Source organism: Aedes aegypti, chromosome 3, assembly GCF_002204515.2.
Source record: "Aedes aegypti strain LVP_AGWG chromosome 3, AaegL5.0 Primary Assembly, whole genome shotgun sequence".
Classification (NCBI taxonomy): domain Eukaryota; kingdom Metazoa; phylum Arthropoda; class Insecta; order Diptera; family Culicidae; genus Aedes; species Aedes aegypti.
Window position 1 is genome coordinate 3359690 of NC_035109.1, and position 288358 is coordinate 3648047.

Sequence of the window (288358 nt, forward strand, 5' to 3'; positions counted from 1 at the left end):
ACGGATCTCATCAGGGGCTCCTGTATCTATATTATCTGTATTTATGTATCTGCATCTGGATTCTGTCGGGAGTACCTTTAGGGTTTTCATCAGAGTTCTTCTGGAGATTTCATCAGGAGTTCCTCCAGGGATTGCATCAAGAATTTCTTCTGAGATTTCACCCGGAATTTTTCAAGAGATCAAATCGAATGTTCCTCGAGAAATCCCATCAATGTTTCGTCTAGAAATATTATGAGGAGTTCCTCTAGGGATTCTATCAGGAGTTCTATCTGGAAACTTATCAGGATTTCTACCAGGGATTTTATCAGGAGTTCCTTAAGGGATTCCATCAGAAGTTAGGAGTTTTTTTCAATAATATCGATAAATAGGAGTTCTTCCAAGGATTCCATCAGGATTCCATCATCACGACTAACATCAAGATCTTTTAGGGATATCATAAGGAATTTCTCTAGGCATTCTATCAGGAATTCCAGCAGGAATTATATCAGGAATTCCTCCAGGGATTTCAGCAGGAGTTCCTTAAGTGAATCCATCGCCCAGATAATCCTCCATGATTTCTATCAAGAAAATCTTCAAGAAATGAGCTGAAATTCTTATAGGGGTTCCACTAAAAATTCTTTTAGATGCTTCACCAATATTTTTCCGTTGATTTCACCAGGAATTTAAGAAAAAAATTCTGAAAGTTCTTCCAAAATATTCTGGAAAAAATCCTTCGGTTCTTTCAGAGATTTCACCAGTATTTTATCTAACTATTTCTTCCGGAATGGTGATTTTTAAGAAATTTCGCCATGAGTTCTTCCAGGGTTAAGAATATCAATAGAGTTTCGCTAGAAATTCTTTACCAGAAAAATCTAATACAGCTTCGCCAGAAGTTCTACCAGAAAATACTTCAATGATTTGACTAGGATTTTCATTCTTCGAATTTTTCAAGATTATGGAGTCCTCTAGGGTATCAATAAAAAAAACCACAAGTTCAAATGACTTTGTTTTTCTGGAAAACCGCGAGAGAATTGACCAGCAATTCCACGAAGGGTTGAACTTTAAGTTGAATTTCTTGAAGGATGTTTTGGAAAATTTCTGGAAAAAATCATGGAAAAATTTATACTGAAATCATTGGAGGAATCACCAAAGAAAACACTGGAGAAATTTACTAAGGAAATTCCTTAATATATCTCCATAAGAACTTTTAAAGCAATCCCTGAAGAAGTTTCTACAGGATTCTCTAATGCAATTCCTGGTGGATTGCTTGGAAAAAAAACCTCCAAGATATACTGGAAGGAATTGATGGATAAATTCCTTTAGGAATCCTCGGAGAAATATCCGGTAGATTCTTGAAGTAATTTCATCAAAAATCCGAGGTCGAATGCCTCGTAGGTTCCCTTAAGGGATACAAAGAAAACAGCCGCCATGAGAATACCTCGAGCATATAAATTGATACGGATGTCTTCTTGGAAGCGATAAGGGCCACTGGGGATCTGCACATAAGTCGCCCCGCTCCAGAGTCCACGATCCAGTCTTCCGTCTGATGCCCCGGCTTGTGAAACGTTAGCAACGCCGCCTACTTGTGACGACTAGAACCTCCAACTGCCTTGGATTTTTGCTGACATTCCGATGCGAAATGCCCTAGCTTTTCGCACTTGAAACATCGATCGCTGGACTTCTTGCCGATGTTCTTCTTCTTGTGGCGTACCAGAAACGCTCTGTTCGAATCACCCCATCCTGTATCGTGATCACAGGTCACAATTTTGATTTTTTTTTTCGATTTGACCACGTCCGCCGTTAAATTGACTCCTGACGCGTCGAGCCCCATGATCGTGAGTTCATAACGTCTTGATGAAAGCCACTCGTCGTCCAACTTGAATCCAATTTCTTCGAACTTGTGGAGAGTGGACATTATCTCGTCCACATACTCCTCCACTGACGAATAATCTTCAAGCTCCACCCGATACAGCTTGCGAAGCAAATTTATCTGCCGAGTTTATCCGCACTCATGGGCAGCTGTCTTCTGACTTGACCGAGCATGGTCTTTGTCTTCTGAACCAAGCTGTAGTTGTAGGGTTCAATACTGAGGCAAATGGTCACGAGAGCTCGCTCCGCAAGATCCAAATCCACCCGGGTGCCCCCCGGAGGTGCCACTGTCCACCACGTTCGTTCGCGGATCATTACCATACAAAACGTAACTATATACTTTCAATTTCGTAACCTAGTAGAGCCACCACCTGGAACGCCATCCGCTTGTTCGCCTCTGGGTTGAACGTCTCCACTTCCGCTGATTTGATTTCCAGAATTGCTTTCACTTGCTGCATCACAACCGTTTCCGTTTCCATCTGGATTTCCTTTTCCGCCGTTGGAACGACTCCCACTGCCCATTTTCTGTTGGAAAGGAAAAAAATCTTGAGGTGAAACACAAAAAAACACTGATGCTGTGAACCGTTTCACAAGTTCGTTTAACTATTAGTTAACATTTGACATTTTGATAGTTATTTTTCCTTCAAATGGTTAAATTGAACATCGCGGTCAACCCATTTGAGCTTTGACAGTCGAGTAGTTATTTCAGAACAAAGTTGACAGATGGTTAATTATTCTCAAATTCAAGGGAACAGAACATAACTTTCGAACTGTCAAGTTTAACCATGCTCCAGAGCAGGGTTATTTCTAACCGGAGGGGAAACAACTATCAAACTGTCAAATTTTAACTGAAAGTTAAACGAACTAGTGAAACGGTTCACAGCCTGAGAGTTTGGGTGTGGGAATGTTTGTTTAAGGTGAAGATGAATCGAAGCAAAATTTCAAATTTTCAAGACCACGGATCTGGAGAACCAAACTTCCGTTTAAGCTGAAAACTTAATCGATTGGTCACTAGCTGGTCGTGAGCAGTCGATTAAGTTTTCAGCTCAAACGGATGTTTGGTTCTCCAGATCCGTGCTCTTGAAAATTTGGACTTTGGCTTCGATTCATCTTCACCTTAATGCTCAAGAATCCATCATTCAATCATTAGCAATCATCAAAAATTAAAAACCAGTTTTTTCGTCAAATTTAAAGATATCTTCATGACAATCTATCATTGCAATAGAGATCGCAAGTGCAATGCAATGCAATGATTTTCATGAGCATTGCTTCGATTTCGAGCAAAAACACTGGTTTTGAAAATTTGCAAAACGATTATGGTTATTTTTCTCTTAAATGATCAATTTTGATAAACGATTAGGATATAATTTAAAATGAGAATCATAAACATAGATGACTCTTCGTAACCGTATTACGTGAACCGGACACGATTGATCCGGATTCCGTTGCACGTCCCTCAATGGCATGCAACATAATCGATGGATCAAACACTCTAAAACTTCTTCATCAGAGACAGTAAATTCATCATTAGGTAAGCGAATTTCGTTCACTTAGAAATCTAAGCATCTAAAGAAGGATTTTGTTCAGCCGACTGACTCCACTCAATTCACTTAATATCTGAGCTGCCCCAGATGATGTGATTAGCATTTGCATCACTGCTCACAGTCAGCGTAAGACCTTTTGTTACACAGTGTACGATAATTTGTTTGAAATCATCCGTTGGGAATATTTCATCATGTGGTAAATAAACAGAACACAAGACATATTTCCGGGGGGACGGACCTGGTGTAGGGGTTAGAACACTCGCCTCTCACGCCGAGGACCTGGGATCGAATCCCATCCCCGACATAGTCACTTATGACGTAAAAAGTTATAGTGACGACTTTCTTCGGAAGGGAAGTAAAGCCGTTGGTCCCGAGATGAACTAGCCCAGGGCTAAAAATCTCGTTAATAAAGTCAAACCAACCAACATATCTAACAGAAACATCAATTGTGAAGGCACACACAATTTCTTGTTAACGAGCGTGCACAAAGCATTGCTCGCAGGATCGCCATTTCATGTTTACTGAATGTAACAAAAAAAGTCGCTAAAGACCAAAAAGCACAGAATACACTGTGTAAACGCGTAATGTCATGGAAGAAATTCAGTTCAACAATCCCATCTTCCAAACAGCTGAGAACCCCTGCTTCACCAAACACACAAAACCGTTAAAAAAGTAAGGAAAGGTAGCCTGCAGGCAAAAAGCTGATACGATTGAAAAAAAAACGGAACAAAATTGCGTTAATCCTAAGGTTTCACAAAAAGGGGTTTGTTCGGGGTTCCGAAACAGACAGCACTTTAAAATAAGGGTTCAACGCGCAACACAACAGCTCGAGAGACTGAATGGTGCGCGCGCAAATAATAAAAAAGGGGAAATGAAAGGGAATGCGCCTCATCATCGGGCGCAACCCGAGCCTAATCGTAATCCATTCTGGCAGGGCCCGAAGCAGAAGGACACGAGGAAAGGAGAGACCCCTTTTTTCCCGAGATCGATAGCAACTGGAAGGGTCCATACGGAAGTGCAGCAGCCGACTAGACTAGAGCCTCTGCTGCAGCCAGTAGTGCTTCCCATTCGTCAAACCGGAATGGTTTTCTGCTGACGTCACGCATTGCAGTCGATATTTTTTTCGATTGGACTTTTTTTTTCAAAAAACCCAAATCTTCACGGATTTTTAGAGTGAATTACCGAAGGGTGTGCAAGGGGTGATCACAAAGTGGGTTATTTCATTATTTGGCAGTAAACTTCTAGACCCTCTTGTGTCGATTTCGGCAGCTGTGCCAAAAATTGAAAATTGTAGAACCTTATCAGATCATCAGATAGCGCGCCGATGACACGAGCAACGATAGAAGAAGAAACTGTAACCGAATAGATACGTTTTTTTTTTGGGAAATTTGATGTGCTTGAATCACTTTCGTGTTCATCCTGCCACGATCAGACGGCTTCGGTACACATAAATCAAAACGCTTGGGATCAACGAACTCTCAACAATTAAGGTGATCCCTAAAGGAGCAGACAGACGGACGAGACCAAGAAGAGACGGCTAAGAAGTTGGTCGGTAAAAAAAGTCGTCTGCAAATAAATCGTTGAACAACAGAGCCAGTACGGACGAAGGGATGATGGGAATTGGGATTCTTGCTTCAACGGTGGAAAACAGAACCGTTTGTAAGGCATTGCGTCTTATTGAGGGAGAGGATAGAAAGGTACGGATGGTGAGATGTATTATCCACAAGTGTCCTTTCTTGGGAATATGTACTGCATTTTTTTCATTTCACGATTGTCTTGTGCATAGTGAGAAAATGCAACTCTATATTTTTTTGATTCAGAATGGCCTATGTATATTATTAATAGTCATGAAGGTATTCATATTCTAAATAAATTACGCCAAATTTATTTGTGGTAACTTGATAAAAGCTTAAAAATATTTTTTAATGAATAAATTTTTGAGCTATACTGCTATACTGAGTACACTGCTCATAGGTGCATACTTGTCACATAAGTCATTTCTGACGATTTCGATTTAATATCGTGGAAATTAAATTAAAATAGAAAGTTCGAAAAAATACCAAGTTGTTTTGTCACATTGCTAAATATAACCGCATAACAATCACATAGGCCTCATAATGTTGTATTAATGAAAATTCTATCAGATTTATATTCTATCTTATATGCGATATGATCTGTACCACATTTCAGCTTCAAATAAATATTGTTAGGTTTTCGGATTTTTTTTTTATAAATGTCAGTTTCTTCCCATACAAGTAAAAATTACATGCTTGGTACTCCATTGACTTAATTTCTACTTTTATCGAATGTTACAAATAAGCAGTTATTGGCAATCTAATGACATACCAATGTAAAGTAGAAGAATCTACAGTTTGGGAGCCGAATCCTATTCTTGGCACTTTAAATTCACTTCGGCAAATAGGAGCTCATATTTAGCCAAAATATGCGTAGTCTTGATGTGCTTCTTATTGCAAAGTTTCAGACATTACAGTCGAGAAAAAAACACCATGCCAAAGTGAATCATGCAAGTAGCTCTGTACCCAATTCATCCAAGAATACGAGTAACTGACACTGAAGAAGATTGCAAGTGGTAGTCGTAATACGCGTATCTGTCAAAGATAAGCATTCGGGGCGGAATTATAAGGTACAAAGTACAGCAATCTACTTTTAAGTTTCTCAATTTAACCAGTATAAATGGGACTACCGCAACTATATGAACACCCACAACTAATGGATCTTTTATCCTAGATAATAAATGAATGTCAAACGATCAGCGTTCTTCAAAACAAAAGTTATAATACGATATAACATTTTTTGCAATTACGAAAATTGTCGTCATGATTATTTCTAGGACCATCGATCCTATTTTCACTTAGAATCTCTCACCTGGGTCGTATTTGTTAAGAAGCAAACCCTAGATTAGTAGGCTATGAATAAGGTAGTTAGTTACTTAAAGCTATGTTCTGTTATCACTTGCCAATAAACCGTTGAACCATTAAGGCGACACGGGAGACCGTGTTATTTTCCCTATCTTTCGTCTCACTCTAGCAATAATCATCAACACTTTGTGAAAGCAAATCTCGAGTTTTAGTGAACCGATGAAGCTAAAAATGTATTGGGTTGTGCACTACATATATAGAATCATAGTGATACATTTTCGCATCGATATATGAAGTGTTTCTTGGGATTTGCTTCTTGGAATGGATAGGGTGATTATGATGACGTCCCGTGCGGCCTTAACATCATTCTGCTCATCAGGTTATGAGCCCAGTCGCGCGATTACCTGGTAACGTAGTTTGTTTGGCATAGTTCGGATCAAGTCGAAAATTTTCACGCGCAAGGTGAAAAGTTCGGAACGGTTCTTCGTTTCGAAATAAGTATCGGTTACGGAATTGCGATTCGAACGATCGGAAGCGGAATGGACGAAGAAAGAACACAACGGGTATACCTCTTCGACGGAGCCAACTTCTCGAACTGGAGCTTTAGGATGGAAGCCTACCTGGAAGAATTTGGACTGGCGCACAGCATCCGGAAAAGCTTGGAAGAGGAAGATTTTTTCGCCGATAACGAGACTGACACTGCCGAGATGAAGATTCAAAAGGATCAAAAACGTGAACGACGAAGACAGCAAGGCGCAAAATGCAAATCCATACTTATCCACAAGATCGCGGACTCGCATTTGGACTTCATCAAGGGAAAAGCTTCACCAAAAGCAATCTGGTCTACGTTGGAGCGACTCTTCGAGAAGAAAGGTGTTGCTGGTATATTCTATCTATTGAAGCAAATGTCGGTCATGAGGTACGATGAATCTCGCCCCCTGGAAGAACACGTCGTTGCCTTCGAGAAGAACGTTCGTGACTTGGAGTCGGCTGGTGTTAAATTCGATGAGAAGGTAATAGTCTTCAACCTGCTGCAATCGATGCCCAAGTCCTACGAGCAGCTGATAACGGTGCTAGAAATCTTGCCAATGGAACAATGTTCTTTGGAATTTGTGAAGACAAGACTGCTGAGTGAAGGTATCAAGCGACAACTGGTTGAAGTACGTTCGGAATCCGGCACGGCGTTTTCTGGAAAAAGCGGAAAATTAAATTTCAATTGTTACGCATGTGGCAAATCGAGACACAAGAGAGCAGATTGTCCGGGAAGCGGCCGCAAGCAGGAGTACAATCCAGGAAAGCTGTCTGGAAAGCAGAAGAAGAAGCCAAGGGAGAAGGCCAATGCAGCAGACACGCAACATGACATCGCATTTGTAAGTATCAACGACTCGAATAGCACGTGTGGCGGGCAATTCCGCTGGATACTCGATAGTGGCGCATCAGAGCATATGGTTGGAGATAGCAAGTACCTCAGCAATGTGTATCGCCTGGAACAACCGGTGGTTATTACAGTGGCAAAATCTGGACATCAGTTGGTGAGTGAGTATGCCGGAGAGGTGCGAATGCTTGCTGCTCTGGGCGATAAGCAACTGCGATGCGTCGTCTACGATGTTCTGTATGTTCCGGATTTAACCATGAATCTGTTTTCTGTGAAGAAAATCGGAGAACGTGGAATGCGTACTACCTTCACACGCGATGAAGCGTTTATCACCAAGACTGATGGTTCATGAGTCTGCACGGCTACGAGGAGGACTAAACTATTCGAGCTTGACGTCGAGTTGATTCCACCAAGCTACTAGCTCTAGCTACTGATTCCAAAACGCAAAGAATTCTGTGGCTTCGGCGTTATGGAAACTCCGGTCTGGCGAAGTTGGTTCGATGCAACATGGTGGACGGCCTGGACATCGAGAAGAACCTGGAATCAAGCGAAATATGTGAATCGTGCATGAAAGCGAAGCAGGTTAAATTGCCATTTTCAGACACACCGCGAGCTATATCAAGTCGTCCGTTGGAGTTGATACACATCAACGTTTGTGGACCGTTCCAGCTAGCTGCTTGGGATGGAGGAAAAATGTTCGTGAGTTTCTTCGACGATTTGACCCACTTCACGGCGGTGTATGTGATCAAGGCGAAGAGCGATGTTCTAGCAATGTTCAATAAATATTCGGCGATGGCAGAAGCACATTTTGAGCGCAGGGTAGCACGAGTTCGCTGTGACAACGGTGGGGAGTATGTCAACGAAGGCTTCATCCAATTTTGCGAAACCAAAGGGATCGTGATGGAGACAACAGCGCCTTATACGCCACAGCAAAATGGCGTTGCGGAGCGCATGAACCGCACCATTATAGAACGATCTCGTGCAATGTTGAACGACTCTAGATTCAATCGATATATGTGGAACGAAGCCGTACATGCTGCTGTTTTCGTGATCAATAGAAGTCCTACGTCAGCGTTACAAGAATCAGTGACCCCTTTTGAGAAATGGTATGGACATAAGCCCAACGTGTCCAAAATGCGTGTTTGGAAGCAAAGCATTTATGCACGTTCCGAAGGAGAAAAGAAGCAAGTTGGATGACATAAGCAAGGTGTGCTATTTTGTCGGATACGCTGTAAACGGATACAGGCTGTGGGATTCCGAGAAACGAAAAGTTGTGGTCTCACGTCATCATCGAAAAACCGAAACCCAAATTAACGTCGGGCCACTTAGTGTCCGATAGGGAATTTGCGCCGGCTGAGATCGAAGTAGTTGAGAAAGTAAGAATAATTGAAGAAGAAGTGGAAGACAACGATGTGTACGAATCATTATCAGAAGAAAATGGAGAAGTAGAGCAGGAAGAAGTTAGAGCAGTAAGACGAACCGAAAGAAAGCGAAAGCAGCCGGATAGATTTTCCGATTATCATTTGTACGGAGCGTTTGCATTAAATGCTGAAAGCTATATTCAGAATCTTCCTGAAACGATCGACGAGGCAAAGAAGCGAGACGACTGGCCTGAATGGCAGCTGGCGATCAACGATGAACTCAAATCGCTGGAGAAGAACCATACCTGGGATTTGGTAGATCTTCCAGATGGATGCCGAGCAATGCCGTGTAAATAGGTGTTCAAGATCAAATACAACGACGATAATTCGATTAGCCGATACAAAGCACGGCTGGTCGCAAAAGGATGCTCGCAGCGATACGGGATGGACTATCGGGAAACATATGCTCCGGTGGTTCGAATGAGTACCGTACGTGTGCTGCTGTCCGTTGCTGTTCAAAGGAATTTGTATCTACACCAAATGGACGTACGAACTGCATTTTTGAACGGTAACTTGAAGGAAACTGTTTTTATGAAGCAACCGCCAGGATTTGAGAGGGGGAAGATGGGCCTGCGCATTGAACACAACAGAAAGCAAGGTACGTTATGCATCAATCAAACTAAATATGTTCTCGATCTGTTGAACCGATTTGGGATGGAATCATGCAAACCGATTTCAACGCCGCTGGAGCCAAATGCCAAGTTGGTACAGCTGCAAGATGATCAGGAACCATACAGATGTCCCTATCGAGAATTGACGGGTTGCCTTACGTACCTAATGTTGTCATCACGTCCAGATATATGTGCGGTGGTGAATGTCCTCAGTCGTTTCCAGAATACACCATCAGAAGAACACTGGAAAGCCCTCAAACGAGTTGTACGATATCTTCAAGGAACGAAAGACATCTCGCTCGTCTACCATCGTAGCAAGGACGTCCCACTCATTTGCGGATGCAGATTGGGGCAGCGATATAACTGACAGAAGATCAACATCTGGTTTCTGCTTCAAAATGTTCGGCAACGCAGTAACATGGGTTACACGCAAGCAACCAACGGTGTCGCTATCCTCAACCGAGGCGGAATACGTGTCACTGAGCCAAGCAACATGTGAAGCGGTTTGGCTTCGTAATCTCGTTACGGAATTTGGAGTTCTGCTGGATTCACCTTCAACCATCTACGAAGACAACCAGTCCTGTATTCAAATAGCAAAAGAACCAAGGGACCAGAAACAACTCAAGCACATTGACATTCGTTATAACTTTGTTCGAGAACGCATTGAAAACCAAGAAATCGAGGTGCAGTACATTCCAACCGGGGACCAGTTCGCCGATCTATTTACCAAAGGTTTACCGACGGATGTATTCAAGAAGCATCGCCATGCACTAGGTTTGAGAGGGGGTGTTAAGAAGCAAACCCTAGATTAGTAGGCTATGAATAAGCTAGTTAGTTACTTACAGCTATGTTCTGTTATCACTTGCCAATAAACCGTTGAACCATTAACATCACTCTGCTCATCAGTATTTAGATTGTCCGACGTATGTAAAATCAGAAGCTAGTTGGCTAGGTCATTGAGAAACCCAGAGCAATTCGATATAGACTCTCAGATATTATTTTTCCAACTTCTAAAACAGCTATGAAATAGTTCTGAAAAGTAGCGCCCGATAGAAAAAGAAGAAACCACAAATGTTGTAAATGAATTTGAATATCTGTACATGTACTAATTAACTCAATATTACTGTTCAGTGGTTGTGTAGATTATAGGAATTGTCCATTATGTCAAACGTACTTTATGGCTAACGTGTTCTTTAAAATCAATTGTATGACAATTGTACTTTATGGCAAACGTCCGTATGGCTATCGTTTTTTTGCCTAATGGGGTGTTGTCGCCAAGAACATTTTTAAGGGTTTCTAAGAATTTTATTGGAATATCGGATAAACTCCCCCCCACCTTATGCCTATGCTTATGCTTCGTTCTTATGCGCCCAAGAAAAATTCACCCCGCACCAAATGCACGATGTACGAAACGCTCATAAGACCGGTAGTCCTGTACGGGCATGAAACGTGGAATATGCTCGAGGTGGACCTGCAAGCTCTTAGAGTTTTCGCATGCCGGATGCTTAGGACGATCTCTGACGGAGTGCAGGAAAACGAGCTCGCTCAACTAAAGCTGGAAGGATACGCTGGGCAGGGCATGTTGCAAGAGTGCCGGACCACAGCCCTGTAAAGATGGTGTTCGCTACGGATCCGGTCGGAATAAGAAGACGTGGGGCCAGTGAACGCGTTCACCCGTTGACATTTGAGCGGTGCCGTGTTATTTACGTGACCATGGCAACATGTGAACTTGGCACCGCTCAAATGTCAGATTAGTGAACTCGTGCATCGGTCCATTGTTGGCGAGGTTTTGTCAAGTTGATTGATGTATAATTAAATAAATAAATGAATTTTAAATAATAAATAATAACTCATCTCGAAAATATCATACGCAAAATTTCAATCAAATATACGCTGGTAAGAACGTGACTTTCGCCAAGACTTAAGCTTATCATCCGAGTATTGTCCAAATAATCGAGGCTTTCTGATTGGAGTATGCGTATCTGAAAGGGTTATAAGAAAGGCCTCTTTAAAAAACTATAAGGGTACATCCCTATTGGGTTGTACGAACTGGTGACGTAGGACCACGTAACAATAGAAAATATATTGCATCCCAACGGCACAGCAGCAGCGTCCTCGGAAACATCCTCAAATTGCAGTATTGTCAATAATTCGTAATAAATCAATTATTGTATGCTGCTATGAGATGAATTAAGAAATTATAGCAAGTTTGTGGTAAACACATTAGGGAATATTACAAAATTAACTCTTTGACACATTTCTTGGCTCTGGAAAGGGCCGATTGAATTGTTGAATTTACGTAACACGGACACATTTTGACGGCGCACTGGTTGCGTCCTCCTCGCCCGATGAGATTTGCAGTGCTGATGACGATGTGCGCTTCAACAAGCGGCTTTGGTCGATTTTCTTCAGCCATCTCGAACAAATTAGGGAATATTACACAATCAACTCTTTAAAACACATTTGTTGGCTCTGAAAAGGGTCGATTGAATTTGCGTAACACGGACACATTTTGACGGCGCACTGGTTGCAATCCTCCTCGCCCGATGAGATTTGCGGTGCTGACAAGCGGCTTTGGTCGATTTTCTTCAGCCATCTCGTACAAACAGCTTGCCTCTGGTAGCGAGGAGCTGAGCAGGTTTGGAGGAGCTCTTACCAGCTCGAAAGCGAAAACAGAATGAAACCGAATTCAACGAAGGAGTGATGCTTTATACCCTTAGAATAGCAGGTGATGCAAATTCTTCGTTTTCTTATCTGGGAAATAGGCTATATGAAACTGATGTCTGGGTAAGGGATGTACAAGATGAACATTGTGCTGTTATTGCATCCCGACGGCACTGCAGCAGCGTCCTCGGAAACATCCTCAAATTGCCGTATTGTCAATTATTCGTAATAAATCAATTATTGTATGATGCTGTGAGATGAATTAAGAGATTATAGCAAGTATGTGGTAAACACATTAGGGAACACATTACACAAACAACTCTTTAATTTCTTTTCAAAAGCATTCTAAACATGTCGCAATTTTGTTACATGTGATCATTTTCGTAATCGAAGTGTTCTCATAAAATATGGCAGATCAAAGACACTGTCGGAAATTCCACTCTAGTTTATAATCGTTGTGAAATGTTGAGCACTCACCCCGACCGCACTGCAGCAGCGGCCACGAATAGTAAATTATTCATAACAAATTAAATTTTGTATGAAGCTGCGAGATTGATTGAGAAATATAAGATCTAATAAGGTCGGAAATATTATTCCTTCAACTCTTTTCCACAAATTTGATGGTCCTGACAAGGTCCGATAAATAGCTCTGCGGGAAGTTATCACTTGATTGCAATGGTCAAACGGGAAATCCTCAACGCAAACAGCAACAGCAACGGGTAGTGGATCCCCGGGCACAAGTCGAAATCTGGAAACGATGCTCACTCTTGGAATTTCGAGCGATTCCGACGCTCGATTAGCAGCAGCTCCTCGGCTCAGCAACTCTGGGGGCTTCTGGTAATTGGCTCCTAACGGGCTTGCTTCTTGACCGCCGATGCTGAATTTATCACGGGTTGAAATCTGGGAGCGCGAATAAATTTGCAGCGGCGACGATGGCTTTGACGCTTCTCCGAGCAGCAGTAGTTTGCCGCTCGGAGAAGCGCCCAAGCCATCGTCATCGCCGCCGCAAATCAATCTTGCGTCTTCCTCTTCCGACGACACAAATTGGACTGTGACGCGGGTGCAAAAGCAAAGCGAGAATGACTCGCCCGACCGTGTTCACAGTCCGACCGCAAAAAGAAGACTGAGGGAAGAAGCAGGGACCCGTTTGCTTTTATAGTGGGAAGCGACACCGTCGAAAAGTGCTCGAACGTGATTGGTTGGATAAGAAAGGATCAACTTTTATCAAATTTTCAATAGTTTAACAACAAAATTCACTTATCGGATGTATTACTAACGATGCGTAGATACATTTCTGATCGAATTATACTAAAATCGTAATAATTGGTTCATAAACAACTGAGTTACTAACGTTCAAAATCTCCCCTAATTTCGTTACATGTCTCATTTTGCGTACTTTTAAAGTGCACCCCAATATAGAATACAAAGACGTAGTCCTACGTCAAAAGAAGCAGAAATTATAGGGTCATGTGTCCTATAAAACACTGCCAATTGCGGGCCACACATATGGGTCCGTGTCGGACTTCAAAATTTCCTTGGGACGACTCTTACGAGTTTAAAAAATATACTCCGCACTAAAACAGGATGAGTCATGGAAGGCACAACTAAAAATCGCTCCATTGTTGACCGACATCGACATGGCGATAAAATCACGGTGATTTCCGATCACCATCACAGCTAAACCAACTTTTTTCAAATTTCTAGACTCAAAGCGTAAAATTTCTTTGTTTTACCATTGTCAATCAATTCATGAGACTACAATTCATTTATTTTCGACGTATTTTGGATTATACATGACCGTGTAAGCATTTTTACCTCGTAGAGGAAGTTTTCCTCTACATTTTGGCATGTTCTTTAACTTGGGTACGCCGTGCAATAAATTAATTGGGACAAACAAAAACTACTTATTTAGGGGGTCCAAAATACGACCGTTACCCTAATCAGCGAAATTTATTCGAGAGATCAATTCTCTATGATGAGATACAGAGAAGTATTTTTTTTTTTGGAGAAACTGCTGAGCAGTCCAATGAGAGTTGTTACAACATAAAACCACAGACAAACAGACGTAACACTGACGAAATTTCCATCGACCACTCATTTAACGATCATTTCAAGTTCGATATGTTACAAATCTCACAACCAGAGGCGCGCGCATCGTTTTTCTTCGCGTTTGACGTTTCACACTACTGCCATCTGCCGGTCTTGTTGCACGAAACACCTTTTCGTGCAACATGCTCACCAGATGATGATGGTGTAAACTGGGCGATGGATTTTTAAGAAATTTGTTATAAGTGATACGTCTGTTTGTCTGTGATAAAACTTAAAAACAATCTTTTTTTTAAAGAAGGGATTACTAATTCAATTTATAGCAGCTTCACAGCAAAAATTTGTGAATATTAAACAGCACGCAGTCTGATCATCGACGAAACATTGTGCCAAGCATTTGAAAATAACAAGCGTTAGCCAACAGCTGAAGCATATATGACTATCTGTCAATCAATCAGGGCCCTTCCATCTATATTTCAGTTTGATCCGCTAGAAATTTACATGAATTTGCCACAAAATAAACCCAGCCACGCTCAACAGTCAGGCGGCCGAGAGGACGCTCCGCATTATACCATGATACCGCCAAACATCGAAGCAATTTCACGATACATTCATCTAGGTAGAACATGTTCATCTAATATGGTATAACAGCAGTGAGGCGTGGAATTATCGCTCCAGAGGTCGTGAGATCGGGTCCCGTATAAAGTTTTAAATTTATTTATTCTTCCGATTATAGCTAATTATAGCTCACGTTCAAACCAGCAGCAATGTAATTTTAAGATCGCACATACATATCAATGAAAGAGCAGATCAGCAACAATTCAACTCTCAGAAAACTATATATTTTTCCAAAGGTTCACAGTTCTTAACGAAAATATTAGTGGCTTTTTTGTTTTTTTTAACGATAACTTTGAAGAACAAATAATTTTTAAAAGAAGTGAAAATTTGACAAAAGGTCGAAAGAACAAAAGGTCGAAGAACAAAAAAGGTCGAAAATATTTTTTCAAAGAAGGTAAAATTTCCCACCATTGACCTTTTGTCCTTTTGACCTTTTGTCTTTCGACCTTTTGTCCATAAACCATCAGTCTAACAATATGATTTCAAGGAACAACCTATAATCTACATAGTAAAATATCTCTAACAAAATAAAAGGGAGGGAATAATCATCTACAGTGTTGTACAAAACATTTACAACTTTTTCGATTTTTCATACAAAATGGTCAACTTTGGAAGCTCATGGCTCAGTTATTTGTGTACCGATATGGATGAAATTTTCACAGCACGTCAGATATAACTTTAATTTTAGCATATATTTTTGAGAGATTTTTCCAAACACGAGTTTAAAAGTTTTAACGGTTTGACTAAAGTGAATTTTTGATGAAAAATTATAAACGATTTATCTGAAAATAGGAAAGCCTTAAACATAAATTGACTTCAGCAAACTTGTTCATATTACCTAAATCTACAACTTTGCTGAAGACACTATGATGTTATTCCTTCAACTTTTTAAGTGAGGAAAATTATAAAAAATGTGAAAAAAATCGCTTTAGTCAATTTGTTATTGCGGTTGAACTCGTGATTGTAAAAATCTCTCAAAAATATATGTTACAATTCAAGTTATATCTGACGTGCTGGAAAAGTTTCATTCAAATTGGTTCACAAACAACTGAGATATGTGTCTCCAAAGTTGATCATTTTGTATGGAAAATCGAAAAAGTTGCAAATGTTTGTTTTTCCAATACTGTACCTACAGAAAAATTCCAAAGCTAAGCTGGTATATTGAATTAGGGAAACACTCTGATATAAATTCTAAAATGATTATTTTTTATTTTTGGCATTTTTGCACCGGTGGTTATTACCTGCTCACATTAGAGAAGCATACATACTAGTCTTGACAAGCCCCTGTAAAACTAGCTCAGCTTCCCAATGTTGCAAAAACTTTTAAAATTGGTAGTTCAATATGGCCGCCGAATATATTTTTTTTTTTTTTTTTTTTTAATGAAGCTCTCATGTTTTTTCTTTCCAAAACCATGTTATTGTGAAGGGGTTGTTGAAGAAATTTTCGAGTTATGGCAGTTTTAGTGTGGCGAGAACTGTCATAAATCAAGGGGTCTTCAAAAACCGTTTCAATTATAACTACCGCGGGCTCCATAAATTTGACCAATTGAATGTTTCTTTACTTACTCGACATGAGCTTTCGAATGAGCATAAATTTGAAAATTTTGAAAGACCAAATGTAGATAATGGGCTTGTCTCAGCAAGAATTACACAGCGTAACCAAGAACAGCGTAGTCTCAAGAACCAAATTATGTGTCTCGAGTAGATTTGAGGTGGGTGAATCTGATGCCGTTCTCAGAAATATTCTAGCACGTCACAATTTTTAGCTACAGGTCGCCAAAGTTGAATAAAACACTAGTTATATTGATGTTTACATCAAATTTAAAGTATGATTTATCAAACTTTTTTTGGTCTTATCCACCAATTATGCAAAATAGGACTTTAACTTTCATTTTAGATGTAATTTGGTTGAAATTGCACGGTTGATTTTAGAATAAATCGCTTTTTTCAACATGTTCGCAGTCTCCATACAAAATTCTTCGTTTCTCTTAAATGGTACAATAAAATACTTTTCTAAACCATAAAAAAAAACTTTTGAGCACCGACAATAATATTACCTCTTATGATAAGTGTTGTTTAACACATGACATTTGAATTCTGTGGCAAATTAAGTAAATAACTTGCCATAAAAACTTGCGTGCAAGTTGGCTGATATAGGCAAATTTTACATTTTCAACAGCCAATATCTCAAAAACTAGATGTGCTATGATATTTTTGAAAACGGCAATGGACTCAGCAACCCTTAGTTAAGTTAATAGCGGTATTTTGATGCTTGAGACAAAATCGTTGTTTATAAATCGTTAAATTTTAGAATTGAATTTTGTGCTTTGCAGTATAAACCATATAAAACGCCTGAAGATATGCAATTTTATTGAAAATGGCAACCGATTCACGAAAAGGACATATTTTCCCTTAAAAACGAACATTTATCTTCAATGCAAAATTAAAACTGGGCCCAGAAAACAAATCTGAAATGTATGAAACAGTTGAAATAGATGGTATCCTTATATGGCCTTTGCAATAGTCGATTGTTCGTAGGATAAAATCTGTTTTCCCTTAGTATAACTAGGTACCTTGACTGTCAAACCAAATTTAGGAAAATCAAGCGTAGCTATCAGGCAATGAGACGTTATGGAAATTGATCTCTTTCAACAATTTTAACATGTTGATGCGGGAATGATCAACTGCTCCCAACTGATCAACTATACATCGAATTACGGTAAAAAACACTAACACTAGTAACATCAATTAATCAAGAGTTGTAAATTTCACTTTCAACGTGAAGATGCATCGAAGCCAAACCTCGAATTTTCAAGAGCACAAATCTAGAGAACCAGACAACCGTTTGTGCTGAAAATGCTACTCACTGGTCACTCGCTGGTGGTGACCAAACTATTAGAGAAAGTTAGAGGTTTGGCTTCGATGCATCTTCACCTTAAACAAACGCAAATGGTTGGAAAGCTTCGTGTAGAGCAAAAACAATGCAAGTCACAATTACTACAGCCCAGTACCTCAACAAAAAAAAAACTCCAATAAGCAGCTACTTATTTTGAGATGGAATATGCTTGAATGACAGCTCATGGCCGAATGGTCATAGTGGAGTTTCCTACAAGTAATTTTTTTTTGAATTCTTAGATCCCCCTTCTCTTCACCTTGTGATTAAACTCATCAAATTTGTATCATTAAATAAACTTGGAGTATTCTATCTACTACTATCTATCTACTTGATTTTTGAAATATTGACTGTTAAAAAGCATTTGTTTTTCGATTCTGTCTATTTCTCATGCAAATGCTTAATTCCTAATGTATTCTTAAAGGGTTCAATTGCAAAAAATGTTTAAAACATAGTTTAAACTTCATTTAAACGCCAATATAATCAGTATTTCATACAACTTTGACGATCATAATTGTGACGTGTTGGCACATTTCTGAGAGCAACGCCAAATTTATTGGACACACATAATTTAATCTTTGACAAACGCGAAAAATTGATGTTTGTACCACTGTGTTATTTATGTCCCGGGAAAACATAAGTAAGATCCCATTGTGCATATGAAGTTTGCATTTTCCCATATAATCTTTACTACCGAGGCGTCTGGTCATGCTGAACTTGCACAAGCATTCGATCTATGCAATTATACTTAAAAACGAGAGCGAGAGTACCTTGAAAATTGAAACGAACGGTGAAGCGATAAAAGAATGAACCAGGAGAGGACACAGAGCACATAAAAGGCGCCCAAAACTTAAAAACATGCTTCAATCTACGCTACCGTGCGTAATATTGCGCGCCGGCAACCCGTTTCGATTCAATCGTCAAGGTAAGAGAGAGCGACGTCGACGACGACGGAAGGGATGATTTTTCCGTCGAGCATTTCGCACCCCTTTGCAAACCCTCACGAGCCCAGCAAGGTTCAGTCCGATCAGAAGCAGTATTGCGTGCGCATCTCCTTCCCGTGCAATATAGGCGATAACCGAAAAACACCGAAATTTTTGTGTGCGTATGGTGGAAGAAAAGTTTAGTTTAAGAAAAGATTAGAGCGCGTGCAGTGTGTGTGGCCAGAAAGTTCCGAAAATGAGTGTGCTTTTTACCCGGAGAGCAAAGACAACCCACCCTTCCACCCACAGTTACTTACATGGCGAGAGCGATACCGTCGGCATGAGAGAGAGTCCGGTGTCCCTGCAAGTGCTGATTGCGTGGGTGCGAGAGGGAGACGAAGAGACCATGCTGCAAGCCGCCGACCCCCGGCTACTTTGTTTTGTCCAGAATAGCAAAATGGCTCCACCGAACCGGCGATGGCGATTTGGGAAATATTGGCGGTGGTGATTTCAATCGTAGCAACCGGTTGGCTGTAGACGGATTTAATCGAAAATAGTTGACCAATTAATTAACTATTATCATTCATTAGCCTATCGGAGCCTTAAGGTAAAAATTTGAATTCGTATTGAAAGGGAAAGTGATGGTAGGGTGGGTACTGGTAGGCGGAAACCACTTGCGTTCTGACCACTGGCGGCTCTTGGAAGGGCAATTGTGTATTACCAGTTACTTACCCTTGAATGGTACTGTTATACAAGTTCAATAAAAATAATATATTAATATTACATTCGAGAGAAAAACTTATTCGGAAATATTGTTGCAAATAGCACAAGAACATCATTGAAGGAAATTGATAATCTTGAAATCGTTTTCCAATACACAATTGTCTGTCAACAATCCATTCATGGTAACATTTTTTAATTAGAATCCATGTCATGAACACGACAACCTGGCACTTATCGAATTAACCATTCCAACACTTCAAAACGCTCAGCTGCCAACAAACAAATAATATTTTTCAAGAAGTGAGACCATGAATGGATCATAAGTACAGTAAATTCTCCATAACTCGATATTGAAGGGATCATCGAGTTAGGGAGATATCGACTTACAGAACACAAAATCAGTGCAATTGCGATTCAAGGGACTTTCGAGTTAGCCATGAAAATCAACTTTTACTATTTTTTCTCTAACTTGATATCTGGATACGGAATATCGAGTAAGGGAGAGTTGACTGTACATACATAAATTCTTTTTTTAGTAACACTTTTGTGCATAAATTATAATGTGTTGTGTTGATTGTTATAACTGCCTTGACTATTAAATATTTACGTAACGATAAAGTAGTAAAGTTGAATGGTATAGCATTGAATTCAGTTGTTATTTACCTGAAGGCAGGTAAATTGTTGCAAGTAACTGAAAAAATAATTTTTATAATGCGGAAGTACAAAAACTTTAATTGGCATTGAATTGAGGGGTCTATTTTATAAATCGAGTCGATCCAAATGACTCGACTGGTGTCACTTTCGACCGAAAATTCGCTCGACTCAGCTCTGTCATTCGAGTTTTTCGACAGTAGTCACTCTATGTGGCTGGATTACTATGAGAGTCGACGGGTGACATCTGAAATATGCATGCTTGCTTTGATCGACAATGAATACAGACGAGTCACATGAATCTGCATGAATAGGCCTGAATTTACAAAATAGGCCCCTGAAAAACACTTCGTAACCAGGAAAATAATAATCAAGACGTTATTTCATGTTTGTAAATTGTTTTAAATCACTAAACTTGGGTCTAGTAACTTTTGATGATGATCATATCAATATGATATGAAAATCGAGAACAAAACTCTACAAGAACACTTCGAGATAAGGAGAAGATCGAGAAATGGAAAATGGAATTTTTTTTATTATTATTATTGAGATTTTCAGCCTTATGCTGGTTCATCTCATAGTGAAAATGTATTCTGAATGAAGGGAATGATGAAATCGAGATTTTTGCATAATTTTGGACGTTTTATACAAACAAATTATCAAACATTACACTTGGTGCGTTTAAAATTGGTTATTCAGAAATCTACAGATTATTTTTATTATTATCTTTATTATCGAGACTTTCAGCCTGTGGCTGGTTCGTCTCCAAGTAATCTCCACATTACTCGATATTCTTCATCTCTTACTATGTTTTCTCTGGCGTGATACGAATCATGAAAACTGAGATTGGTATCATCTAACATCGGAAAATGATACTCAGTTTTGTCTGCGAGTACTTAAATAACGACTAGGGCAACAGTCGAATTTTGGACCCTTAAAAAACTGATTTGGTGTTTATGCTCTAAATAATTGATTGCACAGCACAACTTTTATCCAGCCATATGGCCGATAGCCTTTTGGCCAAATACCATCTGGCCAAATAGATCGCTTTACCTTATGCCGTTTGTAAACTTAATAATACAGAAATGTATGGTTCGGAGTTTAACCTTAAAAATCAAAGGTACTTTCTGCGCAGTTATTTCATGTTGCAAATTTCCTATAATTATAAGTGTCAACGCAACATTTAAATAGAAAACTTTACAAAGTAATATTTTAATTTGAAATTTTGCCTTTCTGAATCACAAGCAGTTCTTTGAAGATAAACAGATATGATGGTTATTTGCATTATAGCAGCGTCGAATTTCATCATTGCTTATTCCTTCTTGTAATCAAAGGCTGTTCGTATAATTATTGGCTTTGCACTTGCTGATGCGCAGTTAGATATTTTTTCTTCTTTTAATCTTGAGCCTTTCTCAGAAGTTAAACTGTGATACTGATAGTTAACAATCTTGATTGAGAATTGAGATTTTTTATCTTCTTTTAAAAGCCTTGAAAGAATAATCATCAACTATCCACCTATTTCCATAATGTGCTTGGAATGTCATTCTCATTGAAGACGTGCAGTCGCACCATGCACAGTTTAATTCATAACATATGGCTCATGCCATTTCAGACGAAATATGAGCTTCAAATTGTGTCGCTGTCACGCTATTTATAGTTTCCCATTAATGTCATTTTTCAACTAAACGGAAATTGGCCAATAGGCGTTAGGCCAAATGACCCACAACCACCGTAACCAAGTCCATGAGCAATCCAAAATGTAGAAAAAAACTTCTTTGAGATAAAAATTCTCACATAATAAATATCGAAATACGTCGAAAATAATTCAATATGAAGCACTACATATTTGATCGCAGCATTTCATGTTTCTGGCGTGTGGTATCGGCTGAATAGATAAACGAATTTAATTATTTTGTCAAAATAAGAACATTTTCAATATACAAACCTACACATTGTTGACGCAATAGTGAAACAGTTCTATCTTTTCAAATGACTAGCGGATTGAGTTAGTCTTTTGATTTAATCAAGGAAAAAATATTGAATTTATATTACTTAACCTATCACTTTCAGAATAAGATTCGAGCTCAATTCTATAGTCTTGGTCATGCGAGCTACAAGTTATTTTTAAGTTTAAACCCTGAAACATAATTGGGAACCACCCTTAACATAAGCCTACAGCCACCTCTGCCAGTATCCTGGGCCTGCATACCACCGACCAAGATGCGGATGGATGGATGAGTGAGTGAAGATGGCGTATTGCGAACGGAAGCGTTGTGTAATTTCCGTGCACCTGAAGCCGAATTCCGGGCTTCATTGACGTTACCGTTCGATTTGTTAGTCAAAACCTAGTGCAAAATGTGAAACGGATCCGAATGGAGCGAACTATGTCAGATTTGCCAAGGATTAAAACCTACAGTGAGTGTAAATTGGTGAAAAAGAATCGGACACGATGACGAGGAAAAGTAAACAACCGTGCAAGGATGGACAGCTAATTCCCTGAATAAGTGACTTCCCTTGGATTGCTTGGTACTGCTGAATAGACATGGTAAGTTTTCTCGAACGAATTAAAATTTATTCTGGTTTGACTCATAGAAAGAAAATATTCAACCTTGAAATTCAGAACACTGAAACAGATGTGACTAGAAATAGAAGAGATCCTATGTCAATGCAAAATGTGGATAGTATCTTTTGAGATGAATCATGCTCACGTTGTGAATAAAATGTGTAATTATGTAAAATATCTATAAGTTCTATCTATTTTATTCTACACTAGTGTTGATAAACTTTTGTGTAGAAACTATCGATTACACTGCGGAACACAGTTTTGTCTCAAGTATCAAAATACCGCTATTTACTTAAATAAGGGTTGCTGAATCCATTGCTATTTTCACATATATCATAGCACGTCTAGTTTTTGAATTGAAATTGCTAAATTTGACTGTTTTAGCCAACTTGCATGCAAGTTTACCATCTGGAATGGAAGTTTAAGTCTTATTTTGCATAGTTGGTGTATTAGATCACATTTTTTTATGAATCATTGTTTAAATTTCATGTAAACATCAATGAAACCAGTGTTTTACAAAACTTTAGCGACTTGTAACTAAAAATTGTGACGTGCTGGAACATTTCTGAGAATGGCTCCGGATTTAGCAGCCCCAAATCTACTAGAGACACATAGTTTGATCCTTGAGACACGCAAAATTGTCATTTTCGTTACGCTGTGTTATTTTTTCAGCAATTCAATGAAAATCTTAACAATCGTTGATAGAACCTAATGAAGAGCTCAATTACATACTGCAAAAAGACAATATCGTTGGACACAATAGGTGAAAAAACAATCATTTTTCGAAAATATTGCATCAAGCTATGTTCTAAATTGAACGCTAACAACTTTTTTGACAGTTCAGAATCAGATATACTGAAATTTAAAATGTGGTTTTGAACTAATTTTAAACTTCAAAATTTAATAATTTCCGAACGAATATGAACTGATCCAACTTAACATATGCATACATAATTTAACATCCCGCATAAACCAGAACCGTACTGGTACAATTTACCAAACTATCCATAACCACTAAAGACAATATCTAACCCGTTTCCTGTAACATCCAAAATAACAATAAACCGACACTACCGCAAACGACTTTTACAGTTCGGTAAATGGTAAATGGGCAAATAACAATGTGGGGAATAGGCGGTTAAGTTATGAAACCATTCAAAAACGACTATTTTCTTGAACAAAATTTGTCGTGGATGGTTTGCCAAAGGGTGGGTAAACCATCCATTTTTTGCCAAATCTAATGTTGGGCAAACAGTTGAGAAATTGTTAAACCATATTTATTTATTGAAATCAAATAAGGCTAATACAAATATTAATTTTCTTTTATGTCCGAGGCCACTTGGAAGGTACGAGGGGGGGGGGGGATAAAAATATATAAGGAACAAAAACTTAGAAATAAAAAAAAGTTATTTTGTCGAATTTTTATTTTTATCGATAGTCAATCGTCCTCTGGATCATTATTTTACGTGTTTTTTACTTTAAGAATTTAAAAAACCTAACTGATGTCAAAAAAATGATGAATCTTTTTTTTTTCTCCCCTTCAAAATATTCGGATTTTTGAAGGGGGGGTTTGTGTCAGCCTAATGTATGTGTAATTGTTGGCTTATGGTACTTTATCCCAAGCAGCACAGTTTGTTTCAACTCAAGAATAAAATTCTCTCTTGAAACTAATCAAAGTTGTCATTTGGTGAAAATATGACATACAATTGCACTGAATAGCAACGCAAAAAGCGCAAGAGGCGGAGTCTGTTTGCAACATATATAAGTAATATCGAAATTGCTTATTTGTTGCAAAATACTTAAAAGAATAAAAATGAAAACAAAAACATGAACGAGAATCGAACTTCCGACCTCAAGATCACCAATCTTCACCTCTACTCACTACTCCACCAGCTCTTCGAACAATTGCTTCGCCAATGCACTATAAAAGCGACCACATGGCCCATTGATCAAATCTTGTTGCTTATAACTTGACTGCACCCTTCGGAATACAAGTTCATTACTGGCGGAATAAGGCCACACCTTAAATAATCTAAACTTTTCGCAAAAACTTCCGCGCAACACTTGAGAAACACCTTTTAAACAAACAAACTGTTGCTAGACCATGTTTCCTTTGTTAGATGATACGTAAGGTGCAACTCAACCATATTGCAACTGGATTGAAACAAACAAACTTCTAGCTGTCATACACGAAGTTTAGTGCAACTTTCTCGCAACTTAGATAAATCTTCTATGGGAACGAAAATTGAATGCAAGTTGCGGATGCTTTAAATGAAAGTAATGTGAAACATAACATTAAAACCGGCATTTTGGGAGAAGTTTCAAGAGTTTGTTTGAAATGTTGCTGAAAACATCTTGATAAATTTGACTTTATTGCTGTTTGCAAGGGAAATTTGCAGCAAATCTTGTCATTTCAAATATGTTGAACGTCAAACAAGGAGTGAAATGCATGTTCATTGGAACGGCAATGAAACTTTATGATTCTTGATATTGATATGGAACCGAACTAGAACCAGATAAGTTACAGATGCTTTTATTGATACGCGATTGAAACCATTTTTGAAAAGCATTTCTTTGGAAGATGTTTCGCGTGCTACTTGGGATGGTATTTTAAACGTATGCTGAACTGTCTTATTACATTTATACCATTTTAAAAAGAACGGGGATATTTCTTAAAAGAGGCAATGAAACAAGTAAATAAGTGTGGAAAAACTTAGTTTTAATTAAAACCTATGGAATCACGATTGATCACGAATAACTTGTTATCACTTTATAATCAAATTTTTTGTTTGAAATGAGTTTAGCCCACACGCACTACTTGTTTCATTATTTGCTATTGAAAATGATCAACTAGAATTGTAGAACTAAAACTATTATAATTCATAATTAAATAACTAGCATTTAAATGTAGGAGCTCGGGACACTGGTTTGATAAGTTGCAATCCAAGCTGCGCGGCATCATCATCATTCCGTCCCGGTTCTTCCGCTTATCACCGTTCCGACCGAAGCAAAAACGGCAGCTGTTTTCTGGAGAGAAACAAACAGATGCACATTACATGATAATTCATGGGATCAAACTTGGGATCAGATTACTTCCGGATCCGGTTTTAATAACATGGTATGTTTTTCATTTCAATGAAAAAACGACTATAAACTAGCAGGAGCAGAAATAACAAACTCGCGACGTTTTTTATTTTCCTATTTTTCAGACAGCGTAAAAACAAACACGTATGGAAAATTCAACAGAGTGTATGATAAAAATTTTACACAGTAGTTATTTTTTTTTAAGGATTTTACATCTTTAAAAAAAAACAAAATAGCAGCGCTTGTTTTAATATTGCTATAAAGGGTGAGGAGAAATCTAATTTTTTTTCTTCAAAATATGGAACTTCTATAAAATATACTGTGAATTTTATCACGGTGTAAATTTTCTAGCGTGTATCGCTTCAACTGTTTGCCAAACTGTTGCTTAAAAGTAGTTTATAGTTAAATATTCATGTGTTTGTGTTGCACAAAAAGAAACAAAAACCATTCCCCAGAAGGTAGATTTATGTTGTTACTGTTTCTCACGACTTTCAACTTCATATCATTCAACAAAATACTGAATTGTAACAATTTGCAATGGGTTTGATAAAACGTTATTTATTGTTTAGAGTTTGAGGTGTCAAATTGTTCGACATAAATGCAACAGTTTGTGATATTTTAACCGTATCAATTACATGCAGCTTATTGTTTAAAAACTAAGGCAAATTGTATTTTTCTATGCGGGATTGAAAAATATATACACACATTGTTCGAAAAAGTTTTTTTTTTCAATATTGAGCTAGTGCAGTCCGCTCATAAAACTAAAGGCATATCAGTTCCTAAAGATCTTTTGACCCTCAACTCTCAATTAGTCACCACCCGAGAGGAGACTCGTGGAGACGGTCTTATTTTTCTGCGACTGCTGAGTTTTTTTCTTGTTCCACTCATTATTTACATCAATCTTGAGCAAGCCGTTCATGCTCTCACATGACCAAAACTATTGCGTTTGGATCACACCGAAGCATAAACGGCATTTTGAGTGAAATTTCATGCCAGCAAGCGTTGCAGACATTATAAATAACTAGTCTTGTGTTAAGATTTATCAGCATCTTTGGAAAAAACTGCTCCACTGATTGGAGTTTTTAATAATAATTTATTTTGAATACAATACTTTTCACTTTTTCACGACGGGCTGCATTTGACGTTTCGTGATAGCGGAATCTGGGCTGCATACCTACCTTACCTTGATGGCTACAGCGTAGCATCACGCCATTGCCGGGCGTATTGTAGAGCTCCATCTTCGTCGGTCTTGGGCGAAACTTGCCCCGAACGTTTAGGGTCGCCAGGTCCTCTTCCACTGCGTACAGCCAGCGTATTCGTGGTCTTCCCCGAAGACGCCGACCTCTACCTGGTTCCCTGCTGAATATTATTTTCGCAATTCTTTCTTCCGACATTCGCACTAAGTGACCAGCCCACTGAAGTCTGCCGTATTTTACACGATTGATAATATTCGCATCTTTGTACGCTTGATACAACTCGTGATTCATGCGTCTGCGCCACACACCATTTTCGAGTTTCCCACCGAGTATTGTCCGCAGCACTTTACGCTCGAAAACACCGAGAGCTTTCCGGTCTGACTCTTTCAACGTCCACGCTTCGTGCCCGTAGAGAGCCACCGGAAGAATCAATGTTTTATACAGGGCGAATTTTGTTTCCGTTTGCAAGCTGCGGGACCTAAGCTGGTTACGTAGTCCGTAAAAGGCCCTATTCGCAGCCGCAACACGTCTTTTCACTTCGCGGGAAACGTCGTTGTCACATGTCACAAGTGTTCCAAGGTAAACAAATTCTTCAACGACTTCAAACACATCCCCATCAATCACTACCTCAGCACTTACACCACCATGCCTGACTCTATCTCTACCTGCAACCATGTACTTCGTCTTGGTAGAATTGATGGTCAGGCCTATCCTCGCTGTCTCCCTCTTCAGAGGCACGAAGGCCTCTTCCACTGACCTGCGATCGATTCCAATCAGGTCTATATCGTCCGCAAAGCCAAGGAGCATGTGCGACCTTGTGATAATAGTGCCATTTCTTTGCACGCCAGATCTCCTAATAGCACCCTCGAGTGCAATGTTGAACAGTAAATTCGAAAGTGCGTCTCCCTGCTTCAATCCGTCTAATGTCACGAACGAGGTTGACACTTCGTCTGCGATCCGAACACTTAATTTCGAACCATCCAGCGTATCACGTATCAGCCTAATTAGTTTCGCCGGAAAACCATTTTCAGACATTATCTGCCAAAGCTCATTTCTTTTCACTGAGTCGTACGCCGCCTTGACATCAATAAACAGATGGTGAGTCTGCAAGTTATACTCCCGGAATTTGTCTAGGATCATTCGCAAGCTAAACATCTGGTCCGTTGTCGAACGGCCCCCACGAAAACCAGCTCGGTATTCGCCGACGAAGGACTCCTCGAGAGGTCTCAGTCGGTTAAACAGGATGCGCGACAGAATTTTGTACGCCGAATTCAGCAGGGTAATTCCTCTGTAATTGGCACACTCCAGTCTATGCCCTTTCTTGTAGATAGGGCGGATGAGGCCATCCAACCAGCCGGTGGGCAATTCTTCGTCCTCCCATACCTTCAGAAGTACTCGGTGGATCGACTGGTAAAGCTGCTCGCTTCCGTGCTTGAGAAGTTCGACCGGAATCTCGTCCTTCCCAGCAGCCTTACAGTTCTTCAGCTCGCTGATAGCCTTTTTAACCTCTCCTATGGTCGGTGGGTCCACAGCATGATCGTCATCATGTATGTTCATCCTGTTCCTCGCTACATTTCCATTCTCACCGTTCAACAATTGCTGAAAGTGCTCCTTCCACCTGGCAGCCACCGCCGTTTTATCGGTCAGCAAATTCCCTTCTCGATCATTGCATCTGGGCTGCATATGACGTTGATATTTTTCCTCTTCGCGAGTCTCTCTCAGGTCACCACCAGCGAGAAACCAATCGATCAAATTTTCAGCGTGAACGGTATTGCACTGAAATGAATTTTATTGTAGAAACTACTGAATCCATGGTAAAATTAAGAACTGCACCAACGATTTTCAACCGACTACATTAATCTGTTAACTCTACCAAAACATAGTCAACATCACTACACAAGAAAATTTCTTCTGTTGATTTAACCAGAGTTGTAGTATTTTTGACTAGAAACATTCTTGATTTGCTCTATGCAAACTCCATTACACCCCTAACCCAAACCTATTCTCCTAAATCTTCTACCTTAATATCCTTTCACCCAATATGAATGCCAGCATTGTTATAATTTTTTGTAATACTAAACTCTGTAACAGAATAGACAATACCCTTAAGGTACCTCTAGCGTGCAATATTCGTCAACCGAGATGAACCAGCCTCAGGCTGAAAGTCTCGTTAATAAAGATAATAATAATAATAATTCTTGATTTGAGAAGTTTAGCATCATACTTTTGACCACACTTTGTTGTACGGTGGGTGTCACGGATTGAAATACAATGCTTTGTAGTGGATGCTACTATGGACATGGTCAAATTTACTGCACTGCTCAGTAATTTTCACCAGATTATAGTAAACTTAACAGATTTTTGTAGTCGGTTGAAAATCGTTGGTGCAGTTCTTAATTCTACCATGGATTCGGTAGATTATACAACAAAATATGTTTGCGTGTGGTTCTCTAGATTTGTGCTCTTAAAAGTTCGAGGTTTGACTTCAATGCATCTTCACCGTAAACAATCCATAAATATGGCATGCACAATAGCACTGAAGTTTATTGAAGGAAAGCATAATTCAAACATTCAGCTTGTGGGGCAAGTTTTATATAGGGGAAGTGGTGGTAAAATGAACAGGGGTGGTAAAATGAACACCGTGCCTTTTACCGAGAAAAAACTAATATCGATGAATTTTTATCACGCACGGACGATTTGGAGCATAAATCTGAGTGTTCGAGTTGATACGTAGGTCAATTGAAGTGAAAATATCAACGAAAACTAAGATTTTAGAAAACCACGTTTGAAAATTAGAACTAACGTAACTTTTAGCTTGGAAGACTTGAGGTTTTTCAGTGAGTTGAATATCGTTATGATATGATGACAAATATGATACTTTTAGAATTCTTTTTGAATGGGTTACAATCATTAATGAATGTATTTTCGGTGGGACAATGAAAATTTCCAGAAATATTTGTTTTGCTCACGTTGTTTGCATGGTGTTCGTTTTACCACCAACCGCTGTTCATTTTACCCACATAGTGCAGATAAAATGAACATTTGCATCACTTTTTGATAGCGATGAAAATATGTGAAAATGTGTCTATTTAAGTCTGAATCCATGTTGCTGCTTTAGATAATATTCCTATTTTTGATGTTGTGCGATAGATCTATACAAATTTTCCGTTTTTATATCAGAAACAAGATGATTTCCTTAAGGTGTTCATTTTACCCCCCCCTTCCTCTATTACCTTTAAAACGTAGCACTAGATATTTTTTTAGATTCATTTGAATCTGAAGAAACATAACTTGAGTACAACAACTCAAAAGCATATTTTTGCCCATAATGGGAACAAAGGTTTGCATTGTACGGGGCAAAAGTTCGCTTTATTTTGTATACTTCGTATATTTATTGTGGTCTTCTTACATTAATTTGTCAACTTGAAGCATTTGAAGATATTTTGATTGACTTGCTTTGAAAATCTATTGCGAATTTTTGTCCCACAATGATTGCGAACCTTTGCTCCAAAGCCAAGATAACAACTATGATGTCTCTTACTAAAAGTACTTAAAATTTTAACGTCAAATCAAATTCAACCTACAATCAAACATAATATAAGACTTGGAATGTTGCTTGAGTTTCTTTGCTTTTTAATTATCATCCAAAACTCTTTTTGAACACTTTTAAATTGTAGATCATAACAGTTCAAATGGCTCAAAACTCTACATCATTTAAGAACATATTTGCTTGATTACCGAAATGGCCCCTCACTTCTCCCTTCACTTGCCGTTCCCCCACCTACACTTCTCACAGTGTTTTCCAGAGCTGTGGATTTTGATACTTTGTATCAAACATTGTATCTTGGTTTGATATGTTTTAGATAGAATTAAAACACATTTTGTTATATTTATGTTACCATTCATACATTTTTTGTTATAATTTTAGATATTTTAACAACATCCTTCATCAAGTTTGTTACAACCTGTGTTCGAAAAAAAAACTTATAACATAATAACTGTGCTGATATAATTTTGTTATGCAGGGTGATGTGCTAGTATCCATCGTATTAAGCTTTAATCAGTGAGAATCTGCAGTTTTCTCAGTATTGCAGTAAATGATGCTGATACAAACCGATGCCAAACAATCCTTTCCCAAAACGGCTTTAGCATTGTACAATAAGATTTTGACAAATCTTGATCGTCGTTTTGGAAATAATGCAATGAAATTGCATCTTGCCGTATTCTCAATTCATCGTATCGTTTTCATTTATGTCGCAATCAGTTTTCAGATTCGACTCACAACTTACGGCTCACTGTGAAACAATGAGTGGTCAAAATACAACATATCAACGCTATTATAAAAAGTTTTCCTAGAATATTTAGATCTACGGGCATCTCCTTCCATTTCTTCAGCATGATGAAAATTTTTTATTTCGTTTAAAATTCATTGTTAGCCATCAAAACTCAGCTCAAACATATGAAAACAATTCCTGTTGACCGAACAATAATGACATTTGCTCACAGTGCAGCGAAAACAACACAATCAAAGGAACCTTTTTTACGCCGATCATTGCGTACACATTAATGTGCACAAGCTTTTTTTTAGTACGACGGATCGAACTTTGTTTACATTCTCAATTTTACGCGATCATTGAGGGGATTCCATCAAATTTCGTGAATTACAGAACTTTTACGACGTGTGATTGGAATGAAATCCTTCTGTGAAGCAGTACGAAGGTTTTCCATAGAGAAAATAAGTGCCCGGCGAAGTAAGTCACCCAGGGGGGGTTAAGAAACTTGTATCTTAAAGTGGTGTGACTGGTGTCGATCGCTAAGCTTTTCTCTCAAATCGTGCTCGTCCATGCGATTTCGGTGAAAAAGTGCAAAGTGGATAATTGAACAGAAGTTAATTATCGAAATACAGTAGTTTTATTGCATTTTTGGTATACAAGTGTACGATCCACAACAGTTTTCACAAAATTACACTTGGATAATGAATCTATGTTGCAGGTAAGTTGGAATATTCGCCGTAGTGGAACATTTTAAGTTTTATACAACGAATAATAGCACTTACGATGAAGTAGAACGAAACCCTACCCTTAGTTGCGAAGACAGATGTTTCATCGAACAGATAAGTTCCAATATTACAGTGAAGAATCTTCATAGCGCTTTTACATTTAGCTAGATATGTCTGATCATACAAAAAAAGTCACCAAAATTTGCAATTAAGGCTTGGTTTTGCAAAAATTGCTACAGTCAACCATCCATAACTCGATATTGAATGAACCATGAAGTAAGTGATCAGGGAAGTTGGGGTGATATCGAGTTATAGAACACAAAATCAGTGCAAATAGGACCCATCGAGGTAGCCATGGAGACCTATTTTTACTATGGAGCGGTTCCACAGAAAATGACGACTTTTTTCCCAAATTTCATTTTTATATTTTTTGATTTAGATGGAATTTTGCACATGCTTATTTTATGCCCAATAATGCCTATTTGCATCATCGGCTCGCCATTTTGACTCTAGCGTTACTTTTGAGAAGGGCCTAAGAAAAAAATCCTTAATAATTTTCAAAAAATTATAACTTAGAAACGGTTTGTCCGATCAGTTTGGTGCCTTCCGCAAAGTTTTAGGTTATTGTTGAGACTATCTGGAAAAAAATATACACTGTAAAATAATTTTTGTAATTTTTTATATATCGAAAATAAAGCTTAAAAATCAATTTTCTCAAAAATCGTATTTTTGATTTTTTTTTATATGTTAAAGTAGACAAAAAATGAAGTCTTTTGCACAGTGGGTCAAGATGGAGAAATCATGGACAAAAAAGTTATGATTTTTTGAAAAAAGGTGAATTTTTGAAAATTTTTGAAAAATTTTAAACTCGATTTTATGAAAGTACGCAAAATTTACAACAAAAAAGGTATACGGAAAAATCAGGCTAACTTTTACCGTTTTAAAGATACAGCGATTTTAATTCAAAATTATGATATAATTTTCAATTTTCGGTGATTTAATATAACTTAGAAACGGTTTGTCCGATCAGTATGGAGTCTTCCGCAAAGTTTTAGGTTATTGTTGGGACTATCTGGAAAAAAAATATACACTGTAAAAAAAATGTTGTGATTTTTTAAATATCGAAATTAAAGCTTAAAAATCAATTTTCTCAAAAATCGTATTTTTGATTTTTTTTTATATGTTAAAGTAGACAAAATATGAATTATTTTTCACAGTGGGTCAAGATGGAGAAATCGTGGACAAAAAAGTTATGATTTTTTTTAAAAAAGGTTGATTTTTCAATATGGTCTAAATAAACTTTTTGAATGCTTTTCGACCCGATTTTATGAAAGTACGCAAAATTTTCAACAAAAAAGGTATATGAGAAAATTTTGCTAATTGCTACCGAAACATTTGAAAAGTTTATTATGACCATTTTCAACAAGTTCACCTTTTTTAAAAAAAATATTAACTTTTTTGTCCATGATTTCTCCATCTTGACCCACTGTGCAAAAGACTTCATTTTTTGTCTTCTTCAACATATAAAAAAATAAAGAAAATCAAAAATACGATTTTTGAGAAAATTGATTTTTAAGCTTTATTTTCGGTATACAGTGATCCCTCCATGAGTCGATGTTCCATGACTCGATATCGACTCATGGAACCATACTGGAAACAAAATTTCATGGTTACTATGATGGTCCCTTCAAACAGCTTTTCAAAGGATTGCTGTTCCATGACTCGATATTTCCATGAGTCGATGGTCCCTTCAATATCGACTCATGGAGGTTTCACTGTATAAAGAATCACAATTTTTTTTTTTCTGTGTATATTTTTTCCAGATAGTCCCAACAATAACCTAAAACTTTGCGGAAGACACCAAACTGATCGGACAAACCGTTTCTAAGTTATATTAAATCACCGAAAATTGAAAATTATATCATAATTTTGTATTAAAATCGCTGTATCTTTAAAACGGTAAAAGTTAGCCTGATTTTTCCGTATACTTTTTTTGTTGTAAATTTTTCGTACTTTCATAAAATCGAGTTGAAAAATATTTAAAAAGTTTATTATGACCATTTTCAAAAATTCACCTTTTTTCAAAAAATCATAATTTTTTTGTCCATGATTTCTCCATCTTGACCCACTGTGCAAAAGACTTCATTTTTTGTCTACTTTAAAATATAAAAAAATAAAAAAAAATCAAGAAAACGATTTTTGTGAAAATGGATTTTTAAGCTTTATTTTCGAAATAAAAATTAAATACAATTTTTTTTATTGTGTATATTTTTTCCAGATAGTTCCAACAATAACCTAAAACTTTGCGGAAGACACCAAACCGATCAGACAAATAGTTTCTGAGTTTTAATTTTTTGAAAATTTGTAGAGTAAGGTGGGGCAAAAGTTCGACCTTAGTGGTATAATCAAAGTTTCCAGGAAAACAATAGCAGTTAAAACAAAACAAATACCATACAGTGAACCTTCAACATATTAGCTATAATTTTGCTGAACAAACTTGTGTCAAAATGTTTACTCATTTTTAGTTATAACAGTTTCAAAATTGGTTGTCTTATTCGAAATTTGCCCCACCGGTGGGGCAAGAGTTCGAGTCTAGTGTGGGGCAAAAGTTCGCTGGCTTAAACACAAAATATCGATCCTTTTATGACAGGCATGCCTTACACCAGCCGTAAACTTAAGTTTAACGAAAAATACACACTAAATTTCCATCAAAAAATTGCTTAAGACCGAGTTAATTGTAATATACCCAAAAATAGCAGTTTTTCGCAAAACTAAGTGGAAATGTAAAATTTTGGTGACAATTTTCACACGATCAGACAAATTTAACTAAATTTGAAGATAATATGTGGATTATAGGCAATTTGCAAATTTTTCCGTGATTTTATACAGGGGTCGAACTTTTGCCCCGCTGATTCGAACTTTTGCCCCACTATGGGCCAAAAATTGTTTTCAAGCATTTATGCAAAAACTAATACACATCAAAGCAACCTTATGATAAGCCTAGAAACGCCCTTACATAAAATATTAAAAAAGATTTTATCTTCAATTGGTTCCATGCAACGAAAGTTTGACCAAAAATTACAATATTCACGTCGAAAAACAACAAATAGCCATAACTTTTCCAAATCTCAATCGATTTGTATGATATTTGGAGTGAAAGTCTCTTACTTGAATAGCATTCGAACCACCATGACATTTACAAGATTTGTTTTGAATTGAGCTAGAAATCTTAAAAAGAAACTCTTACCCCACTCGAACTTTTGCCCCACTTTACTCTAAGGCTTTTTTTCTTAGGCCCTTCTCAAAAGTAACGCTAGCGTAAAAATGGTGAACCGATGATGCAAATAGGCATTTTTGGGTATAAAGAAAGCATATGCCAAATTTCAGCCAAATCAAAAAATACAAAAGTAAACCGACATTCGAATTCGAATGGAACCGCTCTATGGTTCTTTAACTTCAGGATACTAAATATCGAGTAGTTGGCTGTATTACGTTCACTACGTTTTACAATGAGTACAAAAGTATTGATATTTTGTGTATTAGCCAGCAAACCCTTGTCCCATCGCACAGTGGGCAATAACCGACCCAAAATCACACTTATTTCGTGCCGCTGATTTCAGGAGGTGGGAAGTAGCTATTTTCATTGAAAAACATGCGAGGAATCGTATGGCGCCATTTTCATTCACCGCACGCCATCAGAAGTACCTCATTTTGCCCCATTTTTCCCTTTCTGATATGAAAACTAGAGTTTTTAGGAGTTTATTTGCTTCTGCTGATTAAAATCGATGAATTATATAATTGAAAACCCATCGGCAAACCAAATATGTATATGAAAAATAATATTTTTGGACAAACTTGATCAATGTACCAGTTTACCCCTTTTTCACCTATAATTTAGACATTTTGATAATTTCAATAAATTCCTCAAAACTGACGCTTGATTTACAATTCATAACTCTCAAACCCTTCCATTAAAAGTTTGCGAAATGGACTGAGGGATATATCAAACTATGCGGACCACGACAAATTGCTCATTTTATCCATTTTCCCCTAATATTTCTTCATATATGGCAGTTTTACGATATTTCATATTACTGCCGCCAGATTTTCAACTCAAACTACCCAATCCTTTCGCAATACAGTAAGTAAAAGCAACATATGCGTGAATCATGATTTACGAACCATGGTAAATAGCTCATTTTGCCCCTTTTCCCCTATAATTAGCTTTATACAAAGATTTACTATTTTTCCGAATACTGCAGTTAGATTTTAAACTTTAAACATATAATTTATTTTGTAAAATAGTATGGGAATTTGGCAGATGCATATATCAAAATATTTTTACGCACTTGATGTTCTTTCGGCGTTATTTCGAAAACTGCAACCGAATGCCAAACCGATATATTTTTAGACGTTCAAACACATTATGACCTTTCGTTTTTGGTATTGGTTATAATTGTACATTGAGAATTTTGAAAGATCGATACACCTGGAGATCACCACAGCAGACAGAATCACAAATCGACCACGTTCTGATTGATGGACGACACTTCTCCGACATTTACGACGTCAGGACCTATCGTGGCGCTAAATCGACTCTGACCACTATCTGGTGATGGTTGAACTGGGCCCAAAACTCTCCGTCGTTAAAAACGCACGGTACCGACGGCCGCCCCGGTATGGTCTAGAGCGGCTCAAGCAACCGGATGTCGCAACTGCATACGCGTAGCACCTCGAAGTTGCACAGCAGGAAGAGGATGAGTTGTATAAAGCCCCTTTTGAGGACTGCTGGAGAACTGTGAAAGCAGCCATCAACGTCGGATATCTGGGACGGAGTTGACGAACGATTGGTTCGACAAGGAATGTGGGTAAGTGATGGAGAAGAAGAATGCAGTGCGGGCTGTCATGCTGCATCAAGGTACCCGGCAGAACGTGGAAAGTTATATACAGAAACGGCAACAACAGACCCGCTTCTTTCGGGAGAAAAAAAAAACGCCGTCTAGATAGATGGAACAGCTATACCGGTCTCAAGAAACACGTAAGCTTAATCAGAAGCTCATCGCATCCCGCCTCGGTTTCAAGCCGCGAGCCGAAATGTGCAGATATAAGGCATTTTGACTGACGAGTGTAAGGTGATCGAAAGGTGGAAACAGCACTTCTGTGAACATCTGAATAGCGTCGAGAGCACAAGGCAATTAGGGATTGGACAACTGAGGAAATGCCTTCGTCAGTACTACGGGCGATGGGAGGTTAAGGATGTCATTCACCAGCTCAAGAACAACAAAGCTGCTGGTAAGAATGGTATCGAAGCTGAACTCATAAAGATGGTCCCGGACAGGCTGGCCATTTGTCTGCACCGGCTGATAGGCACAATCTGGGAAACAGAACAGCTACCGGAGGAGTGGAAGGAAAGGGTAATATGCCCCATCTACAAGAAAGGCGACAAGTTAGATTGTGAGAACTTTCGAGCGATCACCATTCAAAATGTGGCATGCAAAGTATTATATTGCACTAGAAGGTGTTATGCGGAGAGCCGGGCTTAACAGCCGGGGTACGATTTTTACAAGATCCAGTCAATTTGTTTGATTCACGGATGATATGGACATTGTCGGCTGAACATTTGCAAAGGGGGCAGACCTGTTCACCCGCCGAGGCAGCAAAAGTTGGACTGGTGGTGAATGCGGCCAAGACAAAGTACATGCAGGGCTCGCCTAGGTAGCAGTGTTACGATAAACGGGGATACGTTCGAGGTGGTCGACGAGTTCGTCTACCTTGGATCCTTGCTAACGGCTGACAATAACGTTAGCCGTGAAATACGGAGGCGCATCATCAGTGGAAGTCGGCCCTACTATGGCCTCCAGAAGAAGCTGCGGTCAAAAAAGATTCTCGCCCACACCAAATGTACCATGTACAAAACGCTCATAAGGCCGGTAGTCCTCTACGGGTATGAAACGTGGACGCTGCTCGAGGAGGACTTGCAAGCACTTGGAGTCTTCGAACGTCGGGTGCTTAGGACAATATTTGGCGGTGTGCAGGAGAACGGTGTGTGGCGGCGAAGGATGAACCACGAGCTCGCCCAACTCTACGGCGAACCCAGTATCCAGAAGGTGGCCAAAGCTGGAAGAATACGATGGGCAGGGCATGTTGCAAGAATGCCAGACAGCAACTCTGCAAAGATGGTGTTCTCGTCGGATTCGGTTGGTGAGCGTGGGACAGAACCGAGGATGGAGAGATTCGGCCACAAACCGAGTATTGTGGCGTGAAATTGTTGACTCAGTGTTATCTGTTTATATGTTAACTAAATTAATGAATGAATGAATGTCCATGAAAATAAACTGGAATTTACAACATATTTTAAGCTGTGTATTTGATCGAAATGAAAGCTAAACACTGCGAATGTAAATGCTTCCAGGAAGTTGTCGCATTTTATGAAACGCAGTTTCTTTAATTTGATCTCACATAAAAAACGTCTTCATGAACATTTGAAACTAATGCTACGATAATGCTGCTAAATAAATCTTATTTTCATTCGCTACCACAAGCAGCACGATTTACAATAAGGTCTACAAAAAGAAAAAAAAAACAGTCATTAAGGTGCGCGCCACACTCGAATCCTTTACGCGCACACCTTAGTAGGGCATATTCCACCCTTTTTCCCCGTTTTCATTACGTGTGATGGCTGGGAAAAAAGGGCTGCATGCCTCGTTCGAAATTATAACATAAACAGACGGGACAAATGGTAAAATGTGGTAACTGGCAGCCAGACTGCCCGGAGACGTTCGACTGAGTGAGACTGGAATAGAGAAGAAGCTGACACATTAGAATGATAATGGTTTGTCGGATTCACCTTGATTTGAACCCGTTCTCCCTCAGATCCGGAAAGCGGAAGAACCTAAAACAACAGTTGATTGATGGTGGAGTTTACTGGGAACGTTGCATTCGGAAATTAAAGTTGAAGGGTTAAATTATTAATCATTCATTCGGGTAGCACACTGAGGGGAACTGAGCCGCAGCAAGAGTGTTCGTTTTTCCTTGATCGAGAACGTCGCAGTAAGACGCTGTAGCAATTGAAATATGCTTTATTGTTTTGTTGGTAAGAAACGAATAACCTTCCGATGGAGCCACACTTTTCAAGTGGCTGCCGATTGCTTGCGACATGAGAAATCAGAGTGTTCCACACGATGGAGTTAATAGTACCGTAAAATGGGTTGTTTTTGAAAATGCGTGTAACTTTGATAGCGTAGGACCCACAACATACCCAATGATCTTATTACTGTTCCTCAGTTAAGCAAAACGAAAGCAAAAGAAGATAGTTTTAGTAGGGCATGCCAGATACCTTTTCGAGAAATTAAAATAACGACTGGTTCATTTTTTAGTAACCCGGTGCGGATATCTTTTGGGCGTTCAAAACAAGCCAGCAAATGCTGAAGATCTGGGTCTGATAGTTCCTCTAGGAATTCCTTTCTAATATTGATCTGTAGATTTTTCCTTCAATTCCTCCGAGAATTACTTCAGCAATATTTCCTGAATCTTCTTTCGTATCTCATTTTCTTCACAGAGTCCACAGCAAATATTTCAAGTATTTTCTAAGGGACAATTTAATTTCAAGAAGCCCGAAGTTAAATTATTCAAAATTTAAAAAAAAAACAAGGAAAAATTGCTCCTGATTTTTTTTTAGGATCCATGTGATGGAATTTCATCGATCAAATTCGATTACGGTTTGAGCGGAATACTGTTGTAAAATGGATGTGATCGAATTCACTTACGTTCGATTCATGATAGATAACCAAAACTTACGTTGGCCGATATTAATTTATTTTCTGCTATGTAGAGGTATCCACAGGATATTCTTAGAATCAATGCGACCAAAGTCTTGCCAACTATGATTTTATAAGATTCCTGGAAAGATCTTCAATGTCAGTGATCGACTGAATTAGAAAAAGTGAATACCAACTACTTTTTGTGAGATTTTCGACTAATATCTGTATTTAATAGTTATGGGAGAATTTTATGAGTTTTCGGAAAGTTCCTGGAATATTTTTCAAAGAAATCTTTCACGACCAATAATTAGCTCATGAAAAGCCCGTAGTCTCTTCATACATTATTAGCTGCTTACAAAGATGATGCTTGGTAAATACCTAATAATATTTTTGTAAAAATATATGATGTTTTCTTGGAGGTCTGGTGAAATCCTTGTGAGACATTAAACAAATCTTTCAAATCTTGTGAATTTTTTTAAACGTATGATGTCCGATACAATCTGCACATATATAAAATCCTACAGAATATTCATACATTTTTTACAAATTATTGTTTTGTTGGCAAAATAAGATAAAACTGATGAAGTAGTTCACAATGCACTTTAAAAATTGTAGTACATGTAGTCAAAATCATGTGAATTATGTTTAATAATGAGATTTTTGTACACTCTTTTACACACCAAAAATTCATATTTTCATTTTATCGTTAATGTAAGATTTTTTTAATTTCAACAAGTTTTCGCTGTAGATACTACCAGCTAGATGTTTTTCATCTTATAAGCCTTGAGATTTTATGCCATATACAATTATTCGATATTGTTGACGTTATTTGATGTCATTTTTCTCATATAGGCTTATTCTGCTAGTCGGATGAATCACGATGAGCTGATTTCAAATAGGAGCAAGTGACTCGTTCCACCCCACGCGATACATGGGATAAACACACAGCCATTCCATGAAAACCCGATCTAGTGGGTCACCGAATTCCGTGAAAATTTGCTATTTTGTTTCCTTTATCCGAAATAAGGATACACGTATTTTTGGATTTTTTGATTAGGGTGACCATTTCCAAAATAGGGTGACCAGAAAAAATCGCGATTTTGCAAAATTTTTATTTTTAAAATAATTATAACTTTTGAACCGTTCGACCGACTTTCAATCTTTTTGGATGAAATGAAGGCTAGAGATTTTGAATTTTCAGGAAAAATATAAAATTTCACAAAAATTGTGTTTTTTTACATAAAAATAACTCAATAGTTTCCGTTTTTTCGTGTTTTGAAGGCCTCGGGACCCAAAGGGTCTATTGCTGTTCTCATTTTTTCTTGAATTTCAGAAAATTTTACGTCTACTGTCAAATTTTCAGCGATGTATGTTTTTTAGTTTTTGAGATATATTTTTTGAAAATAAAAAATCAGTCATTTTTCATCGGCACTGTAGATCTGTAGATCTCAGCGCATTAAATTTTTAATGTTTAAAAAAAAATCATAACTTTTGAACAGCTCAACGGATTTCCAATCTTTTTTATGGAATGAAAGCTTAAGATTTCAACTTTTCAGAAAAAATAAAAAAAAATAGAAAACTTTGAAAAGTTATTTTTTTCCATTAAAATAGGGAGACTTACGGCTTCGTCACCATGCGATTATTATCGGCAACCAAATTTCAAACGCACGCCAAATACACAGTGATTTTCTTTCTAAACACACCAATGAAAACATTCAGATGATTCCTTGTTCTGTCAGCTCCCCGCTGACGAGAATTTTCGAGACGACACAAACAATTCGTTAGAGATGTCATCAAATCAATTGAACACGCCTCAAAATGCGACTGATTTGGAGCTGCCGAACAGATTCGCCTGCAGCGCTTATGGGAAAGTTGCCGAAGAGAATGAGGCTGCCGACAATAGTCACACTGACAAGAGATGTTCGCAGCGTTGCAAAAACGTTTCCAGAAAGATTTTAACAAATCTGTCGGTGTGAATCGATAGAGGATTTAGCAGCGCATAAATGTAAACAAACAAACACGTAATTTGTCTGCTGATGTTCGAGAAAATTACAAAAGAAGCGCGGCATCGGCTTAGGCTGCCGAGAATATGTAAGTTCCCCTATATGAAATTTTCTAAAAAAAACTAGAAATTTTTATATTTTTTCACGTTTAAACATATTTTTATCAGATTTTTCAATTTTGTCTGAAAAGTTGAAATTTTAAGCTTTCATTCCATAAAAAAAGATTGGAAATCGGAACGAGGAAATCTCAGATATTTCTCTCGGGAAATATTTCAGATTAGATAGCGAAGATAATATGAATCTCGCGACATATCTGAGGAAAATCTGAAATATTTCCCGAGAGAAATATCTGAGATTTCCTCGTTCCTATGCTCCGCGAAACATTCAAGGTCAGGGGGAGGGGGTTGTTCTTCACCGAAAGGCTTTCGTCAAAACGGCTCGTCTCTATCTCCGACCTAAAGAGAGGCGAACCATTCGGGTAAGTACAATATCCCTTGAATGCATTTCTTAGGGGGTCAATGTTCAGAAGCACGCGCGGCAAATCTGGCTAAAGCGCTATCGCTGTTGCTTTTGGGCGGCACATAACATGTGCGGATTGGCTTCAGACGGAACTCATTTAGCATGTGGTTTGGAGGATGCTACTCGTGAACTCGAATGAATGTTCATGCAGAGAGTGAAATTGTTTACCTTAGACTGGTTCAATATGTCTAACTATCAAAATGGACTAATGTTTTGAAGCATACGAAAAACATTGAACTAAACATAAATTAATCCTATGGTCGTTACAGCTGTTCAAAAGTTATGATTTTTTTTTAAATAAAAAATCTAATGCGCTGAGACCTACAGTGTGTGCCGATGAAAAATGACTGATTTTTTATTCTCAAAAAAATATATCTCAAAAACTAAAAAACATACATCGCTGAAAATTTGACAGTAGACGTAACATTTTCTGAACTTTCAAGAAAAAATGAGAACAGCAATAGCCCCTTTGGTCCCTTCAAAACACAAAAAAACGGAAACTATTGAGTTTTTTTTTATGTAAAAAACACACTTTTTTGTGAAATTTTATATTTTTCCTGAAAAGTCAAAATCCTTAGCCTTCATTTCGTCCAAAAAGATTGAAAATCGGTCAAACGTTTATAAAAAGTTATAATTTTTTTTAAAATAAAAATTTTGCAAAATCGCGATTTTTCTGATCACCCTATTTCGGAAATAGTCACCCTTATCAAAAAATCCAAAAATACGTGTATCCTTATTTCGGATAAGGAACAAAATAGCAAATTTTCACGGAATTCGGTGACCCACTAGATCGGTTTTTCATGGAATGGCTGCACAATTATCTTGTTTGATTACTTTCGATTTAATTAATAATCAACTAAATATCGATAAAAACCATCAAACCCACATATTTAGGGTTCACAAAAAATGTGATTTAGCTGGAAGTTAACAATTGAGTAGGAAACGTATCCTACTGGCGAAACTTCCGATGGACTCTGTCAAAATCGTTTCCTGAAAGCCATGGCCATCAAAACTCGTCCTCTTGTTCTACGTATAAAAGTACATTATAAGCAAACAATTCAACGTGGCCATGCTCAACCGAGACAGGCCTGGTCCCCGCATTCCGAATTTCTTACCACGGCCGAACGTTGTAAAACTTGATACGTAATAAAGCTTCCGAGCACTTACTCTCATAGTTGTCATAAGATAAAGATCAACAAATATGTATGAAGAACGATGACATTTTTAATGAATTGGGGCCTTGCTTAGCCAAGTGGTTAGAAGCCACGGCTACAAAGCAAGGCCATGCTGAAGGTGACTGGGTTCGATTCCCGGTCGGTCCAGGATCTTTTCGTAATGGAAATTGCCTTGACTTCCCTGGGCATAGAGTATCATTCGTACTGCCACACGATATGCGAATGCGATAAATGGTAACTTTGGTAAAGAAAGCTCTCAGTTAAGAACTGTGAAGTGCTCATAAGAACACTAAGCTGAGAAGTCGACTCTGTCCCAGTGAGGACGTTAATGCCAAGAAAAGAAGAAATCCAACAATGTTTAATATTACAATAACTGCGCAACGACGATATTAAGGAGAATATTTTGCAAATAATGATGACATTTTTGAAAAAATAAAGAATTATGTTTAGAAAGTTGAACAATGAGTACCCATTACCTTTGAAATTCTGCAAAATTTTGTAAAATAAAATGTCCTGTCTTCCAATTTTAAAATTGGATGAAGAATGAGTACATGTACAAGAAAAATCAATCCTATAACAGACACTAATACATGCATGCTAACCACGCCATAAAGCGTAGGTTAAAAATATAGATAGATTTGTCATTGGGTTCTGATAAAAGTATGTTTGCCCAAAATAGGCTTGAGATCATTCATTGTGCAAAATATGTCAGTTGAGCCAAACGATTTTTTCGTACAAAACAATGTTTTAAATTCATTCGGCCAAATGTCCCTTCGACCAAATGTCCCTTCAACCAAATGTACCTTCGACCAAACGTCATTCGACCAAATGTCTTTCGACCAAATATCCTAAAGCCTTAATATGTACCTATTACCGTGCATTAGTGATAGAAGGCATGAAATTATTGAGTTATGTTGAATTTACCCAGGCAATCAGAAGTCGCATAACAGGTTAAGAAACAAAGTCATTCATACAAATTGCATCACACCCGCACTACATTGATGAATTAAATCGTTTGATCGATGGGTTTCCTCGCATAAAACGTGTTGTTTTATGAGTTCAAATGTACATTTCGTTTCGTCCCGTATACTCGTACAAAGTTAGTCGGATCAATCCGTAGCAGCTGTCAAATAAACTTTGTTATCATAAATTAAGTAACCTAAGAGTACAGATTAATTCGCATAAATTCTACACACTCGCATTGTATGCTATTTTTCGTCATATTCAATATGTCTTTTCGCGACACCTTATACGTTCAACTTTCCACATAAAAGCATCGCATATCGCAAAAGGTGTTTCCGCTATACGTCCATTCTGGTTGTCTGAGTACTGTTACATCATGATTTAACTGCTTCATATTTAGCTTTTGATTGAATATGAAATGGTTGTGACAATACAGTTAAACAGTCTTATGACGATTTAAATGGAAAAAATCATAATTTAACAATTTTTTAACCTTTCTATGGCTGTAATTGTAAATCAAGGTTGAATACGCTTTAAAATGAGTACACACACTACTAGCAACATAATTGCCTCACCAACAACGTTTTTTTTTAGGGGGTCTGTAGCCTTGAGGTTACGCTTCCGCTTCATAAGCGGAAGATCATGGGTTCGATTCCCAGCCCCTCCACAAAAAACCCGTCCAGCCACCAGAAGATGGAGACTGAGACAAACTGACCCTCTTCGCAGGCAGCTAGCAAACACGTTTTTCCAAAATAAGAAATTAAATCCTGATGAAAACTAGATGAACGGTGAACCGTTGTGCATGGTAAATGGTCACATAGAACGGTACGAGGCGACCTTTACAGGACATTTGTAAACACGGTGAACGGTAGCTTGACGGTATTTCTTCCAAACAATTTCCCATATAAATTCTTGAGATATTATTTTAAATTGTTTATGATATTTTTTAGTATCGTGCTTTGAATCAATCCATGAATTTTTCCCCCAAAAATTTCTTTCTTAACATTTTTTTCAAAAAAAAAATTATATAGAGACTTATCAACTTAAGACTTAAAATCGTCGAGAGAAACAGTACTGGACAGAAAAAAGTACGCATTGACCATTTTTCATACAAATTGGTCAAGTATGGAGGTCTGAATCTCGGCTTATACTGGTCCGATTGCTCTAAAATTCTCTCTATAGCTCAAAAATAACATGACATAATCACTCAACTACAAAATCACGATATTTAAAATATATACTTTTGATTTATTAAAACTCTTTCATTTAGTGAAAAATGGTTTGATTTCATTTTGGAAATATTTTGACAACTATCGAATTTACTGGAAAATGTTGTCCTACAAACTTTTGTCTCTAGTCAAATTACACAAAACTGCAAAAGGCATATTGCTCTAACTATTTTTCATTTAAAATTACAGTCGCCTCTCTACATCTCGATATTGAAGGGACCATCTAGATAGGCAGAGATCTAGACACAGAACAAATTTTGATAGAATACTAGATTGAAAATCACTCCGTTACCAGGAAAATCAAAAACAAACAGAAGTCATCTTGTCTTCACAAATTGTTTTGAATCCCTAAAATTTGGTCTAGTAACCTTTGATAATGGGCATATCGACATACCAGAGAGAAAATCGGGAACGAAAATTACATCGAGATATGAAGATATCGAGATAAGGAGGATATCGAGACATGGAGAGTGAAAATATATGCATAAAGAAGGGACCGAAGCAATCATCGACATATGGAGAGATATCGAGATGTAGAACATCGAGATGAGGAGAGTCGACTGTATTTTAAATTTAATAATAACGATAGCCCAGTTAGCCGTAGCGGTAAACGCGCAGCTAATCAGCAAGACCAAGCTGAGGGTCGTGGGTTCGAATCCCACCGGTCGAGGATCTTTTCGGGTTGGAAATTTTCTCGACTTCCCAGGGCATAAAGTATCTTCGTACCTGCCACACGATATACGCATGCAAAAATGGTCATTGGCACAGTAAGCTCTCAGTTAATAACTGTGGAAGTGCTCTTAAGAACACTAAGCTGAGAAGCAGGCTCTGTTCCAGTGGGGACGTAATGCCAGAAAGAAGAGAAGATAGCTCAAAAGTTGTGAAATGATTTGATTTACCAGCTTAGCAAATTTGAAGTTACTAGCAAACTGTGGTGAAAACATCAGCTCAATCGGAGCACTAAAAGGCGAGATGCAACCAGCAAATTTTACAAAGTAAATCTCCACGCATTTCTCTAATTGAGGATATCCCAAAAAATATAAACACTGAATGTGTTTCCCTAAAATAAATTTTGCATGGAATTTTCCAATGATTCACATAGAATATTTTAGAAATTGCCCTAGATTTTTTGCTGGAAATTTCTCTAGAACCTCAACTACTAGAGGATCTATCTCCTTTAATCCTTATATTAAGAGTTCCTCAGGAAAACTCTTCAGGGTTTTCAGGAATTTAGTTTGTTTCATTCTTATCTTCCTACTCAATTAATATTAAGTTTTTTTGAAGACTTTCTGCGGAACCATCTAGGAATTTGATCAAGAGTTCTTTTTCAGTTAACTATACCGAAAATATTTCAACATTTGATGCTTTTTATGGAATCAATCAAGGAATTTCCCTGAATTATATTTTAAATTAATATTTATATTTTAATTCCAAGATCAAAAATTTACTCTACTTAGAATAGATCCAGGAAATTCTTCAGAATATATCTTCTCAGCATTCAAAACAAGTAACTTCAGAAATTGTATAGAATTACTCTATTCAAGAAAAAAAAATCTAAATAATTTCCTGTTTATCAACTTTTTTGTTGTTTGAAGATTCATGTAAATATTTCTGGAAGTATTCGTAAGCAAAAAAGAGTTATACGTCAAAATAGAAAAAAAATTTTCTTCCGATCAACAAAAACGTTAATATAGCTATTGATAATATAATAGAATGAACGTTGTTATTTTCGACGACAAATCGTCCATTCGGGAGATAACTAAACTTATCTGGGCTAAGAAATTATTAAATGAATCTTTGCATGAATTTAAGTGATCTGGGAGAAATATGCTAGTGTAAATGCAGAAAACATTCAAGTAGGAAACTCAAAATAAACTCTCAAAAGTGTTCTCAGAGGTATCTCTGGACAAACTTTTGGATAAATCATTAGATTTATTTTTATGACAAATCTCCTGAGAGCAACCTGTAGTAGTTAGAACACACGCCTCTCACGCCGAGGATCTGGGATCCCATTCCCAAGATAGATGACTTTAAAAGTTAGAGTGACAACTTTCTTAGGGAGGGAAGTTTCAGTTCAGTCCAAGATAAACTAGCTTAGGGCTAAAAATCTGGTTTATGGGCAAAAAGTCGAAAGTTATTTGCTTGGTGGGAAATTTTGCTTCTTTGAAAAAGATGTTCGACCTTTTGTCCCTTCTTTTTTGTTCTTCGACCTTTTTTTTCGTTAGGAAGAAGAAATAAAAAGTAATTCCAAAGGAAATTGCCTAGGAAGAAAGATCCGAGGAAGAAATAACATGTGGTATTGTTGTGTGTAGGGTTTTGGTACCGGGAGTACCGGTACCGAAAGTATCGGTATTACAGACCAATTTTGGTACCGAAATACCGGTACTGGAAAGCATTGAGTACCGGTATTTTCGGTACTGATGAAAAATCCACTAAGCATTTCAATCAATATTAATTTTTTCACAATAAATGGAACGTAAGTTAGGGTTTCAATGCTAGTAATGGACCCCTTAGTAGCTGAATTTCACTCTCGACCGCTTTTCGGCAATGATATCTCAGACGGATATACGTTTTGTGGAGTCTAACAACAAGTTCAATGTCTTTACTTCATAGTACGCCTATGAAACAAACAAAATCATTCGATTTTTCCAGCAAAAATATGCATTTGGAAAACTGTTGTCGAATGCCTATTATGGACCCTCTCGGGGTCCATAATAGGGAATGTTTACAAATTTGACGTTTCCTATTATGGACCCTCCATTTGATTCCCATGTAATTCGGCTCGCTGCCAACGAGCCTATTATGGACCCACCTGGAAATGCCTATTATGGACCCTCTTGTGTGTTTCATTTACAAAACTCTTCAAATATCTGTATTCATGCGTCTCAAACCAAATATTTTGCCTGAAACTGCTGACTAACAATGCGATCGAAGATCCCCGGAGGATTTTCATATTAATTCTGTAGGGGGTCCATAATACGCCAAAGGGTCCATAACCGGCATCGGACTCCCTATGATAGAATTCGTTGATGGCAAACTTAGGTCGATCAACGAACGTATTACATAAAAGGCTTATTCTAACCAGCATCTTTTCAGCACTGAAGATGTTTTATCTCCGCGCATAAAAACGTTAGAAGCACGAATTATCGATTTTGAATACAAATGAAGCTGCTGATGATGAATATCAAGTTTTCTAAGACAACTAGGATCAGATATAACGAAAACTTTTCAGGATACTAAAGCATTCCAAAGGTGCTTCAATTAAGGCACAACGTGGTTCGACTGGTTATATTGTTTAAGGGCATTTTTCTAGACTGCCTAAAAAATGCCCTTAAAGCACAAAGATTGATAGCAATTATTTGGAATAATTCGTATATCACGAGAATACCAAATTTAACGATGCGTGGGCAACAATTTGAGCAAACTTCCGGACGGACTTAGAAAAGAGCTTTCTACTGTGGCATGAAAGTTATGTTACAAAATACGCACACGTATGTCAGCTAAACATTGAACATAAAACATGCTTTGCATATTTTAATCCTACTTTATGAATGAAATGAAAGGCGATAAAATGGAAACAGTCCACAAATTATTAATTTTGAACGGTTTTTCGCATCACATACAATATTACTCAAGACGTCTGCAACTTTTCCGAGCAACTGTGGACGGTTAAAGGATAGATTTGAATGAATGTGGTCCCTCACGTCAGACAGAACTTGTATTTCAACACAGATTTTTGTTTAGTTCATGATTTTTAACGGTTTACTAATTAAATTTGAAAACGTTGCGTTTCTTTTGTCCAATACTGTATGCTTCATATATATTACAAACCTTCGTTCCAGTACCGGTATTTTACCGGTACTACCGATACTGAGAGTTACAGTACCGTAGAACCGGTACTGGTAAAAAGGGGTCGGTACTAGGAACCCTAGTTGTGTGCGTTTGAAATGCAAATACCAAATGCGAGAACAGCAACGCGGTAAGATTTTAACAAGTAAGGCGAAATCAAAGATTGATTTTCTAGGTTGGCGATGATATGGATCATGGTGGCTCAGTAGCCTTTGATTACTTTGTGTTACCGCTTTGAAGCTCAGTTAGACTGTATTTGCACGTCAAACGCAAACAGCAATATACAGCAGAATCGCAGCATAATTATCAGCACTATTGTCTAGAAAAAATCCCTAAGATACCTGCAGAAAAATCAAAGAATTTTGAAAGATATCATGGAAAAATTTTCTTACATTGATTGCTTAAATAATCCTTAGCGGGATTCCAGTTGAATTTCCTCTAAAAACTCCCTAAAAATATGCGTTTAGAAACTCCTTAAACAAATGAAAGCTTATTCAAATCCATGGAAAATTCTTGGACAATCTTTGAAGTAGTTTATGGTGGAATCTTCGCTACAATTCCTGTAAAACTCAAAGTATTGCTTAAATTTTCTTATTCAAATTACTTGAAAAATTTTCACAAATATCTTGACAAAAAGTACTGAGAAAAATCCTTGGAAGACAATCTTGAGCAGTCACTGGAAGAAACACTACACTTTGTCCATTATAGTAGAAAGATGGTGATAAACACATGAAAAGTAGGAAAAAAAAAGTCTACAATGGGTAATAATTGAGCTCGTTAATTATTCCATTTGCTACACCCCTAGTTATTACCTTAGTCATAATTAAGATATTTGAGTGCAATACAAGTTAAATATATCTTCACTCCACTGATCAATCTCACCCTAGCTTACGGTAGCCAACCAGAAGTGTTTAGATGGCTGTTTCCTTCTTTACAGTGCTCGTGACAAGTGACATTTTCGTGAATGTTTAATAAATACCTTCCAATCGGTGCGAACCAACCTCGACTAACTTGCCTCTGCAGTCAGTAGTGGAAGTAGTCTAGCCGAATATGCCAATTCTGGTGGCGTGCGAAGTATTGCACAATTGAATCCGCTCCTGTGCATAGCTAAGGACGAAATACGGGTTGCAGCACATTCAACAGTTAGTTGGCCAAACGGTGGAATTGGGGATCCGAACCGGCGAGAGGTCGTGATCCTGCCAGTTATAATAAGTGCAAATTTACCATCCGGAATGGGTTTCGGTAATCGGTTGGCTTTTTTCACGATACCGAAAGTCGATTGCCCGGATTTTCCTGGCCAGAACCAACTGAAGGATAATTTATGCATGCCATTCTAGACAGACGGTAAAGTGTCAGTTTCCACAAGCTGTCAGAGCACGTATCCACACAATAATTTATTTAATTATGCACTATGGTTTTCACTCGAAAAAAAAAATTACACGAAAACTGCATCAAGAGCCGGCAGTTTTAGAGAAACGACTGACACATCTCCATGACTCCATTGTGCAACGTCCATGTCGAATCTTCGATTCCAATAACCGATGGATATCTATTTTGCAAAGCGTAATGCTTCAACTTCGCTCAGCACGTGGGTAGCTGAGCTGAGCGTGGGTTTGCCGAAGCACGGAAGGCTGCAGCAACAAGATCCATCTGATGAACATCTAAGAGAGCAGCGATGACATGTCGTAATTAACAAATCAAAATGATTGCTTTTAGTGAGACATTTATGATATGGAGCGACACGCGACGACGCTTGGCCGAAGGATTGAGGCAGAGAGGAAGAAGAGGAAGTTCGCGAAATGGAATGCAAATTTCGACAGCTCTGTCATAGTTGGAAGGGTTTGGTATATGACCCTAATTGAGTGGATACAACGGTTGGATATCACTGGGTATGATTGTGTTAATTTTAATCAATTAACTGGAAATGTCTGGTGGATAATGAAAAATCGAACTTACTATTGAGAATATGGATATTAATTCCACATCATGACAACATATTTTGGTCCACTTAAAACATTAACGCAATTTAGGCTAATTTCAAGATACAGCCTTTTAGAGCACAACAGTTATATATATCATGTAAATCTCAATATTCAATAAGAAAACCTAACTTATTGTAGCGTTTTCTTACATCAATTAGGTTAAAAGTTATTTGAACCACATTTTTAGGAAAAATTCAACAAATTTGGCAACATTTGGCCGAATGCCGTTTGACCGAACGCCATTTGGTCGAATTCCTTTTGGCCGAATGCCGTTTGGCCGAATGCCGTTTGGCCGAATGCCGTTTGGCCGAATGCCGTTCGGCCGAATTACGAACAAAAAAAATAATCCCATTTTTTTCAACACTGTTGTGTAGGATTCATAAGTGTGGATCAACAATTGATCAGCTAATAGGTGAGACGTCATGTTTGTTGCTATATAAGTGCACGAAGAGAATAATTAAAACGATCCGTTCATTTAGGACGAAGTTGTGAACTTGACGCAAGACTGTAAGCTGATAGTTCATCTCTGGCCCAGACAACCAAAATGTACTTAAAACGAATTCACCAGGAGGCTTTGCATGTGCAAAATTTCACCTCTAAGATGTCGCGAAAACGCCTTCTACGTACAAAAGTGGAGGCTATATGCGTGCATATTTTATGTGATGAATAATAGCATATGCGAGTGTATGAATTTTCTACCGAACTAACCTGTGATCTTATGCGACTTAACTTATGATAACAAATGTTGATTTGACAGCTGCTACGGATTGATTCGATTTACTTTGTACGAATGTACGGAGTGAAACACTGCGGGTATAAATTAACGAGTTATTACGTGAACTTTTATGCGACTTCTGGTTGTCTGGGGGACCTACCAACGGTGTGCTAGGGTTTGAAGTTTTTTTTTTTTTAGAATATCATCAGAAACGTTTTCTATCTTTTAAATAGCCGATGCAAATTATACTGGTTTTATAACTATTGCCAATAATTTAGCCTATATTTAAATTGAGATGTTACCTTATATATATCATCGGCAGTGGCTGGTATAACTATGAAAAACATTCGAGCGGTTCCATTTGAATTCGAATGTCGGTTTACGTTTGTATTTTTTGATTTGGCTGAAATTTGGCATATGCTTCCTTTAAACCCAAAAATGCCTATTTGCATCATCGGTTCGCCATTTTTACCCTAGCGTTACTTTTGAGAAGGGCCTAAGAAAAAAAGCCTTAACAATTTTCATAAAATTAAAACTTAGGAACTATTTGTCTGATCGGTTTGGTGTCTTCCGCAAAGTTTTAGGTTATTGTTGGAACTATCTGGAAAAAAATATACACAGTAAAAAAAAATGTATTTTTTTTATTTCGAAAATAAAGCTTAAAACTCCATTTTCACAAAAATCGTTTTCTTGATTTTTTTAATTTTTTTATATTTTAAGTAGACAAAAAATGGAGTCTTTTGCACAGTGGGTCAAGATGGTGAAATCATGGACAAAAAAGTTATGATTTTTTGAAAAAAGGTGAATTTTTGAAAATGGTCATAATAAACTTTTTTAAATATTTTTCAACTCGATTTTATGAAAGTACGCAAAATTTACAACAAAAAAGGTATACGGAAAAATCAGGCTAACTTTTACCGTTTTAAAGATACAGCGATTTTAATACAAAATTATGATATAATTTTCAATTTTCGGTCATACATACAATATAACTTAGAAACGGTTTGTCCGATCAGTTTGGTGTCTTCCGCAAAGTTTTAGGTTATTGTTGGGACTATCTGGAAAAAATATACACTGTAAAAAATGTTGTAATTTTTATATGTATATCGAAAATACAGCTTAAAAATCAATTTTCTCAAAAAGTAAGGCTAGAGTCAAAATGGCGAGCCGATGATGCAAAAAGGCATTTTTGGGCATAAAGAAAGCATGTACAAAATTTCATCCAAATCAAAAAATATAAAAATGAAATTTGGGAAAAAAGTCTCATTTTCTGTGGAACCGCTCATTCAATTATGAAAGATTTTTCAATCTTTTGATCAAAGGCTGTTCTTTCATATTTGAATATTTTTCATAGTTTTGGAATAAAGGGTTTATAATACGTTCATAAAGAGTCTCTACTAAATGTATTTTGCATAAGAGTTATCCACCAAAATTATGATTGCAACGTATGAACTGAACTCTACATCGTTGAATGCGTATATCAGCAAACCTAACGAATCGGTGAACACTTACATTGAAGAAGCTCTCTATTTCTCCGTTGTGAAAAGAAGAAGAAGAGCTTGTGGTTGCTAGAAATTATTAACTAGGGAAAGTGTACCAATTATGGCCATAGTGGTTTCCTATTTGGCCATATGGTGAAATTTTGATAACTTTCACATTTTAAATCTTTTTGAATGTTTAACATCAAGATATATATTAAATCTAACTACTACAACACACAAATGTTTTCAAAATTTGAAGACGTTAAAGTGATCACGTATGACGAAATGGGGAAACCACTATGTCCATAATGGTAACATCCTACCCTATCTAATTATCTACTAAGTACTATCAGAATGATTGAAAGCAAATCGATGCTGTCAAAGCTGACTACAAACGCAATACGAAAACATATGCTGGCAGCTATTACCGCTAGGCAGAGAAGTGCATGATTGCTACATTTAGGATGTTCTTTTTTAGCATTGACTGTTTCTTGAACTAACATTTAAAAGCTGTATATCAATGATGTATCCACCTTTAAGAATAATCTGTTGTTGGAAATTCAGTTTAGAAATTCAATACAAATACATGCTAACTTTAGTTCACTATTGTTTTCAATTTCGATCAAACGGCATTCGGCCAAATGACCCCGGAACCATAACATTACATGTCTACTCCATATCTCCGTCAACTGATACACATTGATTTGGATCTCGAAAAGTAATCTTAGATGTCATCACTTTCTCATTAGATCTTTCAGCACTTAATTCTCTCATATTTTTTTCTCAGCTTTTTTCTCTCTTCGCTTGCTTTTTCTAGATTTATATTTCATTTTCATATTTTTGCTCTTTTTCTGCTTTTCTCACACTGCTCAACCTTTTGGAGACAGACTGGACCGAGGGTTTTTAATGGTTTCAGGGGAAACATACTCCATTCGAAATATTCGAAATATCTGCTTTATTTTCAGTAATAATTGAACATATCCTATTTGAGGGAACATCTGCATCAAAATTAATAGAAACTTTATCAGAAACGCCAAAACACCATCAACTTACCTGTAAAAATTCTTAACTGCTGCGGGCAAAATGAAGTGTCTATGTTGGTAAAAAGTTAATAAAAAGCCTAATTTAGTTTTACAAAATTGGGGATGATAGCTTTGTCTAACACAGAAACACCTTAGATATAAGAAATTAACGTAATGTTTAAGATTTAACGAAGAATTGGAAAAAATCGTCTAGTCCAGTCTGTCCGATCACCGATCTATTTTAGAATCGAAAGATTGTTCAAACTTAAAAAGTAGTTTCTCCAGAGTAGTCAACAAATCATGAAAAAGAGATCGTCCTCATTTTCATAATTATCAGAATGAAAAAGAGGACGATTGTATTTTCTAAGACCATTCGTGAAAATCAGTATTTTTTGCTTCTTGACCATAATTTGATTCACAATTGAACTTAAATTATCTTTATTTCAGTTTTTCAACATTTCTTTATGTAGCCTTTTCCTTTCTCAGAATTTAAATTCTTGCAATTTTTTCTATTCCCCCGACTTCAACTTCCCTCTTTTCTCTTCTTTTCTCTGTCTCTCTCACACAGTTACCTTTTCTATCAGCTGTTTCCTCTTTGATCTTATAACACACGCTGAAAATTGTTACTCTTTTTCTGTTGATCATTTTTGTTAATACAACATTTCACCGTTTTGTGTGAATTGTATTCAATTTGATGAAATTTGTCTTTTTAACTTGCCATGCCTATTTAATCACTCAGCTTCTTTTTTTATCTAATCTGCTTCAGTTCTTAATTCCTATCTTTTCCTCCTTCTCTCAGCTCTTTATTCTCTCTGTTCTTTTTACTGTCAGCTCTATTGTCCTCACCCTTTCCCTTTCTCAGATTTGTTTTTTTTTCACGTCTTATCTCACTTTTAGTTCTTTAGATATTCTCACTTTCTTCTCTCACATAGCTTTTCCCTGTGTCACATTATTTCTTATTTCAAATTATTTCTCTTTACTGAAGGATCTATTTAACAATGAGACATTCTTTCTTTTCTCATTCTCTGTCGATTATAATACAATACTAAAGCTTTTGGGAAATTGTTCACTATAGATTGAAAGCCAAGTATATTGGGCTAGCATTTCATACAAAAAAAAACGCAAAAGAAGAGGTAAATGTGGCTCAGTTGAGTTGATTACATTTTTGACATAAACTTTTCTGTTTCCTTCTTATAAGTTTTCTGGCCAAATTTGGTAATCTGAAGAGACAATTGTAAAAATATACATCAAAATCTGAAAGTTCCCGGAAAAATTTCTCAACAAATCCAATGAGTTTTAATATTTTTCCATTCCATTCGTTTTTTTATTATTCATAGATCGATGGGACAAACAGTTCAAAACAATATTTGTATCGTGCCTTATTGATTAAATAGAAGGTTAACAGAGAGAGCCCCTCAATGTTAGATAGATCCTTTTGGAAAAGTTACACGAGATTGTTTCTTTTAAACGTTTCTGGCTCTGAAATCTATACTACCTGAGCTATCCCCTTTGGCTAAAGAAAATTTACCCTAATGAGGTTTCTCTCTATGTCCCAGGTGTTCAAAAAGAACTCCTACACGTAACCGAAGTTAAATGTATGATAATACTGAACATCACACATAGAGATGCTGCGTTTATTTATGCAAGAGGTCGAAAAAAATATTAGCTAGGTGAAAAATTTTCCATTCCTAATCAGGTTTCAATCTTTTATCTATTCTTTCTTTTCTTGTCAACCTTTTGTTTTAAGAGTTTCTTTCCTTCTGATCTTTCGTCATAGATTCCCTTTAGTACGATGTTTTGTACTATGGTATATTAGTTTTTATTTTAGTTATAGCCACACAAATTCATTGTATTGCCACAGTTTTAATCTTATCAATCTTTTCTCTCACACAATTTTTTTCTTAGCTATTCTTTCACAAATAATTATCTCCTAAGCTTTCCTGTCTACACACTATTTTCTCTCTCTTTCAATTGTCGTTTTTCATCTTCTTAACTTCTTTCATTTTCTTCTCTTTCTCTCTATTAGCTTTTTATTTTCTCAAATATTGCTTCTTCCTATACTCTTTCGTTCAATTTTCCCTCCATAATGCCCTAAATTGATTAACACAGTCGAAAATATCTCTCATTTATCGCTCTCTGTAACCAATCATGCATCCGCTGCACATCATGAGAACCTTTTTATCCCTCTTTTTCAACAGCTATGATTAGACACACATTAGACAAAAGTGATAAGAAAATCCATCTAAAAATCTCCAAACCTGAGGACCACATTGCTCTCAGAGATTCGGGGCATTTTTTTTTACCATGTCAGTATGATAAAACTCCTACCCCCAATGGTAAATTAGCGAGTAAAATTGATTTTATCATCGCTCTCTCTTTTGACGCTTCCCCGTTTGATGCATCATTTATCACAGCTTGTACAACTTGGGAAACATTGCTGATCATAGGTATCGTCTATGGACTGTTTAAAATTTTTTCTTCGCTTGTCTTGATCGTGCTTCGAAATCAAATGAGAACAATTTCCTCAATGCTTGTTGGGTACGGACCTGGCCTGATACAGTAGTTAGAACTCACGTAGAGACCTGGGATAGAATGCCGTCTCCGAGATAGTCACTTATGACGTAAAATTTATAGTGACGACTTCCTTCGGAAGGGAAGTGAAGCTTTTGGTTCTGAGATGAACTTAGCCCAGGGGCTAAAAATATCGTTAATACAGTGAACTCTCCCTAACTCGATATTGAAGGGAGCATCGAGTTAGAGAGGTTCGTGTTCTATAAACAAAATCAGTGCAATTGCGATTTCAAGGGACCATCGAGGTAGCCATGAAAACTAAATTTTTACTATGGTTCTCAAACTCGATATCCGAGATCAAGATATCGAGTAAGAGAGAGATAACTGTATAAAAAAATGCCTGTGAGTGAAATTCACTAAGCGATTCGTAATATTCAATAATACAATGGTGTAAAAGATACACGGATAAAGCATCTTCGTCTTTAGCAATTTAACTCTTTCTGTTTTTCTTTATCTTTCATCTTTTATTTTATTTTTCTAGCAGCACTCGTACTGTTTTCGCTCTCCCATAATTTTCATTCTCTCAATTTTTCATCCCTCATAATTTTCTGCTTTCGACTTTCCTCTTTTTGTCTTGGAGTTTATATTTCTCATCTATTATCTCATCTATTTTTTTCTCTTTATTTTCCTTTTTCCTTCTTTAACGATTTAGTTTGTTCCAATCAGATATGATACTAATGTTGGAGGCATTTAAATAAGCTTAGTGTTGATCCAAAAGAGGTTCCATGTTGTGTGAATCTGATTTTCCCTCTCTCTCTCTTAGTGATTTCGTTTCTAGCTTTTTCCTCCCTCAGTATATTTTTTTTCATTTCTTACCCATTTTTTCAGATTCATTGGCTCTCTACATCTTAGATTTTATGAATTGTATAATACGATTGTGCTGCTTATATACAATTTGACGCTGGGATCGACATTCAAATTTGCTACTTGTCTTTGATGTATTTTTAATTTGTGTTGTGCAAACAAGTGCAACGCTGACGTTTGAATTCAATAAATTTTTCAAACCAACTCTCATGTTCCCACTACCTTAGATTTTTCTCTCTCTCTCTCACAGCTTGTCCCATTTTCTTTGCTTATCTTCTCATTTCCCAAATAATCCCTCTGCCTCACGAGTTCATCGTACTCCCTCTCTTAGATCTTTCAATTATTCTGAGTTGCTAATAATTTGCTGATATAATCAATTTTTGATGAAAATTTAAATCAATACTACTGTTTTTTTAAATCAAGATCTACCAATTTGAACCCTAGTCTCATCTTGTTTGTCGGGCTAGGGTAATATGTTCTGGTAATTTCAAGGATTCGCGGTACAAAGTCCTTGTTACTGGCAACAGTTTCTGAAAATTAATCTATTTTACCTAGCAGATGGTTAAAGACTCGGAGTTGGTCAGTCCCTACACTTGAAGCCAGGATAATAATCATGAGTATCAACTCAACAAGGACTGTAAGTACTGGTAATTCATGGACTCACGTGCCCTTTTTTCTAGTATTTTTCTGGGACTAAACTAAAAGCGAAACAAGGATGGGACTAGTGTTCCGTTGCATGGTCAAATATCAGTAGTACCGATTTGGTTTCTCAGATATTTAATCGATTATGTTTGCCAAGGAGCGTGCCTTCGCTGAGATGTAAATTTCTCTGAAGGGTGTAAATAGCAGCACCTTTTCATCATAGTCGATTTGTATCAATATCTGAGGAATCAAAACAAGAACTGTACAGAAATCGATGCTTCATTACTTATCAATGGAAATGGAGTAATGCGACATGCACTATACACTAAGAATACGGGTAATACCACAATAGATCTCAATACTGGTCGCAGTGGCGCATCCGAACAGAGAAAAGTGAAAAAGGCGAAGTAGGCCGTCATTGAAATTTGGTACGCATCGTTGATTGATTGTTGCTAATTCATCTCACGATTTCGAATCAAAGAAAATCAGTTGGTTCTTCATACTTTATGCATGTTAGCGCGTACAGTGATACTTTTCAAGTCAATATAAACTATCAAGGCTGAGTTTTATCACTTTGAAATGCAAGCTTAAAGTCATCATTGTTGCCAAAACGAACGACGGGCTACTTAGCCTTAATAGTTCATTTTTTATCAACTAGCGCACTTTCAGCTTGCGGTAAGTAAGGCATGTGTGAAAATTATGTAGGGTAGATGTACCAGTTTATGGCCATAGTGGTTCCCTATTCGCCATTACGTGATAACTTGAATTTCTTAACATTTTGAAAAGTTTTAGCAGTAGCATAAAAGATGTATCTAGATGTTAAGACGTTCAAAAATATTAAAAATGTGAAAGTTATCGAAATTGCACATATGGCCAAATAGGGAACCATTATGGCCATAACTGGTACACTTTCCGTAGTTATCGCCCCACAGCACTTGAAATCAGCCAAAAAAAAATTCAATTTAAAATCGTGCGCTGTACAGTCACCCCACAGTTATGGATAGCACACAGATATGGAGCAGAGTTGAATTAAAACGGGAATATCTCATCAAATAGAGTTGCAATTACGCAGAACACATTTTACCTACGTGAATTATAAATCTGTACAGCATCGCCAAATCAATTATAATATGCTTAAGCATATTTTTTCCGTCCATAGGAAATAAAATGTAAACCGTATTCACAGAAGCGTTGATTCTCAACTGTGGGGAATTGAAATCCATACCAGAGTTATGGATCAAATATAAGACAATTCCGAAACAAACTCCAAAACGTATGCTTTCACAAGCACACCATTCGTTAACCTCGCAGATAAATTGCTGTTATAGTGTTTCGATCCATAATATGAGTCGATTTCTAAAAAACTTTAAGGGGTACATCCCTATGGGGTTGTACGAACTGGTGACGTAGGACCACGATGGTTAATTTAACTGAATTTGATGTCGTTCTTGTTGCTCGTTTTTGACTTCATACTGTTTTCAGTGCTCGAAACTTTCGTAAATATTTATGCATATAACGATTTTGCAGCCAAGTGTACGTTTAATCATGTCCCAAATATACATTATCTTTATCCGATGAATTCGTCATATTTATCTATGAAAATGTGAAATTTCACTTCAGGTTGTATGATCATTTTGAAATTATATAAGTAACCTCCTATGAAATATATGGTAACATTGGAAAGAACAGTAGTGATTGAGGCTTGTTCAGCATGCTGAAGCAAAATCTTAGTAATTCTAATTAAAGAATATTTAACAGCAATGTGTCTATAGGAAGTTATTCGAGGATTATAATGAAAGCTTCAGTCATCGCTTTGTTGATCTTATGGTTTGAGAGAAATATTATTCATTGACTGGAAACAAATCTACTGGTCCTACTAGATGTTTCAATCAAAATTTGCAAATTTTGGTGAAAAACAAGTTTTTAACAAATATTTCTGAACCATTTGTTTTCAAGCAGAGCCTTTTTTATTAATTAATCAGTACAGATTTAGTCAAGATATTCTCTAAATTTTTTATTGCAAAGTAGCAATGTGGAAAATCACAAATTTTTTCATCAATCAACAAAAACTTGAAATAGGGTAGGTGTACCAGTTATGGCCATAGTGGTTCCCTATTTCGCCATACGTGATAACTTGAATGTCTCAACATTTTGAAGAGTTTTTTGTGTTTTAGCAGTAAGATAAAGGATGTATCTTGATGTTAAAACATTCGAAAAGATTAAAAATTTGAAAGTTATCCGAATTTTGCATATGGCCAAATAGGGAACCACTATGGCCATAACTGGTACACTTTCCCTATATTAAAGACTTTTCAATTAATTTCTAAGGAATTACAATTACCCTTAAAATTGGAAGCTTTCTGCACAATTATTGGTATCTTAACGAAAGAAATATTTACAAAAATTGCTTTTTTTTTCAAGAACTTTATAATTAAATTTAATTTTACGGTGGAAGAAAAGGTTCATCGGAAATCTGTGAAAAGTAAGTTAACCATACATATTTTCGATGGAATATAGTTTAAAAGCCATCAAATGAACATGAAAAAAAATCAACCAGGCAAACATTTTGAAAGGAGGTCTTATCTTAACAAAAATCTTGAAGAGGTCTAAATAGTTACATTCAACCTTTCTACTATAATCTTTTTTGAAAAACCAAACAAGTTTCAAATAGTGTTGAATGTTCTATATGTTATTAAAAATGTATTGCAGATTCTTAAATTATGTCGGCTCTGAGAATTTTCGGCTAGGTTTATAAATTTAAACATTATCGAAGTTATGAAAAAAATACACAACATTCTGTTAAACCACAACCACAATATTTATCCTTGCTTTAGCAAGAGCTCTGCTCAGAATCCTGTCCTTGATTTTTTCCAATTTTCTTTTTGAAATTCTGCCGTGAGTACCGCTCATGATAATGTTAGATCCATAATCAGTATTCTATGAAAAAATATTTTAGGATCCAGTCTGAGATTCAGTGTTATTTTCTACAAATTTAATCATTATGCTACAACCTTTATCAAGACTAAGTAGAATTTCAATTTTGCCCGTCAACTTCTCAAAGAGTCGTATCTGGGAAATTATTTCTTGTAATTTCAATAATTAAATCCAGTGATCGAAACATACTGCCTAATTTTCAGCGTACATTCAGATTTATCTATAATAATAAAAATGAAGTGGTGTTTGTATGTCACGAAATGGCTTGAGAATGGGCTATCGGATTTTGAAAATTTCTCCATTGTTATGTTCCTGAAGTGTTCCGACGTGTTTGTGTATATAAAAAGTCCATGATATTGAACGCGAAAGTCGAAAAAACGGGAGTGAACGGAGCTGTCATTTTGTACGGAACGTTTCATGGCGTTTTTCAACTGCCTACTTGATGGCAAGACGAAGTTTGCTGGGTGCACTAGTAAATAATAAAAATCTTTGATTCTTCTTATTAACAAACTTATATGTGTAATTATTAGAACATCGGACTTATAAAAAAATGCAAGAAATGAACAATATCTTTTGAAATACGCATTGCATATTTTGTTAAAAGCTTTTCAGAAATTGTTTCATTTAATACTTTATATATTATTTTTACTCTATTATGTCCAATAATTCTTTTGAAATTGTTACTAAAAAGGAGCCCCAATTTAATACACATCTCCAAAAATTGTCCAAACGATTCACGTATTTTGGCGCCCCTATTAGGCTGGCGCCCTTGGCGGGTGCCAACCTGGCCAACCACACGCTACGGCGCTGTTCATTGCTTGGCAATGTGATAAATAAAGTCGGAAATATTACTCTGTTAACTCTCTTATACACATTTGGTGGCCCTGAAAAGAGCCAAAGGCTTTGTTTGCTCGGATGCTGTCATAGATGAATCGCACTACAGGATGTTACCAGTTGATTGTCATGGTTAAACGAAGAATCCCCAACGCAAGTGTAGAAATTTGTATAAGTTCTCTGCTTATAAGACGAACCAGTTGAATGTTTCGTGGTGTGGATGGCACACATCAGCAACAGGTATTAGATCACACGGCTGAAGTCGAAATCTGAAAACGTAGCTTAAGTTTGAAATCTTGAGCGATACCACAAGCCGGACGCTCGATTTGTCTAATAATAGTAGTAATGATGCCTAACTTGCTTGATTCTTGACTGCACCACAGATGAGTTTATCACGAGCCGAAATCTCATAAACCAGATGCTGATCAACAGCTCAGCAGGCTTCTGGCTATGAGGTGCTCCTCGTTAAGCAGGTTCGGAGGAGCTCTTACCAGCTCGAAAGCGAAAATGGAATGAAACCGAATCCGGCGAAGGAAGCATGCTTTAAACACTTAGATTAGCAGATGATGCTCCTCCCATTCGTGCTCTTCTCTTTTAGTCGACCAATCTGGAAAATGGGTATGTGCCAATAATGTGTTGGGCTAAGAATTACTTGAAAATGGCGAAAAATGATAATGCGTGAGAAATTGATCAAACATGAATAGTTGAAATGCTTGACATTTACTAAATATTCTATAGTTAGCTATTGATAATCAATAGTTTTCTTTAGTATGAAGGTGAATTTCTGATTAATGGTTGCCAAAATGATGAAAATTGTTCAATCAGAATTTCTATTGAAAACCATTCTAAATATGTCGCAATTTTGTTAGATGTGATAATTTTAATAATCGAAATGCTCTCATAAAATATGGCAAATCAAAGACACTGTTGGAAATGCCACTCTAGTTTACAATCGTTGTGAAATGTTGAGCACTCACCCCGACGGCACTGCAGCAGCGTCCACGAATAGTCTCAAATTGTCGTGCCATCAATTATTCATAACAAATTAAATTTTATACGAAGCTGTGAGATTAATTGAGGAATATAAGATGTAATAAGGTCGGAAATATTATTCCTTCAACTCTTTTCCACAAATTTGATGGCCCTGACAAGGGCCGATGGCTTTCTTAGCCTCGATACGGTCACAGATAAATAGCACTACGGGATGTCAAACAACAAAATTCACTTATCGGATATATTTCTAACGATGCGTAGAAACATTTCTGATCGAATTATACTAAAATCGTAATAATTGGTTCATAAACAACTGAGTTATCAACGTTCAAAATCTCCCCTAATTTCGTTACATGTCTCATTTTTCGTACTTTTAAAGTGCACCCCAATATAGAAAACAAAGACGTAGTCCTACGTCAAAACAACTATATTTTGCAGTACCAGAGAGGTAATTTTGTTTTGTACAGCGTTACCATGTTTTTTAATCATATTTTGTACTGAAAAATAACCGATAGTTGATCCATAACTGTGGGGTGACTGTACAATCCCTATAACTCAGTATTCCGTATCTCGATGAGCATGCGCGTGGTGCTACTCCGTTATTGCAAGAACAGCTGTACTTACACAGGGAACCAAGACACTACTCGGGATCAGTAGCATCCTCAATGTGTAAGTACTGGTGCTCTCATTATTATAACAAACAATAACGGCACCGGCTGCGTCCGAATTCAGGTCAATTTACGGATGCTTTATGGAAGCCGAGAAGTCCTCTGCACTTTCACAAGTAGACACTGGGAGTTTGGATATGAATGAGGTTTGGGTAAAGGATTGGTTTTGGTAAACGATAAACATATAATTTGAAATGAATGCGCCTAACTGCATTCGCGATATTACTCGATAAAAGCATTGAACGCCGAACAAGGAGAAAGCGACAAGATCAAAGGATCAAACACTACTAACGCGATCCGCGATACTATTCCACCTTGGTACGCAAACGACGCGCGATATGTTTGATCCTGCCCCCGTCGCTCGCCATCCGCTATTTTTCCAAAATTGTGCGTTCTGATGTGAGGAATTGATTTAGTTTAGCTTCAAACTGGACCATCTATGGTTAAGGTTCACGTTCGGTTGTCTTTTAAGTAGCTCCAGGTCAAAAATTGTTTACCATTCATCGTTTTACAGTTATGTTATCATAAGAGGCATAACATGACATGTCGCTGGAATGGATTTTATATGGTTTTAACTTTTGCCACTTATATTTGTGCCTCGTTCAACGGTTGACTGCTGGTTTTGTGTACAGTAGTCTCTCGATTATATCACTTTTAATACTATCGCGCTTCATTTTTCTTGCTCGATTTAAGCACTTTACGAATACAGCTAATGATACAAATACAAATGATAATCCTTAAACAACCCATATTTTCCAATTTGATTCGTTTTGTACATGCTTTTCATTCAATTTACATGATTTAGTCTAATTTTAATGAAAATTGTATGGCAAGAAAACACTGTTTTATTATACCACGTTTCAGTATGCAGAAGTGGTTGGCATATTGTTGTAATTTGCCTCTTAATAGATTTACTGTACTGTCATTCTGTAAAAGAAACCTTTTTTTTCGGAATGACAGTGCAATAAATCTATTAAGAGGCAAATTACAACAATATGCCAACCACTTCTGCATACTGAAACGTGGTATAATAAAACAGTGTTTTCTTAAATCAGACATAAAATGTATAAGCCTAGCCTAAAATGTAAAATTCTCTATTTAAGGCGATGTAAAGCTTTGCACAGAAATTTAAGATTTATTCCCACGTAATGCGACAATATACTGAAGTGCATATTCCGAATATGATTCCTAAGCTTCGATGCATAAAAAGATGTATATTATGTAACTGAATACATGGAAGATAGCCGTATAAAAAAAACGAAAAATGAGTCGATGATTATATGGGATCTATAATTATGTTGATACGTAACATAAACCATAAACATATTTCCATTCCCCAACTAAAGATCGCGCAAAATCACATTAATCAAAGTCCTCTATTTCCTTTTGTAGGCGGAACCATTGATTGTACATTGCACGGAGCATTATTATCCCATAAAGAAGAAAGAAGTAGAACAAAAGGCAAACATACCTACCGATCGCTCTCCAATAAGAATTGACTCCCTCTAACAGCGAACCCCTCATCATAGTTTCCTATATCTCAACCATATCCTGAAAAAAAAAATGGAATGACGAGCAAAGCAACAACCCTCACGAATGTTGTTGGCTGCCACGTGGCCTGCGAGACATCGTCCTGCCCGCCAATAACAGAAACCGAAACCAATGTTCGTCAACGAAATGCACATTGCACATATGCTTCCGTCGAACCACCACCGAAGACACGTTACCAATTAGCAATTTTCGCGCATTCCGATCCAAATTCCAGCACCCGACTGACTATGCGCCGGCGTCTTTCATGCCACATTTGCACATATTGCACAAGGACACTATTTACCAGACCGAATCGCCACATGGCCCTGGTAGAGAAACAAACCGGACGCGGTAAGCTTTTTCCTGTTTGCAGTCCGGTGCAGTCAGTTTGCAATCAGCTGTGCTGACGAAAGGGTTCGACCTCCGATGATGCATTTCCTCTGATCGGGTGAAACTTTGTGTATTTGTGCATGTTGAAAGTGATAAGGTGCATAGTTTACGGTGCAATTGCAACACTCCGAGAAGAAAAGACGCTGAAAGGATATAAATTGTAAGTATGACTTACTACTTATAGTTGGGAATAGTTTTAGATTATGATTATAATGCGGTTCTTCTGTAAGTTTAAAATAAAATACAGTCATTTCTCCCTTACTCGATATTTCATATCTCGATATCGAGTTAGAAAATCATAGTAAAATTTGGTTTTCATGGCTACCTCGATGGTCCCTTGGATCGCAGTTGCATTGATTTTGTGTTCTGTAACTCGATACCTCCCTAACTCGATGGTCCCTTCAAAATCGGGTAAGGGAGAGATGACTGTATAACATGCAGCAAATCGAACTAAATAAAAGTTTATAACACGTAAGCCTATGGCTCGTTTGTTTCTAGACTTTACATGTAAATAAAAACTAGAAAACATACATTCAAATCATAATATCTAAACCTCGAACAAAAATTCAAAAATTAGAAATATTAGCAGAAGCTAAATCAGAATTCCAAAAAATAACGGTATGTGTATAAAGTTGTAGAAACTTCATTTTTATTTAGAACTACATTTTGAAAATTAACGATTTTTGTGTTTGTTGTTTGTGAACCATCAAATCATTACGAAGGAAGGGAGTCATTTTTTAGGATATTTCAGAAGAACGAGAGAATGGTTAATAAAATTTATTTAAATAAGCAATGATTTGTAAAAGGAGAAATAGCAATCTCAGGAATAAATTAATATTAATATAATGATTTTGGAAAAAATCCTAAATTTCCTAATTAAGCTAAAAAATAATTTATCGGATCCGTACAGAAAATGTGAGTCGTTTAAATAAAACGTAGTTAAAAGCTTACATTCTGTACTGAAACCTAACATTGACTATATGAGAAGCTTACTTTTATTGTACAGTAAACTATCTATAAATCGATATTAAAGGGACTGTCGAGTTAGGGAGGTATCGAATTACAGAACACAAATCCAGTGCAACTGTGATCCAAGAGGCCATCGAGTTAGTCATGAAAACCAACTTTTACTACGGTTCTCTAACTCGATATTGAGTTACGGAATATTGAGTAAAGGAGAGTTGACTGTACTTATATATGTAAGATGTTCATTAGAGTGATGCAAGTTTTGAAGTTTTGGCTCTCCTATGCTTAAACGATTTTTATAGTAAAAGTTGGTTTTCATGGCCAACTCGATGGTCCCTTGGATCGCAGTTGCATTGGTTTTGTGTTCTGCAACTCGATACCTCGGAGAGATGACTGTAAAAATTTTGATTTATCTGCAAAGCCTAATTGTTGGCTGTTGGGTGTGCCAATGAAATTGTTTGTTGGAACTTGTTTGGTATTGTTTTTACGTAAAAGTATGGAACAACATTTTGATTCAAATGCCGAACACTGTGTTCATTATATCTCATATTCCGAACACGTTGATTCAAATTCCAAACAGCACGAATAAATCGTAATAAAATGAATAATTTCGCAAATAAATTTATCTGAGCTAGTTTTACTAGTCTCGAACTAGAGAAACGTCAGTACTTCCAATATATAAAATAGATTTGAATGCGTTAAAATTGAATTGAAATTGACTGCTATTTTCTTGTAATTTATTTCAGCGAAACATTTCAACCAAATCGCTTTACAAAAACCAAATGTTCGGAATATGAGTCTGTTCGGAATTTGAGGCAAAACGGTAGCATGCTTAACCAACTGTTCGGCAGGCAACAGTGGTGCGCCTGGCGTAATCCAAAAGTAATCCAGGCTACTATGTTGTACAGCAAAAAAAAAAAACAGTGTTGCTTTGATGAAAGTAATTGAATGATCAATTCTATCAAAATGTACACACTTAAATTAGAATGCCGAATCTCGGCTAATTTTAACCGAGATCCGCACAGCCGAGAAGTCGGCAAACATATTTCGTGGAATCTCAGTAAATAAAAGCCGAGTATCAGTAAATCGTGCTTTGTTGCTAAGCAACCGGACAAATTGTTAGCTGAGTCTCGGTTAAAATCGGGAAACCGAGATTCGCACAGCCGAGCTCGTGAAAAAAATCTTAGTGTGTAGTCTTCGGCAGAGTTGTAGCTGGGAAGATTTGACATGAGAAGAGTTTGTTCACTTTTTCATAGATCATTATGACGAGCAGTCAGAGGACTGAACACAAACTTCAAATGGCGTGTGCACAACCAAATTTCTTCAAATTTTAGGAGTATAATTTTCATCATAATTGACACCGTTTAGCATCAGTCTAATGTTCATACACATTTGTATTCAAAACTTACACTCACGGGTTGGATGTAACTACTTAATAACATGAGAATTAGGGCTTTTATTTATTTTTAGCATAATGGAATCTTTTTGAACTTTGGAGGAAAGCAAAATTGGGGCTGAAACATATATTATATATTAAACCCAAATTTGTCGCTTATTCACACGACAAATCATGTGAAAACATGAATATTACTACATTCCCGCTATGCATCGCGTAATCGATCATGAACACAAATTCATGTAGGTTATGTAACTTTACACGATTTGAAGTGTATATTAGCGATAACCATGTCCTTTATGTGCATGTGAGTGTGAACAACAAGGATTTTTCTGAGAATTTTGGAATTTTAGCTAAAAATATGTACCCTATGAAAGAATCTTGAGATTACAGCATTTGTGAAATTATGAAGTTCCTAACATTTTCATGATTTAGAACTGAGAATTTGCTGAAATAGCGGTAGAATTTGGGCTTGTTGAACTCTGATGATGGATATGGGATTCTTATTATTTCTGTGGTATTCTCGTTATTCCGGTCGGTTTCCTGGTAGTATCCCTGGAATTCTTATAAATTAAAATAAATTCTCACAATAGTGGTTGAATTGAGGATTTTCTTTTACATTTTTACCTTCAGACATTTAAAGGTTTATATTATAATTGAAGATTTTTCCTGAAATCCCAACGGAACTGGAAATCAAAGAGATCTAAAGTTTACAAGAATTCCAAAGATTCGGAATTCCAAAGAACCAGAGTTTGCAGGAATCCCAGAATTGTTATAACAAATCTAGAATGCCTATCGGAAACCCATAATTACTATAGGGATTCCAGAACTGCAAAGGAAATCAGAGAATCTGGGATGCCAGAATTCTTACATAAAATTAAGAATTGTTTTATAATAAGCCGAAATCCATCCGACATCCAAGAATTCCTAGGAAACAACATAATTATTGTGGCGCTGCATTCTTACGATGTTTATGAACACAGCGCACTATTCAAATATTAGTCGCGACGCTTGAAGATTAAGAAAAAAATAATTTATTTCTGTCGGATCCATAATAACTGTGCTAAGCTGAAAATTAAGCTCTGTCCCAGTTGAGACGTAAGGCCAGAAATAATACCAGATCTCTCAAATAAATTCAAAATTCATTACCGGAATCTCAAAATTCTTTTCGAAATATCAAAACTTCTACGTAAATCTTAAAATACCTTTCGAAATATCAAAGCTGACAACGATTTCCGATGATATTTACTTAAATTTTAATTATTCCATTCATTTCAACGATCTCGAAGCATGAGTAGCAACCGATGAAGCCAACTACCAGTAGCTTTGTAGTAAATGCTACCTTTATTCATAGCAACGCGTTGTTTGTAGTATGTTCGAAAGGTGTAGAAAGATTAATGACACAATTATGTTCTACTCGTGTTCCACATATAGCGTTTACAACCGATAATGTAGTAATCTCAACTTAACTACATTTTATTCATACCGCCCAGCGTATCTGTGCAGCTGAATGCAAACAACACGGCCACACGATTTTTTTTTGAAGACGATAGTCGTTTAACAAATTTTCCGTTTATTTTCACTATATTTTCTGGCATTCGCACTCCGTGACCATTTCAGCCCACTGAAGTCTGCCGTGTTGTTTGCGTAAAACGAAGCAAAACTTCGAATTTTTATGTTCACAGATCTAGAGAACCTGACAACCGTTCGCACTGGAAAATTAATCGATTCGTTGCTCGATGACCAATCAATCAAATTTTCAATTCAGAGCGCTGTTTAATTCTCAAATTTACTTATGAATAACACAGCGTAACAAAAATGACATGTTTGCGTGTCTCAAGGATCAAATTATGTGTCTCTAGTACAGTGATCCTCGGGCCTGTTTTTTCATCCATTTCTATTGCTGATAATAGACAGTTCTCTTAATAATTTAGTTTCATGTCATGACCCAATCCCCCAAGCATGCAAAATAGGAATTTATCTTTCATTTTAGATATAATTTGGTTGGAATTGCGATTAAATTCAGATTTTATCGATTTTTTTTGACAAGCTTGCGGTCTTCAAACACAATTCTTCGGTTTTCCTATATGGTGCAATACAATACTCTTCTTAACCATCCAAAAATAACTTTTGAACATCGAAGGTATTATCCAGTGAACCACGTATCGTATAAGAATAGACTGGCCCAGCTCAGTATGGGAGAAAAATAAAGTTGTATAATTCCACGGGGCACCCTCCACGTTTGTTCCTTAGTGTTAGAGGGTGACTTCCTGAAAATTTCAGCTCATTTGGTTGTTCCATGAGTTGGCGCATTTGAATTGAAGTTAATATGAGATTTTCAGCTCAAACATATGGGAAACAGAACATCGTCTACTCTTTGGGTCAGGCAAATTGTTGATTGCGTTCAATTGAACCCAGAATGTCAAAAACACTACTTGATACAATAGCGAACAATATTGTAGAAGATTGTATCATGATTAAAATTGATAAAGTTGGTGTTTTAACTCTTTGAAGTTGATTTGCTAAGCTCATGCTATACTGCTTTGTGTTTCTTCAACACCGCATGGTGGCAGCCATCAGGCGCATCATAGCCACCTATGACGCAGGGCGAGCTGGTATACAAGGCGCATGAATATATGTATATATGAATATATATATTATTTAAATATTGAATATATGACCAAAGCCTAATTTTCAACAACTGAAATGTTAATGAAAATGAGCTTTAATTGAGATACAACCTTCTGCAATTATGTTCATTAGGATATCAACTAGTGTATTTGACATTCTGGGCTCGATTGAATTCGATCAACTAGTATACGGAACGAAACAGTGACATAGGGTCAATTTTCAATATATTTTAAACGAATATCCCATACAAACTTCGTATTGAATGCGCCAGCTGGTGGAGCAACCAATTGAGTTGAAATTTTGAGAGAGCTTTTTTTCTTACCCTAAAGCACATATCTAGGGGGTGCCCCGTTGAGTTTTACAACTTTTTTGTTTGAGGGCCAGTCTAGAATAAGAATGTGCATCCAAAATCACATATTCGTACGTCCGAAATCAGAATCGCACAAGATGCCAAATTGAGCGCTATCAACGACAACACAAGTTGTATATAAATACTTAATACGATTCATAAACAACAATCTGTGTTGACAACAAAACATGTCGTAAATAGTGCAACATAAAATCACGTCTAGTTGTATAAACTGACAGATCATTCATGTTTTTTTTTTGCTGCTGAGTTGCGTGAATTACGACTCAAGAGTGAAAAATCTCAAGCATGAGAAATGAGAAATTGATATTTTCGCAACTCGGCACCGTACATGGTGTTGAGCGAGTTTCCATCATAATTACACTAGATTGTTGGAAAGTTTCATTTATTTTGATGATACAATTTTTCATGAATACGTTAGTAAAGACTTCAAATGATCTAATTTTTATGATTCTAGTTTATTTTGGAATGGATCGTTCTCCCCCGACCAATGGAGTGCATGTTGCTCACAAACCGGGCGCTTTACAGAAAATGTCATGGAAAATAGAAATCGTTGTGTTATTTCGCCGAATCATCTCATCAGCAACTAACCCAGTCTCTAATCATCTGTTATATGGTTAAAGGTTGTAAAAATTCTCAATTTATCAAATTCTCAGGGTGTCAACAATTTGCAACAATACCATACTAAAACTGGATATGATTGAAAATTCAGGTTGCTTTCCTGTGCTCTCGCATATAGAATCGTTGATAATTTAAATATTGTCGATTGGACTCAAATTTATATTGCAATTTTTTTAATTTTATGATCTTTTTGATAGCAAATCCATTGTGAAAATGGTTTTGACCCAGTTTGTGCTCTCCGAACCATTGTGCACAACCCAAACATGAGAAAAAGAGATCAAAGAAGCCAAGAAAACAAGCCAGTTGTCAGTGAGCTGTTTCCTCTCTCTCAGATAACAATAAGTCTGTAGTCTGTATGTTTTTGTTTTTGTTTTTATGAATGTTTCGATAGTTTTCTATTATTATTATTTACATGTCATCCGTTGCCAAATTTAAATTAAGCATACCCCTAGATTTAGAACACTACACGAAAATCTTCAGGAAAAAATAGGACCGTTAAAGTTCAGTGGAAGAAAAAGAAAATAAGGGGAAAAGAGGAGAATTAGCATAGGTCTTGAACGATAGAGAGATCAGTAAGCGGTAAGATAATTACTCGTTCTTCTTTTCAAGGGGACCTCAGCCAAAACAGTTAGTAAAAATTGAAGTGAAATAAGAGTGGAAGAAAGTTTGGTGTGAAGCATTTATGAAGAAGTTTAAGGACAGTGGAGAAGTTTTTTTTAGATAATAATAAATGCGAATCAGGTGTGCTAAAGCCCGTGATTCCTCAAATCGTATGTTAGGTCTACATAAGAATGTGTCCTGTATTTAGGACCCGTGAAGTATGGTCTGGTGTTCCGCTAGGTATCCACGGTTGTACGAATATCTTTTCGGCGTAGAAGTCAGTGACGAACCGCGGAGGTGTTTGGATCCAGAAGAAGACCACGACGTGCCCGAGATCCATCCCATCCCCCTCAGAACAGGTCCAGCTACCTAGGGTACCCTGAGGAGTCGACACGTATCACACCGACTCCAGAACTTCCCCGTATCCTCCAAATTACCAGCAGAGACCGGCCGGTCCGATAAATTGAAGCTAAGTATAAAATAGCACACTCATCCACACAGTACTGTAAAGGTTAGGGAATAAACGTTGAAATTGCACCACATTAGCCGATTGAATTACACCCCCACATATCTGACGTCTGATTAGCAAAGTAGATCCACTCCAGCCGATCTTTGGACCTTAGACGTCTTATGCATGGAATCGAACGAAAAATTCGAACATATACTGCGTGAATATTTCGATAGTTCACTCTTTTTGTTTTGAATTTAAAAGGATTTCGAAATAAAATAAAACAGTTTTTACTTTGGTTAGGTTTTGCTGTGTGCATACCTTAAAAATACAACTCAGAATTCACAACATAAAACCTTACAAGACCTGAACGGAAAATAATCTAAAAAACACTTTTTCTTGCTTGCTTCTTTGTTCATTTTCGCTCTTCTTCTTTTCTTCTGGCACTTAGCCTTAACACAGACGCCCAGGAAGGCCTCCACATACACCTGGGACTCTACATACCGAACCCATCAACATGTGAGCCGGGCCAACGGCTTTACTTCCCTTCCAAATGAAGTCGTGTGTATTTTCGCTCAAACTCCAAAAGAACTCTTGAGTGATCCGTTCATTCAAAATAAATCTTGCGACGCTGAGGGCACTCTTTATTTACGAAATTCTTCTCTGTACTATGTCATTGAATAATGTTATAACACATGGTGTAGGCTTGAAATTTGTTAAGGATCGGTTCTGGTATCTAGCACCTACAGTATGGCCCATAAAAAAATGCGAAAATTGTTTGAACGTAAATTTATCATCTACAAGCGTTATTTTCATTGTTTTTGTGAGTGAATGTAATTTCTGATTATTGTAGTGTATTTTGACATAACTTCGCTATCCAGGACAATTTTTGTCATATTTTTCTTACTGTCCTAAATAATGTAATAAAGCAAAGAAGCTCAAAGGATTTGTCCGCCCAAAGCAAGAAACAGCGTCTGATTTTCGTATACTCTGGTGATAAACTTTCCACCTTCAACAATCACACTTTATTGTTGAAAATTTTAATTTGTTTGGAGGAGTTCTTAGAGAACGTGTTTTTCATTATCACAATAAAATATTTCGTCAGGGTCATAGTTTTGAGGGCATTTGCGTCTTATAGTTTTGATATGTCTTTATTTTTTGATGAAGTTGAATAATAAATAAATACGGAGGCCTGCAACAGATTTTTGAGGAAAAAATGTGTTCCTTCGGTTTGGGACAACTTATATCAATACTAGCTCATAGGTTTTGAGCAAAACGGAGCCGCTTATCACACTCATATGAAGGTTCAATCAAAGCTCTCCAAAATGAGCCGTTTTTTCGAAAATATGTTTGTGTCTTCAATGACCCAGGTATGAATCAATTCTATCATTTGATATGGGCGTATGCTAGAGACAAGGACTGTGAAGAAGCAGACGTCATCGTTGATGTTTTAGAAGCTTTCATCACACTGATATTGAGCTCGACGTCCGCATGATAAAAATTGAAGGTATGCTTCCAATTCCTCTCTGGTAAGGTGAAAGTAACAGATAAAAATCATGTCCAAAGCGAAAACCTGAGTCTTAATAGATTATACAATACAAGTTATGAATAATATTTATGTTTCATTCACATTTTCTATGAAAAAACTATCATAGAACATGATATGACGATTTTCGCATTTTTTTATGGGCCATACTGTACTGTCTCTCTGCTCTCTCCCCTATTTCTACAGCCTAATTGATTAGATGGTTCTGTTGGTTTTTTATACTCATGATCGACACATGATTAAAGTAGGTCCGGTGATAAACATTCGGCAAAGTTGTACAGAATTGTTAGAAATGGCTTTTTTTTAAACTTGCAAATCTCAAAATCCTAATTATTTAAAATCAAAATATTTTTGATGAAACCGAAAAGGAAGGGTCTAGCAAGGAAATAAATTTCGATATCTTCAGAAGCTTTTTTTTTCCTTCAAATCTAGGTTGTGAAGTAGTATTCACAGTTATTGTAAAATGATCAAGCAACCTGCAATAATCTATCTATCTATCTACAGTCGCCTCTCCTCATCTCGATATCGAAGGGACCATCGAGATAGGGAGAGATCGAGACAAAGAACAAATTTTTGATGAATACTAGATTGAAAAACACTCCGTTGCCAAGAAAGTAATACACAAACAGACGTCATTTTGCGCTCCTAATTTGTTTTGAATCCCAAAACTTAGGTCTAGTAACCTTCGATATTGGTCATATCGACATACGGAGAGAAAATTGAGAACGAAAAATCGACAGAAATACTTCGAGATATGGAGATATCGAGATAAGGAGGATATCGAGATATGGGGAGTGAAAATGTATGCAGACTGAAGGGACTTATGAAATCATCGGCATAGGGAGAGATATCGAGATGTAGAACATCGAGATGTGGAGAGTCGACTGTATATAAATGGTTTCGTAACCGGCACGGTGAGCTGAAACACACATATTATCGAACTTGCATGAGCCTCCTATCTTTTTTCCATTAAAAGTTAGCCTTGGTGGCCAAAAGAAGCTTGCGACATATTAAAAAATCTTTCATCGGCAAAAATTTAAAAAAAGTCGATGTTTGTATATTTGCCATTTCCCCATATATGAATTCATAGGAGAATATTAGAGTTAAACTCGTTTTGATGAATTCCAACAGCTTAAGGTGAAGATGAATCGAAGCCAAACTTCAAATTTTAAAGAGCACGGATCTGGAGAACCAAACATCCGTTTAAGCTGAAAACTGAAGCGGTTGGTCGCTAGCTAGTGGTGGTGGTGATCACGTGGTTAATGGACAACACCTACTATATTTTTTTTCTACTCATATATTTCGCATTGCGCACATTATATGTGGCGTTTGAAGTGCCTAAGCGGGATTACGTCAGATCGACATGACAAATAACTCGTAATCCCGAACTTTTATTTACGACTTTACATTTATGGAGGGCACAGTGTGGAAAACAGAAGCAACAATTTCAAAAACTAACATAAAAACATAAATTTCAGAATTTAGTTTCAGGTAGATGAATTTAACTAATGATACATTAATAATGTGTGGTTCAGCGGATGCAAGATTTCAATACAATCATGCAAAAATACATGGTGAGGGATAAGTGTGGTATATTGGACTAGTAAGATTGTGGGGCTTGAGGATGCTACAAAGGTCATTAGCCAAATACTTCAGTTTACCGTAGCGTAGCTGTAGTATAATTGGTAATGCGTCCGTGTACAGAATGGAAATTGTGGGTTCAAGTCCCGCCGGCTACATAATCTTTTAGCACAATGTTACCACAATTACACTTAATTTGGGAAACATATCTCTATCTGCCGATATTGAATACCTTTCCCCTAAAAAGTAAAAATAGCTGACTGCAAAAGTCAAAAATAAAAAAAAAAAAATAAAAAAAAAAATAAAAGAGAGAGAACATGCAAAAATACTATACCACCAATATTGCATAACATTATTACCCATACAATCATTGTAAGGATATCATAAAATTTTAGTTTCGAAATCTGTAATACTTACATTTACAATATTTGTATGAGCTCAAATTTTGAATAAAAACATACCGTATAGAGCTCTCCGTAAAAATCTCTCTTTATCTTTCACTATTTCAATACATAAAAGTGAGTAACAAGGCCAGTAGGAGTGAAAACGGCATACAAAATAGAAATAGTATAGTGTCCTATATAATTTTATAGCTTTCAATTTTTATGGCTGTATGTAATTGTAAAGTAATATTAACATTTTTACTATCTTAAGAAAGCTTCATGTTTAATAACGCATCCCAATGATTCCCATTGTTCTATAGAATTGCGAACATTTATCATATTAATGAGTTGTAGTTAGGAGTTATCTTAGACTATGACGGATTTCACGCCAACTCGACAAAGGGATTGGCAGTACCCCTTCAGAATTCAATGAAACTTTCTGGGTGTGAAGACTATGTAAAACTAAGATACTTTACATATTTTGTTTTTTCAAAATCGATCTAGACTAACATTTGGAAAGGGTCAAAGTTTTTTTTTACTTTTTTTTATATACCCGTATAACTCGAGAACGATAAGACCTACAAAAAAGTGTTGTATTGGGGACTGTCGTGATATTTCCTGACGTTTTAGAGAAAAAAATTGAAAAAATAAAAAACATTTTATACACTGAAAAAAAAATATACAAAACTTTAAAGTCGATTAAAAAAAAACGGCCATTTCAGATCTTGATCATTCTTAAGCAAAAAGTTTCGTAATTAAATTTACTAAAAGTCGTCCATACATTGCAAATTGGGCATATTTTAGGGAAAAAGTTTTTCTAACTTCAAAGTTTTCAAGTCCCAAACTGAAATTTATTTTTTCAAAGATTTTGTTTTAAACCGTCAAATATGATTGTGTTTTCAAGTGATAAATGAGTTTGAAAGAGAAAATAGATTGTATTTTTTTATTGAGAATAGTTAAAAAACGGAATTATACAGTGATTATGTTTTTTAAATGCAAAAGTATAAATGGACCTCGCCTCTGCCTATGAGAAAATCAACTCCGTCTTACAATCCGACGGATTTTTATGGTTTGAAAGGTATCACAACAGTATTGTAAACATTGAAAAGTAACAACCTTATTCATATCCCATTAAATTCTCTTCTAGAAAATGTTTTGTGAAAAAAAAAACTTACTAAACGTACCTGCGTAAACGCCAAATGAATAAGAAATTACGAATATGTTTGTATTGTTATCTACCTAAAAAAAAGTTGATAAGCTCATAACTTATGATTTTATTTGCAAATAACAGTCTGCTTTTCTACGAAACAAAAAAGACTCCTTAAAACAAGGTTAAATACTGGTAATTAGCGACTTTTCTGAAAATTATAACGCTGCTCAAGGATATCTTTGGAATAATTCCCAAGCAACGATACACCAATTCTAGATTTACCATAAAAAAGATAATAAATTGGAAAATGTTAGTTTTATTATAATATCAGACCCATGATACAGTAGCAGTTCAGCTATTTATTTCAAAATTGATAAATTTTGTTAAACAAATCAAAAGTTATTTTTATGTCAGATGAAGCTGCAGCTCATTATAAAAATTAAAAAAAAAAAACAATTGTCAGCTTATGTAATTTCAAGAAAATACCTACATAAATTGGAAGCACTTTTTTGCCACATCCCACGGCAAAGGCTCCTGTGACGCTATTGGTGGCACTCTCAAGCGAATGGCAAAAAGAGCAAGTCTTGCAAAATACTATGGAAACACAATCGCAACTCCAGTGAAACAAACTGATACATGTATCACCAAATTAAATTTCTGTTATATATCTAATGAACAGTATGTTAAAATGTCAGAGGAATTGATGGAATTGTTTGATAAGGTTAAAACTGTCCCTGGTACCCAAAAATATCATTGTTTTATGCCTATTAGTGATACACAAATTGCAGCCAAACGGTACACCAATTCAGAGGATGAACCAAAAATATTCAATTTATTCAGTAAAGCCCAAAAATAAAGTAAATATTCATGTGCAGATACTACGTTTTAGGATATATAGCAATAGTAAAAATAAAAAAACCACGACTTTTTTCATAAGCATAATATTGAACCTTTCCAGACACCTGTTAAGATTGGCTTTGACCAAATAAGAAATTAAATATTATTGTGATATCTGTCCAACCATAAAAAAAACCCATCGGATTGTTAGACGGAGTTGATTTTCTCATAAGCAGTTTGTTGCGAGATCAATTGAACTTAATAAAAAAAACTCTGTATAATTCCGCGCATCGTACCTTCGTGCTGTGCGTACACGAATTCTCTCTGCTCTTGGAAGTTTTCTTAAAAACTACCTAAAGCAATAAAACAGTACTTTTCAGTGCTACAAAAACAGTACTTTTCAGTGCTAAAATTAAAAACGGTACTTTTCAGTGCTACTAAAACAGTACTTTTCAGTACTATTTTTTCTACTATTGATCCCTTTACGATCCTTGTTTGGACCCGTGCCTTCGATTTTTCGTTGGACCCGTTGGCGAAAGCTAGCGGTGGTAATCCTTCTTGGACACCGTCTTGGGAAAAAACCTTTCGAAGGTCACGTCTTCTTTCGTTTATTAATTAAACATGGTATCAACAACAAACAAAAGGAAGGGTGAATCTCTGAATTCACTACTTCCTTCCAAAAAAGTGGGTTTTAAAACTGTCACTACACGTGGCAAGAATGGAAGAAAGAACGCTTCCCCGGAATGCGAACTTTCTTCCAAGGGTGAAATGAATAATTGTATCGAAATGAGCAATCAGTTCGATGCTCTAGACAAATTTTCCGAACACCAAATCGAAGCAGCCTCTAGCCCGGGCTCTTTGATTCAAGTGAGGAAGCAAAGAGTGCCGCCTATCGTGGTCAGTTGTTCCGAATTTGAGGGATTTAGGCAGGAGATCTTGAACTCCATTAGGGGAATCAAGGTTTCCTTCCAAATCGCAAAGAAAGGAGACTGTCGCGTTTTGCCGGAAACTCTTAAAGATCGTGAGCTTCTTCTCAGACATCTTGAAGATAAGAAGCACAAATTTTTTACTTATGACGACAAAACTGAACGTTTGTTCAAAGTTGTCTTGAAAGGTCTCTCAAGTGACTATAAGTCACCTGAAGAGATCAAAAATGGAATAAATGATTTACTTGGATTTTCCCCAGTCCAAGTAATCATCATGAAAAAGAGAACCCAATCTGGCATTGTTCGGAAAGGGCTTTCTCATGAATTTTATTTAGTTCACTTTAACAAAAAAGAACTAAATAATATTAAAGCTTTAGAAAAAGCAAAACTTTTGTTTGATGTCCGTGTGACATGGGAACATTTCCAGAAACCTGGAGGAAATTACCAGAACCCCACTCAGTGCCGTCGGTGCCAAAAGTGGGGTCATGGTACAAAAAATTGTCGCATGGATGCTAAATGCATGATTTGCGGAGGTTCTTCTCACGCCAAAGACGTCTGTCCAGTGAAGGAAGATACCACCAAATTCGTATGTTGTAATTGCGGGGCTAACCATAAGTCCAATTTTTGGAATTGTCCTTCACGCAAAAAGGTCATTGAGGCTCGTGCCAGGCAGATGAAAGATAATATCCGTTACGATAACGGTCGTTTCCGGAATTTGCCTGGTAGAGTATCGAACAATGCTCATTTTTCAGTTAACGATCGCTTGATCATGAATCATACCCATCAGGAAGATCATAATCATGCTCATTCACAAACTAATTTTAATCCGTCGGGTAGCCGTTCGAATCTTTCTATTTCGAATGTATCTACCCACGGTAAATCCTTTGCCGATATCGTAGCAGGAAATTTGAACTCCTCCCCTGTTCGATCCATGGGTACCCATTCTACTTGTTTCAAATCAAATGGAAAAAACCCTACCGCCACAGGTAACTCCGCTTCTTCGTCTACCGGAAATTCCAATGGGAAATCACATGACATGTCTGCCTCTGATTTTAATTTTCTAACTGAACAATTGAATCTAATGATTGATGCAATGTTCAAAGCCACCACTATGACTGAAGCAGTCCAAGTAGGTGTAAAATTTACAAATCAAATTGTTATTGGATTACGTTTTTCTAATGGATCCAAATAATAATTTAAATATTTTAAATTGGAATGCTCGTTCTCTGAATGGTAAAGAGCACGAGCTGTTTAATTTTCTTACGGTTAATAACGTGCATATAGCAGTTATTACCGAAACGTATTTAAAACCTGGATCTAAACTCAAAAGAGATCCTAACTTTTTTGTTTATCGTAATGATCGACTTGATGGGGCATGTGGGGGAGTTGCAATCATCATTCACAGGCGTATAAAACATCAACTGTTTTCATCATTTGAAACTAAAGTTTTTGAAACTTTAGGTGTTTCTGTTGAAACACAGTTTGGTAAATATACTTTCATAGCTGCCTATTTGCCTTTCCAATGCTCTGGGCAGCAAGTTAATTTGCTCCAAACTGACTTGCGTAAATTGACTCGCAATAAGTCAAAAATTTTTGTCATTGGTGACTTTAATGCCAAACGTCGGTCATGGAATAATTCTCAAAGTAATTCCAACGGCAGAATTTTATTTGATGAGTGCTCTTCAGGATATTTCTCAATTCAATACCCTGATAGCCCCACATGTTTTTCCTCTTCTAGAAATCCATCTACGATTGATTTGGTCTTAACCGACTCTAGTCATCTTTGTAGCCAACTGATTACTCATGCTGATTTTGATTCTGATCATGTCCCTGTTACATTTCAAATATCCCAAGAAGCGATTCTCAATCCTATCAGCTCCACTTTCAATTATTTACGAGCCGACTGGAATATATATGAAACGTATGTTGACTCCAATCTTGATGTTAACATTTCTTTAGAAACTAAACTTGATATTGACAATGCTCTTGAAACTTTAACAAATTCCATTGTTGAAGCCCGGAGCATTGCAATTCCAAAATGTGAAGTAAAATTTGAATCCGTGATTATAGACGATGATCTTAAACTCTTGATCCGTCTTAAAAACGTGAGGAGAAGGCAATTTCAACGCACTCGCGATCCTGCTATGAAAATTATATGGCAGGATTTGCAGAAAGAAATCAAGAAACGTTTTGCTCAATTCAGAAACAAAAATTTTGAAAATAAAATTTCTCAATTGGACCCTGGCTCTAAGCCCTTTTGGAAATTATCGAAAATCTTGAAAAAAACTCAGAAGCCAATACCGGCATTGAAAGAGGAAAACAAATTATTACTAACTAATTGCGAAAAAGCTCAAAAACTTGCTATGCAGTTTGAAAGTGCGCACAATTTTAATTTAGGACTTACTAGTCCAATTGAAAATGAAGTTACTCAGGAGTTCGAAAATATTCTCAATCAAGAGAACGTTTTCGAAAATACCTGGGAGACTGATTTGGAAGAAGTGAGAACTATTATTAAAAAAATCAAAAACATGAAAGCTCCTGGCGATGATGGAATTTTCTACATCCTCATCAAGAAACTTCCAGAAAGTAGCTTATCATTTTTAGTTGATATATTTAACAAATGTTTTCGATTAGCATATTTTCCTGACAAATGGAAAAATGCCAAGGTTGTTCCAATTTTAAAACCAGACAAAAATCCTGCAGAAGCTTCTAGCTATCGTCCAATCAGTTTGCTTTCCTCCATCAGTAAACTTTTTGAAAAGGTTATTTTGAACAGAATGATGGCCCATATCAACGAAAATTCAATTTTTGCCAATGAACAGTTCGGATTCCGCCATGGACATTCGACCACTCATCAACTTTTACGTGTAACAAATTTGATCCGTTCCAACAAATCTGAAGGCTATTCTACTGGTCTTGCTCTTCTAGACATAGAAAAAGCATTCGACAGTGTTTGGCATGAAGGTTTGATTGTAAAATTAAAAAACTTTAATTTTCCAACATACATTGTTAGAATAATTCAAAGTTATCTGTCAAATCGTACACTTCAGGTTAATTATCAGAACTCCAGATCTGAAAGACTTCCTGTAAGAGCTGGTGTTCCTCAAGGCAGCATTTTGGGACCAATATTATACAAGATTTTCACATCTGACTTACCTGCGTTACCTCAGGGATGTCAAAAATCTTTGTTTGCGGATGACACAGGCCTCTCCGCCAAAGGACGAAGCCTGCGTGTCATCTGTAGTCGATTGCAAAAAAGTTTGGATATTTTTTCTTCATACTTACAAAAATGGAAGATTTCTCCTAATGCTTCCAAAACTCAACTAATAATATTCCCACATAAACCAAAAGCTCTTTATTTGAAACCTTCAAGTAGACATGTTGTCACGATGAGAGGGGTTCCAATAAATTGGTCAGATGAAGTTAAGTATCTAGGGCTCATGCTAGATAAGAATTTAACTTTCAAAAATCACATTGAGGGCATTCAAGCCAAATGTAATAAATATGTAAAATATCTCTATCCCCTTATTAATAGAAAATCAAAACTTTGTCTTAAGAACAAGCTGTTGATATTCAAACAAATTTTCAGGCCAGCCATGTTGTATGCTGTACCAATATGGACTAGCTGTTGTAATACCAGGAAGAAAACTCTGCAGAGAATTCAAAATAAAATTTTGAAAATGATTCTGAAGCTTCCTCCCTGGTATAGTACCAATGAGTTACATAGAATATCCAATGTTGAAACATTGGAACAAATGTCAAATACAATCATTAATAATTTCAGGCAAAAATCGTAACAATCTTCTATTGCCACGATTAATGCGTTATATGTTTAGGTTAAGTTAGGTTAAGTATATTAAAAACTTTTTTTTTTTCCTCTTATAAGCAGGTGAAATCAACTCACCTGTAAAAAAACTGAACTGCTACGGCAAATGAAATGTAATATGTTGTTAACAAAATGTTAATAAAATCTTAAATTTGTTTTACCAAATTAGGATGATAGTGTTGTCAAATAACACAGAACACCTAGATTTAAGAAATGAATGTAATGTTTGGAATGATACTAATAAAGAAATTAAAAAAAAAAAAAAAAAAAAAAAAAAAAAAAAAAAAAAAAAAAAAAAAAAAAAAAAAAAAAAAAAAAGAAAAACTCTGTATAATTCCGTTTCATTTCTTTTAACTACTCCCAATTAAACAAATATGATCTATTTTGTGATTAAAACTCATTTATCACTTGAAAATATGATCATACTAGACTATTTAAAGCGAAATAAAAATAAAAAATTCATTTTGGACTTAAAAAATCGATGTTAGAAAAACTTTTTTCTCTAAAATATGCCCAATTTGCAATGTATGGACGACTTTTAGTAAATTTAATTACGAAACTTTTTGCTTAAGGAATCAAAATCTGAAGTGACCGTTTTTTTTAAATCGACTTTAAAGTTTTGAATCATTTTTTTTTTCAGTGTAGAAAATGTTTTTTAGTTTTTCAATTTTTTTTCTAAAACGTCAGGAAATTTCACGACAGTCCCCCATACAACACTTTTTTGTAGGTCTTACCGTTTTTGAGTTATACTATTATATTTTGACCCTTTCCAAATGTTAGTCTAGATCGAAAAATATATTTTGATAATGATGAAAAAACAAAATATGCAAAGTATCTTAGTTTCACATACTTCTGATATCCAGAAAGTTTCATTGAATTCTGAAGGGGTGCTGCCAATCGCGTGTCGAGTTGGCGTGAAATCCGTCTATAATGCAATAATTCATTGAGCAGGATAAATGCTTAATTTCATAAAACAATTCGGCCAACACTTTCGTGATCCTTACACACTGAAAATATTTTATGTTGCATATGTAAGATATGAAGGCCCCCCTTAGCCTAGTGGTATGAGTCCACGGATTCAAAGCAAAGCCATGCTGAAGATATCTGAGTTCGATTCCCGGTCGGTCCATGATCTTTTCGCAATGGAAATTTTCTTGACTTCCATGGGCGTAGAGTATCATCGTACCTGCCACACGATATACGAATGCGAAAATGGCAACTTTGGCAAAGAAAGCTCTCAGTTAATAACTGTGGAAGTGCTCATAAGAACACTCAGCTGAGAGGCAGGCTCTGTCTCAGTGAGGACGTAATACCAAAAAGAAGAAGATAAAGAAGACATTTATGTTGTCGGATGGGAGAAAAAGCTTAGGTGGTGATAATAAATAATAATAATAATTTTGTGCGCGGGTAAACTTGAAAAAAAATGACTGTTCAGCAGCTTCCTTTATGAAAGTTTGTATAATAAGTTGAATTTTGTTCATGTATTATCATATCAATTTGGATATGTAAGCAGCGAAGTTAGCTGTATAATCTCAGATTATTTATTATACAATCTCACAACGTCTTCCGGCTTCATTCAAATCCTCACCATAATCTATGTTCTTCTTACAGGTTTAAAAAAAAAGATTGTACCAACCCAAATATCGACCTCGTACTGTATTCACCGTATTGTGTCACTCAAAAAGTGTTTCTATAAAATTTTGATTGTTGCTCAGAAAGCCGTGCATTTGAAACGGGTCGCTTTCGAGCAGTAATCAAAGTCAAATAAAACACCAACTCAACGAGGTGTCACTGTAACCGATTCCCCGTATTCTCTACTCGATCACGATGCTTAGAAAGCTGCGCAGTGAGTTTTCCTCGGCTCGGATCAAGTGTGAGAAAACGTTTGGGGAAAATTTGCCAAACACTCGCCAGTTAGTCTCGGTCAGTCAATCGTCGGAGACGAAGCTCGATCTCAAGTCGCGTCCGTATCTCCTAGGCGCTAGGTACCAGACAGCCCCAAGCAAGGAAGGCAACACATGATGCCGATCGCGAAGCTGTCCGTTGATCGTGGGGCATCTTGGAAGAACAACGGCAGTGACCAAAAAGCGTAAACATCGTTAACCGTCTTCGTCGTGCTCGTCGTCATCGTCATCTTGCGAGTGTCCACACTCTGTCCCTTTGGCGTTTTTGTACGTGTGGAAAACATTCTCGCGAGGAGATCGCGGTTTTCAAAAGTCGCCAAGACCGTGGAGCGCGCAGATCTTCTTCTTCCGCCACACAGTCACACATTGCTCTCGGCCGGCAGCAGAAGAGGAGCACGCGTGACATTAGAGAGTAGCTCCGCTGGCCGCTAGTAGCATTAGTAGTGGTGGCAGTTCTCCAGGCCACCAGAGACTAAAAATAGTACAATACGGCCTGGATTTTTGGGAGATGTCAAAGTAGCTCAGCGCGGCACGGCGTTCGGTTGCCCAGCTTTTTGTACCAGCTTGCATTGGCACTTTTTTCGGCCGATCTATTTATTGCAGAACGTGGTGATCGTCGCGACGGACCGTCAACTCGTGTTACGTCGCAACTAGTCAAAGAAGCAATTGTTCCATTCGAAGGCAGTTCTTTGGAAGGATCTTTCGTATCCTTCAACTCAAGGTGATACAAGTGTGCATTTTATCTACACCCTCATTCCCCCTCGACAAGTGCGTTGATCATAAGGACTCTCTTACCTGCTTTCACTAAATGCGTTTTACTCTCTCCTACCACCAATCCGCGTGAAGAATCAGTGATCACCAGCAAAGTGTGAAAATGTCCACTCGAAGAAGAAGCTCCGTCGATACACATGTGGGTCGACAGCAAATCCTGTGTGTTCATTAGCCAATTAGTCACCAATCAACTATGCTATGATAAGTGCGCGAGTTTCCTGTTTCTATCTATCGTTCGGTTCGATACGATTTTCGCGATTGGGCGATCAAAAGTGAACAAATCACCCACCATTACAGAGCAAATTCCTAACGGCGGGTGAGAAATGTCAAAGAGTTTCTCAGTTTTCCAAACCAAAGACGAAGACGAAGAAAGTGAACATTACATTGACCACCATTCCCCCCCATCGCCAGACCAGAGTAAGTGTGAGAGCGTATTACAGTGAGTGAAGGATAACTGAATTTCCCAGCACTTTTTTTCCGATGACACTCGATTTTTGTGCTCTTAATCGTCAATTCAATAGCAGTTATAAATAAAATTGCGCTTTATACTCAATCAAAATCTGACAGGACAGGAGTCGCCGGTATTCCCAATTTCACACAATCATGCAATTCGGAAAAGTGCATGGACAGTGGGAGCAACGAAAGCAACAATTAATAACATTGCAGTAAGAATAACATGTCGGGAAAAATATAATCAGCCGGACCTCAGAGGAAAAGAGATTTCAACACAAAATTGCAGACACCACTAGGCACTGGCACAGCACTTGGCTCGCTGATTGATGATGGGTCCACAATGAGAGATATTTTTGGAAACAATTGAAGTCCTCTCCCGATAAATGCTCGTTGTGGAGCCAAAGCGCGCAAATTTTCCTTGCTCGAGCGGGACATTGCGGGTTGCAAATTTCGCAACATGAGTGCGATGTTTAATATCGTCACCATGCATTTGAAAACAAATATGCACTTTGCAAATTTGACTAATTTTCTCAACTGACAATTTCAAATGAAGAAGATCGAGTAATTGTTAAATATGTATCATTGAAATAAAAATAGAAAAATAGTGATACGTGTTCAAAAATATGTCAAGATTTGTGTTCAAAAATGCCATGGTAAGGTCGCTTCATTCCGGTCTATGGTACCATTCACCGTGCACAAATTTACCGTTGGCTCATCTCGGTTTAGATTAGGGGGAGATCCCCCAGTGCCGGACAGCACCCAATACCGGACAAAGTCGAAACATTGAGAAATCATGGTCCAATCAAGATGGTGTATTAGAAGAAAAAAAAGCTAGTACCGTTTTGACTCATATTCTGAACACTTATGGCCAACAGTGACTTCAAATGCATCTGATTGACATAAATTAGCTGATATTTTTGTGAATTTTAATTTCTCAGCAAAGTCTAACTGTTAGCTATTGGGTGTACCGATAATAATGTTGATTTAATTAGTTTTTGTTTTTTTTTTTACGTAAAAGTATGGAACAACATTTTGATTCAAATGCCGAACATTGTGTTAATTCTGTCTCATATTCCGAACATCTTGATTCAAATCCCGAACAGCACGAATAAATCGTATCAAATTAATAATTTCGCAAACAAATTTATCTGAGCTTGTTCTACTGGTCTCAAACTAGAGAGTCATCACTACTCCCGCGGTATTAATTATACCGGGGACGTAAAAATTAAATTGCACTTGACTGCCATTTCCTTGTTATTTGATGACATATTTCAGCGAAACATTTCAACCAAATCGCCATACAAAAATGAGTGTTCGGAATATGAGTCTGTTCGGAATTTGAGACAAAACGGTATGTAGGCTAATGTTTGCGTAGAGTAACACATCCTTGAAATATGCATGCCTTTTTAAAAAGTAGAAAAGTTTGGAAATCTTCAAAAAATTTACGTATTTTCTTAATTTTGAGCTAATTTAGTAATTATTTTGAATATGAAAAAATACTTTGGATCCCGCAAGCATGATCGAACATAATCTTAACTTGATAATATGAATGTATTTTGTACCATAATTGAACCAAATATGGATAAATTGCAATTTTGCTTAAGCACCTCCTGTCCCTCAGTTTCGGACAGCTTGATTTGTTATATGATATCTTTGTAATTATTGCAACAGTGTCTCAAAATACTTTCATTTTTCATGGGTTCCGTCGACCATGGTATCAAACATGCAATAAAATTAAGAAGAATGAACATTCATAACAACATCGTAAAATGTGCTATTTTTCATCGAATATGAAAGACGTTTTTAATCGGCATCTTACAAACTAAGAAAATCTCAAATAATTCTGGTAAATGTTGCAAATGCATTGAATTGGTAATTATAAACTATTCCTATAGTGTACACATTCAATGATGTTTAAGTTTGCAGAATTCGAAGCATTTCCAGATCGTGTCCGGTATTGGGTGCCACCTTTCAAGATCGATCAATTTGATACTAAAATATTGCAATTGTAGAGATAACTTTCCGTTCTACGGTTGAACAGAAAGCTACCGCAGCTTTCACAGTACTGATTTTCTCAAAGCATCATCGATCAGTTGCGATAATACCTTGGAAACCACGCTGATGGCTGTTGTTTTCAGCCCCTTTTCAAAGCTTTGGACTCTACAAGCATACTTTGATTAGTTGGTTTCGTTCAATGATAAAATGATTTTCAAGTCTGCGGTAGAACTTTGACAGCTGCGGTAGAATTTGGCGGCTACCGCAGAATCATCATCATCAAAATGCAATGTCAAAATTCATATTTATATTTTCAAATTTATTTTTGTACACTATAAAAATGATAATATTTATCATAAATGGGTAACACGAGCCCATAAAATCAATATTTTTCGAAATATGAATTTAGTGGCTTAAGTGTCCAGTACTGGGGGATCTCCCCCTATATCACGGTTCCAAAAACTTCTGGCGTGATATACCGAAGCGTGATATGGTGAAAATGGTTTCCTTGCCATATAATTTTCATCAAAATTTTAGCATTATGTTGCAGAAGCAGAGTGAATTAAGAAAATCACGTAAAAGGTGAGTCAAAAAAAATAGATGTTGGTTGTTTAGGGTTATTTTTTAATGTGAAATGTATGAAATTCCTACAATTATTTTGGCGTGATAAAATCCAACAGAAAACCTTGCCGAAATCGAGAGTGATATACTAAAGCGATATTAAAACGAGCAGTGATACAGTTACAGTTCTAAGAGATCCTAAGAGTAATTTACAATAAAAACCGTTGAAAGTTTAAAAAATCTAAAAGCTGATTTCTTTTCCTGAACCATTCTAAAATGCTTGGCTGTAGAATCCAAATTTCTTCATTTTCACTTAACAGCATTATGTTAAGTAGTTAAAACTAGAACTATGCTAATAATAAGTAGATGAAAAAACCGAATTTAGTACTATACCATTTAATTCCACTAGAGTTTGTATCCTTTGACAGATACGCGTATTTCGACCTCAACTGTAAGGCCGTCTTCAGTGTCGTGTACTAGACTCGACTACTACTTATAGGTATTCTACTAAACAGCTCGAAGATTTATTATCATATGCTAATAATCTTAAGTTTTAAATAATTTCAAGTTTTCTTTATACTAATGAACGGTAACAGATATCATACATATTTACCAGGGAGTATTCGCCGTGCAAACATGTTTGGAACGAAAAATCATCAAGCAAAAAAAAAGTCGTGTGATCTTTAGTTTTATATCTTATTGAAAGGAGCTGCGGTGAAAGTATTTTTAAAATGATGCAGTACTGAATAATTTGCCAGTAAACTGCTAAACGTGAGCTTTAGGCTTTTCTACTAAGAATGTTAGACAAGCTTTCCACCAAAAAAACGAATAATTTTACTATATAAACTGAGTTTTCCAAATTACACTGCGAAACACGGTTTTGTCTCAAGCACCAGAATTCCACTATTTACTAAATCAAGGGTTGCTGAGTCCATTGCCGTTTTCAGAAATATCGTGGCACGTCTAGTTTTTGAGATATTGACTGTTGAAAATGCAAAATTTGACTGTTTCAGCCAACTTGCATGCAAGTTTGTCAACTTGTACGGCAATATATTTGCTCAATTTGTCACAGTATTAAAACTTCATGTATAAAACAATAATTATCAACAAAGTTCATAATATTTTCGATGGTAAAATGTTATTTTTTGGTGGTTTAGAAAAGTATTGTATTATGCCATATAAGAAAAACGAAGAAGTTTATATGAAGACTGCAAGCATGTTGAAAAAAAATCAATTTAAACTAAATTTTATTGTGAAATTTCAACTGATTTCACGGCGTGTCTGGTACAACAATATTATCACAAAAAAATAGGCATCGCTAAATCTTTCACCATTCAAAAATATAGGTTTTTAGCTTTCATTTGACATGTTCCCCAAAAAAAATCCACCGAGGGATCCCGAACATATTTTTTGTTTAATTTAAATTTTTGTTCCCTGAAGTACTTATTTTCAAATATAATCATGATAAAAGGCAGTTTTTTTCTCTCAAGCTCGATGGTAGCCCAAATTTTAAATGAAAGTTTATATAACAAAGATAAATAAGATTACATGTTGTAATGGACATAACTGTCCTATGTGATCTTGTGGATTAATATGTCATAGGACACTTATTCGTACAGTGAAGGACACACTCAGTTGAATTCAACTAATTTTCATTCTTTTACCGAAATCCACATAGCTGAGCGGTCAGAAAATTAATTTTAACTGATATGACAGCAAAAAATCAAGTTTACTCAAAACAGCTCCTTTGGGTGCCATCACCAAACGTCACTTTTACTAAGATGTCAGCAAACGACCTTTAACCGAGATTTACAACAGCCGAGATCGGTATTCTGATTTAAGTGTGTATTTGATTCTAGTGTATAACTGTTTATTTTCATGTTTAGAATAGATGGATTTTCCTTGTCTTTTGTCTGGAATTACACCCTTTGGCTTTGTCTCAATAGAGGTGTAATTCCAGACAAAAGAAAAAGAAAATTCATCTATTCTAAACATGAAAATAAACAGTTATACACTTCTCAGCTTCTCAGTTCTTTGGTTACTCCTTAACTGAGAATTTGATTCGCCAATCGTTCATTAATTTTTTTTTTATATTGTATGTAAGAAAAATATTCTGGACCGATGAGATCGAATCAACCATCCTGAAAAAAATAACGTAATCCATAACAATTTCCCGTAACTTTTCCTACAATTACATATTTCACTGTTTAATTTCGTACAAATTCAAACTGAAAACGATTGATACGAAATAGAGCTCTTGTAAACAGTTTTTACAAATCAATAATTCTTGCTGCTGTGTTGATATCTTTTTCACAATTAATATGATATACAAAGATGCTTGATTTACTATGTAGTTTGATAGTGAGCAAATAAGGGAGAGGAGATAAATCCTTCAATCTGTTGAAAACTATGTTTTTATGTAGTATGATGGTGGACTGCCGTTCTACGCATATTTGTCCCGCGGTCTATAAAGTTTACAATGAACATGTATGAGTAAGCGCAAAAGGGCAGTTGCTGTGCTAGTAGATGGACGGGGCCAGTGGAACATATAAGTTATTCAGTAAATTTTCCAATAAAATGTTCGATTCAAAATATTTTTAATATCTTATCACTTTGTGATAGCATACAGGATGCGCGGCTTTTATGTCAGTGTGTGAATATTGAATAACTGACATTATTAACCGATTGATTTGGTTTGACATGTTTTTGAAACGTCAATTCAGTATACCTTTAACCATGAATAACTTAACACCGATACAACATACCAAAATTGTGACTCTTAGAGTTGAAAATAGTCTTGCAGTTGTGTTAACTCAACCGTTATATCCTTGAAAATATCGTGGTCTACAGGAACCATATGGCTTCATTAATAAGCAAAAATTCCACATTTGAGAAACAAAAAATCTATGCAAGAAACGCCATTCCTTGACCAGGCACAAACAGCTTGTACCAGCGTTCGCGCCAAAAGAATCATTGAGTCATTTTTTTTTTTTTTTGAAGTACGAAACAGTCGATGAAATTCGATATCTTTGAAAGTTTGTTGTCTCTGCAACGGAAATTCCATGGACATCTGATATAAAAAAAAAATTATTTTGGAGATCCTAATTTGACTCCTCCTGACTTAAGTTTATGGAGCAACTTGAAAAGCAAAGTGTGTGCTAGAAAATCTTGGATTATTGGCGAGCTCAAGGCAGACTCTTCTGCCGATATCATCCCCCCAAATAGCTCCAAAAGGCAATGTAAACAGCATGCTGCGTGTAGCCCATTTTGCTACGAGCAATAAATGCAGCCAGTTGATTTATGTTGTTTTCATGAATAGCCCAAATAAATTGCAAAAGTTTAAATTAAATAAAAATACATCATACATAGAAATTGACCAACGTAAAAGATGGCACACCCTGTATTCGCTGATGTGAAGAAAGTCTTAAAAATCCACTGTGAAGTTACTCAACTCTGCGGGGCAAGTGGGCACATGAAATTTTTAATAACTTTTAATCTACCTCATAACACTTACCGTTGTCAATAATCACATAATTAATCACATTTTATGTTGACAACATAGATTATTTGAATATGGTATCAATCCAAAAGGAATATAAAATGGTAAAACTTTCTTGTTTATAAGCTGCTTACGTGTTTTAATTACTGCAGTAATTGTAAAAATGTGTTATTATTGTTATGCTTGTCGGAAAACCAATTTCACGGTAAAATTATTTTTAATGGTTTGATTTAACAGGAAATATCCTCCACAATATTCTTGTTAAATTTTGATGTTCTATGTAAAAAACATCAATAAAATTTCAATACTATTAAAAAAAAAATTGAATTGTCACTCACTCCGGGTGCCTCAATAATATGCTTAATGAGGATTTTTTAGCTTTTTGTTAAGGCTTGGGGTATAGGGCGTTTAAGAACATTCCATTTACTTTCATAGGCTATTGTAATGATGAACCATTCTACTTTTTTTAACCTCTTAATAATTAAGGTTGATTGGCAAAGAAAATTCTCAATTAATAACTAAGTACTCAACGAACTCTAAGCTGGGAAGCAGGTTATGTCCCAGCAGAGGTGTAATGCCAGATAGAAGAAGAATAAATTTAATATATTCTTTGGAAAATCTGCAGGAAACGTATGCATGAATTCAATTGGAAATGCATCTAAACAGCTTTCAGAGATTATTATTGATAAATAGAGCGATTCGTACAAATTTGTAGATGGTACAATTTTTGACTGCTATATGACAAAAATTCGGGACTAATCTCTGCCTCTTAGATACATGTTCATGAGTAATTCATTTGCAAATGTTTGGCAAACATTTGAAGTTCGTTTATTTCTTACTGATGTATTAATGTAAAAAAAAATAATTCTAAAATGAAATGAAAATCATTCTCACTCCTTCAAGGGACTAAAGTTGGTTGAAAGGAACTGGAATAGGTTTACACATGGAAGAAACCTTGTCTAGGATATACTACGGCAAGTTGAAATGGCTGGGTTAAAATGAAACGATAAGATATCATTGTACAATTTTATAGTAATGAGCATTTAAGCTACTACTTGATACTTGATACTTGATGGGCTACAATCCGCTACGTTGAATCTGATAATTCTTCTCCACTGGGCTCGGTCCTGAGCCAGTCCCTTCCAGTCGCCCTGAACGTTAAGTGCTCTTAAGTCCTCCTCAACCGCAAAAAGCCATCGTGTGCGCGGCCTCCCAGACAACCAGAAATCGCATGAAAGTTTACGTTATAACTCGTTTATTCAGACTAATTACATCAAACTCGCAAAACACCGTGGATAAACTCGTCAGATTGATAAGTTTCCTCGTTTAAAACACTTTTTTTCTGAGTTCATTTGTACATTTTACTTCGTCCCGTATACTCGTACAAAGTAGGTCGAATCAATCCGTAGCAGCTGTCAAATCAACATTTATTATCATATGTTAAGTCGCATAAGATCACAGGTTAGTTCGGTTGAATATGTATTGCATTGCACGCCTATCGCCTCCACTTTTGTACGTAGAAGGCCTTTTGCACATACAAAGCCTCCAGGTGATTTCGTTATACGTAAATTTTGGTTGTCTGGGCTGCCACGAAGTCGGCGGCCTAGTCCGGGTTCTCTGTTCAATATTATCTTTGCTTGTCGTTCTTCCGGCATACGGGCAACGTGACCAGCCCAACGCAGCCTGTCGTGTTTTATGCGCTTGACAATACCCAACTAACATTCACTCATTCAACAAACACCATTATGGCAGTTTTATCCAGCATAATGTTTTATAACATTTTAATAATTTCCATGGCCAACCTTTGTTCAAGCATTGTTCACACAAATTTGGAGTAACTTTAAAGCATGTCGTTGAATACCAACTTTATTTTTAAGCTTCAAAAACGTTTTACAAGCATTTAGTTCAGCTTTTATACGGCTGGTCCAAAAATAGTTAAAAACTAATAAAAAAAAACATATTTTTCTAGGCACTTTATAAATGTAGTGTGCACAGTTATTATGATAGTATAACAATCTTCCAATCGTCAGCGGTATGCCTTGCCATCTGAGCCATCCTAGAATTAGGTCCTAAAATGTTTAATGAAATCTTGTTTTTATTTAATAACACGAAAATGCATGTTACTGTAACTACTTTAGCAATTTTTCCCGCTCAAATAATGGCTATATCATGTTTAAACTTAAATTTAAAAATTTGGTTCATGAATGAACCTTGACACTTTTGATCATATTTGACGTTCGCTTAGTCGACAAAAACACCACAGGGGTTTTAGTTCGACCACTGGGGTTGTTCCTATCTGACATTTCGTAAGGGACACGAAAAACAAAATACACCCAAAATTTGAGTTGAAGGCAAAGGATGTGACAAAATCTAAAAAAATGTTTTTTGGGCTTAAACCAACGGAAAACATTAGAAAATTGAGTAAACATGTGTTTTTGGCCTAAACTAAAGCCTTTGGCACTAAAATTGGGACAGGGCTTTAGGACCCTATTGATGATTATACCGTCCAGTGCAAAATGTAAACTTCTCATAGCTGAATATTGACCATGTTTGAGCTTCTATTCGACAACGTTTAATCAACACATGGTACGCTGATCTACAACTGAACAAGCATATTATTCAGCTGCTGTTTAGTGCTGATCCAAGCTGAGTTCAGTCGGGTATTTTTAGCGCACAGTGAGAAAATTTATGTCGATGTTGGTCAAAATAATGTTTATTTACACAAAGTAAAATCAGTCTGAAATGATTGATCTAATTTCATAATAAGTTTTAGTCCGTTCAAAACTGATTCATAAACTTAAATAATTTTATGATTATTGATTATTTTTTTATTTGTATGTTTCATAAACCTATTACATATGCATTGAAGAAAAAGTTCTCTAGATGAATATATTTGAATCATTTGAAGGGTTAGTCCTCAGAACCCACCTGAATAGAAGAATATTCGAATATCTTGATGCGCGGGATTTTTATTTTCAGAGATGGCCAACTAAATCATTTTTCTTAGATCGCAGTATTTATTCAGTTGTAAAGAAATGTAATTTCAAATGTAGCTCGGTATAGAAATTTATTTAATCATTTCTGTCAAAGAAATTTCCACTTTTGTTGTACGGGTAAACATCCCGAGCAGGTGAAAAAAGCTTAGCAATAGAAAATATAATATGGATAACTAAAAGTGATATTAACTCGATAGATATATGATATAAAATATCTGGAAATGATATATAAAATAAACTACTAGACCAAAATTAGCATGTCATATTTAGATTCTGCAAGATTTTACCAATAGCTGCGAGCTATTCATTAAATCTCTCATCAAATTTTTCATAGGTTTAGAAGTTCCAGGAACAAAATTTTGATATTGTCTTCAGATATAGTATCTCTTATGTCAATCAAATCAATATCACGCTTTGTTTGTCAGTACTTTGCTCCTAATCAGAATACTTAGCTTAAATGTTTATTTTTGTTTTTCATAATAATTCTGCATTTCTGGAGACTGACCATATTTATTTTCTGAACAGCTATTTCAAATTTTTTTTAAGAAACAATAATTTATGAGCTTTGAAATCCATTCGGAACTCAACACGAATTTCGGATATTTTGTCCATTTCATTAAATTTAGCTGTAGTGTGATCGCTTTTACAAGGCTTATTTATTGCTGAACAATGTGTTTGTTAATCGTCATTTAGGCCTCTATTGGATCAACTGTTCTTAAAATATACTGAAGCTGAATTAGGATTTTATAAGATACTATAAGATATCTTATGTTAAACATGTGGGAATAGCTGAAGTGCGACGCAAGTTAAACGTTAGTTCGTCTTCTGAATATCCTTTTATACATATACATTTGTTTAGTGGAATATTGACTTTTCAATTGGGGGAAAAATGTCTTGTTCAGCTCATTTATAGAACAATCTTGACTAGTCGAATGAGAATCTTTGGAGACGTTTAATAAGTGGCGATTCAACTTTTGTTCATTCTAATGCATAACGTTGAACATTGATCTAAGTTTGTGTTAAAAAAGCACCTTCTCAGCTCTTTATAGAGCTAAATTTTTATTCAGCTGTCATTACCATTATTGAACAATAATTAAACATGCATGCTTGTTTGTGGCTCTGAATTGTTAGTTGGGTATCCACCTCTTTATACACTTGGTACAACTCGTGATGCCGCCAGATGTCGTTTTCTAGTTTACCGCCGAGTATTGTTCGCAGCACTTTACGTTCAAACACCCCGAAAGCTCTCCGGTCGACTTCCTTCAATGTCCATGATTCATGGCCATATAGGACAACCGGAAGGATCAGTGTCTTGTATTACGCGAGTTTTGTTTTCGTTTGCAGGCTACGGGACTTCAGCTGGTTACGGAGCCCGTAGAAAGCCCGACTCGCAGCTGCAATACGTCTTTTCACCTCGCGGGTAACATCATTATCGCATGCCACTAGTGTTCCAAGATACACAAATTCTTCCACCACTTCAAACTTTTCACCACCTAGCACCATTTCGCTACCACTAACACGTCCGGACCCACGTTGACCACCAGCTATAATGTACTTTGTTTTTGTAGTGTTGATCGTGAGCCCAATCCTCGCTGTCTCCCTCTTGAAAGGCACGAACGCCTCTTCCACTGCCCGACGGTCAATCCCGATGATGTCGATATCGTCCGAAAAGCCAAGGAGCATATGAGAACGTGTGATAATGGTACCGCTTCTCTGCACACCGGCTCTCCTGATAGCACCTTCGAGCGCTATGTTAAACAGCAAGTTAGAAAGAGCGTCACCCTGTTTCAATGCATCTAAGGTTACGAACGATGACGAAATCTCGTCCACCACCCGCACACTTGATTTCGATCCATCAAGCGTTGCACGAATCAGTCTAATCAGCTTCACCGGAAAGCCATGTTCGGACATAATTTGCCACAACTCGTTTCTCTTCACTGAATCGTACGCTGCTTTGAAATCTACAAACAGATGATGAGTCTGCAAGTTGTACGCCCGGAATTTATCTAGGATTTGACGCAGGGTAAACATTTGATCGTTGATCGGCCCTCTCGAAAACCAGCTTGGTATTCGCCGACAAAGGACTTCTCATACGGTCTCAATCTGTTGAACAGAATTCCAGACATGATTTTGTACGCCGAATTAAGGAGTATTATCCCTCGGTAATTGGCGCACTCCAGTCGATGCCCTTTCTTGTACAGAAGGAAAATGAGACCTTCCAACCAACTAGTAGGCATTTGTTCTTCCTCCCATATCCTCAATATGATACGGTGAAGGAATTCGTGCAGCTGCTCACTTCCGTGTTTGAGGAGTTCGGCCGGGAGCTCGTCCTTCCCAGCAGCCTTGTTGATCTTCAGCCCATTGATAGCTTTTTTTACCTCATCTAGCGTTGGAGGTTCCACAGCCTGTCCATCGTCATCGATTTGAATTCTGCTACCAGATCCACTGTCATTATCTCCGTTCAACAATGACTCGAAGTACTCTTTCCACCTGGCGGCCACCATTGTTTTATCCGTCAGCAAGTTTCCTTCGCGGTCGTTGCACATGGCGGGAGACGGCGCTGTTTTCCTCCGCACACCATTTACGGACTCGTAGAACCGTCGCATGTTGTTCTGTTCCATAGCTCCTTGCGCCTGAGCAATTACTGCTTCTTCATGCTCCTTTTTCTTTCTACGATGGATCCGTTTTTCGGCTGCCCTTGCTTCCTTGTACCGCTCTCTGCTCTGACGGGTACCAGACACCAGCATCCGGCTTCTAGCCAAGTTCTTCTCGTTCGTCATTCTCTGGCACTCCTCGTCGAACCAACCGTTCTTTGGTCTCCGTTGAGCAGTACCTACCACTTCTCGCGCTACTGTGCTCACCGCTCCGTGGACTGACCTTCACAAATCGCTGAGGTTGACGCTTTCGTCGATTTCGCTAATCCGTTCGTCGAGCTTTTGATGGTAGTCCGCTGCTACACCATCTGCTGACAGGCGTTGGATATTGAAACGCAACGATTGTCGATTTCTAGAACTCGAAACGGTTGATAATCGCGCTCGAATTTTGCTTACAACGAGATAGTGGTCTGAGTCGATATTAGGACCCCTGAAAGTTCTAACATCGATGACATCGGAAAAATGTCGGCCGTCTACCAAAGCATGGTCGATTTGGTTGCAAAGTTCGCCATTAGGGTGTTGCCAGGTGTGCTTGCGGATATCCTAGCGTGCAAAGTAAGTGAAACTGATGGCCATCCCCCTGGTGGCAGCAAAGTTCACTAAACGTAGGCCGTTGTCGTTGGTAACAGAGTGAATGCTCTCTTTACCAATGATAGGGCGGAAGAAGTCCTCTTTTCCGACCTGCGCATTAGCGTCGCCGATGACAATTTTCACGTCGTGTTTTGGGCATTCTCCATAGGTCTTGTCGAGACATTCGTAAAACGCGTCCTTCACGTCATCGGGTTTGTCGTTAGTCGATGCATATACGTTGATCAGGCTGTAGTTGAAGAACTTGCCCCGAATCCTCAATACGCAGATCCGCTCGTTGATCGGCTTCCACCTAATAACGCGCTTCATCTGCTTCCCGATCACTATGAAACCGACTCCGTGTTCAGCTTTATCGCCATCGCTGTGGTAGATGTTGTATTTGAAAGCGATGTTAGCGATGGGGTCTACCGCTCTGAATTCACGTTCTCCAGATCTTAGCCAACGCACTTCCTGAATTGCAGCCACGCACACGCCAACTTTTCGCAATTCACGAGCCAAAAGGCTCACTCGTCCAGGTTCATTAAGGGTCCTGACGTTCCAGGTACCGAGTTTCCAATCATAGTCCTTATTTCGTTGCCAGGTCGGTTGCCGAAAATAACGTTCGTTTCTTCTTCTTTCTCCATTTTTCGTGGTGGATAATGAATTCGGTATGCTACCTTACCGGGGTCGCGCTACCTACATCACGTTGATGGGACTGCCATCTTAGGTGTAGCTGACGTGATACAGCGTTTCATACTCAGCCGCTGGATGCCAGAACAGACGCTGTTTGAGCCGCACCTCCTGGTGTACAGACGCTCAAAACGCACCTCCTCACTCTAGCTGATGTCAGAAGGACAACAGTGCCCAGGTTGCACTACCAGCTAAGTACGCAACCCTTAGCTGGCGGTCTTTGTCATCGTTAGACCCGAGGAAGCGTGAGGTAGGGACTTGCGAGGACCAGAGCTATGTTGGACGCTCCTTCCTGGTTGTCGACTCACCCTTTTACAACCCACCACTTAATATGACATGACAATTTTCGCTTTTTTTTATGGGTCATACTGTAAATGACGGTCATGACATTTTCTTCACCCCAAATAAAAATGAAGAAGAATGGTGATCAAATACACTCAATATAATATATTCCGCTTTGTAAATTAAAAACTCAATACACTTAAAAGAACTGGTGAAGAAATATAAAACTAAATACAGTCATCTCTCCCTTACTCGATATTGAAGGGACCATCGAGTTAGGGAGGTATCGAGTTACAGAACACAAAACCAATGCAACTGCGATCCAAGGGACCATCGAGTTAGCCATGAACACCAACTTTTACTATGGTTCTCTAACTCGATATCGAAATACGGAATATCGAGTAAGGGAGAGTTAACTGTAATCATAATTCTAGGAGAACAGACAAGTTTTGAAATATTGTAAATTTAATTTGAAAATATATTCAAAACGGAATATAACACATCAAGTTCATTTTTCGTTCTATTATTTTCTGTGAATGACGGCCTTAAACAAAATTATATCATAACATGTAGAGTTTGTATCCTTTAAACTTCTCGGAAAACATTATTTAAAGGCAACTTGAATCGAAGCCATACCGTAAATCTTTGAGAGCACAAATCTGCAGAACCTACGCCATTTAGACTTGTATTTAGTAATGAGTAACGAATTAAACTAGTCATTTTATGTCTATAGATTGATTTATAAGAAAAGATAAGGAACAAGCAAAAACAATGTGTTGTCAAAATCGAACCGTGCCAAAATCAAACTAAGGACTGTTCATTTAAGTAAGTGGATACCTAAATATTAACATTTTGGTGTGAAAATTCCATAAAAACAAATAAAATATTGTTTCAGTGTGTACCCAAGTGTTTATTTTGACAGCAGACAAAAGTTGACATAAAAAATATAAATTCCAAGCGATGGGTCGAATTGACTGCACAAATGGTGTACAGAAAAACTGTCGTTCCGAGATTTGGCTAAAATCGCGAAGTGTCCAAATTGAATTTTTTCAACGCTTTGGCCAAAACAGATATTCCTGACGACGTACGATACATCCCAACAGAAAAATTTGGGAAAAATGATTTGGTATGGCAAGCAATTTGCTCCTGCAGTATGAAAATACTACATATTTCACGACGGGTTCAATCAACAGCGAAAATTACAGAACTGAATGCATTAAAAAATTGCTTCTGCCCATCTACTGAAAGCATAGCATGCCTCCATTGTTTTTGCCAGACTTAGCATCGGCTCACTATGCTTCAGCTACTTTGGAGATGCTCAAGAAGGAAAAAATCGAATTTGTAGAAAAATGATCGAATCCATCAAATTTCTCAGAACTACGCCCCATTGAAACATATTGGGCAATAATCAAACGACATCTTAAGAAGGATGGAAGAGAAGCAAGCTCCATCGATTTTTTCAATAAAATGTTGTCACAACGAACAGCGGCACAACGAAAAGTTCCGAAAAAAGTTGTGCAGAACCTTATGGGAGGTATCATGAGAAAAGTAAGAGCATTCTCCAGCAATGCTCAATAAATGCTCAAATTTATGTGAATTTGGTCGCAATCACGTTGATTTCCATGTATTTTAGGTAAACTCATGAATTTGTTCGAAAATAAACAGTTTACTGTAAAAAACACGTGTCCACTTTCTTAAATGAACAGGCCTTAGCACTGTATTAAAAAAATTGGACGGTGAAAGTTTGTTCACCCTTAAGAGCGAAATCTATGACATTTTGTCGAAAGACATTTGGTTGAAAGACATTTGATCGAATGACATTAAGTCGAATGACGTTTGGTCGAAAGTACATTTGGTCGAACGGACATTTCGTCGAATGGACATTTGGTCGAAAAGGTTTAGTTGCAACAGAAAGCGTATGATATTTGGTTGAACCGACATTTCCTGGAAAGTATAGTTGTCGAATCTAAATAGTATGAAAACAAAGGTTTACGGTTAGTCTGACTATCGTCAAGAGTTGCATTTTGTCGCTAATACAAGGGTGATTGAGTAATTGAAAAAGTATCAGTCATTTAACAACAACCTATATGCGATATTTTGTTATTCAATTTGATGGACGCTCTCTTGGTTGACCAATCTTGCGTTTTTGGCGTTCCATGCTGCTTTTTCGTTCAGGCTTGAACTGTAATTCGAGTTAGGCTAATCTTAAATGGAAGTAAGAGAACTGTTGTCGCCTCAGTCAACTCCCTTTCCCGATACAGGTCGGACTTGATTATCCAGAGACTCGGTTTTCCGGGGACTCGAGTATCCGGGACTCGATTATCCGGGACTCGATTATCCGGGATTCAATTTAAGACTCGATTATCCAGAGTTTGTTTTTTGATATTCTTTTAGATTTTAGTTTTAATGAATAAATTTTAGATAATTCGGTATTGTAACATAATATATAAATGGTTTTGTAGTTCTGGACGTAGGTAAGAAGAGGGGGTTTTAAAAAAGGATTTTTAAGTCTATGCTGGTATTTTTTTTTTTTTCTTCTTAAGACCTCTAATGTTCCTAGAAATAATTTCTGGCTACGTCACTGCATCATATAAATAAAATAAGGAAAAATAATAATATTTAAGTTCATTTATCGCTGATTTTATGTTTTCTTTTAATGATTCGATTATCCGGAGTGAAAAAAAATCGATGCTCCGGATAATCGAGCCCGACCTATACATAGAATTAGAACCATTTTGATTTTTACTTATTCAAAGCTTTTACTGCAAACTCTGTTTTTCACCCAAAGTCATCAACACTGTCAGCAAAGACATATTTGCTTGAGGAATGTTATAAAGCTGGAAGTTACATTATCCCACTTGGCCATAAGTAGAGTTACCGACACATATTCACTTCGCCATAAAGGTTTTCCTTGAAGCATTATTTTCTTGCCATGTTTTCCGCATTCAAAAATCTTACCCAGGTCCGTAAGCTCCAAGACCCTGTATTCAAAGAAAGATCCCGAGCACTCTTCCACAACAATGCACAATGCTTCCATAAGATGAAAATCAGCAGTTCATTACGAATATCGACGACATTTCGTAAGAATAATAAATAATGAAAAAATAATGTTCACATCGTTGAGTAATAAAATAACTTGTTGAGCAGTTTTTCAAAGAATGATGATATTTTCAAAGAATAATAAATTCACTAGAGCTAAATATTTCAATCAAGTAACTACTTCTAAAAATTTCATTTGAATAATCATCAAACTCTTCGATTTTGGCATAACTTCAAATTACAAATAAAAAGATGTTTGGAATTTAAAAATAAGACTCCATACAATGTCCCGTTTTTTATTCGACAACAATTGATGATTCAGATTATTCGAAAAAAAACTTTATCTTATCAACTTTGCAAAATTTTGAAAGCAATAATCAATTTTACCAAATGATCTTTCAATAAACCATTTGAAAATAAGCTTTCAACCAAATTTCCGTTTAACTAAACGTCAAAATAAATGTTCCAAATCAATTCGACCAAATGTCCATTTGACCAAATTTACTTTCGACCAAATTTACTTTCGACCAAATCTCATTCGACCAAATATCATTCGACGAAATGTCCTAAAGCCTCAGAGCGAATCATCCGATTAGTACTGGATCTGTTTCTACGCTTAGTTTACGTATAAAGAAGAATTATGAGGTAAAAGAGATAATACATTTTATGGGAATTGTAGTACTTTCGAAATTCTTCCTTGAAATTTTGCTTCTCATACGAAAAATTGCCAAGAAAATTTTCTACTGTTCTTTCTTTAAAATGAATGAAATGAAAAATAATTCGCTTAGTTTATTTTTATGTATTTTCCTCTTGGAGAAACCACTTACTTTTTGCACCAAAATTCTAAGTGGAACAGATTTTATTCTCAGCTTTGAATATCTGATATTACGTAACTTTTTCGTATTTAATCATCTAATTCCTAACTCCGCCCTTTAGCTCATTCAATACGTAATACAAAAATTTGTATATTTCATCTTTTGCTTCAATCATAGAAGAAGAATCTGGTACTATTAGATAGTTTCATAATATGTGTTTTCTCAAAAACTGTTCTTTCATCAGTAATTAAATAATATATAATAAAATATGATTCCACAAAATCAATAATTTTCATATTTTTAGAAGTAGGTACGTTATTTTATTATTAACTAGTGGTCCGGAAAACTTTGCCTTGTCACTAAGTGGGCTGTTGATAAACGCCATGAATCGTCCATCGTTCCGAAATTCCCGCTCAATATAGGGTAAATGTTCCAATAGTAAAGGTACTAAGCACGGTTCAACTTCATTTAATCCTTAAAAATTCCAGTAGCGTAATTAATGAACATATTATTCTTGTAATGGGAAGTAACGACAATTTACTTAATGAGAAAACTCATTTCATCGCAGTAACCATCGGCATGTCAGTGAAAAATAATACCTCCACTATTGATGCACTGTTCCTTTAGTTGAGGTAATTTTTTAATTTGTGGTCCTATAGTTGCGGTATTTGTTGTTTTCTTATAGGATCCTCCACTGTAGGAACACTTTACTGCAATTTTTGGTACAGATAAGAAAAGTTTAAGCAGTTTAGTGGTATTGCATCAATTTCGAAGCAATTTAAACGATGTTTTTGGCTGTTTCATGTATTGGGCCTTCCTTAGCCGAGTGGTTAGAGTCCGCGGCTACAAAGCAAAGCCATGCTGAAGGTGTCTGGGTTCGATTCCCGGTCGGTCCAGGATCTTTTCGTAATGGAAATTTCCTTGACTTCCCTGGGCATAGGGTATAATCGTACCTGCCATACGATATACGAATGCGAAATGGTAACTTTGGCAAAGAAAGCTCTCAGTTAACTGTGGAAGTGCTCATAAGAACACTAAGCTGAGAAGCAGGCTCTGTCCCAGGGAGGACGTAATGCCAAGAAGAAGAAGAAGATGTATCGATAAGCCAAAACGTCGATTGGCGGTGTCGGATCTGCAACTAATTCAATAAAATCAGTGTATTGGCACTACCGTAACTATAGGAACACCCACAACTAATGGATCAGTTACCCTACTGTGCTTTTTATACACACAAACACGTTGGAATACTTTAGAAACATAATCTTGGTAGAATTTTAAAAATCCGATAGCCCGTTTTCAAGCAAACATACAAACACCATTAAAAATGCAATGGAGATTTTAAAAATCAGAAGATACTTTAAGAATAAATGAAAATGGATAAAAATGTTGAAAAGAAAAGAAAGATATGAGTAAAATTCATCAGCGTATATTTTTAAACAATTGCTCAAAACGTGGCTATATAGATGGAAAATTATCTTTAAATTGGAACTAAATTGTTATGTTTAAAGGGTTAAACAAAAGCTCTGTTCTGTAACTTTTGTATCTAAAGAATTGAAGAGTACAAAAATTTATTTTTTGTATAGCTTTATGATGAAATTATTTATTGATATATGTTTATTTTGTATTTTTCGTATCTTCCTCAACGCTACCATAAACATTGTTTTACTAAACACATCTCAAAATTGCGTAACAATGCAGTATTTTTAGTCCCATCAATCTTGGAATTGATGCAATCGCACAGTTCAAAACCAATAAATTTCCACCGAAGAGACGGCACGCAACGTTCATATTCCGACAGTTACAGCCAACAGTGTTTGCCATTTTTCCATCTCCCCAGAAGAGAGCGCTCTTCCTGGCTGGCCAGTTTTACTACTTCGCATTAGTTTTCCACTCGCGGTACTCTTTGTGATCTTCGAATGGGGATGGTGGTTCAAAATGCACCAGCTGAGTTCAGTCCTTTGCGTGTGTAATAGAACTATATGATTGGAAATATAGGATTGGGCGCTTTTTAAGGCATGTCTGCACACTGATTCAAAATTACACAAAATGAGTAAGGTACCGCGGGGCAAGTGAGAATCCGGGGTAAGTGGGACGTTCCGTCATAGCTCACTTAGGAAAAGTTTTTCATGGGGGTATTCGTCTAGAAAGTTGAAGATACAATGACAAGGTATGTATTAAGTACAAAAATACTTTTATTTTAATTACCATGTCGTTCATGTAACAGTTGTCAATTTAGTGCTATTTTCAACTTGCTTGATAAATTGTGACACGTTTTACGTTTTGCATTGGCTCGCAAAAAATAAATGTGCTATAAATCGAATATCCATCAGTAAGCTACCATTTTAAGTATTATTACAAGCTGCTAACGATAAACCGGTGTTTTGTTTTCATTTCATATGAAATGTCTGATGGTCTAACTTACCCTAAAATATGTTCATACCTGGGGTAAGTGGGACCTATCAAAACAAGCACCATAATCAAAACTTTTCCTACATGTTTCAAACATTTTCTCATAGAGTAGCATTAAAACATTCAAACAAATGATTTTTATCAAAAAAGATCAATCTCAACTTACGTAATTGCATAAGAGGGAGAAAAAATGTGTAATTCTTCTATATATTTTTTATTTATTTTTAAATTTTTGAAATACGAATTCAAAATTGAACAAAGACTGGGATGGAATTTGAAATGTATCATGAGAACGATTACTTTTTTGTTTTAATGGAACTTTAATAGTTATTTCTACCAAATTTAGTAGTTACGGAAAACAATTCCACCCCATTAAGTGGTTTTCTGCCATGCATATAAATAATAACAGAACATATTACAATTTCGTAAATTATTGAAAGTTTATGTGCTGCTTTTAATTAATAACTTATAAATGATATATTTTGAACGAGTTTTATTCCTTTTAACACTTTTATGGAGGATTTTTCAGTTAATATTAAGTGTGACGTGACATACTATTAAACACATGTTTTCTTCCTAAAGCGTTACGTATTTTATGATTAATCCCTTATGTACATCAAAAATGTACTCAAAATTATATATCTATGATTTATCAATCCTATTATTGTAATGGTTGACTTACTGATGTGGATTGACGCATGAAACTGGATGTGTCCCACTTGCCCCGTTTGGCGAGGTAACTGCGTCTAATGGCTCATTCTAAAACTTTCTTCTAAAGTTTTAACAATTTCGAAATTATTCGACCAAATTCATGCACACACCAGCAAATGTGTTGCCAAAATGTGATGGTGTTGTTGGATTTGAGAAATATTGATATATCAAAATTTTATGGAACAATTTGTTTGAACTATCGTTTTTTTATGTCCCACTTGCCCCGGGGTACCTTAAATTTACACAAGAGAAAACTCTTTTACCATTAGTGATAATTTGCACATCCTAAAAATCGCTCCTGTGCATATCTCTCCTTCTTTATCCTTAATTTCATGCCAAACAGTTATGCGTAACAATAAATAGTAACTACATAAGTTTCACAATTTCAGAAAAAGTAAACGAACAGAACACTGCTGCTACTTTAAAGAATGTGTATACATTGTAGTTAATATATGTTGCCCTAAAATAGTCATATTTAGTGTAATTTTAGTGCAGAGAACTACAGTATGTAAAAGTATCAATTTATTTCAATGACATTCCATACGCAAACCCCATGGAGACGCATGGTTATGTTGAATATTGAACATGAATTTATATTTTTTTGTATTAACAACACTTTACACCAGAAAGGTGCATTCGTGTCAGATAAATATTATTATGATCAGACTTAAAATACTCGGAACATTGTGCATTTCCCTCCATTTTTCTCTATATTTTAATCATCGTCACACAATCTCCTAAGCCCAAGCTGACACGACACACCGTGACGAAAAATGGACCTCCTGCTCCCCAGGCGAGCGCCAGCAACAGCCGTGCTCCGAGATTCCATGGGGAGAAATATCATTGTGTCGCGTAACCTCGATAAATCCCATTACCGCAGATCTTCTTCGGGTGCGATCATCAATCTTCCACACATCCATCTCACATCACTGGGCCCAGAGCGGACGACGAAAAGAAAAATCGAAACAGAAAAGTGTCCAAGTTGATCACCTTTTTCTGCTCGATTTCGGCTCGCGACCGTCGGAATGGCCAGCAGAGAGTGGTTGTAGGGTAGGTGTGCCAGTATTCACCAACCAGAGGAAAATTGTTTATTTCGCATCAATTAGAAGACTTTTGAATACAGTGAATAATTTAGATGAAAGCTTTCAATCCATGTTCAGCAGGAAAGTTATAAGAACGGGTCGAAAACCAATATTCGCCATGGTTTCAATTTTGGTTCCTAAATTTGCCACCCGCTTTGATTTTTTATAAGGGGAGTTTTTCTTGTTATTTTCTCTGAAAATTGTGAGGTTTCTATGAAATTTGCCTCATTATTTTAAAGTGATTCAAAGAACCCTCAACGGTTTATTCCTATTTAAACAGTATATTATCGGAGTAGACGAATACAAGTACTATAGCAAATATCGGTGCATCTACCCTAATTGGAAGTCCCTAAAAATATCAGCCACCAGCCAATCCGATGGATACAACGGATGGCACTTCCTCGATTGTTGGAGAGCACTGTCCTAGTGTTTGTGGACGACTGTCGACTGTCCACATACCAGTTAGTTATCACCATCTTTTGTTGTTTGAAGCGATTTATTTTAAGAAATTCTATCAGCAGTGGTACCAATTTTCAACCAGCAGCGAGAGTATGGAAAATTTAAAAATACAAATCCGCCGCTACTTGGCTGCTACTGATGATCGCGAGAGCGGAGAGCTCGGCAGTGACTGTGTGCCCTGTGTCCGTGTTTTCGTCAACCGGCCGATGGTTGGTTGGTCCCTTGTCGTCGTACACAAAAGTAAACCAGTGGAGCGAAAACAACATACCGATCCTCCGAAAGGTAGAGTGACCAGAAGACACTCCCTCACCCTAAAGCACAATAAGTGTAATTTTATCAATCTAAGGTACACTAAGGCAAACACACTTAACTATTCTAAAATAAATAAAAGTGATTTGACTTCACGATAATTATTGTTGAAACTTGTAAGTTGACTTATGATTTGTGTGGATACTACTAAAAATTTTATCAATTTCTCAAACATACTACATGAAATTCACTACTAAATTGGATGATATGTAGTTATGAAGGGTGTGCCTAAAATTTCATGCAAGGACAAAAATTGACATGTTTCGAAAACATTTGATCATAATAAAGCTGAACTTGTAGTCATGTTTGATAATGGAACAGTTTCTTTAGTGATTGGTAGGAATATTATTTCAAAACGTGCTTCTTAAATAATTCATAGATGAAACCTGAAATGGTTAAGTCACAAAGAAGAAAAAGTGTTAAATGTTCAATGAAACCATAATTTGACTGATTCATAAGTCATGATTTATGGAAAGTATTTTTGACTGAGTGAATGGAGAGGTACTCGGTTGTGTTTCTTTTCTTCAATCACTTTCAAGCATCACGTCCATTGTTCATTTATTTCATTTACATCTAAACAGATACCACTGAATCAACAATTTCACGCCATAATACTCGGTTCGTGACCGCATTTCTCCATCCTCGGTTCTGCCCCACGCTCGCCAAATCGATGCGCACTTGATCCGCCCACCTAGCTCGCTGCACTCCACGCCTTCTTGTACCAACCGGATCCGAAGCGAACACCATCTTTGCAGGGTTGTTGTTCGACATTCTTGCAACATGACCTGCCCATCGTATCCTTCCAGCTTTGGTCATCTTCTGGATACTGAGTTCGCCGTAGAGTTGGGCGAGCTCGTGGTTCATCCTTCGTCGTCACACACCGTTTTCCTGTACACCGCCAAAGATCGTGCTAAGCACCAGACGTTCGAAGACTCTAAGTGCTTGCAAGTCCTCCTCGAGCATCGTCCCCGTTTCATGTCCGTAGAGGACTCGTAGATGGGGCATATTCCTCTTCCTTCCACTTCTCTGGTAGCTGTTCTGTTTCCCAGCCTCTTTGGGCCAATTTTTATGAGTTCAGCTCCGATACCATCCTTACCAGCAGCATTATTGTTCTTGAGATGGTGAATGGCATCCTTAACCTCCCTCAAAGTAAGGGCTGGTAGGTTGTACACCAAAAATGCAATAAAACTACTGTATTTTGTTAACTAACTTCAGTTCAATTATCCACTTTGCATTTTTTCACCGAAATCGCAAGGACGAACACGATTTGAAAGAAATGCATAACGATCGACACCAGTCACACCTTTTAATGATACAAGTATCTTCCCGCCCCTCTGTGTGACTTACATAGCCGGGCACTTAATTTCACTATGGAAAACCTTCTTCACTGAAGGATTTCATTCCAATCACAGGTCGTAAAACTTCTATAATTCACGAAATTTAATGAAATTTCCTCACCGACCGCGTAAAACTGCTCGACGTAAAAATACGGTTCCTTTGATTGTGTTGTTTTTGCTGCACTGTGAGCAAATGCCATATTTGTACGATCAAAAGGAATTGTGTTCATGTGTTTTGGCAGAATTTTGATGACAAACAATTAATTTTTAAGAAAAGTATATTCCATCATGCTGAAGGAATGGAGGGAGATGCCCCCCCCCCCATTCCAGTAAAACATTTTATTATAGCATTGATATGTTGTGTTTTGACCACTCAATATATCACAGTGAGCCGTAAGTTGTGAGACGAAATTGGAAACTGATTGTGACAGATATGAAAACGAAACGACGAATTGAGAATACGGCAAGATGCATTTTCTTCGCATTATTTCCAAAAAGAGATCAAGATTTATCAAAATCTTATTGTACAATGCTAAAGCCGTTTTAAGGAAAAATTGTTTGGCATCGGTTTGCATCGGCATTGCATTGCTTAAAACGATGGATACTACCACATCAAACTACATCTCGGCTCGCGGCACGAAGCCGTTGCGGGATGCGTTGAACTTCTGATAGAACTTTCTTGAAACCGGTACAGCTGTTCCCTCTCTTCGCATCAGATATGGACGACTCACTCAAGAATCATTCAAAAGTGTCGACTCTCAAAAATGAGTGAACGAGCCACGATTCTTTTCAGAAGAGTCACAATTCACTAGCACTGCTATTTTCGGAAGGAAGTTCAAGAAATTTACAGGGATAACATTTTTGAGCTGAATTTATCATTATCAGCTGCACTAGACATGTATGAATATTTTACGTAGCTTTATACATAAAAAAATATAAATCTGCCGAGTCCCTTGGTGCAGCATGTATTCTTCTCCTCCAGAATCTGTCTACATTCATCGTCGAACCAATCGTTCCGTCGACTCCGTCCCACGTACCCAGCTCGCCCTCTTCCGGTAATGCAGCCTCGAGGTGCTGCGCGTATCTGATTACTTAAGCCGCTCTTGGCCATACCGGGGCGGCCGTCGGTACCGTACGTTGTTAACGCCGGAAGTTTTGGGCACAGTTGAACCATCACCAGATAGTGGTCAGAGTCTATGTTAGCGCCACGATAGGTTCTGACGTCGATAATGTCAATAATTTTAGCATCACATCCAAACTAGATAATTAGATTCACAATTGTCACCCATAAATATATCAACACGCTGTATACTTACACGGATAAATCAGACTACCCAAAAAAAAGTTCTTTTAACTCAAATTTGAGTAAACTGCATTTAATTTTACCCAAGGTTTTTTGTTTTATTGCAATGTTGCAAAACCAGAGAGAGACGCACCGACTTAACGTTGATTGTCCGTGGAATAAGCCAAGTTTGGATTCTTTCGAGTTTACCTAAATTTAAGTTATTTCAACCCACTCAGGAGACTTTGAAAGCTAACGCTTGGTAGAAATTTGTTGGCACTGAGTTGATTTTTTCGCTGTTGTCAAACGAAAACTACCTACTAAGAGCTACATGCTAGTTAACCTAAATTTGGTTTATCCCACAAAACAAACGCATTGAATCAAAAGAAGTCAAAGTAAGGTTGATTTGTGGCTCCGTATAGGTACCATGGGATGAGGCCGCAATAGGTCCTTTTTATAATGATCGCTCATAGTGCGACGCTTGGAGGGTTACCATATTTGCTCTCACCAGAATGAGTACATTTTTTCAACTCTGTGAAAGAGTACTAAAGAGTACACATGACCTGTCCTGAACAATTTGAACACTGGACAATGGTTCAAAAAATTCAATTCAATTACAATTAGGTTTGTTAGGAAAATACTATTCCCAACTTTTTATTATTGATTTCATAAAATTTAACCCTAATATTTTTCACCAATCCTGTAATATGCTTGCTGGCTATATTGCCTATTGACTTTAAGCGAATCAATTTATTGAATCATTTTATTTTTAACAATTACGTTTACTATACAGAAAGTCGTTCGGCTATTTGTAACAATATTGTCTTTCAAACAAAGTTTGTTAAAAAAACTTTTTTAGTATTTAGCAAAAATGTTCTTAAGAAAGTTTAGAACAATATATGTTTTCAAAGAACTGAGAAGAGTGAAACGTAGATCCGAAAAGAACCTCAAGCATTGTCTTCAATTCAAGTTTTATTAACGATTTGTTAAAGCGTTGTGAAAGTTTTGAAACTTGGTTTATTTAAATGTTCACTTTTGTGTTTTCGATACTATATATTAAAGTTAAACCTTTCCACTTCCATAGCTTTGTTCAAAAAATGCAACGACGCTTCTAGGAAAGCGCTTGACCAAAAGTTGCTTCAAGTAGTTTAAATTATTCAAAATAAATTGTTTTTGTATTCTAACTGACCTTTCTTAGTTAAAAGTTAATAGTTGATTGATTGAATATCAATAGTTTGACCATTTACTGTGTTGATCAACTTATATTCATTTCTCTCGTCGCTCGCTTGCGATTCTATCCATCATATTCTTTCACTTTCAGTACTCTCTTCCACTTTGAGTAGTATCGCTTTCACCGATAAAAGCCAGTAAAACCTCATTATGATAAAGCCATGCGGTGAATAAAGTTTGGAAATAAAAGAAATTTAAGTTGGGTTGATTTGTGGATTCGGTACCTTCAATGTGACAGGTCCGGCCTTTTCATGTGACAGGTCCGTTTATGCATTTGTTTACATCGGTGAAGGACCGGTGCAAACTAGAGATGGGCAAAAAGAATCGGAGCCGTTTAAAAGATCTGGATCAGTCAAAATAACAAGTAATCCGTGGCGCTTTTTTAACCTATTCTTTTCCCCTATTCTCCTCCGTTCGTATCGTGCCTTAATTATAACGATTGTCACGAGCCTTGCTTTGCGCGCCATGCCTCACATGCAAGCAAAATTTTCTGCTGCTCCGCTCTGCTGCGCTTTCAGCATAGACAGACGAATTTACCCCGCCCACTTGCACACGGGCTTGAATGGCAAAGCACATTTTTGCTTCTTTCTTTCAGTTTGGATAGGGGAAAACGACCAAGTTAATACATCATGAGTTTCTGGGAAAGAATGTACGGAGAATGAGAGAGCGAAAGATACGAAAGGAACGACACATATCGCTCTTTTTCCGTTCGCTCTTCCTTTGCGAGTCGCTAAGCCACAGAATCATTCAAAAGATCCGGTTCACTAAAACGAGTGATTTGGATTGGATCCGTTCACTGAAATGAGCCGTTTTGTCCATCTCTAGTGCAAACGCGAGGCTGGCATCATTGAAAGAACTGTCAAAGCGCTTCCCGATCAGCTGATTTGGAACGCCTTGTGAATGGACCGATGCACGTGTTCACTATCTGACGTTTAAGCGGTGCCGTGTTATTTACGTGACCATGACAACGAGTGAATTCGGCACCGCTCAAACGTCAAATTAGTGAACTCGTGCATCAGTCCATAGGCCTATGCTATGATTCATTCTGATCTGACAGATTTGTTATGAATCGATGCACGAGTTCACGAATTTGACGTTTGAGCGGTGCCGAATTCACTCGTTGCCATAGTCACGTAAATAACACGGCACCGCTTAAACGTCAGATAGTGAACTCGTGCATCGGTCCATTGCAGCGTTCATCCTAAATCCACATCAGTGGCGGCGTTAACGCGTAGAGGAGATTCCCACAACGTCAAAGATCAAATCGGCCTGGACTTTTCCATTCATCAGCTACGCAAAGTTTCGATTTCGATAACACTGCAAATACAAGTCTCGCATAACTTGTGATCTCGCCCTAAAAGCCATTGGTAACCGAGTGTGTAGCGCCTTGTTCCTAGGCAAAAAGATGGACCAGGATGATAACTGTCACCACTGGGAGATAGAGGAGGATCTTCTCTTCATCGTAACATTGTCGACTAACGTGTAAATCCTTTCGTTTGCTCGGTAACAACAAGCTACACACTTGGTTATCAATGGCTTTTAGGACGAGATCACAAGTTATGCGAGAAGTGATTTCAGTTTTGATTATTATTAGAATTTCTTTTTTTTTTGCTAATTGTATTTTTTCATAAACCTATCTCAAAGTAAATTTAAGATCTGATATTCGTGATTTATTTATTTATTTATTTATTTATTATTTGTATATTTCATCCGACTTTTGTGTCTTAATGAATAAAGTCTTAGAACTAGTTAAACATATATCGCAAAAGCCTTGTCTTGAATTTCTTGGTCGTTATATTAAAATCAAACAGATGGAAAACTTCGTTAAAACACTCCATCATTGATCGCACTGGTTCTTGGGAAGCGTAGTCACGTCGTCTGAATGGTAATCGAAGAAACTCGGGACGGCGAATGGCGTAGTTTGGGATATTGAAGTTAATCATTTGGAGCAAGTTAGGTGCATCGATCTCCGCGGCTATTAGTTTAGCTACAAACAGAGCTTTAGCCCGTTTTCTTCTTTGCTCCAATGTTTCAAGTCCTATCAGAAGACAGCGACTCTCGTACGGCGGCAGATTTAGTGGGTCACTCCATGGCAAGTTCCGTAGCGCACATCTAATGAACCGTCTTTGAATGGATTCTATACGGGAAGCTACAGTGCTGTGGTAAGGATCCCAAACAATTGAAGCGGTTTCAAGGATTGGTCGAACAAGACTTACGTACAACGATTTGAGTGTATACGGGTCTCTAAACTCTTTACTCAATTTGCACACAAACCCTAATTGGCGTCGTGCTTTGTCGATGATCTCTTCATAGTGATTCCTGAATGAAATAGCGGTATCCAGACTCACGCCAAGGTCTCGAATAGTTTGAGTTCTGTTCAACAGCTCTCCGTCGATAGTATAGTCAAAAGACACGTGATTAAATTTTCGATGGAAGCTAACAACGAAGCACTTGGAGATACTAATCTGCATCCTGTTGGCATGACACCACGCTGCAAACTTGTTAAGCAGATTTTGGAGCTTATGACAGTCTTCAATACTATTTACCAGAATGTAAAGCTTGAAATCATCTGCATATACCAGGCAGACATCGTCCCCAAGGTGTATGATAGCGTCGTTCATATACAGCGAAAACAAAAGCGGGCCCAAGTTGCTTCCTTGCGGCACCCCAGAACTACTTGCAAACCATCGTGAGATTGAAGATCCAATTTTCACAGCCAACTTCCTACCGCAGAGGTATGAACGAAGCCATTCAACAAAGCTGGGAGAACATCCTAACTTGCCCAACTTTTCCAGCAATATGTTGTGATTAACCTTGTCAAACGCTGCTTTCAGATCCGTGTAGACAGCATCTACCTGCCGGCCTTGCTCGATATTCCGTAGACAAAACGAAACGAATTCGCTCACATTTGTAGAGACACTTCTTCCTGGATAAAAACCATGTTGGCTCGTAGAGATATAGTGTTTCGTCTGGCAGAACATGTAATCCGACACAATAATCTCAAATAACTTCGAGCATGCACAAAGCGACGTAATACCACGATAACACCGTACATCGTTTTTACTGTCCTTTTTATGCACTGGGAACATAAACGATGCTTTCCAGCTTGTAGGGAAGGTGCAGGTTCTCATTGAAAGATTGAAAAGGTAAACTAGAGGCTCCAGTAGTTGTTGACTGCATTTTTTCAGGATACACGAGGCGATTCCGTCAGGTCCAGGGAGATAAGAAGATTTCAACTTCATCATCGCTTTCTGCATAGTTTCATTTGAAATTTCGAATGTAGCTACTTCTACACATCCAGCAGGCGTCAATTCGATAGCAGCATCAGTACTTCCAGAATTCAAATCAAACACAGAACTAAAAAAAGAAGCGAACAGTTCACATTTGTCCACCGAGGTGTGGGCACATTGTTGATCCAGATACATTGACGAAGGTAATCCAGTCTCTTTGCGTTTTGTTGGTACAATCTGCAATTCAAACTGCGGTATTGACGGCTCGCTAACTGAAACGCCAACTTGTTCGCTGCAGTGCGATTTTTGCGATATAATCGTTTAGCTGTGTTGCAACGCCTTTTCCAGCGACGCAGCTCAGCGTTCGACCAAGCTGGCTTTTTCGGAGTACGCCGATGTGGAACGAAAACAGCAAAAGCGCTCTGAAGGATATCCGTGAATTTTTCAACAGCTTCATTTATAGTCGGACATTCGATAACAACCGTCCAGTCCACTTGCGTCAAGTGTTGCATCAACCCAGTGAAATCGGTTTTACGGAAATTTAACGCATTGATGTCAAACTCGTCCACTAGTGTATTCTGCGAGGGTTCATAGTTTTCGATGGTGCATGAAAAAGGCTTGTGACAAATGTCAATTGGTACCAGGGGATCGTCAACTTCTTCAATGGTCAAGCCGTTAAACAATTCTTCACTTACGAACAACAAATCCAACGTGTTGCCGTAGCAGTTTTTTATGTAGTTCAGTTGCCACATATTGTTTGAGCTCATTCCGTCTAGCAATGCCTCATTGGACTGCGTCAGAGAGGATGAAGTGACATCCACAAAGCATGTGTGATTTATGTTTCTCAACCAACGAAGACCAGGTCGATTGTAATCACCAAATACAGCAACTGCATCATGTTTAGGGATAACGGATTCCATACTTGAAATATGGAGATTCGTCAATTGCACATCCGACGCTTTATCCGGAGGAATATATGCTGCTCCAATAGCAAGACTACTTCTCTTCATTCTCAGAGACACCCAAACGTGCTCAAGTCCCTCGTCGTTAATCGGGATCAAATTGGACGGGATTGTGCGATTCACTGCGATAAGGGTACCGCCGGAACGTTTCTTGGTGCTTGTTAGCGGTGTACGATCACCACGATAAACGATGTAATCATTACCGAATAGCATGCATGATGGAATCACTTCATCCAACCAGGTTTCAGTCAAAACGACCACATCGTAGAGCGAAGCAGTAACAGAAGTGTAGAAGTCTGTGATTTTGGTCCGTAGTCCTCTGACGTTTTGATAATAAATCGAGACCCCAGTGCCTTGTTCGTCGTCATTGCAGATTTGAAGCATCGGTTCAATAGTTATATCGTGGTCAACATCGTCACTACAGAACCGTACTGGTTCAGTCGGAAATTGGCTAGAAACAATGGACGAATCAAGAATCGTTGATTGCATGACGGTATTGAACTTGCCTTCGAGATCGGGTTGGAAGTCCCTTACACCACGCCCACACGCAGGGCCGGGACGACTGCTGAACGCTGGCAGGAAAAACTCGACTGCGGTGGGGGGCTTCGGAACTTCCATAGTGCTAACATCGTTGCGTCCCAGTGGTGAAGTTTGAATTGTTGAACGAGATGAAGCTGATGCAGATAGGCTGGAATCGATGAACGGATCAGAAGTCATCGAGATCATTGAAAAGTCGTACTTGCCTGCAATATCGATTTGGAAGCCCTTTACACCGCTCCCACACGCAGGACCGGGACGACTGCTGAGCGGTGGCTGGAATGGCTCGACTGTGGTGGGGGGCTCCAGGGCTTCCATAAGACCAACATCGATGCGTCCCAGTGGTAGGTTGATTTGCGATGACGGATAAGGGAGAATGGCGATTCCACGGTCTTCATAGTCCGAAATGCAACACGTTAAACAGGTGTCTGATTGATGTCCATTGGATTGATCACCGTACGCCTGTAGTTTTTTGGTTGTTCCACGAACTCCCGGAATGTCAGTCCATTCAACCAAGTTGACGCCTGCAGTGCTTGCTCTTTCACCGACGGATCAAGGCCGATTTTGAAGGAAACAAACGACATGTTTGAAACATCTTTTCCTTTCGGCACTAAACGTACGACATCACACGGCGAAGAAAGATCCATACAGCGTGTCACGATCTTCTGTACATCATCGGTCGAGATCAGTGGTTGGAAACCAGACAGGTATAACCAGAACTTAGGTGGAGTTGGTACGGGTATAATAGTGTCGATGGACAGATCGCCAAGATCAATGTTCCTAGTGCCACGATCGGAATTCAAAGCGGTGGATTCATATTGCTCGGTTTCCATGCGAGGACGTTTCACACCCAATTTAGGCCATTTTCGAAAAGTAGGTGTAAGCAACAGGTTTGTTTTGCTTCCACTCATTTGACCCATCGACAGCACGTCAACCTTCTTACTCAATTTACCAACGGCATCAGCGAGCAACTGAACTTGGGATGTCAGATTATCCGAAGCATCACCATCAGCATGAGTTGAGCTTTGAGAGTCCAATTGGTCCTGTAGGTAGCGTTTTATACTCCGACCGTTCAGTTCAGATCGGCAGTCATTGCAAATAAACATCGCCTTTCCTTGCGACAGTATGTCTCGATTGGCTCGATGATTAAATCCACAACACTGCTGGCTAATGTGGAAAAAGGCATCACAGAAGCCACACCGTACGGTAATGATATTGAACATTCACCTCCAGTTTGCATTCTTTGCAATGTTTCTTTTCCATCGCCATTGCTCTTGGTTAGTGTGGAGATCGAGTGAAATTAATTCCGTGTTTTCAGCAATTTCACGGTCGATTTTTGGTTGACCAATACGCACGAATGGTTCACCTTTTCACGAAACGACAAATGTGATAAATTGAACAAAATTTAAACTACGTTTTCACGACGAAAAACATCAAAATAGCCGGCGAATAAGATACGTGACTGTTGATGAATGAAATCACACTATGACGACCTAATGATGATGTGATCACAAGGGCACATTCTCACCGAAAAATCATTAGTGTTTGGAGGTGATGTTTTCTTCCAAAACGCGAAATCATCAGCTCCAACTTAGTTCTTATGCCCTCCGTTATATGAATGATGGTAGCGCGTCGACCGTCGCCAGTTTCTCGTTAAACAGTCAATACTGGACAAACATTTCAAAAGGACACATCGACATTGGTAAACATTGGCAAGCCGCTGTTGAGCCCAATTCAACTCGATCACGATCATCAATATCACTATCATGAAGAGCTAACACCAATCTTGCTGAGAGTGGTGTTAGTTTGCGTGGGCAGGCTAAAAAGGGCTCAACAGCAACGTTTCTGAATAAAGGCTCAAGAAGTCTAGGGCCCTTTTCAAATTCTATTGGGGTCATGCACAAATTGCGTCACGCTCCAAGGGTGGGGGGGAAGGTGGTCAAGCCAAGCGTGACAAGCCTTACAAAATTTTTGAAGGACTCATACAAAAAACGTGACGTGGGGGTCGAAAAGGTCGAAATTTAGCGTGACATAATTTGTGTACCATCCCATGTAGAATGGCGAGCGTTGTGAATAAAGCCCTTTGGCCAGAAGGCTCGGGGCAAGTGTTCCCTTTGTTTTTTTTTTTTCTCAAATCCGGACCTAATGTCAGAAGATATTTTTTAATTTATAATTAGTTTTTGATGACTATCTCCCTTCTCCTAATTGCATAATAATAATCTAATGTTTTTTGACAGTCAACTATTACATGATCATAGAATTTTGGTATGAGTTTAGTTTTTGATAGTTGACTTTAGGTAGCACTATGTATTGCAAGTTACCCCACATTGAAGGTGCCATGCAAAACGTTAGTTTTACGCCCCTATAGACCCCAGGGGAAATACATTTCAATAAAATGAATACCGCATGGTATTTCTGCCATGACGATAAGGATACCAGATTATTTTTGATTCATATGAAAACATCAATTCTTCATCCATATTGCGTTTTGTCTGAAATTCCGAACAAGACTCATGTTCCGATCACTCATCTTTTTATAAAGATTTTTCAAGGAAACCACTCAAATTTCAATCAATTCTACTATGATTTGAATGTCTAAATTTGAAAAGATATTAAAATATCAACTATTGCCTTTGAAACAACCACTGATCAATTTATAAATGAAGCTCTCAGTTTATTGTGGAAGTGCTCAAGGAACACAAAACTGAGAACCATGCTCTGTCCTATTTGGGACGTAATGTCCGTAAAGAAAAGAAGAAATAGATGTCAGGTTGTTGTTCACTAGGGTTATTCAAAAAATCGTTTTAGCTACACACCGTTCATTCGATTTTTCAAGTAAACCGTAACTACGCTAACGCTAACGCACACCGTTCATTCGATTTTTCATCAAATTCAGTGTATCCTGCCAAAATTTGAGCTCACTGAGATAGCACAAGCCCTTCAAAGTTTGCATGAGAGTGGAAACGCAAGCAGTTTATTCAATCGATTATAGTGTTGGCCCATGTGCTCTTGAAAATTAGAGCTAAGCTGCTATTAGATACCGATTTGATTCATATTCTGAACACTTAGAAGTTGTCACACGGGGATTGCATCCCACTGGCATGAGACAAAAATTTGAAAAAATACTAGTTAGAGAACACATGCAGAAATGCTGGTCTGCAGAAAGACAGCTTGAACAGGTTCGCGGCTCAGCATAAAAGTCACTTTTCGAATCTAGTCCACGGAATCACCAGAGATAAAAAGAATACTGAAGTTTTACATGCAAAATCCCATTTATTTTCCCCCCAAATCAACTTAAATCTAAATTTTGTACTTATCTGCTAGTGTTGTAAATATGTTTGTATATAAGTGTATCCACTCGGCGACGTCATCGGCCATCCGGATGGCAAACCTTAGCCGCAGTCTGGCTCTACAGCGGGGCGAACATGCAGCGAATTGGCTGTTGACGACACTGCACCTCCCGCGAAGACACAATCGTTGGTATTCACTAATAGGCCGATCTCAATTTAAGCACTTCACAACTACTCCATGCACCACATGCTACGTTCTGATGTTATAACTAAACAACCCAAATGAATAACTGTTTCTGTAACGCACTTGCTTTTAGCTTGTTGCACCATGCACTTGTTCTTGTGTGCAGAACGGGTTAGTCAGAACTGATTGGAGTTCTTGTGGGCATTTGGGTCAAAGCTTAGCTCTCACTCCGATCTATATTCACCACTTCCCGATCGTTGCCTTATTCGGCAAGTGAGTGATGTTCAGGTACCCAATGAGTACTTTAGTACACCCGATCATCGCAACTGGTACTGGTGAGTTGAATCTGAATTGGTCAGATTTGTGAGACCGGCCTAATGGTCATTTGTATGTGATCCCACCACTTGGGCAATGCATTGGTGTGCTCGTGCACTCGTGCAGCACACGATCGGTTGCTAATGCTCGACAACCGACCCTGAAGATGGGTTCTGTGGTTCTGTTGTTGAGTGTAATGATATACATTCAAATTTGAGAGCCCCAATATACTTTTTAATCTGGTGGGATAATACCCATTCCAAGGCAAACGTCTACATGTCTGTCGCATGCTATCTTGTAGCAGGTGACAAGGTCTTCAGTGACTTCGAATACATTTAATAGGCATAATTTAGCAGATATTCGTGATAATTTCAATTTCTTCGCAAAGCTTGACAGTTAGCTGTTGGGTGTTGTTGATTTAATTGACATTAGTATGATTTTTAGATAAAAGTATGTAACAACAATTTGATTCAATTGCCGAACACTGTGTTTATTCTGTCTCATTTTCTGAAAACCTTGATTCAAATTCCGAACAGCACGAATAAATTGTATTCATATGAATGATTGCAAAAATATATTTATCTGAGCTAGTACAAAAAAGTATAAAATATATTTAAGGTGAAGATAAATCGAAGCCAAAGTTCAAATTTTCAAGAGCACGGATCTGGAGAACCAAACATCCATTTGAGCTGAAAACCTAATCGATTGGTCACCACCAGCTGGTGACCAATCGATTAAGTTTTCAGCTTAAACGGATGCTTGGTTCACCAGATCCGTGCTCTTGAAAATTTGAAGTTTGGCTTCGATTCATCTTCACCTTAATCACGTTAAAATTGCTGCTAGACAATAAAAACAAACAAACAAAATTGAATTCCAAATGACTGCCATTTCCTGGCAATTTGATGACGTATTTCAGCGAAATATTTAAACCAAATCGCCATACAAAAACCGAGTGTTCGGAATATGAGTCCGTTTGAAATTTGAGCCAAACGGTACATTCGTCAGCTACAAGTTTGCCGAACCCCGTTTTCAAATCGTATGTCTCAATAATTAATTATTGATTTTTATATGAGTTGAAAATATTTGATGATAATAAAAACTTCTCTGGAGACATCACTATAAATATCACTGGATATGTGATTGTACGACATTTCCCAGAAAATCATTCCCCAGAATGGGACATTCCCCAAAAAAATAACAATAAATTTTTGGGGTGTTAAAATCCAGTTAAATGGTAAATAGTGAACGCATTTGACTGGAATTTTCCTAGGAAGACCAAATTCATAGTTTTCATAGGTAAAACATTTTCGTATTGTTTTTTATAACGACTGGAATTTCGGTTTGTTGTAGTTTTTCAATTAATGGCTAGAGAATCTTTAAATCAAAAATTCTAGAAACTAATCAAATACAGGTCGTAGGTTTTATGTATTTTGACGATTTTCTCCTTACAAACTTCAAGCTCATTCAGCCCTCCTTAGAGTTGATGGATTCTGTTCAAATGTGTTTACTGTATTTTATTGTAGTCTAATTAATATGAGCCACCCTAGTGCACACAGACTACGTGTAGCTATTAAGTTTTGCTATAAAAAGAAATCACCAAAGATAAAAAAAAGTTTCTACTGTAATTGTGTTCCATTAATTTACATAATTACGAAGACAATAAGCCTAGGAAGAACAGCATATCTTCAAAAGAAGGGAGAATATGCTATGAAAGCAAAGAAGGAATATTACGCTATACAAATCACCTTTTGAAAATACAATTAGAAAGAACAGCCAATTTTAAACGAAGGAACAATAACTATGAAAACAAAAAAAAAATTCAATAGCTTAGGTCAAGTTTGATCATAAAACCCAGTATGACATATGTAAGAGCAGCTTCTCTTAAACGGTTGTGCTACTTTTCCTCGAATGTCGGTTCCCCAAATGTCGTTTTCTAGAACGCCTGTTCCCAGAAGGCCAGTGTCCCAAACAACCCTTTTACCCCAATAGGCTAGTTCCCGAAAAGGTTTTAGCTCTTATAATTGTCATAACTTTTTGTGTTTCAAGGTGGTGAACGAACCGGTCATCTGATTGCACCCTTCTTCACTTGATTGGCGGTTATTTCGAGTTTCACCAGCATCGGCATTTTTGGCAAGATCTATTTAGTCACAGATGACGATATAATCTATATTATGTTCTTTTTTTGATTGCTTATCATTCATTCTAGTTCTGCACCCAGTCCTTGAAGACTATTCTTGCACCTGTTTGAACTGTATCACTTTTCGGGGAAAAAAGTCATTCGCGGAAATGTCTTTTGGGGAAACAGATCATTCGGAGAGGTGGCATTCCGGGAAATGATATTCCGGGAAACGACAGTAGCACAATCATTATTGATGGACAGCATTTTCCCCTTAAGATTTTGGTTGGGTCTGCCGATGAACCACGTAATCATTTATTTTGAATTTTCAAAATCACCTCCTTCCCCCTTCGTGATGTTTTGTCCGTACAAACGTTTTGAAATTTGTAAGGGCCGTGGTCTTTAGCCAAACCATGCCCCCCAGGGATGACCAAATGGTTTATGGAAGGCCCGTTAGATGGTTTGCCTGAGACAAGGGAAGCAAATACTCACCGTTTAAAAGGTTTTTTGAACTCAATTCCGATTGTATTCGCTTGAGATCCAAGATCATGATTTTGAAAAAATAAAATGTTTTGGCTGAAATGATGTCTGTGTCCGGAATTTGAAGCTTCTGGGAATTCGAATCAATTCAGTAGGTACATTTTTAAACGACAAAAAAAAACCTAATGACCAAATTTATTTTTTCCACTCTTAAAAATCGTATAAAAACGATTCTGGGGAATGTCCCATTCTGGGGAATGTCCCACTCTGGAGAATGTCCGACTCTGGGGAATAAGTTTCTGGGGAACGTCATTCTGGGGAATGTCGTTCTGGGGTTTGACTTTCTGGGAAATGTCATACAACCGGATATGTGCTACAATGTTGCCTGAGATAAACTAGCACCGCTTAAGTGTTTTCGATTGAATACAAACCAATCATTAATTACTGAATTGTCCGATATCACAGCGTAACAAAAATGACATTTTCGCGTGTCTCAAGGATCAAATTATGTGTCTCTAGTAGATTTGGAGCTGCTGAACCTAATGCCATTCTCAGAAATGTTCTAGCACGTCACAATTTTTAGCTACAGGTCGCCAAAGTTGTATAAAACACTGGTTTTATTGATGTTTACATTAAGTTTAAAGAACAATTTATCTAACTTTGTTGTAATCTAATCCACGAAACATGCAAAAGAGAACTAAAACTTTCAATTCAGATATAATTTGATTGAAATTACAAGATTAAATTTCGATAAAACCTATTATTTCAACATACTTGCAGTCTCCATAGAAAATTCTTCGTATCTCTTATATGGCAAAATACAATAATATTCTAAACCATCAAAAAATAACTTTTCCGCATCGAAAGTATAACATACTTTGATGAAAAGTATTGCTATACACATAAACTTTGAATTCTGTGGCATTTTAAGCAAATAAATTGCCGTACAAGCTGGCAAACTTGCATGCAAGTTGGCTGAAATAGTCAATTTTTGCATTTTTAACAGTCAATATCTCAAAAACTAGACGTGCTATGATATTTCTGAAAACGGCAATGGATTCAGCAAGTCTTAATTAAGAGAATAGCGATATTTTGGTTCTGGAGACAAAAACATGTTCCACAGTGTATTAAAACGGTCTTCGGCAAAATTGTAGCTGATGAATGTACCAGTATCAGCAAAGCTCTGAACCTCAAGAGCACATAGGCAAACACTATGACCGATTGAATGAATTGCATGCTTTCCCCTTAGTAATTTCCATATCAACTTCGAAGGGCTTGCAATTTCACTTTCATCCAAATAGGCTCAAATATTGAGAAGACACTCAGAATTTGATCTAAGCTCGAAGGAGTGGTGTGGATCAAAAACGATTTTTTGAACCACCTTATTGTACCCTCTTTGTTAAAAAAATATATTTCCGCTCAAGTGTGCATTGTGTCGTAGATCCACGCTATATTTTTTATGAAACCTCAAGCCTCCACTCTCCTTTTTCACTGACCTAAGAAGTATCCTAGTTGGTCACTCTAATGCTGAGTAATACATTCAAACGAAAAAAGTACAATCATGACAAAAACTACGAATTTTCACACTACACTCAATGCAGCCAGGCCGATCGGCAGCACACGCGCGCATCATCATAGTTTTCTTGGCCAGCAGGCAGGCAGCCTGCTCGAGAAATATTTGCCACACTATTTGGGTGACTAAATCGGGCGCATCAGACTTGCGTCGTCTCGCCACACCAGCCGAGCGTGTTAAGTGTATTTAGGTGTGTAGTTGGAATAATTCGCCATTTGGAAGAGACACAAATCACATGACAACACACATGGTCAGGGAGGAGATCGCCCGCCGCCGGGAGACCACATTTTCCAAAACGAACTCACCGCAGCCGGGCAAGACGAAGAAAACGGCGCAAACACATTAAGCAGCTGCTTACCTCCCTCCTCGCCAATGGGGTTCTGCTGAGAGCGAAGACGCCTTGTTAGTCATTTAGTACCCGCACGGTGTGTCTGAAACCATTATAAACGGAAAAATGTCCACCAATTTGACACCCACTATCCAATTCGACAGTCACGATGGAATTCAGAAGATATAGTATCCACAATACTCCGTCAACTTATATAAATTGATAAAGATCTATGTCAACCTCGAAAGAACTAAACTCTCTTGTTTTACAAACTGATTCAATTTACGAACCCTCGAACTAGTTCGTAAATCGAGGATACAGTGTATCACATCTTCTAAATGCTTAGTAGAAACCTGATTGTTAATAATAAATCTTCGCTGTGTAGTGGAATACTTTGACAGATACGCGTATTTCGACCTCAACTGTAAGGCCGTCTTCAGTTTCGTTTACTAGACTCTAGTACACGACACTGAAGACGACCTTACAGTTGAGGTCGAAATACGCGTATCTGTCAAAGCATACAAAGTCTAGTGGAATTAAATTGTATAGTACTAAATTCGGGTTTTCATCTCCTTATTGTGACTAGGTTGGATTACAAACCGACATTATATTAGAATAGAAATATTTTATGAATAACCCTTCGAAATATTCCAAAACTTTCAAACGACGATCACTTTCGTTTCCTTCGTTGAATACTTTCAAATGCCCGGAGAAAATGCTCGAATACTATATCTTTCGAATGGTGGACATTTTTTCGTTAATAACCGTTTTAGACACACCGTGCCTGAGACTACTGCCGGAGCTTTGCGCGTCTTCTTCATCTACTAACACGAGACCTGCTCAAGATGTTGAACACACATTCTCTCGAACGCGTGCGACGACGACATACGTTGAGTTGAGTATGTTTTCTTTTACACTTGTTCGAATTGAGTCAAACACTGCGAAAAACAAAAAACGACGATGAATGTGCGGAAAAAAAGCTGAAACCACCTACCAGTCAGAGTACAACAAATCCCAACCAAGCTTACCACGCAAAGACGTTCTCTTGAGGGGAAAAACTCCCCCACATTAACGCAGATGATCAGAGATTGTCTCAAAGTTCTGAATTTTGAATGACTCGATGATGCCGCCTTTGCCACCGACTGACAACGACGCTACCTTTCCCCACGCTCCTCTCCGACCCCGAGCTATAATTCAATGGCACCAAACCTCTAAACCCGACAAATTGTAAACACGGAAGGTGTGACACTTGTTAGATGACACGGTTTATTATTGTATATTAACGTATGGCAGCGTCTTCCCCACCCACGAATCACGACGGTCTCGTAGTGCATTGATCTTGACTTTCAGCAGTCTGCATTTCCTGAAAGTGGAAGACCATGCGGCTCCATCGTGCAATGCTGAACATATCGGTGTATGACAGTAGGCTCTTGCCGATAATTTGCTAATATTTTAGAGAAATGGGATTCCGTTTCACATTCAGACTAAGATGAAATAGGTATAGGGTAGAGTGACCAAAAGTCCTGCATTTTGACGTTAGCCCCACGCTGAAAAGTGTCCCCCGAAATGTCCCTCATTTCACTCAAATCATTGAAATGTCTCGCATTTCTCGCGCAGACAGAATAGAGTTTAAATTTTGCATCAGTTGCCTTTCAATGGTACGTTTGCAGCAACAAAGAAATGTGTGAAGTCTAGTACCTTTTTTTAATTTTTTATTAGTATCATGTCAGCCATTGCGTTCATTTCTTATATCTAGGTGTTCTGTGTTAAACAACACCATCATCCTAATTTGGTAAAACATTTCATTTACCATTGCAGTTACGAATTATTACAGGTGAATTGATTTCAGGTGCATATAAGAGCAAAAAAATGCTTAACCTAAATATATAACGCATTAATCGTGGTGATAGAAGATTGCAATGATTTTTTGTCTAAAATTTGACATTTGTTCCAATGTTTCAACATTGGAAATTCTATGTAACTCATTAGTACTATACCAGGAAGGAAGCTTCAGAATCATTTTCAAAATTTTATTTTGAATCCTCTACAGAGCTTTCTTCCTAGTCCATTTTGGAACAGCATACAACATGGCAGGCCTGAAAATTTGTTCAAAGATCAAAAGTTTGTTCTTAAAACAAAGTTTCGATTTTCTGTTAATAAGGGGATATAGCGGACTTTGAGGCAAGTGTGCCACCCCTGCATTTTACAAAAACTACAATATATATTTTCTCTTTGAGCTTAAAAATATGTTCCCTTATAGTTCACAATACAATGATCAAAATATGATGAAAATTGCTCAATTTTCACGTATTATCATCGACTTTTGCTAAGACAACCAAATTTGAGTTGATTTTTATAAGATTCCATTGTTTCTAAATAGCTTGGTACGAGGTAGATTATTAACAGATTTTCCTAACGTACTGTACATCGTGAAACTATTTAAATGTGTAAGTTTTTGTGGCATTTGAACGAAAAGAGTATTTAGTTTTATATACGAAATCCAGTTTGGTTGAAATGTGTATTTATTGGGGCAAGTGTGCCGCCTATTTGGTAAACGAAAATTGTTGGAGTGAAATTTATAGAAATGTAAACATCATCAACAAAATTATAGTAATAAACCAAAATGAGGCACCAGTAGTACAGTGATACCTCCATGAGTCGATGTTCCATAACTCGATATCGACCCATGGAACCATACTAAAACCCAAAATTTCATGGTTACTACGATGGTCCCCTCAAAGAGCTTTCCAAAGCATTTGTTTCCACGACTCGATATTTCCATGAGTTGATGGTCCCTTCACATATCGACTCATGGAGGTTTGACTGTAGTTTCTGAAGTATAGTAGGGGAATAACTGACATGTTTACCCCCAAAGAGATTTTTTACACAAAATATTAAATAATAACATGTTTTTCGGCTTATTAAGTACCGTTTTACATATCTACATCAATATTTTACCATTATTTAGTGCTGATATAGTGTAATATTATACATATTCGCCGTAATATAAGGGTAATACATATATTTCATTGAAAGGAGACAAAAATAACCATCTTAGTTATTGAATTTGAGTAATAGAGAATTACGCATGTTTTGAACCTTGTTATAAAGCATCCCCTTACGACGGTAAACTTAAAATTACTTTTCAAATTATCGATTAGCATCTGCTATGTAAATAATATTAATAGAAAAAAAAAACAAAATTTCATTACAAGTAGAATTACATGCGATGTTCATTCGGTGGCCGTCTTGCCCCATATGGGTGGCACATTTGCCCCATAGTGTCGAAAAATAGATGATTTTGGATGATATTTGAGAAGCTCAAAAACTAATACTTCTTGAAGTTATTTTCTTTTTAAATGACACAGTGGTTATGAAAAGATGCGAAACTAACATCATGAGGCTAAATTGGTGGATTTTAAAAGCTTAAGGCAAAGTTAGAGAACAATTTGCTTATGGTGGCACACTTGCCCCAAATTCCGCTAGACATTTTACATATTTGTTACATTTGGCTTGAATGCCCTCAATGTGATTATTGAAAGTTAAATTCTTATCTAGCATGAGCCCTAGATAGGTACTTAACTTAATCTGAGCAATTTATTGGAACCACTCTCATCGTGACAACATGTCTACATGAAGGTTTCAAATAAAGTGCTTTTGGTTTATGTGGGAATATTAATAGTTGAGTTTAAATTTCAGCTCGATCGGTGAAACTATATATTAGCGCCAGCCGTTCAAAGTTTGTATGAGATTTACTATGGGAAAACTTACTTTTGCAAAGAAAAATCACCAGAAGCCGCCCTTTGACCTCTATAAAAATTCTGAACACAGACCTCGATAGGCATTTTTACGATGAAGAATATTACCCAAGACCGCGAAACAATCCGACACTTGTGAAAAAAGTTATGCAATGAAAACCTATTGACAAGGTGACATTGATTAACATGTAAATGAATAACAATAATAACAAAATCGGCAAAAATTTCCGAATAGTTTGTTCTTAATAACTTTTTTTCACAAGCATCGGATTGCTTTGCGGTCTTGGGCAATGTTGTTCGTCGTAAAAATACCTATCGAGATTTATGTTCAGAATTTTTATAGAGGACAATGGGCGACCTCTGGCGATTTTTCTTTGCAAAAGTAAGTTTTCTCATAATAAATCTCATACAAACTTTGAACGGCTAGCGCTAAAATATAGTTTCACCGATCAAGCTGAAATTTTGCACAGTTGTTATGGGACCTAAATTCAATCCGAAAAGTGGACTGGGATGAAAATCTAAATTTTTCATATAACCGTGTCCCAGGCTAATATACACATGCAAAAATGGTCAATTGGCATAGAAAGCTCTCAGTTAACAACTGTGGAAGTGCTAATAAGAACACTAAGCTGAGAAGCAGGCTTTGTCCCAGTTGGGACGTAACGCCAGAAAGAAGTAGAAGATGACACGCAGGCTTCGTCCTTTGGCGGAGAGGCCTGTGTCATCAGCAAACAAGGATTTTTGACATCCCTGAGGTAATTCAGGTAAGTCATTTGTGAAAATATTGTATAATATTGGTCCCAAAATGCTGCCTTTGAGGAACACCAGCTCTTATAGGAAATCTTTCAGACCTGTGGTTCTGATAATTAAACTGAATGTACGATTTGACAGATAACTTTGGATTATTTTGGCAATGAATGTTGGATTTTTTTAAATTTTACGATCAAACCTTCATGCCAAACACTGTGTGCCAAATAGTTCTCACTTCTTCCAAATCAGTCTCCCAGGAATTTTCGAAAACGTTCTCTTCATTGAGAATGTTTTCGAACTCCTGAGTAACTTCATTTTCAATTGGACTAGTAAGTCCTAAATTAAAATTGTGCGCGATTTCAAACTGCATAGCAAGTTTTTGAGCTTTTTCGCTATTAGTTAGTGATAATTTGTTTTCCTCTTTCGATGCCGATATTGGCTTCTGAGGTTTTTTTTTTCAAAATTTTAGATAATTTACAAAAGGGCTTAGAACCAGGGTCCATTTTCAAAATGTATGTTTCTTATTTGTGCAAAACGTTTCTTGATTTCTTCCTGCAAATCCTGCCATATAATTTCCATAGAAGGATCGCGAGTGCGATGAAATTGCCTTCTCCTCATGTCTTTAAGACGGATCAAAAGTTTAAGATCATCGTTTATAATCACGGATTCAAATTTTACTTCACATTTTGGAATTGCAATGTTCCTGGCTTCAACAATGGAATTTGTTAAAGTTTCAAGAGCATTGCCAATATCAAGTTTTGTCTGTAAAGAAATGTTAACATCAAGATTACAGTCAATATATGTTTCATATATATTACAGTTGGCTCGAAAATAATTGAAAGTGGAGCTGATAGGATAGAGAATCGCTTCATGGGATATTTGAAACGTAACAGGGACATGATCAGAATCAAAATCAGCATGAGTAATCAGTTGGCTACAAAGATGACTAGAGTCGGTTAAGATCAAGTCAATCGTATATGGATTTTTAAAAGAGGAAAAACATGTAGGGCTATTAGGGTATTGAATTGAGAAATATCCTGACGAGCACTCATCAAATAAAATTCTGTCGTTGGAATTACTTTGAGAATTATTCCATGACCGGTATGTTTGGCATTAAAGTTACCAATGACAAAAAAAAATTTGACTTATTGCGAGTCAATTTTCGCAAGTCATATTGGAACAAATTAACTTGCTGTACAAAGCATTGGAAAGGCAAGGGCGGCAGGGTTTTAACCATTTGATTTTTAACAAGTAGAATGGGTACTCATAGTACGAATAGGAGTAGTTCAAATTACATGCTACGATATTGGCAAAGGATTTTCCGTGGGTAGATATATTCGAAAATAAAAGATTCGAACGGCTACGCGACGAAATAAAATTAGTTTGTGAATGAGCACAATCACAGTCAGCGAAGCCAGTGAAACTCACGCCCATCGCTGCTATAGGCAAAATGCCTTGAAAATAGCAAAACACCCGTTGCTAAGGGCAACCCAAAACTACTGTAGAAAAATGTTCTATTTCCCGCTGCATTTCCCGCATTTAGAGTCTTCAGGTGATTATAAAACGAAGCCAAACTTCGAATTTTCAAGTGCACAAGACTGGAGAATCTGTCAACAGTTCGCATTGAAAATCAATCAAATTACGTGCTTGCAAGTGGTGACCAATGGGATAAATTTTCAACGCGGAGCGCTGTTTGGTTCGCAAGTCTTGTGCTCTTGAAAATTTGAGGTGTGGCTTCGTTCTATAATCTCCTTCAATGACACTCATGATTTAGAAAATTCGTGCACCCAACATAGGCTACTTGATGAGATTCACGTTTTTGAACTACTGTACTGAGAGAGCCACGTGATTTTCGCGAAAATTCAAGCCTACTACTATTACCATTCCCAGCACTGCTAGTAATTTCCTCCAGGTTTCTGGAAATGTTCCCATGTCACACGGATATCGAACATTAGTCTTGCTTTTTCTGAACTGCACTGAAAGTACTGAAAAGTACTGTTTTTGTAGCACTGAAAAGTACCGTTTTTAATTATAGCACTGAAAAGTACTGTTTTTATAGCACTGAAAAGTACTGTTTTATTGCTTTAGGTAGTTTTTCAAACATTTCCAAGAGCAGAGAGAATTCGTGTACGCACAGCACGAAAGTACGATGCGCACTGTTGAAGAAGTATCAAAAACCTGAAGACTTTGTTCTTAAAACTCAGATTTGAGTAAATGTCTTCTACAATGTTTCATTGAATCGAGCAAAACTGTCATTAAATTCATGATGAAGGAACACCAAATAAAAAATAACAACTTTAGAAATAGAACTTTGAAACTGATGTTTGTTGCTCTAATGATTCTATTTTGTTTCGTAGGTGTAATTTGAAGTGACGCATGATGTGATAACAATAATATCACATATATGATATATTCTATTCCGTAGATGTTAATTGATATGTAACATGATATAATTTCTAAATAATATTGAATTCGACCTGATAGAACCATAATCCGGAACATCCGAAAATGGTTCCATTGTTGCTATTGTAACTAGGTAACATCAAACACGACCCCATGGAACCATTTCATTGTTGCCACCTTCTCAAAAGGCAAAACTAACATTTTGTTCTAAAAGCATGAGCATGAGCATGATTGACCACCCGCAGTTGCTACTCCGTTATTGCAAGAACAGCTGTACTTACACAGGGAACCAACAGATGCTACTCAGGATCAGTAACATCTTCAATGTGTAAGTACTGGTGCTCTCATTATTATAGCAAACAATACCGGCGCCGGCTGCGTCCGAATGCAGGTCAATTTGGGAATGGGAGGGAAATGTTGACGTGTTACTTGCTTTATGGAAGCCGAGGAGTCCTCTGCACTTCCACAAGAAAACGCTGGGAGTTTGGATATATGGGAAAGCATTCGTTTTGGTAAACGATAAAGATATATTTTTAAATGAATACTTGAACATATACACGAATGATCGATACCGATAGTGCGGTTACTATGCGAACCGAACACGATCCGGATCCCGTCGCTCGCCCTCAAAGAAGCATGCAACAGATTCAACGGATCAAACACTACTCACTAACATTTTGTTCTAAAAGCCATTATAAACTGAGCGTTTTGTTTCAAGAATGTCTGAGACAAACAATACCCTGGTGTCCACGCTTTTTCGCTACCCAGAAAAGGGGGAGGGGTCAGGGGGTACGTCCCACCCACATAAACTTAAGATACACACACACACACACACACACACACACACACACACACACACACACACACACACACACACACACACACACACACACACACACACACACACACACACACACACACACACACACACACACACACACACACACACACACACACACACACACACACACACACACACACACACACACCAGGGCAGCAGGGACAGGAGTCCAGGGGCTTGACGAACCCCCCCTCTGCGAGTCGGGTGGGAGCTTAGGAAGCATTTCTTAAGCGAAAAAACTCCATGCATCCGTATGGATTACCACCTTTTGGCACTTCTCTCGAGAAGTGACCGAGCTCCTCCCAGTTAGCTCAAGCAGAGGATGCCTAGGATGCGGTGGGGGTTCAACAGTGGGCTCTGTTGGATCTCTGCAAAAAGCCACATATCCGCAAGCAACTCCGTACAAGCGGCCTGGCACCGCTTTCAAAGTGCCTTAGCCCAACCATTGGAGTGCCAACCGGCACATCAGGATCGATGCCAGTAACATCCTGATTATGGTATACTGGTGAAGGCGTTCAACAACGGACAAGCTACGGATCACGGATTGGATGGCGTTATTGGGCTGACAGTCGGGCCATTCTGCTCCCTGAGCGAGAGCCAACACGCTTAGTAAATGGCAGCAGCAATGGAACAACGCAGAGAAGGGCAGGTGGACTTACCGACTGATTCCAAACGTGTCGATATGGACCACTAGAGCGCACGGCGAGATTAATTTTCAACTGACGCAATTCCTGTCTGGTCATGGCTGCTTTAAGCAGTACTTGCACAGGTTCGGTCACGCAAGGTCACCGTTGTGCCCTGAATGCCGAGACATAGAAGAAACACCAGAGCACGTAGTCTTTACTTGCCCACGGTTTGCACAGCAGCGAAGCGAAATGACTGCCATCGTCGGAGACGACGTGAACGTGGAAAATATCGTCCTAAAGATGTGTAGTAATGAAGATAAGTGGAACGCGGTGAACCGATCTGTTGTTCAGATTATGTCAACACTACAGCGGACATGGCGAGAGGAGCAGCGTCAGATGACGTAGGCAGCCCTGCCGAACGAAGAAGGGCGCCGGACTGTTTTCGACACTCTAAAAGAGCGGACTAAGGGAAAGTGATACTGCTCGGTTCCGGGAGATATTCCTTTGCCGGGGAACTCTCCGCCGGAGTAGGCTAGATCCACCGCCGGGGACTAGCTGAGTAGACGCGACGTAGCACCGGTCCCGGGTCGTAGGAGCACCAGTGAACCGGAAGTTAGCCTCCACCGGAATCGCTGGACTGACTCCGGCACCCTACCGGTCGGCCCGTAAAAAATTGAAGAGCAGCAGTAGCAGCAGCAGAAGAAGAATCGGTATCGGAAGAACTTCCATCGCCGGGGAATTCTTCGTCGGTGTAGGCTAGGTTCACCGCCGGGGACTAGGTGAGTAGACGTGTCATAGCGACGGTTGAGGGTCGTCGGGGCACCAGTGAACTGGAAGCTAGGCTCCACCGGAATCGCTGGACTGACTTCGGCACCCCTCCGGTCGGCTCGTATCGTAGAAGTAGAAGAATCGGTGTCGGGAGAAATTCCACCGCCGGGGAACTCTCCGTCGGTGTAGATTAGGTCCACCGTCGGGGACTGGTCGAGTAGAATACGTCGGAACGCTGGTATTGATTAGTCGGGGCGCCTACGAACCGGAAGTTATGCTCAACCGGAATCGTTGGACCGACCTCGGCATCTTACCAGCTGAACTATGGAAAGGAGATGGTCGCCGTAACCTACGAGTGCGGGCTTTGTATGAGCTCAGAGTGGTGCACAAACTGGAGCCGAAGGGCTCAGAATGTTGCATGTAGGTACTAACAAATTGACGGGTCGCCAAAGGGCGAAAATAGGTATTAACAAATTACTAACGAGTGGAGCCGAAGGGCTCAGCATGAGGCACGTCGTTGAACGGTTTTAAAACTGCTAACAGGAGTCGAAGGGCTCAGGAGCCAAAGGGCTCAGGAGCCGAAGGGCTCAGGAGCCGAAGGGCTCAGCATGTAGAATAACAAATTGAAGTGGTGCGCTCAGCACGTTGTCCTCCCCTTCGAAGTAATACCGGAAGGTAGTTCCGGAGGGTGATGGTGATGGTACTAAACCTAGGAGAGTGTTTTTAGTGGGGAAGGCACTAAGTGGATCCCACACCGCGCCAAAAATTACACTGGCATGAGCATGAACATATACAGGCCAGTCTATGAAGATTTTTAAACTCCTAGTTGCATGAAAAAAAAAAAAAAAAAAAAAGAACACACACACACACACACACACACACACACACACACACACACACACACACACACACACACACACACACACACACACACACACACACACACACACACACACACACACACACACACACACACACACACAAAAATGGTGAGTCGACAACCAGGAAGGAGCGTCCAACATAGCTCTGGTCCTCACAAGCCCCTACCTCACGCTTCCACGGGTCTAACGATGACAAAGACCGCCAGCAAAGGGTTGCGTACTTTGCTGGTAGTGCAACCTGGGCACTGTTGTCCTTCTGACATCAGCTAGAGTGAGGAGGTGCCAGGTGGGAGCTTGGGATTTTTACCCTTTCCAAGCGAAACTCGTACATACAGCCGTATGGAATACCACCTTTAGTACTTCCTTCGGGAGGTGACCGAGCGTCTGGTCCATCTGACCAGGGGCTCAAGCATGGTCTACCTAGGATGTGGCGGGGTTTCATCAGTGGGCTCTGGTGAATCTCTACAAAAAACCACATATCTGCAAGTAACCCTGAACAAGCGACCTGGTACCGCTTTCAAAGTACCTTAGCCCTCTGGAGTGCCAACCGGCACATCAGGATGGATGCCAGTAAAATCCTGATTATGGTATACTGGTCACAACGCAGAACAACGGACAGGACACGGATTACGGATTGGATACGTCGACTAACAGTCGTGGGCTGGCAGCGTACTCTACTGTTCCCTGAGTAAGGAAGGGTGACACCAACTTGAAACGGCGAATAGGACTATGAGGAAACTGCCTCCGTCCTGATAAAACCTTGGCAGGCCTTCGTGTACGTTCGAAACTCGTCACCAACCTCGGTGAGTAGTAGGCTCAGATGTAACATTCCTGACTTACGCCGATCCGGCTCTGAACACAACCCCCATGAAGGATTGTGTCAACCCTAGCATGGCCTCCCTGCTTGCATAGACAACCATGGGATCACGAGAGGCGACTATTTACAACGAGTAGAGATAGCGGCTCGAAGGGGGGACCCAATCGAATGGAGCAAATAATCGATTTGGATGGAGAATCTAGTGGAGGGAACGAAGACGCGATAGTATTCGCAAGGAGCGGAAAGATGCAGAGATCGCCAGTGATACCACAGACGGTAGCAGCCGGCACTAGCAAATGCAGCACACCGAGTGAGCTACCGGGAAACCAGCGGGATGCAGGCTTCCTGAGTCAAGTGCTCACACCAAAGTCGGGGAGTAGCACCGCTCAAGACGACCGGCAGCATGATAAGTCGGAGCTGTCGGAAGTAAAGAGGAAGGTCAATGAACTCTATGAGTTCGTCAAGACGAAAAACAACGTCCACCTCAGAATCAAGCAGCTGGTCACGAGCATCAAGTCTGCCGTTACAGCCGCAGAACGCGGGCAGAAGGAATTGCGGAGTAGAGCGGAAAAAGCCGAAAAAGCATTAACTTCGGTGAATGCAACAGCCGTTGAACAGGAGACGCCTAGGAGCAACCCGACCACCCGCACGGAAAAAAGAACGAGGGATACACCAGGAGAGGAGGAAGATCCCAAAAAGCAGAGAAGCGGCAATGAGTGCGTCAGTGAACAGAACGGCAGTGGATGGCGCACCGTGAAAGGTCAAAAGCAGAAGAATACAGCTCGTAAGGAGAGGAAGCGGCAAAAAAAGGAACCGAAGAAGAAAGAAAAGCAACGGTCACCTCGCGAGAGGTTCAGGGGCGATGCTCTTGTCATTGAGGCAAGCGATAAGACAAGCTACGCGGCGATTCTCAGGAGAGTGAGGGAGGACCCAGAGCTTAAGGAGCTGGGTGAAAACGTGGTGAGAACCAGGCGCACCCAGAAAGGTGACATGCTCTTTGAGCTTAAAAAAGATCCGTCGATCAAGAGTTCGGCCTGCCGAGAGCTCATCGCGAAGTCGCTGGGCAACGAGGCAAGCGTGAGAGCCTTATCCCAGGAGGCAGTGATCGAATGTAGAGAACTGGACGAGATCACAACAGAAGACGACGTGAGGGGTGCACTGCTATCTCAATGCAACCTGGAAGAAGCACCACAGTCCATCCGGCTGAGGAGAGCTTACGGAGGTATGCAAATAGCGACGATCCGATTACCAGTCGCAGCAGCCAAAAAACTCGTCGAGGCTGGTAAGATCAAGGTGGGATGGTCGGTTTGCCCGCTGAAACTGATCCCTCGGGAGACAAATCCGGTGGAGAGATGCTTCAAATGCATGGATTTCGGCCACCGGGCAATAAACTGCAAAGGCCCGGACAGGTCCGAACACTGCAGGAAATGTGGTGAAAAAGGTCACGTTGGCAGGGACTGCCTGAAGTCACCTAGGTGCATGCTGTGTAAGGTGGAGGAAGGTAACGCCCATACGACGGGTGGCTTCAAGTGCCCCAAATATCAGAAGGCGAAGGCAGGGCAGTAATGTTGAGTAGATCGCGTTGTTGCACCGGCAAATGATCGTCGGGGCGCCTGTGAACCGGAAGCTTCCCTCCACCGGAATCGCAGGACCGACCTCGGCATCTGCCCGGATAGCATCGGTTCGGGAGATCTTCCGCCGCCGGGGAAATCTTCGTCGGAGTAGGATAGATCCACCGCCGGGGACTACTCTGAGTAGTACGTAGCGTATCACCGGCTTGAGTCGTCGGAGCGCCAGCGAACCGGAAGCCATCCTCCAACCGGAATCGCTGGACCGACTTCGGCACTCCACCGGCCTGTATCGAATCATGAAGAAGCGCGTAGCCGGAGTAGGCTAGCTCCACCGTCGGGGACTAAGCCGAGTAGCATCGATCGTCACAAACCAGTTTTGGGTCGTCTGGGCGCCAGTGAACCGGAAGTCATCCTCCAACCGGAATCGCTGGACCGACCTCGGCATCCAACTGGTCAACAAGGAGAGCTCGAACAGCAGCAGCGGAGAACAAGTCGTCGTAGAGCAACGAAGTGCACATGAGCGTCCAGTAGAAGATCAACAGAGCTCTGATGCGAGGCCAGCCCAAGGGAAGTATGCGTCGTCGCACAGAAAGCTGTCCAAAGTCCCGGCGAGAGGTTCAACCGCCAATTGGGCAAAACGCTCCAACAGCGAACTAGCAGAACAGTTAGAGGCTGAGATTGAAGAAGTGCATGAGCACAGAAGTGCATGAGCACAGCCCTCCCCCGATGAAGTTGCCTGATGTAGTTCCGGGGGAGATCGAGGCACAGGAGCAGTAGGGAAAGTTTTTTTTAGTGGTTAAGCACGCCTAACGTGAGTCCCACACCGTGCCAACACACAACAGGCCAGGCTTTTGAAGCTTTTTTTAAACCCTACTATAATAAAAAAAAAAAAAAACACACACACACACACACACACACACACACACACACACACACACACACACACACACACACACACACACACACACACACACACCGACGATGTAAGGGTTGCCATGAAAGAGCAGTGCATGCTAGGAGAAGTGCAGATGCAGATCCGCATAAGGAAGGGGCCATCCGGAATGCTAATAGCATCAATTAGGCTTCCGATTGAAGCGGCCGTCAAGGCACTTAAAACGGAGAAGATTAAAGTAGGCTGGTCGGTATGTCCACTGAGCGTCTCTCAGAAACCGGAAGCATGCTATAGATGCCACGAGTACGGCCATTTGGCTAGATTCTGCAAGGGGCCGGACAGAGGTAATTTATGCAGAAGGTGCGGAGAAGAAGGCCACAAGGCGCAAGCCTGCCGGAAGCCTCCAAAGTGCATGATCTGCGCTAACGGAGAGAATAACAACCACGTTACAGGAGGCCTGCGATGCCCGGCCTTCATAAAGGCGACTGCTACCAAACCACAGTGGAGGTAATTCAAATTAACCTCAACCACTGTGACACAGCACAACACTTGCTGAGGCAATCTGTGGCGGAGTACAAGTGCGATGTGGCTATCATCTCGGAGCCATACCGTGTCCCGGCCGGCGATGGGAACTGGATAGCAGACAACGCAAAATCAGTGGCGATATGGACGGTGGGAAGATATCCTTTCCAGGAAGTGGTACATCGTGCAGATGAAGGCTTTGTTATAGCCAAAATTAACGGAGTCTTCTTCTGTAGCTGCTACGCACCCCCGCGATGGTCTATTGACCAGTTCAACGAGATGCTCGACAAGCTGACGGAAGAGCTCACAGACCGCAGACCAGTCGTCATAGCCGGCGATTTCTGTTGGGCCGCCCGGTTCAGTTACCACTGGGCATATAGTGCGATGCAACAGCGCTGGCCCATTTGTTTTGTAGAGTAAAATGTGTAGAATTCACTCAGTAAAGTGACAATAAAATATGTAACCGCGTGAATTTGGTTAATAAAGTTAAAGTTGTTCTATCGAACGTTTTCCCGGTATACTTTCATTCCGTTACGCGGATTCCACTGCCCGAACCTCCGACAGGTTATGGGCCCAGTTTTTCGGTCGGAATATCGGAAGGATTTGCGAATAAATCGTCGGTTCGATTGGCTGTACGCGACTCAAGCGCAGGAGGAGAATTTCCTTGAGGAAGAGGAAGATGGCGGACGCTGCTAAGTTTGCATTCCCGAGACTTTCCAACACAAATTGGAACGTGTGGAAGTTTCGGATGGAAATGCTTTTGACTCGTGAGGAGTTATGGCATGTTATCGACGAGGCCAAGCCGGAGCCTGTCACGGAGCAGTGGACGAAGGAGGATAAGCGAGCAAAAGCTACCATCGGACTCACCATCGAAGACAGTCAGCTGGGGCTGCTGAAAAATGCTACGAGTGCGCGTGCCGTATGGGATGCACTTAAAAAGCACCACGAGAAAGCGACAGTTACTTCCCGTGTTTCGCTGCTTAAAAAGCTGTGCAATAAAAATCTGCAGGAAGGTAGTGAGATGGAAAGTCATCTACTTGAGATCGAAGAACTTTTCGATCGTCTGCAAGCAGCTGGACTGGAACTTGAGATGGAGATGAAAGTTGCCATGGTTTTGCGGAGCCTTCCGGACTCTTACAGTGGTCTGGTGACTGCACTCGAGAGTCGTCCGGACGAAGACATAACAATGGAACTAGTTAAATCCAAACTTCGGGATGAACATCTCAAGCGCACGGAACGAGGATCAAGCGACAGCAAGGCTCTGAAAACAGCCGCGAGAGGAAAGGCGTCCGAAAAGGTATGTTTCTATTGTAGAAAGCCCGGCCACTTCCGGAAGAACTGCCGGAAGTACCTAGCGTCTCTCAAGGGGGAAACGGATATGAGCAAGCTTGAATCATCGTCGATTGCAAGCGGTCCGAAGGCGAAGCAGGTGCAGGACTCTGGTGTGCCGTTACTTTTCTGGGCGAATGCTGATAGAAGTGATGCAGTTGCAGGGGAGGCTGCAAACTGCTATACGGTGAAAGGTGCAACGCGATGCTGGTTCGTCGATAGCGGTGCGTCACAGCACATGACCAGCAACAAATCATTTTTCACCGAGCTGGTTGAGGACGTGCGAGTCGAAGTTACTCTTGCCAACGGTAAGAAAACGTTTGCCGCCGGCGTTGGCAATGGGATGCTGCTGTGCGAGGATGGCATCGGTAACAAGCGTGACGTTAAGGTTCAAGATGTTCTTCTCGTACCGGAGTTGGAGGGCAATCTTATATCCGTGAGTATGCTCGTTGCGAAGAATTTTTCTGTTGTGTTTGATTCACATGGCTGCCGAATCAATGATGCGAGTGGCTGTACCGTGGCCATCGCTTATTTGCGAGGTGGTATGTACCTGTTGAAGTGCTGTGAAAGAGCTCTGGCCACTGTTGCTTCTCGTCACACTGAACTCTGCCAACATACGTGGCATCGCCGCTTTGGCCACAGGGACTACGATGCGATTGATCTGATCAATAGGAAGGAGCTAGGCACGAATATGAGGGTGATTGATTGCGGAGTAAAGTCGGTGTGTGAGTGTTGCCTTGAAGGCAAACTACATCGAAAGCCGTTCCCGAAGCAAACACAGAGGCGTGCCAAGGAGGTACTTGAGCTTTTGCATACTGATGTTTGTGGGCCTTTCAAGCATGTGACGCCTGGAGGCAAAAAATATTTCATGACAATAATCGACGATTATAGCCGTTATGTTACCGTTTATTTGTTGGCGAACAAATCCGAAGTACCTGGGAAGATAAAAGAGTTTGTGAATCTGGTTAAAAATCAGTTCAACCGTAAACCAAAAGTGATCAGATCGGACAACGGAGGAGAGTACGTCAACAAGGAGCTTCGAGAGTTCTTTGCTGCCGAAGGTATTAGAGCGGAGTTCACCACGCCCTACTCTCCGCAGCAAAATGGAGTGGCAGAGCGAAGAAATCTGTATCTTCAAGAAATGGCTTTATGTATGCTCATCGATGCCGAACTTCCAAAGGAGTTCTGGGGTGAGGCGGTAGCCACGGCGACGTTTCTCCAAAATCGGTTGCCATCTTGTTCAATCGGATGTACTCCGTTCGAGCTCTGGTTCGGCCGTAAACCGGTGATGCAAGGTTTGAAAGTTTTCGGCTGCGAGGCGTATGTCCACATTCCGAGCGAGAAGAGAGGTAAGATGGATAGTAAGGCCAAGAAAATGATCTTTATTGGATACTGCAGTCAAGCTAAGGCCTATCGGTTTCTTGATAAGGACACTCGAAAGGTAATTGTGAGTAGAGATGCCTCTTTTCTGGAATTGGGTGCTGAAGTTAGCAGTGAGCGTTCTGCGGAAGATAGTAACGGAAACGAATTTGAAGTTGAGATTGGTGAAGTGAGTGGTAAGCGGCCGGTACCGAAAGAAGATCCGGATGAAGAAGCCGATTCCTTTTATAGTGGTTCAGAAGAAAGCGATTCTGCAAGTGAAGAAGTCGGAGCTGTAGGAGGAGAAGTTGATGACCGGCGACGATCTGGCCGCAGTACTCAAGGAGTATTGCCAAGGCGACTCGACGACTACGTAGTTGGTGAAACAGGTATGGCTGCGTTTTGCGGTGAAGAACCGATGACATTCGAGCAAGCGATATCTTCTGCCGAAAAGAAAAAATGGTTGGATGCGATGAAGGATGAGATGCGTTCTTTGGAAGACAATAACACCTGGACACTGGTTAGGTTGCCGCCTGGACGAGAACCAGTGGGAAGTCGCTGGGTATTCAAGAAAAAGGAGGATTCGGACGGTCAAGTTGTACGGTTCAAAGCTCGAGTTGTAGCGAAAGGCTACTCCCAGCGCTTCGGGCAAGATTTCGAAGAAGTTTTTGCGCCTGTTGCAATGCAACAAACGTTTCGTGTTCTTCTGGCAGTTGCCAGCAACAGGAAGATGGACGTTAGACACATCGATGTTAAATGTGCTTACCTCTACGGCCTGTTAAAGGAAGATATTTTCATGACCCAACCGCCGGGATTCGAAGTTGCTGGAAAGGAGGACTGGGTTTGCAAGTTGAACCGGAGTATTTACGGCTTGAAACAGGCCGCTCGGGTCTGGAACCACACTATCAAGGAGTTCCTGATAAGCATTGGTTTCGAGCAGTCAACTTCAGATGCCTGTTTGTTTATGAAAAATCTGGGCAATGGAGAATGGTTGTATTTGTTAATCTACGTGGATGACATGGTACTTGTATGCCGTGTTAAGAGCGAAGTTGATAAGGTCGAGGAACAGCTGCGGAAAAGATTCCGTATAACATCGTTGGGAACGATTTGTCACTTTCTCGGAATGAGCGTGAACCGAGGAACTGATGGGGTGTATTCGATTAATCAAGCTGCTTTTATTCGAAAAATTGCCACGAACAGCCGTCCTGATATTGCTGCTACCGTTTCAATTTTAAGCCGGAAAATCAACAGCCCTTTGCAGTCGGATTGGACGGAGCTCAAACGCGTCGTGAGATATCTTTGCGAGACAGTCGACTACAGATTAAGTCTCAATGCAGTAAATCTACAACTGGAAGGTTTTTGCGACGCTGATTGGGCAAGTGATACTGCGGATCGGAAGTCGAACAGTGGTTTCGTTTTTCGTCTTGGCAGCGCAACGGTGAGCTGGGGGAGTCGTAAACAATCGTGCGTTTCGGCCTCTACTATGGAGGCAGAATATGTAGCGCTGGCTGAGGCAGCACAAGAAACTGTCTGGTTGCGCAGACTTCTAGCGGAGCTAAATGCGGAGCAGAAATGCTCAACCGTGATCTGGGAAGACAACAAGAGCTGTTTGGACTTCGCTTCTCAAGAAAAGCAAAACCGTCGTTCTAAACATATAGATACGAAATATCATTTCACAAGGGAGCTGTACAACTCTGGGAAAATTTCGCTGAAGTACTGTGCGACCGATAACATGCTTGCAGACATAATGACGAAACCATTAGGAGCTGTAAAAGTTCGGAAGTTCTCGGAGATGCTGGGTCTGGTCGGCGTCAAGGCCTGCCATCGCTGATCATCGAAGAGGAGTGTTGGGCCGCCCGGTTCAGTTACCACTGGGCATATAGTGCGATGCAACAGCGCTGGCCCATTTGTTTTGTAGAGTAAAATGTGTAGAATTCACTCAGTAAAGTGACAATAAAATATGTAACCGCATGAATTTGGTTAATAAAGTTAAAGTTGTTCTATCGAACGTTTTCCCGGTATACTTTCATTCCGTTACGCGGATTCCACTGCCCGAACCTCCGACAATTTCAACGCGTGGGCCATAGAATGGGGCAGTCGCTTCACCAACTCAAGAGGGAGCAGTCTACTGGAGGCCTTGGCAAGGCTAAACGTCGATGTCGCCAACGATGGTACCACCAGCACATACCGTCGGGATGGTCGAGAGTCAATTATTGACGTAACTTTCTGTAGCCCTGGGCTGTCAGGAAGTTTGAACTGGCGAGTGAGTGAGGAGTATACGCACAGTGACCACCAAGCGCTTCGATACAATATTGGTAGCGGACGGCAGTTGGAAGCGCGTGCGATTCCATCAAAGGAGCGAAGGTGGAAAACGTCGCAGTTTGACAAGGAGGTGTTTGTTGAAGCGTTGAGACTGGAGCGCAATGCTCAGCACTTTACTGCGAATGAGTTGACAGCGGCATTAGCACGAGCGTGCGATGCAACCATGCAGAGGGAAGGTAAACCGCGACATGGTCGCCACCCAGCTTATTGGTGGAACTCGACGATTGCCGATCTGCGTACAAGCTGCTTTCGGGCTAGGAGAATGATGCAGAGAGCCCGCAACGACGCTGAAAGAGCAGATCGAAGACCAGCGTACAAGGCGGCAAAAACCGCTCTCAACAGGGAAATCCGGCTCAGCAAGAAAGCCTGTCTGGAGGAGCTCTGTCGCAACGCCAATTCAAACCCGTGGGGTGACGCCTACAGAGTTGCAATGGCGAAGTTGAGGGGCCCAGCTGTACCACCCGATAGGTGTCCGGAGAAGATGAAGACCATCATTGAAGTGCTGTTCCCCCGGCACGAACCGACGAGCTGGCCGTCCACACCTTACGGAGCACAAGAGAACGACGAAGAAGAAGCCCAGGTAACGAACGATGAGCTGATCGCGGTGGCAAAAGCCTTAAAAACCAGGAAGGCTCCGGGACCAGACGGTATCCCCAACGTAGCTCTGAAAGCAGCAATCCAAGAAAACCCGGATATGTTCAGGACCGTGCTGCAAAAATGTATCGAGGAGGGTAACTTCCCCGACATTTGGAAGCGACAAAAGCTGGTGTTGCTGCCTAAACCAGGCAAGCCTCCTGGAGATCCTTCAGCATATAGACCGATATGTCTGCTGGACACAGTTGGCAAAGTGCTGGAGCGAGTAATCCTAAACAGGCTTACGAAATACACGGAGGGAGAAAACGGCCTGTGCGACATGCAGTTCGGCTTTCGGAAGGGTAGATCTACCATTGATGCCATCCGAACGGTCGTGGAAGCTATGGATACGGCGCGGAAGCAAAAGAGGAGAGGAAATCGGTACTGCGGTGTGGTCACTCTAGACGTAAAAAATGCCTTCAACAGTGCCAGTTGGGCTGCGATCGCCGAATCGCTGCACAGATTGGAGGTTCCCGAGTACCTTTGTAAGATTTTGAGGAGCTACTTTCAAAATCGTACGCTGATCTATGAAACAGACGCTGGGAAAAGGTGCACGACAGTCACAGCGGGCGTCCCACAGGGTTCTATTCTTGGCCCGACTCTCTGGAACGCTATGTATGATGGAGTGTTGAAGCTGAGCTTCCCCCGGGGTGTGAAGATCGTCGGCTTCGCGGATGACGTGGTGCTCGTAGTCATCGGCGAATCACTAGAGGAAGTAGAGATACTTGCTACCGAAGCAGTAGACGCCGTGGAAGAATGGATGCGAGGGACGAAGCTTGTGTTAGCCCATCACAAAACCGAAGTTGTGATGATAAGCAACCGAAAGGCAGTGCAGAAGGCGAGAATCTCGGTTGGACAGTGTACCATCGACTCAAAGCGGGAAGTCAGACACCTAGGAGTGATGATCGATGATCGGCTGAGCTTCAACAGCCATGTCGATTATACATGTGAGAGGGCCGTGAAGGTGATATCAGCTCTATCCCGGATCATGCCCAACAACTCAGCGATCAGCAGCAGCAAGAAGCGACTACTGGCGAGCGTGTCGACGTCGGTACTCAGATACGCTGGCCCCGTGTGGGTGACAGCACTGCAGAGACGAAGAGGAACCGCTCCCGGCTGAACAGTGCGTTCAGACTGATGGCCATGCGTGTGGCGAGCGCGTATCGTACGATTTCATCGGAGGCAGTCTGTGTGATTGCAGGATTGATCCCTATAAGCCTTCAGCTCGAAGAGGACAGCGAGTGCTACAGGGACCGAAGCACGCGGGGAATTCGGAAAAGAGCCCGGAATCGCAGCGATTAGGAACTCTCCGCTGGAGAAGGCTAGATCCACCGTCGGGGACTATGCCGAGTAGCGATCGTGACAACCACCAGTTTTGGGTCGTCGGGGCGCCAGTGAACCGGAAGCTACCCTCCAACCGGAATCGCTGGACCGACCTCGGCATCCAACTGGTCGAACCTGGAGAACTCGAGAATCGGCGGATTAGCAGCAGGCGCAAAAGTTGCGCAGGGCTCTGGCGAGATGCCAGCCCCAAACACGTCGCAGTAGAGCAACGAAGCGTAGCAATGACAGAAGCGGCAGTAGAAACATGGCCCTGGCGTGATGCCAGCAGTACGAAGATGTAATTTACCACCTTCTAAAAAAAAAAAAAAAAAAAAAAAAAAAAACACACACACACACACACACACACACACACACACACACACACACACACACACACACACACACACACACACACACACACACACACACACACACACACACACACAGGCTGTACCCAAGAAGCCGAAAAATGCAAATCCAAAACCGGCGGATGAAGTGCTCAGTGGGGGACCCGGCGATATCCCATGGCAAGAGGTCCGGAACAACAAGAAGAGAGGCAAACAGGAGAGTGCCAGAAAGCTAAGGCCAATCAGGAAGAAGGCAAAATGCGAAGCTGTTGTCGTCAAAACTAGCGAGGACACTTATGCTGAAGTCTTGCGGGCCATGAGGACGGACCCTCAACTAAAGGAGTTTGGTGCCGACGTTCAGAAGATCAGACGCACCCAGACGGGAGACATGCTCATCGAGCTTAAAAAAGACTCGGTGAACAAAAGCTCGACATACAAAGAGCTAACCGAGAGAGTCATGGGCGAAAAGGTGCAGGTGAAAGCCATGTGCCCTGAAGTGACACTCCAATTGCGGGATCTGGATTGGATCACCACCGAAGAGGAAGTGAGGACCGCCATAAAGGAACAGTGCGATCTGGAAACGGTGCAGATGACAGTACGGCTAAGAAGAGCACCGCTTGGAACACAGGCGGCGTCGATAAAGCTCCCAGTAGACGCAGCCAACAAAGCGCTGGAAGTCGGGAAAATTCGGGTCGGTTGTTCAGTATGTCCACTGAAGATCTCCCAGAGACCGGAGGGATGCTACAGGTGCCTGGAATACGGCCACCTGGCACGAAACTGCGAAGGACCAGACAGAAGTAAGCTCTGTAGATGGTGTGGCGACGAAGGTCACAAGGCGCAGGATTGCAACAATAAGCAAAGGTGCCTGATCTGCAAGGACAAAAGTCGCAACAGACACGCGACGGGAGGCCCTAAGTGCCCGGCCTTCAAGCGAGCGAGAAATTCTAAACCGCAGTGGAGGTAACTCAGCTAAACCTCAACCACTGTGACACAGCGCAACAGCTGCTGTGGAAGTCCGTATCGGAATCGAAGTGCGACGTAGCTATCCTTGCCGAGCCGTATCGAGTACCAGCTGGAAACGGTAACTGGACCGCTGATAAGGCGAAGACAGCGGCAATCTGGACGATGGGGAGGTATCCTATCCAGGAAATAGTGTTCCAGGCGGATGAAGGCTTCGTTATTGCAAAGGTTAACGATGTGTACGTGTGTAGCTGCTACGCACCCCCCCCGCTGGACATTGGACCAGTTCAACGAGATGCTGGACGAGCTAACCGATAAGCTAGCCGACCGGAGACCAGTCGTCATCGCTGGCGACTTCAATGCTTGGGCAGTTGAGTGGGGCAGCCGTCTCACCAACCCAAGAGGGCGTAGTCTACTAGAAGCGCTGGCAAGGCTGGACGTAGACTTGGGTAACGAAGGAACAACCAGCACCTACCGTAGAGATGGCCGGGAATCAATAATCGACATCACTTTCTGTAGTCTGTAGTTTCTGTGTAGCAGCGAGGGCAGCCACGGCGCTGTCCAGGATCATGCCGAATAACTCGGCGATTTGCAGCAGTAAGCGGAGGCTATTGTCTAGCGTGGCTACGTCGATCCTGAGGTACGCTAGCCCGGCGTGGGGAACCGCAATGAAGACGAAGAGGAACCGAGTCAAGCTTAGCAGCACGTATAGGCTGATGGCCATGCGGGTAGCGAGTGCCGACCGAACTATATCTTCGGAGGCAGTATGCGTGATTGCCGGAATGGTCCCTATCGGCTACGTTTTGGAAGAGGATAAGGAGTGCTACGAAGCTAGTAGTACTAGAGGAGCCCGGAAGAATGCCCGAGCCGACACGATGGTGAAATGGCAACGCGAGTGGGATACCACTGAGAAGGGAAGGTGGACTTATCGCCTTATTCCAAATCTGGCGAAATGGATGAGCAGATCCCATGGAGAAGTCAACTTCCACTTGACGCAGTTCTTGTCAGGTCACGGCTGCTTCAAGAAATATCTGCACAGGTTCGGCCACGCAGAGTCGCCGCTCTGCGCTGAGTGTCCAGTCGTAGAGGAGTCGCCGGAACACGTCATTTTCGAGTGTCCACGTTTTGCTGCGGAACGTAGCGAGATGACAGCGGTCTGCGGGGCTGACGTAACCGTAGACAACGTAGTGGATAGAATGTGTAGCGATGAGGTGATGTGGAACGCGGTGAACATGGCGGTGACGAAAATAATGTCATTGCTTCAGCGGAAGTGGAGGGAGGAACAAGCAAGTGCGCGCGGCGACAACTCGGGTCGGGTTTCGTAGCCCGGTCGTATACTGCCCGAGCCGCGCACAAATGCTGGAGAGCTAAATGGCTAGATCCACCGCCAGGGACTAGACCGAGCAGAACGCGACGCAGTACTGGTTCTGGGTCGTTGAGGTGCCGGTAAACCGGAAGTCAGTCTCCAACCGGAATCGCCGAACCGACCTCGGCACCCAACCGGTAGGTATGCATGATCGGGGACCGGACCGAGTAGATCGTGGAAAAGCACCGGAAGTTGTAGGCTTCGTGGCCGTGCGGTTAGCGGCGTCAGTCATCCACCAACCGGAATCGCAGGATCGACCTTGGCACCTATCCGGGCAGCATCGGTACCGGAAGAACTTCCACCACCGGGGAACTCTTCGTCGGGGTAGGGTAGATTCATCGCCGGGGACTATCCGAGTAGTGCGCGAGAACCTGGAGTGCTAAATGGCACGCGTCCAGCACCGAGAGAACTTCCTTCGTCAGGGAGTTTCTGGCACCCATGGTATCGTGAGCCGAATTGGCTGAATATGGCATGTTTAGATCACAAACTAGGAATACTAACAAATTATTAATGGGAGCCGAAGGGCTCAGCATGGCATGGCATTCGCTGAAAGCGAAACAAATTAATAATGGAACTAACAAATTAATGATGGAGCCGAAGGGCTTAATGAAGGGTGCGCGTAGCATGTGTCGCCTCTTCTTCGAAGTAATACCGCAAGGTGGTGCCGGAGAAGAATTCTTTACGGTGACGGTGTACCTAGGAGACTGTTTTTTAGTGGGTAGGCGCCCCATTGCGAATCCCACACAGTGCCAAACCATACACTGTGGCATGAGCATGAACAAATACAGGCCAGTCTTGAGAAGATTTTTTTAACTCCTAGAGATGCATGAAAAAAAAAAAAAAAAAAAACACACGCACACACACACCTTCGAGGGTCATTTTCATTACCAGCAAGCCCCGTTGAAAAATACCCAATTATCAAATGAACATTTGAGGTGCGTTTTCACTTCCCGAATCGAAAATTAGATTTTGGACTCTGGCACGTATTTAGTTAAGTAGATGAAAAAAAACCGAATTTAGACTATACCATTTAATTCCACTAGAGTTTGTATTCTTTGACAGATACGCGTATTTCGACCTCAACTGTAAGGCCATCTTCAGTGTCGTGTACTAGACTCGACTTCTAGTGTCGAGTCTCGAACATTACAGCTCGAAGATTTATTAATGTATTTAGTTGTTTGAAAGTTTTATGAAATATTGAACAATCTCTCCAATTTTCTTGCTCTATCCTCTTCTGTTTGCACGCCCAACGCGTTCTAACTTGTTGCACCATCTGCCCTTCAGCAAATTCGTGACCGACGCCTACTACGAATCAAACACTACTCATTTCAAATTAATTGGTCTAGTGGTCTCCAAATTGTGGCCATTTGTAAATTGAAGGTACGCCCGGGATTTTAAGGGTTGATTTACCAGAATTTCTTATGCTTTCGGTGTAGTGGCGTTCGGGTTAGTGACCCATTTTCCCCGAAATGAACCATACGGAGTAATGGCGTGCGGAGTAATGACGTTCGGGATAACGGCACTCGAGGCTATCGCGTTCGGGGTAGCGTCATAGAGTCTACTGCATCTTTAATGCTTTTAAGCCTGATGCATACTAAATAAGCACTACATTCGTATATAGGGCATGTTTCAATGCTATCCAATGTTTTGCCAGATATTCCACGTGCTTAATATTTACATGTATTGTTAAAAGGGAGCAATACATGAATCTTCACACAACCACAATTGCAGATTTCATAACGGCGAAAATTGCCCATAACTAGAGTTTTCAATCCCGGGAACATTTCCCGGGAAATGAGATTTTCCGGGATTCCCGTTTCCCGGGAAATGATTTTCTGTTTCCCGGGATTCCCGTATTTCCCGAGGTATCCGCATTTCCCGGGAAGCTCTATTTCAATAAAGACTTGACCATCTACATTCAAATAAAAACCATCGTACAAATTACTTTTTAAATCATTTTGATGTTCATTGGCTGTTTTCCGCAATCAAACACTTATTGAAAAATGCATATATTTTTGACGATTTTTTTTTTCAAGAAACTTTATATGCAAAACAATATAAAGGAACTTTCAAGAGATCTTCTCCTTGGTATAATGTCCTCACTGGGACAGAGCCTGCTACTCAGATTATTGTCCTTATGAGCACTTCCACAGTTATTAACTGAGAGCTTTCTTTGCCAAAGTTGCCATTTTCGCATTCGTATATCGTGTGGCAGGTACGATGATACTTTATGCCCAGGTAAGTTAAGGAAATTTCTCTTACGAAAAGACACCTTTAGCATGGCTTTGCTTCGTAGCCGAGTGCACTAACCACTCGTCTAAGGAAGGCCCCTTTCAAGAGATCTATTTCATGATTTGGTAGGGCTATTGTTCATTCATGGTTTTCAGTTTTAATGTTTTCAATTTAGTTGGTTTTCATTCTATTGTTTGAAAATAATTTTTGAAATGAAGATGCATCGAAGCCATACTTCAAGTTTTCGAGCATAAAACTCATGATAATAAATCTTCGAGCTATTTAGTGGAATACCTATAAGTAAATAAAAAACCGAATTCAGTACTCTACCATTTAATTCCATTAGTGTTTGTATCCTTTGACAGATACGTGTATTTCTACCTCAGTGTCGTGTACTAAAAGTAGTACAGTAATAGTACACGACACTGAGGACGGCCTTACAGTTGAGGTCGAAATATGCGTATCTGTCAAAGGATACAAACTATAGTGGAATTAAATTCGGGTTTTCATTTACTATAAAAAAAAAAGACACGGACACCGTCTTTAGCCATTTAGCTGCACAGACTGTAACTTAACACTAGACAACGGACAAGCATGCTCCAATGGTACAGCAGAGAAACATTTCTGACGAAAAGTTTCAATGGCTGCAGCGGGAATCGAACCCATACCCCATGACACGAAACGCTCATTGCCTGGCGACACTAACCGCACGGCCACGAAGCCCACAAAATTCAAACAATTGATCACCGTCAGCTAGTTACCAATCGATTAAGTTTTCAGCTTAAACAGATGTTTGGTTCTCCAGATTTGTGCTGTTGAAAATTTGAGGTTTGGCTTCACTTAATCTTCACCTTGAATGTTGGCAAATATTAATTGGACTTCTTACGATTTGTCTAGAATGACCTCCACATGAACTTTAGCTTAATTTTATAAACTTTTTTCAAGCCTAAAAAAAACTAAGCCAACAGATTTTTTTGAAAAACAAAAATAAATTACTCACACAGGAGAGAAATAACCAAACAAATGCAATGGTCTAAAATATTAAATATAAATAATTAGAAAAAACATTAAATTAGCTTATTTCTCACGTTTTTAAGAATTTCCCGGGATCCCGGGAATTCCCGGGAAATGACAATTTTATTTCCCGTTTCCCATTCCCATTGAAAACTCTACCCATAACTGCATATTTATCACATTCGACATTTTTTACGGTTTCGAGTTTATACCGTGAAGCGTGATTTGATGACTAATAATGCTTTCGACTAACAATAAAACTTTGGAGATTGTTCAAGAAAATTAAAAAAAAATACCAAGTTGTTTTGTCACAATGCTAAATATAACCGCATAACAGACACATTTAGATTAAACATGGCCCTTATAATTTAGTGGTACCGTAAAACGGGGTAACTTTGATAGTTTTTTCGAAGAAAACTTGAATATTTATGCATGCTGTTCCAAAGAATTATAGATTATATTTTTAAAACAAGTACTGGCATCCTAGCTATTGATTGCAATTGCCATATTGTCAAAAGATTTATTTTGAATGGATATATAATGTTTCATACAATCGAAAGTCGGGTTTTTGTTTTGGGATAACTTTGATAATGGAGTATAAATCGAACAAAATTGACTGAATTACGTAAAATTTTGTAGTGTATTGCATACCTCTAGGCGTTTAACGTTATCTGGAAATTTCTGACTTAGATTACAAAAATGGTCCCAGTTTGTGAGAATGCTTTTCGCTAAGAGATTTGAGACCATATTCAAGTTCTATGATAACTAGGATGTCAAAGATAAGTGACCAACTATTCAAAACTACATCAAATAGCGATCGTAGAACAGATTGTTTGTAAGCGTTTCGAAAATGCTAAAATCGTATCAATTTTTCATATTCGTATATAAAGCCTCAAATGCTCTCGATTCAAATGAAAACAGCTCTTACATGAAGTGTCACACTAATATTCTTTAGTTTTGCATTCGTTTCGCTTTATCGATTAACAGAAATAATTGTATTTGGTGTAGTATGTGATGGGTAACGCGCTATCAAAGTTACCCGCTTTATCAAAGATACCCGTTTTACGGTAATTAAATTTCTATCAGAGTTATTTTCTGTATATTCGCCCAATATGCGAAATAAGCTGTACAATATTTCAGCCTAATTTAAGTATTATTGAGTTCACGTTTGCTTGTTATCTACGGTTTCTTATTTCATTTATTCATTCGTTTACCTCGTGAAAATTGGGCGAAACAACTGACGTTTCTCACATGGTCTGATATAGGCCTTTTCATGTGACAGGTTCGTTTATACATTTGTTTTCATCGTTGGAGAAACGGTGCAAACACGAGGCTCCATTTACATAGAAGAACTGTCAAAGAGCTTCCCGATAAGCTGATTTGAAATGTCTTCTGAAAAAGCCTATTATCATTAGTGGTCCAGAAAGCACGGTTATATCTTTGGTACGCTTTTTCGACTTTTCTGGCATTATATGCGTTTATAAAGCTGTCAGGAAACCACCCTATATTCGCGTATAATGCTGTTATGATGCCGCATTTTCGTGCTTACTGGTTACTTGGGAACTCTACGGTGAACACAGTATCCAGAAAGTCAACAAAGTTGGAAGAATACGATGGGCAGGGACGTTGTTAGATTACCGGACAACAATCCTGCTAAAATGATACCACCCTCTAATCCGGCCGTTAATGAAGGAAGAGAGGTGCAACGAGCTAGGTGATTTGGCCAAGTGGAGAAGGATCTTGGAAGTGTGGAACGAAAAGCTGGAGGCAAGTAGCCATGGACCGAGATTGCTGGCGTGATATTGCTGCGCAGTTCATGTCTCGAAGGACGTAGCGCTATCAAACGTGAAGTAAGCCAGTTTCGTCTATGAATTATTGATGTCAAGAGTTTCACAGAATCCAGAGCAGTCTAAATATTTTTACAAAAAAAAAATAGATTTCCTTCTCAAACCCTTGGGTAAGATTCTGGCAGAAGCATAGGCCGGATTCTCAAAGAGTTTTTTATACAATCCTAGTCAGTATCAGTGTGAAATCCGGGACAAATTCTGAAAAAATCTGGGTCTTGCTTTTCAAGTAGAATTCTAAGTGGAATTCTTATAAAATCTTGTACAAAATTTATCAAATATTCTAGAACATTTTTTAATTTTAAAATCAATATTGGGTGAAGTTTTTCTTTATGCAGAACGCTGAACATTAAATTAGGTAAATTGCATAACATGAACCTAATCAAAAGAATGTAGAAATATTTCATAATAGTGTAATTAAAAGTGAAATCGTCAAAATATCTTTATTTTTGTAGAACTACACATTGGAAAACAAAATAAAGCTGTAAATATATTACACATATATTTTTAAATGGATTATGGAACCTGTAGAAGTGAAACACAAAAAACAACAACACTTATTTATGATTCTCTAACCTTTATGAGCAAAAAGAATAGAAATATCTTGACCATTCTCAATAAAAAAAAAACCCAAGAGGTTTTCACCTGCAGCAAGCTGACCTGCTGTCCAATCAAAGTCTAACTTGTCGCCCATATAAATACCGACGCATGGCCCCCCGATTAGCGAGATCACGTTCATAAAACAAAAGAACGTGTGAATAAAAAGTTTTCTCGCATCGTTAGCCGCACGAATGATCGTTAGCACTTTCATAATTTTCCGGCATATTTCACTCTCTGGTGGCTTCATTCTCACCTCTATGAGCAGTATACTTGTCTAAGCTCGCGACAGATACCAATTGACCAACAATAATGCCGTCGGGCGGTCGGTATCCTTATTAGATGGCGTAAAGTGGCCTCAAGCAGTATAATTAAAATGGCTAATTTTAGCCCGATCTCCGCTTGCAATACAATGCGTATAAAATATAATTCTGCTGCCTTGTTTTCATTTGGATCGGCCGCAAGACTTTCTCTGCACTTTCTTTTTGCCACTACTGCTACTTGTTGTTCTTCCTCCTTTCGGTGCATCGTAAGTACTTAGGTATGTACACTATTCACTAAACTGTGCTGGGCTTGAATGTCGTCTCTCTGCAGCGCAGCGATGCGATGCTCGGAAGAACAAACGGATCGGTGTCTCTATTTTTCCACCAGCTACCTACTACGAAGCGCACTTTCTAAATTTCTATCTTGCTATCGGCCAAACACGATCTGCTGCCAGCTGCTACAGTGTTACAGCAAGGGGATGCCTGATTGCGCACTTGCTCATACATAATAGTTGAAAATTCCTCTCAAATTTATATTATTTATTGCTCAAACTTGGAAAAATTCTCAACAAAATTCTTAACAGATTTTCAGAAAAATCCCGAAAAAATTCTCAGCAGAAACCTGAAAGGACTCCTAGCATAATCCGAAAGGATTCGTAGCTGAATCCGAAAAGTTTTCGTAGAAAAATCTTGAAATGATTCTCAGCAAAACCCTACAAGGATTCCCAGTAGAAATCTGAAAGGATTCTCTACAGAGTTTTTTTTTTTCAAAAGAATCCTGAAAAAATTCTCTACAGAATTATGAGAGGACATAGTCTTCAAAGGATTCTCAGCAGAAACCTGAAAGGGTTCTCAACAGAATCCTAAGAGGATTCTCAACAGAATCCTAAAAGGATTCTCCACAGAATTCTAAAAGGATTCACCACAGAATCCTAAAAGGATTCTCCACAGAATCCTACAATGATTCTCAATAGAATTCTAAAAGGATTCTCCACAGAATCCTAAAAGGATTCTCCACAGAATCCTAAAAGGATTCCCCACAGAATCCTAAATCCAGAAATCCTAAAAGGATTCTCAAAAGAATCCTGAAAGGATTCTCAACAGAATTATGGAAGGGATCTCAACAGAATCCTGAAAGGATTCTCAACAGAGTGCTGAAAGGATTTTTAACAAAATCCTGAAAGGATTCTCAATGGAATTCTGAAAGGATTTTCAACAGAATCATGAAAGAATTCTCAACAGAATCCTGAAAGGATTCTCAACCGAATCCTGAAAGGATTCCCAACAGAATCCTGAAAGGATTCCCTACAGAATCCTGAAAGGGTTCCTAACAGAATCTCGAAAGGATTTCCAACAGAATCATGCAAGGATTCTTAACAGAATCCTGAAAGTATTTTCAACAGAATTCTGAAAGGATTCTCAACAGAATCCTGAAAGGATTCTCAACAGAATCCTGAAAGGATTCTCAACAGAATCCTGAAAGGATTCTCAACAGAATCCTGAAAGGATTCTCAACAGAATCCTGAAAGGATTCTCAACAGAATCCTGAAAGGATTCTCAACAGAATCCTGAAAGGATTCTCTACAAAATCCTGAAAGGATTCCCTACAGAATCCTGAAAAGATTCCTAACAGTATCATGAGAGGTTCCCAACAGAATCATGCAAGGATTCTTAACAGAATCCTAAAAGTATTTTCAACAGAATTCTGAAAGGATTCTTAACAGCATCCTGACAGGATTCTCAACAGAATCCTGAAAGGATTCTCAACAGAATCCTGAAAGGATTCTCAACAGAATCCTGAAAGGATTCTCAACAGAATCCTGAAAGGATTCTCAACAGAATCCTGAAAGGATTCTCAACAGAATCCTGAAAGGATTCTCAACAGAATCCTGAAAGGATTCTCAACAGAATCCTGAAAGGATTCTCAACAGAATCCTGAAAGGATTCTCTACAAAATCCTGAAAGGATTCCCTACAGAATCCTGAAAAGATTCCTAACAGTATCATGAGAGGTTCCCAACAGAATCATGCAAGGATTCTTAACAGAATCCTAAAAGTATTTTCAACAGAATTCTGAAAGGATTCTTAACAGCATCCTGACAGGATTCTCAACAGAATCCTGAAAGGATTCTCAACAGAATCCTGAAAGGATTCTCAACAGAATCCTGAAAGGATTCTCTACAAAATCCTGAAAGGATTCCCTACAGAATCCTGAAAAGATTCCTAACAGAATCATGAGAGGTTCTCAACAGAATCATGCAAGGATTCTTAACAGAATCCTGAAAGTATTTTCAACAGAATTCTGAAAGGATTCTTAACAGAATTCTGACAGGATTCTCAACAGAATCCTGACAGGATTCTCAACAGAATCCTGAAAGGATTCTCAACAGAATCCTGAAAGGATTCTCAACAGAATCCTGAAAGGATTCTCAACAGAATCCTGAAAAGATTCTCAACAGAATCCTGAAAGGATTCTCAACAGAATCCTGAAAGAATTCTCAACAGAATCCTGAAAGGATTCTCAACAGAATCCTGAAAGGATTCTCAACAGAATCCTGAAAAAATTCTCAACAGAATCCTGAAAGGATTCTCAACAGAATCCTGAAAGGATTCTCAACAGAATCCAGAAAGGATTCTCAACAGAATCCTGAAAGGATTCTCTACAAAGGATTCCCTACAGAATCCTGAAAAGATTCCTAACAGAATCATGAGAGGTTCTCAACAGAATCATGCAAGGATTCTTAACAGAATCCTGAAAGTATTTTCAACAGAATTCTGAAAGGATTCTTAACAGAATCCTGACAGGATTCTCAACAGAATCCTGAAAGGATTCTCAACAGAATCCTGAAAGGATTCCTAACAGAATCCTGAAAGGATTCTCAACAGAATCCTGAAAGGATTCTCAACAGAATCCTGAAAGGATTCTCAACAGAATCCTGAAAGGATTCTCAACAGAATCCTGAAAGGATTCTCAACAGAATCCTGAAAAATTTCTCAACAGAATCCTAAAAAAATTCTCAACAGAATCCTGAAAGGATTCTCAACATAATTATGGAAGGAATCTCCACCGAATTATGGAAAGATTCTCAACAGAATCCTGAAAAGATTCTCAACATAATTATGGAAGAATTCTCAACAGAATTATGGAAGGATTCTCAACAGAATTATGAAAGCATTCTCAACAGAATCCTAAAGGAATTCTCAACAGAATCCTAAAAGAATTCTCAACATAATCCTGAAAGGATTCTCAACAGAATTATGGAAGGGATCTCAACAGAATCCTGAAAGGATCCTCAACAGAATCCTGAAAAAATTCTCAACAGAATCCTGAAAAAAATCTCAACAGAATTCTGAAAGGATTCTCAACAGAATCCTCAAAGGATTCTCAACAGAATTATGGAAGGATTCTCAACAGGATTATGGAAGGATTCTCAACAGAATTATGAAAGGATTCTCAACAGAATCCTACAAGGAATTCTCAACAGAATCCTGAAAGGATTCTCAACAGAATCCTGAAAGGATTCTCAACAGAATACTGACAAAAAACAGTAGAATCCTGAAAGGATGCTCACCAGAATCTTGAAAGGATTCTCAGCAGAATCTTGAAAGGATCTTTAGCAGAATCCTTAAAGGATTTTCAGTAGAATCCTGAGAGGATTCTCAGTAGAATTCTAAATGAATTCTCAGTAGAATCCTTAAAAGATTCTGAGTAGAATTCTGAAAGGATTCTCAGCAGAATCCTAGAAGGATTCTCAGTAGAATCCTAGAAGGATTCTCAGTAGAATCTTAAAAAGATTCTCAGTAGAATCCTTATAAGGATTTCCAGTAGAATTTTGAAAGGATTCTCTGAACCAGAATCTTGAAAGGATTCTGAGCTGAATCTTGAAAGGATCCTCAGCAGAATCCTGAAATGATTCACAGTAGAATCCTGAATGGATTCTCAGTAGAATCCAAAAAGGATTCTCAGTGAGATCCTGAAAAGATTCTTAGTAGATTTTCAGTAAAATCTTGAAAGGATTCTCAATAGAATCTTGAAATGATTCTTAGTAAATTCCTGAAATGATTCTAAGTAGAATTCTGAAAGGATTCTATATAGAGTCTTGAAAGGGATCTCAACCAACCCCTGGAGACTGTTTTCAGAATTTTGGAAATTATTATTAGCAGAATCGTAGAGAGAATTCTCTGCAGAATCGTGGAGAGAATACTGAAGAGATTGTGACAATTATTAGAATTATTAGAGATTGTAAGAATTATTAGATATAAAAGCCACCTTCAAGCACGGAGTCTAAGCGAGACAACAAGTTGCGCCTACCTAATCACTCATGTTTCAATCATCGACTCAGTTACTGATTCAATTACTCACTTATGCAGTCACAGGTACTCACTCACTCGTTCATCAAGTCATGTATTCACTCGCTCATTCACTTATTTTCATTCATTCATCACACCCGCACTACATGGGGAGTGGAATCGTTTGATCGATGAGTTTCTTCGCATTAAACGCAATTTTATGAGTTCATATGTACATTTTGTTTCGTCCCGTATACTCGTACAGAGTAAGTCGAATGAATCCGTAGCAGCTGTCAAATATTTTTTGTTATCATCATAAATCATAAGAGTACAGATAAGATAGCACGAAAATCTGCACATTCGCATTGCATGCTATTTTTCATCATATAAAATATGCACGTATATCGCCTCCACGTTTGTACGTATAACGACTTTTCTCATTTTGGAGAGGGGTTGATAAACTCTCAAAAATGTCTTACGTAATTACTGGACAGTGGTGATGGTGATGTCAATAAATGGGATAATAGAATAATGGAAATCAGTGGTGAGCTCGTTTCATACTTTTTTTATGAGGCGTATTATTCAAAAAATATCAAATCAGCCACTTCTCGTTTTGGAGAAAACCAGTCGAGAAGTGATCAACGCATCATCCGAGGCTAGGTATGGGTTTCATACTATATTGGATATTTATAAGAATAGGACCGTATTGTTACATAGTGCAATATGTTCGATGAACATAAAGTGGCTTCGAACAAGTAATAATTTATGTATAAGTTTCCTAAAAGGATTTTCGTTGTTAATTGTGTACTTCGCATTTATTAAACGAATCGAATTTATGTTACTTTGTTAGTATAGAATATCTCCAAAGATTGTTTCAGCTTGAAGGAACCCAAATCCCAACTTCCCAACGTAACGACATTTTTTACAGTCGAAGTATTTTTTGCTACGTAATCTAGAATTCGACTAAACCCCATAAAAACTCCAAAATCCTGCCCACGCCCCTGTCGCGATCCAAGATCTGTCCGTATTGTTGTGCGATAGTCGTGGTCGTCTCAGAGGCTCTTCGTTTCGTGTAATCCCCTGATCGTGTCGCCGCGCACTTTTCCTGGCTGCCGATTGGATGGACGGAAGGGTGGTTGGCGACCGGTTGGTGCTTCAGTCGTCAGTACGTGTGACAAATGGCAATTTTCCGTTCGTGTGGAGAATTTTCACATCACACTCTTTTATTCACGAAGATCTCGGCCTGGTTCTGTCCCTTTTGTTGGTTAGCTGACTGGCTGGCCCCGACCAACTACCGACCGACCGACGCGAGGAGACTATGCGTTATTTTTATTTCTCCTCAAATCCAATCTGTCGTCGTCAGCTCAGTCTTCGGATGCTGATGGATTGGCGACTGCGGAGAAAAATCACTTCGATCAAATCCAAATCCATCGTCGGCAGTAGTGACAGGACAGTGGCTGTGAGCAAGTGAGAGGGGTTAGGCTGCAATCTCCGAACGATCACCGCCTAATGATGATGGGTGTGTAACAAGTGGTTTGACCGATTTTATTGCTTTTCTTCGTGCTCCTTTTGGACCGTGCTGTGCTATTCCCCAGAAGAACTCCGAAGAAGAAGAAGAAACGGAATGCATGACGAATGTGTATCGACTGCAGTGAGATTCGACATATTCATGTGAAAGGAATGGTGAAGGAAGAGTAACGCGAAATCGCAGTGTGAAAGTGGGTGGAAGCAGACTGGCACAGGACATACTTATGCCTCTGAGAGTGTGTTTTCTCGACCGCAGTAGTCTAGATCAAGGACTAAGGATCATGATCGGCGCAAAATAATCAAACCGTGATTGTGTTTCTTATTTTTTTCGTTCGTCTGGCTTCTCACGCACTCCGATCGACGTGTCTATTTCAGCAGTCTGACCTGAAAGCGATCACAGTAATTCAAGCAGCATGGACACGCAATCACACGGCGGTGGAACGGTGAACGGAGGTGGCGGCAGCAGTCCTCAGCAGTTTTGCCTTCGATGGCATAATCATCAGGTGAGTTGAAGATATTAATTTATTCAATAATGGAGTATCTTCTATAAATTTGACCATGCATTATTTGTTATGATTATCATTTCCTGTTTTATTAATTTTTTCATTATCTTTCCAAAACATACTATTTTGGAAAAATCTCATACCTTTTTCGTAACCAGTTTTAGTTTTATAACGACAAATGATAAGTAGAAAACATCGATCAATTTACTGAAGCAACATTTTTGATTGTGCGCCTCCATAATTCCACGACTAACCTATGGAGACGCATGGTTACTCATTTCCATACTTCATTTGGAAGTTTGAACGTTGCGGTAAAGAACTTCGGGGCTTGGTGGTACACTGGCTTATTACTAAAACGATAATTTTCTCTTTAGGTTTAACAATATGTTCCCTTATAGTTTTGAATACAATGATCGGAATATGATGATAATTGCTTTATTTTTTCACGTATTTTCATCGACTTTTGTATAAACAACCAAATTTCAGAGGATTTTAATAGGATTTCGTGTTATTAATAATAATGAATAATGTAAATTAATAACATATTTGTTTAATGTACTGTAAATCGTACAATTATTCAAATATGTAAGTTGTTGTGGCATTTGAACGAAAAAAGAATTTAGTTTCACATATGAAATCCAGTTTGGTTGAAATCTATATTTATTGGGACAAGTATGGCACCTTTTTGGTTAACAAAAATTGTTGGAGTAAAATTTAGGAAATTGTAAAATTAAATTGGTAATTTGGTTTCTGAAGTGTGGAAGGGGAATAGCTGACAGTTTTACTCCCAAATTGATTTTTTTTTCTCCAAATATTGTATATGGAATTGACTGGAAGACAGTTACGCATGTGATAAACCTTGTTATAAAGCATCCCCCCATGACGATAAACTTAAAAATATGTTTGAAATCGTTCATTAGTCTCTGCTTTGTAAGTAACATAAATTAAAACTACATGCGATGTTTATTCGGTGGCCATCTTGCCTTATAGTGCTAAAAAATATGCAATGATATTTAAGAAGCTTAAAAAAACAATACTTTTTGAAATTATTTTTTTTGTAAATGGCACATGAAAAAATGCCTATGGAAAAATGGGAACTAACAATATGAGGGTAAATTGGTGGGTTTGATAGGCTTTGAACAAAGTTAGAGAACAATTTGCTTAAGGTGATACTTGTTCTACTAATGCAGCTTTCCGGGGAAGCTATTGTGGTCTAAGATTTTCCATACTATGCGAGGTAAACACCATCAAATGCCACCTTGAAACCAATGAAAAGATGATTCATTGGGACCTGGTATCGTTTTTATCAGTATTTGACGATTAAACTCTACCATCATCTTTTGGCCCATCGGACAAACATATCACAGATCTTACACTGTTCCAAAAGTTCTGCCTACAATATCCATATCATCCGCGAAAAAAAAAACATAGTGACTGTTCCATCACCCTGTGGAACTCCCCAGCGGGATTCGAACGAACTGGATGATTGTTCGCCTGAAATCTCACGCTATTCCATCGTCCACACCGTCCATAGTTGCTCTTTTCAGACTTGTGAGCTTTCCGAGAAAGCTGTACTCGTCCATAATTTCTCATAGCTCTTTACGGTCGATGCTATCATAAGCCGTTTTATAATCGATGAACAGGTGATGCGTTGGGCTTTGATATTCACTGCATTTCTGAATAATTTGCGAAATAGTAAAAGTTTGATCCTCCAAAACCTTGCTTGGGGTGGAATATATCCAGCTTTTTACGCTAGCTGTAAAACAACGAGGGGTGATTTGATTTTGTCAATTCTCGCCTACCAATTTTATAGCTCGATCTTAGTAGGCAGAAATTTTATGTTATTGATTGAGCTGTCAATAATTTTCACTACAATTCGTTTTGGTTGGAATTCTATTTTCTTAAAAGTATTTATCAATTGATAATATTATTCAGTTTCAGACCGCATTTCTCTGAAAATCATTGTGACAATACAAGCATTGCCTAAATCACTGCGGTGCAAAGTCGTGAACCCAGAGTGTTTTTTTTTTGTATTTCAGATTGCTGCTTATGCGGAGCTTATGGACCTATGCATGGGTTCATTATTTGACGTTTTAGCGGTGTCGTGTTATTTATGTGACCATGGAAACCAGTGAATTCGGCACCGCTCAAACGTCAAATAGTGAACTCGTGCATCGGTCCATTGGTAAAAGAAGCAGTAAAAATACATAACAATAAAACCAAACATATTTGGGAGGGGAAGGTCTGGGATACTAAAAAAATGGGCTACGTCACTGCATGAATTTCCTTTCAGTCGGCTTCAACATTAACGCCGATGATAGCTTTTAAGATAAAATAGAGAAAATTTTGTGAATTGTCTACATCTTACTGACAGTACAATCGATGCCATATGCCAATGTGATGTAGTGTTCTGACTAATGCTTTATTTGAGTTTATCCATGGCAAGACGAAAATCAGCCCACTTATTCGATTGAGTAACAAAAAGGCATAATGGTACAGACAGCTTCTGTCCACGAAATGTCTTCCGGAAAACACAATTATTTAGAGAAATCCAACCAATCCAGAGACCGCACAGACTACGTCTTCAGAAATTTCTTAGGAAAACAGAATGAAATATTTGAAATAACCGCGAAATCTCTTTACAAATCATAATATGACTTAAAATCAGTCTTAAATGAAAGCCTTGTAGAAACAGTTTGCAACACAGTACAAAGCCACAAACATAACTTCTTCAGAAAAAAATTATAACCAATTCCATAAACTTCCTGTTGATCAGCTGCTGCCCATCAACTTAAAAAAGAAAAAAGGATAAGATTGAAAAGACTTGTACAAAAAATCTATATTCTAAACACAAGAACGCAGGTTTAACATTTCGTTGTCCACTTGACTGGTGTCCTTCACCATTAAGCTTGCTTTGATCAAGCCATAAAGTTTATAGTGTATGCATGCAATGCCAAAGCGGAGGTGATTCAAAATTTATGACTGGTTAACGTAAAAAGCTGGTGTTGCGTTTCCCAGCGAAACGAGAGTGTTGATTCCGAGATGAATTATTCCGAGAACCTTTATCATGAAGATATTTTAATATCCTAAAATTCATTGGGTGATGTAATGATGAGCTAAACTAACTTCATAGACTTACGTTTACTCACTCCTAGCTCGCTTTTACGTGGGATCTCGTTCCTGAAGTCTAGTTCCCCAGTCTTTTCTTATGCTGTGACGTCTTAAGTAAGGGTTTTTAATTGAGAAGCTATGTTTAAGCATAAAAATCTGTCCTTGAAAAAACCGAATTTAGTACTATACCATTTAATTCCACTAGAGTTTGTATCCTTTGACAGATACGCGTATTTCGACCTCAACTGTAAGGTCGTCTTCAGTGTCGTGTACTAGAAGTCGAGTCTATAACTTCAATTTACTGCATGTACATAAACTTCAATTCAACAGCAATGACTTTCAATTTATATCTCCTATCAATTGTATCGTTGTCATCTCGGCCGTTCTGCCTTCGTAAGAGGCACGGTTCGTAGATAGTGTAAGGTGGGGCAAAAGTTCGACCTTAGTGGTATAACCAATGTTTCCAGGAGAACAATAGCAGTTAAAACAAAACAAATAACATACAGTGAACCTTCAACATATTGGCTATAATTTTTCTGAACAAACTTGTGTCAAAATATTTACACATTTTTAGTTATAACAGTTTCAAAACTGATTGTCTTAAACGAACTTTTGCCCCACCGGTGGGGCAAGAGTTCGAATCTAGTGTGGGGCAAAAGTTCGCTGGCTAAAACACAAGATATTGATACTTTTATGACAGGCATACTTCATATCAGCCAAAAACTTAAGTTTGCCGAAAAATACACACTAAATTTTCATCAAAAAATTACCCAAAACAGGGTTAATCATAACATACTCAAAAATAGCAGTTTTTCACAAAATTAAGTGGAAATGTAAAATTTTTGTGACATTTTTCGCACGATCAGGCAACTTTTGCTAAATTTGAAGATAGTATGTGGATTTTAGGCAATTTTTAAGTGAACTTTTGCCCCGCTGATTCGAACTTTTGCCCCACTACGGGCTAAAAATTGATTCCAAGCATTTATGCAGAAACTTATACACCTCAAAGCGTCCTTATGATAGGCCTAGAAACGCCCTTACAAAAAATATTGAAAAAGATTTTATCTTCATTTGGTTCCATGCAACGAAAGTTTGACCGAAAATTACAATTTTCGCGTCGAAAAACAACAAATAGCCATAAATTTTTCAAATCTCAATCAATTTTTATGATATATGGAGTGAAGGTCTCTTACTTGAATAGAATTCGAGCCACCATGACATTTATTCGAGCCACCATGACATTTATTTATAAGTTTTGGTTTTGAATTGAACTGGAAATCCTCAAAAGAAACTCTTGCCCCACTCGAACTTTTGCCCCACTTTACTTTGATAGAAGAGCGATACAGCACCGAGGGGTCGCAACAGCTGGATAGACACAAAATCGAAAATTCCAATCCATTAAGTTTTACAGATATAGCAACATATTCAACAGATAAATCCAATGGAAAGTTTAAAATTTTAAATTCAATGTTCTGATGGTATCCATCATTAAACCACCACATGCTATTTTACGATCCTTTCGAATAATACTAAAAGATGGATAACACCATCGTTACCGGCCGGCTTGTCGGTCTTGAGCTGGTTGATGGCAACCCTAACCTACCTCAATGCGGGAATTGGTTGGCAAACTTTGTCCAACGTAGTGACGTAGTGTTCGTCATAGTACTTCTTCAACCTTTCAAACAATTCGCGTCCGTCCGTCACGATACGATGGTAGATAACACTGCGGTGTTCCATCATACGCAATTTTTCCTTTCCTTAACAATTCGCCGCGTTTTTGGAAGCTTTACAACAGCCGCGCGATGTATCATATCCAGTGGATCAGTCAATAGCGCAATCGTTGATTGCTCAATATTTGTATAGCAAAATATGCCCAATGAACTCATAAAGTTAATTTGAATGAATCCTTGAGATCAACGGGTATTCTCGGCAACAGCATCCTGGAATATAGAAGTACGTGTGTAATGAGGGACATTTTAATAAGATGTTGATATAACACATAACTATAGCAATGGTTGTTGACCAAAATTGTGTTGGGGCAGGTCTGGGCTCACCTTTATCTGTATCTCACACGACGAAACAATCACGCTTTCCGTGGTATCAAATCCACAGTAGTCCCGCTCCGGGTTGGGTTTAATTTGCGCGAAAGGCCGATTCTGCCCCACCAGAGCAAATGTGATACAACGCACTACACAAATACGGCTTTTTGTCACTGTTGGGGATTGACCGCTTCACGATCTTAAGTTAAACACAAATAAATGATCTCGTCTCGGAGTATAACATAAACACTCGCGACATTGGCACTCTATGAATTACATATCTACTTACTAGCCGAAACTAGGTAATGTGATCTAGTAGGCGATGATAATGTTGTATTTAGATTAGGTCGTATGAATAAACTGAGCAAAAGCTTTTACTTTACTCAAATCCACCTGTCAAATCATTTTCTTGAGCATTTACTCAGATTGGTATGATAAAACTGAGCACCTGAGCATTTACTTTTCGAACATCCAAATCCGTATGAATAAAGCGGTTAAAGCTGAGTAAATGCTCAGAAAATCCTGAGTCACCTACTGACCATGCTCAGTGGAATACAACCGAGCGCGAAAGTTAGTTCTTGGTTACCGTAGTAAGGATTTCTTCCTCATTTGGATTGTGGAGATTTATTTCCAGATTCTGCAGCTTAAGAATATGTGGACGAATGTGCAAGTAAATCAGATTCTTGTTTATATGACCGGAAATATCGATTTTTTGGACTTACATTCATGCCGTTAGATCGATGAAAAAATCTAAGGATTCCTCTAAAAAACAACAAGGATTTCCCTGAAAAATCTACTTTAGATTGTTAAAGACATTTTCAAGTGTTATAATTTATCATGAACTTTTATGAGATTTCATCCAGATATTCTTAAGATTTTTCTCTTTTTTCAAATGTATTGCCTCAATACCATAACTAATTATCTTATAAAGTGTTCTAGAAATTCTTGCAAGGATTCCTCCTTGACTTTGCCCTGGATTTTTCTATGATTTGTTTCAGCGTTTTTAAAGTATTCATTTAAGAATTCAACTTAATACAACCCCATAGGATTCTCCAAATAATTTTTAAGAAAAATCTTCAGTCAATTTGCCCATTATTAACACAACAGGAATACATGCCAACGGTTTTTTTTTTCAAAATATATGTATTTTTCTGTACTTTTTAACGATAATTATTTACGATATGTTTTAGGTCATATTTTAGTATAATGATATTAGATTTGTCAAGATTCGCTTAACCGAGGAATTTATATAAAGATTCTTGATAAAATGTAATTCCTTTGGAAATGTTTGCTAGCCTTCTTTCTGGAATTGTCCAAAAACATAATTAATCATTTCCTACCATTTTTTTTAGAGATTCTCAGAGTTAATTCCTGGTGATATATTTTTGCCTGAAGTTTTTAGTGGCAATCAGGATTCTGTCAAAAATGAATTGAAAATTGGAATAGCTGAAAGAACAAATCGATAAATTACTCGAAATTTATTCAGTGATTAATTCATAAGTTTTCATACGGTTTTATAGAAGAATATAGCTTAAGAAGATTCCACCTGCAAGAATTTGGCTACAATATTTTATGAAAACTTAAAATTATTCATTTAACCAATTTTTGACTTACCTTTTAGTATATTTTTATGATATCCTTTTGGAATTATTCCACAGTTTTTCAAATATTTTTTGTTCAAAATTCCGGAATACTCCTTTGGAAGTTTCTCCACACTTCATTCAAGAATTCGGATAAACTCCTCCGAGAATAAATCCACTGTATTGAGTGGATACGAGTAACTGACACTGAAGAAGACTGCAAGTGGTAGTCGAAATACGCGTATCTGTCAAAGATAAGCATTTAGGAGCGGAATTAAAAGGTACACGGTACTCCATCTACTTTTAAGTTTCTCTATTTGAGATTCTGCTCAGAGGATTCGAACATTCATTAAAGAGCTATTATGACTTATTATTGCCAAAAATAAACATTCGATTCCACTTTTAATAACATTTTTACTAAAACCTTAAAGGAATTTCCACCGCACGCTTTGAACAAATTTTGGTGACATCTTTCGAAGAATTATATCTCTTTCCTTGGAAAAAGTATGGAAACGTCAATGCAAAAATTTCTTCAGGAATTCAGGGAGCAATCACCGCATTAATTTGAAAGAAATCGCCAAAAAGTGTTTGATAAAATATTAAAGGTATGATTAGTGAAATTCTAAACGATATTTTCGTAGGAATCACTTGAAGGTTCTTGAACGATCATCCAAAGAGTTCTTGAATGAATTTGTTTTAAGATAACGAGTAGTGGAGCAGGCAATACTCCTGAAGGAAACCTGAGAATATTCATAAGGGACTAGAGCAACATCTGTGATGAATTCTGGGCGAAACCAATGGATGCTGTCTGATGAGATTTTTGGCAAATGCCTATATTTTTGGTGAACTTCAAGAATTCTCATTGAAGTTACTCTTTTCACAATTGTTTCATCAATATAGCTACTTGAAAAAAAATTCAGAAAATTAAAAAACCCGATTATGTTTGGAAGTATGATTTATTCAGTATTATGCAGTCTATTATGGGCCCATAGCTTCATCCCATGGACCCTCCTTCACTAGTAGCCAATCCGGTCACCTGATGTGGGTGGCTTCTTGAATATTGATACCCACGGAAGTTGACGCCAAAATTATTGTAGGTATTTGTTTCACATTTTGATGGTGCTGCATATATGTTGCCTGTCGCCAAAGCAATCCGCCTCGCAGGGTCACTTGATGAGCTTTTGACCTTCCTGGGCATATTTTGGTTCTTTAACTGACCCCATCGATAAGGGCTGTTTGGGAGGGAAAGAAATAATTAAACTACGAAATACTAAAGCGTAAAACACTTACCGTTGCGTACGGACCGGTTACATCCATCGGTGACTTATGCGGCGCAAGGTAGGATTGAGCCGATCGATAATCAGACGGATCGGTTACCACACTCTGCAGCAACATCATCGATTGAGATACCAACGGGCGACACAGGATACCTTCAATTTCTTCCCGGTTGAGTTTTCTCAGGGTTTTGTATGCTTCAGCAGCCGGTAACAAACGACCAAATACGTTTAAAATCCGCGAAGGTACATACTGTTTTCACCGATGGAATTATTCTTCCTCGCTATCCAAAACAAAAACAACATTTTTGACAGAGTAAATGCTAAGTTCGAAATTCGAACTTACTCTGAGCAAAGTATTGTTTTATTCATACGGTTTTGAGTAAATGCTCAGAGACTTTACTTTGCTCAAATCGGGTTGAGCATGAGCAAGTACTCGGTTTTATTCATACGACCTATTATCTCACTTTTTGCGCAACCGTCAACCAGAGAACACGTAATTCAGAAACATTAACAAACAGTCACACTAAAATTATCTGTATTAAAACTGATCGGGTCGATGGCTAACAGTGTAATTGGGGTGGGAACTTCATTTGTTGACTAAAGCTGTAAATAAATAAATAAATAAATAAATGGTGTGCCTAGAGAATCACTCTTTTGGGAAATTCCCTTTTTTGAACGGCTCATAGTATGTACCGTAAAATGGTGTGACATCAATCAGTGAGGCTCTTATCGGTGTAAACCCTGCAATAAAGAAGAAATAGACTTTTTGTTTTTCGAATATAAATATTTGTTTATTTATTTATCACCGTTTTGACTGTAGTCCGGGATAACATTGATCAGTTTCTGGGAAATTTCTTAAAAATTTCATTTCAAAACGCAAATGTTGCATGTTTTATATTTTTAAAACATGTACTGGTACCTATCACTCATTAGCTTAGCTTAGCTTAGACTGACTACACATATCAATGGTTGCTATTCCGTGATTGACCGAAGTCAGTGAAAATGCACAAAGAATCAACTAGAAGTTCGGCTGGGATTGGCCATAATCTTCTTCAGTGTGCATAATTCAGTGCCTCTATTTATAGAGGGTCAATAACGGCGCCGGCCACGTCCTTGCAGTCTGGTGGGATTGGGGGAAGGAATGTTAGTGTGTAACCTTTGCTATTTGGAGACCGTGTTTGCCTCTGCATCTCCACAAAGGTTACTGGGAAGGATGTTTGTTAATGGGGAGGATCGTTGGGTCAAAGGATTCACTTTGATAAGTGATTAGACCATGATAAATAGTTTTTTGTAAAATATAAATATGCTTTTATGAAAATATAATATTTTCATTTGATATGAACAATTTCTATGTAAAGGAAAATTATGCCGACACTTGAGGTGACGAACCATTCAAAGTTTGTTGAACAAATATCTAAATGTAACATTCCTACAGCTGTCAGGACGAAAGCATGTGTTATTATATTTTACTTATTTGAAAAGAAACAAAAACTCGATTGGCTGGAACATCATAGAACACTCTTATTCTTATGCCGACACTTACAGTGGCGAACCATCCAAAGTTTGTTGAATAAAGTGAACCTTTCGCAAGTCTACACTTGTAGTGTCGAACCATTCAAAGTTTTTTTTTATAATTACAAAAATAAAGATAAAAAGAAAGGGGTGTTTTGAAAACAAAAAAATGTTGAACATAAATAATTCATGAATTAGAGTTTATGTCGACACTCACAGTGACGAACCATTCATAGTTTGTTGAAAAATCATATTTACGTCCTACCGTTGTATCGATTAAATGTGCAGTCATACATATTTTATAGATTGGAAATAGTAGCATGGAACGAGCTCACCAATTGATCCGTCATCCTTGACTGAGCAGCAACAATCCACATTCAGCTTAACTCGTTTGCTCTGCTATATAAAAGCACTCAAAGAAAATAGGCGCACGACCCGAGAGGGAAAACAACTGACGACTGCTCGGGCTTTCTTGACGCACTGCCAAGGAGCAATCGTCAAGGTCGAAGATCAAACAGAACTAACCGATCGCGGAACTTTTTCACTTCATTCGACCGACGCGTGACATGTTTGATCCTGCCCTCGTCACTCGCTCCCGCAGAAGCAAGCGTCAAGGTCGAAAGATCAAACAGAACTCTGTACTGGCACCTATCACTCATGACTATAAACTGTATTGGGATTTCTGATTATGATTCTATTATGATTCTGATTTAAGCATGTTTAAAATAATGTTTTAAGCGAGTTTTTGATTAAGTTGAAATGAAGTAAATGAGTAACAAGTAAACAACGTTCGGTGATATTGAAAATGACGTAACTTTCTTGAACAACGGCCCCAGAAACCTATATGAATGCCAAACTCTTACAAGTCATTTGAGTGATTTTTAAATTAAAATTCCTTCAACTGTGGAATACGCCTAAAGGTAGGCAATTCACTAAAAAAATTGCATTTGTTATTATGTTTTTATTATATTTCTAAATTGAACATATTTATGAAAGTTTGGACATCATGGAATCTTTCTCGGCGATGCCATTTTTAGTAACAACTGCATTTTCCTTGCTCATATTGTTTGCAGAACTCATATAAAGTAGAATCCTTGATAGTGTCATCCGTAATCATAGAAATCATTGCATTGTTTCAAAAAGTTGAAAAATTTAGAATAATTTGTCAATTATTGCGGTATTGATAAAATTCTCAAGCCGAACCAAATTAATGCTTTCAAAATTATACGATTTTGATCGTAGGAAGAACCAGATTCTTTTACCGATGGTAATGATTTGAATCAACCTCCGAGAGTTTTTCGCGCAACGCACATTACCAAAAATATTAGCGAAGAAGTTCATGTCCTAGACTTCATTTTTAAATCTGATCAAAAGCCATAAAGAAAACATTAGTTCTAAGAACATTCTTAAGATACCTAGTTATTCATATCCAATGCATTGCAATGCCACTATGGGACTGGGACGCAATCTGGCAGGACAAAATTAATAACTCAGTAACGAAGCATTTCCGGTATTTGGTGTCTTCGGCAAAGTTTTTTGTTACTACGAGGATCATCTACTGACATAAACGGATAGTTCGTAAATCGTCCGCATAGATGGCGCCACAATCTAACTTTTTACTGTGACGTTCTAGAGACTTGGCATGTTCTGCAAAGTTGTTCATTTTGATAAAATAAACAACTCTCTCGAAGACGTCAAAATTCCACAGCCTACTGTTTTCGAGTTATTGGCGAAACTAGAAAAAAAATATTGAAAAAATGATTTTTTTAACCGAATTTGACATTTTTCCTAAGAACCATGTCATATAATATTTTTTGCTGATAAATATATAACAAACGCAAGCTCTGGTGGAAAAATTTCAATAGAGTAAAGTGGGGCAAAAGTTCGAGTGGGGCAAAAGTTTCTTTTTAAGATTTCTAGCTCAATCCAAAACAAAACTTATAAATGTCATTGTGGTTCGAAGTCTATTCAAGTAAGAGACTTTCACTCCAAATATCATGAAAATTGATTGTGATTTGGAAAAGTTATGGCTATTTGTTGTTTTTCGACGTGAATATTGTAATTTTCGGTCAAACTTTCGTTGCATGGAATAAAATGAAAATAAAATCTTTTTCAATATATTATGTGAGGGCGTTTCTAGGTCTATCATAAGGATGCATTGAGGTGTATTAGTTATTGCATAAATGCTTGGAAACAATTTTTGGCTCATAGTGGGGCAAAAGTTCGACCATGTATAAACTCACGGAAAAAAATGCAAATTTCCTAAAACCCACATATTATCTTCAAATTTAGCAAATTTTGCCTGATCGTACGAAAAATGTCACCAAAATTTTACATTTCCACTCAGTTTTGCGAAAAACTGCTATTTTTGAGTAGAGTAAGGTGGGGCAAAAGTTCGACCTTAGTGGTATAATCAATGTTTCCAGGAAAACAATAGCAGTTCAAACAAAACAAATACCATACAGTGAACCTTCAACATATTGGCTAGAATTTTGCTGAACAAACTTGTGTCAAAATATTTACCCATTTTTAGTTATAACAGTTTCAAAATTAATTGTCTTATTCGAACTTTTGCCCCACCTGTGGGGCAAAAGTTCGAATCTAGTGTGGGGCAAAAGTTCGCTGGCTAAAACACAAAACATCGATCCTTTTATGATAGGCATACTTTACACCAGCCGTAAACTTAAGTTTGACGAAAAATACACACTAAATGTTCATCAAAAAATTGCCCAAAACCGGGTTAATTGTAATATACTCAAAAATAGCAGTTTTTCACAAAACTATGTGGAAATGTAAAATTTTGGTGACAATTTTCACACGATCAGACAAATTTAACTAAATTTGAAAATAATATGTGGATTTTAGGCAATTTGTAAATTTTTCCGCGATTTTATACATGGGTCGAGCTTTTGCCCCGCTGATTCGAACTTTTGCCCCACTATGGGCCAAAAATTGTTTTCAAGCATTTATGCAAAAACTAATACACTTCAAAGCAACCTTATGATAGGCCTAGAAACGCCCTTACATAAAATATTGAAAAATATTTTATCTTCAATTGGTTCCATGCAACGAAAGTTTGAACAAAAATTAAAATATTCACGTCGAAAAACAACAAATAGCCATAACTTTTCCAAATCTCAATCGATTTTTATGATATTTGGATTGAAAGTCTCTTACTTGAATAGCATTCGACCCACCATGACATTTATAAGATTTGTTTTGAATTGAACTGGAAATCTTAAAAAGAAACTCTTACCCCACTCGAACTTTTGCCCCACCTTACTCTAATACGACGCATAAAAATTAAGAAATTATGAAAAAACCTGAAAAATAGAGCATTTTTTTAACCTTAATATCTCCAAAAGCGCAAAAAATCGCAAGCTCAAATTTTCAGGCAACATTGAGCAATACTTGATGAAACGGATGTCAAAATTCCAGAGAGGTATATTTTGGTGTTTTTGAGATCTATCATTTTTTTTACAATGATTATATTGTATTGTAGAATTGTTTTAAAGCGGAAAGAGCGTTGATTCTTGGATGTTTCGAAACAGAGGATACAGATCAAAGGTATCAATTTGGAGATTCCTTCGATTTTGAGAACTGTTAGGTTGTTTAACCTTAAATATGTGTTTAATCACCGGATTTGCTTAAATTTTGAGCTTCCGGATAAATGTGAAAACGAATTCGAGATGAAATCCAAAGCCAGCTTGTACTGTGAGCAGATATAATAATTTCATGAAATAATAAAATATATTTTTCCGATAATTTAAACATACACTTAAATATTTGCCATGGCAATATTAATCGCGTAATGGAAAGGAAAACGTAAAAAAAATAAAAAATCTCAAAAACACCAAAATATACCTCTCTGGAATTTTGATATCCGTTTCATCAAGTATTGCTCTATGTTGCCTGAAAATTTGAGCTTGCGATTTTTTGCGCTTTTGGAGATATTGAGGTTTAAAAATTGCTCTGTTTTTCAAGTTTTGTCATAATTTATTAATTTTTATGCGTCGTATTATTATTTTTTTTTTCACCAGAGCTTGCGTTCGTTGTATATTTATCAGCAAAAAATATTATATGACATGGTTCTTAGGAAAAATGTCAAATTCGGTGAAAAAATCGTTTTTTCACTAATTTTCTCTAGTATCGCCAATAACTCGAAAACAGTAGGCTGTGGAATTTTGACATCTTTGAGAGAGTTGTTTATTTGATCAAAATGAACAACTTTGCCGAACATGCCAAGTCTCTAGAACGTCAAAGTAAAAAGTTAGATTGTGGCGCCACCTATGCAGACGATTTACGAACTATCCGTTTATGTATGTAGATGGTCCTCGTTGTTACAAAAAACTTTGCCGAAGACACCAAATACCGGAAACGCTTCGTTACCGAGTTATTAATTTTGTCCCGCCAGATTGCGTCTCTGGCCCATAGTACAATGGTTGTAAGAGAAAAAAAAACAGTAATGAAAGATTCATATCTCTAACCAAATTTTTCCATTTCCAATTCCAGGCGAGTCTGCTGAGTTCCCTTCCGCTGCTTCTGGATCAGTCCCACTTGACTGATGTGACCCTGATAGCGGAAGGACGCAACATCAAAGCGCACCGAGTGGTACTCAGCGCCTGCAGCACATTCTTTTCGGAGCTATTCCGAACACTGGATGGGCCACTGTATCCGGTGGTTGTCCTACCAGGCGCTTCCTTCCACGCGGTTGTGGCACTGCTCACCTTCATGTACTCCGGAGAGGTCAACGTATATGAGGAACAAATCTCTACCCTGCTCTCGCTGGCCGAGACACTGGGTATCAAAGGATTGGCGGACTTCAGTGGAGTAAGTATATAGCTTTCAAATCGATAATAGGATTGTTGAAAATTACAATGTTAAAAAATGTAAGAAAAAAAAATTTTTTTGTCCTTTCATGTTCTATAGCACCCGAGTAGTAAAAACAACTAACTTTGAACTGATTGATTGTTAGTTGCTTTACAAAATATATCATTCAATATGTTTTTTAAGCGTGTGAGGTAGTTTACTTTTTCAGCAGTTTTTCGATTATATTCTGAATCAAATAAACATATACTCGTACTCATTTTTGGTAATTAAATCAACTTCTTAGTTTACTTTAGTCTCGGGTTGTAAGGCATGGCTAATTATGGTTGTGTTTTCTTAGGACCTCCACTATTGGTACCCTACCTAAATGAAACAAATAATGAGATGAATTTATTGATTTCGTATTTATTTCACGTGCTCTCATTCTCAGAATTCGCAAAAATCCAGCACCCCAACGACTGAGGCTTCTTCGCGGGAGTCAGAAATTCCATCGCCCTACCAGGGCATCAAAATGGAATCCCCAGGTGATTCCTACTTTCCACGACCCTTCAATTTCCATTCGCCACTTTTCCCGCAAGCACTCAACTTGGCGACACACAACAACGCCAACAACAGCAGCAACAATAATGGAAATAATACCAACAGCAACAACGGCTCGAGTAAATCGACGGACCCATTTTCACGATTTCTTCCGCAGAAGTGTGATATGATGCCAAACGAAGCGCTATGGAAGATGAATGAGGAAGGTGAAACTATAAATAGAGACAACAAAAGTGGCAGCAATAATGGTCCCAGCAAAGCCAACAGCAACTGCTTAGAAGATCGACAATCTGTCGATGCTAATAATAAGAACAACAGTACCACCAGTCACGGCACCGGCCTTAACCAGGGCCAGGGAGAGAGGCCGAGTGCGACAAAAAACGATTCGGAATCGACTGCCACTGGTGGAGATCCTAAATTTAATCTCGATGTTGCTCAGCTTCACCAAGCGCAACACGATTCCACACCATCGACACCTTCCAGCAATCCGGACGAACAGCGGTCCCTGAACACTTGTTCTGTCAAGAAATCCACCAGCCAAGACAGCAAGCGAAAGAAAATCGACAAAATCGCAGAGAATCTTCGAACACAAACTTCAGCTACGGCTGCCGCTGCCGCAGCCGCTGCCGCCGCGGCAGCATCCTTCAACAAGCATTTGCTGCAATCCCTGAAATTCCCACCGAGCTCGCAGTCACTTTCGCAGCTACATTTTTTCAGCAAACCCCCAACCGTTACACCGGTGAGCAATCAGCAACAGTCCTTTCTGGCGCACCATTTTCTCACAAACGAATCCGCTTCGAAAACGCCGGAAAATCTGATTCTACCTGATCCGGCCCACCCGTGCTCTGGGGGTGGGGCAGGGGCCCTTTTAAACCACGGTGGCGGAAGTGGCACGATGTCACCCATTTCTTCTTCAGTGTGCTCCGGTACAACTGCAACCACGATAACACCTTCCATGGCGATGGACATTGTGGGAGCTTCGTCCCTGAGCGCTGCCAACAGTATGCTGAAAGCGGCCGCCGCCGCTGGACATCACTTGGGTGGATCACCCAGTGGAACGCCGACGCAGAAACCGCCCACCAAACTGTACGCCACGTGTTTCATCTGCAACAAGCAGCTCAGCAATCAGTACAATTTGCGGGTGCACCTGGAGACGCATCAGAACGTCAGGTGAGTGCTAGTTTAGGGAAATCCAATACATAGTTTCCCAAACTGTGGGTAGCGAGCCCGTCTTTGGTGGGTCGCGAAAAAATCCCAATTCAAGCGGGTGCTAGAATAAGGGCGTAAGTCGCATGACTGATTTCTCTTCATCGATCATCTCTTCTGTGAATAAAAGTGACAAGATGCAAGCTTGTCTGCATTTTTTCACTTCAAACCGCTTGGCAGCGATGCAGTTTTGCATCCTGAGATGAAAACTGCTGACAGACTTGTATCTTGTCACCTTTATTCAATGAAGAGAGGATCGACAGTTTTATTCCTCTTTAGCTCGATAGGGCCCAGATAGCCGTAGCGGTAAACGCGCAGCTATTCAGCAAGACCAAATTGAGGGTCGTGGGTTCGAATCCCACCGGTCGAGGATCTTTTCGGGTTGGAAATTTTCTCGACTTCCCAGGGCATAGAGTATCTTCGTACCTGCCACACGATATACACATGCAAAAATGGTCATTGGCATAGTAAGCTCTCAGTTAATAACTGTGGAAGTGCTCATAAGCTGAGAAGCAGGCTCTGTCCCAGTGGGGACGTAACGCCAGAAAGAAGAAGAAGAAGCTCGATGAAAGCTTCTATTTGAAATACTAGTTTATAAAATAAAGTTATATTTGGTCTAATTTTATAAACGATAAAACTGTCCTATGTTTTTTTTTCAGGATTTAATGAGCCATAGGACACTTATTTGAGTTGAGGTGCTGGAGGTTCGACAGTTGGACACTTATTCGCACTGGAAAAGTATATCGTTCCAAGCATATAACTGTTCCTTTACATGGTTGGATTACATCTATTTTCTTCTTGTTCTTGTGCCTGGCATTACACCTCTGCTGGGATAGAGCCTGCTTCTCAGCTTAGTGTTTGGTGAGCACTTAGTTATTATTACTTGAGAGATCCTTTGCCAATCAATCATTAATCCATTTGTATATTGTGTGTAAGAACCAATCAAGCTTTTGATAGCACGGTCTATGAATGCGATCGTCATGTTTTTTTTTTGCTGGAATGAGTTATCTGCGAATCAGGCTTTGTCACAATAGGTGTGTAATGCCAGATAGAAAGACAGACAAAAGATAAAGAAAGTTGTTGTATTCTAAAAGAAAGTGGTTGTGTTCTGAGAAAAAAACAAAACAGTTATATGCTAGAATTGATTTACAGTCGACTCTCCACAACTCGATATTCTATTACTCGATATACTCTATAACTCGATGTATTTTTCGGTCCCTTCAAATTCCCATACATCGTGCTCTCCATAAGTCGATATTGCTATACTGCCGTTATACGCATAATTGTCCCATGTTACTTTTTATGCAATTTGACTTTTTGTCATCAAACAGTTTATTGTTACGTATAGTTTTAGAAAACACTTACCAAAAATTAACTTTGTTCGGAAACTCAATGAAAAGCAATCCAAGTAAATTTGTCCCATTGTTGAATTTCCACGCATAACTGTCCCACTACTGTATTTCTACGCATATCTGTCACACTATACAATTCGATGCGCTAATCTTGAACAAAATATTCAGTTGTCAGTTTTGAATTAGCTGGTGTTTGGGAAAATCGTTTTTAACATCTTCTCACGTTGGTTTTACACAACCTGTTTTATGTGTTTGTATTATCGGGATGCATTCGTTGTTCATGCGAGTCTGACGTCAAATTTGATTAAAATATTCAATATCAAAATATTATTTCCCATCCGTTTTTCAAAAAATTTAAGTTGAATTTTCAAAGTCAATCACATTTTTTTACATTTTTTTTTTTGTACCGCCGTCATTGATTAAAAATTTACCGTAATTTTGGATTCATCACGAGGAAAATAATCCCTGAAATAATCCCACTTGAAGAATCAGTAACCACTTTAATTTCGAGTCCATGGCTTGCGACAAATCAACTTCATGATTTAGCAAACCAAGTCCAAATAAAAATAGTTCGATCGTTTTTGGATGACTTGGCCATATGCTGGGTTGGGCCGAATACCGGTTCACTGGTGGAAGTGGCCATTATATTGGCGAATCTGAATTCTGGCTTTCGACATATCAATTTTCATGAATTTGCAAATCAAGTCAAGATTCAAATGTATTTGAAAGACTTGACCACATGTCGGATTGTTCTGAATTCCCGGTTTCCTGGGGGGAAATGACCTCTAAAATGTCGGTTCTGAAACCTAGCTGGCAACATCAAACTTCATAAATTCTCAAATCAAGGCTAAAGAAGGGTAATTCAAAGGTTTCTGGATGACTTGATAACATGCCAGGTTGTTTTGGATACTCTGTTCCCCAGAGGAAGTGGCCATTATATTGGCAGTCTTAAGCCTATCTTGCGACATATCAAACTTGATGAAGTCAAAGTCAAGTCAAAAGAAGAATAGGATGACCTGGCCACATACTGGGTTATTTCGCATAGTTGGCTCTTCGGTACAAGTTGCAAATATGTTGGTGGTACTAAAACTTAATTTGCGATGTATCAAATATCATGATATGTATTGCAAACAAAGTCCAAAGAAATATAAAATCGTGTGAAGATTTGTGTCGTGAATTTTGAGTTAAATATTTACTCCGCAGAATAACCTTGAATTCGCAGATGAGTTTCTGTCAAGCCTATAGCTGGAAGAGTCGATTAAGGAATTTATAACATCTTATAAACTCTCTAACTTACTCATCCACTCTTCCTTTCACTAACTCATACATTTTCTCATAATCACACATACAGAAAACTTTGCTTTCCATCCCAAACTATTAAATCGTTTTTTTTTCTCACTTCCCCACACGTGGCTCCGTTTGGCACATGTCACTTGAGCCTTCATTAGGTGCCTTAACATAGTTTTGAGGATATACATCCTCTACATTTGGTACAATCTATACGTAAGAACGGTCAACTACAGCAGTATGTTTAGCTCATAATTGGTCACTACTCTCAGTGGGACTGTTATGCGTAGAAATTCACCAAAAACCCCGTATTTCTAGGCATAACAGTCCCACTTTGAATTTCGTAGCTAAATTTACTTTATTCCCATAATACAAACTCTTGACTCTAATAAACACGCTATTCTTTATACTTTTGTGAAGATTTTTATTTAATTTACCACACACCTGGTCAATACGAGTCCTAAATGTGTTAAAATCTTTAAACGCGTTTTTCTCGATAGCATATATTGGAACATAGGACAATTATGCGTATAACGGCAGTATAACTCAATATCTCCTCAATTCAATATCACGTTAGAAATTAATTTCTCTCCATAACTCGATATCTATTTTAAAATCATTCTTATCTTGTGAAACTTGGTCTAATTCTCGCGGAACATTACTAAAGGACCTATCCAACATTGAGAGGCTCTCTTTGTTTACTTTCTCTTTCATTAATAACTGTGTCACATTAACCTCTTCTGTTGCGTTTGTTGTATGAAACGCTAGTCAAGGAAATTGACTTTCGATCTATAGTGAAAAACTTCCCAAAATCTTTAGTATTCCACTGTTATAATCGAAAGAGAACGAGAGAGAAGAGGATCTCTCATTTGTACATAGGTCCTTTAGTAATGTTTCGCGAGAATTCTTGCTTGGAGATGAATAAATACATGCAAGTTGTAATAAAATTTGAAAAAACATGAAAATAAAAAAAAAATATTGTCAGTAAAAATAACATAATTTTTCAAGCATTTAGAAAAAAGTTTTCAAATTATAGTTTGTTAAATACTATGAACAAAATAATATTGCTTTCTTACAGAGGTGATCATTTGTGTATTGCAAATACAGAAATTTGTTGCTTTGGTTTTGTGATTTTTTGTGTCAGTATATTCCATAACTCGATAATTCTATAAGTCGATGGTCCCTGGAATATCGAATTACTGTTTCTGTTCGGGATGAACCACTGCGACCAGTTTTCTTTGATCGTTTGTGGTCGAGTTATGGAGAGTCGACTGTATTTACATTTTACGAATTAGTTCCCTATGACTCATTAAATCCTGAAAATCACATAGGACAGTTTTGTCTATTACAACATACAACCTCATATATCTTTGATCTTTTTTTTGTGATAATATTGTTCCACCAGACACGCCGTGATAAAATTGACGATTTAGGCGCAATCATTTACATCAACCTAGATATGGCTTTGGGACCAATGTGCACCGGTTTGAGCTTATTATATTCTCACTTAATCACTAAATTGGTTTTTTCCAGTGCTCAGACATTGGGTCAGTTGGTACTACAGTGCCTTACGGATTTTGGCAACATAACGTGATTTTTATGTTGCCAAATTGGGGATGTTGCCAAAATCGGGATTTTCAAAATACTTATGTTTCTTAGACTCAAACGAAAAAGGGTGTAAGTGACATTTTGGTCGGTTTTGAGTTGAGTTGATGAAAATTTTAGGCATTCTAGAGATATTCTCAGGTGATTTTTTCGCCCAATAGAAAAAATCACACAATTCATAGAAGATTGACTTGTTTTTTTTTTTTTGACTCCCATACAACTTGTTTAAATTGAAAAAGGCTGAAAAAAAACTTCAAAGTAGATTTTTTTCAAACTAGGTTTTTGTCACTGACAGCTCTTTGCTTCTAACCCCCTGACTTACATGCCAGTCGTTACCACAAGACTAAGACAGCTAAATGACTTTACAGGGCTGGCAGTGACTATATTGAAAACTATTTCCGTTAAAACATCCCAAAAGGAACCAAGAAAACAAAACGAAACTTGAAAGCAGTCAGGAGATAATAGTTTGATTGTTCATAGCATCAGAGCAGACATTCCTCTATGGTCTAAGACTTCTATTTCAGAATTCATTGTGACATTACGACAAGTATTACTGTATGTGTTTTTTCATGATTTTATCTAGGAATTTCATCAGAAACTTATTCAGGTATTTTCTCAAATGTTCAGATATTGCTCCGGAAATTAAAAAAAAGTTTTTAAGTGATATTTTTACAAGGTATTTCTCCTCGAATTTTCCTAAGGAATATCTCCTAGAATTTTTTTTTTTTTGAGACAACTCAAAAAATTAATCAGGATTTTACCAAGGTGAACCACAGACATTAAATAAAATTTCTCCAAAAAATATTTCAAAAATCATCTGAATTCCTTCAATTGTTTAGGAATGTTTTTAGAAAGTTCCAACATTTTATTTCCTTGGGAGATCCTCCATGATTCCCAGTCTTCTAAAATTCAATCAATAACTTCACCAGAAATTTCTAGGGATTTCCTTTAAAATTGTTTTGCATGTTTATACAAGATTACTAGTAGAGATTTCTTTTAAGATACGTTCTGCGATTCCTCCAGAGATTCCATCTAAGATTTCGACAGAAATTCATCTAGAAATTCTTTGATATTTTCTCAAATCTTGAATTTTTTATGAATTCTTTTTGGAACGTTTCCAGGGAAATGCCAAGGATTTTTTTTTTTTTTTTTGAAAAATAAATCCGTGTGGTATTTTCAAAGAAAATTCTAGAATAACCTCTGATAAAACTTGTATAAGTTTTGAAGTCACCCTAATGAACAAGGATCTCTGAAATAACTCCTGAACTTTGAGGAATTTCTGGAAGATTTTTTTGATGATTTGCTAAGATAAACGAAAAAGAATGAATCGAATTTCGGTTTGATTCCGCAGCATTTCCTTGAGAAATTTCCCGAAAAACATTGGACAGAATTTTGTGGGGCCTACTGAAATCTATGGATTTATTGGAAAAACGGGTGTAAAAATTAAAAAAAAAAAAAAGACACGGACACCGTCTTCAGCCATTTAGCTGCACAGACTGTAACTTAACACTAGACAACGGACAAGCATGCTCCAATGGTACAGCCGAGAAACATTCCCGACGAAAAGTTTCAATGGCTGCAGCGGGAATCGAACCCACACCCCATGACACGATACGCTCATTGCCTGACGACACTAACCGCACGGCCACGAAGCCCATACGGCTTTTGAAGATTGCATGGGAATTTTTAAGAAATTTTTAAAGTAATTTTCGGTAAAACTGCAGGCGTAATACTTGGATGAAATGTTGGAAAATTCTTAGAAAAAAATAAATTTGTTCGAAGAACACCTCAAGGAATTTTCAATTTCGAATTCTTGAAGGAATCTACATGAACAGGCGGAGGAATTCTTGCAGGGTTTCTTGAAAGAAAAACCTTAAGCTATTTTTTCAAACACTGGAATAAACCTTTGTGGATTTCCTCGGAAGAAATTTTGTTAAAATCTTTGGAAGATATCCAAGAATAATAACTGGAGAATTCGGTTCAAGGATCAGTTAAAAAATATTAGGAGGAAGTTCTAGAATAGTTTTGAAAAAAAATGGGGAATTTACTAAATGTAGTAAGCTCTCAAAAATTTCCTGGAATAAATTCAGGAGAAATGCCGCTAAGCATCCGTTGAAAAAATTGGGAGAAGTGGTCAAGAAATCTCCCTCTGTAAGAGACCCTGAAAGTATTCTCAATAAAATGACTATGTTGATTCCTGACGTTTTTTCTCGCGGAATCTGAGACAAAAATCTTGAAGGGCCTGTTGAATCCACTTAAATCTCTGAATTTTTCTTTAAAGCTTGTACAATTTTGCAACAGAATAAGGCAAAAAGAGACTTAAGAGACCATTTTGGTTGATATAGATACTTTAGAGACCTTCCATTAAAATATAGACTTGCATTAAAATGGATACAAGTCTCTTAAAAGAAACATATTAGTAGTCCTGTTTATAGGATCATTCATTGTTGTCAGTCTTTGGATCAGTTTTTGTTACCATTCATATTAAGTAAATATGAATATCCTTCATATTTATATCCTATTAAAATCAATTTTATTGAACAAATTTGACAAAAGTAGACTAAACTGACCAAATGTTTTATCAAACAGAAACTCCATAAAATATAAAATATTTCGCTGGAATTTCTTCAACAATTTTGAGATAAAAATCTTTCAATAATCGTCGTAATATGCTCTAAGCCTTTTTATGGATGATGCCACAAAATATCAGTAGGAAGTTGATCAAATCAGTTTTCAGGAATTAGCTAAGAACTACTTCTAGCAATTTCTACGGCAATTAGGAACCAACCAAGAACTTCTAGAGATTGTACTTTGGGAGTTCTATAGAAATTGTTCTGAAAATCATCAAGATGCCATAGAGGATTGCTCCATTTGTTATTCTAACGATTAAACAATTTTCTTGCAGTAATTCTTACAGTTAGTTTTCCAGGATTTTCACTAAAGATACTCTCAATCGTTCTTCTCACAAGCCAGAACTTTTGGGGGTCATGCATAAACTATGTCACGTTTTACTAGCCATGAGACTACCATGAAAACCCCTACCGTGTCTTCCATGCTCCATAAGAATAAGAACGACGTTGTTTGTATGTATTTTGAAGAGATGATAAATATTTTAATTTATTTTTCATACATTCTGTTGATCTTGTTTTTTTTTCGTTGAATCGTGGGTAGGACACTCCTTTGACTGTCCCAGTGCTGGGAATGGTAATAGTAGTAGGCTTGAATTTTAGCGAAAATCACGTGGCTCTCCCAGTACAGTAGTTCAAAAACGTGAATCTCATCAAGTAGCCTCTGTTGGGTGAACGAATTTTCTAAATCATGAGTGTCATTGAAGGCTCTAAATGCGGGAAATGCAGCGGGAAATAGTTATTTATGCAACAAGTTGCAAAATGATGATTTTTTCAGTACGAGTTGTACATTTATCCAACGAGGCTCGCCGAGTTGGATAAATACAACGAGTGCTGAAAAAATCGAGTTTTGCAACGAGTTGCATACAACATTTTTTGCTATTACGAATAATGCCGTTTAAGATCATTTCCAAAAGCACAAACAAACATTTCAACAGAAACCACGTGGACATACGTCCATGTGTAGTATCATTTCAGTATTTTTCAATCGCGTAGGCTGCGACATAGTATCTACGAATGTCATAAATTTTCAAGTCCACACCATACAGACCCATATTCCCTATTGGACGACAGAACATGTAAGATGGGGCGTAGAGTAGCGGGTTCCGCTGCCACCGCTACGAATGCTGGACGATCCGTTCCTAAACCAGTATTGGAAGATCGGCCAATCGTTGGAAAATGCAGTTAGCCGAAAATTGATTTTCTCAGTATCCATGGATAATACCATGCTTCGGAAGTAGGGGATGGTACACAAATTATGTCACGCTAAATTTCAACTTTTTTGACCGCCTCCCCCCCCCTCCTTTGTCACGTTTTTGTATGAGTCCTCCGAATTTTTTGTAAGGCTTGTCACGCTTGGCTTGACCACCTCCCCCCCTCGGAGCGTGACGTAATTTGTGCATGACCCCTAGGGCGCATTAGAACGCATCCGGGTGCGAATCGAATGCACCACTTCCGAAGTTATCTCTCCGGCGTGAAACCGATTCCAACTTTTTATCGCGCCGACAATATCAATAGTCTTGCATCTGGATCGCACATCAGATGCTATAGCAGAATAGACTGGGATATTTGGGTGATGCCTTCCAGACAGAACTGAAAAGTGCTATTTTTCAGCATCGAAACCAGTGCTGAAAAGTAGCACTTTTCAGCATTATTTTGACGTAGAAGTACGTCTCTCTTCTCTATACAGGAGTGAAATTGGAATTTCAAAACCAAGAGCGTTACGTTGGCATGAAATATTTTAAACGTTAATAACTTTTCGCTGGCTTAACGAAATTTCTTGATTAGCATCTCAATCGAAAGCCAAGACATCAAAGCTTCATGTCGTTTACTTACTGAATCCCACATACCTGTCCAAATAGTTTAATAACTGTTTTAAAAGAGAACGTTGATTTCAAGCAAATCTATAAATAGGGGTGGCTAGAGAAAATTTGACATCATTTGCTTTTCACTCTCCGATTGGCTCGCATCTCAGCAGGCGACAGATCGGCTTGTTCTGACCGGGCGTGCTTCTCAGGCACAGACATCGATAGCGAAGGACGCCCCCGTTTGTCTTGCTTCGCTCAAATCAAACTGTCGAGCGAGCGAGAGAAGATGCCGTCCGAAGCTAAAGCCATCACCGCTGCCGCCGCCTAGAAGAAGAAGAGGAAGCAGTCCACAGGAGAAATTGCGGTCGAACTGTGAACACGGTCGGGCGAGTCATTCTCGCTTTGTGGTTCACCGCTTGTTTGCGTTCACCCAGCCATCGTCATCGCCGCCGCAAATTTCATCGGCCGAGGAGCTGTTGACCCGCGCTTCAAAATTTCGACTCGTGATGAAATCATCATTGGTGGTCAAGAAGCAATCCCATTAGGAGCAAATACCAGAAGCCCCCTGAGTTTTGCTGGTCCGAGCAGTTATTCGTAACAACATCGAAGCTAACAAAACCATCGGTTCTTTTCAGAGCCATCAAATTTGTGGAAAAGAGTTAAAAGAGAAATATTTCCGACTTTATTTATAACTTCTAGTATTCTTAAATCAATTTCACGGCCTCATACAAAATTTCATTTGTCGTGAATAATTTATGACTCAACCATTTGAGATTGTACTGCTGCAGTGCCGTCGGGGTGAGTGCTCAACATTTCACAACGATTGCAAAATAGAGTGGCTTTTCCAACAGCGCCTTTTATGTTCCATATTTTATGGGAACACTTTGATTAGGAAAATTATCCCATGTGACAAAATTGCGACATATTTAGAATGCTTTTGAAAAGACATTCTCATTGAACAATTGTAATAATTTTAGCACCCATGGATCAGAAATTTACCGTCATAATAAAGAACACTATTAATTATCAATAGCTCGTTTTGAATATTTAGGGAATGCCAATCATTCCAACAATTCATGCTCGACCAATTTCTCACGCATTAGTATTCTCCGCAATTTTCAAGTAATTCCAAGCAAAACACATTATTGGCACATACTCATTTCCCAGATTGGTCGATCAGAAAGCGAAGAGCACAAAAGGGAGGAGCATCATCTGCTATTCCAAGGTTATAAAACATGCTGCCTTCGTTGGATTCAGTTTCATTCCATTTCCGCTTTCGAGCTGGTAAGAGCTCCTCCGAACTTGCTTAGCGAGAAGTACCTCGCTGCTAGAAGCCTGCTGAGCTGTTAATCCAGAATCTGGTTTGTGAAATCGCTCAAGATTTCAAGATTGAGCTACGTTTCCAGATTTCAACTAAATCCCTGTGTACGCTACTCTGTTGCTGTTGTGTACCCATGTAATATTAAGCTTGTTTGTCGAATAAACAGAGAACTTATTCACATCTTCTTCTTCTTCTTCTTGGCATCAACGTCCTCACTGGGACAGAGCCTGCTTCTCAGCTTAGTGTTCTTATGACACTTCCACAGTTATTAACTGAGAGCTTTCTTTGCCAAGGTTTCCATTTTTGCATTCGTATATCGTGTGGCAGGTACGATTATACTCTATGCCCAGGGAAGTCAAGAAAATTTCTATTACGAAAAGATCCTGGACCGACCGGGAATCGAACCCAGACACCTTCAGCATGGCTTTGCTTTGTAGCCGCGGACTCTAACCACTCGGCTAAGGAAGGCCCCAACTTATTCGCATGCATTTGCAACTTTTTCGATTTTCCATACAAAATGACCAACTTTGGTAAGTTAGATCTCAGTTATTTATGGAAATATTTTCGAATGAAACATTCACAGAACATCAGATGAAACTTGAATTTTAACATATATTTTTGAAAATTTTTCCAATCACAAGTTTATAAGTAATAACGGTTTGACTAAACTGTAATTTTCGACGAAAAATTCAAAACTTTTTATCTTAAAATCTGATAGCCTTACACAAAAACTGTCTTCAGCAAACTTATTCATCTCGTCAAAATCTACAACTTTTCTGAAGATACCATGAAGCTATTCCTTCAATATGTTTAGTTATGTCAATCATAAAAAATCGTCAAAAAATTCTCTTTAGTCAAACCGTTACTGCTTTCCAACGTGTGATTGGAAAAATCACTCAAAAACATATGTTAAAATTTAAGTTATGTCTGATATTCTGTTAAAATTTCATTCAAATCAGTCCATAAATAACTGAGATATAGTTTATCAAAGTTGGTCACTTTGCATGAAAAATCAAAAGAGTTGCAGTTTTTATTTCTCAGTGAAGAATCACACCATCAACAAAAATAGCGCGAAAGCAATAACCAATCGCGTGCGAGTAGCGAACGGAGTGACGAAACAACCAAGCGAGAGCCCCACCACTCGCCATCGGTGAACGAAGCTCGAGCAAATAAAACCACTGGTTGTTCTGCTCCCAGCTCATTCACAAATCGAACGGCATAACGAACGGATCAAGCAGCGGAGCAGCAAAGAAGAGCGCGTGAAAGCCACAGCAGTGTGCGAGTAGCGAACGGAACCAGAGAGCGAAAGCAACAACTGAAAATCATTCAGTGGACGGATTAGTAGTCAGCGCCAACCGGCGACCTGTTGGAAAGTAACGCCAGCAAAATATACACCATCTGCCTCTCCTTACCATTCATATTCTTGTACTTGATGAATTCAATGAAATGGTTAGGTTTGGCGATGGAGCAAAGAGTTATTAAGGATGATTTTACTTAACAAAGAGTTGTTGGTAAATATTCCAATCAATAAGAGTTGTTTTGAAAAAGTTCACTTTTATCAGAAATTTCTGCTTTACCAAAGAGTTATTAATGAAATTCCTGCAGCAAAGGGTCGAGTTTCTCCCCACGTATATTTCCAGCCAGGACCAGTCATGGAGGACAATCCATCCCGAGCATCACGGCCCCCGCTTCCAAAATTCTCGAGTACGGAAATTGGAAAATTAATACATAATGCTCATCTTGTACATCCCTTGCCAAGACATCAATTTCATATAGCCTATTTTTCAGATTAACGCAATAGACTAACATGTAGAAAAATTTCAGATCAATAGTTGCTTATTACAATTGGTCAGGAAACAGTTTATTGAACAGTATTTAAAATCTGTCGCAATTTTAATACATTTTCCAATTTAATACTCGAGAATTTAGGAAGTGTTCCCCCATTATATGATAAATCAACGATGCTGTTAGAAATACCATACAATGCTGAGTAGCATGATGTTATTACGGTCCGACGGCGCTGCAGTGGTAAATTCTCAAATTCATGTAATTATGTGGGGTAAATTATGTGAACCAAATTGTAGTATACCGCGATATTTAGACCATTATAGATAAATCAGTAAATATCATCCAATAAACCGTTTTATGAACGTATGTTGGCCCTGAAAAGGGACGATTGAGCTTGGATGCTGTGACCACGAGTTTACCACGAGGCGAAATCTAGAAGCGCGGATCGGTCAACCTAGAAATCTTGAGCGATTTCACAGACCAGATGCTGGATTGGCAGCTTGAAGAATGACAGCTCAGCAGATTTCTAGCAGCGAGGTACTTCTCGCTGAGCAAGTTCGGAGGAGCTCTTACCAGCTCGAAAGCGGAATTTGAATAAAACTGAATCCGACGAAGGAAGCATGTTTTATAACCTCAGCACAGCAGATGATGCTCCTCCCTTTTGTGCTCTTCGCTTTCTGATCGACCAATCTGGGAAATGGGTATGTGCCAATAATGTGTTGGGCTTAGAATTACTTGAAAATTGCGGAGAATGCTAATGCGTGAGAAATTGGTCGAACATGAATTGCTGGAAGGGTTGACATTAACTAAATATTCAATAAGAGATATTGATAATCAATAGTTTTCTTTATTATGACGGTAAATTTCTGATCCATGGGTGCCAAAATTATTACAATTGTTCAATGAAAATGTCTTTTCAAAAGCATTCTAAATATGTCACAATTTTGTTGCATGTGATAATTTTGCTAATCAAAGTGTTCCCACAAAATATGGAACATCAAAGACGCTGTTGGAAATGCCACTCTATTTTACAATTGTTGTGGAATGCTGAGCACTCACCCCGATGGCACTGCAGCAGCGTCCGCGATTACAGTCTCAAAATGTTGAGTCATAAATTATTCATGACAAATGAAATTTTGTATGAAGCTGTGAAATTGATTTAGGAATATAAGAAGTCATATATAAAGTCGGAAATATTTCTCTTTTAACTCTTTTCTACTAATTTGATGACCCTGAAAAGGGCCGATGGCTTTGTTAGCTTTGATGCTCTTACAGATAAATAACACTGCGGGATGTTATCAGTTGATTGCCATGGTCAAACGGGGAATCCTCAACTCAAATGTATAAATTTGAACAAGTTATTTGCTTATACGACGAACCGAAAGTTTCGTGGCATGGATGGCGCACAACAGTAACAGGTAGTGAATCACCGGGCTTAAGTCGAAATCTGATGATGGCGGCGATGACGATGGCTGGGTGAACGCAAACAAGCGGTGAAGCACAAAGGGAGAATGACTTGCCCGACCGTGTTCACAGTTCGACCGCAAATTTTCCTGTGGACTGCTTCATATTCTTCTTCTTCTTGGCGGCGGCAGCGGTGATGACTTTGGCTTCGGACGGCATCTTCTCTCGCTCGCTTGACAGTTTGATTTGAGCGAAGCAAGACAAACGGGGAGGTCCCTCGCTGTCGATGTCTGTGCCTGAGAAGCACGCCCGGTCAGAGCAAGACGATCTGTTGCCTGCTGAGATGCGATCGAAGCGGAGAATTGAAAGCAAATGACGTCAATTTTTCTCTAGCACCCCTATTTATAGATTTGCTTGAAATCAACGTTCTCTTTTAAAACAGTTATTAAACTATTTGGACAGGTATGTGGGATTCAGTAAGTAAACGACATGACCCTTTGATGTCTTGTCTTTCAATTGAGGTGCCATTCAAGGAATTTCGTTAAACCAGCAAACAGTTATAAGAGTTCAAAATATTTCATGCCAATGTAAGGCTCTTGGCACAGAGAAACAGACGTAACACTTAGAACAAATCGCGATCAAAATCATAGTCGAGAAAACATGCACGCCCAATGCTAAAATCGTTGTGTTTGGCCGATGGACCAACAGATGGCGGTAGTGTGTAAACGTCAAACGCGAACAAAAACGATGCGAGCGCTGCGGGTGGTGGAATGACCAACTACAATATATTTGAATCGACCGTTAAAAAGGTGGTCGATAGACAGTGATGAGAGTGTGACGTCTGTTTGTCTGTGCTCTTGGTTTTGAAATTCCAATTTCACTCCTGTATAGAGAATTTTTATTTTACTTTCAAACTGTGCGGCATAATCAAATGCAAACGCATTCAGTTCCCGATGGTTAGTGCCTGTGCTTTAACTGTTCATAAGTCGCAAGGTGGAACTTTCCCCGAGGTCGTGTACGACTATGACAAAAGCCAGGATCAGCAATTGGTATATGTTGGTTTGTCGCGGGTTACTTCACTGCAAGGACTATTTTTGACAAACTCTACCAATTCTTCCCAGTTCCATCACGCCAAAGGCAGCAATTCCAAGGGTTGACTTGAGGAATGAGCTGCAGCGCTTAGGCAATCATCGATTAGTGACGCTTTGAGACGAACTGCGTGAAATACTGGATCATAACGGCCAAGCCTGCATATTGATGAGTATCAATGTACAGAGCCTAAATGCTCATGCAATGGATATTGCTACAGACCAAAGCACTGGACCGATTCAATCGATTATCACGATCGAAGCACCCGAGCTATCAAACATCTAATCTACTAGAGGAGTTTGGTGAACTACAGCTGGAGCCAGAAACCGATCACCCAACCAAGCAACACAAGGAAGCAACGACCAAACAAACAAATTCAATCATCTGGCATTATTCCTGGAACACCATACACTGGTTCTCGAAACCACAGAACGACAAATGGTTCTTTTCAGGACTACCAAAATGAGTTTAAAAAGAGTTAACTTCTGAAAACTTCATCCGATCAATAACAACACAAAACTAGTACACTTACAAATTCATGCACATGACAAATCAAATTATTAATCATCGTAGTTCTACGTCAACCCCGCGGTAATGTAATAGACATTACCCACCCCAATTTTTTTTGGTAGGAAAAGCAGGCCATTATGTTGTGCATCTTATCAATGAAAAGTTGATTGATTTGCAACGGAATCGCAAAATAGAACATTTTTCTACAGTAATTTTGGGTTGCCCTTAGCAACGGGTGTTTTGCAATTTTCATGGCTCTTTGCCTACAGCAGCGATGGGCGTGAGTTTCACTGGCTTCACTGACTGTGATTGGCTTTGTTTGGCTACTGTAGAGTGAATTTCAGATTTTTTCCCAACCCTGGACTGTCCTACCCAGGTGTTTTTGTGCGTAGTACATGTCCTACCTATGCTCATATATTTTGAAGGCAGAACCTATCCTGCCCATTTTCTTTGGTGATCGTTTCAATGAATGAAAAACGCCAACATTGTAGAGAAACAATTTACCGGTAAATGGTCTTTCCAAGTAATGGGTTTTTCGGTAAATGATTCATTCCGGTAAATGGTTTTCCGGTAAATAGTCTTCCGGTAAATTGCACTCCGTATCCGGACTTGGTCGAGTCTAGTACACGACACTGAAGACGACCTTACAGTTAAGGTCGAAATACGCGTATTTGTCAAAAGATACAAACTATAGTGGAATTAAATGGTATAGTATTAAATTCGGTTTTTATCTACATATTATTTATCTTGATTTGAGTCGCTCTTCGTCTTTGACAAGTTTGCCAATATTTGCTGAAGATTTTCATTCATCATATAAATATTTTTTTAGGCTAAAACGGGTCAATTATGTCTAAAACGAATGGCACACTCAGATTTTCGGAAGATGCACTCTAGTCATGAGAGATAAAGATGCATAACAATATATTGTATATATTAAAATATTAACAATCTATTGTATTTATTAAAATTGAAGTCATGTATGGAGTGTTGTGAAAAAAAACATTCTGTCGTTGTTTATGTAACATGAATGAGGTAAGGATCTGGGAAAGGCACTTTTGGAAGAAGAATCTCCTGAGGAATTCCTGGTAGCATTGCAGGAGTAATCACATTGGTAATATCAGAAAAAAATACCTGGAATAAGGGTGTACTGAAAAATTGCCTAAAGGTTTTTGTATAACAATAACAGAATGAATTTCTGAATAAATTCAAGAAAACTAATCCTGTAGAAACTTCAGAAAAACTCGAATAATTCTTGCAGCAGTCCTTACAGAGAACTTTTCGAGTTTTTTTTAATATGGAAACTGGAGAAATTTCTCAAAGATCTCGTAAGAAATATTGAACTGTTCTGATTTGATTATATTTTAAAAGAAATTTTTTGAAGATTTCTAAAAGCAATCCTAAAAGTTGGATTCCTAGAACCGGATGTCCGGATTTCTAAAAATGATGTTTTGAGGGTATTCCACCAGCAAGTGACCAGTTAATCAAGATTAAAGGAATGTCTGATTCTCTAAATTAACCTTTTTGAAATTTTTTGTATCTCTTTTGTTTTTTTTTTTCATCACTTTAACCATTTTAATTTCTTAACGCCCTGAATGTGATGAGTCAGCGAGCGAAAAATTACTCTTCTTTTCAGTAGTTTAATTTCATACAATTTCTAATCTCAAATTTACAGGTACGCATGCACAGTCTGTTCGCACGTCTCCCGCAGTAAGGATGCCTTGAGGAAACACGTGTCATATCGTCACCCGGGAACGCCAAGCCCATGCGATCCAGATACAAAACGAAAGCGTTCTAAGGCTAATCTCGGACAAATGATCAAACAGGAAATGCTCAACGACCAGAGCCCCATGAGTCACATGATCAAGCAGGAGTTCCTGTCCGATCAATCTAATCAATTACAGCTCCAACAACAGCAGCAACAACACCACACCAGCCAACTTTTGGCAAATCTGACTTCCCAGGGTAACTCAATAGTTTCGATTCCGACCTTCCTGCAGCAGGCCGCCTCCATGCAATCCGCATTCTCCCCCAAATCTCTGCTATTCAATTCGTCTTCGATTCCTACATCGCTGGCATCTTCCTTGGCCACACCACCATTGCCCGATGTGCTTAATCAGCCCAAAGACCTTAGCCATCCGACTCCTTTGCCGGAAAGTGCTAACGGCTCACCGTCACCGACCATCCCGGAATGTGCAGCCAAAGCAAATATCGGATCGCCCGAAAACATGGACGAAGGTCAAACATCGATTACCGAAGAACCCACAGCTCCAATTGCTGGAACTGCGCCATAAATGGCCTCCTAGTCAATGTTCTTCTATCGAGGTGTTTTGAAAAAGTATAACAGAGGTCTGAAGGCCCAGAACGTTGATGAACGCATGTATGAAAATGTTGCCAGTTCTTCTGAATTATTATGTTCAACATATGAAAACATCTCACTTCTCAATAGATTTTCAAAAGGCAGAGGTTTTCAAACGTTTTTTGATTGTATCTACATTCACCATGAACATAAATAGACAGACTTGTGGAATTAGGTAGAACTGAAAACATGAAACTGGCAACATTTATGTATGCATGTGATATTTGGAATGGTATCTGGTAACGCTATTGCAAAAAGATTGAAACGCAATATAGGATAAAGAATCGGTTTTATGCATAGATTTGCCAAGAACCGACAAAATGCAGAACCACATTTATAAAAGACATTAAATAAATTTAAGTAGGTAAGTTATTTACACACAAAAAAGAACAAATAGCCAAATCCCCTATGGAAATCCTTTTGTTTTCTATTTTCTATTTTTTGATTTTGTATCTACTTCCCTAGCTGTGATAGTCGATCGAAAAGTATTGACTTTTCCGAACAACAACTTCAAAGCAGTTACTACCAATTTTAACTTTCTTTTAATCCGAGTCATTTGCATAACAATTATAACAAAATTTTGCTCAATCAAATAGACAAAAATCACCCAACTATCTTTTTCCTCAGCCCCCTTTGTATTATAATTTAGTTTAACACTGAAATACCTGTTCTAGACAAACCTGTAAAAGACACTCAAACAAAACTGTCCCTATTATTTCTTCGACTAAGCAACTTGTGCCTTGAATGAAATTGTATGATCTTCGTGCATCAGTGCCTTTTTCACCGCGAGTAACGCAGAAGAGATAAAACTATTCTACTTATTTATAAGCCAAAGAAAAACGTTAATCTAAGCTGAATAAACACAACAATAAATAATTTAAAAAAAAAGATGTGAAACATGAAAAAGACAATACCAAGTAGGAACATTTGAGTCTACGATTTTTTTAGTTGTTTCTTATGTTTTAAGCGATTGTTAAGAAAAACATTTTTCTTTTATGTGAAGGCCGAAAAGACCGAACACGCTCCTCCGGCAACGATTGATGAGCTATTAGACAATTAAAATGTTACCACCACACTGTTTCTATTACTTACTCGTTAGTGAAACTAACCATAATGGAATGCAATATTTTTTAAAACTGTACTTAATTTAATGATGACACATTTGACTATATGTGTAATATTAATCTCAAGCGGTTTACTCTGTAAGGAATGTTTTGTTTTCATAGAACCATTGTAATTTGAACGAACCACAAAATATATGTAATAATAAACTTTATCAGAAGATTTGCCATTTTCAGAGACAATGATTTATTGATTCAGAAAGAAAGTTCATTCGGGTAGACCTTTTAGGGCGTAGGCTCATGAAAAAAGCGGAAATAATCTATCAAATCTCGCGATTAACGGCTGTCTAGCGTTATCCAAGAATGGGCTTCGTGGCCATGCGGTTAGTGTTTCCAAGCATCTAGCCGCATCGAATCAATCGGTATGATATGTATGGGTTGTTGAAATAAAACGACAAAACAAGGCTATTCGCTCCACACCGCAGGCTACTGACTGATATTGCTACCACGTCATCACCTCTCTTTTATTCAATGTCTGGGTAAAGATATCTACAATTCATTCACTTAAAATACTACCTCTACAATTCTTTCCCATAGACATCTCCAGTGCAGGGTGTGTGATGTACTTGCTCTCCAACACTCCTCCTCATCACACAACCTTCAAGCCGTCATCTGCCATTCGAGCTCTCTTGTCCACTAAGCTCCTCCTGGCACCGAGCTCCAACTACTGAACTCCTCCTAGTCGAGCTTCTCCTGGCTATCTGCACCATCGTCCTCTTGGTCAACCGCGCCGTTCTCCAAGCTCCTCCTGACTCGAGTTCCTCTAGCTTTTCCAAGCTCGTCGTCCGATCAGCCAGCATCCGCACCTTCAGCCTCGTTCTCAGCATCTTGGCCTCCAACTCTTGGAAACCTCGTCCAAGCCACCTCCCGTCCAGGCTCTACCTCCTCACTGAGATTCTGCCTCCTCGTCTAGGCCATGTCTCCTCGTCCAGATGCTTCCTCGTGGTCCCTCATTGAAGCCGCCTCAGCGTCCTCCAGGCGTTCCTGGGCCCATAACCTGTTGAAATAAAACGACTAACAAAACATAAGGCTATTCGCTCCACACCGCAGGCTACTGACTGATATTGCTACCACCTCTCTTTTATTCAAAGATATCTACAATTCATTCACTTAAAATACTACCTCTACAATTCTTACCCATAGACATCTCCACTGCAGGGTGTGTGATGTACCTGCTCTCCAACATGGGTTCGATTCCCGCTTCAGCATTAACGTGTCGGTGTCTTTTTTAAGTTTAGTATAGTTTTGTATCAAATTCCGAACATTCTTCTTCTTCTTCTTGGCATTAACGTCCCCACTGGGACATAGCCGGCTTCTCAGTTTAGTATTCTTATGAGCACTTCCACAGTTAGTAACTGAGAGCTTTCTTTGCCAAAGTTGCCATTTTCGCATTCGTATATTGTCACACCGCCACCGAACCGGATCGCGCCAGTGAGACTCGTGACGCGCCTCAACTCGCCGCATTTTGAAATCAGTTTTTTAGTGTGGCGCTGCATTCTTACAATTTTTTATGAACACAGCGCACTTTTCACATATTTTCTGCGACGTTCAGGGCCCGAGAAAACAATAATTTTTAATAAGTGTTGGTCTTGATTTCTACCGGATGCATAATATCGTGTGGCAGGTACGATGATATGATACTCTATGCCCAGGGAAGTCAAGGAAATTTCCTTTACGAAAAGATCCTGGACCGACCGGGAATCGAACCCTGACACCTTCAGCATGGCGTTGCTTTGTAGTCGCGGACTTTAACCACTCGGCTAAGGAAGGTCCGAACACTAAAGTTTTATATATAGATTTCGTTGAAACATTATATGAAATTTTCAATTAAATACGCCAATAAAAATATCTAGGAAAGAACGATTATTTGCAACTCAACTTCAATTTGTTTAACGATGAGTCAAGTTCTATTAGTTGTAACAATTTGGATTTCAAATTAAAGAAAAACACTATCAAGCAATTTGATTGACTATTTCAGGCTGATTTTACCTCGCGTGAATAAACGTTAGTTTTGACCAGCATTGACACAAATTTTCTCACTGTTCGCTAAAGTGCAGTAAAAATGTGTCATTTATTTGTTTCCAATTACAGCAGCGATTCGCTGGTTGGAACATGACTGTCTTCCATCTAGCGAATCCGACCCGTTAGTTGGAACAACTGACAGCTGGTGAAAATGCCCCAGACTACCGCATCTGGAGAGTGGATCCCCAAGTAACCAATAAGCCGTAAAAATCAGCACCAAATCAGTTCTATAGTCGATTTAAAGGCATGACCAACAGGGCCAATTGGAACTATATCGTGATTAAGGGCCGCTCAAAAGCCACTTTTGGCGAATTATTCGGCCGATAAACGGCCTACTCGTTCCGAGTCCCTGAAGTGAGAAATGTCAAAAAATTTATAGCACGTGGGCGGAGGAAATAGAAAAAAAAGGAAAAAAAAATTGTTTATGAGCCTCTGTACGTGCCATAAATTCTTTTGTTCTTTTGACTTTTACTGTGCGCCGTGTGTTGGTGCTATCACGCTCTCGCTCACGGGCAACTTGAAAACAGGGCGCACAGTAAAAGTCAAATGTTTTATAGCATGCATAGGCTCATCTCATGTACCTTTCTTTCTATTTCTGTCTCATCCAAGTTGTTTTTTTGTTGATTGACTGCGGCTCGATCTAATAATGTTCTCCCATCTCGTACTATTACTAGATGATTTCGGCAACTTTCCTATCTGCTCCATTGATGCTTTTCTGATTTGCCCTGCTCAGCATTGTATATAAAGCAAAACATCGTGGATGCTGATGGCATAAATTGCATGTAATTTAACCAGATTTAACCTGGACAATTTATTGCTACATTTTGGCGAAAACGAAAACAAAAGTCTTAAAAACAAAGTGAAAAGAATTATAAATTTGAGAAGCCTCCTGGAAAACCCCCTGGGCGCATTAAAAATCAATGTATTTCATGTTTCCCGGAATCACAATCCTGATCGCAATCAGTGCAATCTGGACGGTCTCTGGAACGATAGAAAAGCGTGAGTTTCAGATTTTCTCGTTCGATGCAGTAGAATTACTAACCAGGAGCCCCGTTGTTCCAGAGATCATCCGGATTGCCTAGAATTATTATCAGGATCACGGCACCACACCTAACACGTATTTTTTTTAATCATTCCTAGTAACAATCCTCTTGCTATTCGATACCAATTCATTCTGCACAAATTGCATCATCGTTTGTGATTTGTTTTGAACGAAGCCAAATTTGATTTGGGTGGCATAAACGTCATGTACACTAGCCTCTTAACAGCATTGGAAGCCGTTGTATACTGTTTGCAGGCACAGGACTTACAAGCACTGTGGTATAGCGTTATATACCCATATACGGCTTGTTTCAGTGCTCAAAGGTCACAGTGTCTAAAAGCACTTGAAAAAATTAAATAAAGCCTGTTGGCACTGAAAATCTGTAACGCGTCCCATATACCGCTTATAACAGTGCTTAATGGTTACCTGGGTCGCCACGAAACGCACATATACATACACATTTATTCTATAGTGGTTTTAACGCCCGATGGTATGGGTGACCTAGTGTAGATGTAGTTGTGAACCTTAGAGGAAAACAATATGCACTCAGTCTCGAAAAACACCCAGAATCCGTGTATAAATTTTTCAAATTGGGTAATATTTCCATATGCATTTTGATGAGTCTGGAAAGCGTGTGCAAGTTTCTTTGAGGAAAACAAAAACAAACTGTGTATGACGAGCGTATGCTAGTCTACGTGTGTTCAAATGTCACTAAGCTCTATATATGGAGACTTTAATGCGACGGTACTCAGACATCAAAGTCAGTTTGACATCTTCTCTTGACAAGTGCTTTTTAGTTGGATTTTTTCCAACCAGCGAAAATCCAACTATCGAGTCATTCCTGTTGTAATTTGGACCAGTCTAGTTTATGTTTGCGATGTTTATCATCATTGCCTTGCGCCAACCCTGTGATTCGTATGTATGTTGTTTGTTGTTTATGTTGTAAATATTAGTAATAAACCGACCGCCGCGACGAGCAAACGCACTTTGTTGTGTCCTAGTGTTCTTCCCGTACGCGTACCGAAATTCCCCCGGTGGTTTTGTCGGTACCACTGTGTACCTGGTGGGTCTCCGTGGTCAAAGACTTCCCACAGGTTATGGGCGATGTGGGGTATTTAGAGGTGTGGGCGAACATCGAATTAGTATTTGTGAATATATCAGTTTTGAAGTGGTAGTTGTGCAATGCCAACTTCGGCGAGCCGAAAGTTCACGAAGTAACCGAAGATGACGTCACGTTGAGAAAGCTGCGAACAAAATTTTTCGCAGCCTTGTCGTCACCATCAGCTGATCGTTTTGTTTACATCTTTTTCGTGACTAATACAAGCAAACACATACTAAGAGCCGGACCTGTTATATATGACATTGGGTTATGGGCCCAGTGTAGTGGAAGAAGCGGTGAATTTGCTTCGGAACAGTCGCGGTGTGAAATTGTTTCGCGAACGATTCTCCTGTGTGATGCCGGTCGGTGGGAGCCAATCGTTTAATTGCGCTCGTTTTGGCTTGTGGTCGAGCTGCTGCTGTGTGAAGAAAACAGCTGCGACCGGGACTGTGAAAGTGGTGTTTGGTGTCGTCGTTATACGTCTGGTAGGAAGTCTAGAGTGACGCGCAAAGTGCCGGTTAGACTGCACACCATTTTGTCCCGCAGCCGAAGAAAAGTGAACATTGCCATTTTGTGCCGCGAAAAGTTGCCGTAGCCGTGGTGGTGATCGATTGAAATCGAACAGTAACTCTGTGTGGTGTATCGCCGGCGCGTGTGTATTGTACGGCGGGTACGTTCGATAGTGTTGTTGGCTGTACCTTCGTGAGTACAGTGTGCGCCAACAGAAAATCGAAGAAATTTGAAATGGCTGAGAAAATGTTTATCGCCCGTTTGGATAATCGAAATTATCAAACGTGGAAGGTGAAGATCGAAATGTTGTTGATCAGTGTCGATCTGTGGCATACGGTTTCGGAAGAAAAACCGATGCCAGTGACTGCGGCGTGGTCGAGAGAAGATCAAAAGGCGAGGGCCTTGATCATTCTGAACATCGAGGACAATCAGTTAGCCTTAGTGAAGGACGCTAAATCAGCTGTCGAAGTGTGGGATAAGCTGAAGAAGTACCACGAAAAGGCTACGGTGACGTCGCGAGTGTCGCTTCTAAAGAAGCTCTGTAGTTTCAACTACGAAGAAGGTGCGGACATGGAGAAGCACCTGTTCACGATCGAAGAGTTGTTCGATCGGCTGTCGTGTGCGGGGCAGAAGCTCGAGAGTTCGCTGCAAGTGGCGATGGTGTATCGCAGTCTGCCGGAATCGTACAACGGGTTGGTGACGGCTTTGGAAAGCCGGCCAGATGACGACCAGACTCTGGAATTCGTGAAGCAGCGGCTGATGGACGAGTACCACCGACGGATGGAGAAGCGAGAAGTGTCCGGTGAGCGCAGTGACCATGCGCTGAAAGCGAATAACGAGGGCAGAGGAAAAAGAAGACAGCGAGTGTGCTACTACTGCCGGAAACCAGGCCACTTCCGGAGAGATTGCCGACTACTACGTGAACGTGAAGAAAAAGTACCGGAAGTGAAGAAAACGGTGAAGAAAAATCCCGGAATCTGTTTTGGTGTTGGCGGACAGCGGAAGCGGAACAGCTGGTACGTGGACAGTGGCTGTTCGAGCCACATGACCAGTGACCGCGAGTTCTTCAGCAAAATTAACGATAGCGTGAAGGTCGAGGTGAACTTGGCGGATGGCTCAGTAATCAAATCTACCGGTGTAGGAGAAGGCTTCCTGAAGTGCGTCACTGACAACGGGGAAGTGAATGAAGTTGTGGTGAAAGACGTGCTGTACGTTCCGGAGCTGGACTGTGGATTGCTTTCAGTCCGGAAGCTGGCACAGAAGGGACTGAGTGTGAACTTTGTGAAGTCCAAGTGCCAAATAGTGAGTTCCAGCAGGAAAGTGCAAGCAGTAGCGGATCTTCGTGGAGAGCTGTACACTTTAGAAGTTGTGGAGAGCAACAACCGCCGGAAAACTGCAGCTGGGCATCCCGTTGAGGAGGAGTGCTGTGAACAAGAAGAATTTTATGACTGTTTTGACGAGGGAAACCGATGCTAAGTGGACATCGTGTATAGACTGTAAACTCTTTGTGATCTTTGTGACTTTGTGGTATACTTGACGAAGCAGGAGTGTTTGGTGCAAGAGGAGGAACTTTGTGTAGACTGTGTTGTCCAATGAGAACTGTTTAAGACTTTGTGTAACTGTGCAGACAAGTGATGAATACATCGAGGAGGAGTGTTGTAATTTGGACCAGTCTAGTTTATGTTTGCGATGTTTATCATCATTGCCTTGCGCCAACCCTGTGATTCGTATGTATGTTGTTTGTTGTTTATGTTGTAAATATTAGTAATAAACCGACCGCCGCGACGAGCAAACGCACTTTGTTGTGTCCTAGTGTTCTTCCCGTACGCGTACCGAAATTCCCCCGGTGGTTTTGTCGGTACCACTGTGTACCTGGTGGGTCTCCGTGGTCAAAGACTTCCCACAATTCCATGTAGTGGACCCCCAACGAGCGAATCCCCGCACTGTATAATCTTACGCCAGTTGAATAAAAGCTGAACTACATTCTTATAAAAGGATTCTAAAGTTAAAATATAATGTTGAAGTTGAAATATAATGTTGCTTTACAATTTCTCAAAATTCAGGTAAGCTATGCCTAAACAAAGGTTGCGCATGAGAATAATTGAAATGTTATTGAACATGATGTTGAACCAAAGTCCCATAATGGTTTTTGTTAAATGAGTGATTGTTGGATTGTTGGATATGTAGTTCAAGATCATAATATCTACACTCAGAAATAAAAATAGTCACAGAATTACTAAAGTTTATGCATTAATGACTATTTTCTATCTGCCTCTCTTTCATTCTGCTGGGATTTTTTACACTTACTATCATTTCGACTGGGTTGAAGCTTAGCGATGCTTCAACCCAGGCGAATAGGGTTCTAAAATGTTTAACGAAAAATCATGATTTTATTTAATAACACGAAAGAGCATGTTAGGGCTCATTCATTTATTTCATAACGCTGAAAATAACCATTTTTGACACCCACCCAGCCCTTCGTTACGCTTTTTTTATGAATATTCTACAAATTTTGTATGAGCCGTAACATCGTGAGGACACCCACCCACCCCCATCAGCGTTATGAAATTTGTGAATAAGCCCTTACTGCAACTACTTAAGCAATTTTTCCCGCTAAGATATTGGCTATATCACATTTAAACTTCAATTTAAAAATTTGGTCCGTGAATGAACATTGACACTTTTGATCATATTTGACGTTCGCTTAGTCGACAAAAACACCACAGGGCTTTTAGTTTTAACACTGGGGTTGTTCCTATCCAGGGTGGGTGTACGGCTGTCAACTACAAACAAAGCACGCCTAACAATCATCTCTCGGGCGGGCCGTCCCAAACTGCATCATTTCTCACGCGGGCCGACCCAAACAGCACAGGTCGAAACACGGGCCACGCCAGACAGCAAATGCTGATGCATTTCAACACTCAAACAGCGGGATACCTAGCAGCGTTGTGAGCCAAACGAATACACCCACAAAACATGAACGGTAGGTGAACCTCGTTGCGTATACCCCTCCCCCCCTTGTTCCTATCTAACATTTTGGAAGGGACAAGGAAAATAAAATACATTCAAAATTTAAGTTTAAGGCAAGGGTTGTGACAAAATCTAAAGAAACATAGAAAAATGTTTTTGAACTTGAACAAACAAAAAACATTAAAAAAAAAATGAGTAAACATGTGTTTTTGATCTAAACTTAAGCGTTTGGCAGTGAAATTGGGACAGGGTTTTAGGATCCTATTGACAATTAGAAATGGAATTCCCTGCAGGATGAAAGAGAGGCAGATAGAAAATAGTCATAAATTACTAAAATTTAGTTATTCTTTGACTACAAGTGTTTCTGAGTGTAGCTCACAGGAGAAAACCGAATATACTAGTTAGTGAAAGATATATTATTGCAATTTTAGAGATAACTTTCCATTCTACGGTTGAACAGAAAGCTACCGCAGCTATCACATTACTGATTTTCACAAAGCATCATCGACCGGCACCGATGATACCTTGGAAACCACGCAAATGACTGTTGTTTTCTGTTGTTTCTACCAGCTGTGGACTCTACTAGCATACTTTGATTAGATGGTTTCGTTCAATGATTCAATGATTTTAAAGCCAGTGGTAGAACTTTGACAGCTGCGGTGGCAACCACAGAACGGAAAACTTTCAAAATAACCGTAATATTTTCATAATGTTATATTTTATACCTTATGCCAAGCTTATCCGCGTTTTATTTTTTGAAATGATATTTTTTGGCGTTACACGCTGTGAACTAGATTATCGAATTTGCCTTATGCAAGGTGGAACGGTTATTGCAATACGAACGCTATATGTATCGTTTTAGCATCAACTCAGGTGGTGTACGCACGGGCCTAACGATCGCAAGGTCCTTGGTTCGATTCCAGGTTGTCGCGAGAACTTTTTTGTTTTCAAAGTTTGGTTTCATAAGGCAAAGCTATGAACTTCAACCCGATTTATTGTAGCGAATTTTCATAAGTGGTTCCTATGCACTTCGATAGTCCGTTTGCCTGAGCGTATGAATGAAATTTACTTAATAATATTATACAAAGCGTTTTCGATTATGCGGACGATGCATACCACCCTTTTTGCAGTCAAATCGATAATGGCGATAATGGCTGCAGTTTTTTCTCAGTGTAAAAGCACGCAGCCATATCATTAGGTTTTGTTTTGTGCTGTCAGTGAAATTGCGCGCGCGCTCGGTTTTGTTTTCTCCGGCCTCAGTGTTTGCCATCAAAAGTTTGCAATCAAATCGAAATTTCGGATTTTTTTAGTGGAAAGTCGTGTGTTTTATTGGTTGTAATTTGTGATTTTGTTGTCCCGAGTCCGTCGGTAATCTTCCAGTGCCATGTCCAAAAACAAAGATAAACTAAACAGCTCGAACACGCTGTTCAATTATTTCGCAAAGTCGCCAGCCACACCAAAGATCAAACAGGTGTCCGGATCGTCGAATCTCGGAACACCGGTGAGCAGTTCGAACGGCGGAACCCCGAAGGTAATCAAGCAGGAGAAAGTTACGCCGTCACCGGCGGCAAAGGACAAGCCGCTTAATGGCATTGATGACGAAGACGAGGACGAGATCCAGCCCATGAAGAAGCGACGGCGGATCGTCATGATGGATGATGAGGACGGTGATTCGGACAGCGAGAATCGCCAGAAGAACGATAAGACGCCGCCGAAGGCCGAGTTGCTGACATCGTTTAAACGGGTAGAAAAGGACGAAGCCTCAGAATCTCCAGTGCAGAAGAAGGTCAAAAAAGAGGCGGACGACGTGGCCGAAGGAAAACCAGATCTGGCGGATTTGGGCGCGGAGGAGGATAAGGGTGCTTCGGTTTTGGACGAGCCGACCGTGTGGGCTCATCAGAAGCTGGACTTCTTGAAGCCGGAGAAGATCAAGGACATTCAGGGAAACAGGCCAAGCAGCGAGAAGTACGACTCGAGGACGCTTTATGTGCCGGAATCGTTCCTGGGCACGCTGACTCCGGTGAGTTTGATGTCACATTTCTATCAATTGTAATTTTATAGTTAACGTCACGTAATCTTACTGGTAAGAACCAATACTCAGGGTGGTCACCATGGGTGTAGTCAGAATTTCCGTCAGGAGGGAGCGACCATAATAGTCCATTTACGTTTTTACTCAAAAACGATCATTATACGCAACATATGCACCCTTTTAGTATGACATGTTAAACTGTGAAGGACATTCATCCTCCTTTTTCATTCACAGTTAACAAAGTGCAAAAGTTCCATAACTAGAAATTAGATTGGTAGGGATCCTAATGGCCAGCAATTTTACCCTAGCCAGTTGTTAGCCCGAAACATATAAACATATAAACATAACAAGTTCATATAGCTCCTTAAAAAATCGTAACATGAATTCCACCAACATTTCTTCCAAAAATGACTCCAGAATTGTTGTGCCATTGGAGTAGGCACGATAAATTATTTTATTCATAGTAAGCCCCTCCCCTTGGTTATGCGACCTTGACGCGATGGGAGGCCAAAATTCATTAGCCCATATGATGGAAACCAAAGGCGTAACCTGCAGTGGTGGTATCACATTTTGGAATTTTTTTTGCTTGAAGCCGCGTCATAATTCATATGGCATAGACGCACTAATATCTCGGATGTGATCCAACGGACATTCTGCGTCATTGATAGAATTGATGCCCATTTCAAATAATTAATCTATTCGAAGTGGACATTAATACTATTGGTGACGATCAGTTTGCCTTTTGCTAACCAGACCAGAATGATCCGTAGACACATCGTTATCATGTACGACGTAGGGAATATTACTCTGAGGAAAATGACTAGTAGATTCACTGAGTAGAAATAAGTGGCGACAATCTTATTTTAATATGGTTTTTACATTACCATAACAAGGAATACCTCTTTCGTAACAATGGTATAAACAATCTAATTCCAGCTTCATTTTCGCAAAATTTACAAGTAACAAGTAGACGTTGTGAAGCATTGCATTTGCCACCGAAAAGTGAATCTTGTAGGAGACTTTTATAGAAGCCTAAGGTAACTTTACTCTTAAATATTCACTATAAAATGACTATGGAAAGTAAGACGCTGAGATCGATCACTTGCTAGAGAAGTTGTTCGAGAAATTGTTGAACAGACAAGGAAAGTGACTTTTTTCTTTAAGGATATATAAACGTAATGAACAATAAATACTTTAACAAAAAAAAAATGAAATTAACTATAACTACTACTAAACAGACCAATTTTGTTAAGACTTCACGACAATTGACATTTAAGCCCCTAATCTTACGTAAAAGACAGGAGTTATCAGAATAGCACTTAAATGACCAATTATTATCAAAAGCATTTTGACTTGACAGTATTAGTAATGACACTACTAAACCACTATTTCAAACAAATTCTGATGGAGCTGCTGTCCCTAAGATTGAAGATTGAAGTTAATCCAGCATAGGCTTCTGTGCAAATTGTCCTTAGGATTCCGTCAGGAATACACTTGTTTGAAATTTGGAAAAGTCGGCCCTACTCAGAATTCTGTAAGAAATTAATTAACCCTTTCTTTCTCATGGTAGCTCCAGCACCATTGATTTCCGACAAACTTGAGACAACCCATAAAACTCATCAGAATAATCTGTAAGTCAACGAACTGTTTGAATAGTAGAACTATTGATAAACAGTGCATTTACCTAGGTACTATTGAAAAACAAACTGAAAAATTTAGCATAATTTCTAGCTCGTTTGTTCAAGTCGTTAGAAGATTTGGGAAATAAGGGGCTAAGAGTTTTGTAAGAAACTTTTGCAGAATAATATCCTGGATTTGGCATTCTGTGGAATCCTACTAGGATTCTATGACAACTTTGCTCAACATTTTGTAAGAATCCTGCCTAAGATGTCCATGAAATTTATATAAGGGTCATGCATCAAATTTTGTAAACTATCAATTTGCCTCTAGATCTGGCTGATAGAGCTTAGTGACATCTGAACACACGAACACTCGCATACGCTCGTCATACACAGTTTGTTTTTGTTTTCCTCGAAGAAACTTGCAACCGCATTCCAGATTGATGAGTCTGTGCAAATGGAAATATTATCCAACTTGAAAAATTTACACCCGGATTCTGGGTGTTTTTCGAGACAGAGTGCATATTCTTTTCCTCTAAGGTTCACAACCACATCTACACTAGGGCACCCATACCATTGGGCGTGATAACCACTATATTTGTCATAATCTTTCTCATGTAGGGAATGCATGCTCAAGATTATGCAACAATTCACCTATGAATTTGGGCGAGATTGTTTTTGGCCTTGAACTTTTTGTCGAAAACATTTGTTCAAACATCAACTATAAATTCAGTTCTGTACAGTATGATGTACAAGTAGGGTCTTTGCTAAATTTCAGCTATTTATATGATCGAGAAGTCATATAAATAATTATCTTTTCGCAAAAGTTTGGCTCCCTTGCATCTACAGGGTGTCCGCAAATTATCCGTACAAACTTTGAAGATATGGCTCTATGCAATCAAGCATAATAAATTCAATATTCTTGCATGGTTGTAAACATTGGCTTATTATATTCTTATGAAGTAAGTTTGACACATATCCGATTTCAAGTATTTGCAAAACCAAGTCAAATGTATTGATGTGTCTTAAAAGGAGTTGTTTTTCGAGCTTTATGACGGAAGAGAAATATCCATAGAACTCACTGGATTTGATCCGTAAAATTTTCTACTTCCAGTCTAACTTAAAGCTACTAAACTGCAGGTAATTTTAAATAGTAATAGGACATTTAGATTCATCTATTTAAGTTTTTAGGGATAACACATCTCCAGTATGACTAGCGGCCCTCAGAAAAAACGTCTCCGAAATATTTAAATTTTCCTATCTCAGTAACAAGCAATCATTTCAAAATTATTTGAAGTTGTATTTTTTGTAAACATGTAGATGCATTATAAAAGGTACATGGACATTGATTTTTCATTGTTTACAATGTGAGATCATCTTTCCAATATTTTGCTGATCGGATAATTTGCGGACACCCTGTATAGTTACTGCCGTGTTTCAGCAGTGCATCAACTTATGGAAGCAGTATTTTAAAAAAGATGTATAAGGAATGTCTTCAAGATATTTTTTATGCATCATTCGAAAGCTTTTAGTTGCTGCTTCGAGGGAGAAATGTTAGAATTATTTTGTTTAAATTCTTAACAAAAGTTAGTGGGTTTTTAAAATAAATCATATTTTTATTGATTTTTTTTTATGTTTAATCGATATGTCTGTATAGGTTAGGTGACTAATGTATTGGTGTGTTGCGTGTATTGCAGATTTGGCCAGAGAAAATTTGAGTTTAACAAAGGTTGACCTATTTTGTCCTAGGCTTTGAAAATACAGTTTAAGCGGCTCTGGAAACTGTAGAGCAAGGGTTTTTAGCCGATTTAGCTCGCGGAGTACTTTTTGAAATAAAATTGTTGCACGGAGCACCTGCTCTTCATCAGCACTACGTTTGAAATCCAGATTTTCCTACACACTCGACCCTGTCCACAAAATCGTCAATTATAATTTTAGTTGGGCAATATTTCATCAATTCGGATTTTATTTTAAACTTTTTGCTATAACCAAGTGTCCTGGCGAACGTTATTTTTCCACGAAGTATGCTGTTCTTTAATACTATGCAAAACTACCTTACAAAGGGGTAGTTTTGTTTCTTATTGTTTTTTTTTTGTGTTCCCCTGGAGATTTCTTACCCTGTCCTTTGGTTCAGAAAGGGGTATGGGCGCGTTCTGCCAACTCGGTCGAGGCAGATTTCTTGTGTGAACAAGTTACAACAAGTGCCAGAATGAAGTGTTGTGCTTGTGGGGAGCACTTGAAGATGGGATGGAAGGTCATTACTTCGCGTTCGTGCTTTACTCCTGCTTATCTTAAAAGTTATATACAATAACCGACCCTAAGTTTAACTATCGAAATTAACAGTTGCAAATACAATAATCGTTCTGAGTTCACTATATGTCGTCGCGTTAATTTTTTCATAATGATCTTTTATCTACATCCGTCGAACCATTCTGAATGGCCGTTGTGAGAATATCACCAAGAACTTCTCACATGCATTAAAGCTGAATTGTCCTACATTGAAACATTGAGGTTTTCGCTCTTTTGGATTTATTTTTTGTTGTTCGTCCTCAGTATTGTTGAGATGTCCTGAATGCCGCACATGGCGTACAGTGATCATTGCCATGGAGTTTCTCGTAAGCTGCATGGGGATTGTTATCATGGGAATCCAAAGAGCGAATTTTCTATGATTTCATTGTAGGCCAATACAGCAATAAAGCATGTAACAATCACTAACATTTCTTCTCTCTTTATCCTTGTTTTCATATCTAACCCGCCATTACAACGAGGAAAAATCCATTGGAAAGGAAAGACATGGCAGCGTATTGGCCGAGAAAAGTTAAGTATCATGTTTTTGTAAATATTACTGATTGCAAGGTGAATCAGATTAACTAAATTTTTAACTAATAACAAATTTGTTCCACAGAGCTATTTGCAAAACACCATCCAAAATCCCTCCTTTCCCATATACTTAGGCAAAACAATTCACTATCGCTATATGTATGACTGATTCATGTTCTTTTGGCCTTGCATCATTCATACGTGTATTGGAAGTCAAGAGTAGAAGCAAAACTTAAAGAACCTTCTGGTCAAAGATGTTGCGTTGCCTACTTCCTAAACTCCAAAACCCCCCGGTGTATTATGGACGGTGTGAGTTTTCAAACTTATGCTGGAGACTTGGCCCCTGACCCCCTTGTACATCAATAAAATAAAATAAAATTATTGTTTTTTTTTGTGTTTCCCTGGAGATTTCTTAGTTTTATGTACTAATACGTCGCCACATCATACGAATACAGCAATGAAAGATTTTTCTGAATCTAATAACCCGTTCTTGAGCAAACTCGTGACATACATACATCATTTTATGTTTATATAGATCTTAAAATATTTATTGTAGACTCCAGATTGAAGGAAGACGAGGTATTTGTAAGGAACAAAGTATATTTGTGTACTTCTTCTTTGGAGGTCTAACTGATAATCAAAAAACAGAATTTAACATAATGACATAAGGTTAGCAAAGCCTACTGCTTTGCTACATCTCCCCTTTTAGAATATGTCGTATGGGGCCAACCAAGCTGGCAACTTCTTGGAGCGAAGCGGTCGTGGTTCAACATCGGTATCAACGGATGGCTCTTGCCCAGTCGCTTCATCTGGTTGGATCTCATCAGGTTCGGCAACAGCTATCGCTTCAGGGTGGACCAATTCAGGTGTATTACATCGTAAGCGGTCATCATTTGCTGAAGTGGTTGCTGAAACTTCAGGAACTGGTACGACATCGGGTCCAGGAGGGAAGGTTTCTTCTTCTAGGTCATCTGTTTCGATATGGGTGTAATCTTGATGTTCTTGTAGGAGGATTTGCCATGGAAGATTAACTGGTTGAGCAACGGATGGTTCTTTGGCTTCATATCGTTCACATAGCTGATTAGTGTGTGACAGTATAAGCTTCTCACGGGATCCGAGGTGCAGGAACACGTTGTAGTTGACTGAACCTTTCCGCTCTACAATCCGTCCAGGAATCCAGGATTTCTTGTTGTTGCTTTGGTACTCGGCGTACACCAGATCTCCAGGTTGAAACTCACGTTTGATAGCACCGTGTCTTCTGTTGAACTGCAGTTTCTGTTGATCATTACTGCTCGTAGGTGTTCGAATGGGCTTCTTCAAGAGGTCCAAAGTCGTCCGGGCTGGTCTACCAAGAAACAGTTCTGCTGGAGTCTTCGTCTGCGGACTGCACTTATTCGGTGTATTGCGGTATACAAACAGGAAGGTTTGAAGATGCTGTAGTGTTGGCGTAGATTCCCCTTCACTCAACTTCTTGAGTCCGCGCTTGAGAGAATCGACAAAACGCTCTGCTTGACCATTCGATTGGGGATGGTATGGAGCAGTACGCATGTGATTGATTCCGTTCTCTTGGACGAACTGCTGGAATTTTTCGCTAGTGAATTGGGTTCCGTTATCCGAGACTAGGGTTTCCGGATTCCCGTAGCGTGCGAAGGTTTCACGTAGTATTGCAATTTTAGAGATAATTTTCCGTTCTACGGTTGAACAGAAAGCTACCGCAGCTGTCACATTACTGATTTTTTACAAAGCATCATCGATCGGCTGCAATGATACCTTGGAAACCATGCTGCTGATTGTTGTTTTCGGCTGTATTCAAAGCTTTGGACTCTACTAGCATACTTTGATTAGATGGTTTCATTCAATGATACAATGATTCTTAGGCCTGCGGTAGAACTTTGACAGCTGCGGTAGAACTCGGCGGCTACCGCAAAACAGAAAATTTTCAAAAGAAACGTAATATATCCAACGTTGCAGTTGCGGTTATGTTACGAGTTCGAAAAAATTCTGGCCACTTGGAATATGCGTCCACTATAACCAAGTAATAGTATCCGCCGATTGGACCTGCGTAATCTATGTGTACACGTTGCCATGGTTGGGTGCACACGGGCCAGGATTCCAGAGTAGTCTTCGTCGGAGCCTTCGCTGCTTGAGCACATCTGCACTCACGAACAAAGTCTTTAACGTCCTCGTCAACGTTTGGCCAGTAAAAGTAGCTTCTTGCCAGTGATTTCATTCCGTCCATGCCAGGGTGTCCCTTGTGGAGCTGATGAAGTACTTGCTTGCGAAACTTTTCTGGAATGACGATGCGGTCACCAAACATCAAACAGTTGTCGACTATCTGCAATCCATCGCATCGGGAGTTGAAAAGCTACTGGAACAAGCCGCGATGTGTGTTAACCGTAAGCAGCTTTCTTGATGATTCCTCAACTTCTACTTGTAGATAGGCATCTGACAAGTCCAGGTGGGTGAAACACCGTGCTCCGGATAGTTCAGCGAACAGATCATCAGGATGCGGAAGAGGGTGCCGGTCAGATTCGAGAGCGTCGTTCAAGCCAGTGGAATAGTCACCGCATACACGGACAGAGACATTATCTGTCTTCCGTACGACGACTATCGGTGCCGCCCAATCTGAAAATTGCACTGGAGAAATTATACCTTTGTCCTGGAGCCGCTGGAGTTCTGCTTCCACCTTCGGAAGTGCCGCGTAGGCCACCGGTCGCTTCGGACAGTACACCGGACGAGCGTCTTGCTTCGGGTACAGCTTAATTTTCGCTTTCGTGCTTCGGCCCAGCGTACTCTTGAACACTTCTGGAAACTTCTGCTTGAGCTGCTTTGTAAAATCTTCAGGACGCTGCTGGATTGCATTGACAAGACTGTTGATTGGAATGGACCAAAGATCGAACAGGTCCATGGTTTCAATTCCCAGCACGTTCAATTCAGGATTTTTTGAAATGAAAATGCGCCCTGACTTGCTCACGATGCCGATGGTGATGTCGGTGTGAAATTCTGCTAGAAGCTTGAGATTATCTCCAGAGGCGGTGATTGCTGCTTCGGCAGTTCTCCGAGTCGCTGGTTGTCCTATTTTGATCCAGTTTTCTTCCAAAATGACTGTGATGTCCGATGCCGAATCATGTTGAAGCTTGACCGGTACTCCGTTGAGTTCTACTGTGACGAATTTGCGCTTGCTTTCCACGTTTCGGATTGAGAAAATTCCTTTTGTCTTCAGATTTTCCTTTGGCTTGAAGTGGAATGGCTTTGGTTTGGTTTTGTCGTTTGAGCAGTACCCTTCTTTGTGGCCTTTCTGCTTGCACTTAGTGCAGGTGTGACTGGAGAACGGGCAAAAGCGAGTGTAGTGCATTTCACCGCATTTCCAGCAAGGCGTCTTGGGGGTCTTGGCTTTCTTCGGGTTTGAATCTTTATGGTTCCGAGTGATGGCGTTGATGGTCTTGCTATCCTTGTTCTCGACCATTTGAGTATCGTGCTTCAGGTTAACAATACGATGACACTCCTCCACCAGATTTTCCAAAGTGATAGTACTTGGACCATCTGGCCGCGCCGGGGCTGATTCTTCAGCTTCTAGCTTGGAGATCAGCCTGGCACGAATATCGGCATCGCGTGGTGATTGCAGGCCGCAAATGAACTGGAGAGCCTTGAACTGGTCGTTAGATAGCTTTGACAACTGGAACGCTTCGCAGTGTTTGTTAATCTTCGCCGCATACGTGGTAAAATCGTCTGCTTCACTCTTGAAGTACTGCAAACACTGGTACCTCGCATGGAAAATTGACTTCCGACGTCCGAACAGCTTCTTCAGTTTGCCAACGGTTTCATCTAGGCTGAATTCCCTTGGGTGCTTCGGAAGGATGCTGTCCACGTATCGCTCATGGACCGTCGTACTGAGTTTTCGGAGAAGCAACCTCACCTTGGCAGCGTCGTCCAGGCGTTTCCCGTCCTCTTTAAAAACATCTTCGTATCGAGAATACCATGCATCAAAGAAAAGGCCGTGGTCAGGATCGAACTGGAACTCTTCAATCCCGGAGGCGAGCGATTCTATGATTTTCTCACTTCCGTCGGTTGGATCGGGTCGTTCCAGTGCAGTAATCCGCTCCTGCTGTTGCACGATTAGCTCCGTCAGACGTAGAATAGCGTCCTTGAGATCGTTGTCGGACATTTCTTCTTACGGTACTTCGATAGATGTTCCGTCGAGAGACTTGAGGTTGACTTCGGTTCGTACTTCTCGTCGCCAAAATATTGTAGACTCCAGATTGAAGGAAGACGAGGTATTTGTAAGGAACAAAGTATATTTGTGTGCTTCTTCTTTGGAGGTCTAACTGATAATCAAAAAACAGAATTTAACATAATGACATAAGGTTAGCAAAGCCTACTGCTCTGCTACAATATTGTTTCCTGTTTTTAAATGAGCATGCTCTTTTATTTCAGGATTTGACAATAAAGCCTGATTCGCTGCAGACAAGTAATTTCTCGGCCTATCTAGATGCATGGGAAATTTCTGCAAGGAATCGATCAAGAATGCGCTTTTTTTCTGATCGCAGTACGCAGTTGAAAAGAACTGTCAGTTCAAATGGGAGTCGCTGTAGAAAATTTCTGCAAGGAATCGGCGAGAAATTTCTTTAGCGATTCCTTTTCAGTAGCAGTAAGTTTAAGCAGTAGGCTTAAGGCATCAAAATGGAATTATATGTATGTAATGTATTTGGTTTTTATTCAAATATTCAAAAAAAATCGTGGCTTGAAAACGCAGAATTGCTCTGGTTAGGAGATTTTACGTATATTGTTGTTTGTTCGGACAATTGAACGAGTTTCTGTGGCAAAATATTTCTATTTTTGAGCTTTCATCAATAAATTTGAATGGGTTAAAGCTTGATCAACTATTCAACACTCACGGAAATATTCATAATTTTAATAAAACTCGTGAAACATTCCTAATTTTGTATCATGTTGTTAAAACCTCGATTATTATGACAATTGCATGCACCTTGAACTTTGTTCGACAAGTTTCTTGAAGGCAAGTTTTTTGAAAGTTTCAAAATATTCTGTAGGAGAAAATTGTGTTTCTTTAATTTTAAGGGTTAATTTACATAATAAATTCAAGAAAACCCAATATTGCATCTAAAATTGTTCAAAGCAAAATATATGAGAAGTAAAGTGCCGTAATTCAGCGCAGTGAAGGAATAAAACGAGTCAAATGGTTAAATAAAAATGAGTATTGCATCAACAAAAAAGCTTTATGAGTGAATCGCTAGCAAATCTGTTGTAGATTATGGGAAAAATATAAACTAGACTGTATTCAAAACTTACAAGTGTAATTTTATTGAAAAAGTTTACTTGTCGAAATTGCCTAATTCCGCGCATTTTTGAAATGCTTTTCCATATTCCGCACAGAAGAATGCCTAATTCCGCGGACTGGCGAAACAAACAAATTATCATTAATTTTAATGTAAGGCAGCATCCATGTATTACGTAACGTTGAAATTGGAAATTTTCAATTTACGTTAAATTTGGAAACTTTGGACGCCAATATCTCAGAAACAGTTTTTTTTGTATGGTATTCAGTTGGAGCTGCCTGACAGCTTAACTTGTCAAGGCTGAACCCTCGGTCTGGCTTTTGCCAAGTTTCCCCTCTACCAGGACCAATACTCAGACGGACTAGGCAATGGCGCCCACATGAACACTGTTTTTTATTAGTATTGTGACGTGGTAGTTTTTGAAAAGTATCCATATTCCCTTGCTTCTGAGAAAAGGAAGCATTATGAAAATCAGCAGCTCCATTAGAATTTGTTTGAAATAGTAGTGCATTACTAATACTGTCTAGTCGAAATAATTTTGAATAATTTGTCATTCAAGTGCTATTCTGATTACTATTTTCTTTTACGTAAGATTAGAGTCTTAAATGTCAAATGTCGTCAAGTCTTAACAAAATTAGGCTGTTTAGTAGTAGTTCTAGTTAATTTCATTTTTTGTTGTTAAAAGTATTTATTGGTCATTACGTTCATATATCCTTAAAGAAAAAAGTCGCTTTCCTTGTCTGTTCAACAATTTTTCGAAACTAGCAAGTGTACCCTAATGATCGATCTCAGCGTCTTACTTTCCATAGTCATTTTTATAGTGAATATTGAAGAGTAAAGTTACCTTAGGCTTCTATTACAGTCTCCTACAAGATTCACTTTTCGGTGGCAAATGCAATGCTTCACAACGCCTACTTTCTACTTGTAAATTTTGCGAAAATGAAACTGGAATTAGATTATTTATACCGCTGTTACAAAAGAGGTATTTCTTATTATGACAATGTAAAAACCATATTAAAATAAGATTGTCGCCACTTATTTGTACTCAGTGAATCTACAAGTCATTTTCCTCAGAGTAATATCCCTACGTCGTACATGATAACGATAGCTAATAGTACGGCTACGGATCATTCTGGTTAGCAAAAGGCAAACTGATCGTCACCAATAGTATTAATGTCCACTTAGAATAGATTAATTATATGAAATGGGCATCAATTCTATCAATGACGCAGAATGTCCGTTGGATCACATCCGAGATATTGGTGCGTCTATGCCATATGAATTATGACGCGGCTTCAAATGGTCAAAATTGTCGCGGAGCACGATCTGAAAACCGCTGCGTAGAGGAATTCCCGGTTAGTTTATGGGAAATACCATGGAAGAATCAGCGAATATATTCATTGAGGTCTAAGGACTTTGTTGAGAAATTTCAGGAATAATCTTTGCAGGAATCTAAAGTAGTTTCTAAACACATCCCATCAAAAAAATCTTTAATGATTTTCTAAAGCATTCTTGATGAAAATTTCAGAGGAATTTCAAAGGAAATCCGCAAGAGATTCAGTGAAAGATTTTCTACAAAAAAATGAGCGACTTCCTCAATTTATTTCTGGTGAAATTTCTGGATAAAATCATGAGAAAATGCCTAAAGTAATATTTGGCGCGATGTCACGAACCATCTCCGAAGCAAATCTTAGAAGTGTAGTCTGAAAATTGTCTGCTTGGATTGTGGATTTTTTTAAGAATATCCCTTTAAAACTACACTATTAGTATTCCCTGATTCCTAATTAGTCTAGTTCTGTTGGCTCCTGTTTGGTTTCTTATTAGTATCTTTTTTTCACTACCATTCCTTGAGGGCTGGTTGCAGGTCTTATTTTAGAGACTAGATATCTATTTCGAATATTTTTTCTAATCAGTCTTCATTTTCAAGGGAAAGTCTCTAAAGACATTCCTATTTTTTATGGCATTAACGTGGTCACTTGCGCTCTTATTACCCCTCCCAACGCTGCAAAATGAAAATGAAATTGTCAATGCAAAGTCTCTTAAAGCCACTTTTGAATTAAGGTGCACAATTCTTGAGGTTTCAGAAAAACCAACAGAGACTCTTACGTGATTATTTTACAGAGTTTTCAGGAATTTCTTCTCAAGCTCCTCGAGTAAACGCTTTATGAATTCGTCTTGTAATTTCTCTACAGAAACATTCTGAAATACTTTTAAAGCCCTTCGGGCACCCATCAATTCTCTCAAGAATTCTTCAGTTTGCTTCAGAAAGTCCAACGCAACTCCCCACAGTAGTTTTTACAAGGATTACTCTGAAAACATTTCCAGAGATTCCAAGATTTTCTCCAACGAATTTTTCATCGATTTGAACCCACAGGAGTTCTTCCAAAAAACTCAAATTTTTATATTATGTAATATTTATTACATTTCTGGAGAAAATATTGCCTAAAGTGATAATAAATCTTCGAACTGTTTAGTAGAATACCTATAAGTAGATGAAAAAACCGAATTTAGTACTATACCATCTAATTCCACTAGAGTTTGTATACTTTGACAGATACGCGTATTTCGACCACAACTGTAAGGCCGTCTTCAGTGTCGTGTACTAGACTCGACTTGAAGAAAACCATCGTATGCACACATTATATATTCACACTAGGTATAAACGTATTTCTCTACCCATTATTTTTTTTTACTTAAAATTTATGAGCTTTTAGGTACATTCCATCCCTCTTTTGTTGAAACTTTAAATGCTGAAAGGTACATCACGGGAACGATTAGTAGGTACTAAGTTGAATAGCCATGTATTGCCGTTGCCGTTGTCTCTGTTGAGTAGCGTCGTAGGTAGAGTAAGGTGGGGCAAAAGTTCGACCTTAGTGGTATAATCAAAGTTTCCAGGAAAACAATAACAGATTAAACAAAACAAATACCATACAGTGAACCTTCAACATATTGGCTATAATTGAAAGACGGAGTTTTCACAAAAACTCCTTATGAAACTTTAAATTTGATCATGGAAACTCATTTCTCTGGGTCAATTTTATGTACGGATTCGAACAGTTCTAGAACTTTTGATGATGCAAGATGTTCTGCAGAGACCTTATCTTCTGGAACAGAAACTTTTGAACAATCTTTACTAGTGCAAGAGTAAAAAACTCTGTGAAATCTTTCCAGCCTTTCAAATCTGCGGGAGTGGACGGAATATTTCCGGCACTTCTTCAAAACGGCGAAGAAGTGCTAATTCCGTCTCTTATTGAGATGTATAAGGCTAGCCTAAGATTAAATTATGTTCCATCCATTTGGAGACCTGTAAAAGTTATTTTTATTCCAAAAAATGGAAAGCGGGATAGGACGCATCCCAAATCTTATAGGCCCATCAGTCTTTCTTCCATGTTATTGAAGACTATGGAAAAAGTGTTTATGATTTTATCAATTCAACATACATGCAGAAGTGTCCTCTATCTGACTTGCAGTTTGCTTATCAACCTGGTAAGTCAACAGTTACGGCACTTCACACTCTCGTAACAAAAGTAGAAAAAACTCTTTCGATAAAAGAAATAGCACTTTGCTCATTCTTGGACATTGAAGGAGCTTTTGACAACGCTTCTCATTCTTCCATGGTATGCTCCATGAAGAAAAGAAATTTTGACACAAGTGTTATCAAATAGATTACTAATATGCTTACAAATAGAGAATTCACTTCAGAGCTAGGAAGCTCATCTATATCAGTAAGGGCTACAAAAGGTTGTCCACAGGGTGGAGTCCTCTCACTTCTATTGTGGTCCTTAGTCGTAGATGATCTTCTGAGAAGTTTAGAAGAGAGGGGTTTCGAGGTGGTGGGATTTGCGGATGATATAGTCATTATAGTGAGAGGAAAGTTTGACAATATCATTTCAGAAAGAATGCAAATGGCTCTAAATTTTACCCATTCATGGTGTATTCAGGAGGGCATCAACATAAATCCTTCAAAAGTAGTAATTATCCCTTTCACAAGGAAAAGGAAGTTCATCCTAAAAGCTTTCATGCTTGGAGGAGTACAAATGCACCTTAGTGAACAGGTTAAATACTTGGGAGTGATCTTGGATGCAAAGTTGACTTGGAATGCTCATATTGAATATGTGATTGGTAAAGCAACCAGTTCGTTTTGGATTTGCTCCAAAATTTTTGGTAGAAGATGGGGCTTGAAACCAAAAATGATAATGTGGATTTTCTCTTCCATAATTCGCCCAAAAGTAACATATGCTTCGCTAGTATGGTGGCCGAAAACAAAAGAAGCCACAGCACAAACAAAACTATCAAAACTTCAACGACTTATAACTATTGCTATAACAGGAGCGATGCGAAACACTCCATCAAAAGCATTAGATGCTATTCTTCATCTGCTACCGTTGTACGAATTTGTACAATTAGAAGCGGAGAAGAGTTTTCTAAGGCACAACAGGTCGAACAAGTTCAAATCTGGTGATCTTATCGGACACTTGAGTATTTCACAACACATACAATGTGGGTCAGTGATGAATATGCATGGAGACTGGATGAAAACTGTGGACAACTCTGGACAAACATTTGAAAAGGGCCCAAGAGGTCTTGAGCCTTTTTTTAGAAACGTTGCTGTTGAGCCCTTCTTAGCCCGCCCACGCAAACTAACACCGCTTTCAGGAATATTGGCGTTAGCTCTTCCTGATAGTGGTATTGGTGAGCGTGATCGAGTTGAATTGGACTCAACAGCGTCTTGCAAAGCCAATGTTTACCAATGTCGATGTGCCCTTTTGAAATGTTTGTCCAGAACTATGATATCCCTTACAATGTATGCGATACGACGCGTGCGGATTGGGATGTTGGAGGTCCCAATGTTCGTCAAGGCTCAATAAAATTCTTCACGGATGGCTCAAAGATTGGGGCAAAAACTGGAGCAGGAGTCTACGGCCCTGGGACACACGTTCCAGTGGCGATGGGAAACTATCCAACTGTATTTCAAGCGTCTCGTAGATATATTCCAGTTCCTTGGTCTTTCCGTCTTCGCTGAGGGGTAGAGTGGATCCTGTGGATCATGTGGTCAAACGCTGCCATCTTATGCTGGAACGAATGATTCGATGTGTAAGGGATAACTCGCTGGGTGTTTGTAGGCTTCCTGTAGATTTCGAAGTTGTAAGTTGAACTTTCTTCCCTGGTGACAAGTAGATCCAAAAATGATAGTTTTCCATCCTTCTCCTCCTCGTGGGTGAACTTGATATCCTTGTGTACGCTGTTGATTGTATCCAAAATTTTAGCCAGATCGTTCCGCTTGATAACGCTGAAAATGTCGTCGACATATCTCCACCATTTATCCGGTAATACTCCTTGTTTCTTTAAATTTTCCTCAAAATTCGCCATGAATAGTTCGCACAAAAACGGGGAGAGAGGGTTTCCCATGGGGGCTCCTTTCGTCTGTTTGTAGAAATTTCCTCGAAATTGAGAAATCATCTCGGCCGACGGATCCCCCACTCATAAACTGGCGAAATGGTTAGTCAAGGAATTCCAGAGTATGCCGAATCCATTCCCCACTAGGTCAGTTAAAAACACCCAGGAGTTCTCCCAGAAACTATTAGAGTCAGGACACATCGAGGATGAGTCCACCGGGAAAAAGACGGGAAAACCCAATCAATCAAAATAATCAAAATCAATGAATAATTTTGATTCAGTTTCTCCGAAATAAAAAAAAAATGAACTCCAAAACAAATGCAGTGAAAATTATTGACAGCTCGATCAACAATTTAAAAAGATTGCCTACGAGCCTCTGTACGTGCCATAAATTCTTTTGTTCTTTTGACTTTTACTGTGCGCCGTGTGTTGGTGCTCTCTCTCACGGATAACTTGAAAACAGGGCGCACAGTAAAAGTCAAACATTTTATAGCATGCATAGGCTCACTAAGATCATGCTATAAAATATGTAAGCAGGGCACTTCAAAATCGAATCACCCTTCGCAGTTTTATAGCCAGCGTAAAAAGCTGGATAAGTATTTACTGATGACATTTCTGGCGTCATCTCTGTAATATTTCTGGGATTATCGTTAGAATTGAATTCTCGAAGGTATGTTGGACAAAATTCTTGGTGAAATTCTTCAGGAACATCTTTGAAGACTCTTATCTCCTGGCTCCCCTTTGGTCTCTTTTTAATTCTGTTTGGTCCATTTTAGGTCCCTTTTTTCAGACATGAGGTCTATAATGTTTGTAAGTCGCTACCAGCCTTTGGCAAAACTCTGTTAATAATTAAACAATGATTATTTGTATGTTTCTTTAAGTTTTAATGTTCAATTGAATTTACAAGGAAATCATTGCGCTCTATATAATATAATGATATGTTATCAAAGGTTTTTTTTATCCGTGAATAATCGAGAAATTACCGTAAGGTACCGCGGGGCAAGTGGGTAAATGGGGTAAGTGAAAATAATTGGTATATATAACTGAATTTGTGAATTTATGTTTTAAACTCATGTGTAAACCTTTGAGACCATTGAGAAGATTATAATAAGCAAGAGATTTCTGAGATTGTTCAACCATTATTGCATAATAGAGCGAAAGATTGTTAACCTGTCAACTATCACTCCGTAACAAGTTGGCGGCGTGCAATCTTATTTTAATATTTTCAGCGAAAAAAAGGTGCGGAAAATAATTTTCTGTACCACTTCTAAGTTGTCCCCTCTGAGAGTTTTAAATAGCAATAAAAAAAAGTTTTAGAATTAATTCGTGATAGACCTAAAAATAGCTAAATTGAAACACCGTCAATTCTCTAACCACGTGGGGCAAGTGAAAAGTTTCTCATTAGAGAATGAATTTGCGTTTCCTCTTCAGGTAGCTATAAGTATACAAGGCTCGAAATTATCATAGAACAACAGAACGTGCTGATAATTCAAGAAACACTATACTCAAAGCGTTAAAAGCTATTATCATGGTTAACTCATTGAACTTCTCTAAAAAAAGGTTGCCAAATATTACGATATTAATATGTTTTTTTCGGACAGTCGATTAAAAGGCAGACGTTGATTGAAAAGTTCCAATATAAGAGAACGCATGGAAATCTCGTGGAATGTCTTTGGAAGGCTAATTAAAAAAAATAAAAAATGGGGTATAGGTGTATCCACATAAAAAAGTTTCTAAATACTTTATTGAAGGATTCCGTTTGATTTCTCCCGAACAGTTATCCGACGTCATATTCGATTCTCTTAACAAATAACGAGCGGTGTAAATTCTACAGAGCAGAAATGCAATTGCTGTCCCATGAACTAACATTGGAAATGTTGCAGTTATAATGTTGTCGAATCATTTCAACAAACATAATTGAACAGAAGAAAATTCAAGTATCGTAATCCCGGTTAACATTGATCATTTTTTTGAGTATTTCTTAAATATTTGGTTCGAAAATGCAATAGTTGCAAATTTAATATTTTTAAAACAAGTACTACCACCCATAGCTCGTGACTATATACTGTATTTTGTTTTTTGAAAGGTTTAAGCATGTTAAAAAAAATGTTTTAAGTGATTTTTTGATTTAGTTGAAATGGAGTAACATTGATCACCTATGTAAACAACGTTCGGTAATAATGAAAATGTCGTTACCTACTAAAATCATGGTCCCTGAAGCCGAATATGAAGGCCAAATGCTTACAAGTCATTTACTTTTTGAGTTATTATAAAATTAAAAATATCTCGAACCACGGAATACGCCAATTTCTTAAGGGAAAGTTATATTCTTAACAGTAATTCGTTAATGTTGCATAATTGAACATACTTATGAAAGTTTTGACAACGGAATCGTTTTCGGCGATGCCGTTTTTAGTAAGAACCGCATTTTCCTTGCTCAAATCATTTACAGAACTTATGTGAGACATGAATGTTTGGTAGTGTCATCCTTAACCATTGAAATCATTGTTTCGAAAAGTTGCCAAATTTACGCATAAGGTAAACGCAATTTTCGCAAAAATCTTCACTTTTATCAGCTGATGAATATATGAAAGAGAAGCACCATCCATGATTTGGAAATGTTCTATCAATAAATGATAATGCGAACTTTTTATGAGATGGGTCATTCCGATCAATGTTACCCTGCTGATCAATGATACCCCGGATTACGGTAACAATAATAAAATTATCTTTGTTTACATATTATTTATGTTATTGTTCATTGAGACGCCTTAACACATGTTAAAGGTGATAGAATTCGTGAATATAACAGTTAGTTTTTTAATTTATTGTTCAATACAAACAACTTTTCACTTGTCCCACTTATGAGCCAAGTGAAAAGTAAGGAGACGTTTTAAAAAAACTTTTTCTGTACTTTTTTTTCAATTTTACATAAAATTAAATTTCAGCATACTGCTTATATTTGGTGGGAGTCAAGCCAAAAAATATACACGACCTCATTTGTTTTAATTCGCTAGGATTTGAAGCATCCCAACTATGCGAAATCCATTACCCACTTGCCCCACGGTACCTTATTTCTTTTTTTTTTTTTGTACACTCTTTGATAAGAAAAACACAAAGTATTGGGCGTTTTACAAATTTCAGAACTTATTTTTTGCGATCACCCTGGATATTGAAATAATTGACTTCCGTTTATGTTCCAGGCCATGCGTCAATGGTGGGAGCTGAAATGCCGCCACATGGACTGTGTGCTGTTCTTCAAAGTGGGCAAATTCTACGAGCTGTACCACATGGACGCCACTGTGGGAGTGGAAGAACTGGGATTCTCCTATATGAAGGGTGAGTTTGCCCACTCGGGATTCCCGGAACAGGCGTACGAGAGGATGGCCACTTTGCTCGTGGATAAGGGCTTCAAAGTGGCACGCGTGGAGCAAACGGAGACCCCGGACATGATGCAGGAGAGATGCAGAAAGAACAAAACCAATTCCAAGTATGATAAGGTGGTGAAGCGAGAGATTTGCCAAGTTTCGCTGAAGGGGACGGAGGTTTTTGGTCAGCAAGTGCACTTGACCCTCAACCATCAGCCGAAGTACATGTTGGCCATTACTGAGAGAATCAAGGGGGAGGTTGGCAGTCGGTATGGCGTCTGCTTCATAGATACTTCCCTAGGGGTTTTCCACGTTGGAGAATTTGAAGACGATTCGCAAGGTTCTCGACTGTTGACACTGCTGTCCCATTACGCTCCAGCTTTGGTTCTTCAGGAGCGAAATGTGGTTTCCGCCGCAACTCAGCAGATCTTCAAAACCGTTCTGGCTGGAATCCGAAAGGAAGCTCTGACTAACGAATCTCAATTCTGGTCTGCGGAAAGAACGTTGAAATATCTTGCGGAGAACTTCTACGGTGGTTCGACGGATGATCAGAATTCCAAGTGGCCTGAAGTGATCCGTTCCCTATTGGACAAGAGTGATCATCTAGGGCTGACCCCGGATGGAAACTTCAAATTGGCGCTGAAGGCTTTGGGGGGTTGTATTTGGTATCTGAAACGTTGCTTGCTGGATCAGCAAATAATCTCGCTGGCTAGCTTCGTGATGTACATTCCGCCGGATGATGTAGAGACATGTAAGAATCTCAGGATCGTCAACAGCAATCGCTTCATGGTGCTCGATTCTGTGACACTGAACAATCTCCGCATAACCGAGGGCGAGCAATCGCTGGTCAACCGGATGGACCATTGCTGTACCAAGTTCGGGAAACGTCTCCTTCATCACTGGATCTGCTCCCCGAGCTGCGAGAGGGATGTTATTGTGCAGAGGCAGGAAGCGGTTACGGAATTGATCGAGGACGTATCGCTGCTTCAGGACGTGCGTCAAATTCTCGGTGAACTTCCCGATCTTGAGCGAATGTTGGCCCAAATTCATACCTTTGGCAATGCGGAGCGCAGCAAGAACCATCCGGACGGAAGGGCCATTCTCTACGAGGAACAAACCTACGGCAAGAAGAAAATCCAGGACTTCATCAACACCCTAAAGGGATTCGGGACGCTAACTAAACTCCCAGAATTGTTCGGAAAAGTTTCTTCAAAGCTTCTGGTTCAACTGACTCAGACATCCGAACGGGGCGGATCTTTCCCGGACATGGCCGACAAGATTCGATTCTTCGACGAAGCGTTTGATCACGAACAAGCTCTCAAGGATGGCGTCATTGCTCCGGGCGAAGGTTTGGACGCGGAGTACGATGCCGTCCACAAAGAGATCAAAAACATCCTGGAAGAACTCGAAGAGTACAAACGCAAGCAGGAAAAGTACTTTGGCTGCAAGATAGCCTTCTTCGGAACGGATAAGAAACGCTTCCAGTTGGAAATCCCGGAGAGTGCTGCCAAGAAGGCCAACAGCGGCTACACGTTGGAGGGTCACAAAAAGGGGAAGAACGGCGTCAAACGGTACCACACGGACGAGACGCGCGAATTCCTCAAGCGGATGATGCAGACCGAAGATCAGCGCAAAATGGTGCTCAAGGATTTGTCCAGACGAATTTTCGAAAAGTTCTCCAGCAGCTATGAAATGTGGAGAACTTGTATCGATCTGACAGGGACACTGGATGTCCTGACGTCCCTTGCGGAGTACGCCCGAAGCGAGGGAAACATGTGCGTGCCGGAGATCTTGGATGACTCTGCTGGACAGGTCTTCGAGTTGGAGGAAGGAATCCATCCCTGTGTGAGCGATTCCGAGAACTACATCCCCAATGGCGTCAATATCGGAGGAGAGGGGGCTCCACTAGTTCTGCTGACCGGTCCGAACATGGGCGGTAAAAGCACTCTGATGCGTCAGGTCGGCATCTTGGCCGTTATGGCTCAGATCGGTTCCCGAATCCCTGCCGAAAGCTGTCGTATGACGCTCATCGATCGCATCTTCACCCGGTTGGGAGCCAACGATGACATTATGGCCGGACACAGTACCTTCCTGGTAGAGCTGAACGAAACTTCCACAATCCTAAAGCACGCCACCCGCAAAAGTTTAGTCCTGTTGGATGAATTGGGTCGAGGAACGGCCACCTACGATGGAACGTCGATCGCCGGAGCGGTGGTCAACTTCCTGGCCGATCTCAAGTGCCGTTCGATGTTCTCGACTCACTATCACAACTTGGTGGACAACTTCTCCACGGACAGTCGCGTCCGGTTGGGTCACATGGTATGAAAATCCGTAAAAATTCCCTTCGTTGGTGGACAGCTTCTAATCGATTATGTATTCTTCCGATCAGGCTTGCATGGTGGAGAACGAAGACGACGAGGATCCGACACAGGAAACGGTTACCTTCTTGTACAAGTACGCTGATGGAGCATGTCCAAAGTCTTACGGATTCAATGCTGCCAAACTAGCTGGCATGCCGGCTTGTATCATCAAGCGGGCCCATGAAGTATGTCGTCTTGTAATCCATATCACTTAACCTCAAAGCTAATATCACTTTTCCAAACAGCTCTCGAAAACCGTTGAAGCGGATGCGTTAAAACGCCGAATCTTCACCAATTCGCTTCTACAAGAAGATCCTCACGATCTGAAAGAACTGCTGAACAAGCTGAAGGCGTGTCGGTTCTAAGTTCCGAAGGTGGCGGTAAGTATTCCATTCGCTACCTAGCTTCCCAAAATTTCCTGAATGTACAACAACTTCCATGACGCGAATATTGAGTCAGAATTTCATAATTGTTATCCCTCTATCGTTTGACAAACCGAAACCAGTATACGTATAGATAGGACGTTAAGTTTTATATTGCTTCTGTAGAGTAGGTCTCAATAAATTCCTGGTGATAATCAGAGTAAAATGCAAACCGAACCAATAAGGTGGATAGAACGAAAGAATGCCTGTCATGCGGTTGAAACCCTATTAAGTGTAAGTGTACTTATATCTCAAGACTAATATGTACTTTCGTTTTGGTACAGTCGATGCTCAACCTTGCCTTGATGTTTCCATTTTCAGAGTAACGGTAGCTTCATCTACTGGCCTACGAACGATTCTTCAATTAGGTCGACAACTGCGACATTAACTCTTGATTTCGAACGATCCAGCATTGAATGAATCATCCTAACTAATTTCGCCGGAAATTTCTGCATTATTTGAAGCGAACATCGTTTTTAACGTGATTTAACGATAGTTTTCACTCATCAATAGCTGTTCCATCTCCCAGATTATGACTTGATGAATTCGGCTGCGATACCATTCTTGCCTGCGGCCTTTTTGTTTTTGAGCTGTGGAATGGTTTCCACTGTTCGCTGATGTAGTCATTACTGCCCTGCCCTTCTGCGCAGAAACAAGCAAGGCTGCAAAGATCAGATCATCGTAGATGCACTCATTGTAGGGCAAGCTACTCAAATAAAGCAAAGGAAATTGAGTATGCCGTACATCGACTACAAAAAGGCATACGACTCAGTACCGCACTTGTGCCTTCGCAAGTTACTGCAGTTGTATAAGTAGACGGGAACGTCACCAGGCTGATGCAATACGCGATGGGCAAGAGGAGCATATTCCTACACATTTCCGACCGTATAGCTGTGTTACGGTCTAGGAATCTCAAGGGATTTTTCAAGGCGATACCTTTAATCCGCTGTGGTTTTGCCTAGCCATGAACCCTCTCAACAAAGCACTCAACCAATGAAACTATGGCCACAAACTGAAAAGTGGGGAAAGGAGTACAAAAGTTACCCACATCTTCTATATGGACGACCTGAAGCTAATTGTGGAATCAGTGCAGAGACTGCATCAGCTGTTGCAGCTAGTTACGGCTTTCAGCAACGACATCCGGATGGAGTTTGGTATTGAAAAATGCCGGTTAATTCATCTAGTTCGGGGTCAAGTTGTGGATGCCAGCTGTTTCCTTGTTAACGAGGAGATTCGGAATAAATACCTCGGATTCCTGCAACTTAGAGGTATTCGCTACACGATTATCAATAAAGAGCTACAGGAAGAATTCTTGTCTCGTATCAACTGTATTTTTAAGAGCTTTCTGTCTGCTGTGCCCCTCTTGACTTATAGTTTTGGTATGGTAGAAAGCCAGAACTGCCACGAAATTTACCGCACTGTATGCGAAGCTGACCACGACATCGAAAACGTCGATGAGATGATCGCAACGTGGAAGCAGAAGGAGTTGCATGGAACGCACCCCCTCAACTGGAGCTCGAACACATTGATAAGGGGCGTCAAACACGTGGCTGATGCGGGCTGACCTTTTCTCAAGAACAGAAGGTTTCAAGGTAGCCATCTAGGACCGGGTAATTACGACGAACGAAACTATTGGCAGTACATATTGCACGAAGACGTGGAGGACCGCTGTAGGAAGTGTAATTCAGTAAGGGAGACTATCGAGCACGTCGTTGCCGTCTGCCCAGTACTAGCTGGATCAGCTTATCTCGATCGTCATAACGAATTTTCCAAGAATGTGCACAAACAGCTTGCTCTTAAGCACAACTTGGTGGACCGATTTGTGCTCTACTACAAGTACCTGCCTGACCCGGTTCTGGAAAATAGTTGCACAAAGCTATACTGGGATTGCGTGATCATAACGGATGTCCTAATCCGTGCCAACCGCCCTGACATTGTAGTCTACGACGAAAGGATGAAACGAGTTACACTCATTGACATCGCTGTACCGCTGGATCACAATGACCAATCAACGTGCTCCAACAAGATAGCATGACTTGGCGGAGGAGTTGAAGCAGATGTGGCAGATGTGGTATAGTACCGGTAGTGATCTCAGCGACCGGAATTGTCGCGAAATCTTTCCTAAGGTCCCTAGCTGGAATTGAAGTTGAACCTTCACAGCGTCTAAAAAGCGATGATTCTTGGAACCTGTAGTATAGTGAGACGGTCCCTGAACCTCCACATCTGAGAAGCTCATCCAGCAGACTCATTAGGGTAATTAAAACTGACAAATGAGCTCCACAGAGTTCAATCCCCTTTGGCATACAGTTTGCCCGGGGTAAGTGAAAGTGTCAAGCATTTTTTTGCTGAGAAGTGCCAAAACTCTATAATAATAATAGTATGCGTGGCGACATCTGGCTATTATATACACGCTAGATTGTATTGTACCGATGTGGGCGTCGGTACCGTACATCATTGATGATAGCTAGTTTTGAGTGCTGTTTTACCATCACCAGGGGGGCCAATTGGGCCTAATTATTCTACGAGTGGCGTGACGATCTGTCTTGTATAAGATGGCCAGCATTGGTTCTGCTGGACAGTGCTGGAGCAATCTAATATCTCTTTTCTTTGCAGGTCTCGAACAAAGGAGAACTTTGTATCTATGTGTTTTCTGCGAAGCTCGATATTTTCGCTTTCCACCAGTTTGATGCAACTTCGATTGTCTTCGAAAACAAGGATCGGAAACTCGGTTACTTCACTGATTTCCTTTATCACTTGTCGAACTCAACGCAACACACGTTTGCTTTCGTGAGCACCACGAGATTGGTCCTCCATCGAACATCAAAATCATACTGAAATTCGATTTCCGGTCGCGAGCGTCGCTTGCCCAGTCTGCCTCGACGAACATTTGCAACCCAGCACTGGAAGCACCATGACTGCTGGTGGTGTGCAAATACCGAAGAATTCGCTTCACTTCAAAACCTCTTAGAAGATTACAAACCGTCAATGACATTCCCAATTACTACCCCACATTGCACATTCAAGGGTCTGATTGTGCTCCTAACCAACCCTCAGTTTGTAATTTTCTCGCCAGCTTGAAATTATATTTTCCCAAAGTGAAAGTAATTTTGATGAGTGAGCCGTACTATGCAGTAGTTTAACCAGAATCTTCAGGTTAGAAGTTAAAATCTAAATTTCGTAATAAAAAGGATGCCATTGCCATTGGTGAACTTCAAACCCAAAACCTAATCGAAACTACTAATAACAGCGATCATTTATCAAAACTCATCGCTCCCTGGAAAATATAATCCCAAGCCAAGGGATAATCTTCTTTTGAAAAAATACTTAGGCCAATATTCTAATGAAGTAGGCAGTAAAACGGGGTAGTTCAGCAATGGGAGAAACAGAGAAAAAATGTCATTCAAATTAAATCTAGACTACTTCGATTGACGTTCGGTCTGAACGCCTACTATGTGTTAATTCACCTCATGGATTTTCTTATACCTAATTTATGAAAAATTTACTTGACAATTTCCTGAAAAAAAATATCCGGAAGAATCTATGGAGTTATTTTTGTATAAGACTTATCTATTTATTAATGCTTGTATTCGTGTGAAGGTATTTTGCACAAATATGAAGAATTTCCTATTTTTTATTCGTGACAGAATCACTGAATGAGCTCCTAAGCAAATCTTGAATGCAACATCTGGAGACATTTTTGGGTAAATACCTGCATTAATTTCAAATTATTAGAGATGAACCGAATATACGGCCTCCATTATTTTGATTTTACCGAATAATGAAATCCGGTATTAGACCGGATAGTGACCGAATACCAATCTAATCTAATCTAAGCGCTTGCACAGCCAATATTGAAAAGCATCCTGGAAATATCTTAATTAATTAAAGTATTTTCTTGTCAGTATTAATATTTGCAGAATATCGGCAATATGATACAAATATTAAAAAGGCCAGGCCCACTGTGCAGACTTTGGGGTTGAAGGCAATTGAAAAAATCATGACTATTAGGTTAGTCACGCATGAATAAACTGATAGGCAAAAAAAAATTCAATTCATGAAAGGAAGAAACGGGGACAACCGTACCAACCGTTTCAATTCAGGGTTAAAGGTTAAATCGTAAAATCGTTGGAAGTGGCGTTGCTAAGAACGTTAATGCACACTCCATTGTTGAAATCCTCGGATGGGACATAGGCATTTCTTCCTCATGTCCTGGCTCTAGAGCCTTGGTTTAAGCGCCTTTGCTCGCTCTCTGAAATGAGATGAAAATTTATTTTGCCCCTTACCCCTTATAGGAAACCGCTATACAGGAGTTGTTTCCCATGAATCCATGTGTGCAATTTGACCCAAAATTATAATATTGAGTATTCAAAACGATCTCACCAGATTTCAGTAGTGTGCCAACGTTAGTTGTTTTTACTCCTGGATCGTGCATCCCGCTGTAATCGCCAATACTTGCTAGTTGCGCTTTGACAATCAACGGTAGCTTTCTGATGGTCAGCAAATGCAGCATTTTTCGTTTCTGGTCGCCTTGGGCTTTGGTGGATCCGGACGCCAAGACTGACACTAAATTATACTTCTTGATGGTTCACCGCAAGCCAAAGTCACTTCCTCCGACTTAACTCAGGCTAACACATGATTGGAAGTTCACCGATTTTTTTTTATTGCAGCAATATTGCTTGGAAAATCTTCTCACTGCTTGATGCACAACGTAATACATGCAGCAATTACTAATTATAAAATAACTGTAAATTCTTGAATTTGAAGCACAGAATTTTTTTTACGTCCTTCGTTTACCACCGAATAGTGACCGAATACTAACAAAATAAACTAAATCGTAATAAAATTATGTTTCACACGGAGGACAATAAAAAAAACGAGTAATGTATTTGATTCCATGGATGGAATTTGAAGCCAAATGTTTAAAAATAATTCTTGACTAGTTTGATGCTTTTCGAAATTTATACGTTTTATAGTTTATCAATTTAGTGGCGATCTCCCCAAGGGCGAGAAGTCACTCGAATAGAGATAAACTAACTAACCTAAAGCCTGGCTTTAGGCTGCTTGGTCGTCCATAGAAGTTAATATTCAATGTTATCTTCTTTTCCAAGCAGCCTAGATAGCCGTGTAGTGTCGGTAGTGGTTGTCTCAACTGGCTAGGAATAACACTACGGATTGCCTGATCCTGTAGTAAAAATCTACTAATCAGGTAACCCCAATCCCAAAGTGTGATGCGACCCGTGCTGATGGATGATTGGTTGAGGGGGTCTAAAATATGCTCAATCGCTAACGGAGCCTGGAGAGCACCAGGGCGAACTCTCCAGTATGTAGCTCTTACTGCATTAGGGCGGGGCAATGATGCAGCGGACCGTCTTTCCCCAGCGACTCGTGGGACCAAAAAATGAGTGCAATAATCAAACCAAAATAAAAGGTGTCGACTGCCTCCCTCAGTTCGAAAAAGGTGACGACTGCCTCTTCCAGTCGGACGAAACGGAAACAGAGAATGCTTTTGGTAAGCTTGGACTGACCGAAGATGAGCTTCTCAGTAGTTCGCATGAAAACATGGAAACCTACCCCCCTCTGACACTCCCGAACGACACTCCAGGACTCCATCCTTCGGTTGAACCAATGGACGACGAAGAGGATGGAATTACAGTCACAATAAACTTGACAGGATCGCAGCCATCAATCACAGGATCGAACGTCACCTCGGGTCCTATTGATGGAAAGACGGATCATCATCCAACAGATGACTCGAACAAACAAAAACCTACTGGCACCAAAAAGATCACTCGGAGCCAAAGGAAGCAGCTAAAAGCACTCCGACAAAGTGGCTTAAGCCGCCCTGAGGCCCTATCCAGAATCACGGGGGGGTAAGGCTATGGTGTCAACTCCTTCGAAACGCACTCGGCAGGACCTTGACAAGTCCACAAATGCTGAAGAAGAACATAAGCAGAAACGGATGAAACAACACCTGAATCCGAGAAAGCGCGTTGAGCAACAGGAAACCAACAGCTCAACAGCCTCGACGATCAACAAACCCCCACCAGAAGATAAAAAACAGACTAGTCTAAGCTACGGTGAAATGACCAGTCGCAGGAGAGTCGGAATAATCCCAAAAGACTTCCCCACGACCCAACTTTCAACGACTCAGATGGACGTTCTCCAGGAGGCACTGCTGCTTCGGTAGAACAACAACGGAACGCGACAATGAAGCCCAAGTTCTCTAACCTTATCTACAAGTCTGGCCATATGGTTCTTATTTGTAAGGATCAGGAGACTGCTGAATGGGTAAAGGAGATAACACCTGCATTAAACCCCCTGGAAGGCGTTGAGTTGGTTGCAATGGATGAGGATAAGATTCAACGTCCAGAACTGATTCGAGCCTTCTTCCCTCAAAGCGCACAATTCACCGATGATCGTATCAAAGCTCTCATCGAGAGTCAGAACAATCTGATAACCAACAACTGGCGTGTCATGCAACGGCTCACTCCTAACAACAAGCATGTGGTGTGGGTATTTAATGTAGATGGACCGTCCATGGAAAAACTCCTTCAATCCAAGTTCATCCTCAGCTACCGCTTTGGAGAAATACAGTTGAGGAAAGTAAAGAGCACAACCCCAAACTCCAATGACAATCCAACTGGACAGCCGACCCAAGGCAGTGGAAATGTCAAAAGTGTAAAATTGACCACAGGGGATAAACCAGCAGGCCTAGGTAAGCGAAAGGACAAAAACCAAAATCTAAGACATCCCCCAAAATCAAAAGTTGATGATCCGCAACATCCAAGGAAGGACGGCAAACGTCCGGAAAATGCGGAACGCCTCAGCAATGATTAAAATCCTCCAAGTGAATCTCCATCATGCTCAGTGCGCAACAGATGTGCTTTGCAGGAGGTTCACAAAAGAACACCTTTCCGTGGCACTGATTCAAGAGCCATGGGTCAACAAAACTCGAATACAAGGTATTCAACTAAACTCGTGCAGGTTGGTATATGATGACAGCCAGCTCTCTCCCAGAGCAGCTATTCTAATACGCAATGATACTAAATGTTTTTCGATTACAGAATTCATCAAAAGGGACATCGTGGCGGTCAGGATGGAGGTGTCTACTGCTAGGGGCAGTACTGAGATCATTATGGTTTCGGCGTATTTCCCTGGCGACGCATAAGACATTCCTCCTCCAGAGATGGTTGCTCTTGTCTCTTACAGTCAAAAACACAACATCCCCTTCGTCATCGGTTGTGACGCCAATGCTCATCACCTTGTATGGGGAAGTACAAACACAAATATCAGAGGTGAGCATCTTTTGCAGTTTCTTTCCTCCAAAAATATTGACATATGCAATGTCGGTGATAAGCCTACATTTGAAAACATCTTACGACAAGAAGTCCTTGATCTGACTTTATGCAGTCAATCCATCTCGGATAAAATAAAAAACTGGGATGTTTCTAATGAAATATTTATGTCAGACCATAAACATATAGTCTTCGAGTGGGAAGGGGGCCTAATGATTCAAAAGTCGTTTAAAGATCCCAAGAGAACTGATTGGGATACCTACTCAGCTATTCTCCGTTCTGAAGACTATATAATAGAGCCGAATATTCAGACTATTATACAGTTAGAAGCAGCTTCGGATTCTATTAAAAACAAAATTCTAAATGCTTATCAAGAGAGCTGTCCGATCAAAACAGTTAGTTCGAACAGAGATGTTCCATGGTGGAACTTCAACCTTGATAAACTCAGAAAAACTGCTCGGAAGGAATTCAACCGAGCCAAACGCACTTCTGATTGGAGTCTATACCGAAAGGCTCTGACAGAGTATAACAAACAAATGAGACGAGCAAAACGGAAATCATGGGTTCTCATGTGTGAAAGCATTGAGAAAACTCCCGTAGCTGCTCGACTTCATAAAACTCTTTCGAAGGATCACTCCAATGGTTTGGGAAGTCTTCAAAGGACTGACGGTTCACTCACTGTGGAACCTCGTGAAACACTGAGTGAAATGCTAAGAGTTCACTTTCCTGATTCAATCCCACAAACGAGTCTAAATGCTGAAGGTGCCAGACTTGACGTCTCAGTTCCACACGGGTTCCTATCAGGGGACTCAGGAACAAAAAGTGACGCAATAAAGAAGCTTTTACTCGCGATAGGGTTCTTAGGGCAGTGAGATCTTTCGAGCCATTCAAATCTGCTGGCATGGATGGAATCTTCCCAGCGCTTATCCAAAAAGAGGAAGAGACACTGATTCCACACATGGTAGAGATTTTTCTTGCAACTCAAAACATGTGTGGGAATGCATTCTTGCACTGAAATCCCTAGCTGAACGCCAACGAGGTCAACTATATTGGATCCCAGGACATATGGGTCTAGAGGGTAACGAAATTGCCGATCAGCTAGCAAGGAATGGATCAACCAATATGTTCATTGGTCCAGAGCCATTCCTTGGCATTTCAAACTCTGCACTAAACACGGAATTCAACAACTGGTTGTTCGGTCAAATTCAATCAAATTGGAATACAGTTTCCAATGCGAATCAGTCCAAAAGGTTCGTAACAATAAACACGACACAAACACAAAAACTTATAGGTCTCAACAAAAGGGATGTCAGAACATACATCGGTCTAATAACTGGTCACTGCCCAAGCAGATACCACTTATACAAGATCGGTGTCGTCCAAAACACAAATTGCCGTTTCTGTGACGAGACGGACGAAACCTCACAACACCTTCTCTGCTCTTGCAGTGCACACATCCATCGTAGGTTCAAAATATTTGGCAAGCACTACTTACAGCCAGCTGATATTTGGAACGCATCCCCCAGGGAGGTGGGCTTTATTAGGCTGATCACGCCAGATTGGGGGAACTACAACACTGCAACCTAGGACTTCTGCCCATCAATGGCAGATGGTTCAAAGTTCAGTCAAATGCGCAAAGTATTCCGGAGGCACATTTGCTACTGGAAAACATTGTGTACATAGAGTAATAGGGTATATCACAATAGTCCTAACAAATGGACGCAGTGATCCCACACCCGACAGAAGAAGAAACCTAAAGCCCATCAAATATCAGGGCTTCTCAAATTTTCGATTTTTTTACGATTATGCAAGTGAATACACTGAAAGAATACCGGGCGTAATATCACGAGTAATCTACGAAGAAATTCGTAGGAGCGCCTCCTTCAAAAGTCTGCTTGGTCTGCTTGTAATCTTGGTGTATTCCCTGAGTAGTTCATGTGTATTCTTTTTTCGTGCAAGATGATAATAATTGCATAGTTCATCAAATGGACATTACACGGGAAAAAATTCTGTGGTAATAATAACTATTTTAGCTGACTACGCCCATTCTTAAAACTACCATGGAAATTCAGACTAATTTACTATGTTTACGGTACACCCCACCGCATTACTGGTACATATGACAGAACAAAATTACAACAATCTGATTTCGACTACAGACATGGTAAAATCAAGCGCATTTCTGGTCTGCTGAAAATTGCCGGTGCGAGCGCTTAAGTTAACCCCCTAAAATGGTAGTTTTTACCGCACAATTTTTTTGCGTGTAGAAATGGGCTCTTAGACATTATTTCCACATGCAATCATCATATGACGTTGCTAGTAACAGAACGGATCTAGTTCCGTTACACGAACGTTATTTTACCTATACAAAAAAGACTGATGATATATCGTTTTGAGTTTGTTTTATTTTCTTCAAATTAGCATTAATATCGTCAAGTAACATAAAGTTTATTCGAACATTGTTCACGTTTTGGTTTTGTTTTGCTTACTTCTGCGCTTTTGTGTTTATTTCTTCGCCGTTTCTTATGATTCATTTGCTTTTAGTCGAATATGAAGATGAATATCCCTTTCTGACAATTGACTCTCAAACTTATGTATGAAGTAATATGTTATATACTAATTCTATTACATATATTAATTTGAACTAATTTGAATCATATGTAAACTCCTAGCTAAACTGAATATTCTTGCGATCAATGTTGCAGTATTTTGCCATTCGAGAAAAGTATCACCTGGCGTCTTGATAGAGAGAAAGTACGGTTTATTGATGATGCCAGTTGTTGCGCATGATTAATACTGACAACGAAATGAATGATAGTGATATTTATCCGTGTGTAGTACAAACTACTGATGTAATTAGACTAAAGTAAGTAACAACAATGAACCCAATACAACTAAAATCACAAATGAGTACTTGGTAGTAGTACAAGACTTATAATTATCTGCTTGACTGGCTCTTTAGACCGCTTGTAAACCAGTTTGGTTTTTTGTAGTACTAGTAGTAGTCGGATTGTTTCCACTAGGCTTAGAATTTGTGTCTTTGTTATACGATTGTTCTGCTCCTCCTTATATACCTACTTCCTGTGAGATCCTCCGTCGATAACAATTCAAATCTTGGTAAAGTTGGACTAGATCGATATTGTTTCATTTGGTTTTCAGTTCATCATTATTCGAACAAACTAAACTCCTACAAAGTCAGTTGTAATTCCTAAACTATACATTTATTCTTCCTAATTCCTTCCGCTTGACTTTGTATCTCGTTCGACGTTCATGGACTGCATTTAGACAAAGTCGCTTGGATAGTATGCGACATTGGTCAGCGAAAAACAGTGCTCAACTAAACTTAGAACGAATCACATTTATTGAATTATTTTACTCAGTCCTACTCTTCGCTGATAGCGTCCTTTCGAGCCCGATAATTTCGCCAGGATCCGTTGGTGCAAACGCCCGGACCTCGCCACCAATCGTTAATGTCATCGTACCACTTGGGCTTCTGGAAGGACGCTTCGTCATGCAACATGGCGCACAACCGGCACCAGAAATACGTATTGATGAACTCACCCGTACCCTTCCATTTGAAGTAGGAATTGTACAGCTCTTCGTTCCTGTCCAGTATGTGCAGATACTCGGCCAGTTCCTTCGGCGAGGCAAACTCATCCACGTGAATGTAGGACTTTTGCGGGGAACTTGCTTCGTAATCCTCCGGTCGAGCTCCCATCACGATTGGCAAGATGTTACGGTTTAAGGCATTCACAAAGAACTTTTCCGTGATGTAGTCTTTGCAGTTGGAGTTCTCGAACGCCAGATAGAACTTATAGTCCCGGTCAAGAATTTCGAAGCACTTGTCCGCTGTAGTGCGGGAACACTTGTACGTCCCACAGGCACCGTAGATGTCCACCTGGATGTGCTTCTGGAGCTCGTGTGCATACTGGAGCCGTCCATTACGGGCTCCGCAGTTCGACACGAACCAGGCCACCTTACGGGTTTTGTTCAGTGCGTAGTTGCGATCTTGCTCAACCTGACGAATCCGTGGATCGAAGTATTCCCACTTCTCATAGGGAGCTACCACGTCGCTGTCCTTCCTGCAGAATAGAAGAAAAATATGACACGGATTACTGTTGGAACATGAATTAGTCGGTAACGTTCCAGCTAGGCTGTAGCCCTTAACAGTGTTACACTTGGTATGTTTGATGAATTTTTTTATTGTTAAGCTCTACGTTAGTACTCGAACTTGTTCCAAACTGCGATCACACAAACTCAAACCACATTCAACATGATTTTAAATATCCATTAGCTCGCCTACCGGTAAATTGGACCATACACAATAACTCAGTGTTACAATTAGGTACAGCGTGTCATTCTTCTCACTCAACCGTGTAACAACCTTTCCCCTGCAGACCGTCTATGCTACCAAATCGCACGTGTTTTGCCGGCTACAATAATTGCCTTGCTGTAATCTACAATCACCTACCTGTAAGTGGCGGTCCAGTTGAACACATCGGGGAATTTGACGTGCTGCGTGTGGTAGGGGCACTCCAAAAAATACATCATGTAAATCTGGTGCGCCGATCGTGGCACAGCCGGCGGAATGTAGTGGTCTTTGTACAGGATCAAATCTGCGGTGATGGCCTTCTCCCTAGCGGAGGTGATGCTGCACGTGGACACCGGGCATTTGGCATTGTAGAACACCTCTCGCCCAGCTTTCACGTTCCACGGTCCCAGCCCGTTGTACAGCAGGATCGTTTTCAGTTTCCCCTTCCGTTTGATGGCCTCGTAATTCGGCGGGACGAACATCAGCTGATTGGTTATCCGATCGCTACGGGCTGTTTCCGACGGTAGCAATCGGGCGATGCGTTTGTTCGTCTTCCGATTGCGGCGGACCGGTTTTGGGTAGCGAACCCCATTGGAGAAGTACCAGGGCCGTTCGCTGTAGCTGATTCCGTTCATCCCGTGGAGTGACGGGTCATCCGGTTGGATTTGATCGTTCGGTTGATCGCCGTCGCGATCCGATAGGTCCAGTCGGCCGAGCATCTCGGTTGTTCTGGAGGCCTGTTGGTGCAATGTGATTTTTTTGAATTAGTATGGTAAGAGATTATAGTTTTATGTTGTTAAAATTCTAAAATACTTAATTTCAAATATGTTTAGAATTTAAAAGAACACAAGATTGTCACAGTATTCAAAACTCAGATTATGGAATATAGTTCCTAACAACATTTATGTTTTTTTTAATTAGTATCATTCCAAACATTACATTCTTTTCTTATGTCTAGGTGTTCTATGTTATTATACAATACTATCATCCTAATTTGGTAAAACAAATTTAAGATTTTATTAACATTTTGTTAACAACATATTACATTTAATTTGCCGTAGCAGTTCAGCTACGGCTATCACTCATCAAAATTACTTTCACTTTGGGAAAATATAATTTCAAGCTTGCGAGAAAATTACAAACTGAGGGTGGGTTAGGAGCACAATCAGACCCTTCAATGTGCAATGTGGGGTAGTAATTGGGAATGCCATTGACGGTTTGTAATCTTCTAAGAGGTTTTCGAAACCCAACAGGGCGCGTGCACCGGGTTTCGGATAGGAGCAAAGGGAGATCAAAAGCATCTACCGTTTTGATTCATATTACGGACAGCTTCAAATTCCGGACACTCTACTTTGTATGGGAAACATTTCACGCGAAATGTTTCAATTTTTGCTGTTCAAAAGTTCTCAATTTCAAGGCTCGTTTTAGTAAACTTTTTTCATAAATATCTTTGAAAATTTATAATACCCAACTACCTTAGATGTCTCTTTGGTGGTTTAACGATTTCGATTGATGATTTGACTGTTCCATTAATGATTATCATGAGCTGTCCGGAATTCGATTCAAAGTGTGCGGAATATGAGGCAAAAGTGAGGAAGCGTCCGGAATAAGAATCATGAAAAGGCCACACATTTTGATTTATTTAAAATTATTGAAGTTGTGGAAGCGTATTCTTCACCCACCGTTTGAAAGTAAAGGGCTTCCGACGCTCGATAGCGTTAAGGAATCATACAGAATGATTTGTTTTGTATGCTCTATGCTGGGTTATATACAGTATTGGACAAAACATTTGCAACTTTTTCGATTTTCCATACAAAATGACCAACTTTGGTAAAGCTAGATCTCAGTTATTTATCGTCCGATTTGAATGAAATTTTCACAGAACATCAGATATAACTTGAATTTTAACATATATTTTTGAGTGATTTTTCCAATCACGGGTTTATAAATTATAACGGTTTATCTAAAGTGTGATTTTCGACGAAAAATTCAAAACTATTTATCTCAAAATCTGATAGCCCTACACAAAAACTGTCTTCAGCAAACTTGTTCACATCGTTAAAATCTACAACTTTGCTGAAGATACTATGAAGCTATTCCTTCAATATGTTTAGTTATGTCATTTATAAAAAATCGTCAAAAAATTGACTTTATTCAAACCGTTACTGCTTTTGAACTTGTGATTGGAAAAAAATACTCAAAAATATATGTTAAAATTCAAGTTATGTCTGATGTTCTTCCAAAATTTCATTCAAATCGGTCTATAAATAGCTGAGATATAGCTTACCAAAGTTAGTCATTTTGTATGGAAAATCGAAAAAGTTGCAAATGTTTTGTCCAATACTGTATACCTGAATCCTTAAGTGTCCGTAATATGAATCAAAACGGTACTTAAAATAATAGAGCAAAAAGCCATGATTAGGTAATGTTTAAAGATCTTCTATGGTGTTCTAGTGCTATAAAGTTCTTCACTCACTGGGAATTCTGGCCTTGATAATTTCAATAGTGATAAAAACATAAAATAATGCCTAATACTCAATAAGTACAATGTAGCTTCACTTTAGTAATAAATGAAATAAAATCAATTTTCTATACTTGACAAGGTTTTGAAGACAATCAATGAGTGAAAGAACTACCTATTATAAAAGCCACATCAGCTAAGTCTATACATATACAAATGTTAGTCATAGGGTCATGGCGAGCATTCGGTGTGTATGTCTTTGACTGATTCTTATCTAACAGGGGCACTAGAAGACCATGCGGACAATTTCGAAACAAATTATTTTTATACATCGGTTTCACGATCCGAAAGGCTCAGCTATGCTGTAAAATCATTCTTTTGAAGCTACTCATTAGTACTGTTACATTGTTTAATTCTCAAACAAAATTACATAATCAACTCATTACTAATCACTGTCCCTATATTCTCTCTTTCTCACCTTCTTATCTGTTGCATGATTATGATTATTACCAGTGCTGTTTTGGAAAAAATAAAATAATTGTAGCACCCTGGCATGTAAAACATCGCATCAGCAAATATTGGCAACCGATAGTAATTCGAAAAAAGTCACCGGGAAAAACATTTTCCGATTACTTTTTCCACTAGGAGCGCTGATATTAGCAATATTCAAATGTCAAAGTCACGTGAAATTCATGACATTTAACAGCCCTGATCATTACTAATGTAATGCATGAGCATGCACACTAAGAATAATTTCAGAATTGTTAGCAGTACATGGATAACTGGACAGAATGGCTTCGAAAAGGGTGCTTATAAATATGATAATCCTGGTCAGAGAAGTATTATCATCAAGAGTAAGTTACAATTCTTCATTACTAACTTCAGAATCACACAAACAAATGAACTAATAATCAAATATCTTTATATAAATCAGTACTGTCAATTAGTGCACTCAATTAAAATTTTATATCAGCACATGATAAAAACAGATAAAGTTTGTAAAATCGTCATCATCGATAGAATTGCGTTCTTTATAGTAATGTTCATCCATTATCAAAAACTCCTGAAGCATTTATGAAAAACGATTAGCTCATTCTTCTTAACTTGTAAAATTGCCAGTCTACTTCAATAAGCAAATCGAATTTCAAAATATCAAATTAAGTTGCTATCAGCACATATACATTTTGCAACATTAATCGCATTATTGTGTCAAGTCTTATCCATTTCTTTATACCCTTCATCAACAGTGCCGGATTTGGGCTTCGTGGGGGGGCCTGAACGAAACTGAATGTTCGAAAGGTTGTTGCCCAGTGAGAATATATACTATATTCTCATTGGTTGTTGCCTGTACTTTTTGCCGCTGGCGCCAACTGTTAGCGTTTAAGAACGAAATAAACAGTCGTTACCCTATTATGACCGAATCGTTCGCAATCAAGTCCATTTTTATCCAGTTGAAATCAACACTTTATGATTCATCAAATCTTGGATAACTAACTTTTTTCCATTTTGCTGCAGATTTTTTTCATTTAATGAACTTGAACGACAGTCTCTATTGAAGCAATAAACAAATCGATTCACTATTCAATTTAATTGTGTAGATATTTACTGCTCTCCTACCTTTATTCTTAGACAAAATTATCCCATCGCGACTAGATTAAACAATATTTTAAAAATACATAATTTGATTTTCGTCACGTAAATTCTCTTACCTACCTTCAAAACTGCAAAACCATTCATATTGTATATTGCAATAGCAAAATATCTCAAATTTATGCATAAAAACTGAAAAACAAAAATATAAAAAAAACTCCGGATAATCGAGTCTAAAATTCTGGATAATCGAGTCCGACCTCTTCGTACCTGCCACACGATATACACATGCAAAAATGGTCAATCGGCAAAGAAAGCTCTCAGTTAATAACTGTGAAAGTGCTCATAAGAACACTAATCTGAGAAGCAGGCTTTGTCCCAGTTGGGACGTAACGCCAGAAAGAAGAAGAAGAAGGCACTGTACTTTTGACAGTATCTTTCCAGAAAGAAATAAATGACGGGGTTGGTGGTCTGATGGCTACCGCTTCTGCTTCATAAGCAGAAGGTCATCGGTTCAATCCCAGGCCCGTCCCTTTCCTCGTACTTTGTAGTTGTAAATCTCTCACTTGCTTCTATCTTCCATTCTTAATCTATCACACTCAAACTATTCGTTCATAGCAAACGCTAGAACCAGAGACGGACAAGAAACCGTTTCCCTAACGCTTCCATTCTTCCACGCGCATGCCTTTCCGTACGCCTGATTCATAGGCAGTCTGCTAACCACTAAAGCAAACCTCTCTGCTAGCCTTTCCCCCAATCCAAACACTCCCGCATGAACTGGCGTAGATGCAGTGGTATATACGGTCTACGTGGGAGCCAGTATAATGCATCATCAATTCCTCCCCCTTGCCCACATTGGTCTGCATTCTGACGTGGTAGGCACCATTGTCGTCTAAAAATAGAAGATCTCCAGCACTTATACACTGAGGATGCCTGTTAGTCCCAAGCAGTCATTCGGTTGGTTCCTTGTGTAAATGCAGCTGATCTGGCGATACTGGAGTAGCATCCACGGGTGGCCGATCAAGCACCCAGAAAGATATAAAAGTTTCGAGAAGAGTTTTGTAGTTTTATATAGAATGATTTTCATTTTTCATTTCATTTTATCGTGTTGAGTTTACTATTAACTTTAAAATAAAATAATCTTATGTCATATTGTAATTTTCACGAATGATTAGACTTTTATGATGAAATTGAGAAGTGGCCAATAATGTACTGATAGTACATTTTCAAACATCATTCACCTTTCATCCCTTTCATTTTAATCACTACCAGCTGGTTTTGACACGATAACGCGACCAGCTGGAGCATGAGAACAATGACGTTGACTATGAAAATCGGAGGGCCAGCTGGCTTTGTTGTGTACACAAAACTAGCTGGTTTTTCGAGAACAAAGAGAAAATGGTAAACACTGAGCCGGCCGAAGATAACTGTCATGAACATCAGGATAATTACATGGGCGGCGGCGGTCGAAAAGGGGCAGCGAAATCAAAGGCAAAATCTGAGAAAGACAAAATTTAGATCTCTAAAGTCTAAGTCTTAAAAAAATCGCAATAATATCGCTGTAAGAAATCGTATCGTAATAATTCATTGAATTGCGTTTCATTTTTTTTTTTTAATTCTCGGGGCCCCCCTTATCGGGGGCCCGGGGCATTTGCCCCCTCGGCACCTCCCCAAATCCGGGCCTGTTCCTCAACCCTTCCTCTCCTTCCCGACGGTGTTCAAGCGGTCCGCATAGACTATTACGGCCATTTACCTATCCCTGCCCCCGGCTTTGGACTGACTTACGCTCTCATTGCCCTGCATTGCGCTGCAAAATGAAAATGAACGTCATTATAAATCCCCTATCCCAGTGATGCATTTGAAACTGAACGCGAGCCAAAAATGAACAGAACGCGTTCTAATTTTGTACGTGAACGCAGTAAACATTGAACTCTCGTGCAAGTTTCTGACGCTGCTCACGAACTCACTTTAAAATGCACACTGAAGCACAAAACTTAAAAAATACTACTTTGAACTGCACTGAGTTCATATCCCGTACAATGTATGGAACCTTTCATGTTCCTTGACATCTCTAGTAAATATTTCTGCTGTTAAATTTGTTTTAATCTGCCATGAAAACAATTTTCCTTCCGCGTTCATTTTTCTGCTCTTTTGCGTTCAAATTTTTGAACTGCTCAATGTTCAAGCCTACTTGATCTTTCGTTCAAAAATTTGAACTGGAACGCGAACTGAACGCGTTCAAATGCAACACTGCCCTATCCATTTGAATCCATCGATGTTAAACATGTATTAGGGTAAGTGTTCCCTTAGTTGTGGGTGTTCCTATTGTTGCGGTAGTGCCATTTTCACTGGTTTTATTATTTTAGCCACTGAACCGACACTGCCAATCGACGTATTGGTTTGTTGATACACGGAATAGTCGAAAAGAGCGTTCAAATTGCTTTAGAACTGATGAAATATTACTAAAATTGCTAAAACTTTCTTTACTTGTACCAATAGTTGCGGTAAAGTGTTCCTATAGTGGAGGATCCTATAAGAAAACAACGGATACCGCAACTATAGGAACACAAATTAAAAATATACCGCAACTAAAGGAACGGTGTACCAATAGTGGAGGCATTATTTTTCACTGACATCCCGTGGATTACTGCGATGAAATCAATTTTTCTCATTAAGTCAAGGGTCGTTACTTCCCATTACAACATTAGCATGTACATTAATTGCGCTTCTTGAATTTAGGCGGTTAAATGAAGTTCAGTCGTGCTTAGTACCTCCACTATTGGTACATCTACCCTATATAATTCTATATATGTAGTGCACAACCCATAAAATTTGGATGGCGTTGGTCGTTAGTGGTGAGAGGACGTGTTGCTGTATGCTGGAGTCGATTTTGTGAAAAAAAACAAGTGATTTATTATAAAAATGTGCTCATTCATGGATGCAAGATAAAAAGTGATGTTACATATTACTGTACATAAGCGAGAGATTATTGAGCGATTAAAGAAAACGGATTAGAATTTGAAAAAACAAGTGACGCCGCGATTTGTTTGACTACGATGAGGTGAAAAAGAACACATGAGTGTGTTAGTGAAATGAACGAAGAGAAAAGGGGTGCGAAATACATACATACGCATGATATAAGATGCACCAAGTGGGGGCAGAGTGAGTGAGGTGAAAAGTACGAGATTACACGCACTGAGCGAGATGCGCGTTCATTCCATGATGATGATGGCTGTCAATGAAAATACACGCACAGATTAATAATACCAAGTGATGCAACCAAGTGCTTTATGTGCGTGTGTGTAACCATGTTCAATCTCAATGATAACATGCAAGCGGTGTCAAAACTGGTGACCGATTTCAGCGGAGTGCTTTTCTCGGTCGACGCGTGATTTGTGCTAAGCAACCAATAATGTGGTCCAAAACGATGTGCTCCAAAAAGTACCCAACTATAACCAAATACCGGTGAGATCTTTTCATGATGGATTATATCTGATTATATTTCTATTATTGTATGTATTTCGGGTTGGGCTGGGACCAACAGGGCACTCGAATGAAGCGATTTGGACAGTGAGCTTGGGACTGCCTCCTCCCTGTTGTTAACATTTCGTTGATTGAGAGCGGGCTCTTCGACCCCATCTATTGGGAGTATTCTGTCAATCGAGGGCTTGATTTTACAGTTGTTCGTGAAAACTTTCTTCTGGAAGGAGATTCTCTTCCCCTGACGTGGGTTTCGTGCAAGCGTCTCTGCTTGCGGGTCCGCACATCCATTTTTGGCCCTTCATACAGGAGACTGACTGCTCACAAACAACAGTACAATCTTGATCAAATTGCTTTTCAGATTATTCCAGTGCTATAGGCAGATGCCTTGCTACAATAGATGGTAGAACCAAATCATCATCATCGTCATCACAACCCATAAAATGTTTAGCTTCATCGGTTCACTAAAACTCGAGATTTGCTTCTGCAAAGTTTTGATAAAAAATGTTAGAGCGAGACAAAAGATAGGGAGAATAACACGGTCTCCCGTGGTGTTACCTTAAGATCATTTGATAAGCATTCTTGTTTTTCTTAAAAATTAAAACAAATTCACCATTTTTTTCTGAAGTTGTTTAAACTTTTAAATCAAAACAATTGGTCGGTGTCAGACTGAATCAAGTGCTTTTTAGTGCTGCCAGGAATACGTACTCCAACAACTCGAAATAACAAAATATTTGCGTTATTTGCTGTAATCTTATAACTTATCTATTTGATAGAACATCTGTATTGAAACAGCAACGCAAAAATAAGAATTGATGGAGTCGTTGACTTATCTTTACAAGGGCAAAATATTATGTAGTCCGGTCTGTCTGAACGACGACCAATTTTGCAGTGAAAAAATCATTATTCATTTATGTATTTTGGAGAATTTCTTAAACCTGGAATCATTTTCTAAAACCTGGAAATATCAGGGAATTTCATTTCTCTTCATGAGTAGACACCCTGAAATTACTGGAGGAAATGCCAGAATATGCACTAGACTATACTGCCCATACTCGCATAACAGTCCCATTTATATAGGGAATCCCATAGAATATGGGACTGTTATGCGAGCATGGGCAGTATAGTTCATGTTGATTGACATAATACTGGCAACTATTTAAACAGTACATCGCTAAAGAACAACTGATGATAAAACAAAAAGTTTAATAATTATGATGCCGACAAGCATTTAACAGGTGCATTTTTTTAAAGAACAGCCGATAATTTAGAAAGGACAAATCTCTTGTTTGAAATCGTAATACCGGCAAAATGTAATAAATGACAAGTAATGCCGGTGCTTTTTTTCAGGGTTACCTATCCGTCTGAGGTCACTGTCAACTTTAAATTTCGCTCGAGATGATCATATCAGTCTAAATTGTTGACCAAGGATGGAAAAAGTCAACTCTAGCGACAAAAAAAAAACAGTATTTGATCGGTCTGGCAGTGCCGTTGCGCTTACGGACGGAAGCATGATCTGAACAGTTCATTCGGCTGACGCATCGCAAAAATATGAATGATTCGATGTACTGATTACCACAGGACAAAGAGTTTGTCTGACATTGTCTTTTAGAGATTTGAATTCATAACTAGTTTTAAGTGAGGGTTGTATTTTTGCTCCTTATCCATGGATCGCATCACCGACCAAAGGTGACCCCCAGATCTATTTCCTCCCTCACTAATCAACACGCTTCTCGTGGTGATTGTGGATATGCAGAGGTATTCTCGGTCTCTAGAAGCAACAATTCCGTTCCCATCCCAATTGACTGATAATGATATGAGTGTTGCTAAAATGTGCACTTCGAGAGTAAGCAGAAAGCCGCATCCCTTATTCATTTGGATCTAAGTGCAATTTTTAACCGATTTCGATCAATCACGGAGTAGCTAAGGATTAATCTTGAGTACCGTAAAACAGGGTAACTTTGATAATTTCGGAGAATCGGAACATTTCTACAATCTACTATTTCAGGATTTTTATTTTATATTTTTAAGACAAACACCCTGTTCTTCGGTTCAGAAATGGGTATGGACGCGTTCTGCCAACTCGGTCGAGGGAGATTCGTTGTGTGAGCAAGTTACAACATGGACGTTCTAAAGTGCCAGAATAAAGTGTTGTGCTTGTGGGGAGCACTTGAACATGGGATGGAAGATCATTACTTCGCATTCGTGCTTTACTTCTGCTTCTCTAACAAGTTATATACAATAATTGACCCTTAGCTTAACTATCTAAATTAACAGTTGCGAATGCAATAATGATCGTAATGATCTTCTATCTACATCCAAGAACTTCACACATGCAATAAAACTAAATTGTCCAATATTGAAACATTAAGGTTTTCGCTCTTTCGGATTCATTTATTGTTGTTTATCATCAGTTTATCCAGTGATATTTGCTTGAAAAACGATCCCTCCAGACGTTGAAGGAGTCTTTGTACGTATTGCTGAAGAAATGAAGAATGGATGGAATGAAGAATCACTAGAAGAATTCCAGAAGATTTTTCACGAAGGATTTATGAACCTATGGAATAGTCGCGTAGTAATCTCTGGAGCATGAAGAATTTACTTCACAATTCATTGCAATGCGAAAAAAGGTAAAAGTGACTTTTGACCTTTGTTCACCTTTGTTCGCGCTTTAGTACTTTTCAAGCATGTATAAAATAATGTGTACAATCATTTTTTTTTTTTATACAACCGCTGTAAATTATAATTAGAAAGAACAGCCTTTGATTAAAAGAAGGAAAAACACTGTGTTAGCCATTTGAAATAGTAGTAAATGATCAAATCTCGAAAACTTATTCATGTAGACTCAAGTCAAAAAAGTATACAAACTTACTTTATCGATCCTACGTGTTTCGCAGACGAAATTTTATACGTTTCGCTCTCAACCAACTCGATTTTTCACTTTTAGAACGTTTTATTTTCGAATTTACAAAACGACGAAAGTAAGATTTTCAACTTTCGCAACTTAACCACTACTATCGTCGCCCCGCTGTATGGAGAGACAAAGTGACTTAACCACGAATCAAAACAAAACACTATTTTGAGTCGATTTTACACTGGTAGAAAAACGTCGCAAGTAACTGAATAAAACGGCTTATCATTTTGTCATAAAATTCTTGTGTGAAATAATAAGAACTCCATAGTTTTTGAACGCGAGCTCATTGTATGCAAAATTTAAGCAATGTAGGGGCAATGGGGACAATATGAACATACGGGGCAATATGAGCCACCCCGGTTTTGTCCTCAAAAACAGTGTTTTAATGTCTAGTGTCATTATGATCTGCAAAAGGATGCCTGAAATAGCCACCACAATAAAAACCGTAAGAATATTCGTTTGAACACTCAAGATATTTACAAAAATGTACAAATTTGTCTTTCGTCATGAAAAGCTTATAATTTTGGCAGTTTTTAATTAAGCCTATAAGACAATTATATTTATAATTCTGGTAAATTTTACCAATCCATTGAAACTTCTGATCATAATGAACAGTTTGTGAGCGAAATTAGATTTGTTCGTAAACAAAATCATTGAAAAACAATATATTATTTTCAAGATGAAGGGGCGGGGCAAAATGAGCCACCTAGATTTAAGCAAAACAAACGATGTTTGGGACATAAAAATGCATTGCCTAAATATACCAGTTTTTTTTTTTTTTACTGTATAGTCATCTTTATGCACTATTACAAGTGGAACACTAACTCTTCTCTATACTGTTTTAAATAAAAATCATTCGATTGAATGAGGTGGCTCATACTGACCCGTAGGGTGGCTCATAATGCCCCATATGGTTGGTGATCACGTAGAAAAACATGGTTTTCCAAAAAGTTCTTGAAATAATTTTCAAGTTGATGTTAACATTAATTATCAACGTAACATGGAAGTTAACATTTCATAGTAGAAGTACACTTGCATTTAAACCATAATTTTTGCTGTTTTTCTATGCATTCCATGACGTTTTCCTTAGGGAGTTGTGTTTGATCCTTCGACCTTGACGCTTGCTCCTGCGGGGGCCGGCGATGAGGGCAGGATCAAACATGTCGCGCGTCGGTCGAGTGAAAGTGAAAAAGTGGCGTGATCATTTAGTTGTGTTTGATCCTTCGACCTTGACGCTTGCTCCTGCGGGAGCCAGCGATGAGGGCAGGATCAAACATGTCGCGCATCGGTCGAGTAAAGTGAAAAAATGCCGCGTTCGATAAGTTCTTTTTGATCTTTCGACGTTGACGCTTGCTCCTGGGCAGTGCTTCAAGAAAGCCCGAGCAGTCGTCAGTTGTTTTCCCTCTCGGGTCGCGCGCCTATTTTCTCTGTGTATTTTTATATAGCCGAGCAAACGAGTGAAGCTGAAAGTGGATTGTTGCTACTCAAGGATGACGGATCAATTGCTGAGCTCGTTTCATGCTACTATTTCTAATCTATAAAATATGTATGATTGCACCTTTAATCGTTACAACGGTGGGACGTAAATATGATTTTTCAACAAACTATGAAAGGTTCGTCACTGTGAGTGTCGACATAAACTCTGATTCATAAATTATTTACGTCCAATTTTTTTTTCTCAAAACACCTTTTTCCTTTTACTTTTATTTTTGTAATTAAAAAAAAAAATTGAATGGTTCGACACTACGAGTGTAGACTTGCGAAAGGTTCACTTTATTTAACACACTTTGAATGGTTCGTCACCTCAAGTGTCGGCATAATTTTTCTCTACATAGATATTGTTCATACCAAATGAAAATATTATATTTACATATAAGCATATTTATAGCTCACAAATAATTATTTATCATGGTCTAATCGCTTATCAAAGTGAATCCTGTGACCCAACGATCCTCCCCATTAACAAACATCCTTCCCAGTAACCTTTGTGGAGATGCAGAGGCAAACACGGTCTCCTAATAGCAAAGCTTACACACTAACATTCCTTCCCCCAATCCCACCTGACTGCAAGGACGTGGCCGGCGCCGTTATTGACCCTGTATAAATAGAGGCACTGAATTATGCACACTGAAGAAGATTATGGCCAATCCCAGCCGATCTTCTAGTTGATTCTTTGTGCATTTTCACTGACCTCGGTCAATCACGGAATAGCAACCATTGATATGTGTAGTCAGTCTAAGCTAAGCTAAGCTAAGCTAAGCATTCCATGACGTTTTCCTTAGGCGGCCCATATTGCTCCGATCACCCCTACACGTCGAAAAAATGTTAGAAAGGTGATTCATTTTAAAACAGTTTTAGAAGACAGGTGTGATTCTTCTGAATTAATTTTCTCAAAACCGTATGGAAGTTACTGACGTCGATTTGAAAAAGTAATCGAGAAATGATATTTCGGCATTCGGCCTTACAACATTCGACCTAATGGCATTCGGCTTAACGACCTTCACCCCTGAATTGTCTATATCTAGAGAACCGCCATTTGTCAGTTGCTGCAATTTCAGCAAACCTTCAATAGGGCCGGGCCGACCACAATGGTTAATTGGAATTCGAAACGGCAAAACAAAAATGTTGGATTTTATGTTTAGAAGCGTTTTTCTAGACCTCATTATTTTCCTAATGGGACTGTATAGCAAGTATGGGCAGCTAAGTACATATTAAAACATGCATGGTGAGATGAGGAAAGGTGTAGGTTTGAAAACCAATATGGGACAGTTATGCTTTTATGGGCAGTAAGATGAACATATGAATATTGTATTATTGTGAATCCAAAAGTTGTATTTCCTTGAAAATATGGATTTTTTTTCTCAAAAATTGAAGCTACGTGTTACGAAAATTCTGATGACATATTTGCAATCAGCGGATCAAAATCTAATGAATCCAGTGCAAAAAGTAGAAAAGTTTTAATATTATCGTCTAGTTATAATCGAAACAAATACCAACTGAATTTTCAAACGTACGAAAACGACGTACGTGTACGAAAAAACAAAATGAACAAAACCTGATATAATATATAAAAAATATAATAATTTGTTCATACTTACATCATCCTTAACGTGATTGTTGTACTCCACCTGGTACTCATCGCGATTATAAATGGGATGTGTTGATTTGCTATTTAGCTCCCTGTTATTTTGTGTTTTTTTTTCCATTCACCATTCGAAGGGTCAATGAGTCCGATTTGCATTCCGTCCGACAGTTCCAACGTGCGCGAGAACAAAAACAGAGAATGAAAATGTGATTATTATTCCGAAACGCCATGTACTACCGCTATGTCGCTACTAGGTATGTGGGATATTTTCCAATATTATGGGGGGAAGGGTTTGTGCGTAGGATGGGGTGGAGGTTGAGTTTTGGTAAATCGATACCATTCTCACGCAGGGCGGCCACCGTCGTCCCCAAACTGAATTATTAATAATTCTGGAAGCGAATCGGGCAGATTGGTTCATTCCAATTTATTTGCCATTAAATTTGGCTCCCACGACCAGTATCGTTTGTAGGAGTGAAAGCAAAAGGCGCAACAAATCATAAGATTGTACTGTCTCCTTATTCTTAACCCTAAAGTACCCAAGTCAGTGCTGGTAGCGAGGCACTTTTTAGTGGCTTGAATACTATTTTCGACCTGGTCATCAAAAACTCATGGGGCATTCCTTAGACGAGTGGTTGAGTCCGCGACTACAAAGCAAAGCCAAAGGTGTCTGGGTTCGATTCCCGGTCGGCCCAGGCTCTTTTCGTAACGGAAATTTCCTTGACTTCCCTTGACTATCATCGTACCTGCCACATGATATAGAATGCGAAAATGGCGACTTTGGCAAACAATGCTCTCAGTTAATGACTGTGGGAGTGCTCATAAGAACACTAAGTTGAGAAACAGGATCTGTCCCAGTGAGGACATAATGCCAAGAAGAAGAAGAAGAAGAGCTAAAAAGTCACTCAAAAAGTTACTAGAGTCACTATTTTTACAAAGTTGAATTCTAGAGCTATTATCTCCGTGATATGAAGATAAAGCAACTATTTTCAAGTTTTAATAACGTTTGAAAAAATGTGGACAGGTGATATTTGGTTGAAATGGTGTAAAAATGTTCGGTAAAACTGAACATACCGATACTTTCTAAAATCACAGTCTCTAAAGCCGAATATGTACAGTGCTGTTCTGAATAATAGCAGCGCATGTCGATTTTCATACAAAATGCTCAACTTTGACATGCTGTAGTTTTGTTCCCTTTCAAGCAATCGAGTTGAAATTTTTTCCACAGAACTACAAATCTGCCCAATTTTGTAAACACAAAATTTCAAAATTTTCTAAGCCCCTGCCGGAAAGTGAGATAATAGGTGAAATTGTTCGAAAAAATAGCAGTTTTAAAAATTTGAATTTCGGCTTGACATTATAGTTTTAAATTGTATATCACTTACCATTGGAACAATCTCCTCCTACTTATCAAACCTACACCTAAACCGAAAATGTTTAAAATATTTGTAGAAGAAAAGTTTTAAAATGAAAAACTGCTATTTTTTCGAAAAATTTCACCTAGTGTCTCACTTTTCGGCAGGGACTCAGAAAAAACTGAAATTTTGTAGTTACAAAATTGATCATATTTGTAGTTCTGTGGAGAAAATTTCAGCTCCATTGCTTCAAAGGGAACAAAACTACAGCATGTCAAAGTTGAGCATTTTGTATGAAAATCGACATGCGCTGCTATTATTGAGAACAGCACTGTAGGTCAAACCCCTACAAGACATCAAGTTTTTGAGTTATTTTAAAATTAAAAACACCATGATTCCCGGAACACGCCTAAATCTGAGCAACTCATAAGAAAATTCTGCACTATTTTTTTCGTTAATTTTGCTAAATTAATCAGACTTATAATAAACTTGACAACGGAGTCGTTTTTGGCTGTACAATTTAGTATTTTCCATGCTTTTATCATCTTCTTCTGTAATCTTCGGTAGTGTCATCTATAATCATGGAAATCAATGTTTCAAAAATTTGAAAATATACGCATGAACAAAACTAAATTCTACCAGAAACTTTAACTTTGATAAGCTCATGAATATAAGAAAAAAAGCATTCTTCATGCATTGAAATATTTCATTGAAAAATGTAGATTCACACTTTTTACCGATCAATGTTACCTCCTTTTACGGTACCGTAAAACGGGGAATCTTTGATAATGCGGGTAACTTTGATAGTGCGTTACCCACCACATACTAAACGAAATATCATAATTTCTGTTAATCTGTTAAGCAAAATTAAAGAATATTAGTATGACACTTCATATAAGAGCTATTTTTATTTGAATCGAGAACATTTGAGGCTTTATATACGAATATTAAAAATTGATACGATTTTAGCATGTTTGAAACGCTTACAATCTGTTCTACGATCACAATTGGATGTAGTTTTGAATAGTTGGTCACTTATCTTTGACAGCCTGGTTATCATAGAACTTGAATATGGTCTCATATCTCTTGGTGAAAAGCATTTTCACAAACTGGGACCATTTTTGTAATCTAAGTCAGAGATTTCCATATAACGTTAAACGCCTAGAGGTATGCAATGTCATACAAATGTTACGTAATTCATTCAATTTTTTTCGATTTATGCTCCATTATCAATGTTACCCCAAAACAGAAAACTGACTTTCGATTATATGGAAAATTATATATCCATTCAAAATAAATATTTTGGCAATCTATCAACTGCAATCGAAAGGTAGGATGCCAGTATTTGTTTTAAAAATATAAATTATAATTCTTTGAAACAGCATGCATAAATTTTCAAGTTTTCTTCGAAAAAACTATCAAAGTTACCCCGTTTTACAGTAACGTTTGAAAGAATGTGGACAGGGTATATTTAGTTGAAATGGTGTAACAATGTTTGGTAAAACTGAACATACCGATACTTTCTAAAATCACAGCCTCTAAAGCCGAATATGCAGGTCAAACCCCTACAAGACGTAAAGTTTTTGAGTTATTTTAAAATTAAAAACACCATGATTCCCGGAACACGCCTGAATCTAGGCAATTCATAAGAAAATTCTGCACTATTTATAGAAATTCGTTAATTTTGCTAAATTGAACAGACTTATAATAAACTTGACAACGGAGTCGTTTATGGCTGTACAATTTTTAGTGAAAACAGCTTTTTCCATATATCATCTTCGGTAGTGTCATCTATAATCGTGGAAATGAATGTTTCGAAAAGTTGAAAATATACGCATGAACAAAACTAAATTCTCGCAGAAACTTTAACTTTGATAAGCTCATGAATATAAGAAAAAAAGCATTCTTCATGCATTGAAATATTTCATTAAAAAATGTAGATTCTTACATTTTACCAATCAATGTTACCCCTTTTTACGGTACCTACAAATCGTTCCCGTGACGTACCTAAAAACATTAAAATTTTCTGAGAATAAATCTTTGAGCTGTTTAGTGAAATACCAATAAGTAACTCTTTTTAATGTATTCGAACCCTCTAAGCAGAATCTCAATAGAGAATAAAAAATGTATATTTGAGAACCTTGTACCTTTCAACTCCGCCCCAATGGCTTTCTTTGACAGATTCGCGTATTTCGACTACCACTTGCAGCCTTCTTCAGCCTCCACTGAAGAAGACTACAAGTGGTAGTCGAAATACGCGAATCTGCCAAAGAAAGCCATTAGGGCGGAATGAAAAGGTATTAAAGGGTACTCAAATCTACATTTTTGATTCACCAATAAGTAAATGAAAACCGAATTTAGTAGTACACGACACTGAGACGGCCTTACAGTTGAGGTCGAAATTCGCGTATCTGCCAAAGGACAAAATAACTGTAGTGGAATTAAATGGCATAAAACTATATTTGGGTTTCATAGACTTAAGATTTTTTTCCTGGATATCCAACAAATTCTGAAAAAAAACTTGCTTTCTCCTGGAACAGATTCTGAAGAAATACTTGTAATAACTGTAAACTTGGAATGTCCTGAAAAAAAAACTAAAGAATATACACTGGACGAGTTTATTAAGAAATCACAAAAAAAAACATTATGGAATTCCTCCAAAAATTTCGGGAAGCACAATCTGTAGAGAATTTCTTAAAGAAATCCCTAGAAAAATCGAATCGAATGTCAATTATTGGTGTTGGGGAATTTTTGATAATGAGTAATGTAAATACATGGAAATCCACTACCAAACTACCAAACTGTTCGACATCATTACAGTTGGAATTAGATGAGAGAATGTTTATAGAGAATTTTGATTTGATTTTATGCGTTAAAATACAGTGTTCTCAGAAAAAAGTGACTCGCCGTGTGAATCAAATGGAGAGTGAAGTGTTCTTCCAGGTACTTCCAAATCAGCGGAAGTACTTTTCCAGATGCTTCCGGAAAATAACTAGAGCTTGTTAGAGCTAAGTACAAATACGTTTATTCTATTTGACATTTACACTTCGAATCAAAAATTTTCTTCCCTGGTCGCAGACAGTGGTTACTGCGATCAATGTAGATTGCTTGGATTGAACATCTCCCCCCTTAAGTCATCCAGTAGGGTTTGAACCTAGCTGGCAAACGGATCTGTCGTCGTTCCCTTGCCAGAGGCGTACTTGGTACTGGTGCTGGATCCAACTGCGGCGGATTGCCTTTATCTTCTTCATCGCTGCCTTCGGTGTAGTACTGCGACTCGTCGGTTTCCTCCGCTTGAAGACTCAGGTCATTCTCGTTTTGAGGGATGGAAGGATCAGGATTCGTTGCTGTTGCTTGAACGGCTGCAGATGGTACGTCTAGGCCAAAACCGTCGAAGAATACCGACAGTGGGCTTGGACCTTGGTTTGCGTCACGATCTGGAACAGACACGGCCGCACCTTGCTTCAACTGGTTGGTGTGCGAACGTATTAGCCGCTGACGATCCTCCAGGAACACGTTGTAGTTCACTCTCCCGATACGCTCGATAACCGTGGCGGCATGCCACTGCCAAGAGTTACCTTGATGGACTTGAGCATACACAGAATCACCGGGAGCGAACTGCCTTGAAACTGCTCCGTGCTTTTTGTTGAATCGTTGGTTTTGACTCTCTGCCTTCGACTGAGCTGCTGCAGTGGAATAACTTGGTGGAAGTATCATGGACGAAATTGTGCGGATCGGCCGTCCAAACATCACCTCCGCTGGAGACTTTCCACCGAGGTCAGCCGTTGGTGTTGTGCGATACACTTGCAGAAACGTTTGCAATGCTTCTTCCAGTGTTTCTCCTCCCGACCGAATTTTGCGTAGGGTGCGCTTCAGGGTGTCCACGAACCTTTCTGCTAACCCGTTTGACTGTGGGTGGTATGGTGCAGTGCGGATGTGGTGAATACCTTGCTGCTCGCAGAACGACTGGAACTCGTGACTGGTAAACTGTGTTCCATTATCCGAGACGATGGTTTCTGGTATACCGAAAGTTGCGAAGCTGTTTGTGAGCAGCTTCATCGTTGTTTTGGTCGTTGTGGTTTTCGTTGCGTACACTTCAGGCCATTTGGTGTACGGGTCGACTACCACCAGGTAAAACACGCCATCCACAGGTCCAGCGTAGTCGATATGGATGCGTGACCACGGCTTGTCCGGCATGGGCCATGATTCGAGCGTTGTCTTGACCGGTGTTTTTCCAGCAGTACAGCAGGGGACGCAGTGCCGGACGAAATCCTCGATGTCGTTATCGATTCCCGGCCAGTAGACGAAACTTCGTGCAATAGATTTCATGCGAACTATGCCTGGATGTCCGCGATGGAATTGCTTCAGGATTTGCCGTCGGAATTTGCTCGGAACGACAACTCTGTCGTGGAACAAAATACACCCGTCGACATGGGTGAGGGAGTCCTGCCTGGTGAAGTAAGGACGAACGTCTGGGTTTGTGATTGACCGTGCTTCGTTTGGCCAACCCTCACGGATGAATTTGAGCACCGCTTGTAGTGCTTTATCTGCCTTCGTGGCAGATTGGATCGCTGCGAATGAAATTGGTACTTGCTTGATAGTGTCACGAATAATGCTCACCATGTCTTCTTCTAGGGAAATCGCTGCGACGACGTAATCTTCCTCTGGCTGCTTAGAACGGTCGATCAATCTGGACAGCATGTCGGCGCAACCAAAGTCGTTTGTGGACACGTGCTGGATTTCAAAATCATAGTTGAGCAGCATCAACGCCCACCGTTGAAGACGATTTGCGGTATGCAATGGAATTCCCTTCTTTGAACCAAAGATTGATAGGAGCGGCTTGTGGTCCGTCTGGAGAGTGAACCGGCGTCCCAGGAGGTACTTGTGAAACTTCGTTACCCCGTAGATGAGCGCAAGTGCTTCCTTTTCCGGCTGTCCGTAGGCCTGCTCCGCCGGAGTGAGGGATCTTGACGCGTGCTGGATAGCCTTGAGAGACCCGTTGGGGAATTTGTGGAAGATGACTGCACCGATACCCGTACTGGATGCGTCCGCCGCAACGATGATTGGTAGCTTCGGGTCGTAATGAGTCAGCAACAAATCGGACTGCAGGACTTGCTTGAACTGCTCGAATGACCGCTGGCAATCGGAGTTCCACTGCCACTTTGAATCCTTCTTGAGAAGCTTGTCGAGGAACGATCGAACACCAGGAATGTCAGCAATCATCGTGTCGACGAGCCGTTGGAATGCTCCTGGCGCCGACTTCACCCCTGGGGCGAGGCGATTGAACTGGAAAAGACCCCGGTGCGTGGCGATGGTGAGAAGTTTCTTCGATTCTTCATCTACTTCCACCTGCAGGTACGCATCGGAGAGATCGATGATGCTGATGATGCTGAACACGGCACTCCCGTTGAGCTGTGCGAAGATCTCCTCCGGTGTAGGCAGAGGATAGTGGTTGGCCTCCAGCGCTTCGTTGAGTCCAGTAGAATAATCCGCACAGATGCGAACCTTACCATTCGGCTTGCGAACTGCAACGATCGGAGCGGCCCACTCCGAGAAATCGATCGGCGTGATGATTCCCAGCGATTGGAGACGTGTCAGCTCGGCGTCCACCAGCGAAATGGTGTTGAACGGAACCGGGCGCTTCGGACAGAAAACGGGTTTTGCGTTAGGTTTGAGAAAAAGCTTTACCTTAGTTTTGGTGCAGTGTCCCAGCGAGTTGTCAAAAACCGCTGGATGGTTGGCTTGAAGCTGTGCTGTTACTTCGTCGAAGCATGGTCGGGTTTCGGCTGCAACTTGACTGCAGAGCGTGTCGAATGGAATCGACCACAGGTTGAACGCGTCGATCCAATCAATCCCCAACACGTTGAGGTCCGGTGATGAGGTGACAAAACATTTGCCACGCTTGACCATACCGTTGAGGGTGACTTCACAATGGAATTCGCCGATGAGGGCGAGCGGTCCACCGGATGCGTTGGATGCTTCGATCGATGACGGATCCAGCTTCGGTCGTCCCAGTTGTTGCCATGTTGTCTTGGAAACCACGGTAATATCGCTTGCGGAATCCAATTGCAGCGAAATAGCGACGTCGTTGATGGTGATGGTCACGTACTTACGCTTTGGAGTGCTGTTTGCGATGTGCTTCACGAAGATTCCTTTGGCTTGAGATCTGGAACCGGTCTTGATCTTCTTCTTTCCGGGTTGAGTTGAAGAGTCGCTTGAAGACTTTTTGATGCAGGTACAGTAGCCTTCCTTGTGGCCGGTGCGGTTACATACCTTGCAGAGATGGTCGGCGAATGGACAGTCGCGGACATAGTGCATTTGTCCGCACTGCCAGCAGGGAGTTCGTGGGACGGACTTGCTTTCCGGTTTCGATGGACGTTGATGATGGCCGGTTTTCTTCTCGGAGACGCTGCGGACCGAGTTTTTCGAACTTGATTGATGTTCGATCATCGTGGTGTCCGACTTGAGGTTGACGATTCGCTGGAATTCGTCGATCAGCGTTTGGAGTGTTACCGGCGCTTGTGCCGTCTCACCTTCGATGCGGGAAAGAAGCCTTGCTCGAATGTCTGCGTAGCGTGGAGCCTTGAGACCGCAGACGAACATCAAGCACTTGAACTGGTCGATCTTCAAGTCTTGAAACTCGAACTCTTCACACGCCCTGTTGATTTTGCCACCGTAGCTGATGATGTCTTCCGACTCGGATTTCACCAGCTGCAAGCACTGGTAGCGCTTGTGGAAAACGGAGGTCTGCCTGCCGAAGATTTTCTTGAGCGTCTTGATGGTATCGGCAAACGTGACGTCCTTCGGTAGCGTCGGAAGGATATAGTTGACGTAGCGACAATGCGAGGACGTGTCCAACTTCCGGAGTAGGAGCCGAACTTTGGCTCCGTCGTCCAGGCTTCGTGCATCGCTTTCGAACAGATCCGAGTAACGGGCAAACCATTTGTCGAAAGTGGTGCCGTTCTCCGGATCGAAACAGAACTCACTAATGTTGGTCGACAGGGACTCCAATACTTGCTCTGGGTTGGTTGCTTGAGGAACGGCCAACCGTTGGAGTAGCTGGGTCATCTGCACAATCGCCGCTTGGAGTTCTTCGTTCGTCGCCATCCTTCCTCGGGTTCAATTCTGGAGCTCTTGACAATCCAGAATAATCCTCGTCGCCAGCTGAAGTGTTCTTCCAGGTACTTCCAAATCAGCGGAAGTACTTTTCCAGATGCTTCCGGAAAATAACTAGAGCTTGTTAGAGCTAAGTACAAATACGTTTATTCTATTTGACATTTACACTTCGAATCAAAAATTTTCTTCCCTGGTCGCAGACAGTGGTTACTGCGATCAATGTAGATTGCTTGGATTGAACAGAGAGTCACTTCACTCGAGTCGAGAATTGTCACCTCGCTATACGACGCCGACAATTGTCACTTCACGCCAGTCGTAGAATCAACCCAAATGTCACTCCGCATGGCGGTAGTGCAAATTGATCTTACTAAGAAGATTCTTCAAGCCCAGTGTTGCTGTTTCCAAAAACGATGAACTTCGGTCATTGCATTGTGTGAGCCTGAATTCAGTCAGGAAGTGGTTTTGGCTTGTGGATGGACCAACCAGAATTACATTAAAAAATGTTGTCTTTGCTGACCACCGAAAACCTACTGTTAATAGCCTCAAGCGCAACATGCAATGGTTGTGCTACTTTTCCCCGATTGTCGGTTGCCCGAACGACAGTTCCCCGAATGACTGTTTCCCCGAAAGCCATTTCCCCGTATGATCCGTTCCCCCAAATGAACCGTTTCCCCGAAAAATTGTGCAGTTCAAATAGGTGCTCTAGTAGTCTTCAGTGGTAGGTGGTGAACTAGAAAGAACGATAAGCAATCAGAAGTAGGGTGTATTTGGTCAATATCGGCTATATACATATTGCCAAAAATGCTGAGGACGGTAAAACTTGAAAGAACCGCCAATCAAAAAAAGATATTAGGTGACCAGTACGTTCACCACCTTGAAATGTATAATGTTATGATTATAATGTGTGCCAAAAACTTTTCGGGGAAATGGGCTATTCGGGGAAGAGTAGCACAACCCATGCAATCATTTGAAAGTAACAGCGGAATCCACGATCTAGGAATAGAAAAACGTCTAATGTTTGTACACTACTGAAGTCTAGTGAGATTAGTTTTTAATACCCATTATTATAAATTCTGATCAAATTGCAGTTTTACGGGAAAAAGTTTCGGTTAAGTTCGGTTAAGAGGCAAATAAGTTTTCATCTCGTTTCAGAGAGCGAGCAAGGCCAAGGGCTCTAGAGTCAGGCCATGAGGAAGCCCAGGAGAACGACAATGGAGTTTGATATTCTTAGCGTGGCGTTCCCAACGATTTTACCTTTAACCTTGGTACGGTTGTCCCCATTTCTTCATTCCTTGAATTGAAAATATTTTGTCTATTAGTTTATTCATGCATGAATAACCTAATCCTCATGAGTTTTTCAATTGTCTTCAACCCCAATGTCTGCACAGTGGGCCTAGCCATTTTAATATTTGTATCATATCGCTGATATTCAGCAAATATTAACACTGACATGAAAATACCTGAATAAATTTAGGTATTTCCAGGATGCTCTTCAATATTGGCTGTGCAAGCGTTTAGATTAGATTAGAAAAATAAGCATCTTTCGTACAAAATAGAACAAATTACTTAAAATCTTAAAGGGTGTTGCATACCTCTAAAGTCTAGACGTTTATCTTCATATGGAAATTTCTGACCTCTTGTATTCAAAATGGACCCAATTAGTAAAACATTATTTTCGCTTAAAGTTTTTAGATCTAATACAAGTTCTACTAAACCTAGACTGTTAATGATAAGTGGCAAACTCTTTGAAACGTCATCAAGTGATAAAGCCTCAAATGTCCTCGATTCCAACGAAAATTACTCTGTCATGAAGTGTCATTCAAATAATATGAACTTTTGCATTCGTTTTGCTTACGGGATCGTAGCTGTGTGGTTAGTGTAACCAAGGCATCTAGGCGCATCGTGTGAAGAAGTGTAGGTTCAATTCCCGCTTCAGGCCGAAAATCTTTCTTGAGGAACTTTTTCCGATTGTGCCACTGGGCGTTGCATGCTAGTCCGTTGTCTAGTGTGGTGCTTCCTTCAAAGGGCTAACAGCCGATTGGAAGCATTAACGTGTAGTGTCTTAAGGCGAAATATCTCGGAATTCAAAGATGGCCGTCAATGACCGGCTTGTACTCTCACTCACATTTTCATAGCCACTGAAAACTGAAAAAATAGTAGGCAAATGTTCCTGAACTTTTTATTTTAAGTTTTATGTATGTAAACTTATTGAGATCAACAATTTTTGTTTACTGATTTTATTGAAATAGATTTGATAATATCTGAATTTCTATGGATATTTTACAAAAAGTTGTAGAATAGTTCAATGAAAAATTTATATTTTCAGTAATACAGTTAAAAACCATGTGTTTTTTTTTTTCAACGAATTCAGTATTTTACAATTCCGGATCCTCGTGGTCAACTGATTCGTATCTTTTGCCCGCCAATTATTTTTGTATACTAGGGAACTGATGGAGCCGCAAAAATCTTCAACGGAACGGTACTGGAGCAAGTTGGTCGGGTTTCTTTCTTTTGGCACGTAGGTAAAACCGTACAACACGCACATGGAGTGCTTGCTGTTTCGACGCCATCTTCGATTGAACTGACAGCATCCGAGCGAAAAGAAACATACCACCCATTTAAATACGCTCTTAACTTTAATTACGGAATGGTATTGAAATCGTTCTCATTTTTTACTGAACACCCGTTATTGATCAATTTCCCCCGGTTTACGATACTATAGCCCTTTCGGGACGAACCAGCACAATTGTGCTGTTCGGCACCCTTGACATCGAATGACTATTTCAGCCAATAAATCATTGTTTTACTAAACTTTTTCCATTTCGATTATTGAATTATCATTGATACTTGTAATCAAGCACAACAGCTTTTGTTTACATCGTGTTTAGAAAACACCAGCTCAGGGTAAACAAAAAGTAAACAAACACCGTAAGAATTGAAAAAGTTTTATCTGTCGCAACTTTTCAACTATTCGTTTTTTCTAGGTATGCACAGGTACGAATCGAGAGTGAAAGAGTCATTCTTTGAAATGGTGAAGACCAAATGAGAATTGATTCACACAGCAAATATTTCTGGAGGGACAAAGTGGGACCAGCACAATTGTGCTGGTAGTTCATGCAAGTTAATTAGAGTTGATATGGTTAGTGTGGAACGCATTTAAATATCGAAGAAAAATTTCCCTAATATGATTACGCCATTGTTCGTTGTTGTTCTTGAGTTTGATGCTGACCTCGAAAACATGGCTGCCTAGCACCGGGCTGTTGTAGACTACCAATTTTCATTTTCAGTATTTTGATCGAAATAAGTGGCTGAATCTGGTTCTAATGTCCACAATAGTGCATAGTATTGCATTAAAACATGAATGAGTGATTTCATACGAATCATAAGGATGATGTACCTTAGCTTAGCTTAGCTTAGCTTAGACTGACTACACATATCAATGGTTGCTATTCCGTGATTGACCGAAGTCAGTGAAAATGCACAAAGAATCAACTAGAAGTTCGGCTGGGATTGGCCATAATCTTCTTCAGTGTGCATAATTCAGTGCCTCTATTCATACAGGGTCAATAACGGCGCCGGCCACGTCCTTGCAGTCAGGTGGGATTGGGGGAAGGAATGTTAGTGTGTAACCTTTGCTTTTTGGAGACCGTGTTTGCCTCTGCATCTCCACAAAGGTTACTGGGAGGGATGTTTGTTAATGGGGAGGATCATTGGGTCATAGGATTCACTTTGATAAGCGATTAGACCATGATAAACAATGATTTGTGAGATATATACATGCTTATATGTAAATATGATATTTTCATTTGATATGAACAATTTCTATGTCGAGGAAAATTATGCCGACACTTGAGGTGACGAACCATTCAAAGTTTGTTGAACAAATACCTAAATGTAACATTCCTACAGCTGTCAGGACGAAAGCATGTGTTATTATATTTTACTCATTTGAAAAGAAACAAAAAACTCGATTGGTTGGGACATCATAGAACACTCTTATTCTTATGCCGACACTTACAGTGGCGAACCATCCAAAGTTTGTTGAATAAAGTGAACCTTTCGCAAGTCTACACTTGTAGTGTCGAACCATTCAAAGTTTTTTTAATTACAAAAATAAAGGTATATAAGAGGTGTTCTGAAAAAAAAATGTTAAACATAAATAAATCATGAATCAGAGTTTGTGTCGACACTCACAGTTACGAACCATCCATAGTTTGTTGAAAAATCATATTTACATCCCACAATTGTAACGATTGAATGTGCAGTCATACATATTTTATAGATTAGAAATAGTAGCATGAAACGAGCTCACCAATTGATCCGTTATCCTTGACTGAGCAGCCACAATCCACTTTCGGCTTCACTCGTTTGCTCGGCTATAAAAAAGCACTCAGGAAAAAAAAATAAGCGCGCGACCCAAAAAGAATAAAAAAAAACTGTTCGGGCTTTCTTGACGCACTGCCCAGGAGCAAGCGTCAAGGTCGAAGGATCAAACAGAACTAACCGATCGCGGCACTTTTTCAGTTACTCCAACCGAACTCACCGATCACGCCACTTTTTCACTTACTAGACCAACGCGCGACATGTTTGATCCTGCCCTCGTCGCTCGCCCCGGGAAAAGCAAGTGCCAAGGTCGAAAGATCAAACAGAACTCCACGAATCATAAGGATGATGTACCGTTCGAAAACTATGTAACAGAAACTCATAGCTTTGGTTTAAAAACTTTTATTTTTTATATGTCCATATTTGAAATAGATTCGGAATCACATTTAATGTTTTAAATCTCCTTTAGCAAAATTTAAGACAAAATAAAAGTTTAGGGGAACGTTCAAAAATTACGTCACTCATTTAGGGGAGTGGAGGTGTATGAAAGTGCGACAGTACATGTGGGAAAAAGCGTGATAGTGGACATGGGGAGGATTTAGATTGACTTAAAACAATGGAAGTAATTTTTGAGTTTCCCCTTGCTTTGATAATCGATCAATACCATGTTGACGCGTTAATCCATTTTGGTGTTCTACAATGTATGCCGGTTCAATATCTGCGATGATATTTATGAAATTTGACAACTGAAGCTGAAAACCTTTATTTACTATTTGCTTCCGAACCACAGAGTCCTTTAAATGGCATACTTTTTGATGTATGCAGCCCATGCTGGTCTTCTTCTTCTTCTTCTTGGCATTACATCCTCACTGGGACAGAGCCTGCTTCTCAGCTTAGTGTTCAATGAGCACTTCCATAGTTATTACCTGAGAGCTTGCATTGCCAAAGTTGCCATTTTCACATTCGTATATTATGTGGCAGGTACGATGAAACTCTATGCCCAAGGAAGTCAAAGAAATTTCCATTACGAAAAGATCCTGCACTGACAGGGAATCGAACCCAGACACCTTCAGCATGGCTTTGCTTTTTAGTCGTGGACTCTAACCACTCGGCTAAGGAAGGCCCCTGCTGGTATTACTCACAAATATGTTGTTTATGATGTATGAAATGCGTTTGAAATACTCTACTTAACTATTAAACAATGTATGAAGTTATGGAGTCCAGATTATCCGCTCATATTAAAAATATCGATTCATTCCTTTTACGTTTTAATATATATTGTCCAAATCTCGAATTTCGAGACTTAGATAAGCTGATATATTAAAAATAAAAACCTGTACTTTATTGCCGTGCGTATAGTTTTGCAAAGTAACTAGCAGTATCGATCAAAGAAGTTTAGGTTCGATTCCCGCTGCAGTATTTTTTTTCGTCAGATACGTATTACGATTGTGCCATTTGGCGTTGCATGCTAGTCCGTTGATTCGTGTGATGCTCCCTTTAAAGGCTATAATCGTACATAATGCTTTCCAGGAAACTTTCCACGGTAGGATTGACAGCTAAAAATGTACATGCAACCGAAACGAAAGGGAAAACAAAACTTACGAGTATGGTCGAGCTTCACATTTTCCCTAGTAATCTAACGGTCACACCGATTGCGAAACTTTAAAAGCTCATGGCAAATCAAAAAGTCTACTGTTTGCAGCTGCCTTCTGTATTGTCTCATTAGAAGCATTGTCAGTGTCTTTATTTTCAAATCTGGTAGTTTCCAAATATTTAAATACATTTAAAAAAATTGATTGTTCTATGTAATTTTTAAATTAGCTGGAATATATGTATGTACAATTTAAAAAATCAAATTCATTCTTTAATATGGTTATTGACCTGATTTTGTCAATCCTTTTTAAATGGGTTTTTGAATTCCCTGTTATATGTAAGCTATTCGTCATAGTTCTTTAAATCCTACACACTACTAAAAACTAATACAGTACTGAACCGATTTTGTCAGCTTTTTGACCCGATTTTGTCAGCCTATCTTGAATATATCCAAAAATTGTCTTCGTCATGTAGTACCCGTTCACATTAATACTGTTCGAACCCTTAACTGCTTTTGGACACTTAGCTCACTTTATGGTCCAAATAAATTCCTTTCTTTTCTATTCCGTTTAATTTCTTGACGCTATACACTTGACGGTTGGTTTTCAAAGAGTTATGCACTAATTTCTTCGTACGTTTGTAGCATTCTGGTAAGTATTTCTTCTCTTCTAGGTTCACCAAGGATCAGGTAAGTTCACGAGGTATCTATCTTCTTTTCAGGTCACACAGAACACAATCGATGTAAAGGGAAAACAGGTAAATATTTATTCAACAGTTACTACTGTGCACTTTATTCTTCTAGGACCGACGTATAGAAATACGTAATTAATTCGGCGAGCTAGAGAAAAACCGGCGACCGTTCGTGATCGATCTTTATTGCGTACTGATCATATGGCGAACAGAGCGATAGCAACAAAAACCAAAATTTCTCGCGGAACATTACTAAAGGACCTATGTACAAATGAGAGATTCTCTCCTCTCTCGTTCTCTTTTGATTATAACAGTGGAATACTAAAGATTTTGGGAAGTTTTTCACTATAGATCGAAAGTCAATTTCCTTGACTAGCGTTTCATACAAAAAAAGCAACAGAAGAGATTAATGTGACTCAGTTATTAATGAAAGAGAAAGTAAACAAAGAGAGCCTCTCAATGTTAGATAGGTCCTTTAGTAATGTTACGCGAGATTTATTATTACCTAGGCGTATATACGCACCACAACTGATAGCGTTAAGCTTTTCGAGAGAGTGAATTTGGTTGGGAGAAATTATGCTACCGTCTAGGGATGCTCAGAAGGAGCCAAATATTAAACTAATAATGTTTGTACTTAACAAATACTGATGACGATGTTCGATGTCATGCACGCATGGGCGTAGCCAGAGGGGGCAATGACAATCCTCTGTACAAAAGAACAATTTTACTATGAGAATTAATCTTTTGTTTGAATTCTTCAAAGATTGTCTCCAGCACTCGTATTTATACAGTAGTTACATCATGGTAGATTATAAAACTTAAAAAGTCTACCAAACATCAGACTTTTTGAAAACATCTTGCCAGAAATTGTTCGAAGGTTTTATCAACAGTCCGCAATGGAGATATGCACAGCTGAGTAGTTGACAAACGAATTACATACATTCTCAAGTATCATTAAATCGTGCTTCGTTACTTGGCAACCTGGCAATTATTTGTTAAAATTAAAAAATCGAATAACACAGCTGAGTTCACGAAAAAGAAATTTGGTATAAAGGTTCATACATGAATTCCTCTAAGAATTTCTCTAAAGGTTAAGATGCATCGAAGCCAAACCTCGAAATTTCAAGAGCACATATCTAGAGAACCAGGTAACCGTTTGTACTGGAAATTTAACTCATTGGTCACATTTTTTTACATTCTTTCAGGTTTTTTTAAGTAATATCTCGAAGATTTCCTTTAAAATTTTGCTGGTCATGTTTTATTGGTTTTCTGCCTTGAATAACTCTATAAGCTCTTGAAAGTATCCCTTCAAAACTACATTTTAATGAAATTTGCTCACAGTATTCTTAATGTAGTTTGGCCTAGGACTCATCAATAGTTTCAAAAACTCCTCTTAAAACTGTCTTAGAGATTCCTTCAGAAATTCCTCTAATTGCACTTCTATTTTTTTGCAAAATTGCTAAGATTATGAAGGATTCTTACTGGAATCATCTCACGAGATTTTTCATTATTTCGACCAGGAATTTCACGAAGATCTTTTTCAAGCATTTAATCATACCATAGGTATAGAAATAATTTCAGATATTTATTCACGACTTTATCGAATGTCATTTATGAATACCCCTAAGAACACAAACAAAACGCAAACTAAAGAAAGTTTCTTAAAATATTACTAATGCCATTTTAAAAAGAAATTCTGGGAAAAAAACCTAAAGAAATTTTCGTTTGATTTTTCTCAGGAAAAATTCTTAGATAATTCAACGGTTAGGTAGAACTAAGATTCAGATTGATGCCGGTTGTCTTACAGGCCAGAGTAAAATTGCCGATCAAAGGGATCCTTGGCGCGAAATTTGAGAATGAAATTATGAGGGCCGCTTTTCTCCCCCTGATAAACAAAAAAAAACCCTGACTACGCCCATGTCCCTCGCCTTCTTTAAAGGCTATGTAGGTCGTAAACGTAGTCCATAAGCAAATATTACAACCGCTAAAATTTGAAAAACAGAAACAAAATATATGTCCCGATTTTGTCAGGTTCCCCATTTTGTCAGCTTAAAATTCATTGGGGGGCTGACAAAATCGGGTCTCTACTGTATTACAATGACTTAAATTCCATTTTAAGCAAATAGACTCGATGTAAAAAATAAAATAAAGTAAATTTGATATTGGGAGCCAGATAGCCATAACGGTAAACCCGCAGATACTAAACAAGATCATGCTGAGGGTCGTAGGTTAGAGTCCAGCCGGTCGAGCATCTTTTTGTAAAGGGAATTTTCTTGACTTCCCTGAGCGTAGAGTATGATCGTACCTGTCACACGATATACACATGCAACATTGGTCGATTGACAAAGAGAGCTGTTAGTTAATATCTGTGGAAGTGCTCATGAGAAGTTGAGAAGCAGGCTTCTTTAGCGTCAGAAAGAAGAAGAAGAAATTTTATGGTAATTATTATGCACTTAAAAATGCGCCATTCTAGTGGAGGTCGAATTATGCGTAACTGTTAAAGGATACAAACTGTAGTGGAATAAAATGATATAGTTCTCAATTCGGTTTTCATTTATTTATAGGTATTCCACTGAACAATTTGAAGGTTTATTATTATTTTCAATTTTAATTTTTATTGCATAATTATTTTTGAGGAAAAATCCCACATAATTTAGGAGAATATAAACAAACATAGCAAAACAAAAACGATTTGATAGAGCCAATTAGTTTTGAAGTTATTCACACATGTATGTTTACCCATTTTCATATGACGTAGACTAGTTCTTGAATAATCTCGATAAACGTCATCTTCATGTAATGCTTTGAATCTTAGAGAGAATATAAAGTATTTTTATCTCGTACATTGTTCTCGTTTCATTTATAAAAAAAATCATATTAATTAAAGTACATTATTTTTTTTAAATTTCAATGTGCATTAAAAACATAATTGTTTCTGAATTTTTGGGTCACCCTATCTCACGAAAGAGCACCCTAATGACGAAATAAAAAAATACGGGTCCAATTTTTTTTAAAAAGGCATGACTTGAACAATTTTCTAAATAAATAAAAAAAATATTTTTTTTTTCGAACATCGACCGCCTTGGGGACGGACCAGCACAATTGTGCTGGTCTGAATTTGACCCTAAAAAGTTCATGGAGTGATAGAATAGCCAAAATAAAGAATGTTTTGTTCTACGAGATTATGAGTTTATAAGGTAAATTTTGAAATAATCACTCAAATATGGTCCGTCCCGAAAGGGATAGTAAAACCCTGGGAGGGAGGCACCGATACTACACACGAAATATAAGACAACGTTATTTTGAACTCCAAGATAATTCCAGCTTACCAACAACAATCAAGGCAGGCTTCGAGAAAATCGGTAGTTTCCTTTTGTTGTGCACTTTCGATCTTTCCTGACAAACATGAAAAAAGGGCCATAGTTTTCTATGCACTAAATATTCATTTTTATTGGAAAAAGTAGAACGATGCGTTTTTCATTGCTTTATGTTTAATCAGATTAAATGGTGCTCACGTGACATTACTTGCGTTGTGTGCATGAATTGATTTTCATTCGATTTTAATCACTTTTGAAGAAATACGAAAATGTGTTTTAATCAGTTACGCGCTTATTTCATGTTAGTCCAATGTTTGAGATCTGGGCTCACAGTGACAGTTCGTGACAGCGAAATCTCGGCTCACTATGACGTACAGAAATTTTGTATTGGTTTCTCCCTCCCAGGTAAAACCTATATGAGTGCCGAAGTTCCATTACTCGATATCGACTGTACTAAAATCGAATTTCTTGGTTACTTGGATAGCCCCTTCGAACTCCATAACTCAATATATATGGAAGGGATCACTAAGGAAGATATCGTGTTCTGAAACACAAAATAATTGCAACCAAATGAAGACAGTAGTATCTCGATATCGAGTTAGAGAACTATAGCATAAGTTAGTTTTCACCTCGATTGCCCCTTGGATCGCATTTGCACTGGTTTTAGGTTTTATAACTCGATACCTTTCTTACTCGATGATCCCTTCAATATGAAGTGTTGACTGTACTAGTAGAAGCATTAACCTAAGAATGCTAATGTCGCAGCTGTTCGTGTGACCAACATCTAGTTTGCTGCGATTAGGCTTACCAGATGGTATCCTTTGGGAGGACATTGTCGTAACCGGAATGACGCATCGTTTAGAAGGAGCAGCAGGAACAGCAGCGAGATTGTGGCAGCGATCAGCCACTCCGCTCCGACGGCGAGTAAGCGGGTGGCACCGCCCTCTGCCAGTCGGAGCGTCGGCAAAAACCAGGGTTCTGAATTTTCGTATCAATGATGCGAAATCTACGATTTTTCGCACGTAAGGAGAATGCTTTTTTCGCTTCCTCGCGTGAACATCTTTTATCGCTCACACTAATTTTCCCTGGAGCTACGATGGAGGATAACCGAAAATCACTCCAGTCTGTGGATAATTTGATTTTCACTCCATCATATTTTCGCTCACCAACTGCTCCCGAGAATTATCACTATGTGGATAAACAAAAGTAAAGTAAACTAGTGCCGGCGACGGAATTCGAACCTAGAACATTGCTAAAAACAACCGCGATGCGTGCACGCTAACCATGCTACCACACCAACTTGACGAAAGGAGTGGTTAATTTGGTGCATAAAAGCAACTGCTGCTCGTGGCGATGGATACAAGAAAAATTCTCCATGGATCGGAGAAAGAGAAAACAAACTTCTCACAGCTGTGGAAATGTGCAATTATCTATTTTCGCTTTGTTTTGTGGACGGATAAAATCGCAAGGCAGCTGATCGCTGAAAATTGCTGTGAGGGATAAATCCATTATCGTGCGAGTGAGTGAGAATTCGGAAGCCTGGCAAAAACGTATCGCTTGGAAGAAGCAGCAGCAGAGAAAAACAATGCGAGAGTTTTCCCCACTGCGGCCGTCAAAAGAAAAGATCCTGAATTAGAGTTGCTCTGGTCACGACAATGGCCTCCTTTTTGGTCATCAATTCATATTAGAAAATTATCAACACTCAACTTTTTTTTCTGAAGAATACGAGTGTAATTACTTGGATCTTTATCTAAATTTACAATTCGCTAGAAAAGTCGAAAAAATACCTACCACATTCATTTAATGTTCCCTTTCAAGAAACCACAGATCAAAACTTTTGCAATTCTCATAGCAACCTATTTCATAGTTGGATACGAAAATGACATCAACCATCTGAAGTTGCCCTAATCTTAAGTTTTGTGTCTAAGAAAGTAGAAAATCAAGGTTTGTGTGGTTGATATTTTTATCTATATTAAAATGGCTTTACACCCTTTCGTTACACTTATTTTGTTTTGTCAAATTTTTCTAATGTATTCTATGAATGATTCATCAGTATTTAAAAAAAAAAACAATAATTTTATAAAAAGTCCAATTTGTGGTCTGGTAGGGGAAAATTGTGAAATGTTCTCCTTTTTCAAAATCTCTAAAGCAAAATGTCCTCCTTTCTGAAATATCCTTCTAGGCTTAGCTGCGATATAACAGCGTGAGCACCGGGCCTCAAAGTGTCAAAGGCCAAAAGAAATCATCCTGTATTCCGTGGGATCGATCAATTAATGAAAAATAACAATTAAGGGTAATAATTAGGTCAATCAGTTTTATGACAACAGCGCCACTAGCCTTCTACTACTAATATTTCTATTACTGTACTACATCCGGCCCCTTGGTACTGCACTTTCCACAGTTTGATAAATCGCAGTAGGCACACTTTCCACAATGAGCCTCTGTACGTGCCATAAATTCCTTTGTTCTCTTGACTTTTACTGTGCGCCGTGTGTTGGTGCTGTCTCACTCTCTCTCACGGGCAACTTGAAAACAGGGCGCACAGTAAAAGTCAAACGTTTTATAGCATACATAGGCTCATATTCTAGATTTTGGTTAATTACCGTATGTGCCATAAAATGTTGGACAACTGCAAACTACATTATTTTTCTTCTTGGCTTTACGTCCACACTGGAACAAAACATGCTTCTCAGCTTTTCCTTCGTAATTGACTGAGAGCTTTCATACAAATTCCGCATTCGTATATCGTGTTGCAGGTACGATGGTACTCGATGCCCATGGAAGTGAAGAAAAATTCGAATACGAAAAGGGGGGGGGGGCTACTGGGAATCGAGCCCAGTCTCCTGCAGCATGGCTTTGTTTTGTAGCCGCGGACTCTAACCACTCGGACAGCCCCAACTGCAAATGACATGAAGGTCTTTATTTCGTCTTTAAAGCAACTGTATATAAAGGGATAAACGCGGTAGCCATGAAATATTATTTTTATGTATATAATTCAATACCGAGATACGGTATAGAGTTTTGTCTATTATAGAGTTTTGTCTATTCTCGTTTTCCTTGGACTTCACAATCTACCAAAATGCAGTGTCCTCCTTTTCGTGAGTAACTCCCCACATTCTAATTCTCACCCCCTATATTCCCAATAACTCTGAACCACACCTGTGTTCATGATGAAAATCAACAATGACACGCGTTTCGGTTTTCGTCGAGAGGGTTGTTCGATATTTGTGGAAAAGTACTTCACAATTCTACGCGGAAGTAGTTAATCAGTTACACTCACCTTAAATTGAAAACTAGCAGCACAAGAACGGCGAAACATAAAACAAGAAAGAAACACTTTTTCGGCGATACCTTGGGAAATCTCATGATCGATGCATTTCAAATGTGGGTTTGTATTATGAGGTTCAGTCTCAGCTTTCTTTCTCTTTTTTGCGAATAAATGTTGAGGATTATCGATGACACGATGTGGTTGTCTGCTGCTATTTAGAATCCCAATTCAGACAACTGGATGGCAGAGAAGACAACGGGAATGTGGGCGGACATCTAGTGGCTCGTAATTAGAGCATGTTCTCATTTCACATTCGTCCTGATGATGTGATTTTTCCTAATTATGCTTCCAATTGTGAGGTAATCGATTTCTAGTGTTATTAAATATGGTGAGCCTCCGCCAAAATGTCACTAGACTTATGTAACGTGGGAAATCCGGAACTATCACCTTCGCCTTCTTCAAAACGTTCTACACAGTCCAAGCAATCCGTGATTGAATGCAAATGTATCGTCTGCGTGACATTTTTTTCCTCTCGTTTGCACCGCTTGCTATGGTAACTATTGCACGGTTAATTACTCACGACGACGATATTTCATGCGCCACGTTTGGATAAAGACTAAACTCCGATAGCTGACCGCAGCCAGCCAAGCGGTTTGGTTCTAGTTGATACAAAATTGAAACATTTTCAGCTCTCGTGTACTTCTCGATAAGCATCACAATTGGTTCAAACACACAGAGTAATGTCGGACCGTATTTGAAACCATCAAAGCAATCACTGTGGAGAGTATTTGAACGACTACTTCCAATAGATAATAGTACAATTTTATGTTTCTAGTTTTTACAGGCACCAAATATAATAGGAGTATTGTCACTGCATTGATAACACTCAAAAAAAGTCCACGCTGTCTGACAATTATACGCCCCTTTTTTCGCCGTCACACAACAGTTCTCGTGGTATTCACCGCCAACTCAATTTCTATCCATTGTTCGTAAAAAAAACTAAAACCTAATCAAAAGTTCCAATTTTAGGAAAGCAATTTTTGCAACTCGCGGAAAACTTTCTCGCTCTAGTGGCGCTGACACGACCCACGGGAAAATACAACGCACCCTTCGGATAACTATAGCCTCTACATGGGTGCCTGCCTGCTTTCCTTCCTGCGATCCGTTTGGTGCTGCTGGAGAGCACAAAGCGCGAGAATGGCCCATAGCTGTAATCACGCGGTAGAAATCGAAAGGGGATGAAAAGTTCGCTCTCGGTTTCTCAGCAGTTCTCTCGCGGATAGACGCTTTGCAAAAACGCGTTCACCCCTCGCAATGTGCAAACGTTGGATGGATAGGGAGCGCGTGGAATGCATTGCACAGGCTGTAAGGACATATCGAGAGACCCGCACACAGACGCAAAATGCCAGGATGTCAAAATTATGTAGCTGTACGGCGCTAGCGGTGTCCTTTAGGGGTTAATTCACGCAGCAGGCTGGACAGGGATTTTGTACGCTATTGGAACAATCTCGATGAATTACATTCTGATAGCTACAAAGCCTACTTTGATTTTCGATATTGCACTTACAGACAAACTAAAGCAGACCGGCCCAACGTACGTACACCTCATTTTGTGCGGCCCGCGAAGCGTTTCAAGCTCCTTCTCATAACTGGCCCTTTTGTAGCACAACCAACTAAATGTTTCAGCATTCCAAGATTTAACATCAAAGTTTTTTATCCTTTTAAACATGCTTTCTTTTTCAAATGTGTAAAACAGTTCCATTTACAAAAATGGGGTACGTTTACTGAAACCTTTAAAAACACTTGGTCCAATCTACAATAGAGGATCGATGAAAAAAAATCGCTCATGCCAGTTAAGCCCTTATTTATCAACAGTACCTATCTATTGATTTACAATATTTTACAGGATAATATTTTTCTATAAAATCTTATCTATAGCATATTACTCAGGCAAAAGAACAGTAACATGTATCTCGCTACCGTGGCGCAGATTGTCATCTCCCATTTGGATTTTAAATCCATAATCGCATACATACAGCTACAGGTATTCGACACACTCTAAAATCTACTAGAACAAATATAACAATCCTTCTGTTATTTCACTGGGCCTTGCATTAAGTACGTAAGGGGTAAAGGGCGACGGGGTTTCGAAATTTCTTACAATTATTACAATTACAATTTGTATTCGAATTTCATACAAAAAAAACTACCAGGGGGGAGGTATTTTAAGAATCTCGAAAAATTTATTACGTAATCAATGGATAGCCTCCAATATCTCAACCCTAGTCAATATTATGGAACTATTGTTAAAAGTGTCATAAGTTGATCCTACTTACGATTCTTATGTGCATTAAATTTATTAAACTAAGGTTCCCACAAAATTTATCCGACACCATGTGTACCTTGATTTGAGCGTGTTGCAGTGGAAAGCGAGAGGGATCGGTTGGCGGAAAATTGTTTGCAAACGTATCATTTTTTCCGTCCTTTGCTACGTTGTTAGCACGCAGAGAGTTTCAGGTTTACCCTAAATACAAACAGTGCAATGTCCTTACCGATGAAACAAAATAGGTATGCACAGGACGAGAAAGAGTGTGCTCTGTAAAAGGATAACGCCAAATGGTGAGAGAATAATTATTTATGAGAGAAAATTTCTCATAGTAGGCTGTCAGATAAAACGGGAATGTTGGGGATATAGTGAGTGTTATTTGTTAATATCCTAGCAACGAACGGAAATGTCAGGTTTGAGCAGTTACCATTCGTTACCAACTCTAGAGGATAATAGAATAATGCAGATTGGTAACTTCGTTCCTTCGCAGTTGTTGCTTTCCTTATAAACATGAATCAGAATAAATGACACTGCAATTAAATCACAACGTTTTCGGCTTTCTTCTTTCGAAAATTACTAATTTTTACTGCTGTGCTACTTAAATTTTATCACTAAATGGCAAGCTTTTAACTTAGTTCTTATTTGTTGTTACTGTACTGCCCATAACTGCATATTTGTAACATTCGACAAAAGTAGGCATTGAGTAAATGGAATACCAAGTGTGCATTTTATTGCAGTATGGGAGCAAACTAAAATTTCAAAAAATTACCATGAGCTCAAAAGTGCTTATTTGAGGCTGATATTTTGTACAACTAATATCGCATACTAGGTGAATAGTTAGAAAATAATTCTGATAGAAATTTCATTGCTATTACATTACGAGGCACATTTCTAATCTCAATGTGACTGTTATGCGGTTATAATTGCCAGTGTAACAAAACAACTTGGTATTTTTTTCGAATTTTCTAGAACAATTATCTGTGAGATCATTGAGATTCATTGAGTTATTGTTATTGTTATTGTTTATTAACTCAATAATTTTGAAAGAGGGAAAAGCCCCTTTGAGTGATTTCCTTTCGAAATCTTTCTCAAAAGGGCACAAAACCTCTTTATCTTTTCTAATAGAACGTTATAAAATAAATATTAAAACTACAGGCTCATTCGGAATGGATCCATCACAGAGCCGAATCATCCGGAAAAATCGTCATATAGGTCCTCCCACGCGTATCCACGATGCCTATCGACAACACAAATGGAGGCCAAACTTGTTATATCTGAAAATAAAAAAGAAAAACAAAGCAGCAAGTATCAAACAAAACAAGAAATTCCACACAAATATTGATATAACAATTTCAATATTGGTAGGTTATGATTTCCCAAAATGTCTCGGACAGATACAGGAATATCATAACCCAAACTACTGATTCTGTCAAAGAATTGCTCTCTAGGTAAATTGAACCGAGAACATCGAAATACAATATGATCTATATCTTCATATGTTTCATTACATTCACAAATATTTGAATCTATAATATTCATACGGTATAAATAACATTTACAAATGTAATGGTTGGACATTAATCTAGAGAAGGTACAAATAAAATTACGTCCAACCGAAAAGTATCTAAACCAGGGATATACCTTTACCTTTGGACAAATGGAATAGCAATATCTCCCTTGGTCACTTGTATTCCATGAAATTTGCCAATTATTTAGAGTATATTTTTTTAAATTAGAAAAATATTCAAAGTGTTGTATATCACGATTGAATATTATACCACACGAAACACCCAATTTCGCTAATAAATCAGCTTGTTCATTGCCATAAATATTACAATGAGCTGGAACCCAAACAAATTTAATCATATATCCTTTAGAATATAAATTATGCAATAACCCTTTTATTGACAAGAGAATATGATGGGTTTTAAAATGAAATTTACTAGAATTTAAAGTTTGCAGACAACTAAAACTATCTGAACACACCACGAATATGTTGGTGCATAATTTTTAATTAAACTGCATGCAAAATATATAGCAGTCAATTCAGCTGTGAAAATTGAACAGGGAGAATCTAATTTATAAAAATGGGCCAAATGAAAATTATACACTCCAAACCCTGCTACATTTCCAATCAGAGAACCATCTGTAAAAAATATTTGATTATTATCCACCCCAATCAATTTGCGTTCAAATAACATATTAGCATAATTTGAATGAACGTGATAAGGAATTTGTTTTAATTCTTCGTATAAAGAAAAATCAATGTAAGGACACCCGTAACGCGGGTAGATCACCTTTTCGTGGTGCGTTACGGGGTAAGATCTACCAATTTGAACCCTAGTCTCATCTTGTTTATCGGGCTAGGGTAATATGTTTTGGTAATTCAAGGATTCGCGGTACAAAGTCCTTGTTACTGGCAACAGTTTCTGAAAATTAATCTATTTTACCTAGCAGATGGTTAAAGACTCGGAGTTGGTCAGTCCCGAGACTACACTTGAAGCCAGGATAACAATCATGAGTATTAACTCAACAAGGACTGTAAGTACTGGTAATTCAAGGACTCACGTGAATTCTGATTGCTAAACAAATTTTCTAGCTTGATTCGGTTTTGCTGCTAGCATAAAGCCCCTTTTTTCTAGTATTTTTCTGGGACTAAACTAAAAGCGAAACAAAGATGGGACTAGAGTTCCGTTGCATGGTCAAATATCAGTAGTACCGATTTGGTTTCTCAGAAATTTAATCGATTATGTTTGCTAAGGGGCGCGCCTTCGCTGAGATGTAAATTTCTATGAAGGGTGTAAATAGCGGGACCTTTTCATCATAGTCGATTTGTATCAATATCTGAGGAATCAAAACAAGAACTGTACAGAAATCGATGCTTCATTACCTATCAATGGAAATGGAGTAATGCGACATGCACTATACACTAAGGATACGGGTAATGCCACAATAGATCTAAATACTGGTCGCAGTGGCGCATCCGAACAGAAAAAAAAAAAAGGACAAAAGGAATGAATATCTATACTATATTCATGAAAACCTGGTGAAGAATTTGGAATAATGTTTTCTGAAGAGCAATAAATGAACGATTTCAACATTCTATTACTAGAATTTATTTCAAATAAGGATTTTAATATATCAATTAGCGGATGATTAATTGAAAAACAATGTATTAAAAATTTACAGTTCAATTCAAAAATACGATTTTTCAGTGGAATAATACCAGCAAGTATTTCAACAGATTTGGTATGAGTAGAATTCATTAATTTTAAACTAATTCTCAAACAACGAAGTTGAATTTTTTCAAGTTTGGAAAAATGTGTTTGTACAGCACTTCCAAAAGCAAAACAACCATATTCCATTACTGAACGAATAGTTGTTTTATAAAGTGTTATCAAATCATTTGGATGAGCACCCCACCATGTACCAGTAATCATACGAAGAAAATTAATTCTTTTAGAACAAATTTTTTGGACATATTGAATATGATTATTCCACGTCAATTTCGAATCAAACCATATACCAAGATATTCATAATCAAAAACTTGTTCAATTTGATGATTATCAAGAAACAAATCAATATGAACTGGAGAATGTTTGCGAGAAAATAATATAAATTTTGTTTTTGAGCTGAAAATGTAAAACCATTATTATGTGCCCAAGTGTGAATATTATCTAAAGAATTTTGCATATAGTGACGAATAATTTCTCTATTCTTGCCATTGATAAAAATGACATTATCATCCGCAAATTGAACAAAATAGCATCCATTAGGAATAATGGAAATGATGTCTCTGGTGAATATGTTATATAAAAACGAGCTTAAACAAGAACCCTGAGGTAAACCGAAATAGCTATAACGGACCATTCTTGAAGATCCGTTATGGAAAAAATGCATTATTTTGAAAGAAAATAAATTACATATAAAATTGGAAATGATGATAGGAATTTTACAATCGTTCATTTTAATAAACAATAAATCAATCAATACAGAATCATATGCACCAGAAACATCCAGAAATGTTGAAACTACATCCTGTTTTTTATTGAACGATAGTTCAATTTGTGAAGCAAGTAAAGCAATACAATCTCGAGTTCCACGACCTTTTCTAAATCCGTATTGAGATGATGAAAATATATTATGTTTCTCAGCCCACAATTCAAGACGATTTAAAATCATTCTTTCCATCAGTTTACGGAGGCACGATAATAAACTAATAGGTCTTCTACTTTCTACTAATGAAGGATTTTTATCAGGTTTAAGTAAACTAACTACTTTAATAGAACGCCATTCCATAGGAAAAATATTCTGAAACAAAAATGAATTATATAAAGAAAGTAAATGTAATTTACCATCAATCGGTAAATTTTTTAAAACAATAAATTTAATGTTATCAATGCCAGGAGCAGTGTTGTTAGTAATAGTTAATGCCAATTCCATCTCCTCAATTGAAAATTTATTGCAGAGATCAGGATAATAATTGTAACATTGATGTTTTTTGAATGTGATGGGGGTAGGAACGAAATCTGGACAAATTTTAGAAGCAAATTGATCAATCCAATCTTCTGAATATTCCAAAATAGATGTAGAAGGAATATTATAATTCCTTAAATTTCGAGCAACTGCCCATAATTTAGTTAATGATGTTTCAGAATCAAGATTTTCAATAAAAGTTTTCCAATAATTTCTTTTTTTAAATTTTATAACTCGAGTAAACTGAGCTTCAGTTTTACAATAGAAAATATAGTGATCCCTAGATCCAGATTTTCGAAATTTTTTGAATGCATTTGATTTATTTTTAAGTGCTAAAGTACAATCATGATCCCACCAAAAACAAGGAGGTCTTTTTTTAGAAGGACCTAAAAATATTTTTTTGCTCTGAGATTTATGTAAACATTGAATTAAGATTTTTGAAAAACTGTTATAATTTTGAAGAGGTGGAAGCGAATTATCAAAATTGATAAGAGCTGAAGAAACTAAATCTGAAAATTTATTCCAATCAACATTTTTAGTGAAATCATGAACAAAAGGTTCATGCTGAAACTGATCACGCGAAGGATCATGAATTGATATTTTAATAGGTAAATGATCACTACCATTTGGATCATTAATGATGGACCAAGAAGATCTTATGGACAAATTATTTGAACAAAGCGACAAATCTATACAAGAATGATTAGCAGGAGGGACCGCAACTCTAGTGAAAGATCCATCATTCAGAATATTTAAATTTAATTCATCAATTAGATTCATAACTAGTTCACCTCTACCATCAGTTATGTCACTACCCCAAGCTAAATTATGAGCATTTAGGTCACCAAGTACATAAAATGGTGAAGGAACATTATTCAATATTGTTCTGAGGTTTTGTAAGCTAAATTTTGCTTGGGGAGGAATATACAAACATACAATTGAAAATTCCAAACCTTTATGTTTGACTAAAATAGCCACATATTCAATTGGCGAATCAACAATAAAATTCAAAAATTTAAATTCAATGTTTTCACGAATCCCGATCATAACACCCCCATAAGCTATGTTACGATCTTTACGAATTATATTGAATGAAGGAATTCGAAAAAATTTAGTATCAATCAACCATGTTTCATTTAAACAAAATATATCAATATCAAAATTTGCTATTAAAGCTTTAAGTCTATCAATTTTTGGAATGACACTACGACAATTCCATTGTAAAATATTCAAGTTACTATTTTTGAATGAAGCCATTAGGAACAAAACAAGGAACTAATGAGGGGTCCAAATGAATTCAATTTTTCAAGAATTTTTGCTAAAAAGGGTAAACATTTTTCAATGATTTTTTTCCAAAAATCATTCAATCCCAAAAAATTCACAATATCTTCCAAAATATTCAAAATACTACCCTCATCACCATCATGCTCATAATTATGAGATTTATTATTGTTCTTGTTAAAGTCATTATGATTACCAGAAAAACCAGGAGTAGTTTTCTGAAAACCAGGAATATTTTGAGTTGAGCTTGAACATTTGATTGGAGGAAAATTCTGATCATAAGAAGTTGAAGGTTGTGGATTTAAATTATGGTTATGGTTATTTGATTTATTTATTCTTTTTCTTTTAATAGGTGGTTTATATACAAAATTATTAGGTTCCTCATTCAAATTAGGGTCATTGTTTTGAGATAAAGGTTCAAACATATTTTTAGTTGAAAACACATCAGAAGTTTTAATAACTTCCGAATAAGATGATTTATTTTTATTTTTTATTTTTAGATTGAATTGTTTCTGATGTGCTATATAAACCGAACATTCTTTCAAAAATTCATGCTTTTTGCCACAATAAATGCAACTATCAGATTGTTTTTTACATTCAGATGGAGAATGTACCCCACCACATTTTAAACATTTTGGTTTATTGGAGCAAAAATGTGATGTATGGCCAAAAAGAAGGCAACGATCACAATGCATGATTTTTGGGTAAAAGAGCCTAACGCGAAATTTAACATTATCAATGTCCACATAATCAGGAAGGACAGATCCTGAAAATGTTAATTTTATACAATTCGAATGAGTATATGAGGAACCTTTATCGGAAAAAAGTAATTTAGATAACCGAACACATTCTAAAATTTTTACAGGGGAAATCGTTTTATTTTTGAATACACCAGAGCCATAATTTAAAACATCCTCACAATCTAATGACTCGTCATAAATTATACCATTTATTTCACATGAGTCGCATGGAGCATAGACTCGATATGAATTATAAAACAATTTGGACTCTAATAACGCATTAGCGTCCTCACGAGATCCAAAAACGACCCGCAATTTGTCAAGAGAAATCTTTTTGATTTCTTTGACAGATTTATATAATTTATAAACTTCTGATGAAATTAAAAGAACGTTAATAGGTTTTTCTTTTTTACGGAAAAACACAACAAAAGGACCAAGATATGTAGAAGGATAGGTTTTAATGTGAATGGGTTTAACCGTAGATGAAGATTTGTCAGAATCTTTATCTACTACAGAAACTATATCCCCGTCAGTTTCCATAATGGAAAAATGACGGGGACGAAATTCAACTAAGCAAACACCGAAAAAATAATAAAATGAAACACTAATCTAACTAAAAATGAAAACAAATACTTAACAAACGCCAATAAACTTCAGTGACACCAGCAACAGCACTCAAAAACGACAAACGGCTTGTATCACCAACAATAACCAGGAGTCTTGCGATTTGAAGTTTTGCAGCACACTTATTCCTCTGTTTACGCAATTCTAATCAGCAACCAACACGCAAAAGCAATCACCTTCAAAGGACAATACTTCGGGGTAGAAATTCACCTGAAACGAAAAAAAATGACAAGCGCAGAAAAAAAGACCTGTAACCCGGTCAAGGCCTACTTACCGAAGATGATTCATTGAGTTGATCGAAAGTATTTATCATTTGATGACCCTCCATGGTATTAACTCCAATTTGTCAAAAATGTCGAATGTTACTGTTATGTAGTTATGGGCATGTAGTTATACAGTTACATGTTGTTAATCAAATATTCAATATTGTACCAAATTAATTAGTAAACCCTGGGAGGGAGGCACAGATACTACACACGAAATATTGAACAAATTGCAAGGTAACTTCCGCTCACGAACGACAATCAAGGCAAGCTTGGGAAAAATCGCTAGTTTTCTTTTGATGTGTACCTGCAATCTTTCTGGACAAACTTGGAAAAAGGGCCATAGTTTTATGTGCATTTAATTTTAATTTTGATTGGAAAAGAGTAAAAAGATGTGTGTTTCAGTACTTTATATTCGATCAAATTAAAAGGTGCTATCGTGGCATTGCTTTTGGGTGTGCAGGAATTGATTTTCAACCAATTGTTGTCAATTTTGTTGAAATGCAAAAATATTTGTTGATCATTTACGCGCTTTTTTCATGTTTGTCTATTCTTTAAAATCTGGGCTCACAGTGACAGTTTGTGACAGCAGAATCTCGGCTCACTATGAAGTACATAAATTTTGTATCGGTTTCTCCCTCCCAGGTACAACCCTGAGAGAGACTCGCGAAGAGGAAAAATATCAACGTCATATGCAGCCCAGATTCCCCTCGCACGAAACGTCAAAAGCAGCCCACCGTTTTTATGACTGAAAAAGTGAAAAGTATTGTGTTCAAAGTAAACTGTTATTAAAAACCTCAGTCGGCGGAGCAGTTTTTTCCAAAGTTACTGATAAATCTAAGCAGAAGATTAATTGTTTCTAATGTCTGCTACATTTGCTGGCATGAAATTTCACTCAAACGGCTATTTATGATTCGATGTGATGCAAACTCAATCATTTTTTGCTGAGAGTTTCATGTGAGGGTTTGAACAGCATGCGCATAATTGTATCGTGGTTTTGCCTAATGGTGGAGAAGGACTACGAATGGATACCGGTGATGCATCACTTTGTAATTATAACACTTTGCTTTAGTTCTAAAGATGGTCACGGAAGGTGAACCTTCTTCATCAATGTCCGAAGTTGGAATCGTCTTTTTTTCAATCATATACTTCAAACGTAAACATAACAATCAAGAAAAGACCGAAAGTTCCTGGTTCATAGTTTACCAAAACTAGGTTAAACAACATCGGCACCAAATTCCAATGTGTCAAATATTTATAAACTTTCGCGTGGTGTTGTTCCACACATGCTACGTTTGAGTAACATGTTATTGAACAAAACGCACTTCAGCGACTTCCAATGAATTTGATCAATTCATCTACTAATATTGAATACATTACTCAACACCTTCCCCTTTTAGGAGAATGATGTTATATCATTCTATGACCAAGTACTTTTTGTCTTAAATTTTTATTAGTCGATTTTTGTGTACAATTTGGTTTTGATTTGTAAGCATATTTTCTATAGTAACATTTGGGTCTATAATATTTTTAACAATGTATGGTCCTGAATATAAAGCATCTAATTTTTTTCTATTTTCGACTGTCAACCCTACTTTATCTCCTACTATTATTTCAATCGGTTTTACATTTTTTTGATTTTGTATCGTTTTCAATTTTGTTTGTTCCAAATAGTCTTTAGCTCTGTTGTAAGCAATTTTTAATCTGTGTTGAAATTCTTGATTGTAATCATCTACGTTATAAATTGGATTTATTTTTGTTGATAATAGTTCCTTATTATTTTTTTCTGATCTGCCAAATACTAGTTCAAAAGGTGTATAATTTGTTGAGAAATTTGGCGAGAGAAACAATAATAATTTGTCCATTCATCCCAATCATTTCTGTGTTCATTGGAAAAGATTCTTAAATATTCGTTTAAACATTTATGATTCCTTTCCAGTGAGCCAATTGTTTGGGGATGATATGCTGTTGAGGTGATATGATTAATTTCAAAAAAATTGTTTATTTTTGTAAATAATTCGTTTTTATATTCTGTCCCTAAATCTGTTCTTATTGCCTTTATTGTAGTTCCATATATCAACATAAAATGTTCAACTATTGCTTTTGCGATTGTATGTGCTTCTTTATTTGGTGTTGGAATAATGACTATGTATTTACTAAGATCACATTGTATTGTGACTGCGTATCTATTGTTGTTTATTGTTTTGACAAATGGTCCAACGGTATCTATACTTATAATTTCAAATGGTTTAAGTGGTGTAGTTGTTTTAACAAATTTTTCACAAGTTTTTTGCTGGTTTTTATTCATTTTACACGCGTTACATTTTCTTACGAACTCTGCGATTGTTCGTTTCATTTGCTTCCATTCATATTCTTTCCTAAGTTTTTTATATAATTTGTTCTGTCCTATATGACCTCCGGTTGGTGTGTTATGGTTTTTCTCGAGAATCTCGGATATCATATGGGAATCAATAATTATTTTTGGTCGTTCAAATAGTACGATGTTTAGTTTTTTGAGTATTTTGCTTGCAAGTTTCTTCAATATATCGACGTCTAATAATTTCATAAACGTTGTGTTAACATCAAGACCTATTTTGTGCATGCTTTTATTTTCAGCAGCTATTTCAATATCTCGAACCATGTACTCTAATGCGCAGGTTCTTGGAGACAAATTCTGTACTCTCCTACTAATAGAAGAGACTTCTTGTAGTTTTTATTCATAATATATACTACACATTGTACGAATTTCTTGTTTCTTTTTATAACTTCGATTTCAAGCTTTGGAATACCTCTAACCTCCTCATTTGACAACGAGTCATACATCTTGAGTTGATCAGGCTGCAAGGTGACTGTTTGATTTGGGTTTGGGTTGTCTTGTTCTTTGACCATGCTTCTAGTTAAAACGAACATGGATTTTAAATCATCTGAATTCAACTTTATTCGTGATAAAGCATCAGCGACTATGTTTTCTTTTCCTGCCATATATTCAATTGTAAAATCGAATTCTTCAAGATCCAATCGGATTCTGGTTAGTTTAGAAGTTGGATTTTTCATTCCAAACAAATAAACTAATGGTCTGTGGTCTGTTCTAATTTTGAATTTACGTCCATATAAATATGATTTAAAGTAATTTATAGACCAGTGTATAGCAGCTAATTCTTTTTCAATTACAGCTTTGTTCTCTTCACCTTTTGTAAAAGTTCTACTAGCAAATGCTATAGGTAGATCTTTTCCATTGTGGTTTTGAGACAAAACTGCACCACATGCGAAGGATGAAGCATCAGTGGTTAAAGTAAAATCTTTCGAAAAGTCGGGAAATTGTAAAATTTGAGGTGAAAGTAGTTTTTTCTTCAAATTTTCAAATGACTCCTGGCATTCTGATGTCCATAAAAATTTTACATCTTTTCGTAATAATTTATTTAACGGTCGTGCTATTAAAGCAAAATTTTGAATGAATTTCCTATAATAGTTACAAAACGCGACGAATCTTCTAACTTCATCAGCATTTTGTGGTGCTGGATATTTTTCGATGATTGAAAATTTTGCGTCATCAGGTGTTATACCTTTATCTGAAATTTTGTGACCTAAATATGTGACTTCACTTTTGAAAAAATCACATTTTTCAGGATTTAATTTTAAATTGTACATTCTTAAACGTTCGAAGACATTTTCTAGATTTCTAAGATGATGATTTTCTGAACAGCCTATCACAACAATATCATCTACATAAATAAATGCACATTCCGGTGATAGTCCAGCCATTGCGATAGTCATCATCCTTTGAAAACTATTAGGAGAAATATTTAGTCCAAAGGGTAATCTTGTATATTGATAATGACCATCGCTAGTGGAAAAAGCAGTATACTTTTTTGAATTATTTTCCAAAGGTATCTGGTGAAATCCAGACATTAAATCTAATGTAGTAAAATAGCGTGCTCTACCCAGTTGATCAAGAATGGTTTCAATCCTTGGCAGTGGAAATTTATCGGGTAAGATTTTTCTATTCAATTGACGAAAATCTATAACTAGACGCCATTTTTTACCAGAGTCAGATTTCTTTGGTACTAATAATATGGGTGAGTTAAAATGCGAAACAGATGGTTCAATGATACCATCATCGAGCATTTTCTTAACTTGGCTATTTATTTCAGTTTGTTGGGAATGAATCTGTTTGTAGTTAGGAATGTAAACGGAGGTATTGTCAATTAATTCTATTGATTGTTCGTAAAAACTATTTGCTGTTAGCCTATCCTCTGATATATGAAATACATCATTATAGTTCATCATCAATTTGTAAAGATTTTTCTGAGTTTTGTGTGAAATATTCCCAATTTTCACTTTAGTAATTAATTCTTCAATCCTATTACTATGCTTAATGTTCGAATTTGAGACGTTCATTATTTTATAACAACTTAGTTGTTCTAAAGTAGGTTTGAAGGGTTTTACTACTACATGCTCATTTAATGTATTAATAAATTTTACGTAAGGATTTTTCTTATTTATAATGGAGTTTCCTATAAAAATTCCATGCTGAACTTCTTGTGAGCAAACAAGTAGTTCATCTTCTTCATTATCTGGAACGTCAATTCTTTTCACCATTTCACATCTTCCAGGTATAATAAATTTTCCATCTACGTTATCTTCTATGGGAATGGTAAAAACTTCGTTACTTATACTGATATTAAGCAACCATAAATCATAATCTATTGTACATTATTTACAAAAAAATCTCTTCCTATTATACCATCTGTCGGTATTGGAAAGTCGTTTTCAACTATGTGAAAAATTTGATCTATCATATGTTCACTAATATTTATTGTACTTTTGGTACTACCTAGAGAGGCTATTGTACCTTCACCTATACCTACTATATTACAATTTTGGTTTGGGAAGTATGTTTTGGTGGGCTTAACACATTTCGCTTTGATCACTGATATATCAGAACCACAGTCTACAATAAATGTACACTGAGTGTCTGACAGATCAGTTTTGAGCAAGACAAAATTTGATGCTGAAACTCTTATTGAGTACGCCCGTACTGTACCTCTAAAAAAGGATTGTTTGTCACTTGTTGTTGGTTTGATTGGTTTGTTGATTGTTGTTGACTAGAATTTTCCTGTGCAACATACACACGAGAATTCGTACCTCTTCTACCTCGGTTATTTGATTGATGACTGTGGTTTCTATCAGGGAAACTGTTTGTTTGCGGTCGTTGCTGATACTGGAAACGATTTGCAGTATTTGTGTTTCGTCCCCTATAAGTTGATCTTCTACCTCGATAAATAGAAGTTATCATCCTAGGCTGGTGATTTGAAAAGGTTGGACGTGGTTGATAACGTGGTTGATGGCCATTGGTCCA

At 38.7% G+C, this 288358-nt stretch overlaps 3 protein-coding genes and 1 long non-coding RNA gene across 6 annotated transcripts; 2 read left to right on the forward strand and 2 right to left on the reverse strand.

Annotated features, from left to right (window-relative positions):
• Window positions 1-85299: 85299 nt before the first annotated feature.
• Window positions 85300-195715, forward strand: LOC5575370 (protein abrupt). Of its 3 annotated transcripts, none has more exons than XM_021850358.1 (5): window positions 85300-86005; window positions 161050-161177; window positions 175209-175526; window positions 175954-177233; window positions 193733-195715. In XM_021850358.1, the coding sequence occupies exons 2-5, from the start codon at window positions 161088-161090 to the stop codon at window positions 194349-194351; spliced, it is 2307 nt and encodes a 768-aa protein (XP_021706050.1). In that variant the 5' UTR covers window positions 85300-86005; window positions 161050-161087; the 3' UTR covers window positions 194352-195715. The 3 variants fall into 3 exon arrangements, with proteins under 3 accessions (XP_021706050.1, XP_021706051.1, XP_021706049.1); XM_021850359.1 differs by having other exon boundaries at window positions 161053-161177; XM_021850357.1 differs by lacking the exon at window positions 85300-86005 and having other exon boundaries at window positions 160284-161177.
• On the reverse strand, window positions 168845-169640 carry LOC110678018. Its single transcript, XR_002501388.1, has 2 exons — window positions 169198-169640; window positions 168845-169139 (listed from the first exon to the last, which is right to left on the reverse strand). It is a non-coding gene; the product is annotated as an uncharacterized LOC110678018 (long non-coding RNA).
• An 8698-nt stretch (window positions 195716-204413) lies between the features above and the next one.
• On the forward strand, window positions 204414-226664 carry LOC5575374 (probable DNA mismatch repair protein Msh6). Its single transcript, XM_001661851.2, has 4 exons — window positions 204414-205200; window positions 223546-226029; window positions 226100-226255; window positions 226316-226664. The coding sequence occupies exons 1-4, from the start codon at window positions 204565-204567 to the stop codon at window positions 226433-226435; spliced, it is 3396 nt and encodes a 1131-aa protein (XP_001661901.2). The 5' UTR covers window positions 204414-204564; the 3' UTR covers window positions 226436-226664.
• Window positions 226665-236172: 9508 nt separating this feature from the next.
• On the reverse strand, window positions 236173-274677 carry LOC5575371 (glycoprotein 3-alpha-L-fucosyltransferase A). The gene is made up of 4 exons (XM_001661852.2): window positions 273301-274677; window positions 251643-251724; window positions 238259-238836; window positions 236173-237869 (listed from the first exon to the last, which is right to left on the reverse strand). The coding sequence occupies exons 1-4, from the start codon at window positions 273384-273386 to the stop codon at window positions 237170-237172; spliced, it is 1446 nt and encodes a 481-aa protein (XP_001661902.2). The 5' UTR covers window positions 273387-274677; the 3' UTR covers window positions 236173-237169.
• Window positions 274678-288358: the final 13681 nt, after the last annotated feature.

Coding starts and splice junctions, on each gene's coding strand:
- LOC5575371 (XM_001661852.2), bottom strand. CDS start 273,386: ATGAGATTTCCCAAGGTATCGCCGAAAAAGTGTTTCTTTCTTGTTTTA. Junction 251,725..273,300: donor CTGCTAGTTTTCAATTTAAG/GTGAGTGTAACT, acceptor ACAAAATAACAG/GGAGCTAAATAGCAAATCAA. Junction 237,870..238,258: donor AACTGGACCGCCACTTACAG/GTAGGTGATTGT, acceptor TCTATTCTGCAG/GAAGGACAGCGACGTGGTAG.
- LOC5575374 (XM_001661851.2), top strand. CDS start 204,565: ATGTCCAAAAACAAAGATAAACTAAACAGCTCGAACACGCTGTTCAAT. Junction 205,201..223,545: donor TCCTGGGCACGCTGACTCCG/GTGAGTTTGATG, acceptor TTTATGTTCCAG/GCCATGCGTCAATGGTGGGA. Junction 226,256..226,315: donor TCATCAAGCGGGCCCATGAA/GTATGTCGTCTT, acceptor TTTTCCAAACAG/CTCTCGAAAACCGTTGAAGC.
- LOC5575370 (XM_021850358.1), top strand. CDS start 161,088: ATGGACACGCAATCACACGGCGGTGGAACGGTGAACGGAGGTGGCGGC. Junction 161,178..175,208: donor TTCGATGGCATAATCATCAG/GTGAGTTGAAGA, acceptor TTCCAATTCCAG/GCGAGTCTGCTGAGTTCCCT. Junction 175,527..175,953: donor GATTGGCGGACTTCAGTGGA/GTAAGTATATAG, acceptor TCTCATTCTCAG/AATTCGCAAAAATCCAGCAC.